The sequence below is a fragment of the Ambystoma mexicanum genome, chromosome 1q, assembly GCF_040938575.1.
Source record: "Ambystoma mexicanum isolate Mex_15411 chromosome 1q, UKY_AmexF1_1, whole genome shotgun sequence".
Classification (NCBI taxonomy): domain Eukaryota; kingdom Metazoa; phylum Chordata; class Amphibia; order Caudata; family Ambystomatidae; genus Ambystoma; species Ambystoma mexicanum.
In genome coordinates this window covers 1366636096-1366924453 of record NC_090922.1, presented here as the reverse complement: position 1 = coordinate 1366924453, position 288358 = coordinate 1366636096, and the positions used below count along the sequence as shown (strand labels likewise).

Here is a 288358-nt window from a genome sequence, read left to right as displayed (position 1 = left end):
CGGAATCGATTCTTCTTCACAGCTTCCTGTCTCTCCAATTTTATCTTGAGAGGCACCTAAAGCGGAGCTCAAATCATTAAGTGGTAGATAATCACTAATTTCTGTTATTTGGGCATTGGCTAAGTTTTGCTGTTTAACATCCATAGCTTTATGTGTGGAAAACAAAGCTTTAGTTGTATTCAAAGATATTCTTTTACCAGTCATTTGCCTACTAAATTGTTTTACATTTGATCGCGATCGACACGCAAAAACCTTTTTGTTTTGTTTTTATTTATTTATTTATTTATTGTGTTGGGACATCGCATTTCTTTCTTTTGGCATTTTTATTAAACAAGTTATAGTTTATTGATGGATGGAGCACTGAATTGTGGGCCTCATCTGGTTCAACTATAACTAAGCTGGTCTGAGACAATAGCGAGTAACCTTGGTTACCATCCACTGATGTTATGATAACTTCAACCAAGGGTAAAGCGATTATTTTGTCTTTTTGATCACCCGCCTCTTTAACACATACACCAGAGAGCTTACATTCTGCCACACATATGGATTCTGGCTTTTGTCTTTGAGTAGACATCCCTTTCTCTTTCACCAAGTCATTCATCCACTGTTCAATTCGACCAATTTGTATTGTTTGTTGCGTGATTTTTGTATCTAGTCTCTCAAAAATGTTTGTCAGAGAAACTATGGTCATGTGAATTGAATTCAATGTTATTTCCAACAACACTGATTGAGAGCTCAAAGGCCCAGGCGGAGAAATGTTTGCCATTGAAATATGCTGTGCTTGATTACTTGTTGTTATCAAAGAGGTGGATATGTTAGACTTGCTAAACAGATTAGGTGATTGATATGGACTATTGTTGTCAGTTTCAATCAACGATGAAGAGGCTATTATTGATATATTACCAGGAGATCATTCACAGTTCAATAATGGCTCTTGGTCAGCTTTAGGTGAACCATCAGAGATTGAATCGGAGGCAATAACCACAAGACTACCAATAGCCTTACCCATGGTGATTCGAAGTTGTTCATTCACTTGAAGTGTAGTGGTTAGACTTAAAAGCTGGAATTAATTGGTTATCAATTTTTTCACTCTGAGGTGATAACGAAAGGTCAAAATAATTTGTTCGTGGTTGGCAAAAGACTCTAATATCTCCTGCACACACCTTTTTCCCTTGGACAAAACGAGGCTGACCAAGCGCCTTTCGTTTATGCGCATTGTTTGTTGGCAATTTCAAAGGTGTTTATTTTAATACTAATGTTGTGGTGGTTACTTTGTGCATACCAGGCATACCTGTCTTCAAGGAAAATGGTTCATATAGCATGCATTTACAAAATTATAGATGTTATTCACTGCTCTGTTATTTTAAGTACAAATACTAGTAAAGGTAGCACGGTTCAAAGAACTCAAAGGGTTCCACAGTCACCGAGCTAATAATCAGATTCAAATACTTAGTTCAAACAACCAATATTGAGCTCAAATTGTGCACAAAAGCCCTCAAGTCCGCATTCTATCTCCAACAACATCTAGCATAGCTCAAAGACACAAAGTTCCAAAGACACTGTGCTAATTAGCTGCTAGTGAACTGCAGACCATTATTCACTTAATGCACCAACATTAGGTAGCTCGAAGCTCACAGTTAATACCATTGTTGCATCAAATCACCCTCGCGATACGCAGGGACAACACTTCCTCAGAAATCTCACGGTTCAAAGAGCTCCACAGGCTCTGCAGTCACCACGATGATCAGTCAAAGGGTTGATGAATGTTCCATGATTAAAGATCGCTTGTAAAGTTGTCGAGCGTCTATTGATTCCTCACTGGTTTTATTCACCCGGCTCCAATGATAAGACCCAGCTTTGCGAGGATCAAACAGCAGCTAGTTTCACAGATGGCACACGCTTTATAACAATTGCCACCACAATCTTAGTTTCATTGATATGATATTTTTCTTACCAAAATATTAATACGGATGAAAATACTATGGGCACCAAGCACTGTCCACCAGACATCAGACACAGGACAAACTTCTATGAACACAGTGCAGCGCTCCGCGCATGCGCAGTGCTTTTATGTTCAAATCTCGTTCCCAAATGAAATAGAAAGAGGACCAAGGATGTTGATGTAAGCTCTTCAGTAATCACGAAGTCAGTCAAAGAGCAAATATGCAGCCTCCTCCACGGGTACCACAGGACACACGGATATGCACACCGCAACATGGAATAATAGTGCATGCATATGTTCAGTCTTACTGCATGCAGAATGTTTCTGGGCACTCCATCCATTACAACTGATCCAGTGGACAACTACACAATGTAACCTCAGGAGGAAAGGTAAGGAGCACCATGATCTCCCTGGAAGCAAGACAACGCTACGCAACACAGGTTTGATTCCCCGGCTCCGCACTTAGAAACCTCTGAGTATTAAGCATGTTATAAATAATCCATTGCAAATACGGTATGTGGTAAAGGCAATTTCCACAAGGTGTATCCATCAAACTCACGCTGAGGGCTTTTACAAAATATAAAATATTTACTTTACTATATAAAACCTTTTCAGATATGTTTTTATCCTCATAACCCAAAGACTTGGTACTCCGTCCTCAAACACATTTGCAAACCTTGAACTTAAAAAGCAGTTTTACTTAAGGCAGGTGAGTATCAGGAAATGTGGGCATACAGTAGGTCAAAAGCCTCTTTTTCAAATAGGGCCAGTCTCTTAGTATTATCGTAAGAGCAGTGCTTATATTATTGCACAAAGCATACTCTTAAAATGTAAAAGAGGACAAAACACATGTCTAGCCCCGATTGAGGGATAGAAACAGAAGTGGTTTGCCGCAGTTCCTATACATGGTTTCCAAGTTTAGGACCAATGCATAGAAGGGTCAGAAGTAGCCCTATCCAATGTGCATTCCCCTGCAGCTGTCTCAATTACGGTAAGGAGGATGTGTGGCCTTTCCTCACACAGAACATCACCTCTTGTTTCTGCACCAGGATACACTGTTCGGTGCCCTAGGTTTGCACAAGGGGATTAGAGTGTGACTCGCACGCAATCTTTTTTCATGCAATTGAAAGACTTACTGCACAGGCTTTGTGAACAAGGAAGTGAACAGCTCTAAAGATATCAAAATAAGCCTATGTACGTAATTTGATCTAAAGTGCTTTTGTGTAGCACCCGACTGCCATTATGGTGACCTTGTTGCGCGTTACTTTTTTTCATTGTATCAAGTGACTCGAGACTCATTAACCTAATTAACAGCTACTCATCAAGGAACATTGGGCCTCATTACATTTTCTGGTGCGGGGGAAAAAAAGAGGCAGTAATTCCATTACCGCCAAATTATAATTTTTGGTAAATTTACACCGGCAGAATTACTGTGTGGTAAATCCACCGATTTTAGGAGCTTGTTGCTGTGGGTAAATCCTCTACTTTACCTAAAAAAAAAAAGTTTTAAAAATAAATAAATAAAATAAATTGGTTTACCATGCAGTAATGTCATTGGCGGTAAATCTGCCAAAAATTCCCATGGCATTCTATTGACTCAAAAAATGGGGAATTGCCACCACTTGTAATCCTGTGGTAACTTAGTGGGACCAAGTGGCAGTAACAATAATTGAGTTGGGTGGTATTCCAGCAGATTTACCACCGGAATACCGTCAGACTGGTAATGAGGCCCATTATTCTATTATTGGAAAGTGACAGATGAAAGGGAGAAGATGAGGGTGTCAATGTGCATGGCTTGGTTGATGAAATACTGCAAGGTGTATGGAAGAGTCACACTTCAGTATTCAGAGCGAGTCTTGCACTGTGTGGAAAGACAGCAGGTTTATTTGAAGAGGAAATGGCTTCCATCATCGCAGGTGATTATAAACACAGAGGACTCAGAAGATAAGGTAGGTCAATTTTTGGAGTCACAATGTAAAGAAATAAATGTTTCTAAAATGTTTAAAGGGACATGCATTTTATCACACAATAGGCAAAGTGAGCCCCTTCTAGCCATTTTTCCAGCAGTTTTCTCTTCTGGTTGTGTGGCCATGCTGTTCACCCAAGCTAACTGCAGCTACCCGCTGACACCACAAAATACAATGTGCAAATAGATTTAACCTGAAGCTGGTTTAATTGGCCCATCCAAAAGTGAAATCCAGTTTGATTTTTTTCAGAATAAGAAAATAAATATGGAAAAATTCTCCTTTGAAGCTCTTTATATGAACAGTTTTCACATATATATGCATTGTTGGTTTCCTAAGGATATGACTGATTTTTCCATCCAGTGGGATACCAACTCAGTATATCAAAATCTGCAAAGCAGGTGACGAAATAAGATACCGTAAGAAAAATAATAATAATGATAATTTGGCAATTATATAGCGCTACTGAGCGCTGCTTATTATTACCCACGGTGTGTGTGAGCGCTGCTTATTATTACCCACGGTGTGTGGTGCTCAGAAGGATGAAAGGCTGAGTTTGGCGCTGCCACTTGACCGGCAAGTACTACGGACATTAAACATAATCCATCCTGAAACAGTTCTACTAGGCCTACACTGAGGTATCGCCATGACTGCATAGTGACGAAGCCGCAGGTAAGAAGCGAGAGCAAAAATAAGTCTACCCACCAATCAAGTGCTACAAAATAGCACCAAAGTCGGACTCCCAAAAGGTTGCATCATCAGGTAACGGAATCGCTTCATGCTATTGGTTCAGCAATGTTGAAAAGGATTTTATAAACAGGACAATACCCCACATTAAATACATTGGTGGAGCCCACAGCAAGGCTGGAGATGCGGCTGCTGACGGAACTAGGAACCACCCATAGCAGATTCATGGCAGCATGTGGAGGAGAGGAGGACCAGCAGGGAAACCTTTGCTGGTGGCAACGGATGGCCAGCAAGGGAATATTTTCATGACGGCGATGCCCTGTGCAAATACTACCTCTCCCATCTCCAGCCAACCTTGCATACCAAATTGGGTATTACGGAACCAGCAAATACTAAGCAGCACAGCCCAGTTAAAGACCCAAATCATTAGAGGGCACCCATTTCACCAGGTCACACCAACCTCCACCCATACTGCCACTAACATTCATTTGTCTGATGTGTATATTATGTTTACAAATACTTATAGGAGGAACTGCGAGCCGGAGGTATCTTGGCGCAATAGTAATGGAGCACCCTGCCAAGAAGAGAAGAGGAATTACATGAAGGGGCAGACAGGCATTCGGATAATCGAAGTACCCAGGGTAAAGAAAGGTCTTTAGTGGTTTTCCGTCAGCCTCAGGGATAGGGGGAGGATAGTCCAGAGAGTATGGGCAGCCAATGAGAACGCCCTGCTAACTACAGTCCCCTGCCGAATCCGAGGAACACAAACTAGACGAAGATTGGAGGAATGAAGGTGTATATGAATGGTGGGTGAAAATGGCCAGATGGAAAGAATAGCCGGTTACTATGGAGCTCTACCACCCTGCCCAGGCAGAGTGGAATTAAGCTTCATTAAATCTTACTTCATCCAGACACTTAGCTAAGCATTACATAACGTTGGCACTAGGTATCATAAAAATGACCTTGGCATGGCAAAGAAATGCCATCACACAAAAATGCCATAAGGAATTGGAGAGATCACTATCAAAGTATCATTCTGCCAAAAGCATTTGGACACATCTGCAAATATTTGTGTTTACTTGTTGGGAGTCTACCATAAATGTCTTTGGAAAAATCAAGTTGCAAATTCAGTAATTTGTTTTTTTTATTTTTTATTTTAAGAGGGCAATGTGACCTGTTAAAAAGATACACCAGCACTCTACTTGCGTACTCAAACATAATATCAGCCCACAATAATCACCAAGAGGTGATACCAAGGCCACATAGTAGAAATAAAAGTTGTATTGGGGGAATTGACATTGAAAAATTTTACCACAGTTCTTTCTCATGGGCAATTAGAAAATGTCAAACTCGCTGTGGTTCAAGGTCATCAATGGCTCTACAGCGGTCAGTTTCCATGGCACAGTGAAAAGTAGAGATTGCCGGCCAGGTGCACCTGTGAGTCATCAGCAAGCATTCCCAAACATTTGGACCTTTGGAGAACGTGTGGACACCAATTCTTACTATGAAAGCTATCGCATAAACGAGGCATATTCTGACTGTTTACTTTGTTTCTCAAACTTAGATTACTAGAGTTGGGGAACTAGAAATATGTAACATCAAAGGGTCCTTGCAAACAATTCAGACGAATATTCTAGTGTAAATTGTTGGGAATCCTTCGGATGAACAGGGCAGACCTATCTGACTGCCTACAAGTGCCACGCTATGGTCTTTGCGTATTTTTGGGGCTCCTGAAACTGATTTAGCAGTGGATCGGAGGAGTGACCAAAAACGTGACCAATGCGTGAAAGTAATAATACAACTAGTATGTGAAACGGGAGCCATGTTGGTTCTCTTAACAAAGCCACCATCAAAAGGGGCTTGGGTTTATTTGACCCAACACATTTAATTGAATTTATTGACCCTTATTTCAGTCTAAAATTAGCGGGGAGACCCCGCAAACCACCCACTTCCCCTCAACCTAATCTATACCCTAACCCACCCCCATATCTATATCTAATTACATTTGGCGAAAAAAGGTGAAAAGAATTTGATTAAATGTTTTTAGGTCAATTATGCTAATACCTCAAAAGGAACTCTCTTGTAGGCCACATGCTATGCTTTAAAAATCTCCTCACCTTTGACAGTAAATCCTGCATAATGGTAGAAATGACAGCAAACCACTATCTCTACACAGCTTTACAGACTTGTTAATTCATTTCCTATCAACAAGCTTCTCTTGGATGTGGTTCTACAATCTTGTAATCTGTGTAGTGGGCATTGGTCTGGAAGACGTGGAAACAAAGGTAGAGTCTTGCTGGTGTTATTACCAAGCTTCCATGGCACCTAGACTCCACTATTCACAGATATAGGCGAGCCGATACATCTACTGTGCTGAGTGTGTGGTTGACATCTGGAAATCAAGGCTCGACCCTGCAAAAGACATAGATCCAAAGAACATACCCGAGAAAATGCAAATGAGACACGGATGTAACAAACGATCGAAAAGAATTCGAGCGATGTTATTTATCACCAAGAAGCAATTTAAAAAGGAGCAATAATGTCCCCATCAGACTAACACCTAAAAACGACTTTGTACTACTATTTTCTTGGAAAAACCTATTCTTTGAAAAGAGCGAGGCAAAGCGGCACTCTCCTGCCAGCAGAAAATAACGAAAATAGGAGGAACATCAAACATTTCAGAAGATGGTACTTGGAGTCGGCACCAGAGGCTAATATTCTGTGGCAGGAGGTTGCCGCCCAAGTTAATGGTCCTGAGTAGAAGTCAAGGTACTCTGAATTGGCAAAAGGTTGTATCATATGATCGGATTTAATGTAATGGCTTCTTTTAAATGATGGGTGGCCCGGAAGGGATTCCACAAAAGCTAGAGGGGCCCCTCTAGGTGGGTTTGTAGAGCCCCATTATTTTCCTTAAGAAATAAATTGTAATTTCTAAACCACCTCTTTTCCACTGCATTGCAATTTAAAACTGCAAATAATTTCAGGTCGTTTTCCATAAGTGAAAGGATGAGACCCATAAGTGAATAGCTTGCTAATTCCTTCGCCATTTTGATTTCCTAAATTTGTGATAGCGTGACAATGAATGGACTTTTGGTTGCCAAAACACTTCAAATGTAAAAAGAAAAGTGATGCTGTGGTTTCCATTTACCTGTAATGTTATCTTACTCTGGATACATGTCTACCCTTTGATAGGAGGTGTGATTTGAATTATTAGAAATGGTGCTGAATTATGATTGTTCATAGGAAGATATAATTAGTTTTTATCTACTAATTTTTCGGTCCTGGCAAAAGTGAGTCCGGTGAATTTCCTGTGCATTAAGAGGGGACATCTATCTGTCCTTTGCTGTGTTGAGATTGCAGAGTACCAGATCAGACTGAGGTTACCGAGTCTGTACATTGGACCTGGAATAATACAATTGTTCACATCTTGTTTGGGGGTGGGTTGCTAAAGTTCCTTGAATGAGGTCCTGTGCAATTGAAACTATCACTGCAAGGTCACCTGGCACAAAATAGGGCCACATGGTATGGTCTCAAATGTTATTAGAATGTGCGCAAGTAGAAAAACTGCACCCTCACCTTCTGATTCCTGAGACAGGGCTTGTCCGGGTCTCCTGGCCCAGTTCCCTGAGGGAAACCCGCAATGCAGGCTTTACTGGCATCTAGAGCATCCATTTCAAGCTTTCCAATTAGCTGTAGAGTTGGAAACAGTAGAACAAAGGAGAGGACTAGCTCAGGGGCAATGCATTTGTCTTGGAAGCAAGACAACACAGCTCAACACAGATTCGAATCCCGATCCCGCACTTCGAAACCACTCTTTGGTATTAAGTGAGTTAAGTGAGTTATAAATGAACAATTATATTATATGATATGGCATTTATAATACGCCTATACACAAGTGTTTCAAAGCAGGACTGGGCAAGGGGGTGGGGGGAACAGAGGGAGGACAAAAAATACAATGATCTTACTAGACCTAGTGACATTCAGATAGTGCAAGTTCCGGGGAACTGGGAGGGGGGGAAGTGCCAGGGGTGGAGGGGGGAGGATGGACAAGTGCAGGAAGGAAGCAACTGGAAACAGCAAGTAGTGCAGCTAATGTGTGGCAAGTCAGGGTACTCAAAAGTGCAGACAAGGGTGTGATAAGTGCAGGTCAGGGGACTGTCGGGTTAAAGATACAGACCACAAGTGCAAGGGTGCCAAGAGGCAGTGCAGGGTTTCAGCTGGGCAGGCAGGGACCTGGGCCCGAATTCAGAGGGTGGCCAGGTGACCAGTGTATGGATCAGACAGGAGATCAGCAGGGGAGAGGAAGAGAAAAGGCAGAAGCAAGGAGGAAGGTCTTGAGGTCCTTCCGGTACCAGAGATGGTCCTGCTCATGTTTAAGAGAGGCAGAGGCAGGGAAACTGTTCCAGTGAGAAGCACCAGCCAAAGAAAGATCTGCCACCAACTCAGTGCTTGAAGAAGCGACTGACCCTGAGGGAGCTGGAGGCGGAGGAGCGGAGAGCTCGAGTCGGCACAATTATTATATAATTACAATGCAGGCTTCTGCTGATGATTAGAGTCTGGGTTTCACACTTTCTCATTACGTAAAGAGAAGCCAACGAGTTGTAATGTGTATTAGTACCCAGGAAGAGCAAATGGTGCTCATCATACCTGGTGGGTTTTATTTACTTTAGATTTTTGGTACTCTAGATCTCTACCAATAATTGTATGATTAAGCCTGGCCCACAACCGATCCTTACATTGGTACCACTGGCATACTTCAAAACACTGTGGGACTGATATCACCTCTTATTGTTACCAGAACCGGTGCCATCATTCATCCCAGACCTTCTATCTTTTGACTTATTATGGGTCAAGACAGGGAGTTACTCCCAATTGTTTCCATAAGGGATACACCCTTCAGAATACCTGGAACATACAGCTTTGTCATAAAATCTGCTCCCCGGACTGAGACACTTGGTAGCCCCCGATAAACCTAATCCTGTAGCAGTTAACTACTCCAAACCTGAAGCCGCAAAATCATGAACAACACTGGGGGGACGGGTCTGTTTGGGTTGCTGAGGTAACGGAATGAAGGCTTCATGTTTGGGGTGCTTGCGATCAACTTTCCTAAACAGAGTATGTAGTTTGATGGAGACAGGAAGTCTGTTAGCCACAGCTTCAAGGGAGACCTGACACTTTAATCAGGAACCACAGAGAGCTTCATTAACAAGGAGACCCTTTGATCCACAACAGACAGGAAGATGGGTGTAACTTAGTATTACATATTTTCACCCCTTTTCCTTTTCTGTTGCAAAGCAATCTGCATATGTCCTCATGCATACAGGAGATTGGTGGTGGGGAACCAGGATTGGCTCATTAAGGTACACTTAGCGTACACCAATCACTGGGGCCCATTTGGGTTTAAACGAGGGTTGAGCCCCTCTTTTGGCAGATCATCTGAAGACATTGCAAGGAGTAACAAGAAGGATTAATTTGGACCCTGGCTGAAGGTAAAGTCTACCTTACAGTTTCTGCCAGTGAAGGAAGGACAGGATTTCCAAAGAGGGAAGCAAGATCTCTCCCCTAAACATCTCCCAGGGAACAGAGGGAGATACTGAATCCAGAGGCACCTTCAAGCAGCTCTGGAACCTGTACCCTGCCAGCACACAGTGTGCTCTCCTGGGCTCTACAAACAAGTTTCCTAGGTGGGAAGTGCCACAGAGTCTCTGAACCAAACCCAGGACAAGGCAGGTGCAACACTCTCCTCAACTTTGGGCCATCTGCCTTAAAGGATGACACAAGCCCAGTGAAGAAGCTTAGAGGAGTGCATCAACAAGCAACTGCCTTTAAAGGATATCTTCTAGCCAGTAAAGTCCCTCAAACTGCAACCGACTGCACCACTGACTGTTGTCACGACGCAGTCGCCAACGTCATCCATGATGCCTGGACCAGTGCCGCCAACGAGCACTGAGATGATTCCTGACCCTGAATCGCCATGTAGACCAGCCTGCAGCCATCCGTCCAGCCTCACTCACCTAACTGCCTGACACCTGAGATCCTCCGCTGTCTCCGGTCTTGAACTCTATTGCAAGCGCTGCAAAGCGCCCTGAAACCAACTCGACCCTGTCGAGCACCAAGAACATCTACAAGGTTTCTCTCAGGCAAGCCAGAAGAACAAGTATAGCAGAGTTTCGGGATCCTCTCCCGTTTTCTGTCCTCACAGACACACTGGAGCCTTGGTGTGCTTCACTAAAGATTCCTGCTGAAGACAAAAATCAAACCAGGACTTCCCCGCCTTGAATGGCAGAAGAAGGACCAAGAAAGGACAAGCACACAAGAAATGGCGATAAAAGAATGAAGCCATAATTCTGGGTCAATAGTGGCCACTCTGTGCATAACTGCAGCTGTGGAGACAGCCTGCGAGGAATGATTGCACACAGGTTGGTAGAAAATGTCCACTGCGCACGTCACATATGGCGACGGGTGCCGATCTCACAAAAGGAGAAGCTAGGAAGGATAAAAATGAGCCCCCTAACCTCGAGAATGGTAGTTCTTAAGGAAAATAAAAGAGGATAAAAGGGAGAGCCCAAAGAGCTCCCAACACTGCACAAATGGTGATGTGTGCTGCATAAGTGAAACACAGACTCCTTTAAAAATGATGAAGACTCCAAAACACAAAGTAAACATAAAAATGAACAGGGTTCCCATGGTCAGAGTAAAAAGAATAAATCCGGGGGGGGGGTAAAGGCTCCCCTCATTCAGAAGACAATTAAAAGGTCCAGAAGTCCAGCATAAAGTGCTAGGGGTCTAACAGGTAGGCAGAGATTTGGCATAAAAAAGTAAAAACTCCCTAACAATACTTAATTGTTTGGGTTGCTACTATTTCACATTCACACCCCAGGAGAGTAGAGCCTTCCTGTGCCAAATGTTACCACAAAAGCTGAAGGAGGCATCTCTCTTAACTTTGCCTGTTTTACCTTTATGATTGTGTTGGCTCGTGGTTTGTAGAAGTGTGAGGGTTGAGTAGGCGCTTTAGCCACTACTCATTCTTGTACTCGTGCAGGGCAGAAGTCAGTTCGTCACACAAGCTTCAACATTTGAACGTCTCCTCGTATGTCCTTTTCCTTGTGTATTGTGTATTTTGAACATTTGGAACATGTTTTCTTCTCTTCAGGTAATAATAGTGTGTAGAATTCGGGATCTAGATACCAATAGGAGAAGGGTCTCCTTCAGCAAATGCATTGGCTCCCGGGGCGCAGTCCCATTAAGCTTCCACTGTACTTTTCACCACTCTGGTGCCGAGTATCTATTGGCCAAGTTGATTTCCTACGCTCCATCTAGGTCCCTTTGATTTGCCTCTCTGAAACTTTTCACAGTCCCCAGATATCGTAGAGATCGAGCTGGGGGGTGCAGAGCTTTTTCCACTCTGGCCCCTGCCATGTGGAACTCCCTCCCTGATCAGCTTTGGGAGTTGAGTGTCCACCTTGGTTTCCAGAAAGCTCTGAAGACATTTCTTTTTTAATTGATTCTCGTCTTCTTCCATCTGCTATAACCAGTCCATCTGACCAGCTGTTTCTAGTGCCTAGATGCCGCCCCATCATAGTCAAACACTTTATACATTTGGCTACATTACAATGGTAGCTCGCATTCTCCTTTTCCTTTGATCATTGTTCCCAGATCTCTAGCCAATCAGCTGGCTTGGGAAGGAGGTTCGAATCTGTCCAAAAATGTTTGCATTCCAAGCTATTCTTTGTGATATGTAAACACCGGGAAAGGAACAAGATCTGTCAACAGAAGCTGAGCGGGCAGTTCCCCTGTCTCCTGCTTCACAAGTTCTAGTAGCCCTAACCATGAGGCTTTAGTGTGTGCTTGGTGGCCAATGCCCTCCTTAGAGGCTCTCGCCTTCCACCTCAGGAGCACTGACTTGAGTGGCAGTCCGCTACCACGCAATAGAGCCCGATGGTGTGGGCTCCAATACGTCAGCATGTCCAAGATATGCCCGGTAATTATAAAGGACTACTGCTTCTCTTGTTGTTATCGTTTTATAGATCACATGACCATATTTGAGTTACTGTGCAGATTACTTTCTGGCATTTAGATAAAATATCATTACTATTTCATTAAAAAGAAATACACGAGCTCTCACTGGCAAAGGGGTAAACGCACCCAAAGAGGATTACAAGATTCTACTCTAAAGCTAGACGATGTAAGCACATGCCTATCTGAAGCAGTCCCAGTCTTTCATGTACTAGGTGACTTAGGATATCATTACCACATCTCAGTGTAACCTTCCCTTTCCATCCATCCATTCTCTTTCAAAGAATCAATGGCCAGGACATCCTTACCATGTAAAGTCCCCAAAACAAAACCACTGCTCCTCGATTATACACAACTACAAACCCATGCCTACTATCTCTGCATCACTCACCTAAGGGAGACTGCCATCATAAGATCAAAAGTAAGAAGCAGGGAAATAATGTATCCACAATACTACACAGACAAAGCTGGTGAGCTCCCCACCATTATCGCCGTCTCCTCTGGCACGTGGCCCCTTTCATCCAGCAGGAAAGCACCTGTGCAGCATTCAGAGCTGGCTTTAACGCCAGACTCAACTATGCCAACTCAGTCTACAAAACACCAAATCATCTTTCAACTCACAATCACCCAAGTAAACGGCAGTCTCCAATAACCCCATCTTCAGGGCACCCCGTTCGCTCCTAAGAATAGCGAAGTAGCTTCCCGATGATTGCGGCCAAACAATAGAACTCCATGCCTTTAGCACTGAGATCAGATCCCTCCCTCTGGTTCTTCCAGAAAGGCCTCAAAAGATGGCACATCAGCCAAGGTGACTAGAAGCACAAGATCTATAGAAATTCTCCCCTATGATGCACCCTTATCCATTATCTCCTAACGCTCATCCCATGTTCCTATGCAATCTACCACACAGCTTGTATGATGTAACCCATAGTAACGTGCAAGGACTAACCTACAATCAATGCACATTACATTAATCTAAGATAATGGAACTACTGTAACTGCCACTCTTATGTAACTAGCGCCTAGATAGCTCTGGGCTAGGTGCACTTAACAAATGTCAAAATAAATAAACAAATAAATAAAAGTGGGCAAAGGATCCACAAGTAAAATATATCCGGGGATAATGTCAAACCTGCCTCGAAGAACAACATATGGCTTCATAGAAAATAAAAATACTCCTCTTTTAAACTGCTGTCACCGTTGCTCTAGTGGGAATTTATTTTTCATTTGTGTGCTATGGTTTTCTCAACTAACTCCTGGTTGTTTTAGCCCAATCCAACACTACAGTTAAGTAAAAGTGGCAACCATTTTGAATGGTGACATTGGAGGGAAGCCAATGACGTCAACACAGAGGTGGTATACTCTAAGTGCGTGCATCCCCTCTCCAACCCCGATCGTCATACCTGGGCCCAGTAACGTCAACCACCCAAAAGTCCTTATTAACAATTGCACATACATCACCGAGTGGCACCGCTATGGCATGGGCATATCCTCCTGAAATAAAGTGCATTTGGGCAGACTATGGCACGCACAGGATGATGGGAACCACCACACCCCAGGCCGCCTGCCATAACAAGTGAAGACCCTTTTGGGTGTGGTAACACATTGAAAATCGCACAGATGGCCCACAATGAATGCTGTTGCATGCAACCCGGCACGGCAGCAGCAGATATGTCCACTCTGCTGCAGGTGAGCATTCCAAAGTTATTGCATCTGTAGAATGCACCAAGGGGGAGGCCGCACAGGAGCCCCGCCAGGTAGAGCTAGGTCAGAAAACTCTGTACCACAATCAGTTCTCTTTTTCTCGTGCTCAAACCTATTTTGTGGATAAACACACTACAAGTAGTCTTGTGAGCAAATAACAAGCAGCCTTGCAGAGAGCGTTGGTCATACTAGAGATCACCAACTTCTGGAACCCATGAACCTGTCATGTCTTTTCATGCCCCAAAACAAACCATCAATGCCATTAGATGTTTGGTGGATGAGGGGTAGGCTAGAGGGAGGGCATAACGGGGAATGCCTCAATCAAAACGGCGGCACAGCCCTGGTAACGTACCCCAATGATGCTGAACATTTTTTGTTATTAGTTCCTGAAGGTCATCTTTGTAAAATGAGAGCACTGGAGCAGAAATCAGCATGTAGAAATGCTGAGCGTGATAATTTGCTGACAGTCACGTTGTATTTAATGCCTTGTGCTTAGTGTTGTATTAGCTGCCATGCACATCTGCCAGTCTGCATTTCTCATGCAACCAAACGATTAGCACAGATGATTAAGGGCTAATTAGTCACGGAAAGTGGGTGTGTTACAATGTGTGCAAGTGGACCAAATACTAATAATGTTTAATGGCATTTTGGAATATACTAGCTTCAGGAGATCGCACCGATATACTCTAGCTTCAGGGAATCGTTCTGTTACATGCTAGCTTCAGGAGATCACACTGTTCTACGCTAGATTCAGGAGATCGCTCTGTTATATGCTAGCTTCAGGAGATCGTTCTGTTATGTGCTACCTTCAGGAGATGGCGCTGTTCTACGCTAGCTTCAGGATATCGCTGTTATATGCTAACATCAGGCGATGGCGCTGTTCTATGCCAGCTTCAGGATATCACTCTGTTATATGCTAACATCAGGAGATTGCGCTGTTCTGCACTAGCTTCAGGAGATCGTGCTGTTCTACGCTAGCCTCAGGAGATCGCTCTGTTATGTGCTAGCTTCAGGTGATCGTTCTGTTATGTGCTACCTTCAGGAGATGGCGCTGTTTTACGCTAGCTTCAGGATATCGCTCTGTTATATGCTAACATCAGGAGATTGCGCTCTTCTACACTAGCTTCAGGAGATGGCACTGTTCTGCGCTAGCTTCAGGAGATCGCACTGTTCTACGGTTGCTTAGGAGATCACGCTGTTCTATGCTAGCTTCAGGAGATCGCTCCGTTATATGCGAACATCAGGAGATGGCGCTGTTCTACGCCAGCTTCAGGATATCACTCGGTTATATGCTAACATCAGGAGATTGCGCTGTTCTACGCTAGCTTCAGGAGATGGCACTGTTCTATGCGAGCTTCAGGAGATTGCTCTGTTATGTGCTAGCTTCAGGAGATGGCGCTGTTCTACGCTAGCTTCAGGAGATTGCTCTGTTATATGCTAACATCAGGAGATGACGCTGTTCTACGCTAGCTTCAGGAGATGGCACTGTTCTAAACTAGCTTCAGGAGATCGTGCTGTTCTACACATCAACCAAGAAGTGCAAAAACCTCACCCCAACACACAACCAAGCATTACCTGTTCACTAATGACTAGTTCCCATCCAATCAGCTGCACCCCTCATCATCCCCTAAAACCTAGGGCGTTAAGATGCTGGGTTTTATCACGTGCTCCGACTCTAGGAGGTGTGGGAGATTTATGCTACAGCGTGGAAGGGCATAATATAGAGTGCTATATATATGGGGAAATGCACCCCCTATGGCAGAGTTCCTTAGGTCACAGAACTGCAAGGGGACTTGCAACATCCTTTTTGTGTATGGGAGGGGGTATTTCATTCCTTATAATACATGGCCACATTCCCCGTAATCTTGCTTAATGTAAGAGATCTTCCATTTGCTGATCCATATAATCCATAGAATTCGAAAGCAGCCCCCAATGTGTTGCAGGAAATTAGTTCAAGCAGTTTAATAGAAAGTATTGGGAAAAAACATTCATCCTGTGCTTTACATAAAGTAATAACATGCAGACAGAGTCCAGCAGTGTAAAAATTAAACATTCTACCATAAACAGTTCCTTTTCAACGAATGGCTGTAAAGTGGCACAGACAACTATTCTGCAAGCAAGAATTCTGAAGAGCTTTTCACTGCTTTAATTAGGTGCTGCAGTGACAGACTAAATTCTCTCTGCTGACTCAAGCAGGTGGCATTGTGATGTCACTAAAAATAATTAGAGGGAAATCAGGTCAAACTAGAGGTTCCGAGAGAGCAAACCTGACATATCTTGAATAAGAACAAAAACAACAAGGCTCCCACACCTATGATCAGTTTGGACATACAATTCACTGGATAGTGCTTGGGTTGTCACAATTGCAAAAGCAGTTCCAACAATGGCAAGTGGAAGTTCACGGAAAATACAACCTGACTTCATTAGTAATTCTGTTAAAACGAATAATTTTTTAATAAAAGATGTAATGTTTAAAAACTAATACATAAACGCTAACATCTAAAAACGAACAAAGTGACTAGTGCTCAAAAAAAGTGTTAATCACCAAACAACTGACAATGTGCAAAATACGCTGTAAATCTGTATCTCTCCCTTAGATACTCTGATTACATCAAGTGTGCATATATACATATAAATGACATCAGATTAGTTATACCTTGGTTTTTTCTTAAAACAGGCCACACACATACAATATCTGAGACCTTCATTAAGGGATTACTCAAATCTAGATGCATTAGTCGAAAAAGTACCTAAAGTGCACCTTTCACAGTATTTCTAATACTTGTTAAGATACTTTTTATTAGCATCTGTAAATGTCCAACATGTTTCGTTCCTATGTCCCTTAGGGTTTAGTTTCAGGAACTTCTTCAGGGGAGTATGTAAATTGGGGTGAACCAACGTCCACAAACCTATTCGTGATCGTCTTGTAGTAGACTAGACAAGTTGAAATAGTTCTTACAGTGTGAAGGCTTAAGTAGTGTTTTCCAGTGGACAATTCAATAAGGTCTATGTTCCTCAGGCTCCTGTCTTTAGTACAAGGAGGTGAATCCAGGCCAAACCTAATTGTAAAAACAAACCGTGTTTAAATTAGTGTGGTTGCTTTTATAGAGTACATTAATAATTATTTAAGTAAGTGCACTCAGGGGGTTTACCGTCTCTTACTGTCAGTAAGCAATCCTAGGTTGCTGCATTGGGTCTCAGTGTAGCAGTCCCAAGGGGTCCCTGTAGACATACAAAAAACACAGGACACATAGTCCTATAATCCCAACAAGCAAGTAATTCTATCTTGTTACATATTCTTCAGTAGTATACCAATAGGTGAATATGGGTAGGAAAGCGCCACATGATCTAGTTAGAACTTACTTTGCATGTAACTCGAGTTCAAATAGACACTTCGTCTTCTTCGTGTTACAGTAATGTAGTTTAGGATACAGTAGATCTGGATTATTAGTAGGATCCTGAAAGGTAAGTATCGGTATTTTAACAATGGGGCGTTAATGGAGTCGAAAGAAAACAAACAATGCAGGAACACTCTATTAAATAGTGGTTTTGAATGGGGTTGGTACAATGTGATGCGGAAATACATCATCACATGCAAGTAAGAGGGGCGCTCTATCTAATCACAGTGTCCCGTTCCAGGGCATACACATGTATAAATATATATAAACATTTGGGCAGATATATATCTTGAAAGTATGTGGCTCAATGGCTCATATAAATAGATAACATATTAAGGCAACAGCCCAGCTGTGTATGAACCAGAGTACATAATTAGCTTATGTCCAAGCTCTCTCGGCTGTAGGATAATGACTACCAAACAAGTGAATATCAATGCCATAACCCTCTACTGCATCTATTTCGTTTGGGTGTTTAGCGGCACAGACACTTGTACATAGATCAGGCTTATAAGTGGAACGGAAGTATTAAGTCACTACAAAAGAATGCGCCGCTTGTTGGTGCGAGAGACATGCAGCATTAGGAGTTTAGACGTAGAGATATAAAATATGTACAATGGGAGTACCTGGAGGACTCGAGCGGGTAGGCCGCAGTCTATGTGCGGCTTCCACCGCGGTCTGTGGAGCGAAGGCTGGGAAACTGTTGCTACGATTACCCAGCATGCTAAATTCAATCCGTCGAGTATACTGCGCATGCGTCGCGTCCGGAAGGCTAGTCATGGAAGTCAAAGTGAAACCCTCTGAGAAGAAACGCAAGTGTGTTCATCGCACCAGTATTAATGTGGCTTCAGATAATAGAGGGTGGCGGTGTCGGACGGAATCGTATTTCTCCTGTTCCATATGGATATGTGTATGTTTGTGCAGTGAACACAGACAAGATGTGCTGTATTAAATCAAAGGGCAATGTAAAGAACAACCTAATCAACTAAGTGGCAAAGTTTTAAACCAAATGAAAAGCGGATAAATGCCAAAAGACAATAATTAAAAGAGTACAAATGTTACATATGAAGTCCCTTATCAACATAAATAGCTGTTAGTTGACAAGGGCTCCCATTGGTTAAACAACATACCTAGGGGTATGTATGTAACCCGATTCAACTGTGTATGTGCGTCACGCCTATGCTGGTACATTCTACTAATCAGGTGTATATTAATTAATAAATACACTCCAGTCAATATTTTCATTCAACCCCAGGCTATAATATTTTGTTAAAAAAATCATTTTTTGCTCTTGTATACTTAGTGTTCGTTTGTCATTACTGAGGTCTTGGGTCAGTCCAATTTTCATGACGACCGTCCATATCAATTCTTCTGGTTTGTGTCCAAGGCTTGTAAAATGGCCCACTAGTGGTGCATTGATATTGTTGTTCCTTATACAGCTTTTGTCTTCTCCTATCTTAACCTTGACTTTCCTTTCAGTTTTCCCAATGTAAAGTCTATTGCAGGAGCACCAAATAGCATACACTACCATTGAGGAGTTGCAGTTGGTCAACACTCTTTGTTCCCATCATTTGTTTAGGCCCAGATCAATATCTTTAGTTCTGCTAGTTTGTGCACAACAATTACAGTGGCCACATGGACTGTGGCCTTTGGTTCTAGGGAGTCCCCAGCTTTCTGTTAATGTGGATTGGGTGGTAGGTTTCAAAAACATATCATTTCTAGTGGTAAGTTCCTTCAGGTTTTTACTTCTTCTGAAGGCACATTTTGGTGTTGATAGGGGGCACTCACCCTTTTCTAGCAGATGCCAATTGTGTTTCACAATCTTTGTTATTTCATTTCATAACGGGCTAGATGTGCTGACAAACACGATCTTATCATCATTTGTCTTTTTCTCTCTATATTCTAAAATAGCGTCTCTGTTATTATTGTACGCTCTGTATGCTGTCTTGACCACTTTATTCAGATACCCACGTTGTATTAGGTTATGTTTCAAAATGTTAGCTTCTTCCACAATCACCTTTAGTTCTAGTTTCCTTTTCATCCATAAGAATTGACCAAAAGGTCAATTTTGTCTCGTGTGTTTGGGATGGAAACTAGAATACAGTAACACGGAATTTTTGTCAGTGTCTTTATGGAATGGTTTAACCTGAAGCACTGATTGTAAACTGTTCACAAAAATAGTCAGATCATTAAAATATCATCAATGAATCTTCTCCATAGTTTTATATGTTTCCTGTATGGATTCAGTTCAGTCATGATGACATGCATTTCAATAGTTTCAACATACAAATCTGCAAGAGTTGGTGCCACAGCGGACCCCATAGTGGTCCCATGTATCTGTTTATAGAACAAGCCATTAAAAACAAAGTAGTTCTCACATAGTGCCATCTCGGTACACCAAAGGATGAAAGAATTAGGTGTTTTGCCAGCAGTTCTTGAAGTTAGCAATTTTTCTTCTACCATAGTTAGTGTGGCTTGCTGTGGGGTCTTAGTATACAATGATACCACCTCTAGAGTAACTAGTAAATCTCCTTTGTCTACCTTCATTCCCTCCACCAATCTAATCACTTATGTGGTGTCCTGAATGTAAGATGCCATTTGTTTTACATATGGGCTCAAAAACCTGTCCGCAAATTTCGAGAGGGGTTCTTGGAGAGAGCCACATCCAGACTCTATCGGTCTACCAGGTGGATTTTCTAAGGTTTTATGTATTTTGGGTAGAGTGTAGAATTTTGGAACAATAGGGTGTGAAGACATCAAGTACTTGGCTTTTTGCTTTGATATCCAACCTCTTTCTTCTGCTATAACGACTTTATGGTTGATCATGGATTGCAATTTAATAGTAGGATCTGTTCGTAGAACATAGTGTCGCTCAATTGGCGTTCACACTCTTTGATATAATCCTGTCTATTGAGGATGACTATGGCTCCTCCGTTGTCTGCTTTTATGATGACTATGTCTCGAATGGAATTCAATATTCGGATTGCATCTCTTTCTCTCTTGCTTGTATTCTGGAATTTGTGTGGAATAATGCCATTTTCCAAATTATTTAGGTCACTCGTTACTCTTCTTTCAAACACTATGGACTCTGGAGTATGACTGGTCGTTGGAGGATTGAACTTAGATGGACGACACAATCCTGATTCATTGGTCTCTCCAGTGTACGCATTCATAGAGAAAAACTGTTTCAGATGAATTTTCCTGAACAGCATCTCCAGATCAGTTCTGTTTTTGAATGGATCAGAACGGTCTGTTGGAACAAAGCTGAATCCTTTTTCCAGTAAGGATTTTTCTGCCTCATTCGGTAGGTAGTTAGATAGGTTAACTATAGGCAAGAGTTTCTTGCTCCTTGTGTGTCGTGGCTCGAAGTCGCAATCCACTTGGTCCTGATCTAAAAAACCAGAGTTGGATCTCGAGTTCCCTCTGCCTCTACCTCTCTGGGATCTATGCGGTTATCTACGTCTCATGCCACTTGGTCTTCTACCTCTTGGTGTACCTCTACTGTTTCGGTAGTTATCGTCACCATCCTCAAAAATCTCGTCACTAGAGCCATGTGAGCTGTAAGATGTATATACAAATCGGACTCTACGTCCTCTTGGGTATGATTGACCTCGTTGTTGACTTGGTTTATAGTTTTCATCAGTGTACACAAAAGCTTTCTCATGAGAGAAATTGATCAGGTCTTTTTTCATCCTCCTCACTCTGTCTCGAGTTGTATAGTCTTTGAAGTCATCTATCTCTTTATTCAGTTCTTCTAGCCTTTTCTTATAGATGTCAGTTGATACCAGTTTCTTGATTTCATATTCTAGTATTGTTAATTCAGATGTAAACTTCTCAGTCATTTCTTTAGCTGTATCACTAATTAAATTTATCGAATCTCTGCCGCATTTGTTTCCAATGTAACCCCATTGTTGTACAAACTGTTATCTAAAAATAACCTGGGTTCATTACGGACCACTAAGCCTTGGGGCAAGCTCCCATTTCAAAGGTACTCTATCATAATTACACTATGTAGTTCTGTTCTAATAAATCTCTTTTTTAATTGGGCTAACTCTTCCCAATTACTTAAATTATTAAGTGTAGAGCTGCCATTGTCTGGATCTAAGGCAGTAGGCAGTAGCTCGTGCAAGTAGTTCTAGAACATACTTGTCATCATAGCTTTTGCCTTTGTCTGCAGCCATAATACTATTTGTTACTTGTGGGATTATCAGAAAAGGACTTAGTGTCTAATATGACTACAATTTGTTGACGGCGTATAAATCAAAGAATTCCCACGACCGATGGCCGTACTATGAACTAAAATTAGAGGGAAATCAGGTAAAACTAGAGGTTCATAGGGAGCAAACCTGACATATCTTGAATAAGGACAAAAACAACAAGGCTCCCACACCTATGATCTGTTTGGACATACAATTCACTGGCTAGTGCTTGGTGTGATGTCACAACTGAAGCGTAATAACACACTACAGAGCAGTTGTGATGTCAAATTATGTAGTCTTTTATACAGATATTGCAGGCTGCTGTGTATTATAAATGCTTTCACTCATTATCGCAATGTTTTCGTAAAACCTTAACAAAAGTATATTGCTGCAGTAGCTGCCATGTAGTTATGGTTAAGTCGCTCTACGCATAGGAAAAGGCCCTTTTTGGGCGGTATATAGCTTCGCCCCCTGGACGAATCCTCACAGAACTTTGCAAAAATAGTGTATGGCCCTGTCAGATTGATTCTGCAAGGTATGGTGAGGTTTCGTGCAGGAGGGGGATGTTTGTGGATTTTCCCCATAGACACAATAGAAAAATAAAAAATGTGTTCACGCCTACAGCCCAACCCGGTAGACGGATTTTCACCAAATTTGCGGCAGCTTAGTCCCGAAAGCGTGCTTTTGTAAATTTGGTGTAATTCCATCCAGTATTTCTTTTTAAGAAACACCAAAAAAGTAGGTAAAACAAAATTAGTGATATCCAGGTTCAGTCCGCGGACTCGCTTGCCCTGTTCGCTCTGAGGACGGGCCTCCGATTGGCCCTGATTGGACAGTGACAAGCACGAGGTGTGTCAGATTTTTGGATACTCCCGCCATGTTGGATTCCCGGAGAGGGCTGGTTGTTCATGCACATCGCAGTAAAACATTAAAAAACACAATATTTCACTTGTCAAATGAATGAAACAATCTCTGGGGAGGTGAGGGGTGATGAGGATGGAACGGGCTATGGCCTTAAAAAGCCCCAAAAATTAGTGTTATTTCAACTTTTACCTCCACGAACAGTCCGGATGTCTGTGACATCCCTGTAATGTTCACGAACATCTGAGATGTTCGGGGATATCTATGCCTATTTCTGCATTACAGGGTTGGTAAAAAGCAGTTTTTGGATGGCTTATAACTTTGGTGCCACTCAAAGAAACTGCATTTAGGAATTTCATTCTAGTCCCGACTGTGAATGGTTCTGCAAAGTGTGGTGCTGGTTTGTCAAGAAGGAACAAAATTAGAGGGGGGGTCCCAAAATATTTAAAAGGCTTACACATTTGGTGCCTTTTGACTAATCTGCACACAAAAGTTTGCAACCATTTTTTATACCTAGATATGGATGATTGAATGATTTTGCAAAGTTTGGTTGGCTTTTCTCAAGAGAGGACAACATAGAGAGGGGGTCTCAACATCATTACATGGCTTATAACTTTGTTTCAATGTGACAAATGTAGACAAACGTTTTCAGAAAGTTTATAGACCTTCAATGTTTGTGCAAAGTATGAATGTTTTTTATTTCAAGTGGGGGCTAAGTTATATCACTATCTTATATACGTACATTTTGACACTTTTCAAAAAATCAAACATGGGCGGCAAACTCGTGCAAGGAGCATTGGCAAGGACCTGAAACCTGAAAGCATGGTTTCGCAAATGTGTCCATTTTATTTTTTGAAAAGTGTCAGAATGTACGTACAGAAAATATTGATATTCCTTTGGTGACTGAGGTATAGCCTGTGGCCAAAGGCCATGACCCGGACAATCTGGCTACTGGCCATAACCACGAGGGACCAGCAATGTGGTTAAAGTGGGCATGGTCACCAAGAACCGGCTATCAGGAAAGTGTTTCGAAATTGGGATAGGTTTAAATGGGAAAATAAAGTCTTCTCATGGGTACAGGTTGAAGTGCCGGATGAGAATACAGCAAATATGCACAAGGAGAGTCAGCAATAACTTTGAAGCATGGTTTTGCAAATATGTCCTGTGTTCTATTTTTGTGAAAGTGTGAAAAGTTAAGTACACAACAAAGTGATATAACATTGGTGTCTGGGTAATGGGCTTGGGCGTTAGCAAGGAGAAATGTGTTCTGTAATTTGCTAATTGGGGCATGCGGCATGGCAGAAGTGTTAGGTTTGAATGGGAAAAAATATTCTGCTTGCGGTTACAGCCGTATGTGGTGGACTAGATTACAACAAACTTGCGTGATGAGCATTAGCAAGAACCTGAAAGCTTATTTTTGGAAATATATCTTGTGTTTTATTTTTCCAAAGTGAAAGAATCTAAAGTAGAAAAACTAGTGCTATAGATGTGGTGTCTGGTTAGTGGGCCTGGCCCTCGGCTTAGCAAATGTATACTCGGATTTGCTTATTGGGGAACGCAGCATGGCCAAAACCCTTGCACCATGGATTTGGAGACTGGCCATGTCTGCAAGCCATGAGCACTGGCCATTGGTTATATCATTAGGGTATAGTGGACACTGAGGTAGGATGCAGGTGCAGTGAATAGGGGTGGTTTGGTTGGGCTGGTGTCATGGTTGAGCCTTATGCCTTAGGCAATTGAACGATGATTGCATCCCCAGCATGCACTGCTGATAACGACAGACATAAGTATGTGTTGCATATGAAAAGAGGAATCATTAATAACTTATATAGAGTGATGTAACACCATGAAACATGTACACTTATAAAAGCCTATTAAATTGACAGAAGAAACTTTGTTAAAGGGATGTTACGGTTAGGATGCATCCCATCTTTGGGACTCCTCTGCTCCAGTAGTTAGCCAGTGGCGCCCCACCTTGGCATTTCCCTCCTGGTTTCTCATGAGCACTTGCCCATCTGTACTGCCCCTTCTATTTATGCACTTCTCTCAGTGCACAATGCATATGTGCATTTATTGAAGAACTGTGTACAATTTATTTGCATAAGGGAAATGCAGATACAAAAGATTTGTGGAAGATTATTAAGTGCCATTTGGTGTGTGGAAGCTGAATATAGTCATAGGGTTATATGTCAAGTTTTTGGAAGTGATTGGTGGATGGATGTGTGTCTGTTTGAAAGCAGGCCTTGAGGGAGTGTTACAAATATAAAATTAAAAAGGATAGAAGGGCTGCCCTGTGCAATGGTGTGCACGTTCAATCCGGGTCTTTTAACAATCCATGGCCTGGCAAGGGGACTGTGGAGATCGCGGATAGTTATAAAGGTCCATCGATTATGGTCCTTATTGTATGCTAGAGAAAAGAATTTGGGGAAAAATTGTTTGTCCTTTTATATTTTTCTCCATTATACAAGTGTCCATTATTCCCATTAGTATAACACAAAATGCTAATGGAAATGTTGGAGAATCTTATTGAGTCTATCTACTTTACTGGGAAATGTAAAAGTAGATGGAGTATATAAGATACATTTTTTTAGTTCCATTTTCTAACTGTGAAAGGTGCTTCCTAAAGGAAGCTTTTTTGGGGTGTTTCTTTGATTTTTTATTTGTTTTGCCGGAGAGGTCAGAAAGTAAAATGGGAGGGAAAATGAGGGAAGAGGCACCAACCACAAATATGGATGGACAGGTGGACAGGGAAAGATGTTGCTTGTGTGTCACATCTAAGATGGGGGGGAGTGTTTCTCATGCTCCTTGATTACGGCTTCAAAATCACTTTGAAATTGCTTGCCCCTGCAGAGTGGTGTGTTGCAGTATATACAGAGTACTGTTTTCTTCAACAGCCTCTCTTATCTCTTATCACTTGCAAGGTAGATGGTGGGATTTTGTGTCCCACAGAAGTATGCTGTCTGATTACAGTATTGGTTGAGGAAAAGGAGGTGGAGGAAGACAGCCTACTACTTGCTAAGAAAGGAACAACCTTTCTGAGAGCATTGCAGTGGTTGGATTTGGTGTGGTGGCGAATGGAGGTGGTTCCGTAGGAGTACTGTCCAGGAAGTCCACGCCTTGAGTACAAAGTTGCACTCAGTGCACTTCACTTTGGTAGCTTTAGCCTTCGGTACATTCCCAACAGTGGATAAGAGCTGCCACACCCAGGATTCTCTCTGGGTGCTAGAATTAGGCATTTCCTCCACCTCATCTTCTGACATCCATCTTCTGAAATCAATGACATGTGTGATGTCATCTCTCATGTCCTCTGTGTTAGTCTTAGCATTGCACGTGGAAGTGCGAGTTATGGCTCAGCTTACCATAACGGGTGAATTTCAGGGGTGGGGGTTCGGTTTTACTTGTAACCATAACGTCCCTTTAATGTTTTTTAATTGAATTTCATAGGTTTTTATTAGTGCAACTTAACCATAATGTCCCTTTAACAAAGCTTTTTCACTAGTTTTCATAGGTTTTTATTAGTGCAACTTATCAATAATAGCCGTTTAACCAAGATTTTTCACTAATATTCTTCGGTTCTTAGCAGTGCATCCTAATTTCCTATGAGTTACGTATACCCATTTGTAATGATTACACCTAAACATCACACTCCCCTCCAATGTAGCAGCTCTACTGTCCGCAGACAGTATAAAAGTCAGCGGATAGCAGTAGCAGCAACAAAATCCAGAAAAACGGGGGATAACAGAACATTTTGTACCCCTCTAATAACAAAAACATACATAAACTAACATTACTAACATTTACTACACCCAAAGATATGTTTTTTTACAATTTTACATTTACAAATATAAAAATAAATTTTTCATGCAGTACACAATATTATGGAATGTCCCAAACGCAAAGCATAACTACACACCATTGTAGTACACCTCTTCATATGCATTAAGATACAGCAACAACACATTGAAAATAATCTCTTGCCAAATAGTAAGCACACTTTATTAATTTGTCTTTTATTACACTTCATTATATAAACATTTCTCATAAGCAAATATCACCATTCTTTACTTTGAAAGTAATAGCAAACACACTTGAGTGGATAGAAGAGTACTTTCCTAAAGAAAAAATGATTGAAGTTAAAATCTAGCTTATTGAAATATTAATTTCCTATGTTTTGTATAGTTCAAACCACACCACAGAGTAATCATGGAGCACCTCACCAACCAAAAAGAAAATCCCAATCAGCAACTGTAAAGAATTAAATCATGAACAGCTAGATGAGAAAAACGATTAAATCGGTATCTCCACTGAAGGCCAATTCTAAAACGTAACCTTGACGTAGAACAAGATTTATTCAATGGAGCAATTGGTACAGTTGGTGGCTTCCAAACATATCCACAGGACAACATTCAGTTTGTCAACATCAATTTTAATAAACTTGCATAAGCTAAAAGAATAGGCCGCACAGCAGCACGTTTCCTTCTTTTCAAAGGCATGTATGTGAGCAGAGACCAATTGACTATCTCTTGCATATGCTGTCACTATTCACAAGACGCAAGGTCTAACTCTATACCACGCACTGATCGACATTGGCAACACAGTCTTCATGAAGGTATGAGTTATGCAGCACTTTCACGTCTCCCTACACTCGACGGTCTATTCCTAGTTACCATTTAGGCAAATAAAGTCAACGCTGACATTCTTTGTATCCTAGAATACAACATGCTACATGCACTGTACACCCCCCATCTAGATAAGTACCCTGTACTTCAAAATACAAAATATTTTAAAAAGAAAACTAATAAAACAGAAGCTATACCAGACCTCCCTCCAATATCACCAAACAAACAAGGAACAACTGCTGCACCATGAAATAATACTACCATACATCTCTCTAATCCAAAGACAATTGCACGTGTATCAAAAGACAGACACAAATGTGTTTTGTCAAAGATTAACTGTACTCCCATCAAAGGAGACTGAGGAAAACGTCTCTGGTCCCTTTAAATTCAGGAACACAACTGGAGTAAATTGCTATGCAAATGTAGCATTCATTCTTCTCTTCCAATTTCTACCAATTGTTCACAACATTTACTTAAACTCCTCAGACCAGTTGTGTTTGCAAATACTCATCCTTCAATCAAATGCCTCAAATAATCCTGACAGCACCTACAGTGTCTGAGGTATGAGGCAAGAGTTGGACTACTGCACATGAATGCTATAATTCACCATAAACACACAGGAAGATTCACAGGAATTCATAATGTAATTACTACAAGTACTAGAAACCAAAAGCATGCATATAAATGGAATCTTCCAGATTTCATACACATGGAAACATACATGTACTTTCTGCAACCATACTTCACAAGAGCACATCCCTAATGAACGGTTGTGTATGTATCCATACCAAATTCTGAATGCATTTCATTTCACAAGTTAAATCACCAAAGTCTGGGTAGTAGGCCTGTAACACTAACCAACATAATGTGGAAGATAATGATGAGGATGCTAGTTAAGAATCAAATTGCAATCTGCAAGAGGAGTCAGAGGAGGGTGAGGACAATCCAGAAGGGAGCCACCCTATTCCACAGCCTGCCCCTGTACCTCAGCCACTTCCCAATGTAACCACACAAGGTCCAAATCTAAACCCAGAATATATTTCACTTGCAAGACTAAGATTTGAGTTGGAGATCAAGAAACTGGATGCGTAAACAGAAAACAAACATCAAGAGGTGAAACTAAGAGAAAGAGAAATGCAGCATGAAATGGAAATGAGAAAGATGTCCCTAGATTCTGCTTCCCTTTCAGGGTCTTCTAGGTCTAGTAGTCCCAAGAGGCCTCACCTACCCAAAGAAGCAGTGAGTATGTATGAGCCTAAACTTGAAGTGTTGGATTGGCGGAGTACGTTTGAATATACCTATAGTCTGCAAGGAATAAGTGGGAATGATTTGATTACATGGCTCATGTCTAGGCTCCCCCTGAATGGCTGTGATGCTGTTATGGAATTGGGTGCCAGTGATAGGAAGGATTATGAGTCAGTTAAGCTGGCATTAATAGCTATATTTGGGAAGACTCCTTCCCAGTACCTTAAGAGGTTTAGGACTCTGAAAAAGGCTGATGGTACCTCTTGGGCTACCTGGGTATGTGAACATTTGAAAAACATAGATGGTTGGGTTAAGGGGTACAGAATACACACCTTTGAAGGAATGAGACATCTTTATTTGCTTGAATCTCTTTTTGATGCCTGCTCTCATGAGCTGAGACAGCACTTGGCTAACTCTAATGAAATTGATCCTAAAATGCTAGCACAAGCAGCTGACTCATGGTAGCCACCAGGGCCACTCACAAGGATTCTGGTGCTACTCTCAAAAAGGAGGATGGAAAGAAGCACAAAGGTGAAAATAAAGACATATCTAATTCCAACCACCCAGAAAAGGTCCACAAACAACAGAAGGGTAGATCCCAAGGAAAACCTGGTAGGCCTAGTGACCCCTCTGCTGCCCAACCAGCGGGAGGTCAGCAGAAACCCCCGCTCCAGAGAGTATTTGGGTAATGTTTTGTCTCTGCATCTGTAGACCATGTGAAAGGGGATCCCAGATACAAGGGTAAACCTGCAGGGGTCAACACTGCCTCCTTAGCCTTCATCCCTGAGGGAGACGTTCAAATGGCTAGTATACACTTTCACTTACTGGCTGAAGAACCCTTTGGAGTTCAAGCCAGTGTATCTTTAGTGTTCATAGGCCTATGTGAAAACCAGAATATGGAAGTGTATAGCTCCATTCCAGATAACACCAAAGGGTATTATATGGACAGTGTTCTTGTGAATGGCCAGGAGACTCCTGCCATGAGAGACACTGGGGCCAGCAGAACACTTGTGGATGAACATTTTTCAAGCCTGGGGATGTGGCTAAGGCACCCAAAGGACCCACTAGATTTGCGGGAGGTCCTGTCCAAATGGTTCCAATTCTACTAGCTCGTATTCAGTGTAACAATCTGACAATAAGGATCCTTGTCAGTGTACAGAATGAGGTGCCTAGGAGAGTTCTTTTGGGGAATGACTTAAAAACACTAGGAGTAGTGTCCAGTACCCCCAGGCCTCCCAGTAGGAAGAAACAGAACAAACCAAATTGGCTACAGAGGCAACCTTAAGAGACAACTCTGAGCCTGTGGGACCCGTTAAGAGAACCCCACTGTAAATCTTTGTGTTAGTAAGTTAACCTCTAACCAAGGCAAATCCAAGACTAGAGTATCAGGGAAACGGGAGCCCAAACCATGCTCCATCATTGCCACTCAAATTGTACAGTTTTTGACCCACACAGCTTCTAAGGAAGAGGTGGGTAGACAAATTGGGCCCATATCTTGGCCTGTGAGAACTGGTAAAGGTCTAAGGCTAAACACCTTAAGACTGTTGGATCATCTGCTGAAGGCTCCAGTATACATCCTAGTTTTAGGAGGGACACTTCTAAGCAAGGTTTAATAAGATCTAAGAGGAAATGGAATCATGTACCTTGCTTGATCACAACCCCTCCAGCTAAGATACCAGAGACCCAAACTGCTCTTGTGAGAGAGGTGTTGAGAAACCATGGAGGCCCCGTTAGGTCTGAGGGATATCTTTCTAAGAACCCTGGAAAAAGCCTATTGTAGGTTCAGAAGTTGTCACAACTTCAGAGACACTGTTCAATCAGATCCCCTATATATTAACCAAGAAAGATGTACCCAACCGTATCTGTAGGTCATATAGATTGCGAATGAAAACACCTGCTAAAATGTGCCATAGCAAGGGTTATAAAAGATTGCTGGTGGACTCGGCAAACAATGTAAATGACTTGCAACAGGAGATCCATCTGTCCCTTAGTCTGGCAGAGGGATAAGTGTTAGGGAGAAATCTTATTTCTGTGCTAATGCCTTTCAACCTTAGAGACCCACAGCTCTTTTTCTGGATTTAGGACCTTTTAATTTGAACCCTGGAGTGAGTGAGGCCTTTTTCTCACTCGTTCATGTGTTTTGACCGGATTTAGATTGTGTTTTCACTGTTTTTGGAGTCTGACAAACTCCAGTTATTTACTTTTTGTATGGTGACACAAAGCACCTTCAGTGCAGTGTCACAGAGAAATCTCTTTAGATTTCTCACAAGGTTTAAATACCTTTTCTTGGGTGAACTACAGTTCCCATGAATAGTTAAGTGAAATTGACTTTACTTACTTGTTCTCTGTGTAGCTCCAGCACACACAATCTTATGTGGAGTACTGGGGGGTTACTTAGTAGCTACGTATCCTACATTTTCATGTAACATTTGATTGTTACCCTCACTACGTTAAATGGCTGGTGGCAGTGGTTTATTTTTCCTACCATTGTGCTTTTCCACTGCAAGCTGAACCCTCAGCTGCACTACAGCACCCCTGGGTGACCATTCCGTCAAAATGGCCCCTGTCACCATTTTCAGTTTGTGAGGTATTTCTTGGGTTTTACTCTGTGCATTGAGACAGATTGGAGCCCTTTGTTTTTCTTACCCTTGGCAGGCTTCAGCCCTGAAGCCTACCCCTCGCTCCAGTGTCTCTGGAAGGACAGGATGTGAGGGAGAGTCCATAAACTCCCCTGTCCTTTGTCTCTAGGAATGCCTGAATGCACCCAGTCCCAATTTTGCTGGCATGCTCGCTGTCCTTTCAGGGCAACCACCGTGCTGTATGATTGACAGCCTAGGCTGTGCATGAATGGGAGAAACCTGCTTAAAAGGCAAGGGTTGTGGGACTAGAGGCAGAGTCGACCACTGGGAGAAACACCCAAACTGTGAACGAAGCTTGCTGCATCCTCTTGGACCTTTTAATTGCCCAGTGAATCCCTGTTGCTGTGGTGGAACTCCTTTTTCATTTCGACAGAGAAGCTCTGGAATGGATGACTTCTCCCCTTGGGTTAGACTAACTAACCCCTATACGAACTCCAATGAACCATTTTCCTCGACTGGTTGTACTTCTTCATTGCTGTAAGAATCAAATGCCAGGGGTCCAGTAAAACGTCTGACACAGTAATAAATGCAGCTAGAAGTTCCAGGAGTCTTCTAAGGACCATCCAGAAGCAGGACGCCCAGATCCCAAGTCCCATCACCAGAGTGCAGGACCCAAGGAGTGAAGGAAGCTCAACCGGCATCCGAGATCCACAACAGTGCTGTTTGCTAAGCAGTGAAACCGTGAAGTGCTGTTGAAACGAAAAGAGCACGTAGCTGGGGCCAACCTCCGAAGTACCACGGCAGGAGCCCTCCAGATGTCCTCCCTCTTGTCCCCACAACTGAGGCTCAGGACCAAGGGTCTGCACCACTGGAGCAAGACAGAATCCAGCTGGACCACTCTTCTTCATACCAGAGGTATTGTTTTAGGCTTGGGGTACTTACCTCATCGTCGTTTTAGCTGTGCTTTTCTCAGTTGGGAATTACATTAGCTTACTTTTGGAGTTGAGTCCAACTCTTTTTTTCTCACAGGCTTAACAGCTTGTGACCCTACAAGTGGTTTTCTACAAAATCTCTAACTTTGTGCAAGACTTTTTCTGATCTGAGAAGTGCCTCAGCTCCATAGAATGTGTTCCAAATGATTTTGGCTGTACTGGCTCCCTGAAGACTCTTATAGTCCATTGACTTTGATATTGTTTGTCCATCATAAGTGGTAACTTGTTGTAGACTGTTACTGCTGGGAAAGGCTTGTCTAGATTTCATGGAAGATTTGTTGTCCCGTTCATCCTTTTCCTTCCGTAAGCCTTTCCTTTCTGCAACCTCAGAATCTGCAAAGTATAACTAGTCTGATATATAAGTGCCATTACTGTTGTTGTGATTGAAGTCACCTCAAGGTGTAGGAATTGTGTAAGAAGCATATCCAAAGATTATCCACTAACTTGATCTGATTCTGAAGAGTAATTTTGAAGTATATTTACGCTTATTTAAAAATTGATGTTAATTAAATAAATAACTATTCATAACTGAACCCTTGAGTGTAAGCATTACTTGGCTACTTGTATTTATTGATTTCATTTGTACAGCTCTACAGCCCCCATGTAACTCTCTTGAGATAGGCCAGGCTGCTTACTCATACTACCAACTTGAGTAGTTCAGACATATATCAAAAGATGGATTACTTAACTCTTTGGAGGTGCAATGACTTCCTGCTGAGGGACGCGGTCTTCAAGGAAGAAATGTCCGCCGCAATTAAAGAATTCTTTGAGCTAAATGACACAGGAGAGGTGAGCCGGGAGATGGTGTGGGAGGCGGCTAAAGCGACTTGGAGGGGAAGATTGATCAGCGAAGGGGCATCCAAAAATAGAATTAGGACCCTCTTGACCCACAGGTTGAGATCTGAAATAATCTGCCTAGAAAGCTCGGAGGGGAAGGTAGAGACAGAGAAAGAGACGTACCTGAGCATTGCAAGGGAGAAGAGACAAGAATTGAGGGAAATGGAGATGGGGAAAATTGTAGCGGGGCTCCAACATCTACATCAGAAATACTATGAGAAGGGGAACAAGGCTGACGCTATGCTGGCAGCAAAATTGCGAGGCCAAAGGGCTGATAGATGGGTGGCAAGAGTGGTTAGCGCTGAGGAGGGGGAACGATCTGATCCGGAGGGGATAGTCGAGCGTTTTGCTTCTTTCTGTGAGAAGCTCTACGGGAGGGAAGGGGAGACAGAGAAGGAAGAGAGAGGTATATCTCAACGGGGTCACCCTCCCCTCCCTTGATCCCTTAGAAGCGTCGGCCCTAGACGCACCCATAACTGAGGAGGAGGTGCTTAGAGCCATATCGGGACTTAAACTGGGCAGGGCCTTGGGGGAGGACGGGTTCACGGCAGGTTTCTATAAGGCTTTTTCGGGCCTCCTGGCGGGGTTCCTTGCAGACTTTTTCTCGAATATTATGAGAACGGGGAGGGCACCCCCTTCCTTTGGCAAAGCGCTAATCACAGTGATTCCGAAGGAGGGGAAGACCCTGCGGATTGACGCTCCTATAAACCCATCTCCCTCCTGAATGTAGATGCAAAGCTATTTACCAGGATTATCGCCTCGAGACTGGACAGCTACATGCCGAGGCTAATTCACTCAGATCAGGTGGGTTTTATACGGGGAAGGCAAGGTGCAGATACACTGCGCAAGACGTTGCACCTGATGAGAGGCAGCACCAAAGGGTGGGAACCCCGTCCTGGTGTCCATTGATGCTGAGAAGGCGTTCGATCGGGTCGACTTGGGGTTCCTTCGGGGTACTCGAGAAGCTGGGCTTCGGGGCGGGGATTAAACAAGCCGTCAAGGCCCTATATGTGTCACCAACCACCAGAGTTACAGTCAACGGGCGTCTGTCACGAGTCTTTCACCTCCAGAGAGGTACGAGGCAGGGTTGCCCCCTTTCCCCTCTCCTCTTTGCCATGACAATGGAGATTCTGGCAGAGTACCTCAGGTAGGCCTCAATGGTGAGAGGAATTGAGGTGGGTGAACGCACCTTCAAATTAGGCCTCTCTGCAGACGACATCCTGCTTCACCTGCGGGATCCGGCAAGGTCAGTCCCAGCCGCTTTGCAGGTGATTCAACAGTTTGACCACTTCTCAAGGTTCAAGGTAAACGTATGCAAGTCCATGATCTTTCCCTTCACACCTGATGCGGATAGGGACCTGGCGGAACTCGTCCCACTGGGCCTCCGAATCTGTACGGAGGAGATACAATACTTGGGGATCAACATAGTCCGTCCCGATGAGGATCTGGGCCAGGCAAACTACCCCCCGCTCTTTGACAAACTATTCAGGGACATGGAGGCTTGGGGGAAGGGGCAGATCTCCTGGATGGGAAGAATAAACGCCATAAAAATGAATTTTCTCTGCAGGGTGTTGTACGTCTTCCAAATGCTCCCCTTGGAGGCTCCTGAATCATACCTTAGAGAAGCCAAGAGGCGTATAGTAAAGTTCATATGGCTGGGCCAGAGACATAGGATTGGGTACGAGACTCTCACCCTCCCCAAGGATAGAGGAGGGGTCACCCTGCCGGACCTTAATGCCTACCATAGAGCAGCCCAACTTAGGGCCCTGGCTCCCCACCTTAGAGAGGACACCAATAAACAATGGGTATACATTGAAACTTTCTACCTACGCCCAGTTACTGTGGGGGAATGGCTATGGGTCCCACTGAAAAAGCTCCCCAAAAGAATTAGGGACAACCCAATACTGGGCACAATGTGGAAAGCACTAGCAGGGAAAGGCTCTAGCGAGAGAGTCACCACATGGCCCTCTCCCCTGAGCCACATCTGGTCAACACCAGTCCTGGAAGAAATACCGGGCCACGAACACTATCAGTCATGGTTTGACGTGGGCCTGTGTAGGGTAGGCCAATTGGTAAGGGAAGACACTTTCATAAGTATCCAGGAACTCAAAGCGACACTGGGAATTAGCAGGCTCTCCCCGCTCCTATACCTGCGCCTTAAGGGCGTCCTAATGAAACCTAAACTAAAATCATGCTTACAAAGAGGGCTGACCCCAGTTGAGAAAATCTTAGATTCCCACACGAAAATGAAAGGCCTCATCTCCCTCCTTTACAGAGCACTGTTAACCTCCCGCGAGGGAACGACTAAGAGCCTCAGAAGGAAATGGGAAAGGGACCTGGGCTGCACCATCGGGGATGGGCTCTGGGGGAGGCTATGTAGCAGGGCATTTAAGACTTCTATCTCATGCCAGTACAAGTCCCATGCCATCAAGCTTCTCCATAGGTGGCAATACGACCCGATCTCCCTCTCTAGAATGTTCCCAGACACTGTCCCGTTGTGTTGGCACGGATGTGGGGAAAGAGCCGACTACTGGCATATGTGGTGGTCCTGCAGGAAAGTACAAGTCTATTGGTCAGAAGTGCTCAGCTGGCTCGAGGAGGCGGGAGAGGGGGTTTACCCATTAGACCCAGTGTTATTAATATTTGGTCTCCGCTACAGGGACGATCAATGGGAGAAACTCCCGGACCTGACACTTCCTGCTATTGGCTGCCAGAGCTGTACGTGCCAGGTCTTGGAAGAGAGCATCCCTCCCCTCGAAGAGGGAATGGGTGATGGTGGCCAAAGACATTTATTTCATGGAGAGACTAACATCAGCAATACACGGCTCCTGCACGCAGGTTGAGACTGATTGGCTGCAATTTATGGAAGCGTTTGCCAATGTGGTGGACGATACAGGAGCTTAACTGATGTACCCCACCCGGCCCGGAAACTGGTTGTGGTAGGAGACTCATTGCACTTCCTCAAGTAAAGTCCATTTATGTTTATTCCTCGTATGCCCGGTTGGAGCTGCCCGAAACGTTCACTCATGGAAGTGTGGATCGTGTGCCCCATCATTAGGGGTCTTGTGCGGGAGGGCGGAGGGACGGTGTATACAGCAGAGTTGTACATTTTTTCTAATCGTAGTTGGCTAGGGCCGGTGCCCGGTTGCCATTGTTTGTACTAATGCTTTGTTGCCTTGAAAAACCAATAAAATTGAATTTAAAAAAGAAAAGAAAAACTACTGGACGGATTTACAACAAATTTGTAAAAGCACTCTTTTGGACCAATAATGAAAGTGAACCAAACCTCACAAAATCAGAGGTGGCCATATATTATGTTTTGCAAAATTTAGTGAGAATTCGTAGGACAGAGCCAAAGTTATAAGCCACCCAAAAAATGCTCTTCTTATGAGTTGAACAACATAGGCATGACTACACAGCCACTCCCGCAGGCCGTGCAATATATACATTTCTCCATGATAAAAACTAGGCAAGCTAAAACTAAATATTTAAAAAGACAAAAGCTAAAATGTGTCCTTGTGAAAGAGGAGAAATAAATAATTGCCGTGTTGGCTTATTTTTTTTCTTACAAATATAAAAGGTTGCATTCCACTTTTCTCTGTAAATATAAGACAAAAGCGCAAGCTTACAAAGACGTATAGTTTTCCATCCCTACAGCAAACACGTGCAGTTTACAAGGCTGCCAAGAAGTCGAGCAATGCATTTTCTTTAACAGATTAACATCTGCTGGTTACATGAGCAACTATGTCTGAAACCACAATCAGAGCTCATGCAAGCGGACTGCACTTGCTTGGGAAGCCCTAAAATTCTCTGGCCTCCAAATGAACATCTAATTTATACGATGTAGATGTCCCCTAGAAGAAAAGGACTGGTCATGGACTGCAAATTCGGCTAATGCAAGTAATTTCGGGTAGCTTTACCAAGATTAAAAACATTTTTTTTTTTTTTAAATGAAGCTGTTATAGCACGCAGAATGAGGGAAGCCAGCATGTAACCAAAGGACCAGGAATAAAATACGTGACGATATGAGTTGTCTTGCTACCAAGAGAAATATAGGCTCCGATTCATGGAAATATGTGTAGAAATCCCTCAACAGTACGCACAGCGAGAAGGGACACTGCGCAAGTCTGTGCGCAGAAAGAATAATGCGCGCTTCACATATTTGTGTAACTTACAGCGCAAAGTAACCGTATTCGCAAGTCACACCTCTAATGTCCCTGACACGCCCACACGCAATGCATGAACAGCCAGAACATCTACCTTTCAGTGCTCCCCCGGGCTCAAATACACGCACCCTTCAAAACAGTGCGTGGGGTACCCAGGAAGAAGACCTACAACTCAGGTACCCTGCTTGGGGTTCCCCGTAACTGTATCTGGGACCCCGACAACATTTGTATAAAAAATAATAACTCAGCAATAACTTGGGCAATCTGCGTGCGAACCCCCCACAAAAGTTCCGGCACCCGGCTACACTGCTTATGCGCACTCCAAGGTTACATCGGAAACCAGATTGAGTACATGCACCCAAAAATTCGACATGCAACCCAACGTGTGCGCATCAAATCCTAGGTGCCTGCCTTCAGGTGGCAGATCAAATGAAGTACTTGCGTGGCCATTTCCCAGCTGAGACGCTGTGTAATCGAATCCATGAATACATCGTGCCGCGGAATTGTGGGCATGTGAGGGACTACCTGCAGACTGTCCCACAGAACGCCCAGTTTTTCGCAATCTCTTCCTCATTTTTGGTGTTCTGCCCCCTTCTAGCCCTCTGTGCAAGCCACACCCACACTCTGATGTTGGTCTCTCGCATTGCCCACGACAGCTTGTACAAATGTGCTGAGCCAGTGCAAACTCCACACAAGTACAGAAAATGTATGGCGCAGTTGATTCCATGAATCGGCAAATGCGGATTTACATGCAGTTGCGCACGCAAGTACTCTTTTTTTCCATGCAGATAATTCCATGAATCAGGCCCATATTGTCCCTGAGCTATCTATCGCTCCTTATAACACGTGCATTACCGTTAAAGTGAATGCCTTAAAGAAGTGCTCTGACCCCCGCCCCCCACTCAGAAAATACCATTTGCGTACTGGGAAAGGCAATCTGCGTAAAAGCCCCTATCCTTTCAATGGGACTTTCTTTTAGGCCCAATTCAGTAGTGTTTATTTGACACAAGGCAAATAATACATAGATCCCAGTTGAGGGCATAGGGGATGCAAGACCTGTGCCTTGCATCTCCCCATGTCCCAGGTATTCACAGGAAAACCTTTGGTTTCCTGGGCTTCCCGAGGGGTGGAGGCACTCAGAAGTGTAAGAACAGAGGTTTGAATTCAAGAAAGGGTTCCATGTCATTTCGCAGACCTTTTTTCCGACAGTTTTGCTGCTCGGGTTTTGCCGAAAAACTTCCAAAGAATGTTAACATTATTTTTGGGGATTCCATCCCCAAGCTCCCCTTAATTTTCTTTTTATTTACCTTCCCTCAACACTTTATTTACCCTTTCACCCCGAATCCCCCTCCAAATTTTGATGGGAATTTTCGGAAAATCTCCCACAGCAAAATACCAGTCAGAAAAATGGGTGTCGTCAAAAGGACGAGATACAAAGACGACCTCGGCTTCATTCTAATTCAAGGGTATAAGTAACTGTGGTCTTCACCTCAATAATACAAGTTGTGTGCATCTGATACCTGAAGAAACAAAGAAATGATGACCCTCACACAAAAAATTACAATGGTCTGGCTTGTGCTAAATAAGATTGCAAATTTACTCATGTGCCAAGATGACCAAATGAATAGGAAAGCACCCACGGTTGACCACCCGATTGCAAGAGCCACTAAAATGATGGACCAGATTTCTGGGAGATTTGCCAGGCTGCTCCAGCCCAAACATACCAGTTCCCTGTTCTGGACGTGAGAGCTGGTGCTACTGTTGACAGGCAGTTTTACTGCCGCTGTGAGACAGCTGCCTATCCACCACACAATCAGAAACCCATGTCAACCCACTTGAATCCTTTGAAGAAGAGCAGCCAACAGTCACTGCAGGAAGTCCTGCCCGCTACTACCTGCATCCTGGTAGCCTGATATTGTGCCATGGTTGACAAGAGCAGTTGCGACTATTCCACGTGGAATCTTCTTGAAAAGGTATCCACTAAGAAAGCCCTATCAGATGTATTTCCGAAGTGATGACAATCTCTTGGAGGAGATCCGGAAGGAATACGAAAAAGAGAGAAAGAGAAGTTGGAGACGTCCCACTAAATGAGCGTGACGCACAGAGAAGACTGGCTGAAGAGAATGTATGGACCTTATAGAAACTGATGATGTAAAGAATCGAGTAAACTTTCAAGAAGCTGTCTTTACGTAGTGAATAGACTGCAGGCGGAGCGTCTTTTATATAGAAGCTGGGCATCAATGTCACAATATTAGTAAGCTCAAACCATGAAGAGAAGGGCTGAAAGCTGTGTCGCAGCAGAGAATTAGCTGGGGGCATGGAAGAATGGAGACAGGCTGTCTGGCCTGGTGTCAAAACTGAAGGCAGCCACGACTGGTTATCTGTCCTTGAAGGCTGAGAACGTTAGAAGCTGAATCATCCCTTATTAAGGTACAAAGAAAGAACACCATGAGTGCCAAGCTTTATTAATTCAAGACAATTAAATGTCAAAATGGGCTGAATTGCAGTCTTTTGTCAGGTGAACCCAGGATATGATATGACATTTGTAACACACCTATAGACAAGTGTTTCAAGGCGCGACGAGGCAAGGAAGGGGGAACAGAGTGAGGACAGAGAATATGATCTTACTAGGCCAAGTGACATTGTGATTGCGCAAGTGCAGGGGAGGGAGGGGACGGAGTGCAAAAGGGAAGGGGCGGGGGGCAGTGCTGTCCAGCTTAGACAGAACCAGAGCTCTAGAGACAGTGAGCTTCTGGGGGAAGGAGAGGAAAGGAAGAATACCTCTTAGGAGGTGAAGTTGGTAGTTTGACTTCTTAGAGATGTCAGAGGTGCAAGGCGAAAAGGAGTGTGTGGCGTTGAATATGCCCCCGGGGTTCTGAGCCGCACAGGTGGGAGCAGGAAGAGGGCCAAGGGAGGCCGGCCATAGGGTGACAGTAAGGACGGTGCAGGTGTGCAAATTAGGAGAATCTCTGTGTTACTGGCTGGCATGAAGGCAGAGATTGTTGGTGGCACACCAATCCTGGATAACAGATAGTAAGAGATGAGAAAAGGAGAAGAGGTGGCAGAGGGGTACCTGTTAGCACTGAAAGTTGGAGCAGAGAGCGGCAATGCAGTGGGCGAGAGGTGCCAGGTATTGGCTGAACAGCCAGGGAGAGAGGTTAGACACCTGGGGAACACCACAGGTAGAGACTGAGATAGGGGAAAGGAAGGACCCAAGTTGGACCTGGGAGGGTCGATCAGAGAGGAACAGGGTCAGCCAGTCCAGGGATTGAGCAGGATGGCATGGTTGACAGTGTCAAAGACAGAAGAGAGATTGAGTAAGATTAGGACAGATGGGAGATTCGAATAAATGTTAGAGAGCAGGTCTTCACAGATGGTCAGGAGAGCAGTGTCTGTGCTTCTGGCTGCTCTGAAGGTTTGATGGGCATGAGACGACCAACAGATTCATTGTGAAGATTAAGCTGGTAGATGGCCAGCTTTTCCAGGAGTTTGCCCAGGAAAGGAGTGATGGAAATCGGATGATAGTTACCTGGGCATGAGGGGTCGGCTGAGGGGTTTCTTGAGAAGAGGTTATACAAGAGAGTGCTTCGGGGGGAAGGGAAGGCTCCAGTGGGGAATGAGTGGTTGCAGAAATCAGCCAGGGCGGGTGAACATAGAGTTGGGCACGCAGTTGCAGAACTATGAAAAGCGTGTGCTCACACTCCCTTATGTTCCCAGAGGAGAGAATATATTGCAAGCCCAAGTTCAAAGACAATCTTCATGGCAGAGGGCATGGGTGATGACAGATGTTGGGCTAATTGAGTGGGGAGGTAGAGTCCAGACCACCTCTCCCCCGACACCTCGGGTATGAGCTTACGTGCTGCTAGTGAGCCGAATGTTCCAGAAGGGCACAATGCGTGCCAACCAATTGAAGAGGCTGTCATGACCACTGTGAGGGGGCTCAAGTTGTGCCACAAGCAGGCTCCCACCAGAACCCTGAGGGCCTTAAAACCACTGCAAAAGGGCTCCTGGAGCCAGTCCTGGTGCCTTTAGCACCAGGCTCATATGTAGGAAGGGCGGGCTGTTCAAATTAGGTCCCATTTATGTACATGGACCTTTAAATCCAACATGGAAGCACCCACACAGTCTAGTTCTAAGAACCAAGCCATGCGGTCTACTGTTTTGGCTGTGGCAGGCCTGGAACTACTTTCCCTGGGCTATATAAACCACACCCTGACTGCAGAACATGCTTCGTGTTATTCTGCAACCAGCAGCGTGACGCTCACCATGTCCAGCTCCTGGTCTTCAGCATCTTCCTGTAATCCGGCAAGAATAAGAGCAAGATTATTCTGTTTTACCTGAGAAAACACCATCCAGCAATCAGCATCTCAACTGGGCTGCAATCTGTGGAAACTAAGCGAAGAAGAAACATCACTCACCTGTGAGTACTAGCTTAAGGACTTCCGGCAAACCGCTACCACAGCTGCTGTTCGACCATTGCGACCTGCAATAACGAGAAAGGGAAAAACAATATTAGAAAGCGCACTTCCAAAACATTGAATTCCATCAGTCTTACCTGAATTCCATCGCGCTATGCCACACTTACATCCGGAGCACCACAGCAACAAAAGAGACATAATCAGGTTCGCTTTCAATATTAAACAACCGCACAGTGCTGTACTACCTTAACGGAGTCCGGGGGCCTGTTTTTCATCGCGCTCTCATCCACTCGCAGCACCACAGCGGCCTGTGAGGAGAAGAAGACGAAAACACAGATTAGCTTAAAAAAACAAAGGCATTGTGCTTCAAGCTTTTTCTTCCCTAGAAACGTGCCTCTCCATCCGGCACGCCAGCATCAAGACCTTTGCACCCGAAAAGATGGAGATAAAGATATTAACGAATTCCCACCATAAACAGAACAAAGACTTACAATTAACAAACCTACCTGCTGTGGGATGCATTGATCCACTAGGCTCTGCCTTGTGACATCACAGTGTGCTGCTTTCACCGGAACCAACAAAATGGCCACAAAAAGCCCAGTGCACGCTAAAACCGCTGAGAAGTGCGCAGTGAAACCGGAAAAATTGGATGCCAATCTACTTTGCCTGCGTCAGTGGTAGAAAAAGAGACCACACTGCCAAAACCTGTCATTGGGCTGCCCACAGAGGAAAAGGAAACTACCTGAAACGGCAGTGCTTCATTGCAAGGAAACCCAGAAGTGCTCTAAAATCAGTTTTTCCTTGGCTGTTGAAATTGCAAAATAATGGTTCCCAAACATCAGAAAAGATCCAACATCCTTGATGGGTGTTAACCATCACCTTATTCAAAGAATCCACCAGGAGAAGCAGATTTCATCACAAGAATATCGACATTAAAAAAGGTGCTTGCCTGGGAACATCTGTCAGATATGGGCTCAGTACCGCCGGCCGCCTGTATCAAAGCTGTCATTTACTTACACTGGAAGTTTAAACTTGTACGTTAAAATCAAATTGTGGAAAAGAAGTGACTTGCCATCAAAAGCAATATAGGTTGCCACTATTCAATCTCTATGTTGTAAAAAGACTGGAATTAGAGATCTGTGTGTCCATTTTAAACAAAGTGTGTTGAAGTAACCTCTGATGCCTCTGATGCCAGCCACAGAACTTCAAAGGCAAATTCCACAGCGTGCCCCAAACAAAGGTGCCTTCCTTTTGCTCTCTGCCCCAGGAACTCCTAGTCAGATGCTAATGAAAAGGGGAGGAGATTTTGCTCTGCTGCTCTGGGGATAGACAATAGACTTCCTGGATTGAAAGGGTATGCAAATTCAAGTGTCAACAAAAACCCCTGCCAGCAGGAAGAGAGGCCTGGATTGCTCTTGGCCCAGCAAAACTTTGGGGGCGGGCCAGACAGATATGTGTATCCTTAAACCCCAAGAAACTATCTTTTTGAAAAAGACTCACAGAGAATTGTGGAAAATTGTACAAATCTGTAAAATATAGTGTTGTTTAACATGAAAATCCTGGTCACATTTTGAAACTACTCAGAACTCTGCAATGTTCAGAGACATGACTACAGGAATTGTGATTTTGAAGCAATTGTGATGATGCTAGAAATATGAAACTTCACAGGAGTATGCCCAGATGTCATGCGTATATATGTATATATAAATGTGGAAAAATCTGACACTGGGTACCCAACCAAAAGCGCGAAGAACTGTCAAATCAGAACCGAAGCTCTCACTAAAATGGAACTCGGACAGATACTTGCTCCACTAAATCAGTGATGTAATATGTTATTGCTAGAAAGTTGGTAATATTGTAAATATGCTTTATATGAAAGATAGATTTACTGTGCAGAAACAAAGGGGAGGTCCTCCCTGGATTGTAAAATACAGCATCATCAGGACACCAGATTTCCTTCTCAAATCAGGGGAGAGGACAGACCCTAACCAACAGGATTCCTAGAGGGTGTGCCTAGAGCCTACCCACCCCTTTGGGAAATACATAACTAGAGATAGCTTAGGACCTACACACACACACACAGACATTCACCCATCAACTGATTGCTGGCGAAACACTCTGCAGGAGAAACCCATACCCAAGACTCCAGAACTTTTGAAAGCAGAAAGGCCCATTTCCAATGCTGAACCCTTCTCAGCTTGGCCTTTTAAAATCCTGAAACCAGATTTTAGCCCCCAGACCTTCAATGGAACACCAAAAAGAACAGCCTGGCTGTGCTGTTTCTGCTTTCTTGCTAAGAATTCTTGCTAGAATCCAGAGATCCAAACCAGTAGAGCAGAGCTGTAACCAGATAGCTGCAACCCAGAACCAACCCGTCAGATCCAGTCCAGAGGGCCGTGCAGAGTCCATAGTGCCGTGCTGATTGCAGAACCCGAGCGCCCTGAACCCCGTCCGGTGGGCTAGCAGAATTCTGGTCCAGAAATCTTTGACCAGATCCCTGACGGGCCCATTCCAACAGTAGTAGTGAGTATCTATAGCATAGAATTGTCACTAGCAAGTATCTTATTCTTAAGTAATCCTATCCAAACCCTTCTATCATATCCAGGATTGCATTGTAGAAAAGCTTTTGTCTTTCCTGAATCTTTCTCTCATTCTTATAGTCCTTTGATAATAGTAGTGTTAAATCATCTTTGCGCTAATATATTTGCTGGAGAAAGACAAGTGTCTCGGCAGGCAAAAGCCAGACAGAGGCGTCACTGATCTGGTGGCTGTACTGTTGGGTATCTTGTATCTTCATAGACTTCCTAGTGTAAAGAAAATCTTGTTCGTAATTTAAAAGCGCATCTTTCATTTGAAAATGTTGACTCTTCCTGAGAAAAAACAACCTCTACTAAAACCTTCGTAACTTCCATACCGTGTATGGTAGAAACAAAATGTAAGTGTCAAATTGAATCTAACATCAACCGCATTCCATCTCCTTCTAGTTTTCCCACAATCGTGCTTCTCGCGCGTGTAAAAGTTTGCCAAAAATGTTACGTTTGGCTCAATTTCATCACGTGTAAAACAGCCGTTCTTTGCATCCGACCTCAGACTTAAGTGTTCAATCTGCTAGTGACTCAATAATCATTGCTAGTGTTTATCTGAAACCATACAAAGCGGCTCCACCTAGTTTTTAAGCCAATTTAGTGAATTAAATCATTTTTCAGTGTTTTAACCATTCATTCAAAGCCACATTCAAAAGCATTTGGGCTGTTTGCAATCATTCCTGTTTCTCTCCGAGTTTGCTGGGGGAAGTGGGATTGAAACTGTATGGTTGAGTTTGTATTCCTGAAACCTGTTTTCTCTCCTTCCACATCTTTATCTTGCAAATTGGGGGGATCGAGTAGTGTGCAGGGGGAAAGAGTGACATTGCATTTGACTGAACCCACAAAAAGTATTATTCTATGATGCATTATTTTTCCTATCCATACTCCTTATGATTAAGGTGATTGTTGATTGTAACATCACCCATTGGTAATCCTTGTATAAATATTAAATAGTGTGATATATATATATATATTGTTCAAATACATAAAAAAAAATCTTTTAACTTTGCAAAACAGCCTGCTTCCTGGTTCAGTGAGACCAAGGGGATTCAAGGAGAGGGGCGTGATATAAGGGTATATCATTCAGAAATAAAAGAACTTAGACAAAAATATATAATTAACGGTTTCAATTGTGCATCCCACACTAGGCATTGACTTAGGGGAAGTGGTGGGTTGAAATCACTTACACTGCCTACCAGCAGATTCGGGGGTCACAGCAAGCTTGGGCCCAAGGAAGGCATACCGCACCAGTGAAGCAATTCGGGCAGCTCGCCAACAGACGTCAAGTGCCCATCCACAAGAAACACAGGATGGATAGCTCTCCCTACAAATAACTAAGGTGAGAAAAGAACCCAGTGGGAAGGGAATCGGTCAGAGGGAGGTGGGAGATTCACCCACTAGAGACAGTTATCACAAATCCTCCCTTCTGTAATTGCAGATTCATTATTCAGCACTGGGCAACTACGCATCCAGGGTTCCAGATCTCAGAGCCTTCCAGATGCCCCCGGGTATCAGGTGAGCGTAACAGAGGGCCATATAAAGAAGGGCCTTTTAGTTTGAGAGCTAATGATGTACCGTGTTTCTAATAACTGTTGAAAATGACTTGCCCTAGGGGTGGACATGAGTTGTCCACCTGACTGTAGAGACCCAATCACAACACGACCCATTATAGAAAGTATACTTACATATTCCCGTTGAGCCAACCACAACTCTGTAGGTTTTTCTCAGTTGCCACATAGTATGACGCCACATATGTTGAGTTTTTACTATAAAACTTTTTTTCTATTAAATGCTTCAAGGGAACGATGTGTGATGTCCGTTGTAACTCTGTTTTAGACAATTGATAATAAAACAGGAAAAGGACTTTGCCATCTTCCTGACTTGATTTGATTATTTGGTGTAAAGAGTTACTCTGCTTCACATCCAACTGCATGGCACGCTACCCCGCCCAGGGCCCTAAATTCAACTTCAAAAATGGAGGTGACCAATTAGTTTAACAAGGTGGTAAAGCCTGTAATGCTACCCCACCTGGCTGTTGCACCTCCGCTGGTTACTCGCTGAGCAATGCTTATTGCAGGAAGGTTGATGGGAAAAGGTGACGCACAGAAAGCCAGAAGTATCTCGAACAATGTAATTCTAATGCCAGCATTCTTGAAGACTCGCCATAGTTTGGTTGATGGAGTTGTACGTCAGCGTCACCTACTCATACAACCGCAAAGAGCCATATTCCAGCTGGAATTATTTCAGACATTTGCATGCATTCAGGTAGATGAGTGGAGGGCGTTAGGTTGGCCAAATTCACAAAAGGGTGTCCTACAGAAAGTGTCATCATGGGAAGTGGGATTGCCAGAAGTTACCATGAGTAAACTTTGTGGTTTGAAATACGTGAATTTTCACTTCGGTATGGAGCAACTCTATAGGCAAGCAAACCATGAGGCAGCATATAAAATAACAAACGGTTAACTGAAGGGACTACAAATCAGATCTAGTGAGAATAATGATTTGCCCAGGATCAAACCGTTTGGTTCAACCAGGATGTAAGTGATGTATTTGCTTCACCAAGTTAGTTGATATTAATATTTGTTAAGAATTGTGGGGATGACAAACTCTGGATCCGTTGGGCGCTGGTAGGGTATGGTGGTCTAATGGTCGCTGTTGAGCGATTTGATCAATTATATGGTCCAGTCAGGTCATAGTCATTAATTTGTTTATTTTTGGTTAGTTAGTACCAAACCAAAGAAAACATCGTAGAAATGAAAAGTTTTTGACATGGTAACTCGCTACACAGCCGACGCGTGTTTCAACCCAAGTCTTTTTTAAGGCTGTGATTTAGTGATGTGCACCGTGAAGTGACATAGTGATACCCATTGTTATTTATGACATATATTCCATTCAATATGCATGTACTTAATAGTTTCAGTAATGAGGAATGGAAGCACATTGTGGCAACAGATTGGTAATTAGCAAAACCTGTGATCGTGAGTGTTGGTGACGGGGTGAATAACAGGGCAGAACATATAACAATTGATAGTTACATTTGGGCATAACGAGGTGTATAGTTACAGTTCAAGTAAAATTGAGACAGAGTAAGAGACAATGTACCAAGGGAGACAAAGGAAAAGGAGAGTCAAATAGTTGAGTCAAGGGCCAAAAGAATTTGGTATGACAGCCTTGTTGAAGGGCGCCAGGGGGCTGGATAGCCGATCTGAAAAGTAGATGGATAGTATTCTCAGCAGGGATGGGACCCATGGACGAGTGGCCGAAGTTAGATAGATATCAACAGGGAGAGGTAGGGGTACTAGATTGTGGCAATAAGGCACGAGGCCGGAGAGGGGCGTCTGATGGGAGACTTACCGTTGGCCGGGTCCAGCGAGTTTGTTGCGTGCAAGCGTTTCTCGGAAATCCGTGTGCTGTGGATCAGCCCTACTTACGGGAATTTATAAGAGCATGGCGAGGATTGGTTGGTTCATCGAGCGGTGTGATTGGTCTAAGGAGGCCGCCCCGCGGTTGGGAAACCGTCATGGTTTACGTCACACGGGTGAGATTAGAAAATATTGGGGAAATGCCCAGAACGAGCCTGATCAGGATAGGTACATGGAAGGAGGTTACATCAATTGCGTCCACAATGCATGTGTAGGCAGAAACTGTCACAGGTTTATGTACAACTGATTACAGGAAAACATGGAAATTATGGTCAGTATTTAATCCAAAAGTAACAGCGCAATATTTGCATATCAGCTTTGCTTCTTTCTGGCGTAGTTGGAGTTCTCCATCTCCGCCCCTTATGTCGGTTGATATTTTCTCCAGTCCCACGAAGGTGATGTCTTCCTTGTTGTCCCACTGGTGTTCTTCCTGCCAGTGTAATGCCAGTGGATATCTGGTGTCCTGGGAATGTAGGGAATTGAGATGTTCCCTGATCCTTGTTCTGAGTTCTCTTTTAGTACTCCCAATATATTTGCGATTACATACACAGTTAATAGCATAAACCACAAATTTGGATCTACAGTTGATGTATTCTCTGATTGTATGTGTGTCACTGGTACTAAAAGTCAAAGTCTTGGTCGTTGTAGCGAATTTGCACATGGAGCAGTTTCCACACCTGTAGAAGCCCACTGGTTTGTTGCTGGTGAGCCAGTTGCCATCGGTTTTTGGAATAGGCACCATGAATGATGGACTGAGGATGTTTTTGAGTGTTGTGGCCTTGGTATAGGTTAGGATTGGCTTGTCTGGGATCCATGCCTTGATATCTTCATCTGTTGATAATATATGCCAATGTCTCTTCAGAATCTTCTGTACTTGATGGCTATCACTGCAGAATTGGGTAATGTATCTTATTGGGCTGTCATTTGTTATCTGCTTACTGGTGGGTACCTTGGGAGTCAAAAGCGAGCTGCGTTCTCTACTGTTGTCCATAGCTATGGCTGCTTGTATTGATTGGTCTGGGTTTCTTGAGTTTGAGTTTCCTGATGTATTTGAATAGGTCGATCTGGGCATTCAGATCTTGGTGGGATGGCGCATCAGACTGAACCTTGATTTGAGCTGAGAAGGCTCAGTGGGCACTTATGATTGTGGAGGTCCTGGAAACAAGCAAGCGTCGAGCAGGGGTGAATGCGGATGCTTTGGGCAGTTGACCTGCGGAAGTTCAATGAGGCAGGTTGGGGCAGTCCCAAGAGTGTTTCAATTGGCCAGGCCGAGTCAGGCTTTGGCTGCTGGGAGAGGTCAGCGAGTGATGCTTCAGCGGTTCGAATTGGTGGGCAACGGTTGTGAAATGGTTCGTCGATTTGCAGTCAACCAATCAATAGTTCTCAGATTGGCTAGGCCGAGCCATGGTTGAAACCACCGGTTAAAGTAGGCTAGTGACCCTCCACAGATTCAGTTCGGGTTTCAGCACTGAGTAGACACTTCAGGCATAACCAGTGACATGGGTTGCTAGGACACAATTCAGTGTCAAGCTGGTTTAGGTGCAGTAATATAGTTTGGTTGGAGGAATGCAGACACCAGCACCAGCGCCTTCTCTATTTGTTCAGGATGCGTAGAATACAGAGAGATCGGTTTGGTGTGATGGAACAGTGAGCTTTAGTGAGTCTGTCCCTCCAGTTGCTATGAGGCCTTTGCAAAGGACTCGGTGACAGGATAATCTAGTTCAGGGTTTGCTCTACTGGCACAGAAGATCCATTGCAGAATGGTGGGTTCTGGTCCACAGCATCAGTCACTCCTGATGCTCCCTGGGAGTGGCTAGGGGACAGATCTTCTTTCTATTTTGGACAGATCCTTCTTCACCTTCACAGAGGTCTTTGGACAGTGCAACTGTCCCAAAGGAAGTCGAGGTGAGAATGTTTAGAACGTCTCTCCGGCTATAAAGGATCCTTGAGGAACACTGGGAATTCTGCCAAAGGTTTGTAAGAGGACTCCTTTAAAGGGCACAAGCCCTCAGATGATTGGTCTAAAGTTAGCTAATCCCTGCCCCATGCTGCAGCGGACGTTGCCTTGTTGATCGTTCACCCATAGTGCTTTGCTCCAGAGGAAGTGGAGGAGACTGGACAGGGAAAGAGAGACAGTGAGAAACAAGATGGTGGAAGGCTTCTTCCAGTGTTCAGAACACTCCTGCATATCCTATCTCAGCCCCCTTTGCTCCTACTGACAACAAAGACCATTGGAAATGCAGCACCCTGGTGTGAGTCTACTCCACCTTAATGAGTGCCCTTTGATACCTGGTCTTGGACAGATGCCTGCTGTGTGGCTATTCTTGGGTAGGGGCTTTTCTGGTCCTACCAAAAAGAAACCAAAGCGAGGCTTGGTCCTCTGGGTTTCTGTGCTGCAGGCTGGGCATATCAGACCATCTGACCGAAATACACACTCCCGTCAAAAGCACAGCTGACTCACAGGAGCCGACACTTGTGCAATATCAATTCTGATGTGGCAGCTATGTTCATAAGTAGCGGCATGCACTATGCCTGAACTCAGGCATAGCTTATCTTTAGATGTTACCCTACCACCAGCATGGGTTACTCATTATCATCCTAGTTTTGGGTACAGAGGGGCATATCCTAAATGCCGCCTCTGGGCCGCACCTGTCAAATTTGCATCAGAGACATCTGTGCCACTGGTAGAGCAGGGGTTGCGACTCGGAATACTGATGCAGCAGGTCAGATACATACTTTACTTTTTGGCATGAGCGTATAAAAGGGGAATCTCATCAGCAGATTACCATTTCAGAGATGGAATTACCTGCATAATTGTATTATTTAATGAAAATCAGAAAAGCCAGGGCTTTGACACTGTTGCCAAATGGCAATCCATCACACTTCCCACTTCCACCATTTGTACCTCTTAATGGACAACAGTCCCTGCCAATAGCCCCATCTCCACTGTGTCTGCGGCCATCCATTGCTCTCATTATGGTGCCCTGTGGACACAGCAACTGTTAAATGTTTTATAGACAGTTGAAAGAGAAAGCTCAGGGAAGCAAAGCGGCTCTTCCTGGGGTCTGTGAAACATTTAACGGGAAGGATTTGATCCTGCCAGTCTGAAGTAAAGTCAGGGTTTAGCCCCCATCCCGGAGAGGGTGAATTGCGGTCATGGGATCATAACCTATAAACTTGGGACAGTCCCACAACATATGTGATAGTTGGACAACCTAGAAGGCATCCGTTGTTTCTTTCTTTACTACAACCTCACTCTATACAAAACCAAGTAATTTGCTCCCAACACTGCAATGTCCTGGTTCACAGATGACTAAAAGGTGACTAAAAGCGGACAGAATTCTCTTGGTGCACTTTACTGAAGATTTCCATACAGGCCGTGTAATCTTGGATTACATATTGATTACATATTGAGAAAGAAAATCATAGGCACCAGTGTATAGGATTAGAGCGACATAGGTGGGAAGGAATAAGTTACACCTGTAAATGCTATTCTCCAGCATTGGTATCTTTTATTGATTCAGATGTCTGAATATTCCCCGTTGCAGGGTGGTTTTCCTCTGTAATATTAAAGCAGTATACCTTTACATTTTTAAACTGTTTGTCACTTTAGTGCTCTATTAAAAGTCATTTAAAAATGGCCAAAACCGTTGACTATCTGACGAGAGATTTCTCGAGGACTGCCAACTCTTAGCGTGCAGTAACACATCTGAAGATGGCCTCCCGGAGTGGAGCTAATGGCACCTGTCTAATTGGCTGTGGGCAGTGTGACCCAGAATCCCTCTAACAGAGCACTAAAGTGACAAAGAGTTTAAAAATGGAAAGGTAAACAGCTTTAATGTAACAGTGGATTCCCAGCCTGACAATGGCGAATATTCAAACAGCATGTGAATCTATGAAAAATGTCCTCAAGTCCATCTGAGTGGGCCTCACAGCAGCTCGAGGACCAGGACAACTGAAGCTCCCTGGTCTACTACATTAAACCGTGTGCACTGTGTTGTATAGTGCCTTTCTGTGCATGCTGGAAGTCTGTGATGTTGCGTGGAATGTTGTGCTGTGAATGAGAGAATGTTTGGGTGAAGGTTCCAAGCCCAGGCAGTTCGAGAACCCTGCCTGGGTGATGGATGCCAGTGTTTTTATATCCTATGTACTTAAGATGTAACTGTAACTAAGAAGCTGCAATTAAATCTAAAGTAACCACAGAGAAGTGCTGGAGGTCACACTATTACACCCATAGAACAAGAAGGAATATGACAATGTTGGCTTTTGTGCTCCACCAATCTGAACTATTGCTTGCACCTCGAACCTGCTTGACACTGCATCGTGCCGTAGCCGAGTTTGTCACCTGCTAGGTCCAAAACTACTCCTCGATTCCAGGACTCTACCTGAAACTCTGAAGAGTAACATGCCACCTGTGGTCAGGGGTTATAACCACGGATCGACCCGACTAGCCCTCGATCAGCTGCTTCACTGACCAACACATTGGAGCACCCAAATCACCAGTTTGAGAAATGTCGCCTGCCATCAAACTGCTGGAGTGTGACTCATAACCCCTCCTAGCGGCTAAAGCCTGACTTGGCCGGTCTCAACTTTGATGAAATCCTAGGGACCCAACCTTGCTGAAATCCCCCTTCAACCGCACAAAGCGACCAGGTTTGCCCCTGCTGAGTGCCCGTTTGCTGCTGGGCCACATGATTCACTGTATCCGAACTGAGCTCAATCTGCTCACAATTGACACTGGGTTCAACATCATCAACCCACCAAAGAACCGAAACCTGGTACTGTTGACCACAAACTGCCCTCTCGGTCCACTGGGACCTAGAGACTGTTTAGGTGACCTAATCAGGAAAAAAATATTTGCTCAGCATATATAATGCTCATAAGAGATACTTTGATCTAGGTCGTCTCAGGAGGAAAAAGAAAAAGTTGCTGATTCCATCCTGTCACGTTTCTGGAAAGCAATTCTGTCTTTCTAAATGGTCTGTAGATTTCAACTGACTACCTGGGCCTGTCGCGGAGCAGAGGAACAACAAGACCAAATAAAGGACAGAGAAGGTTCTATGTTTCTGCCCGCCTAGAACCCTATCCCTAGTCAGTGCTGGTGTGCTGCCTGTATAATAGTGGATAGAATAAGAAAAAGGCAAATTACTAATATTTCAACTATTCGTTCTCTCATTTGATGGTGCTTGATTGACTGACGGCCCAGGCACTACACTGTATGTACGTGATCATGGGATGGCCATGGTGATCAGCGCAAAGGGAAGGCCTTGCTACTTTAGAATGTTAAAATACAGGGTAAAGCTAATTCCAAAACAGTATGCCGGGAACGTGTGCTTTATTGGCCACTACTGTGGTTGAATGTAAATTAAAAAAGTTACCTCTGCCTAGAGAACTGAAAACATAGTGCTATGAAGACAAAGCAAGGGTATAGGTTTCTTGGACTTCCTGTGGTATGCGGTAGTAACCTTCCGTTCATCGCCATGTGTGTCAACTGGTTTCAGTGGTCTGTGTAGTTAGTGCCACCTTCTTTAGGACTGTCTTAGTGGTTAGTTGCATGGCGTATCTGCTTCTGGAGCCTGGCTATGAATTTATTGGCCACTCGTACTACGTATATAGACAATTTAGGAAGACGGAATTGTTTACCAGAAACATGACGGGCTGGAATCAGCAACTTCTTTTCCTTTTACCTCCTGAGACATCATAGATCACAGATTCTCTCACGAGCATTATATATGCTTGGCTGAGCAATTCATTGTTCGGTTTGCCTGCACCCTTCTTTTCATGTTACTAAATAGTGCTTGGAAATAACCTTTATTAATCCCTGCTAAGCAACCCACACCCCTCATGTTTATTAGGTCTCCTCATCACCAAAGACATATCGTTTTGTGGTTGCTATTTGCCTATCACCCCTATATTCACACTCTGAGGACTTTCTTCAGTCTGTTTCCTCTCTGTTATTCCACAGGTGTGGGTTTTTGTACAGTGTTTTCTATTTCATTATATTGCAGAATGGGGTTTTTAATGAAGGTATATCTATTTGTATAGGACCTTGGTTGGACATTCCCTTTATTTTGGGCTGTGTTGTTGTATTGTTTGGGTCACCACTGGATCACATTCACACCCCTTTTTAGAGCATAGCCTTCCCTATGCCCACATTACCACACAAGGCGAAGGAGGTATATCTCTTATTGTCCCAGTTGTACCCTTATGATTGTCTTGGCTTTTGATTTGTGAGGACTGAGTGGACATGTTTACCCCTACTCTTCGTTTTAATTCTGCTGAGCAGAATCTAATTCATCACACATGGATACCCGAAGGACAAGGCAGGGGATTTCATCACAAGGGTGAAGTATATATTGAGAAAAGTTGGGTGCGTGGGGAACTCCACATGTTGGTGTGGGTGCCTTACATGAAAGGGCTTTGCGCGCCATTTCTGTCCTGTCCATGAGGAATTAAATGGTACAGCATAATAGTGTTCTTTTTAGAGCAATGTCCGCCAATACAGATTGCATAGTTTTGTGGATGATAGTATTGCATGTGATGGCAAGGTCAAGTAGGAGAAGTACACTTGACGATCTGGGGTCCGCATTGTTTATGAGCATGTTCCATAGAGAAGGGTGTGTATATTGTATTCCAGGGGTTGGTTTATGCTTTTCACAAGGAATTTTTGCAATGAACGTTATGTTGAAGATTGTTCAGTAGCTTAATGTGTCTTTGGAGTAAGCTTTGAGTGTCTTGGGAAGCAGCTTACAGAGGCTGTCATGAAAGTCTAACAGATGATGCCTTGTTCAGTAGTCTAGTTGAGGAGGGACTGGAAAGAGGGAAGTGAGTGATCACTTTGCAGATGTCACAGGTGCATGGTTCTTCTGGTGAACCTACTGGGTTACTGTCATTGTCTAAAAAGTCCTGTGTTGTGGTAGAAAGCTCAGTGTTGGGAATGGTTGTCTGCTTGGCATGATTTCCCTTGTTAGGATTGATGGTGTTGGTCCTTTTATATCTAGATGGTCCTTCATTAGCAGAATTGTGTTGCTAAACTGTTCTGCACCCGAGTAGCAAAGCTCTTGGGATGGGTACAGTAATGGCACAACTTGATAGAGGTTTTTCACAAGTATCCATTTTATTAAATTAGAAGAGTGTGACAAGCGCCTCACTTTCCCTGACCTAACGAGAACTTCCCTGTCTGTAAAACTAAAGACTAAAGGTAACCACTCCAACATCAAAAGATATCTGTCTCTCACACATACATACAACACAGTCATACAGGTCTTTATATGGCTCTTCAAACTCAACAAAATAACAGTTATAATAAAAATACAAACTTTATAAACAAGCATCCTTGTAACCAGGGTCAGATGCTCTTCCCCAGGATTAATGCAGGATTTTTCAAATAAAGTAAATTAATAAACTAATTAGTAAAGTTTCTTTAAATAGTCAAGTTCTGCTTCAAGGGCAACACAAAGTTCCTTCCCTCTGTGAGGGTGTCACTTGGCACTTGGATTGTTTCAGGATTAAACAAGCTTTGCCACTCTTCCGAATAAAGTTTCCACAAGCCCTTGTTCATCAAACCAAAAAGTCTTTGTTTTCACACTTTCAATATAACCGCTCTTCTTTGGAAAATACAACTAACTACTTCACATTAAAAAGTGTTCATCTTCATATTTCCAATTAACATTTCAATATAACTTCTCTTTGGAAATGGCCACTGCTTCACATTTCTTCTTTATAAACAACAATGTTTACATCAGGATGGTTTTACCACAGCTCACCAAACACATTAGTGGCCTTGCCACTTTATTTCCACCACAATGCAGTAATTCAATATCTTCCTTCTGGTCCACTAACCTGCCAGGACTACCACTAATAATCCCTTTCCTGGTATCTTCGCCTGCCAGGATAAAACTAACACTACTACAAGTTCTCTGTGGTGAGGCTTACTTCAAACTTTAGCAAAGTCTTTGACTTTCAACAACATTGAGATTCACAACTTCTTCTATAAGGATACAACACCTATTGATGCTGTTTGTTCCACTGATTTGTTTGCCACATGCAATGCAGTTTCTCTTCCTCTTCTGTTAGATAGCTTGCACAATGAGGGCTTCTCTTTTAAAGAAAGCTAGTTACCCTTTTATTCATAAAGACATTTTCTTGGCTTAGGCAATGCTGGTGGTTGCCTGGTTTAAATATTGCCTCCTCTTTAATTTGGCAATGATAGTTACAGTCTTGGTTCAATGTTGCCCCCTCTTTACTTTGGCCATGATGGCGACAGTCTTCCTTAAATGGGGCCCTCTCTTTACTTGGGCAATGATGATTGCAAACTTTCTCCTCTCATTTCCTCTCAATATAAATATATAGAAGCCTGTCACAGCACTGCTTTCAGCTGCACGACTTCTGCACTTCTGGGTTCTAACTCCTATGCATCGCTCTGCACAATACTCTGCTATAAACACGGCGGCGGTCCCAGCGTCTTCGTTTCTCTGCCTCAACCACATACACGGCTGCTGACTACTTCTCCTACTGCTTACAATGGCCTGCAGAGGAAGGGGATTTAAATAATCAAAAGTCATGCTCCAGTGTGGGCCATTAAATCACTAGACTGCATACTGCAGTTCTGTGCCTCTGAGCCCACCTTCCTCGTCCCAGTACCTGAAGCATTATGGGACTTGAAGTCCATCATGTTTTTATTCCCCTTGTTATCAAAGGCTTCGATTTTGCAACAGGCCATTAAGACAACGGGGATCTCTAGGGAGGTTATTTAGAGGGTTCTCCCAATTCTCCTGACTGGAGTCCCTTCACATGTGGTCCTTCCGCAGAACACCCCAACCCGCCTCCACCGCCAGGATCAGGAAGTGTCTGCCTTTCCCTGGCCACATGAGAAGGGTCCCAGACCAGGGTCTTCGGGATGATCACCTCTGATTTATCACATACAAAGAGATGTTTTTTAATTTGTGGATAATGTTGAATATCACCCCCTAGCCCGATTGACCGACTATATGCAGCATGTCTAGCAGGCTGTTTTTGCTTTCAGCATTTTTGCTCTGTAGGCCTGGAGTCCTCGGTAAAGTATTTTTTCCTTTGGGCTTCAAGTATTCACAGATATTAGAAGATCACATGTTTGTCCATAATAGTCATTTATATTTGATCATATACCTACATGTGTACGGATGTTGGCGTGATTATGCAAAGTAAGTTTAATATTTGATTGTAAGAGCAACCATAAATGTGACAACAGGCAGAATGCATTTTTCATATTGAAGACAAACTGTATTATACTTCTTGATTTATCATTTTGACAAACAGAATATTCAGTTAAAAACAGACTTCTCCATGTCCCAGAATGTGGTACAGGTTTGTCGTGGAGGTGGAGTTAGGTGTGGTGTGTGGAGGGAGTGGGGGGGGAGGTCGGGTGTTCTAGATCAGTAACATTTTCCCATCATACGTGAACCAATTAAAAAGTCAATATACATACTATAGATAGATTTCATTACAAATCCTCACAGAAAAGCGACTGGTGCCACTAATGCAATGCTACTAAACCCTTTTTTTTATACATCATATGTATGTATATATACAATTCCCCTAGGATGTTTGCGTATTGGGAACTGAGCATGTGCACAACTGTACTTAGCCCGAGACCTGCTAAAGTTCTGTACAATGACCTTGGACCCTGTTTGGTAAGACTTTAATAACTGTGAATAATCTTGCTGACCTGCGTCAACCCCAGAAACTTTTGCTTGGACTTGGTAATTACTTTTCCTTGTCCCAAGGTGAATGGAAATTTTGTCCCCCTCTCACCTAGTCTTTCTCTTATTATGGGTGACCTTTTGATGTCTTTAAATAGTGTGTGATTGGATTTACAGTTTCCTATAACTTTTGGGCTTAGGCTGCATTGCTCCTTTGAGCTTCACTTTGTAATAAGTACTTGGGTGAAATACTGTTCGTTAGAGATAAAGAGGGATTTTCATCCCCTTTACATTTTATATAGTGAGTCTGCACATCCCACCTTCTGTGGAGTGCTAGGGAAATACACTGTATCCCCTTTCTCACTTACCTGGTATGTTAAATCAGCCACGGTAATGCACAGGAGGCCCACCATTGTGCTAGAATGGTGGGTTCCTTTTTTCGCAATTTCTCATTTGCTTTTTGTTTCTATGGTGGTCTTCTGCCATTCTAGGTGGGAACTACCTTGGTTGAAGTTTTGTCTTCGGGAAACCCCTCCTGGGTTACAGAGTGTCTGAGAAGGCAGAAAGTGAGGGAGGAGTCCAAAACTCTGCAGCCCTTTGTCTTTCACCTTACCTGAAAGGAACCAGTTCCTACTAGGGAGCTGGCTGCCTGATTGGACAGCCAGACCACCCCTTTCTGTAAACTGCAAGGGAGAGTTTACAGACGTTTTGCTGTAGTTGATAATAAATACTCCGAACCTGGCAGCTGATGACAAGTCGACCACTGGAGCTGAATTCGAAGAGGAGATGAAGAAAAGACATGTAGCGATTTCCAGCAACCGAAGGGGCCTACTGTGTATCCGGAGCCTGAAGTAAGTCTTTGTTCTAATAGATCTGTGGGTCCCGAATGCCACAACTCCTACCCAGAGGCTGGTGAGATCAACTAGCCTCAAGACCACCTGTAAAATGAACCATCCCAAGATGTGCTGTGACCTTCCTGGCCTGCAAATCACCAATACCAGGAAGCCTTGAGCCGGAGTGCAGTGCCTGGTCTTATGAAGTCCGAAAACCTGCTGAAACTTTGGTGGACTCCTCCAGAGACACGAATCAAATCCCAGAAGTACCATCACTGGAGCGCTGGACCGAGAGAGTGAAGCGAATCCGACCGGCAATATTGGCCCTTCTGAATCCTGTAAAAGGCTGTCAAATCCACAGAGCCGCAAGAAGCTGCGAAGAATACTTGGTTTGAAGCTTCCCCCATTGATGACTGCCGCCAGTTTTCCTTCAGTGCCCAATTCTTCAGTCTGCTGACTAGGAACCCAAGGACCGGATCCTGTGCTGGTGCACCCTGAAGGCATCCACTCAGAAGCTCTTCTTTTCTGCTGAGGTACTGTGTTCGCTTGGGGGGTAATTACCTTAAGTCTTTTGTGAATTCTGTGAGGCTGAGTGGGTTATTCAGTGTTTGGGAGTTTTCTATGAAGTCCCTAAACACTTAACTAACTCTGAAGCTAATACTTATTGAAGATATCCTCTAGAGGTCTGACTTTCCTGTACCTGAACCCTATCCTGACCTGCCTACAGATGGCTCCTAGACCACAAGGGTCCAGCTTCTGCCTCTGAGAAAACTCATGCTATACACTATGTAAGGAACTCATGGTGGCAATGGTAAGGACAGACACAAGTGATCACAGTTAAAGGGTGTTTATTAAACTGTATATGTAGGTTGGAGAAATGCCTAATCTAAACCTAAATCTAAAATGGGAGCAAGCTATAACCATCAAATAAAAATAAAACAGTACTAGTGGCACCTTGTCAAATAAAAGGGCCTATAAAAAAAGAACTATTGCCAATCCTTGTAACTAAATACAAAAAGAGCGTGGGATAGGGTTCACAAGAAAGAAGTGTTCACAAATGATGTGTCAGGATGTTGTAGCCGGTGGTCTCCCTTCCCCACGTTTTGAGTGGGACTCCTGAGCACAGCACACGCTCTAGCTTTCCCAGTATGGGACTACAATTCCGTTCTCAGGTATCAGGAACTTCAGTGGTTATGTCTCTTTTCTACAACAAAGTCTCTTGCCTCCGAGGACCTGATGTGTTCAATATAACAAACAAAATGTTTCTTTCCATATATACGTTGGATGATGGTTTTTCACCCCTGAATCCCCCTCTTCCGGGCTCAGACCCTTCTCAAATGTTAGCCTCCCTCTGTCGGGTTCACTATGGCTTTTATTCCAAAAAAGATTTAAACTGTTGGCTTCACAAATCTTGTCTTTTTTAAACAGTTCACTGTGGACTTCCCTCTGTCGTGTTCACTCGTATCAACAAAATGTTCATTGGGGCATCATGCTTCACCACGTTCTGCAGGAACCCCTCTGTCGGGTTCACACTTTCCAGTGTTTGTTTCTTTTCCTTTTCTAACTATGCAGGATACACTTCCGTTAGTCTTCCAATGACTTGCCGATCAAAGACTTTCGACTGTACAGGGGGTTTTGCTAAACCATTGTATGACCACTTTGACTGGTTCCTCGCAGCTCTCCTAAGGCCTTCTTGTAATAGCAGTTTCAACAATAGGGGACTCAACCAGTCTCTCTCGAGTGAGCACCCTGAGAGACCCTCTGCAGCTGGTTATCCCCTGAAGAGTTTAACAGTTCTTTAATTTCCCCTTAATGTGCCATTTTCAATTTTCATTCAACACAGTTCGGTTTCTTATCGGTTATCCCCTCGACTCACCGGCTGTGATGGTCTCTGGATTCAAGGACGGTAACACAGTAGCAAGCATCTCTCCCTGTCCTGGTTATCAGTGTAGGAGGGCTTCAGGTACCATTGACATCTGCTGCAACACACGCTAGCTATTGTTCGCAGACTTCCGTTTTTTTCCACGGAAGCTTTGCAGGTCTGAGTCAGAAAGGGCATGGTCGCTTCCCTCCTTGTCAGCCCTTCAATTGTCGCTGCTTTTCTCCTCCTCTTGAACTGCAGCCCTGCGATAGCTATCTCGTAAAAGCTGTCTACCTTGCTCGTACTGTGCTCTCAAGGGAAAGGGCCATCAGGTGTGTTGATTCTGGTCAATTGCCTGATTTTGCCCGACCCTTGTGTTGGGACATGTCAGGTAAATGGGTCTGGTGTTAGTCTGTTGTCTTTTGTGTTGTGTAAAAGTGTTAGTGTTTCGGAATGGGCGGGGGTGGGCAGAATTTCTGAGTATCATACGTGGAAGAATGGGGAAAGGGTGTTATAAGAAGGGGGATACTGTGTCTCCCACACTGGTCCACCCCCAGGAACTGGATCCAGTAGCGATGGCAGCGTCTGGCCACCTGTATAATAGATCATGGGCACTTGTCAGGGAGACACCTTCAGGTTTCTCACAACTAGGGAAGGACTTTGATGATAATGCTTCTGTCTGGAAATGACAACACATGTAAAAGTATTTACTTGGAAATGAGTTAGTGTTGTAACTGTATCTCTGTTTTCTCAGTCTTGGAGTTAGTACTTGTCTTCAAATTTCATGTAGCCCCAATTAAAAATATATAAGCTTCCTTACTTAGCTTGAAATACATTGCGTCTTTCTTAAAGTATAACACTGGGTTGTGCTTTTCAAAAATATTTCTTACTTGCCTTTGAGTTGCTTACTGCCCCTCTGAAAAGTATAATAGGTCACTTACTGACCTTGAATAGATGCTGCGCTTCTTAAACTTTGCATATTGCAGAGTTAATTTAAATAAGTGCTCTTACTTGCCTGACTGAAGTCACTCCGTGTGTGGTTAGAAGAGTACATGGTAGATTATTCTCCTGTTGGGGTTGTGCTTTCCCTGAATTGCTTCTGGGCACTTCTAAAATAGTTCCACTAAGTTGATACTTATCCTTGAGTAGCGTTCGGACTCTAGGTAGTGTACAAGTTAAGTTACTCGCTCTGAACGGTGTTCTTAAAAGTAACATTGGTGCTGTAACTGTATCCATTCATAATAGAAGTTAGTTACACATTTTGCAAGATAGACATGTAACAGTGTTGGTCTAATGAAGTGATTCTATCAATGAATAACACTGCATAGTCTGACCAATAGGGACTGCTGCCCTTGAATTACTTATGATAGTCTAAAAGTCTAACTACTGTGGTTTTACTCCCCAAGAATAGCTTTTAAAAGTGTATCTTTAGGTTTCACTCACCTTGAACTGCTGATTGCTATTCTTAATACGGTTATACTTCGCTTTGTATACCATACGTATTGAGTTGGTTTTTATAATTGTGTTTATGTCATATGTTATAGTACTTATTACCCAAGATTTATCTTGGCCTACTTGTATTTAAATACACTATTTTTCTTTTTTTTAACAAACCAGTATTGTTTTATAATACATAGAGTTTCAGTATCTCTTTGGCCCATATTTATGCTTCAATTTCTTTGTACCCATCTACAGTCCTCTCTCCTTCCTAGGATAAGCATGGCTGCTCGGACTACGCTACCAAATGTTGTCAGGTGGTACAGCCTTATGCTAAGAGTGGATTTATGTGCTGCCTCAGATGTATGGTTTGATAAAGCCCTTAGTTGGACTTTAGAAAAAAACTGTCCTAACAGACCTCAATGGAGAGACTGATTTAGCAGCCATTCAATCCTCACATACAAACACTGAGGCATTCCAAAATGTTACTAAGATGTTAGATGTTACATTAAATGAGCACCACACCTGGTGTGCATTAGGTACCTAGTGACTCAAGCATATAACCCTTTGATCACAGATAGATCTGTCAAATATAAAAACACATGGTCATTCCTATTTTCCTAAAATACTCTTCAGTTTTATGCAAAGCAAACTGGAACCCCCACTGGGCTAATGTGGCCCCTTACCCTTTCTCATGCAGGTATTTTTAAAGAGAACTACTGTTGTGTACCAGTCTGTCCATGTCGGAATGATAACCTTAACGGAAGATAATTTAAATCGCAAGTCCTGATTATGAAAAGGTGCTTCGCTCGATACGATAAGTGTAACATTCTTATGAGGATTAAACACATACTGTAAATCATAAGTAGAAGTACACATTGTACTTTTTCTTTTTTTTTTTTTTAAGAGAGACAGTTTGCAATGTTAGTTCAATTACAATTTTGTTTTGCTGTAGCTGATTTTGCACAAAAAGAAACAACATATTCCCCTAACTTCACAATGGGACTTTCAGCCACATACAAAGAGAGCGAAGAGTGATTGAGAAAGAAAGGCAGCCAGCTCTATGCATGTTATTGTAAAAAGGGGCGTTAGGGTTGCCGCACAAACCACTATAATTCTCTGTTCGTAATAGAATCCCAACTCAAACACGGATACCGCAAAACAACGATCACATACACCGTTCATGACGTTTCTATTAGTGTGACTGGCATAGAAAACTGAGTCAATGTAATCCTTACAATTTATTTTCGTTTTTTAATCAGGCCACAAGAGTGACCCTAACATGTTTGGCGAACTACTGGTAAACCTTTGCTGTTTGTGCTTGCGCAGTCTGCATGAACTCTGGGTATGTGAATGGCATTTCTATTTGCAGGTCATGTGCATTGCATAGAGGTGGCTGAGCTATGGTTGGTTTACAATGTCATTGTTGGAGTTAGGATTGCTTTAGGAATCATGACTTGCACGTTTTGGGAGTTTTGTTTTTATTGCACAACCATTATGTCCCTTTCAGAAATGTTAACGTTTATTTAAAGGGAAAATAAACCATGTTCCGTTAACTACAAAGCTTGTTCACTGAATTTGTATGTTTTTATATGTTTTAATTATGAATTAATCTTTATTTCAAACATACAAACTATACAAATAAAGTTATATGTATAACATGATAAAATAAGCACAATACATTCAGTTATAATTATAATAAATTAGGATCTGTGCAGCTGTAAACATTCTAGATACTATACACAGGTCCAGCTGTCTCTTTCAATGGTAATCATACAAAACTAGAAGCTGCTTTTATTGTAGTGCAATTTATCATACTTAAAATAGGTATTACAAATCTTGACCTTGGTTTGTAAAATGCTAGGCAGAAAAACAAAAGATGAGCCAGTTTATGGAATAAAAGATACATTTCATGACATCGGATGTTCACTTCAGGGCCCATGTAAATTGAGTCGTCCTTTCCCTTAACTAACGACTGTAAACGACTTCTTCTCAGGTCTAGCAGACCAGACCTCTTTTTTTTTGCAATGAAACCAATGCATGTAATCCGGGTTGTGCCCACCGCAGTCATGATCATGACGAAGGACTGACTGCTTATTGAACTCCTGACAGCCACCGAGTCCCTTCTAAACTCCATATATTTCCGACGCACAAATGTAACATCAGCTTTGAAAGCGTTTGCCAGAGCAGCATACAGCCCTACAAATGATACCCGCAAAAGCTTATTCCAAACAATTCAGCCAGGTGATATTTCTACAGGTATCAGAAAGTTTCAGATCTGGTATGATCTCATGTGCCAGATAATCTGACCCAGAATAACAGCGGGTTTAGATTTATAAGATCATTTATATAGTCCAGTCTTGATCCTTGATGGAGCAAATAGATTGAGGTACTCTTACTTGCCCCGAAGGAATCTGTTTTCCTTGACCTCATTCGTTTGTACTGGAGACTGACCCCAGACTTCTGCACCATAGGCACATGATGCAACATGCTTAGCCCAGTAAATATTAAGTGGACTTAATCCACCTATCTCCAGTTCAAATCTATGTACAACTCCACACGAATGTGCGAATTTCTATGTTGCTTCAGAAATAAGGTCCAACAAATTTCCCTACTATTAAAAGTCACCCCTAAATAAGTACATTTGTCCAACCAGACAAGCTGGAGTCCAGAAGCGAGAATGTAAAGCAGGTTTTAAAGAAATGTATACATTTAAAGGGGAAAATGAATCATGTTCCGTTAACTACACGTTTCCCAATAAGAATTGCTTGCCCCGAGACACCAGATCAGTCCACTGCACATGGCCTGCAGTAACGCCCAGAGTGTCACAAACCCACCTTTCAGGGTTTGCGCAGTTATGGCCAATGGTATAGCCAACCAGGAAACTAGGTTTGTGCCAAATTTCACACATTGTAGAACATTATTCTTGCTGGTCAACCCTAGGATTACTGATTCAAATGAGTACACGCCTAGTGTAAGGACACCCAATTCAAGCGAGTATATCAAGTAAATTGTAGGCAACATATCTAGCACTAGTTTAAATGACTAGGTGTGTCTGCCACTGCTCCTGGAGCATTGTTCGAGAAGAAAGGAAGGCTAACACAATCTAACACATTTAAAGTAAGGGGAATTTAGGTGCTCATTAATGCAATATCGACATTTTGATTTTTACATGGGGAAGAACAAAAACATTTGGCAGAGAAGGGGACAGAAGGAAAGAAATTAAAAATGATTTGGTCAGGATCAAACCTCTTTGGTCAATCAGAGACGCTCCGATTAGGAACCAGATCTTCTCGTTCCAAACGCTGCAACTTGGCACTTTACTGTCCATCCTTCGTTCCTCTCATTGTCTTCCACCCCTTTTTTGATAAAGGACTTAATACTGGTGTCCAATTTTTTCTAAGCAATTCATTATTTATGTGGTAAAAAAGCTGTAGCAGATTGGGAAATATGTGCCCGTGATAACACAATTTTAGACAAATAGGGAAAACAGGGATTACAATAAGCCGTTGTTCTCCAAAAATCATGGCGCTCACAACAGAGTCCCAGAACCCTTGCCCATTTAATGAACTCACAGGAACGAACAGCATATGATTGCCATCCCCCGATGACTGGTCCATATGCTGGAGATCTTTTAAACAAAGTTTATTGGAAATCCTAGGCTACAGCATGTTAATAAAGTGATTGATAATGGCACCAACACCCAACTATTCATATATAGTCTTAAAGGCCAAGGAGGGGTCATTATCGTGGGATAATGACAGGCCTCCAATATATGTCCCAAGGCCAAGCCGAGTGCCCTAAGTTTGGGAACTGTCATTATCCCAAGTGAAAATGATCCTCTCCCACCCATCCCCCACACCGCCCCCACACTTCTGGGGTCTGTAAGACCAACAAGCTCACAGTAAGACCAACAAACTCACAGAGGTGCTAGCAATACATGTTTTGGAGTATTGGTTGTGAAGTAAACAATGTTACATTAACTGTTTCTCTGGAAGAAAGTGAAAGCATGTTCCCATTGTGATGCCGGAAATGCATCAGAGGGACAGTGCCTCTGAATCCTTGTCCTTTATTGATTTTCATCATGTGTTCTGTCTTGTTTTCTGCGAATGAGTTCACGTGGGACTCCTGGCGGTGTGGCTCTTCCTGTATTTGGTTTGGTGAACAGACCCTTGGGATACCCTTATGGCACCCATGGGTGGGAGTACGACCCTGTACTCCTAGTGCATGTTTTTGGGCACCTTTGTGTGGCCCAGAGAGCAGGATACGGGCTGGTAGCAGTCCTGTGGTGAATTGACAGGTGCTCTGAGCGTCCTCCATTTTGGGATGCCCAGGCCCTGTCATTTGGAATCAGTGGATTCCTGATAGGAAACAAGATGGCCACTGTGGCCTCTTGCTTTCTATCACCCGTTACCTTTTCCCGAAGTCCCGAGAAGCCCGGACTGTGTCCCTTCCCCCTGACTGGCTGTTGGCTAGAAGTTCCATATATGGTGGTGTGCGGAAGTCCAGGCCAGATTGGCTGGAGCCTTCCCAATGACTGTATGTAATGGGTACGCCCGTGGGGTGGGACCTGGGTGAATGGAGTGTGTGAAGACTATGCATTCTGTGTTATGGGTGTCTAGTATCTGGTGTTTGACACAATGACTGAGCCAGCCCTGCCCGGAACTGGTATGAATGCAATGTTTAGTGCTGAATGGCAGAGTGCTTGTCCAAATCCACATTCTGTGTTGTGAGTGTCTGGATGGAGGGGAATGGCCTGAAAGCACTGTGAGCCGATTGGCTGCCTGACTGCCTGAATGACCTAAGTGATTGGTTGCCTGAGTGTGACCAAGCAGAGTGAATGGGAGATCAGCAGTATATCTGGGGGCCTCTGACTGCTAGAAATCATTTGAAGCTAAAGTTGAAACTGATGCTTAACTTTGAAGCCCCCTGGAAGAAGAAGAACTGCTGCTCATGTCCTTGGCTAATCTGAAAGCTGCTTTGCCTTCAAGGAACTGATCCAAGAGAGGACCTGGCTGGGAGACCTCTTCCCGAGCTACGAGGGACCATCGTGCACCAGCTGATCTTTGCCAAAGCTCCCTGGTAGACAGACCTACAAAAGGCTGCCAACCGGAGAAGGGGACCGCCGAGGAGAACGAAGAAAAGTACCGGACAACTGTCAACCGCCGAAGACCACCGTCGCGGACCGGAGACGCAGTGCTCCCTTTGCCCAAGAACAATTTGATCCAAGGATTCCCTTGTTCATCATCGTCGACCGCTTTTGTCCTGGGTTTGGTAATGGTGTGGAGGTCCAACGACCCCCGGAACCAAACAACCTAAAAGCATCAGATGATGACATGACATAACGGTAACAGACGCTGTAGAGGGGCAAATCATTTGAATGTAACTATTGTTTTCACAGGAGACAGCATAAGTGTACTGGAAGGTCTAGTTATAGTTTTCCCAACGCTTCCCTACATAGTTGACCAGTGACCTATAAAACTTAAGTATTCTGGAGGCCGGGCCAGGTCAGGTCAGAGTGCGGGCCAGGTCGGTTAGGTGGGGTTCCAGGTAGACCACGGTGCACTTTTCCTTACTTGTAGGACAATGAATAAATAACCTTAGTTTGCCCTAACCTGAAATTGAGGCATAATAATATGCCTTTGAGGGGGAAGGTGGGGTCTTAGTGGATGAGATGAGGGGGATTGAGAATGGTAATGGGCTGCAAATAAGGTATCCAGCGCTGGAAATAACTGAGGGCGACTCAATATTTTCTTTCAAGGCACTCTCCAACACTTTCCACAAATAGTCTAAGACTGGAGTTTGTTTATATAATTACAACAGTGCAAAAAATATGTTGGGGAGGAAGTTTGGAGCCTTTAATAAAAAATATTGAGTCACCCTCTATGTTTTAACCAGCAATTATATCACATATATCCGCATAGACAAGTAATGGCCAATTGTTAGTAATATTGCAGATCATTCTCGTTAATCCATCTGGATAAGGTTTCTTAATACTGCATGTCAGTATTTTTGTTAATCAACCGCCTGCTCTCATTATTGCTAATTCCTAAGAGCATGCAGAAACAGTGCTTAAAGAAAATACTAAACACATAAAATGGCTCATTATAGTAAGTCCAGAACCACATGCACATCAGTGTTGCTAAATCTGCACCATGGTCACTATTGCTAACATGCCCCAGTGTTAAATGGCTAATCCCCTGTCGTCTCCAATTATTGCTGATCAGTTGACTTCTTTTCAATATTGCAAATTCTGCTTGATGAAACTCATTCCTAATCTTTTCTAGTGACTGTTCTGGCTAATCTGGTCTGCTGCCAATGTTGCTCTATAAAGGGCAATGATTTTCGTTTTTGGCCAATGTTCTTGAAAATAAATGTGCTTGAAATGCAGATATTGGGTTCAATTTAAAAAAAAATCTTGGTAGACAGACTTAAAATGGTTATTCTTGCTTGCTTAGTGCTCCATAGCCAAGTCTCAAAGTTGGCAATATGTCACAGTGATGCATAGTTTGTGGGAAATCTTGTGTCTGGAGGAACACTTTGCAAGGCTGTGGCAATGTCCGTGTCCCCCAACCCACCTGTAGTGACAATGGCCCACTATCCTGGCTAGTGATCCCATTGACAAGCGCATTTCCTTTGGCAATGGAACTACAAACCTGCTCATAGAGGAGACTAGCCATTGCCTGTAACCATGGCAAGTGCACATTTTGCCTGAAACATGTACATAGTCTATGCTACTGGCCTGCTCGAAATCATATGTAGTGATGACTTCAGTTTTCCCCCAACCCAGACAAGGTGGCAAATGGCCACGGCCAGTGGCTCCTGTGTCTGGGACATGGCCCTCATCCATAGCCCAGACAGGCTAAATAAACCAGATGTGTCCATCGGGCCCTTATTGAGGGTCTACAAGCCAATTGCCACAAAGACAATTGGTGGCCCATCGACCACAAGCAGAGTGCCAGGATTCAGCCCATAGAATTTGCTTTCAGGCTGTGGGCCACCAAGGTTGCCTTTTTTCATTTCTGGGAGCATGCTAAACCTGGCTGTAATATGGCACCACCAGTGACCTAAAACCAAAACTGTCTTTTAAAAAAAAAAGCATTTAGGGGCTTAATACTAAATGTCTAGAATCTGGTGAGGTCCTAGGTTGCTACAACATGACCAATTTGAATACATTTGCAGCAGGCGGGGGAGCGGTGGGTAGGGAAGGAGGGGAGATGAGGGAGTGTTGCCAGGCCAATCTAAAACTCTGCAGGTCACAATAGCAGCCCTTCAAAAACATGCGACCCTAACTAATGCTACTGGTTGCATTAGGACTAATCAATTGGATAACCTTTTCTTGTATCCCCAGACCATAGCTACATGTTGTTAGCGAGTTATTTCTAAGGTCCACTTAGGGTAAGACTTTATAAAACCTCCCCCATGGCATACAGAGTTCCAACTTCTAGTATAAGTCTGTACCACACAAGGTTTTGGCAGCATGACAGATGAGCCAGGCTTATCTTAGGAGATGGGAGCTGTAGGTCAGTACAGAGAATTTACACGTAGGCCCAAATAAATATTTGAACACTTAAGAATTATATCAAAATAGTTATTTATTTTATATATACGTAGGGCAAAGATAAATCTTCAGATAGGTAAGAACTATTTCAAAGCAAAGCAACACAATCGAAAACCAATGAAAATTCAGGTAAGTAAACCACAGTGTAAAATGTATAAGCCCGTTGAATGCAATTCCAAGTCAAGTATAAACACTTATAGCAACTCAAAATATTCTGCTATAGGAATAACTTGTATGAACATCACCAACAATAATATATGGCATTTATAACGTGCCTATACACAAGTGTTTCAAGGTGCAAAGAGGCAAGAGAGGAGGAATAGAGGGAAGACAGACAACGATCTTGCTAGGCCTGGTGACATTGAGGTCACGCAAGTGCAGGGGAGGGGGAGAAGTGGAGGGGATGGGGGAGGGGGAGAAGTGCAGGGGAAAGGGGAGGGGGAAGTGCATAGGGTAAACAGAAACATAAATAATGACAATAAATAAAAAGTGCGGCCAGCTGGTGGCAGTAAAAGTGTAAGTGCACACATCAGGTGTCAAGTGCTAAAGGGGGCTGGAGGGATACGGAAACAGTCCCGGAGTACAAGGGTTGCCAGGGGGGGCAGTGAAGGTGTGCAACTGGCGGGGAGGGCACCTGGGCCCGAGATCCGAGGGTAGCCAGGTAACCAGTCAGTGCAGTTTTAGCCAGGAGATCAGCAGGGGAGAGGAGTAGAGAAAGTAGAAGCAAAGAGGAAGGTCTTGAGGTGCTGACGCAACTGGAGATGGTTCTCCTCAAGTTTCAGAAAGGCAGGAAGCCTGTTCCAGAGAGGGGGCCCCAGAAGAAGAAAGATCTACCCCCAACTCATTGCTTGGAGAAGCGACTGACCCTGAGGGACTCGGAGGCGGATGAGCGAAGAGCTCAATAAAGAAGATATTCAGGAAGAGAGAGTTGAAGGTATAGAGGCCCCAGGCCCCAGAAGGCCTTGTGGACAATGCAGAGGGTTTTGAACTTAATCCTCGCTGCCACTGGAAGCCAGTGCAGGGATTTCAGTCCTGGAGAGATACCATCCCTGGGCTTGAGGCCAAGGACAAATCTCGCAGTCCTGTTTTGGATCAGTTGCAGAGGGCGGAGAGTAGAGGCAGGCAGGCAGATTTAGAAAGAGGCTTTGGAGGAATGCGCTGAAAGACCTCTTCCCACCGACAAAGGCGACGCTGAAGTGCCCGGCCTGAAAGGGAGTCGCAGTAAAAACACGAGTCCCAACGGTGATCCGGTCCCAGACACTCCAAGCAGAGAGAATGGGAATCCGCCCTAGCAAAGCGACGTTCACAAGAGGAACAGGAGACAAATCCCAAACGATCCAGTATAGACGGAGGACTATGCGACCGCCAAACCGGAGTAAGAGAGAACGAAAACGGAGAAGAAAAATATCTTCGCTGTGATGCAAGTACGTTCAGCCCCGACCACACGGAGAAAAGGACTGAAGGGCGATGCAGGGTTACGGCCGCATGCTGCACCCTGCGTAAAAAGAGGAGGACAAACATTTTAATTTTTGATGCTTTTTGACAAGAGCTCCGTTCCCGCCTCGAAGGATGGAATGTCCCACAAGTATGGAGGAAAGGGGATGGGACGTAGGAGTAAAGGCCATTACCTAGCAAAGTACAAGCTGAACAAGACTGGACCCCCTATACTACTCAAACCCAAGCGAGAGCCTTTCTAGGTCTCACTGGTTACTATAGGAACTTCATTGAGAACTATGGGACCATAGCTTCTCCCTTGAATGTGATCTCACCCAAATTTACTAAGAAGGTCAGGTGGAATAAGGAGTGCACACAGGCATTTGATGGACGTAAGAAAGCCCTTTGTCAAGCTCCAGTCTTGAGAGCTGCTGACTACAACCAATCTTGTATTGTACAAACTGATGCTACAAATACAGAAATAGGTGCAGTTCTGAGTAAGCTGGATGAGAAGGGCAGGGAACAACCAACCTGCTTCATGAATAGGAAACTGAAGGGCTCTGAAACAAGGTGGGCAATAATTGAATATTAATGTTTTGCCATTGCGTGGTCTTTGAAGAAGTTTAGACCATACTTGTATGGATCTACTTTTGTAATTCAAACAGACCACCATCCCTTGAGATGGTTAATGCAGATGAAGGGGGAGAATCCTAAATTATTAAGATGGTCAATCAGCCTTCAGGCGTTTGATTTCACCATAGAACACAGGTCAGGGTGTAATCACCAACATGGTGATTGTCTCTGCAGAATGACCGACTGGAGTAAGGAGATTCATCCAGGTGCAGATTAAATCCTCCTGTCCCTTAGGCGGGGGGGGGGGGGGTCCGGTGGAACGAGCGTTAGGGAGAATTCTCAAAAAATTGCCAATTCCCTTCTACCTTGGAGTCCCCCAGCACTTTTGCTGGACATTATGACTTTTTAATTTCTAACCTGGAGTGAGTGAGACCTTTTCCTCACACTCTCATGTATTTTTTCTTTTCATTGATTTGAACACTGTTTCTTTTGACTCTGGAGTCTGACAAACTCCCTAGGCATCATCTTTTTACATTGTGTCACACATCACCTTCAGTGCAGTGACACAGGGCAGTCTTCCAGTTTTCCCCAAAGGTTTAAATACCTTCTCTTGGGTAAACTACTGTTTCCAAGCGCAGAGAAGTGAAATTAACTTTACTTACATCGTAACTTTCTAGACCCAGCACACACTATCTTACAATAGGGTGCTGGAGGTGTTACGTAGTATCCCCTTTGTCTAGTTTCTCAAGTAACATGTATATGTTACCCTTTCTACAATTCATGGCTGGTTGCAGTGGTTTACTTTTTCCTACCATCGTGTGTTTCTACCGCGGGCTGCAATTACATCTGCAGTAAAGCACCCATGAGTGTCCATTTTGTCAAAATGGCCCAGGTCTTCTTTTTTCCCAATTTTTTGTTGGAAAGGTCCTTCTTGAGATTTACTCTGAGCGCCAAACCAGATTTGGTCCCTTTGTTCATTTTATCTTTGGCAGAATTCACTGGTGAAGCCCGCCTCTGGTTCCAGCGTGTCTGGCAGGGAAGGAAGTGAGGGAGGTGCCCGAAACTCCCTGTGCTTAATCCCCTTGTTTACAGGAATGCACCCAAAGGTGATTGGCTGGCACCCTGCTGTGTGGGTGACAGCTAGGCTGCAACTAAATGGGAGAAACATTTTGCTTGGAAGGAAGAGTCAACCACTGGACGAAGGAATCCGAACAAGAACTTGGAAGAGGCACTTGCTGCAACTCCTGGACCGTTGGTTTGCTCGCTGAAGCCCTGCTGCATTGCTGAAGCTCTGAATTCGCCGCGACGAGAGAAGCCCTGCAACGGACCACTTCTCCCCTTGGGTAGGTGGAACCAATCAACCCCAAAGCAAACTCGTCTGGACATCCTCTTGGGAGTTGGCTGTACTTCCATTACTGCTGCAGGAACCGATTGCCAGGGAGAGGAACACCAGATCGAGGGCATCGTTTTTAATTCAGACCCAAGCTCAAAGAAGATCGTCCGGACTCCCCTGAAGCAGGACTGACCAAGTCTGAGCCATCTCAACAGAGTGCTGGACCCCAGATGCGAGGAAAGCCCATAAAGGTATCCGAGAACCATGGTGGTGCCGTTACTGTTGATCTGAAGTTTGCCCATTGTTGCCGATGACCTTCAATTCGTAGTGCAGGAGTCCCCAGACGTCCTCCCTCTTGTCCCCACGACCGAGGCCCAGGAACACAGGATCTGCAGACCTACAACTGGAACAGAAGCCAGCTGGAACCAATTTCTTCAAACCAAAAGGTACTGTAAAACTATGGAGTTGCTTACCTCTTGTTGTGTAGCCTTGCTAGCTCCAAGTTGAGACTTGTCTTGATTGCCTTTGCAGAGTTGCTTGCAGCTTTTCCCCTCACAAGCCTCCCAGCTTGTGGCCCTACAGTGATTTCATTTTCTACAAAGATTTCTAAAACATTATGCAAGACTTTTTAATTACTTGCAAGAAGTGCTTCAACTCACCTAGACTTTTGCTCAACTAACATGGACTGTTCTGGCTCCCTGAAAGACTCCTTACCTCTGACGTTTTGCTTTAACCATCCCTCAACAAATGTCACAAATTAGATAACTTGTGTAGCTTGGAAAGGGTCATTTACTTTGCATTGGAAGGTTCAAAAAGTACTTACCAGCTGAGGAATATGTGTTAACCATTGTTTTAGGTATTACCCAAATTGTTAAAAACACAATTGTTTGAATTACCTAATTGACCGAAAGTCAAGGGTCCGAATGGACCTTTGCACAATTGACCATATAATATATATTGTTCGAATTACAATTGACCGAATTGTGAAGGTCAATTGTTACATATATGCAGGGGGAAACCCCATCTCAACCCCCCATTATACATATATAATGGGGGGCATATATGTAACAATTGACCTTCACAATTAGGTCAATTGTGCAAAGGTCAATTGTAATTCGAACACTTGTAGTTCGAACAATTCGTATACAACCTTGTTTTATTCTCTCATCTTTTCCTTTTGACACCAACCTCAGTATTGCTCTAAATGTGCCAGTGAAACATCAATGTCCTAGTTATTTAAGTCACCTCCGGGTGTAGGAAGAGTCTGTGTGCCATCGCAATTGGGTATCTACTGATTTATTGAAACAGAGTGTAGTTCTGATGTATATTATTGTGTTGCATATATTTGCTCCCTTCTAAAAGGTGGCCTTTTCAACTGACTGTTAAATTAATAAATAATTGTTTAAATCACAAAACCTTGAGTGTTTATTTGGATACTTGTCACTGTGAATCTCTGTGTAATAACTCTACAGCTCACATTGACGCCTCTTTTGATAAGCCTGGCTGCCCAGACACTTTACCAATTTGTGTAGTACATACTTATACCAAAGGCTGGGTTAACTATTGCCAAGAGGACAGGGCTGGTGCAGTCTCCCACAGGGGGAGTACTCATTGCAGTAAGACTGCATACAGTCTTACTGCAATGAGAGCAGTCACATTCATAACCAGGGGCTCACTCCTAACACTTAAAGCCAACAAGAAACAAAGAGATGGCACAATAAGCTTTGTTACTCAATATAGCCAAGACAGCTACAAGTTTAAAAAAAAATAAACATTGGCACTTATTAGCCATAGAATAAGACATACACAAATGGATCTCAACTTAGCTCCAATGTGCTTATATAAAAGCATCTGCCCTTAGAACCATCCTAAACCCCTTGTATATGCCACCAATCACAGACAGCCATAAAAACTGGCTTAACGCTACCCAGCCTTTGGTGTTCCACAAATTAGGCACTTCTTCTATGTGCCCTTACGGTCTAAATGTGAAACAAGGTAGAAGTTACTTACCTGTAACTATTGTTCTCCAGCATGGGTCTTCAGATTTGGTAAGCACATAAAGCGGCAGTATGACCAAGAAGTGCCCCAGAGGGGATGGCGGGAGGGTTTTCATGTGAATCCATGCCAGACCCATACTGGAGAACAATAGTTACAGGTAAGTAAATTGTTCCTTCTCCAGCATGGGGTCTGGTATGGATTCACATGCTCATGAATAAAGAATACATAGTAGTACAACATTACACAGCCACGGGAGGTGGCAAGGCTCAACAGAAGCAATTACTCTTACCTTCTGAACAGGCTAACCTTCAAGCGAACAGGTTGCGTAGCACTACTTGGCCGGCCCTGGACTCCTCCCTGGTATTCCGGTCTACGCAGTAGAATCTCGTGAAGGTGTGCGTCGAGTTCCACGTAGCAGCCCTGCAGATGTCTACCAGGGGCACACCAGACAGGAACGCCGTCGTTGCAGCGATTGCTCTGGTCGAATGGGCTCTCGGACGGCCAGGCAACGGTCGGTTTGCCAACCGGTGACAATGGGTGGTGCAGCTGGAGAGCCACCTGGAAATGGAAGTCTTGGAGAGGGCCTTCCCTTGGTTGACAGGGCCAAAGTTCACAAACAGCTGTGATGTCTTCCGAAAACACTTTTTGCGGTCCACGTAGAACTTCAGTGCTCTAGCCACATCCAGCGAGTACAAAGTCCTCTCAACCGGCGACGAAGGCGAAATGGAAGTCCGACACCACCATGGGGATGAAGGAGGGGTGCATCCGAAGGACCACCCTCATCTAGTGGAAGGTCAAGTAAGGTGGTTAACAAGAGGGCCTGAATCATTCCCACTCGTCGTGTCGAGGTGATGGCCACAAGAAACGCAGTTTTCCACGATAAAAACGTGAGCGGTGCTGAATGCATAGGCTCGAACGGGGGACCCATGAGCCTAGTCAGCACCACATTGAGCTACTACGCCGGGGCCGTAGCCTTCACCGGCGAACAAATGGAAAAGTCCTTTTATGAATTCCCTGACCAGGCGGTGCGAACATAACGACCACCCCGGAGTTCTGGTGTAACAGGAAATGGCCGCCAGATGAACCTTGATGGAAGCATGAGCCAACCCTGCCTTGGCCAGCAACAGTAAATACGGCAGCACCTGCAGAGCCAAAATCCATAGAGGGTAGATTTTCTGTGCGCAGCACCAGACAGCGAACCTCTTCCACTTATGTCCATAGCATTTCAGTGTAGACGAAGCCCTGGCCTTGGCAAGCACTTCCTTGCAGTCTGCTGGAAGATTGTATCCACCAAACTCTAGCGCTGCAGGAGCCAGGCCTGCAAGTTCAGTGACCCTGGGTCGTGGTGCAGAATCGTGCCTCCTTCTCTGGCGAGAAGATCTGCGTCTGCCTGAAGCTTGACTGGAGGGGACGTTGACATGTCCAGAAGGTCTGGGTACTTTATCTGCCTCGGCCAAGCCGGTGCGACGAGGATCATCCTGCAGCGGGCCGTCTGAGTTGATTGATGAGTCGCAGAAGCAACAGAAACGGGGGAAACGCATAGAGGAACAGGCCGTGCCAGGGGAAAGAGAATGCATCCCCCATGCTCCTCAGCTAGGGAAATCTGCTGACGACCCTCTGGCACTTGGTGTTCATCAATCTGGGGATTTCCCCATCATCGAAATAGGAATCCACTTGCTGAGAGAATTGTCCACAGTGTTCTTCACTCCTGCCAGATGAAATGAGACGAGGAACATCTCCTGGGTGACGGCCCATCGCCATAGTCTGGGATCTGGTGCCCCCCTGCTTCCGGATGTAAAACATTGTGGTGGTGTTGTCTGTGAAAATCTGCACCACCTTGCCCTTGAGGGACCGAAGGAAAGACTTGAGGGCCCAACACACGGCCCGTAGCTTGATGTGCAACGACTTCTCCTCCGGTAACCACAGGCCTCTTGCGTGGAGACGACCGGTGTGCACACCCCATCCCTCCAGGGATGCGTCCGTAGTGACCGTCTCTTGTCCTCGAAGCTTCCCGATACCTGGATCCAACGGGCGTCAAACTCCTGCAGCGGTCGCAACCGCAGCCTGCACAGGAGCACAAGGTATATGCACAACGACATCATGCTGAGGAGGGACTTGATGGACCTCACCCTTGCAATCTTCAGGGTCAACAGCCGTTGTATCTTGCCCAGGATGGCCGCTATTCTCTCCTCCGATGAGGACACCAGGCACAACACTGGTGAGCTGGGACCCCAGAAACAGCGCATCCTGCAATGGCACCAAACAGGACTTGTTTATCGAGAACCCCAGTTCTGCGAGTAGCCGGATGGTCTCCGCCGTGTGCTAGACGGCGGTCTCTCTCGGATGTGCCAATCGTCTAGTTAGGGGTAAATGGGAATCCCCTGCAGGCGCAACTGCACCGCCACTGGTGCCAGACACTTGGTGAAAACCCTTGGAGCCGACTTCAATCCGAAGGGAAGGGCCTTGAATTGGTAATGTTGCCCTTGAACCACAAAGCGCAGAAAAATGCGGTGTTCCTTGTGAATGGGGATGTGGAAATAGGCAACCTCCAGGTCCAGCGACGATAGGAAATCCCCTTCTTCCAGTTTTCCCAGCACGTGCGGAAGGGTGATCATCCGAAACTTCTTGGACCTGATTTACTTGTTGAGGCGGCAGAGGTCTAGTATGGATCTCCAACCGCCCGTCTTCTTTCTGATGAGGAAGTACCGGGAGTACACTCCGGAGCCTTTCTATCGCGCCCCTCTTCAACATGGCCCGTACCTCCAGCACAAGTCGTGGTTTTCCTTCCTGGCTACCGGTGAAATGCGCAGGCACTTCCGTTGAAATTCCAGGGTGTGCCTGAGGGCCAGGGCGTCCAGCACCCAACGATAGGTGGAGATGGACTTCCACACGTTGACTAAGTTTGCCAGCCGGCCTCTCACCGGGGTGCGCAGGTGGGGGCCCGATGTTGCGGCCGGTTCAATCCTGCTTCACGGTGGGGGCGCGACCTTAGCGACGGCAGCGACCACCTCCGAACTTGCTGTAGCCCCTGTAGGCTTCCTGAGCCGAAGAGCAGGACGGTGGACGATAGTATGATGAGCCACCACTGAAATCTTTGGAGTACCCCTGGGACTTTCCTCCGGAGGTCCAAAAGGATGGCTGTTGCTGCTGGAGCATGCCTAATGCCCGGGCCGTCTCGGTATCCACCCTGATGGCCTGAAGCGACTCGTCCACAGTCTTGCCGAATAAGTTGTCCCCGTCGAAGGGCATGTCCAACATCCCTGACTGTACGTGCTGGCAGTAGCTAGTGGCCCTCAACCAACCCCACCGACGAAGGCAAACACTGTTGCCCATCTGACGGAATCTCGTGTCGGCGATGTCCGTGGCCACCGTGATGGCATGGTCCGATGCCACCTCGCCTTCTTGCAGGATCTCCAGACCTTCTGCTCCCTTGTCGTCAGAAAGGAAGTCCAGGAGGGAAGCGATCTTGAATCACAGCTCCCCGTCATAACGGGCCACAATGACTAAGGGATTGGCCGTCTTGATCGTCGTCGCAGCCGACGAGATGACCCGTCGCCCCAAGGCGTCCAGCTTCTTTCCCTCGCCGGGGGGAGAGGACGTCGACACTGAAGATCCGGAGGTCTTTTTCGCTGCCGCCGAGACCACCGAGTCCGGGGACAGTTGGGATCTGAGACACTTGGGTGCAGAGTCCGGCACCCTGTAGTTCTTCTCGTACTGGTCCCTCTTCGCCGAGGATGGGTTCTACATAAGAGAGAGCCCCTCGTCCCAAATGTTGTCCAAAAGAGGGATAGAAAGCATGGTCTTCCTCTTGGCCTCCCGGCACTGGTACAGTAAGCCTTCCTTCTTCCCCTCGGGGGTCAATTGAAACATTTCAGAGGCCCTAGCGATCATGGCATGGAAAGATCCAATCTCGTCGGGCAGCGAAGCCCTCGACACTGGGGATGGGAGGTCCCCTCCGTCGTCATCTGTACCTGTGCCCGTCGTCACCGTATATGGTTCCGTATCAGCCCTTGGAGGAGCAGATGGTGGCAAATGATTTCAAGGAGGTGGAGGATGGACTCTCCCGAGGCATCCTTGTGCAGATCTGAGCACAAGGTGTGTAGTGCCTGTAGGATGTCTGCCAACACGTCCGCTGGCGGTGGTGGAGGTTGCTGTGGTGGCTGCAACGGGAGCGGTGGCAGTGGCCTGATGTCCTCTGGCTCCTCACCGCCCTGCTGTATCATCGGTTTCCGCGCTGATCTCTACATCTGCCTCGCCGTGGGTCCTTCCCATAGGACCTGGCCTTGACAAACTTCTTCTCCAGTACGGCCTTCAGACCAGAAAGCTGCTCCTCGGAGATGTCCGAGCCCTGCAGGACTACCGGGCCTCCCCTTTCTGTTTGAGCAGTGGGATAGTCTAGGGGAGATGCTCGGCATCGTCTTCACCAGTGTCTTCTCAATGGGTAGAAAAGACTATTCCCACCGAGCAGACAGGGAATCTCTCGTCTTAGGTGCCGCCTCCTGCAAATCTGTGGCCTTCGCTAGGGACGCCACCACTCCTTCAAGGGAAGATTTTGCCTGATGAACTTGGGCCTTCACAACCTTAGGCACGCTTGAGGCCTTCACCACAGGCTTTCTCCGTCGGAGTCGGCTGGAGTTTACCCCAATGGTCCGACTTTCTCTGATACGCTGACCCGGAGCTTTGGCTCGTGGTCAAGGGTGCCGGAGATGTCGTTCCCGACCTGGCCGCCAAGGAACCCATCCCCACGGCGCTCCCGGGGGCCTGCGGGCTTGCAGTGATTTGCCTTATGTTGGGCCTCTGTCAACGGAGCACCCTCAAAAGGTCTTAGAAGACTGCTCAGATTTCCTCTTGCTGCCTGGGGATCTTCGTCTGGAGCCACTCGGAGAGCCGCTTGCGACGGTCCTTCATGGTAATTGGCACCATATCCTTGCAGAATGCACATGCCTCTTCCATGTGCGTTTGGTCAGAATGTAGGCAGTAAAGGCACAGTGAGTGCCCATCGTCCAGGAAAATGTTCTGTAGTCCACATCCAGGGCAGATCCTGAACAGAGGTGTTGATTCTCCTTTATCTTCAGCTATGTCCACGCGGAGTAGGCCTCAAAGAATCTCCCGGAATCCTCCAAGAAGGGAACTCGATGATAAATCGCCCCTGAGGGGTGCAGAAAGTTCAGAAAAACAGGTCCCCGTTAGTCGGATGATGGATCGATGGAGCTTGAGGCTCGACTGACTGAAAAAATGGAGCAAAACGCAGTAAAAAGTACGAGAGCTAATCACGAGGACTCCCACCACTCTAACGTGCAGTAAAAATCTGAAGATGGCTGCCAGAGGAGGGGCTTAGGTAGAGGGCAGTCATTGGCTGGGGGCAGTATGTTAGGAGACAGACAGTTCAGAAGTGAAAATGAAACTGATTTTTTCTTTACCAAGGATTCCCATCCTGACGACGGGGAATATTCATGAGCATGTGAATCCATGCCAGACTCCATTCTGGAGAAGCAAGATATTCACTAGCTGAACATTGGCAAGAAAAACACCAGCTTGATAACAAAAGGAACTTGCAATTAATCGGACTAGAAACGGTCAATTGCAACACAAGAGGAGATCACAAGCTAAGCCTATGACAGAGAGACTGATATGCAAATACAGATGTTATAAATGGCTTGAATACTGAACATGAACTCAATGTTTTTCTGCAAACCACTACTACCATTAATAGCAACATCCCAGCAGACTCACAGCTGCCACATTGTGCTTTAAACACACAACTTTAGGACATCTACACACAGGCCATCTCCAGGCACAGGCCAGACCCAACCTCCTAAAGCACAGCTATATGTTCTGAATCAACCCTGGTCTCGCACTAGCCCCTTTTCACAATGAGAAACAAGCCAAAACTACTATAATAGAATAAACTATTCACATGTGCAAGCCTACCTATAGGCTCACCTGGTATTACCAACCTCACCAGGCTAATTCTAGCTCTATCTTGTCACATTATCGCACAGCTATATGTTGCGAGTCCACCCTGGGCTCTCTTTCGCCCCATTTCAACACAAGACACAAGCCATAACTACTATGATAGAACAAGCTAGTCACAGGCGTAAGCCCATCTATGTGCTCCCCAAATATTACCCACCTCATCAGGCTCATCCTGGCTTTGTCCTGACTCATCACTGTCCAAGCCCATATATACTTGGCTACCCCAGCTTCTCCACTTCATCAGCCTACCATGACTAGCTTTCACTCATGAACATTGGTTGAACGCCTCATATTCAGGTATGACAGCCTACGGTTACTATTACCCACACCTGCTCACACGGGTCTGGCGAACACGTAGCCCCCTAAGGCTCACTAAAACAGAGGCATCACAGTAGCCCTGCAGAGTGCCAATCAACACATTTAGACTGCCCTACCATGCACCTTGATTGCTAGCAGATAACAAGCTACATGCACTACTACAGCTCTACTAACTGTTATACTAACAAACTATTTGCCCCATCCCCTCTTTTTACTCCAACACAAGGCCACTCACAATGGCTTTACGCTTGTGTACGAGCGCGATACAAATAAAATATATCATATTCCAATTCAGATTGACCACAGTAACTTTCACATCAGGGTGAGAGCCATCCTTACCTGGATTCTGTTCCTTCCCGCTTTAACTCGTGCAGTTATTTTCCTTATAAATATCTTGTTTCGAGGTTTCCCAGTGTACTGATACTAGTCACACATGGAAACCACTCCACTAAGCACCTTATTTACAGCCGTTGGCACTCTTCAATTTTCAAGTTGAGATTAATTATGGTGACTGCATGAGGTGAGGAGCAAACGCAACTCAGCTGCAGTAAAATCTCATTGATCACACCCACGAACATGTATGTGCTTTTATTATCGCTTTTTATATGTATTGCTGGGTCATAAATATAATTGCCAACACCTTTGCTTTAAACAGCAATGACACCAACCCCATCACGGATCATTGATCACGTGATCCTGATGTCCAATCAGTCACGCCAGAAGCATTTCATTATTTATTTATTTTTATTGATGTACTTATAAAGCGCCGAAAGCCTGCAGGCATCGGAGCGCGCGACATAAAACATGGATACTACATGAAACGACTTAACAACCTGACCTGCTCCGGCTCATCTTCTTAGAGTGGGATGTCCTTACTTGAATATGTATGTTTTTAGGCTCTTTCTTAAAGCCATGTGATTTGGTTTGAGTCGAAGTGCTAGGGGTAAGGATAGGTTGTTCCACTCCTTTGCTGCCAATACGGGGAAAGCCCTACCAGAACTGTGTGGAGGCACTATGATCCTGCCATGCACCTCTGATCTCAGGGATCGATTGGGGGTGTATCGTAGAATCTTTTTCTTTAGGTATTCCGGTGCAGTACCATACAGGCACCTATGCACCAACGTCAATGATTTAAATTAAATCCTGTCTTCAATCCTCAACCAGTGCAATGCTTTCCTCTCTGTGGTAATGTGTTCACTTTTCCTTTTACCTTTATTAAATGCTCTAACTGCATTTTTCTCCATGACTTGGCATTTCTTGCTAGCCCCAAGCATGAGTGAGTTACCATAGTCTAAACGGAACAGTATGGTCGCCTTTGCAATCGTAGCACTGTTCTTCTCACTCAAGAAGGGTCGGATGGATCCGAGTAGCCAGAGGTGATAGGAGTTCTTATGCAGGTAATGTACCTGCGCCTCTGCACCCAAGGAGGCTTCCATTACGAGCCCTTTGAAAGATGGTGCCGGCATCAAAAGATCGCCGAGACCACATCTTTATGCAAAGGCCATCCAAGCCCCACAGGTATGTGTTTCGCTTCTGCATAAAAAATACAGTAGCAGCCTGTAATTGCCCACGTAGGCTAGGTACTCACTGCTGCGAGCAGTATCCAGGCATTTCCACTGGGCTAACCATGCCACAGGCCCCTTGCGATTACTAACCACATACCGCCCCCCAACACTACGGGCAACATAAGAAACTTTTGTGCTAAAATCCTGTGCACTTGCCGAACTTTTTAAATTCACAACAATTAATTAGCCTACAACTATCCGAGGCGCCACCTCCCCACTGAGTAACAATTACGGGAACACCAGTCTTTATTAACTGCAGCGTGCTAACCAGCCTCCATTATTTAATCACTTTACACATACTACATGTTGGCATCGCCCCACGTAATCGGCCTTTTTATTAGCCCTATGAACTTTGATATGTGTTTACATGTGATGCTGCTCTGGCGCCACGTCTGAACCCTCAGTTCTGCTTGCACTTTCCACACGGTAGCGGCTTGCTTCTACAGTGAACTCTTAGCTATTGCAATACACATCCTTCTTCACTTTCTGCACGCTCAGCCCTGCTTGCAGTTTCCACACAGCAACAGCCTGTTTTCTAACTAGTGACGTGCTAGCACTTGCTAAATACACTGTCTTCATATTAGTACACTGCCTCATGCCGGCAGTATGCAGTATTCAACCCTTCCACAGTATTTAAGTTAAATAACCACAATAACAAACGTGCGATTAGTGCATAGGACTGCAGCATTGGTAGTTCCAACCTTCCATAGCACCTTACTCAAACACTATATCATGAACGTACATACTATGTTAAGGACCCCAATATGGGGTCTCACCCATTCGCCTTCTCCATATTCAACCAGCATTTTTAACCACTACTAATGCACCCAACAGCCTAGGCTGTTATATCAGACCACCCCTACTAGCCATCAACCTCCTTCCTAACAGGAACATCAAACCCCCATCACACCCCAATCAGGGGCCGCACATCCAGTGAGCCACCGGTTCCATGCGTGGGAATATAATCATAGACCCCCCTCCCCCACCAGTACCACATTTAATCAGCCCCATGCACACGCCAACTAACATACAGTTGACCACCAAATAGCAACCAACTCACAATCATCACTGGATGATACATATCAATAATGACCAGGCACCCATGCGGCCTAACCACTACTCATGATTTATCCAACAGCTGTTATTTAACATGGTCTACTAACAAAAAACTCTATATCTATATAGACGGTTACACTCACCCTATACACCATAAGAACAGGTCACATACAGTTGAGATACACAGTTTCTATGACCAAATATGGCTCGGTATACTACCAAAAACATCTAACACTATTCTTCTCCCTTTCTGTCTCCCTTGGTGCAACTTATCTGTCCAATCAAAAAAAGGTTTTCAAAATGTACACTTGAACTCAAACACACTCATATAACCCATCACCACATCTGACTTACATGTTCAACAAATACGGATGTACAATATATACTTGGTCACCATGCACACTGCTGCATGGTTATTAATATGTATGTAACAATGTTATGATTACACAGAACTTTCCTCAATGAGATACCAATGTGCATATATCACTTGTTAAACCAACATGACATCCTTCAACATTGGATGCTTTTCAAACACTATTCTTGAGCCTCACCACTCTGGTGTTTCTATATAACGTACAATGTCCATACAAATGCCACAGCATTGAAAAAGACGCAGGTGAGCCTAAACACGTCGGCTGAACGATGTAATAAAATCACAACACTAAGAGGCAAGACTCCTCTGAATTTTCTTCCAAAAACGGATAACAATACCCAGCTAACTCTTTATTAATCCAGCACCTATGTGACCCAGGTTCTTACGCACTTTTGTCCAAACTACATTTCGAAACGGTAGGGTACCGTCTCCCAAAAACCTATTCACTGGCAGCAGTATCCTCTTAATTCACCCTTATAGCGCAGTGATCTATTCGTTATAGTGGTCTACCTACCTCTCTTCTAGACAGATGTGTGCCAAACTACAAAAGGAACATGAGTTTGACTAGAACGGGTGTATTCTCAAATCGTGGAGCAAATTCTCTAGTAGTTTGGGCTGTTGATGAAATCAAAATGTATCCAATGAGAAATGAAATGGGGACACAAGTTCTAGCCCCCCCGTCTCCATCTTTGCTACTCCTACCAACAGAACCTTACAAAACCATCCAAAGAAATGAGGTGGTCTATATTTTTGTTGGAACTATTTGTGCAGTTGAGTGTTAGGAAAGATTCCTCTTTACAGCACCTTTCCTTTCATTTCTATGGACTCTCAAACCTTTTGCTTTTATTTTTGTATCTGACCTGCTCTTTTCACAGTGCAGTGAAGCCACAGGCTTCACTACACTGATTTTTGCTAATCTGTTATGGGGAAACTGCCATGTCCTTCAGGCTGTCAGTACTGGGAAACATGGTTACTTAGATACTACTTTGAGTAACTATTTACCAGTTGTGGTTGTTTTGATCACTGTACAATGAATCTTACAATGCAGTGCAATGGGGTAAACATTTCTTTTGCACTCGACTAACACAGAGGATTTTTGGTTACTCTAGTTACTCTAGGTGAGCTAAATGGATAAGCTGGTGGCAGCAGTGCATTTTTACAATTTGTTGGTACATTTCGCTTTAGCATTACCATGTTTACCGCGTTTGGCTACTAACTGTGACTAGTGGTAAACATGCCCATGCCACTAAGGGTTTTCACTTGTCCTTTGGCCATCTTGTCTTTTAGCCTTCTTCCTGGCACATGAGGCCAAGAAAACCCTTATATGGACTTGCAGTGCATGGGAAAGCAGAGAGATCCTGAAAGAAACTGAAGAAGCCAGGACTCCAGTCCAGCTGCAAGACCAACGGGGAGTGCAGAGACCCGTTGGAAGGGTATACAGTGTTTATAAAGAAAAAAATAAAGTGAATTACATTTATAACAAAATAAAAATAACGAAAAATACCACATTTTTTAAAGGCAATATATGTGTGAGTGGGGTAAAGGGTTAAATTGTGTGGTGAGGGGTTTGGGGTGGCTTAGGGTTTGGGGAGGGAACCCCCCCCACAAATTATGTCTTTTGTCTGTTATTTTTCTTTTGTTAAAAATTCATTTGTTATTTAGTTATTCATTTAAGACATGGAACCGTTGGAAGGAGGCCTGGCGACCAAACTCTGCTGCTGTCCTGGATGAGCCCTGTCTTGGAGGTGATCTTCAACAATACTGTGAAGGAGCTGCGACCCTTGGAGTGGAGGGAACATCCATTCTCAACGCCAGCTCTGAGTGCTACGAAGAAGAGCCTTCGGAAGTGCTCCTGGATCACCCAGTTGCTGACCAGCTCCGAGTTTGGGTGACCGTGCTGCAGACGTCGCCGTTCCGAGTTGAGGCCTGGAACTTGGGGGATCTTCAGGTTGTACAACAAGACTTAGCTTTGCAGACATTCGTGGTTCTAGCATCAAGGGGACACGAGATAGGAGGGAAAGTCTGACCGCTGCAAGTTAATCCCTTTGCGTCGCCATGCATCGGTGGCAGTCATCCAAAACTGCTTACCTGCTTCCAGTCATGTCCTGAGAGGGGCCCTGTATCGAGTTGTGCTGTATTCTTCAACTGGGAGACCTTGCACCAGCATTAGGCACCGGCCAGAGAACTGCACGAACCTGCAACCCCTGGTTATCAAGGGCTGAGGCTGATGGGGGGGGGGGAGGCGACTTTGGACACTCTTCAACTGACCTGCCAAGTCCTGTGAAGAATCGGAGTACAAGGGGTGAGTTGTAGCGATACTTGCCTGCACCGCGAACTCCCTTTGAAAAGTTTTGGTAACTTTTAGAAACTTGTGCATTACTTTGGCTTTGCCATTGCTTCTTCACACAAGCACTCAAAGTTGAGAACACGTTTGCTAGTGATATTCACGTTTCCCCTAACCCTTGGAACTATTCACTGGATCCCAGAGACCATACCATCATTTTTTCTAGCTTCACAAAACTGTAGGGAACATTGCTGAAGTTTTGGGCACAAGGCCCCATACATTTTAGGGATGGACTTCTGAAGTTAGGATTGGATCTTTATGGACCTGTAGTGCTAATACTAATCTGTACCTTCCTTTTCAGGGGTTTGATATATAGTGTACCCTACTCTAGTGATTGTGCATATGTATCATATTTTTAGTGGTGTGTGATATTACCTTTTAGTAGTCATTTTTCACTGTGTTATTTGGCAATAAGTAAAGAAGTATTTTTATATGTTTGTCAAAGTTTGTTCCTTGACTGCTTCACAGTGTGGGACCAAGCCTAATTTGCATATGGTCGTTCCCCTTTCTGAAAAAAATTGGCAGGTGAAGAACGATGATCAGGAGGGTTGCACAGGGTAATTGCCAGAGGTTTAATAAGTATTATAAACATTTCAGCCATCACCTATTTGTTTTGCATGGGCATGATCTGGGACAGCGGGTTTTGTTGAGAATTTCAAGGACGTTCAACAATATGCTTGTAAGGAAGAAAGGAGTTGAGATCTAGAAGAACGCCTGCTACAACCCTTACTCCAAAGGCAATCCACCTTGCACATGGCAAAGTTCAGTTGCGCTGATAAAATGTGATCAAACATGTCAAACAATCTGCACAGCAAATCATTCTCTTGTGAAAAGGTTATCAAAATTACCTATGCAATTAATATGGCTAACCAACAGACACTGAACTGAGAAGTGCAAATGCACTTGTCAGAAAGTTCAACAGATGGGGAAAAACATTCACATTCCTTTAACCCAGAACAAGAAGAGCTATAATCTACAGGTTTGGTCGCCTGAGCCGCTGTGCCGGGCACATTTGTCACAGCAGGCAAAGGCGTCACGGAAGCACCGGCACCGTTCAGAACGGTGCCGGTACTTCCGTCTCCCTACTCCCATAGAATCCTACGGGAATGGGGATTAACGAAATTACTGACGCCTGACTTCCCGGCCAGGTTACCGCCGGACCCGTAATGAGGCCCTATGTCAATAAAACATATAGCACAAACTAGGTAAAAATCCATTCCGACAATAGCCAATCTCTGAGACTGGATTCAAATTACACAAAATGAAACACATACGCATTAAAAAAACAAAAATACGTTTATTGCACATGAGATCTCGCCTCCCTCCTTTCCTCGTTTTTGCAGGATTTATTGATGTCCATGATTTTCTCACAGATGTACTTGTTAACCTTGGATAGTCTCTGTGCAATTTCTGTCTCGTCCGCTGTCTCTTGTGCTATTCTGTCATACAAACACTCTGTTGAGAGAAAGAACAGTAGTAACACATAGAAAGGTATTGTTGAGTAGATCATGTGTGGAATTCGTGCAGACCTCGATAGTCATCCATTTTAAATTTAAAAAAAAATAATTTGGCGAAATGGATATTAAAAAGGCACATTGCTCACTCCCTGTCCTCTGACAACATTAGATTGGAGTCTGAATATCAATGAAAGTGAGTGTAGGTTCTAAGGACCAGAATGCCACTCAGATCCAATAATAATATAAAAGTAAATTTGAACTAAATTTTGGAAAAATAATGCTGCAATCCTAAAGTAAAAGGTCTGACTACATGGACATATTAAAAAGTGGGTTTTTATGGGTGTTAACGTCACACTGACTTGATCAATTTCCCATGCTGGTAAATAGGCAACCTTTAAAAACATGCTGATATTGTATGCATGCATGTAATTTATAGGGCAGAGTAGACATAAGCAAGAAGTTCTTTGAATAGTAGGATTTTCAGTCCGTCCTGAAATGTCAGATGCAGGGAGTTAGTCTTATTGACCAAATGTTACCCACGACATGTGGTTGTGACACATTGATAAGACCTACTACCAAGTACAGTCTCCAATTGGATAATCGAAAACTAGTGCTTTAATAAATTATTGACTGTGGTATTCAATAACATTTATGGAACAATGGAAAGGGAACAAAACAAAAGAGCTTCAGGTAGGCCAACATCCAGGTGTGCAATTGGCCCTAGAAAATACAACCATGTCTCTGATCTACCAGATAAGCACAGAATTGTGTTTCAAGCCTTATGCATTGTTCGGGAGAATTTTCATTTCTGTGCCAATTCCCTTTAACCTTAGAGGTCCCCAGCTCTTTTGCTGGACTTTTAAATGTTTACTCCTGAGTGAGTGGGACGTTTTTCCCCCACTCCCTTGTGTGTTTTTCTGACAAGGAATTTGTGTTTCTTACTGTTTAACTGAGTCTTGTAAACTCCATAGGCATCTGCATTTTTTGTTTAAATACATTTTTCTTGGGTAAACTACTGTTCCCAAGAACAGTAAGTTGGCTTTTATCTTTCTTACCTTTTCATTCGTGGTTCCAGCACACACCACTCTATGTGGAGTGTTGGGGGGTTACATAGTAACTCCTTATCCCATTCTGTTACACTAACTCACTTGAATGTCTGGTAGCAGTGATTTTTCTTTTTACTACCTTTGTGCAATGTATCTGCAGGCTCATTTCTTACCTGTAGTACAGCACCTAAGGGTGACCATTTTCCCAAAATGGCCAATCTTCTTTTTTAACCATTTCTTGTAAGTTCTTTCTGGGTTTTTACTCTGTTGTTTGAATCGGGTTTGAGTCCTTTGTGGATTTTGCCTTTGGTGGGCTTCAGTGTGCCTGGAAAGGCAGGAAGTGAGGAAGGGTCCCTTAATGTCCCTGTCCTTTGTCTCTAGGTGTGCCTGAGTGAAACCAGTTCTGATTGGCAGGCTGTGAATGAATGGGAACTTGCTTACAAGGCAAGGTTTTTGGGACTAGTGGCAGAGTCGACCACTAGAGGACAACATCCGACAAAGAAGACTTGAAGAGACGCCAGCAACACGCTCCTGGATTGCGAAGTGCCCGGTGAAGCCCTGCAGCTGTGCTTACACCGTTTTCGTTTCGAATGGGAAGACCCGCAAGGGACAACTTCCTCCCTTAGGCTGGTGGGACCAACTAGCCTTAAGACAAGCTTCATTTTGACGCAAAGCCCAAGTTGCTGTGACTTTCCAAGGCTGCAGAATCCCAATACTCGGGGACCCCTGACCATCATTGAGTGCATTGTCTTCATCCAGAGTCTCCTAACCAGAGTCCAGGACGGAGGGATCAAGTAACTTCCAACCAGAGCTGTTGGTTCTTCTTTGGCACTGAGGAAAAAGGCGCCAAAATCACAAAAGGCAGCTAAATCAAGGAGAATCCGTTGCAGCAGAGTCCCTCTCTCTCGAGTGCTGCCGCAGATGCCCGCCAGACATCCTCCCTTTCGTCACCATGACCAAGGACCAGGAACAAGGGTCTGCTACATTGCAATAGAAAGCCATCCAGCTGGAACCACATCTTAAATTCACAGGTACTGTGGGGCTTGGGGTACATCTAGCTTTTGCCTTTTGTGGTGCTTTCTAGCATGGGGAGTACTATTTTAAACCCTTTTCAGTTGACATCAAGTCATCTGCACTGGCATCCCAGTGTGTGCTTCTTCAGCTTCTACTACCAAGAGCTAAATCTTGTAAAGTCCCACACCAGTTGGACTTTACAAATTCTTACCGAACATGCATGGATTCTATTTGTATTTTAGGAGATGTTTTAGCCTGCTTCAGTAAAAGTCTTATTCACTATATTTTAAGTTGATCCTGCTTATGAACTTCACATTATTGTACCTAGAAGTAATATTCTGAGAGAAGGAGAGGACATATGTTCAGCATTTGCCACTAGAGTATGGAATTAATTGCCATGTACCATCCGACAAACTGAATATCAAGACATTTCAGAGTAGTCTAAAATGGCAATTCTTTGCAGAAAAGATTGCCACTGAACATGGAGCTAAAACTGCTACTACAGGCCATACAAATGCACTCACCCACAAGTGCAGAAAAAAGCCAATCAGACAAAAATATTAGAATAACAAAAAAACTTGCTAGGCAGTTATTGGTTACCCATAACTATTCGGAGGATTAACATAATCCTTGGGTATTATGAAGGGTCTCTGTCATAACAATATAAAGTAAGTTAGCATGCAAACGTAAGCCAGTATGTTACTCAAATACTACTTTACCTCTGACAATGCTTAATTTGTGAGGTGAGAGCGGTGGCTTAGGAATGGCATCTTTCTTTTTCTTTGTGGCGACTCCTGTGACACTTCTGTTTTTCAGAACCTCTGTCCCCCAGATCATGACTGCTAAATTTTTAGTAAACTTGGAATCTCCTTGAGTGATCTGCAGTTGGTGCCACTTCTCCTCATCCACCCAGAATCCGCTGCCAAGATGGACCTAGAGAGACAAAAAGTCTCATCACTGTTGTCTGTTTAAACTATAGATGACTGTTCAAAAACAAGTAAGAGACCATCTGGATCCCACACCACTGAATAACACTGCTGCAGCACTTGGAGAGAAGGATGGGCTACACTTCAACTTGGAAGATGGCATAGTAAAACAAAGAATTGGTTAATCAAGTACATTTAAAAAACAAAAAAACACAACCCTGGTATGTGACAAAAAAGGGAGTTCCAAACAAATATTAGTTACTTTCAGCCAAAAAGTGTTTTCATAGTCAACCATGAACTTCTAATCTTCCTTAGATATGCCTGGAAATGGGGGAGGTGAGTTCTCAAACTAACTGAGTTGGAAACAATAACTGTTTACTACAAAACTATTCAAATGAAAACTACAAAAATGCTGAGCAGCTACTTTTAATTTTGGAATTTAAACACGTTTAGATATATTGTCATCACTGCAAATGAACAGCAAAGCCACTTTCACACACTGCCCAAGGCCAACAAGCACTTAGCATGGACCTTTGCATCCCTTTAACCCAACCTTGGGCGGTTTTCCCCTGCATCCCTAGGCTGTCACTACAGCTAACCCTCAGAAGGCGAGGCACCACCCCCATAAATCTCAACCAGCCACCAACCACCCTATATATTTTTGCAGCCTGTTTTCATGTAGGTCAATATTCTTACCTCAATATTATCATACTAACGTGTATATAGATTTCAATGATACACTGCCAGTTGTACAATGAATGCAATTTTTACAACAAAACATAATCAGTGACTTCCAAATATATGTTTTATCAGAAAATTAAAATAGTGTTTCCAGGTATATCACACGGTCCACTGAGAAGTGCTAATACACCCAAGATGAGCATAAACTGAGTACAACCAACATCGAAGATAGTGCTAGAACAAAAAAGAAAATCATCAATGCTTCTTAAACACTTGAGCATCCATGAGATAATATCCAGCAAAGAAAAACGCTAATGGAAGATCACAAAATGTGGTTTTGTTTAATGTGAGGAAAGGCTGTGGTGCTAAATCAGGGAAATCATGTATGGGGCAGATGGCCACAGACCTCATGACTTTCCAGATATAAAGTAATATAACTTTTTTCTTGTAGTGCTTCATGACAAAATGCAAATGCTTCTAAGAGTTTTAACAGTCGGTCTTATTATTTTTCGAATTAAATAGTACTCAATGGATTAACCTCTGAATTAAGGACAATGCCGGCATTACGACTTGCAAAATGAAGTCTGGCCATATGTCAGGGGGAGCACTTAACTTGAGCTAAAAAACAGTACAAAAGAGAATCCTGGAAGAAAGGATAGGGTGAAGCAAGATTAAACAAGCAAGGCGAGAGAGAAGAGTAGAGTGGGGAGAAATAGGGTCCGAGAGAGAGAATATTCAGTCCCAATCCTTCGATCACTGTCTTCTCCCGACTAGGTCACTATCTATTTCATAATATCTTTCCACTGCTCATTACCAGAGAATCCCAACATCCACAAACTCGCAACTCAATCATTGGAAGAATATGATCCCTAGCAACAACTCATTAACCTCTCGCTACTGCAAAACCAGCGACCAATCAAAGTGTAATCCAGGCCTTTACTCTGTTCTTCATGAAATCAAAACCCAAATGTACATATAATTGGATACTATTGCAGCACATAACACCAGAAAACCCAGCAAGAACAAGTATTCAGCACAAATGGTTTACTCCCGATCTGCTGGAAAATCTAGAATATCTGACAACTTGAAAATATGGCAAAGCTAACAATGTGTGCAGGCCAAAATGGCCTGAAGGATTAAACAAGATCCTTATACAAATTATTTAATCAAAGTCTAAAAAGGCTATTATGTCACGCGTGCTGTCAGCACCTAACAACTTAAGGAACAGATTCACCTACCAACCATATCAAACCATCATCATAGGCAGAGGCTGGGGCAATTCGGTATAGGAAGCCAAGTCCCCGGGGGACACAAGGGCCCTGGCCACCAATCACAGCGACTGAGATTAGCAGAGGAGGGATGAAGGGAAGGAGGAGGCGAAGAGTAAAGTCTTGAAGAGGAAAGCACAGGGGCAACGCGTTTGTCTTTGAAGCAAGACAACACAGAGCAACACAGGTTTGAACACTGATCCTGCGCTTCGAAACCACTCACTGGTATTAAGCGTGTTATAAAAGAAGGAATAATAATTATAATAATTATAACCTCAACTTTTCAAAGTAAATAATCTTAATCATGAAGAATCTGGCTTCCAATCAGGCACAGAAATGGAATCCATTTATCTGGGTGTAACCTATGACGTCAGAATGCTACATGCACCTTAATGCCATTGGACCTACTGACTGCTTTTGACACAGTTGGCCATGCGATACTCCTGGGCTGCCTTCACTGTGCTGGTATTCAAAATCTTCCTTTTACCTGTATCGAATACAGCCTGCTTGATCACACGCAATCATAACACTACTCCATTCCAATCTGAAGAAGTTATTCTACTTTGTGGAGTTCCACAAGCCTTCACAATATCCATGATTTTCTTAAAATCACTAGCAGATCTCACCTACTCATTCAACCTTCGCTTCTTCACATTTTCTGAGGACATCCAGAATCTCCTTTCCGATAGAAGATTAAAAAGAAATTGGCAACCGACTACACACACAGCATGACAAACGTAATTGAATGGATGAACAGCAACATACTAAAACGTAACCCTGCTAAAATTATTACATTTAACTCCAACCCATTATCGTCAAATCCAATGCCCCAAACAGTGGACGCTTGCCTCGTCCCATCACAAAAAGCCTGCAACCTAGGAACTATTACCTACTCTGACCTCACTTTCAATGCCCTAATTAGGTAATTAATCCAAAAAAAAGGTACTTCCTCAAGCTACTTCACACACATCATTGACTCTTCTCAATGAATCCCAAAATTATAATTAACAAATAGCTTGTACTATTGCAACAGAAGCTATTATGTTACATAAAATCCAAATCAGCAGACAACAACATACTCAGAAAATAGTGGTATGCCTCATCTTTGGACTACGACCACATCTCACCAGCAATTTGAACCCTATATCGCCTTCACGTCCTACAAAGTGCTACATTTAAAGCCCTTGTAGAGTTGAGAGAGCAGATCATGGAACAGGGTCGAACTACATCATTGAAAAATGTACAAAACCCAATTGATACATACCTCCACAAACATCGAACAAACGGTTACTTGTTCTGGCCATACTATGCATAACAAGCGAAAGAGGCTGTGCAGGCAGTCCAGGTCTTCAGTTTCTGGAACTCGCATCCATCATGCAGCAGCAAGAAGGGTTATCACCGGTCTTTCAGGAAATCACTGGAAACATAGCTGTTCCCTTTCAATGACTAACACCTCCACCAACACCTGCCCTAGCGTCAAGATAGCCCCGGGTGAACAAAGTGCTTTCCAAAAATAAGTGATCTTTGCTAAGGCCCTTTTTCTGCTTAAAGAACCAGTGATTTTGACAGTTGGAATTTGAAATATTGTACTAGTGAGCTAAAAGCGGACATGTTAAGTCAGAATTCCTATTTTTGGAGATTCTAGGCCCACTTTTTACTTTATTCCCTAGTCTATTTTGGATCATTGACTTCATTTTAGGTCTCCAGAGGGCTTTCCCCCTCTGCCATTATGACCGTTTATACCGTAAGATATATTTTTCGGTTGCCTCTAATGCACTTAGTCTCATTTTTGCCCTATGGTGATTTTATTACCGTACATAGGTTTTAAGGATATTGGGGAGCAGGCGCTGAAGTCGCAGGCCCCTCTGTGATTTAGAACAAGATTGTAGAAGATGTTGTAGGGAGGCCAAGAGAATGGAGGATGGAGAGGGGCACCCGTAGAAGCAAAGTGTAGTGGAAATCTAGTGAATGTTTGTACTAACTGCATGTGAGTAATGAAACTTCATTTTAGAAGCTAGATGCCATCTTGAAATCGAGTCCTAGTTTTAGAGCTATGCCAGTATGCTTTCATCTCGTGCCGAGGGTTAGAAGGGTGTGCGCACCCTTGTAGCTTTGCAGAAAGTTAATTTCTTGAATACACACACACAGTTCTTTATTGTGTCTTATCAGTAGTACATTCAACCCAGAAGGAATGTGCCCTGCAAGGCCAAGAGAGTGCCGGAATGGGTCTTTGAGAGTTATCCCACACGAAAAGGGGTTGAGGGTTTTAGGCCTTCACCGTCCAGATCTATATGTTGAAGTGGGAAAAGTGAACAAAAGGCTCCCACTGATCCCCTCTCAACCCTGGCCTAGAGGATCACGGCCCAGACACCCGCCACGAGAGGAGTTTGCCCATCTCCCAGACGACCAAATACCCTGGTGCAAAACATACGGATGTGCCCACTCGCGTGCCCACCCGCCTGCCCACCAGCCTGCCCTGCACATGCCGACACCTGCGGCATGGCTGGACTCGACTAAACCATCCAGCACCAAATCAACACAGAGATGCCATGACGACCTAGCCAACGGTCAGCACACTCGTGCAAACATACACACCGGACACTCCCACACCAATCCACACGAAGAACATACTCAGTGCTATGACGTAGGCGAGGGACACACCCACGGACGTGCATCTTTATTATTTTCCACACAGGCTTTTCAAAATGCAGAAACACAAGACGCATAATGAACTCATCTAAAAAGGCTTGCTCACGCTTCTTCTAAACCCATGTACCATAATGAGAAATATAACGAAGACACGATACTGAGGATAGAGCAATATGATACCATAACCTAAAGCGCTCTGTATCAAACGGTCCCACCTATGCACCAGGCCCAAGTAGGCCGCAAGCAAAAGCCTCCATGAACATTGAATGAGCAAGAGTTCGGTTGCTGACCCTGCAGAATGAGCCCAGCGAAAGCAGACAGTCAAGGGCACAACATTGCAAACTCTCATACCGCAAGCCGACGCCAAGGTCACACCTGCAAGATAAGCCAGGCACACAGTGAGAAATGCAATATTAATTGTGCAGAATTCTGCCTCAACCATGGTCCCACCTCACGTGACCAAGCCGAACTTGATAGGGTGCCAAGCCCAGAAGGAAGAAGGCGCCTGGATCCCCCGTCTCAAGACACAGGCAGATACAATTAAGCGACTCAATGGACATCTGCGGCGGTGGGAGTAGTCGGCCTTCCTGCTTATTAATAAATCCTCACATTGTCTGCACATACCCATAGTGAAACATTGTTGCAAGTGACAGGTGCACCGCGAGCTGGGAACAGCGATGGTCCCAGACTGGGGGGCTCGCGGGTGAACCAATCAGAACATGGGGCCCTTATCACTGACGCCATTAACATTGACCAATCCTCAGGGGTCTTCATGTAACAATTTTTATGTATCAAACTGAAGGGACAACCCAAGTATACCACCTGACGGACCCTTAACCAATAACAACGTTCTCTATACGTATGCTATACTAACCCTACCACTCGGGGAACCAATCCAGAGTGGCGATAGGTTTTTTGCTAACTTTCTCAGGTGACGCAAGTAGCGCGTCATACTAAGGTAAAAAGGGCCTGCGAGCCCCACGATGTTGAGAGAGTGTCAGGACGGACGCGTACGATCCTTGACCCATCCCTGCCGTTTTGTTTAATAAACAGCAGATTCACCTTGCTTCTTGCGTGTGTCTCATACTCCATCTCTTTTGGGATATACGGGAGGAGTTGGGGCCTCCCTGCCCGGAGGTCCGCGGACGGCCCAGCCGACCCCGGGAGAATTTCCCCCCGACAAGTTGGAGGCACCGCTGAGATCTGTTTAAGGTCCGCTTTTATTTTTATTTTTCCAAGTATTCACGTTGCGAGGAGGCCCGGCGGCGCGGCCCCCTCTGCCGCTGCCCCCTTTTGAGGACTACAGGACCATCGCGGAACTGCGAGAAGACCGGACAGCGCAATCCGGATATTGGCCCTCGGGAGCCGGTTGAGAAGTATCCCGCCCGCGGTTGGCGAGTGTCCAGACGTAGTCCAGACGAGGGGAGGTGACGAGCCGCTTGGAGTGGTGCACGCAGTCGAGCAGCCCCGCATCAAGAGAACTTGGTGAGTATGCCACACACAACAAGCAATGTAGAAATTGTGAGGGAGGGGGAGGAATTGAATACGGGAGGTATTACACAGGTGCGCGGCAAAGGTTTGATAATTTAGTGTTGGCAATGAAATGAATGGTAGCCGGACGAGTGCGAGAGCAGTCCGCTACGTTACGGGAGAGAAGGGGGCGGAGCACGAAAACATCACGTGCGGCCGCTCATAGACACTGTGTGTGCGTGGTTTCCTACGATTTGGCAATTATTGATCAATGAGTAGATGAGGATCCCTATTGATCGAGCAGGAAACTCGATAGATAGATGACGTTTCCCTGTAGGCGGTAGCTAGCTAGTTGCCCAATACGGAAGATAATTGGCTGGTTAAGCCCTCCTGTCGAGGGGCATATCACACGCGAGGCGACGCAGCGTGCGCAGTCCGATTATATTATTGATTACCTTGTTCCAGGAGTGACAGGAAGACAGCTGTGGGGATAACGGGGGTAGATTGCAAGTGTATTTTGGACTTAAAGAATATATGAAGAACTTACCAGTAGTTCGAAGAGATCGGTGACGTCACCAGCAGGGTTTACATAGGACATCCCGAGAACCAGGCATCTTTATTTTTGAGTGGTGGGGAGGAGAGCTGTGTTAAGGGCGTGGAAACGGAGGTACACGGTAATGAGTTGATCGGGGGAAGGCGAAAAGGGGGACGTGGCTGCGCACGGAGAACGCCGGCCACGGCAAGTGTAAAAGAGGGAGGAGGAGCAAGTGAAAGTAGGACGGCAGTATAAGATCCGTCACAAGGGGCACACAGCCGCAGGGGGCTACGTGCGCCTCGGCCGCATGGGGCCGTAAGGGAGTTGTATAAAGGAAGAAACGAAAGAAAAGAATATACAAATGTAAATACTATATTTTACTAATTTTTCCTTAGCAGACTATCGCAAGTCCCCAAACTTACGGGGCCAGGTAAAGATATAAGGCTGTATATTTTGCAATACTCTGCAGTGACCACTGGATGTCGGACTATGCACAGCATGTGATTTTAAGCAGATTAACAAACATCAGAAATATTTTCATTATATGAGAAGAGAAATGGAGAAGTGGAATCCTTTCAGAGGAAAAATAGCGCCATATTCTGAAAAAAAGATAAGAGGATACAAAGGTAGGGGCTCCGTATAATTAGAGGGCTTGAATTCCTGTGCGCAATATATTTTGGGTGGGGCAATAAGGTGAAGTAGTGGTTATTTTAGTTTGTTGTTTTAGCTTTTTATGTTTGTGTTTTCGATTTATATTGTGTAGTACTAGGGGGGCAAAGGGAGGGCCTGTGGAAGTACTAGTGTGGGCACTGCATGCATGAGGATAGTGGGTGTGTGTGCGTGAAGTAATTGGGAGAAAGGGAAGTGTGGGTAGAGGGCGACTGGATAACAGAAGGATTGGTAGGAGCGCATAAGACACACTAATTTTTGTATATGGTGTGACGTTTTCATGCATAAAGTGTGTTAACATGGGGATAACTACACTGCTAAGAGTATATGTGGCGTGCATTGCCGTTGTACAATTATAACTTTCAGAAATACCATAAGCAGTGGCTAGCAGAGACTCAAGTGGTTATGCTTTGCCCATGGCCTGAGCAGGGTACAAACAAAAGATGGATATAGGTACACATGTGCAAATGATTGGCAGCTAGATATAAAGGTATAAAGCTCCAAAGTAGGAAATATATTTTAGAGTTATAGAAGACTGTGGAGGACATAGAGGCCATTGATGAGTGCAAGTCCCAGTGTGGTAATGACCTAGCCCCATCTTTAGTTAAAGCAGCAGTATTGAATGGTACCCGTCCTGCCTCTGGATATACCAATCAAATGTATGTGCCCTCGCCCACCACACCACCACCCCCATCTGTGTCATCACCCCCATATCAAATGAATACTAACACTGCCGTACCAATGGATAGTAAACCACAAAAGGCGGCTTTGAAGGCAGTGCAAATGGTATTGGCGCGAGGGACCTCAGGGAAGTATACAAAAAATGGTTGAGGTGACTGAACCTATGTACACTCAAAGAAATAACCCTACACAAAGAAAAACATTGCTCTAGATTGGAGGTATGAACAATTTGGCTGTTTTTCCCCCAATTATTTTAATGTATTAAATATCATTTTCAGTTGTTTCTTCGAGCAGGACACAAATTAAACAACAAAATATGTCTGACAGCAGTACATTAGTATTCTATCCAGTTAAATTCGCTGGATCCGAGTGCAAATGAACATGTATTACCCCTTACAGAATTTTAGGGATTTTGGTTAACATGTGAACGTAATACAAAGCAGTACAAATAATTACAGGATTGACACTATCCACTTGGGAAAAGAGGGTGGAGTCGGGGAAAAGAGGGTGGACTTGACACTACTGTGTTTCGGCCATTCATCAGATGATCCATAAAGCTGGTAAATGGTCGGCCTTCATCAGGACAGGAAAACAGTTTAAAAGAGGTGTCCTACTGGTCTTGTGTTATAAGTGTGACACAGTGTGATCAGAAACTGGTCAAAACAAGCTCCTGATCGAATCCAGAAGAGTGTTGCCAAGTTTCTTAATGTTTCTTACATACCCGGGTCCCCTGCGGGTGAATCGCGTTGGATACAATTGCCCAATCTCCATCACTCCCTTCCTGGGTAAGCTCCTGGAGAAACTGGCCATCTCCAGACTGAATCTGTTGGTTGTCTTCATGACCATCAGTCTGGCTTCAGAGCTGCCAGAAGCACGGAACTGCTCTCCTGACCATCCGTTAAGACCTGCCCTCCAACCTGGACTCTAACACCCCTTGCGTCCTCATCCTGCTTGATCTCTCTTCTGCCATTGAAACTGTCCACCATTCCATCCTGCTCAACCGTCTCCGTGAGGTCCAACTGGGGTCCTTCCTCTCCACTATCTTTTTCTCTACCTGTAGTGTCTCCCAGGGTTCTAACCTCTCTCCCTGGCTTTTTAACCAATACCTGGCACTCCTTGCCCATCGCATTGTCGCTCTCTGCCCCAACTTTCAGTGCTATGCGGATGACCCCCAGCTCATTTCCAGGCTACCCTCGGCCTCCTCCTCTCCTTCCCTCATCTCTGTCTGCTATCCAGGAGTGGTGTGCCGCCAATGACCTCTGCCTTAATGCCAGTAAGACTGAGATTCTCCTCATTGGCACACCCGCTCCCTCCTTTCCTGTAGGTCTCTGGTCGCCCTCCCTTGGCCCTCTTCCTGCTCCCACCTGCAAGGCAAAAAACCTTGGGGTCATCTTCGACTCCACACTCTCCTTCTATCCTCACATCTCTGACGTCTCTAAGAAATCACATTACCAGCTGCACCTCCTCAAAGGTATTGTTCCTTTCCTCTCCTTCACCCAGAAGCTCACTGTCTCCAGAGCTTCGGTTCTCTCTAGGCTGGACTATTGCAACAGCCTCTTTGTAACTCTGCCTGCTTCTACTCTCCACCCTCTGCAACTTATCCAGGACAGGACTGCAAGACTTGTCCTTGGCCTCAAGCCCAGGGATCGTATCTCTCCAGGACGGAAATCTCTGCACTGGCTCCCAGTGGCTGCGAGGATTAAGTTCAAAACCCTCTGCATCGTCCGCAAGGCCTTCTGGGGCCTGGGGCCTCTATACCTTCAACTCTCTCTTCCTAAATATCTTCTTTGTCGAGCTCTTCGCTCATCCGCCTCCAACTCCCTCAGGGTCAGTCACTTCTCCAAGCAACGAGTTGGTGGTAGATCTCTTTCTTCGGCTGGTGCCTCCCTCTGGAACAGCCTCCCTGCCTCCATTAAACTTGAGGAGAACCATCTCCGGTTCCGGAAGCACCTCAAAACCTTTCTCTTTGCTAAGGCTTTTTCTCGCCCTCTCCTCTGTTGACCTCCTGGCTTTAACCGGAACTGCATTAGCTACCTGAAAACCCTCTGAGCTCGGGCCCAGGTCCCTCTCACGCCAGCGTCACACACCTGCACTGCCCACCTGGCAACAACCGCACTTGGAGACTGTCTGTATCCCTACAGGCTCCGTACCAGCCCTTGACACTTACTTATGTCTGCACTTACCCTTGCACTTGCCACATGCTGGCCGTTACTTATTGTTATAATCTCTGTACTGCACTGTCCCTGCCCCCCTTCCCACGCACTTGCGCAATCTGAATAACATCTGGCCTAGTAGGATTGTTGTCCGTCCTCCCTTTGTTCACCTCCCTTACCTTGTCGCGCCTTGAAACACTTGTATATAGGCGTGTTATAAATTTCATATCATATATCATACAAAAGTATGTGTCCTTTTCGGTGGACACATGCATTCAGGTTCATGGTGTGAGTTACTCCGCCGCAGTGGGTCCCTTAGCTATAGTTTTTAGTATAATTGGTGTGGTTAAAGCCCCTGAAAGAGAAGGGAACAAAATAGGTAGTACAGCGATCAAGTATGTTCATATTGAGAAGAAGAAGAGGGGTGGACGATGGGGAACAGAGTGAACGCTACGGGACAGTAAGGTCGGATGGAGATACAAACAGGGAGCTGCTAGAGGAAGACTGGGACACAATGGATAAATTAAAAGATGGAAAGGAGGTGCTGGTAATTACCCCATGGGCAGAAAGCTTGTGGGGTCCACAGTTGAACAGATTTGGGTGCACAGCTGTGGCGAGAAAATGATGAGCGATGGCTAGAAGGGGAGTGGGTACTGTGAGAAACCTGAAGGTGTCTCCCTGTCTAGTTCCCGGGGATCTGTCATCTAGGTGGACAAGACACAGCCATCACTTTTGGATCCTGTTCCTGGGGGTGGACCAGTGCAAGAGGATCACCTGGATGGGGGGTCCGTGGGGAGTGGGAGACAGACGGGTGAGACGCTGTATCCCCCTTCTTTAATCATTGTTTCCCCATCTTATCACGTAGGATATTCAAAAACACTGCCCCCCGTCCTTGACTTTTTTGACACGCACAACACGAAAGACAACGGACTAACACCAGAGCCGTTTACCTGACATATACAAGGGTCAGGCAAAGTCGTGCAATTGACTAGAGTCATACACACCCGACTGCCCTTTCCCTTCCCCACAGGGATAAAAGGTGGAGCACAACAGCACACTAGGAGCAAGGCAGACAGTAAAACGTGAGAGCTAACTCAGCACGACAGGTCAAGAGAAGGCAAAAGACAACATCAAGTCGAGAGGATACTCGGGGGAGAAATGACCTTGCCCTTATAGACAGAGACCTGTGAAGCCTCAAGAGAAGGAATCTCAAGACCGTGAACAATAGCAAGCATGTGTTGCAGCAGATGTCAACGGTACCCGGGCGCTTCCTCTGCTGACAGCAAAGCCGGGGAGAGACACATGGCCCAATGGTACCGGCCTTGACTCCACAAGACACAAAAGCAAAGCAGTACATCACAGACGGTGAGTCGAGGGGAGAGCCGATAAAGAAACCAAACTGTGTTGAAAGAAAGTAGCAAACAGATAATTTAACTTTGAATAAATAATGAACTGATTGCTTACTAGAAAGAGGGGAAAGCCAACATACCATAATCAAACACTATGTGGGTGTTCATTTGAGAAAAGCTATGCACTACAGTTACCAGAAGGCTGTAGGAGAGCCGCCAAGATAGGTCAAAGTGGTAAGCAAAACCCCCGTACATTCGAAAGCCTTTGACCTAAGAACTATAAAGAAGCAAGGGAAGTGAATCCCGCCACAAGAGAAAGCAAGGGACGTGAATCCCCTAAACATTGAAAGTAAATGTGAATGAAGTTGTCAAGAGCCAAACCGGATGAGGGATGCTGACGAGAAGGGGGCAAAGTCTAAAGTCCCAAGAAACAGTGTGTTGACAAAGGTGAACCCGGCCAACGGATGTCCTTTGGAACTGTTTAAAAAGACATTTACAGTGCAGGGAATCCTTACACTTCCCTACACTGGCCTTTGCTCATCTGTTATGGGGAAACGGACATGTCAGTCTGTCAGTACTGGGAAACATTGTTTCCCTGAGTCTAGTTACTTTGTTACTACTTTTAGTAGCTTTCTACCACTTGTGGTGGTTTTTATCATTGTACAAAGCATCTTACAATGCAGTACAATGGGGTACACTTCTCGTTTTGCCCTAGACTAAACCAAGAGCATTTCTGGTTACTATAGGTGTGTTAAATTGACAAGCTGGCGGCAGCAGTGACATTTTAACATTTTTTTGTGCATTTTTTTTAGTCTTACTGCGTTTAACGTGTTTGGTTAATAACTGTGGATAGTGGTCAAATATGGCCACGCCCCGAGTTGTGCGCTTGTCCTTTGGCCGTCTTGTCTTTTATCCTTCTTCATGGCCTGTAAGAACAGGAAATTCCTTCTATGGTCTCCCACTGCCCAGAAAAGCAGAGGCTTTTGGCGGGCTACTGGAGGACTATGTGTGTTTGCTGCCAGGAAGTGGGCTGGGTCTGTCTGGTCCCAATCCACAAACTGGTGCCAGTATGTGTGAGTGGTATGGATTAGTTTTGCCGCCAGTGGTCCTGATTGGACCACTGCTGGGGTGTGTGTGGGGGCAGATCTGTCGTTGGCTAGTGGGAGCTGCTGCTCTTACCTGGCTTTTAGGATATGCAGAGGGCCACTGCTCCCACTTGGAAGAGATCCTGGAAGAAAATGAAGGGGCCAAGACTCCTGTCCAGCTACAAGACTTGCGAGGAGTCCATGGACCCGTCGGAAGAAGGCTTGGCGACCAACTTCTGCTTCTACTGCCCTGTTAGAGCACTGTCCTGTGGGAAATCAGCAGTCCTGCAAAGGTGCTGCAACCCTTGGAGTGGAGAACACATCCATTCTCAATGTCAGGTCGGAGTCCTACGAGAACCTTCGAAAGTGCCCCAGGACCGCCCCGTCGCTGAATAGCTCCGAATTTGGGCTACTATGCTGCAGGTGTCGCCATTCTGAGATGAAGCCTGGAACTTGGGGGGGGGGGGGGGTGTTCAGCTTGTGCAACAAGACTTACCTCTGCGAAATGTCCAGGTCCTAGCGTCAAGGGGACCCGGTATAGGAGTGAAAGTCTGACCGCAGCAAGTGAATCCCTTTGTGTCGCTGTGCACCAGTGGCCATTATCCGCAGTTGCTTACCTGCATCCATTCCTGTTCTGAGACAGACCCTGCATTGAGTTCTGCTGCATTCAACTGGGAGAGCTTGCACCAGCATTAGACACCGACTAGAGAGCTGCTAGATCCTGCAACCCATGGAAATCAAGGGCTGAGGCTGACGGTGGGAAAAGCGACCTTGGACCTTCTTCAATCGACCTGCCAGTTGAAATATGGCGGTAAGTTGTAACAATACTTGCTTGAACCCCTTTACTTGCTTTTAAAAGTTTGGTAACTTTTAGAAACTTTGATTACTTTGGCTTTGCCATTGCTAGTTCACACAAGCACTCCGAAAGATGGGAACATGTTTGTTAGCTAGATTAACTCATCCCCTGACACTTGGAACTGTTCACTGGACCCGAGACCCTACCTTTATTTTTTCCAAATTCACAAAACTGTATAGAACTTTGCTGAACTTTTGGGCACAAGACCACATACATTTTAGGGATGGACGTCCACAATTAGGATTGCATCTCTGTGGACTAGTAGTGCTAACACTAATCTGTACCTTCCTTTTCAGGGGTTTGATAAGCATTTTGCCCTACTCGAGTAATTGTGTACATGTACCTAATGTTTAGTATTGAGTGATAATATTACCTGTTAGTAGTGATTTTTCACTGTGTTTTTTGCCCATAAGCAAAGAAGTAGTTATATACCTATTTGTCCAACTATGTTCCTTTACTATTTCACTGTTTGTGCTCATTGTGGACTCTTACAAGCTCGCCACCTCTTGGGACTTAGCCTAGACCCATTGCCTTGCTACCTTGAACTGGTTTGGCTACAGCTCCTAGAGTTGTCCTGTCAAAATACTGGGTTAGCTATACATCAGTCCAAAATCGGTCCCAACACTGCACAGTCATTATGGTTAATTCAGATCTTTCCCATCCATCACTCTTCCATGTTACGCGAAGGCAACAGGACCACACTTTACAGAAAGACAAAACCCTGTCCAGTTGACCCTGATTCTTGTAGTTGTACGATACACATATGTAAATAACACATCTTATTTAGAGGAGTTTTCATGTAGGAATAAAAACTAATGAATCAACAAGGAACTTGCCAAGAAGCTTTAGTAGCACATTATGGCCGCTTGCTCACTTCCAGTTTATCAGGCCAGTAACTCCATCAGACATGCATATTCCACATTTTTTAAACAAGTTCCCACAACAACATGTGCTACAAATACTTTTCCATCCAAGTAAAGCAAGAGTAATCAGTGGCTGGCAGATCAACCAAAGTTACATGGCTGAGATATTTCTGGGTATTTGAAGCATGGATATGGACACCAAAACTACTATTCAAACGACTCTGATCTGTGATACAAAAGCAATAAAATGCAGAAAACTATGTCAAACTCGAATTAATCATTCTCCAAGTTAACAAATCAGTTAGCCACTTCCAAAAGACTCCAGCAAAGTAACACATCAAGATGACCAGCTGTGTCCATTCACATACTGATCGTTTTTGTTTTAAAATGTCAGGAATGGAAGAAAAGAAATCAAATTCAGAAATGAACAGTCCCAACCACAAATGAGCTCTTGAAATATTCTAATCTGCTGATACCTGGGGGACTTGTCTGGTGCTCTGGGGTAATACGGCAAGGTCCGGACAGGTATTCTAAATGAACAAAAAAAACATGTTAATGAAATAAAATATTTAAAAGAACGTTTCTAAATTGTGAAATTGTGCTATTTTATTCCCTCGCTATGTTTTCCAATTGCTACACTCTGCTATGGACCTGTGTGAAGCTAAGAGCCAGGTGTATTTACATCATAAAATGTTTCCATTTAAAAGAAAATATTCCTCAGAATGGGAGGCAGTGGGGTAGCTGGTTAAAACAGGCCTATCCACACACAGTAGGCTGATTTGATGTTAGTGCTCCCACAAAAGGCCCATTGTAACCAAATTAATCGATCCATTTGAAGGAAGTTCATTAAGAGCAATTGTAATGCATATTGCAGCAATTGAACATTCTCTTAACCTGGTGCTTCATTTACCAAGGACTAAAAGTATTATACTTGCAGATCAAAAGCCATCACCTAATGGGTATCACAAGTACCGTGGAAAGGAAATGGCATGGTAGAGTATGGGTCCAGTTGAAGGCCCTTTATTCTATTAACAGTGCAACCACTTGATCACAGCCTGCCATTGGACTGCATATTGCTCGCAAGTAAACTCTTGTACTTGCCAGGGTACCTTTGATGCAGTGTGCAATAGTTATGCAATGCTGCGAGCAGATTACTTTTATGGGCCAAATCCAGTCTGGAATTAAGGGGCTTCGCAATTGACAGACATGAAAATACAGGCATGCAGTGGGTATGAATGTGGATCATGTACATGTTCATTCTGTACACTGAAAATGGGATGCAGTAGAATCCTCGGGCTCCATCAATAAGGATCTAGGCACTACAGATAGGAGAAACCTAAATCCCCCATCTCATACTCTGTCATTTTTAGGTTTTGTAAATCTGTATTTCGTACTTGTCAGGAAAGCTCTCCTGCACCCAGGAGACGCTGATCGCATACCAGTATCTCGATTTACCTCATAATGCTGCAGGTTTCATCAATGCTATCGAATTGGGGTATTGCAATGCATGGTCTCATAAAAATGGCCTGGTGACATAGATGCTACCAAGGCGCCTTGTCGCGCAGATAAGCCCTGAAGCGTGTCTGCGTTGCTGAGGGGTGAATTTCTAAGAGTGATGGCAATTACTTTCCCCTGTGGGGCCGTTATCATAAGTGTTCCTATGCAATCCTTACATATTTCAGAGTTTCTCTGCAGAGCTGGTAATTCACTATTGGAATTTCTGGCTTTGAAGGAATCAGCCAAGAAAAGTTTCCAATGGAACACATTTTTTCCCAAGGGTTGGCAAGCTGTTTGGGTGCATTAAACTTGATCCGGGTGGAATTCTTAAAGATAATCTGAGCTCTTGTCTTCTTGGAAAGCTGAAGGAAAGATGTAAAAATCATTTAGAACGAAGAGATGGGTAAGACAATACAGTGTCTGAGCAATCCTGCATGTATTTCTTTCCTTGAATCCAAGAAGGTGGAAGAGCATTATCTTTGTTTACCTCAGATGGGAAAATCCTATGCGTCAAGGGAATGCCTCCAGACCAATCACAGTATCTCCTTAGACTACAGCCAATGAGTGAGTGATATGCTCAAGAGTTTTCACTGCCCCAGTAGCAGCATCAGAGGAGCTGTAACCCTCTACCCCTTCTGCAATCCTAACTGCCTGCACTCAGCGGCAACAAACCAGTCAATTTGCACTAAGTGCTCCACATTGTTAAGTGTTCTTGGTGATCAATGGAGAAACCTTTACCAAGCTTTCTGTTACACTGCAAACTATGTTGACCTTATTCACAAGATTTCCTGCATGTTCTGGTCTAGCTTGTTGCTCTCCAGGGACCAGAAATCAAGAATATCGAGCCTTTTTCCTCCGCAGAAAGGCCTTTTGTGGAAATGGTCTCTCACATCTGTATGTAAAAAAGGCAGAAGATACTCAAAGTCTCTCTTGTACTTATAGTCCCATGGCCATTTACCTTCGCCCTATACGGTGTATCTTATGCAGACGATCACCTGTGTTTTACTTGTTTGCACTTTACTTGTGCATTCTTCCTCAATGCCATTTTTCACAAATTTAAAAATAAATATATTTAGTGTGGGGGGTTGGGGTCGTTTGGGTTTGAGAGGACGTGTGCTAGAGGTGGGAATGGGGGATTCCCCACAATTAAAAAATAAATTAAGAGCAAATAGGCATCAAAGAAAAATGCATGAGTAAAGTGCAAACGAGTAAAACATAGGCAATAGTAAAAAGTAAAACCGTGGAAGACAACTAAGTCACTTTTGCACAGGATTAATTGAAAGAATATAGAGCTTCAGCACAGTCACTCCCTTGTCCAGAAACACACTACTTTCTTTCTTAGATACCAGTTATTTTAATCCAAACAAAACCAAAGTCAGACACATTCAGATAGAGGCGGTATAATGGCTTGTTCATCTGAAGAATAGGGGTTGCAGGAATAGACTCAAATTAACTATGGCTTCCAATTAATCGTACATTCCACCCTCAGTATTAAATAAGTTACTGTCTGTGACAGAACACAGAAAAGCCCACCTTGGATGTAGTCCGAAATGCAGCGGCACTCGGGCTATAGTATAAAAGAAAATGAAGACTCAATTCCTTGTTTGGCTACATCCTTTATTCATTCGTCTTCGTGGACATTAGCAAAGACAACATCGCGTGTCAACCTAAATAGGCTTCGTTGGGTTTGGATACAAACAGTGAGAACGGGTCTCTTTGGACAAGATTAGTCCTTCGTTACTGTTGCTGCTGCTGGCTTGTTCATGCCTTGCATGGCTTAGATACCTTGCATGTATATTCGGGCAGACATCTTGGAATGTCGTGTATCAATGCACAGTAACCTACCTCCATGTTCCTAATTATCACAGATGATTGCAACAAAAAGCCATACGTGGAAAAAATAGAACAATTGCAACTACATTTGACCGCAATAGTAAGACAATGTATGCAACTGAAGTTCAGTTGGTTCTTTGATCAATGGCATATTGCTTTTTACAACTGTGAGTGTTTCATATAAATGCAATCAGAATTTGAAATACTATATAATCATGCAAAAAAAATATTTTGAAATCTAAGATAAAAGTATGCCAGGTACAGATCTCATACTAATATAGTTGGTAACATATTGTGCAAAACTTGCAATATATTGTGCAAATCTCAAGACTTCCCCTATGCTTGAACGTAAAGTGCAGTGTGACTAGTGCAAAAATATGCCAACCTTATAAATCACAATTAGTGCAAATCTTTGTACACTAAATTGTGCAAATTGCAAGTACTCATCTGTGCTTAAATGTAACGTGCAATGTGCCAAGTCCGAAAACCATGCCAGCCTTACATTTATTTATTTATTAACATTTATATAGAGCACATCAGCCCCTGGGCATCGTGGCGCTGTTACAGTAAACAGGTCTGGTCACATGGAGCATAACAGTTAAAGAGGTGTACAATGGCATTCTTTAGTACATACAATCCGGCGTGATATACATGCTTAGTTACAGAGGAGCAGCGGGTGCAAGGTGCAGATGATGTCGGTGGAATGTCAGTTGATTGTCATTTTGAGGTTTTTGCAGAAAGTGGCGAGGGAGGTTTCCACTAGAAGAGCGTTGGGCAATGCGTTCCATAATTTGGGAGCTAGGTGAGGGAAGCCTAATCCTCCTGCTTTGGTTCTTTTGATGGGCGGGATGTGCAGTTGGTTAGCGTGGTGTGTTCTTCTGGGCCGTGTGAAGATGTCTCTGCTAATGTTTCGGATAGGCGGGGGGTGCAGAGAGGCGGAGGCATTTGTGCGTTAAGGTGAGGGTCCTGAATGCAATTCTTTCCTTAACTGGGAGCCAGTGGGCATCTCTTCTAGCTTGTGTGATGTGATCTCTTTTGGGGATTCGGAGTGCGCTGTTGTGGACTGTTTGGAGCCGGTTTGTGTTTTTTGCTGAGGTGCCTACAAGGAGAGCATTACAGTAGTCTAGCTTGGCGTGACAGATAGAACACATTGTGCAAAGCTTTGCAAGGTATTGTGCAAATAGCAAATCATCCCCTGTGGGTGCTCTTTTCATCTGATGTATTTAAATGAAAAAGTGCAATGTGCTATGTAATGACACATTGCAGACAACCACATCTACTTATTGTAATACACAAAGAGCCATGTGCTGTACTGTTTGTCTTATATATTCTCACTATATATTGCTGTCTAAGTTCCAAATGTAACTGTTAGAAATTTGCCTATTTCCTCTACCTTAGAGACCACCGCAACTTTGCTGGATTTTGGAGTGAGACCCTTTTCCCCACTCTCTCATGTATTTTAATGTGATTTTTGTATACTGTGTTTCTTTCGGTTGTGGAGTGAATATGAAGAGATCTAAAACAATATGTGTCTCAGAGTAAGCACCAGTACCGCAAGTGAACTGGTGGCAAGCTCTCGAAACACACGCCGTGGGGGTTGTAGTAAAAAAAACTCCCTTGCCACACAAAGTACTGCATAAGTATGTAAGGAAGGCGACAGGATGTGAGAATAAGTTAAATCATCCATGTTTCTCTAGTGCAGCCAATTATCTATTTTGAAGTCTGATGAGTGTGAAGTGCCCACAGGAATTTTTAAAATATTGCTGTATGCAAACGACATGGTACGGACACTGGTTTATTATATTTCCCTAATGAGAGTGTTTAAGTAACCAACAGCAGAGACACTACAGCTATAAGGAAACAGCTTAGGGAGGAGGTGGCTCCGAACACCACCTATTACTGTCTCCCTGTGATGTCTTGACCACCTTTGGCCATTACATCCCGATCTGTATTCAGAGTTCCCTATTTTAAGATCTAAGAGGTTTTGCATCTTGTTTATGCATGCTGACACATGTCAATTGTTTGTCACTATTTTGAGCCTAAAAACTGGTGAAACATAGGAGAAGGAGGTAGTCTCTAATACGGTCACCTTCATCAAAAAACTGTGTTCACTTTGGAATCTGTTGTTACAGTAACTTTGATAAATAGTTTCTTCCGTCTTAAAGGTCTGCTTTCATATTTCTCTCTTTCACAAAGAGTAATGCATTCATTTCTGATAGGCATTGGTCCAGGACTAGGACGCGCTGTTGAGCAATGCTATTGCATAGGAGACGCTGCCAGACTATACATAGTACGCTACATCTATACTTACGTGCCTGTAAGAAACAAGGTACGGGCCCTTTGCAGCAAAGTCCTCACAGGACTAGGTCGCTGTGTCGAGCAACTCAGGTGTTTGGTGGTGATGGGGTTACGGGGAGTTAGCTTGCTACACTCCACGCAACCCCCCTGCCCTGGTGCCCCTTCTCACTCTTGCACGTGCATTGCCCCCCACCCCTCATAACCTGCTCACTTGTCCTCCCTCGCATCTTAGGTTGCGTGCGATTCCTCGCATCTTAGGCTGCGTGTGTTTATTCGCATCCTAGGCAGCGTGCGCTCCGTTGCATCTTGGCAGCGTGCGCTCCCTCGCAACTCTATGCCGCGTGCACTCACTCGCAATCTAGGGTGCGTGTGTGCTCTCTCCATTTGGCCCCGCACACCCCACCTTCTCCTGACCACTGTGCTCCCATCTTTCCCTGCAGGCCTTCTCTCTCCCCCTTTCCTAGCCCCCTTCCCCTGACCTATTGGGTACTGCTCTTGAGGTTTTGTTCTCCATGGTTGTTGGCCTACATTGAACTGCCTGCATCCCTACTGTGTTCATTGTTTTTCTTCTAGGCTCCCTGGTGATCGTTCGTTTTTTTTCATTTTTTGTTTCTCCACAGGTGTTTTGCTTACATTGGATTGCATGCATCCCTGCTGTGTTCTTCTTTATTTCTAAGTTCCCTAAGTCATTGTTCAGTTCTTGTCGTTTTTTGTTTCTCCCTTGTTCTTTGCTTACATTGTACTGCATGCTTCCCTGCTGTGTCTTTTCTATACTTCTAGGTTCTGTTGGCGAATGACTGTCTATGTATTGCATGTGATTTTCTGTCATTTGTTCAGTCCTCTGTGTGCCCCTCCTCCTCCTGTGTCCCTCCTGCCCTAGTGTTTCCTCTCGCCTGCCTGCTTCCCAGTGCTACCCCACCTTACCCCCCCCCCCCCCCCCCACTCTTCCTCTCTGCACCCTCCATGGTGCTCTCAGTCTCACCTATCTTCTCTAACTGCTTTTCTATCGACTATCTTGTTCTTCTCACCAAGTCTGGCAGGAAGAAGTTCAAAAGGGACATCCTCCAACCCAGGCCTCCCTATTACTGGCACCTACACCAGTGCTTTCACCAGACAGACCCTTACCAACATCCTCTGTCGTTCCCTATCCAGGGCTATGGACCCCCTATATGATCTCTCCTTTTTCCTCTTCACCCATTAATGGTTGCACCCAATGGGAGGCCTTCCTGGCCCCCTTCCACTCCTCCAAGACCATCATTAATGTATACCTAAACGGCAAAAGTATTGGTCCAAGGCCCTCAGGCCAACCTCCTCCTTGTTTAAAGACGCTTCCAGCGCCTTATCAACTCCCTTCCTTCTCCTGCTGTCCCTTGTTCCCCTCTCTGGCTCCCCCATCCTCTGCCACCTTTACGGCTGCCTTTGCTGCTTCTCCGGCCACCCTGTTGCCTCCTTCCTCCGCCACCCCGCTGGCACCCACCTCCTCCTCCTCCTCCTCCTCCTCCTCGGCTACCTTGTATTCTCATCCTTCCTTCTCTGCCCATCCTCGGGCACCTACAACACTTACATAGGGCGTACCTCTGTCTTGTACCCGTCCACGGAAGTCCTTCAAAGGGGCAACCTGCTCCACATTGTTACTCTCATCTCTCACTCAGTTGTCAAATACTCCTCTGACATCAGCCTGAATGAGACATGGTTTCCTCCTCCTCCTGTTCCTCCTCCCTCTGCAGAGCACACCCTGGATGTTCTGATCTCCTCAGTTCTCTCCCTATCACCACTCCTCTCTCTCTCTCTCTCTCTCTCGCTCTCTCTCTCTTCTGCCCCCCCACCCCCTCAGGCAAAGCCGACTCCACCACTGCCACCTACCTTCTCCGTCATCCGACCCATGAAGCGCGTGTCAGTTGAGGCTTTCGCTGCTACTTTCTCTCCTCCTTCTGCACCTCAAATCCTGAAACAGCCCTATCTAACCTTCATCTTTCTATCTCTGACACAATTGATGTACTTGCCCCGGTCATGAGGATCCGCTTGAAGCCCAAATCCAAGTGCAACTCTTGGTACGACTCTGACTTCGTCACCCTCAAACACAAGTGCAGGGTGGCTGAGAGGAAGTGGAGGGCAACAGGTGTACATTCTGGTAAACTGGCCCGCAGCCTGCTCCAAAGGCAGTAGAGACTCTCTGTTCCCGCCAAGAAGAGAGCCCACATCCAAGCCTGCATCTCTGTGGCATCTAACAACTCGGCCAAAATCTGCAAGGAGCTGGCCAATCTTGCTGCAGTCTCTACCTCTCTTGTTCCATCCCAGGCTCTCTGTACGGCCTTGGCTTCTCATTTAATCATTAAAACTCAAGACATCCTGTCCACACTCTCTTCCTCTTCCTCACCCTCCCCTGGCCTTCCTGTGGCTGCCTCTCCTCCCCCCTTCTCTTCCTTTCCCTTGTTCACCCCTGACAATGTTTCTAGACAAGGCCGATCTATTAAAAGTCTTGTCAAAACAGGTTCTTCCCTGTCCATCCAGAACCATCAAGGACAACATTGACACCCTTGCTCCAGCCTTGGACGATTTCTGCAATCACTCTTTTGCCAAGGAAACCTTCCCCTCCTCCTTGTGCACCCCCTCCTAAAGGTGCCCTCCGCTGATCCTTCCTCTCCGGCTTAATATTGTCCGATCTCCATCACTCCTTTCTTGGGCAAACTCTTGGAAAAGCTGGCCATCTCCCAGCTTAATGTGCACACTGAATCTGTTGGTTGTACCAATGAAGACCACTCTGGCTTCAGAGCGGCCAGAAGCACGGACACTGCTCTCTTGAACATCCGTGAAGACCTGCTCTCTAACCTTGATTCTAACCTTCCTTCTGTCCTCATTCTCCTTGAACTTTCTTCTGCTTTTGATGCGGTCAACCATGCCATCCTGCTCAATCGCCTCCATGATAACCTGGGTATCACTGATCAGGCCCTGGCCTGGCTGACCACTTTCTCACAGATCGACCCTCTCAGGTCCAACTGGTGTCCTTCCTCTCTTCGACCCTCTCAGGTCCAACTGGTGTCCTCTCTCCCTTCTGTCTCTCATTTACCTGTGGAGTTGCCCAGGAGTCTAATGTCTAAACGTTCTCTCTGGCTGTTCAACCAATACCTGGCACCTCTTGCATACTGCATCACAACTCTCGGATCCAACTTTCAGGTTATTGCCATTAGCTTCTTAAAGGCTCACCTCGCCACCTCTTTGCCTTCTCTTAATCCAGACTGTCTTTCCGCAATTCAGGAATGGTGTGCAGCCAATGACCTCTGCCTTAATGCCAGTAAGAAGGCGATCCTCCTCATCGGAAAACCAGCTCCCTCCTTTCCTCTCTCTGGCCACCCACTCTGGGCCCTCTTCCTGCAACTACCTGTGAAGCTAAGAATCTTGGGGTCACAGACTCCACCCTCTCCTTTTCTCCTCACATCTCCAAGCAATCAAACTATCAGCTGCACCTCCTCAGAGGTATTCTTCCTTTCCTCACTTTCCCCCAGAAGCTCATTGGCTCCAGAGCTCTGGTCCTCTCTAGGTTGGACCACTGTAAGAGCCTTTTTGTAAATCGTCCTGTCTCTATTCTCCGTCCTCTACAAGTTATCCAGAACAGGACTGCAAGACTTGTCCTTGGCCTCAAGCAGAGGGGTCGTATCTCTCTGGCTCTAAAATCTCTTCACTGGCTCCCAGTGGCAGCAAGGATCAGGTTCAAGACCCTCTGCATCATCCACAAGGCTTTCTGGGGCCTGGTGCCGCACTACCTCCGCTTTTCCGAGCACAGAGAGTTGGGGGGAGATCTACAGCTTTGCTGGGTCCTCCCTCTGGAACAGCCTCCCTGCTTCTTTCAAACTAGAGCAGAACCACCTCCGGTTCCAGAAGCAACTCAAGACCTTCCTCTTCGCTTCCACTTTCTCTCTTCCTCTCCCCTGCTGATGTCCCGACTGCTTCACGCACTGGTCACCTGACCACCCTCTGAACTTGGGCCCAACTCCCTGCATGTTCAGTTGCACCTTGCATTGTCTCTTGGCACCCCCAGCACTTGTGGTCTATATCTGTAACCCTACAGTCCATTCACTCGAGATTTATGAGCCACCCGTTGGCTGCACTTTCGAGTTACTTGTACTCCCATACCCTCCTCCCTCGGCACTTCTCCCCTTCCACTTCCCTGGACTTGTGCGATCTGAATAAAAAAGCCTAGTAAGATCGTTGTGTTGTCCTCCCTCTGTTTCCCCCTACTTGTCTTGTCACACCTAGAAACACGTGTGTACAGGCGCATTATTAATGCTCTATCATATATCATATGTACCTGGGCATTTCCACCAAATTCATACCACATAGAACTCAGAATGCGGCTGGAGGGTCCTCCTACTATGACTCACCTTAAAAGGGAACAACTTGGTGGCTGCTCGATTCATGTAGAGACCTACAAGGTATGGAATGCTGCACCTCATTTTTCACATTCTGAGTGAACTCTGTTCTTGTTCCGCAAAAACTTAAGACCCCACCCCTTTAAGGCATTTATTTGAAATCTGCTCTTTCCTTCCTTAATGCACTGCTCGATTTTGTCTGTGTTGTCACAGGACAAAACAGCGTCAAGATGGTTTTGTGGAAAACGGTATCCCGATGTTAAATCGACCTCAGTCTGGTTGATTTAATGTTGGTATCCACTTTTTGATCGTACAATCAAATACATATGTATATAGAGATTCTGAGAGCCTCCCCTATTCTGAATAACGGGGACAAAAACTAATGTCCAGTGTGAGAAACCTGACTCTGTTCTCCCACCTACCCCCATCTAGTCAGGTGGCCAGGGACGGGCCATCGCTTTTGGATTCCGAATTCGACCATGGGGTGGACAAGCAAAGGAGGATCACCCGAGTGGAGGGCCATGGGGACTGGGAGGAGACCATCCAAACGCAAGGCATGTTATTCCCTCTTTTCCCATTACACCTCAGAACCCTTTACCTCAGCTTTCACAGGGTATTGCCAAACCCATACCATCACCCCCTCCCTATGTCCAACAAATACTGGGACGAGGAAGAGGCAACAGGGAGTAGTGAAGATTCCCCATAGGAATAACATGGGGAGTGGAAGGGAAACCGGCTGTGGAAAGAACTTAAGTTGGCCCATTGATAGAGTCAGGCATTCACTAATTATCACTCACACCTGAATCAACTTCAATGCTTTTCCAACTATAAGAGGAGTGGTTCTGTACAGCTGAATGAGTGAGCGTTGTTTGGACCAGAGAAGTTAAGGAGCAGAGAGCAGCAGGATCGACAGCTCAGAGGAGAATGGCGTGCCGAGACTCTGGCCTGGTGTTTGAGGGGCTGCAGCGTGGCTAGGGAGCCATGTCTCCAGAGAGCCGAAGCGAAGCACCTTGCAGGCTGCTGTTGCTGTTGGCGGTTGTAACATTGCTTACCTGTGCCAGGCTCAAGGGTGTCAGAGGGGCAGGTGGTGAGACCCTGACCTTGGGCTCGCAAAATCAGGAGGGACCGCTTGAGCCTTGTGGAAGTAAGAGACACAGGATCGGGAGCATGAGACTGACTGAAGCGGAGCGGGTGGAAGAAAATGCATAAAACGGCACGAAGCGGAAAAGAGTAAAGAAAAGGAAACTAGTAGAGAAATCAGATTGAGAAACAAGAGCTAGAGATAGTACAAGTAGTAAGAGAGAGTCAGAAAGCAGAACGCGCAAGGGAAGCGAAGGAAAAGTACTATAGTAAAGAGGGCACGAGCGACCCAAAATGAGAGAAAAGCCCCTGAAGGCAAGTCAAGAACAGGAAATAAAAGAAAGAGGGGGGTCAAAGCTCAGAGTGGTCGTGCTTGGGAGGAGTAAATAACCTGACGTCTTTTTTAAAAGTCTCTAATGCTAACCCTTTGAAAGAAATGCATATAAAGAAAAAGCTACATCCTGACAAACTGAACTATTGTTTTCTTTTTAGGGCCTGACCTTTGGAAAGGTATCCCTGGAAGGCCTAAGAGCTGAACATGTTTTTGAACTTGGAAAAGGCCCAAACTAGGGGAAGGGAATCCTAAGAGGACTATCAAAGTGGAATCCTGACTATTTTGTGTTACTGAAGGAGCTGAAGCTTGGGGAGGGGAACCCCAAGGCATTTAAGACATTGACATGGTTTGCACTATGGAGAAGGTCCTCCTATGAACAGTCCTTTTAGATTGAACTCATCCTGCTGAAGATGTCCAACCTACATCTGGTGAGACTGCCACCTGAAACCAATCCTGGTTTCCCATTTTTGATGAACCACCACTTTTTGCATTTGAAAGATTTCCTAACACATTTTTTGTCAATAAGGGAGGGCAAGCATAGGTTTAGACACAGACAGATTTTTATTTTGTACTTTTAGACTTAGACGACCCTTAGAAACATTAGTTAAGGGAATCATCCCTTTAGTGTTAGGGACAGTTCGGCATTACACCAACCCAATAACCTTTAGAAATAAAGGTTTTCAAAACCTATCTTTGAGTCAGTCTCTCTCTTGATACCATGCCTGTCTCACACTAGCCAAACTATCCGAGTAGTGTTAATGAACAGCAAGGCTTAGACTTAGGTGGGTGTGAGAGTGGTGAAGGGTTCAGTTAAGCACATTCAGAGTTAGACAGAATGTATACAAATTGTTATTTAATTAGTCCTTAGTCAAACCTTATAAATGAAAAACCACAGGAAAGTAATGCTAAGCGCATGTTTAAATACAGTTATAATCACTTTTCCTAGATACTGTAAGTTTAGCAAAGCATGTACTTGAAGAAATGGAATCAGGTAAGGAATCAACACTTAGCTAACTTCTTTATTCTCAACCTATTATTTCTCAAACATCATAACAACCTTAGCAATAAGGTACTATCCTATCCTTAAAAAATCCTTCGCTAGCTAGAAATTAAGGGGGCTAGTGTTCTTAAGAGTCAGAGTCCCTCCTCCCCCCCAAGAATTATTTTCAGATGACTAGCTGTGCCTTTAGGAAGACTGAACAAGTGTTGGCTTGAGCCTACATGTAGTTTGTAAGTGTTCAGTAAAAACAGGAGAAAATGTGTTAAACTGCGCTTTCCTAATCCAGCCAACACAGGGGCAACCCAGTGGAGGATACCAGGCCAGAACACCACAGTTCAAGGATAGTGTGAGAAACCCGATGGTAGTCTCCAACCTAAACCAACAGTATCTTCCATTCAGGTGGCCAGGGGAGAGCACTCGATTTTGGATCCAGAACCTGAGGGTGGACAAGCAAGGGAGGATCACCTGAGTGGTGGGTCACGAGGGGTTGGGATGAGGATACCCAAGGGCGAGACATTCCCCCAATCCCAGTAGTACCCCAACCCACTCTCCCTCATCCTTCATGGGTTATCTTCAATCTCACCCCATCTCTGCCTCCCCATGTCCAACAAATACTGAGAAGAGGAGGAGTCATCTAAGAGCAGTAAGGATTACCCATAAAACATGGGGAAAGTAAGGGCAGCCTACTGCAGAACAAACTCAAGTTGTCCCACTAAGAGTCAGGCATTTAATAATGATCACTCACACCAGACTCCACTTGACTGTTTTTCTAACTATAAAAGGTGTGGTTTTTCACATCTGAATGAGCGAGCTGGGGATGCTGTCTGGGCCAGAAAACCCAAGGAGCAGAGAGCAGCAGGACTGGCAGGCTTGGAGGGAAGCGGCGTGCCGAGGCACTGGCCCGGTGTGCTTAAGGGGCTGCAGCGTGGCGAGAAAGAGTGCAAATCTGCGTGATAAGAGGGCAATAGGTGCAGGAAGCACGCGAAGTGAAAGAGAAAGAGTCACAGTAAGAAAATGTGCCAGAAGAAAGGATACAATGAGTGGAGTCAAGAAGTCAGAGTGGTCTCACCCGGGGAGAGCAAAGAACCCAGCTTTCTCGAAAGTCTCAGATGCTACCCCCAGTGAAGTAGTTATTGTTTTTGCAAAAAGGAAGAGAAAAGGTACATCCTGACAAACTGAACCTGTGTTACAAATTAAAAAGGGGCCAAAGCTTGGAGAATGGAACCCGGAGCGGTCCAACGAAGAAAGCAAAGCGCATCCTGACAAAAAAACTGAAATTTTGTTGGAAAAAGAAAGGTGCCTGACCTTTGGGAAGGGACCCCCAAGGAATCCAAAGCACTGAAAGTATTTAAAAATATTGCAAGGGCTCTCGTGACATTGACTAAACTGCACCTGGTGAGAAGACAACCTGAAACCAACTTTTGCTTCCTATTTTCTGTTGAACCACTATTTTTCCTTTTTCCAAAGTTTTCTATCAAATTTTTATAAAGAGTGAGGGCAAGCATAGGTTTAGACACAGACAGACCTTTATATTGGACAATTAGATATCAATGGCCTTTAAAAACATCAGGTAAGGGAACCATCCCTTTAGAGTTAGGGCCAGTCAGGAATTACACCAACCCAGGGACCTTGGCAAATAAAGGTTTTAAAACAAAAACTTTTGAATTTGTCTCACAATAGGCAAGGGAGTGATAGGGAAAGGACTTTATGCCCATACAGACCTATGGCGATGGGGGCAAAACAGGTATGTTTACTCATGCCCTGTACTCCAATTCACTCAGGGTCCACCATCGAGTTTCTGAATTCGCTGGGCATTCTAGATTGTTGCCTTTGTTTCGTTGGTGGAGGTCCAGGGGCAATGCGTGCAGAGGTCAATTCACACGTCAGGTTTTGGGTCCAGTTAGATAGCAGTTCTGTGCGCTGATGGATTGGTTCTGGTTACTGCACACCAAGGATACTGCGACTACTAGACGGCCATTGCGGGGACAACCTCATATAACTACCCGGATGTGATGCAGGCAGCAACCACCAAGGACAAGAAAGAAAATGTCTGTAATCGACCCCTGTGGCAGAATCAAAGAAGCTGGTACTGCAAGGCCCCTCTTTGTGGTAGAGAGCTGCAACTGTTCTTGTTCCATAATCTATCTGCAGAGTCCCAAGGCTCAATAACAGACGGTGATCGATGCAGCAATGTAGCCCAGGACGATGTCTAGCTAGTCCTCAAGATGGCTTGGAGAATCTAGCACTTCTAGATGCTGGATCTTTGACTACAAGTTGGAACTGGTTCAAGCTGTTCCAGGGTTGAATCGCCAATGAACGTCTTCATGTGATCTGCAGAGAGACATGGCTTTGCCTGGCAAATGAATAAAGCACTGCTGGAGATCTTCAGACGAGTTCCGGGTCTTTAGTTGGCTGCTCTCTTTTGTAGGAGTCTTGGCTTTAATGATAACAGCTGTAGAAGTCTTCCCCTTATTCATTTGGGGTGGGCGGGGAGAGGGCCAATAGGGAACTTAGAAATGGAAAGGGTGTGCCCCCCAGCTCCCTGCAGGCAGATAGGCACAGTAATGTGCCCACCTGCCCATAGGGATGGGGCAAACAAAAAAGCATGTGGTTGGTTGGGTCGTTGTTGTTTGGAATGGAAACAGGAGTTGCCCTCTCCCCACCACCTCAATCTGCCCCAAGGAAGGGGTACATTTGATGCCCCCAATCCATTTTGGGTGGGGGGAGGGCTACCAGGGAACTTTGCAATGCAAAGGGGTGCCCCCCAACAACCTGGGGGCAATGGGCACAGTAATGTGCCCATCTGCCCCTAGTGCAGGGGCAACCCAAAAGAAATGTTTTATTTTTGGGTGGGGTTGTTGTTGGGGGTGGGAGGCACACTAGAACACCAGGGAACATTGCAATGGAAAGGGGAGGTGCCCTCCTCCCAACTGAAATCGATGGGTGGGATTCTCTTGTAGCCCTCCCTGGGTGCAGAATGTTAGTGCAATCTGGCATTCTGCACCTAGGAAGGGGTACATTTGTGTTTACTGGAGGTGGGGGGTCACTAGGCCACCAGGGATGGCTTGAAAGGGTATGCGGGGGCGGTGTTCGGACAGTAATAGTTATGATTTGTTTTGGCTGGTCAGACCACAGATAATGTTTTTTGTTTCATTTACAGGTTTTTTTTTTTTACGCAAGGAGGTTCGACATTATAAGTAGTTTTTTGTTATTTTACGGTTAGGGCTCATTGTCAGTGGGGAGGTTCAGACTGAGACTGGATTGTTCGTGGTGTGGGCAGTCTGGGGAGGTATTTTGGTGGGATGGGACAATTGCTGGGACATGCTACAAATTGTCCCTCATGCCAGCAGAACATTGGTGTTCCCCTGGGAGTGGCAGTCTTCCATGTGGAGCGACCATCCTCAGTCCCAGGGAGCCCCATCCCATCCCTCCCCGGAGGCGAAAGCTGTAACGCAACCCAGCCAGAGCTGGGCTTGGGGACAGTCGGCCCACATGGAAGACAGGCATCAAAGGCCAGGGATATCACCCACGACCATCCTGGAGCTTTGGCTGGGTTGCGTTACAGCTTCTCACTCCGGGAAAGGACGGAGACCCTGCCGGGCCCCCCTGGAATCTCTGCTGCGCTTGGGGACCTTTAACCCACATGGGAGACAGCCGCCCAAGGCCAGGGACATGACCCCCAAATATCCAGGAGCTCTGCCTGGGTTGCGTTCCAGCTTCTCCCTCTGGGAAAGGACACAGACCCTGCTGAGGCTCCCTGAAACCGCTGCTGGGTTGGTGGACGGTCAATCAACTTGCGGGACAGCCACCCAAGGCCAGGGACATGACCCCCAACCATTCAGGAGCTCTGGCTGGGTTGCACTATAGCTTCTCACACTGGGGAAGGACGCAGACCCTGCCGAGGCTCCCTGTAACCACGGCTGGGTTTGTGGACAGTCAACCCACATGAGGGACTGGCTAGGGACAGCACCCCCGACCATCCTGGAGTCCTGGCGGGCCTACATTATAGAATTTCCTGTAAGAGGATTCAATCCAGCACTACAGCTAAGTCAATGCCTAGTCTGGGATACTGAATGGAAACCCTTATTGATATATCTTTATGTCCAGTTCATGAGTTCTGGATGACTACCCCTATAAAACACCCCTCTCTTGGAATCCCCCTGACCCCACTGAGCCAAGAAGTAGTTCTGTTTTGCAAGTTAAAAGGTTTATTTGAGAATTTACACAATATATATATATATATATATATATATATATATATATATATATATATATATATATATATATATATATATATATAATGTCACACTTTATAATAAATTAATAATTGAATATCACACTTAATCTGAGCAGTAATCAATAATGGATAGTCTGGCACTAGCACACTTCTTTTTAATCAATGATGAGTGGTTATAGGATGGATAAGATAGCAACAATACTTTTATGGTTTCAAATGGATGCAAGGTGGAATGAAAATGCAGTACAGAAAATAACTTGATCGGGTTTCAGCAAAAGACAATGTAATCACTTTCTTGGACAATTCACCCCCCCTTTTATGCAATGTAAGGAGATGAAGATGAAGATGACACAGTTCTTAGGATTGCAAACAAATAGAATTCAGTTCAATTCCCCCCCCAGCAGCTTATACAACAGATAGGAGTTTTGAAACACAGGCAAAATGCTTTGAATATGGTGACAATGCAGTGAGAAATATGCTGAAAATGCTTTTAATTCCCTTCAGGAGGTTCAGGGTGAGTGGTATCTAGTTAATATGAGTTCAGGCTCACTCTAGCAATGATTCAGGGATGGTTCTTAAGAGGCAAACGAAATTTGAGCAGTTCAGGCAAAAGCTGCTATCTTTTTACAAGTAAAGAAATCGGGCCAAATCGCAAATCGCGGCAAAATTCGCGAATGCGTGAATCGTGATTGCAGAGGAAGTAAAAGGAGTAGGAAGTCGGTTCTAGGCTTGTTGGAAAGGGGAGATTCTAAGCTTTCAGAGGAAAGTTAAACCAAGTTACGGATTTATGAACGATTTTGTGAAGGTTGTTTTTTGGACTTGAAATTTTAAAAGTTCAAAGCGACAAGTTACAGCTTGCAGCTAGAAAATGACAGGTGACAGCTTTGCAAATGACAGGTGACAGTTAGGAGGCAGTTCTGGTTAGATTAAAATAGATTGAATTATATTATTTTAACTAAGAGATTGGTTCTGCACAGTTCTGCTAGGTACTCACAATATATTTTGAAATAGGCCTCCCACAGATCTGGTCAGGTTTTGGACTGGACTCCGGTTCTGGTCTCGGCACTTCACAGTGATCTGGTTCAGCTCTCTGGTTCTGCTAACAGCGGTCTGGGTCACTCTGGATCTCTGGCCTCTGGTTCTGGATACTGCTCTGCTTTCTCTGGGTACAGCACTGCTTCTGGATCTTTCTGCACAGCTTTCTCTGGACCCAGCGCTGATCTGCACGGCTCCTGGATGCTGCTACCGCTGTTAGGTTTGCTGGATGCTGAGGCCTACTGAGAAGAGTTCTCAGTTTGTGGGTTTAGGCCCTTGCTTTGAGTTCTTTGGAGTTTTAAAGTCCAAGTGTTGGATCTAGTATCTTCTGGATGTTGTGTGGTCCAGCAGAGCACGTTGCAGCAAATGGATTTGAATCTCTCTACCTGTCCCAGCAGTCTCTTTTTATGTGTTTTGAAAGTGGGGTGTGTGCCTGGGCCTAGCTAAGCCTGCCCCTTTCTACTTGTCATTGGCCCAATTCTCCCCTCTCCCATGATTGGGGGAAAGAAATGTGAGTCAGAGTGATGCTGTGGATTTTATGGGTCAGAGGATCCTCCCCTGGTCTGTTTGCCCACAATCTATATTTGAGCCAAATACATATTTGCACAGGTATACATTTGTTTAAAATTACATGCACCCATCACATATCACATGAGGTATACTCTGTTCAAACTCTGATGTTTCTAAGAGCTTGCATTCAGAAACGGCAACATTTTGCGTTTTTTAACTGGTTTTGCAATATTGGTTTTTCATTAAAAATTATACACATATACACGGCCTGTCCATACATACTCCAGTAAATTCTGTAGTATACATAAATAGCAGGGTTTGGCCCCAGAACATCACACAAATTGGAGTTTGGGCTTGAATCTAAGGTACATTTTTTAAATGAAGGCTCTCAAAGTTATACATTCCTGTCATTTAATTACAAAGAGTTATCAGTGTTTCTGTAAAATATATATTTTGCTTTCAATTCAGTTCTCAGAGTGTTGGAGTCCGCCTCCAAGAGTTGGGTGGGTCAGTGATCACATGTGTCTTCTGGCAGGCAGGCCTTTGTTGACAGGAAACAGTCAAAATCAACATATTCTATTCAAGTGCAAGAGCCTATTGTGTGGTCTCCAGGAGGCTCCCAGCCAGTCTGCTTTCTATCAATCAAGAGGTCATGTGAGATTCTAACTCCTGGTGTGAATCTCTGGAGGCGAGAGGTTTCCCAGCCTTTGGCCTGTTAATTAAATCAGATTGTCTTCTGGGAACAGCATGTGGCTAAGATTTTAATTAACTCCCAGCCTTTGATGTAAAGGCCTCTCCTGCAACTCCTGACATGCAGTTTCCCTGTCAGAGTTTAGACCGCTAGCGCCGCCCTCAGTCAAAAGCGGGTACTGCATGCAATTTTTTTGGATCAGTCTTGAATTCAAGCATTTCAAACAAGAGATATTACATGGAAGTATATTGTCCAGGTTCAACAAATGGCATTGGTGTAGTTCTGCAGTAAAATAATTTTGTGCCCATAAATTAGCCATGTTTGACCTGAAGAAAACAAATTCCCACCAGTTATGGGTTGCTTTTGGCAATCAGCATTGCCCCTTTGACAATGGTTTTAGGCTCAGTGCCCTTCGGTGCTCACAACATAGGCAAAAATGGGTGGCAGCCTATTCTTCATGCATTTCCCTGTGCATTTTCTGGGAAGTTCTGGCCATCATGATGTTTTCCATGCCAGTACTGCACAGTTTTTGTGGTAGGGCTCGGATGCATGGGTAAAAACATCCCACATTCCCTATGAGAAGAGATGGGGACCCTTGCCAGGGCTCACTGCGGCTGCCACTGCACTTGGGGATGGTGGAGGGCGATAGCCGTCCAAGGCCGGGAACATCACCCCTCCAGCCCCCCGACTATTCTAGAGCTCTGGCTGGCATGTGTTACAACTTCTCCCCTCTGGGAAAGGATGGGGAAAATGCGGGTGCTCCCTGGGACTGCCGGTGTGCTTGAAAACGGCAGACCCACATGGGAGACGGCTGACGAGGGCCTGGCATATCAACTCCAGCTGTCCTGGAGTTTTGGCTCGGCTGCCTTAAAGCTTTTCTCCACCAGGTAGCCCTGGCAGTGTGCCGATCCCTCCCTGGAGGGAAAATCTGTAACACAGCCCAGCCTGAACTCCACAACGGTTAGGGGTGATGTCCCTGGATGTGGGTATTCGTTTCCCATGTGGGTATACCGTCCCTAAGCCCAGCTGCATTCCCAGGGAGCCCCGGCAGGGTCCCCGTCCCTTCCGAGAGGGAAATTCGATAAAAGCAGCCCAGCCAGAGCTCCAGGATGGCCAGGGGTGATATCCCTGGCCTTGAGTGGCTGTCTCGCATGTGGGGGTGACCATCCCCAAGTGTTCATAATCACTTAAAAATCATTCATAACCATTTATTTAAAAAAGGTAATCTTTCAGTTTAAAAACACATTCTAATCGCCTTCAGCTTAAAACGTTCTAACAAGTTTCCTTAGAACCACATGGAGATCATATGAACAGTCTGCCGGGTTTATGCCTGGTAAAACGGGTATGTCATCAATCTGGTTGAACCTGGATATCAAACTGAACAATAAGACCTTGTTCTGGCCGGAGTGGTTCGCAGCAGGGATTGTTAAAGTTGAAGATCTTTTCGATGGGAGCGCTTGGAAAACATTTCGGATTTTGAAACTAGAGTTTGATTTACCTACAGGTACTTATGGCAAATACAGAAAATTAAGGAGAGCAGTGAACATTCGATCTTTGGTTATCTCTGATATTCAACAGATTGGCAGAGGTGATCATTCAGCATCTAAAATGTATAAAATGTTGAGTGGTTTCACTAATGCTAATGCAAAGCTCCAGGACAAATGGTCTTGCTATCTGAGAGAAGAGATGACTGCAGAGAGGTGGAGGTGGAGTGACTTATGTAGGAATATTAAAAGAATGTCCCTGAATGTTGGAGAGAGATCCAGACAAGTAATGCTCTTGAATAGAGTTTTCTGGACACCGGTAAGACTTAAGGAACAAAATTTAACAGAGTCAGACAGCTGTTGGGGATGTGGTCACTTTCGTGGCACTATGGAACACATGCTATGGGAGTGTCACAGGGTGAGGAATTTCTGGTCGGATGTGACAAGTATGATGAACAAGGTTGTTAATGCAGATTTGGAATTTGACTTTGAAACTCTAATACTGGGGGAATCCACCATGCTGGACGACTTAGGGAAACATCAGATTACATGGATTTTACGTGGGGCTATGATGGCGAAAAAACTGATCCTGAGAAATTGGAAATCAGATGTTCACCCGACGTTGAACATGTGGATGGAGGAGATGTATTGCACAAGCAATATTGAAAATGTGATATATTCTGTGAATGGGGAAGGACGTATTTTTGATAAAATATGGAAGGCCTTTTTGGATAAGGGTTAGTCAGTCGTTGGAGCTTCCTGTGTCGAGTTTACCTGTATTCAGATAAGTAGACATGCATGTTTCAATTTACTCATTATAATGTTCATGTCTTTTGCTTCTTGGTTTGTTGCTATGCCAAAGTTTTCTAGAAGGTTGTTTTCAGGTCAATGTTATGAATTGCTATTGCTTTTTGACTTTTGAATCACACCTTTTCTGCCCCCTTTTATTTATTTATTTATTATTATTATTATTTTTAATGATTTTTTTTTTCTCAATATATTTTTCATTATTATTGTATGGATAATTGTCTATTGTATCTCTGTTACACTGATTTGTTCTGTTAATATTTAATAAATTGGTTTAAAAACTAAAACGTAATACATACACAATGTGTTTTATGTGTACACTAAGAGCACATTTTTAATCTGAGATTGTGGATGGTACTTTATTAAAGTGTATATTATTTTCAGTATGCTACAGTTTGTTGCTTTCTTGGCTCAACAGTGTGGCTTATTAATCATCTCTACCAGCCCTCCTTCCCTCCAGATGCTAAGCTCGACTGCTCTGCCAGGTCTACAGTTGTAGAGGAATTTGGATTTCCTTTTGGCTGGATTTGTTCGGCCATTGGGCAAGGTGGATGCACTAAGCCCTCCCCAACACTTGTTTAAACAAAATATACATACATTTTATTGATCATATTAAGTGCCTGGCATAGAACAAACTCTTATAAAATATGTTTTTCAAAAATACTGTTCTCTACCTGAAGGACAGCCTGGCTCGACAACCCTGTATCACTTGCGCGTGGGTGAACCTTTCACACTCCTTTTGGGAAAGGCTGCAAAAAGTAATAACTGTCAAGTGTCAGGAAAAAAGATCTGCCACGAAGTTCAAAGCGCCAATTCTCCTTTCTTGCTCAGAGGCTATTTTTGGGCGATTTTTGTTGCTGCTGGTTTTCATTCAACTGACACTTTGTTTCCTTGGCAACAAAGTTGGACATGAAGTCCCTGAACATCATCGTTGCAATGACAAAGAGACAAACCACATCCAAGTAATATACGCCAGAGGGCAGCGTTTATCCCCTCAGTATCTCTATGGACTCCGCTAATGTCCTGTAGCTGCTGCCTACACTCGAGAGCTGTGCGAGTTTTCTTTTGTACAACATGGAGAGTGGCCACTATCTGCGTGTGTTATGATGCGTGTGCTAGCTGCATGAATGCAAAACGGCTGTAAATCTGTCAAAAGACACAGCCACAGAAATTGACCATCGGCACATGCACTATTTACAATGGTCGAAGTGTATAAAAAAGTAGTGGGAATATGTTCACTGCTGACCTGTCTCGCTCGCCACAAACCCCATTGCCTTGCCCTCTCCCACGCGCAAACCCCCAAACAAATGTGCCTGCTGTTTAAAAGAACGTTCAGTGCAGTGCACTGAAGAGCAACTTTCAAGTGCTTCCTACACTTTTAACGATTCCAGAACGTTTTCTTTTTAAAATAAAAGTATAGGAACATTAAAAAAAAAAATCAAAAGCAGAGGACGACCGCTCCAAACCGCTTCCTCCCACTTTCAAGCCTCTTTACTAATATTTCAAATTAGGTTGCCAGAGGTGGACCGGCCATTCTGCAATTCTGGAATTCCAATGTGGAATGGAAAGCATAGGAGTCAGAATAGGCTAAGCGCCTTATAAGTGGCTGAACTTCTCGGCATTCATCAGCTCAGAGACATGGGCCGTGGAAGGTGTGGAGGCAGTTTTTGTACCACCTCTATTTAGGACACTACAACCACTAACCTGAATGGAAGGCTAACACACCTGGACACACCTTGCAAAGGTGACAGAGGGACATGGTTTAGCTCTCGGCAAGAGTAGTATGTAGGTCGACACAAAAGGTACAACATGCGCACACATCTCTAGAAAATACACTACATTGATATGCTTAAAAAAGTATACTTTAATAAGTCACAGAAATCTTTAAACCCATCACGTCAAAATAAGACAAGGGCCCTCATTACGACCCTGGCGGAGATCCATGGTGCAATTTGCACCATGGACCATGGCGCAGAGCTGCCAACTCCGCCATGGGGGTTGGCGGACTTACCGCCCCATTCCGACCTTGGCGGGGCGGTAAGTCCCCAATCCCCATTTACCCTTCCCCATTCCCATTTTTGCCCCATAGGGTATAATGGGAGTGGGGAAGGCGTTAATTACGCCACCGTAGATTATGGTGGCGTAATTAACGAGAGGACCCGTAGCGCCATGGATTTTTCCGCCCGGAAAATCCGGGCGTAAAAATCACCATGGCGCTACGGAAAGTCCTAATCTGGCGGAGAGGTACGCCATGCATTACGCTGGCGTAAACCCCTCTCCGCCAGGGTCGTAATGAGGGCCAAGGTATAACACATAATATTAAAAATATATCATTAAACACAATAAATATCTAAGAAGGTCTTTTCTAACCACACAGTCTAGGTGTGTGTCCACTACCAGAGGTAGGAACCCAACATAAATAACAGGGTGTGGGGAGAGCAAGGGAGCCACACAATCTAACAAGCAGTTAAACTCCTGTCTGGCCTACATAATTCTGTACATAGCTCTAAATACAGAACCCGGCCAGTGAGGTAAGGAAATAAATCAGCTCTCAAGTCGAGGGTACACGCGGGGGGGGTGGGGTGGAGGTTTGGGGGTGAATTGAGTCAAGTTGTGACACAATCCCCGGTTCAATTCAGCAAGTGACCTTCCAGTGGTTTGAGTCAGGTCCTAGTGTCAAGCAGTTGATGAAGCCTAGCAGGTGAGGACTCAGCAAATAAACGATGCAGCGTCGAGTGGGCTCAAGATTCAGGTGTTGGGTAAGAATTGGTGCAATCCAAGTGGTGAGGACTACACAAGACTTATCTGCTTGGTATTAGACAACCCACCTTTTAATATAGGTCTGTACTACACAAGCTGTTCGTGTGACTGAGCAGCCAGGCTCATCTTAAGAGGGGTAATGTGAGCTGCAGAGCTGTACAATTGATATCAGTAAATACAAGTATCCTAACAACACTTAACACTTAAAGATTATATCCACATTGTGTAAATAAGCATTCTTTAAAAAGCTGCATCTACAAGTAACATTCAATCAAACTTTGGATTCAGTTTGTAAAGGATAATAAAAAAGTTGATGCATACTTTATGCCAACACATTTTGCAGCACACGTATGTGACTTCAGTTAATGTCAGTATTGCACTTATTTTCAGTTATCAATTCAGTCATTGAGTTGTAAAGTAAGGAAAGGTTAGAATAAGACTGAGAAAATACTTTCAGTTTGTAAAACAATTACAATCTCCTAAAGTGAGCCAGGTAAGCTTTTATCCCAGCAATAATAGTAATCACAATTATAAACTATGAGGGAACAAGTTTTGCCAAAGTCGGTCGGTTCAGAGGAATGCCTTTAGGGAGTTAGGATAGCCAAAGTCAATGGACAAAGTCAATAGTTCTGATGCACTTCTTCTTAGAAAAAGTCTTTGCAAAGTTAGTAACTTCAGGAGAAATCACAGTAACTCAAGTGAGCTACTTTGTAGAAAGCACAAGCAGTTAGGCTAGTGCAGGTGAGTTGGTGTCAACTCTAAAGTGGAACAAAAGCACTTTGCAGGATGGGAAGCACAACCTATGGCTAAGGGTGAACACCCCAAGCCCCACAGTACCTTTGATTCGAAGAAACAATTTCCAGCTGGATTCCTCCTTGCTACAGCTTGGCAGACCCTTGTTCCTGGACCTTGGTGGTGGTGTTGAAAGGAAGGACGTCTGCGTTAGCACTCAGGAGAGGGACTCCTCAGCTACGGATTTCCTTTGTTTCAGCAGTACTTCAGTGTTTTAGCGCCTTTTCCTTGGCATCAATGAAGAACGAATATCTCTGGTTGGAAGAAGCTTGCTCCCTCAGTCCTGGACTCTGTTGAGGGGACTATTTCCTGTCTCTGCCAGGTCCTTGGGCTGCCCACAAAGATTAGGCCGCATTTGGACATTGCAAGACAATGAACTTGTCAATGGTCACAGGAACCCTGGCATTGAGCTTCTGCTGCTCTGGTGAGGCACAGCAAGTCAGGGGTTGCGCAAATGGAAGCTTGTCTTCAGGCTAGTTGGTCCCTCCAGACCAAGGGAGGAAGTTGTCCCGTATGGGTTCTCCCAGTCGATATGAAAACGGGGTCAGCACAGCTGCAGGGTTTCACCGGACACGTCGTGGTCCGTGAGGGTACTGCTGGCGTCTCGTCACATCTTTTACAGATGTTCTCTCCATTGGTCGTCTCTGCCTCTAATCCCAAAAACCTTGCTCTTTATGCAATTTCCCATTCATTCCCAGCCTATGCTGTCAATCAAACAGCAGGGTGGCTGTCCTTTTAGGACAGCCAGCCGGCCAATCATGACTGGTTTCATTCAAGCACACCTAGAGACAAAGGACAGGGAAGTTTCAGGACCCTCCCTTACTTCCTTCCTTCCCAGACACACTGGAGCATGGGTGGGCTTCAGGGCTGAAGCCGGCCAAAGGCAAAACACACAAAGGGCTCAAACCAGTTTCAACTAAGAGTAAAAGCCCAGAAGAAACTAAAACAGAAAAAGGCAAACAAAAGAAGACAGGGGCCATTTTACGAACATGGACACCCATGGGTGCTGTAATGCAGCTGAGGGTTCAGCCTGTGGTAAAGATGCACACTGGTAGTAAAATTAAAACACTGCCACCAGGCATTTAAAGTAAGTTAGTGTAACAACAAATGTTATATGAAAAGTGGGATAGGAATTACTAAGTAACCCTCTAGCACTCCTCATAGGGTGGTGTGTGCTGGTCCCTCAATGCGAAAAGGAAGACAGGGATCATCTTACTATTCTTGGGAACGTTAGTTCAACCAAGAAAACGTATTTAAACATTCAGCAAAGTCTAAGGGATTTTTCGATGGCACTGCACCTTCGAAGCTGTGTGTCACTATACAAAAAAAAGATGCCTATGGAGTTTGTCAGACTCCATAACACAATAAAAGACATAAATCCCAGTCAGAAAAAAACACGAGTGAGTGAGAAAAAGCACCCACTCACTCAGGAGAAAAAAATCACAAGCCCCAAGTCCAGCAAAAGAGCTGGTGGTCTCCAAGCACAGAAATTAGAAAAGAAAAATTCTCCCTAACAGCAGGCACTTGTTGGAAGGTTCAGTGGAGTGCCAGGAAGCAGCACTAGTGGGGTTCCTCGGCATCAATGGCAGTTCGACCGGTTTAGAGTCAGCAGAACGTGGAGCCTTAGCTGATCTGGTCCTCCAGATGCTGGGAGACCCAATACATGGGATTTGATAACAGGGCAAGTCCTTTCAGGGTCTGCTCTCCCATGGTGTTGGGAGCTCCTCTTACAGAGTGGCAGGTCCAGGTCCACAACAAGGTTCACACCCCATGTCCCCTGGGAGTGAGCAGGTGGCAGAGCTCTTCTCTGCCTTGGGCTGCTCCTTAACCTCAGTGGTTAAGGGCTTTGGAAAGTGCAACTCTCACAAAAGCAGTAGATCCAATTAACCCTTCCAATGTGTTGTTCCAGAGTGAATTAAAGAAGTGGTTTGAGTCCCCTTCTGTTAATTCCACTGGTAATTGGACAAAAGCTAGCCTGCCTTACAGGTCTAATCTTAAAATACATAGATTTTTCCCATCGGAAATCACACCCAAAGTGCTTTGTGCTAAAGGTAGTGGAGGGGAAAGGAAGGAGAGATAAATGCAAAGAGAAACAAGATGGCAGAATCTTCGTTCAACTGTACAGAGCCCCTCCCCCCACATCTACACTAACCTCAACCCCTACCCATCTCAATAGGACCAAAAGCCCTTTGACATGCAGTACTCTGGTGTGAGGACAAGCCTTTAGTGAATTAGTGTGTGTCCTTTGATTCCTGTTCTCAGGCCAGCTTCCTGTGGAGTGGCTGTCTTCTGGGAAGGGCGATACCTACCCTTACAAAGGAATAAAGAGAAGCAATACTGCAAGGATAAATTCCTGCCAGGAGTAGCAAGGGCCAGCCTGTCTGGGGGGAATACACATAATCCTTCCACAGCCGAGCATGGGCTCACGGGGCTGACATGTGTGATGATAAATAGCTGTGGCTGCAATAATTAAGAGCATCACATCCACCATAACTCAGATATGGCTTATTTATTTTAAAGATTATACTGCCACTAAGAGGTAGAATCATAACTATAGTTTTGGAACAGGAGGTGCATATCTTAAATGCAGCTGTTGCACTTCAAAGCTTTGGTTGTCAATGCAGCTGTCAAATTGGCACCTACTTCTGAACCTGCTCTGTACCATTGGTAGAGTAGGTGCTGCAGATCAGGCTACTGATGCAGCAGGGCACAAGTACACACTATGCTTTTGGCATGGATCTTATGAAAGGGGGATCTGATCAGCAGATTACTCTTTCAGAGACGGAATTACTGGCATTGTATTAAATTAATTTTAAAAAGCCAGGGCGCCTACACATTAGCCAAATGACACTCCTTCACACAATTTAACTTTGATTGAGGGCCCATGTATGGGCTTGCCTGCCAAACAAAAGTTGGAAAGTTTGTCGTCCCCTGCTGCATACTCCAAAAACAGAAGTCATGCATCACATTCACACAGGTGAATTTATTTACATAATTAAAAGGAGTATATATAGGAGAGAGTGACAGACATTAGTGTGGAAGTCAGACGTTTTAAGTGTGAGGGTAAACATGCAACGAGGAGGAGATGAAGAGCAGAATGGAGGAGACGGTGAGAAGATCAGAGTGCAAGAGCTGAGGAGGAGGAAGTGAAGAAGAATAAGAAAGAAAGGGGAGGGGGGAACATGATACAGAGGGAGAAGAAGCATTAAGGAGAGTAGAGAGGAGAACAAGTTGGAACATTAGAAGTGAGACCAAAAAGATGATTGCAAGGAGTGGATGAGGAGCAGGTTAGGGTGTAGTGCAACATGAGGAGAAGAGTGAAGCAGACGGGGAGAGAGAAGGCAAATAGCAGTAACAAGGATGGGGTAAGAGATGAGGAAGAGGTGCCCAAGATGATGGGCAGTTAGAGAGGGTCTTGGTCAGGAACAGAGCACCTAGCATGGCAGTCACACAGTACCTATGTGAGTCCCTGACACCCTAACAAGGGGATAGGCTGATAACGCCTGGCCCAATCTTGGAAAGGATATTACAGCGTCTGACATCAGACCCACCCTTAGATGACACAAGGGAGTAAGGGTGGCAGTGCCAATTTTTCTCTCATGAAATACATCATCATGAAAACTTCTGAATTTGTATGAAAGCAAATGATCGGGCATCAACAGGCAAAAAAGAAGTGATGGGAACTTGAGCGTTAATCTGCTAAGGTAGAGGAATCTACGGGAGAGAGCGCAAAAGACTGAGTCGTGCAGTGCTATAATTATAATTGGTTATTTGTAACATGCTCAATATCTAGGTTTCTAAGCGCGGATTCGGGGATCGAAACTGTGTTGCTCCGCATCGACTTGCTTCAAAGACAAGCGCGTTGCCCCGGAGCCATACTCCTGAGACCTTCATTGTATTTACAAGTTAAACCTAATCAACTCGTTTTTGGTTTGTAGTCATAAAAATCCTGGAATCCTAGAACTTAAATTCGAGTTGTCTGTTGATCGCAGAGCAGTGGGAGTGCCTTATTAAGCAGCGCAGTGCATGCCCCGTTCGGTGAACCTCAGGAATGCTCTTGTGAGCGGGTTCATCACACACATAGTGGAATATCAGTGCTCAGTATTTTTAATGCAAATTGGGATAATCAGGCTGGAGTCAACAGAACCTTGGTGCAAGTGGGAGTCAAGGTCTGGTAAACATGCAACAAGGAGTATTGAGATCAAAACGTGCCTCAAGGTACCCCTTTGAGTTGGATCAAGTTCTGACTTGATGTCTGTGAGAATGAAGGAGTGCTCACATGAGCGTAACTAACATTTATGTTGCCTAAAAACGAAAGACCTTGATGGTCTCTGGAGAGGACACATAACAGAACATCGCTAAAGCCTGGTGTGAAGCTGCAGAAAAAAAAAAAAAAAAAACACATCACAAAAGCACCTATGTACAGCGATTGAAAGCAGTATGGGTGTTCATATGTTGATAAGCCTTATAGAAATGATGACTAACAAGACAAACATCTTTTGCATCCAGTTTTGGAGCCAGTTGGGCCTAAGTTTCATATCTGCCAACTCACAGCAGAGGGTTAAAACTGAATTTTTCTTTTTTTAGAGCAAAGTGAAAACCCAGAACTGCACAAGAATGCGTCCAACTGAAAGAAGCAGGAGAAAAAGCCAGAGGCAAATCAATCAAGCAAGCAGGTGATTAAAAGGCTGCAAACACACCCGTTTGTCAGGCACCTAATGCATTGTTCAGAATTACTAATCCATATCCCGACAACAAAAGAATGTCTCTGGAGTCTGCAGAAATGGAAACAATGTTGCTACTTCTCTCATTAAAGTAATTTTCAACTGATATGAGTTACATGATATGAGTTACATAAAGTCGACTATTGCTTTCGTATTACAACTCCCAACTATGTGCTGTGAATTACAGAAAATACAAAGGTTTATGCTTTGAGATTTCTATACAAAATACACCTATTTTAGATCTTAAAATTGTTGGGATGGAAATTTGCCTATCCCACCCCTCTAGGCTCATCCAGGTAAAGCGAACACGATATGAGGTGATGTAGTGTGCAGGGGGGAGGAGGGGGGGCAACCTGTAAAGGCAATGTAGCGCTTCAAAGTAGATGTGCGGCACTAGTAAACCTAAAGCCCATGACTCCATTTTGTATTAGGCCCAAAAAGGATATGTTGCAGGCTCGCGCTGTTCACGTTCCTAATTTCCATAAGATAGACTGACTCTGCAGAGCCCCCTTCCCACAGAAATCACTTCCCCCCTCATTCCTCCAGTGTTGCAAATATTTAGTATCTTCCAAAGGCATGCGCCCTGCAAGAGCGTGAGACAACACCAGGCTCTGCGCTGTGTCCATTCATCTAGGCCTTTAACTGCCCCCAACCCCCCCACCCAGCCAGTCCGGATCCAGCCCCACACCACTGACCAGACCCCCACACCTTTGCATTCTCTGATAAGCAAGCAACCCCCCTGTCCCAACACAAATGAAGTGTCCGCAGAAGATATAAGCATGCGCGGCTATTCTTCTTTCAAGTATGAAAACATATCACTTGTAACATGAGGTACAGGGAGGGATAAACTAAAGATCAAAACCCCGGCTGGAGACCTTGTTTGCAGGAACTGCAGTATCAATGAAGCCCTGAATGTGTGGGTCAGTGCGACTGTATTTTATCCTCCCTTCCCCCTAGCACCATTTCCTATGCCACCCAAGTGCCTGCCACAATGAAATAATAACCAGGCTTAGCATGTTTAGTTTAGACGGAAACAATGTGTTAACATGCGTCCCAACCTTCACCGCAAGCATGGCCCAGCTGACCCACGTGGATCAAGACCAACAGGAAAGAACTAACCAAAAAAAGGAAAGTACTAACCAAATACTGCCTGGAATCCCCTATAGATTAGGCTCATGTGTAGGGTGCCTCCAATCAGTGGCAGCCATTTTTACTGTATATCATGACGTGTGTGGGGTTTTTGAGCCCCTGTTTGTAACTGTAAGAGTTTGAGAGCTCTCAAGCTGTTCTTTGCCGATATTTGTATTCTGTACAATTAAACCTTGTTATCCTTGCAACGCTATCTCCTGGCCTATTTCCCTAGCGGGTTGTCTTTATTCTGGAGTGTGCGTAAAAAAGTTACATCTGCCTGATCATTGTGCTGACCTGACCTATGCAAAAGAACCGCAATTAAAATTATCAAAATGCCCAACTCTATGTGACATTATTTAATACTGTATTGTTCCCTAAATGTAGTTTTCTATGCAGTTCTCTACAGAAACAGACATTTTGTTGCTATCAACAGAGATGGAGATAGTTCTTCATATGCGCCAGTGGTGTACCTGCTCAATAAACTGGAGTGCTAAATCTAAATCATCCCATAATACAATGTTGTCTTATTAGTTGTGTTCACATCTGTAAGTTAATAGCTGGTAGTATACAAACCTTTAAATTTCCACATAGATTAAAATACATTTTCAAATAATACCTTTCCATTCTCTATAGTGTACGTGTCCATTACTGGAGCTGGCACAGGAGCAGGGTAGTAAGATGATGTGTTTGCCGCCTCACTGAATGCGGTTGGTAATTCAGGCTCTGGCTCAAGTGGTTCTGATTTTATTTTTTCCAGATCAAGGACAGGACCTAGGTAGTTAAGAAAAGAAATCTGTCTACTACAGCAAAGAAAACAAAAAAATAAGGAAATGAAAAGCTCACTTCAGGTGTGCAAGAAATGATCTCAAGCAGACTTGGAAATATTGAAAAATTGGCTTTTAACTCGAACATGCCAAAGTTCATTGATAAACAGCCATACTGGAATAAGGAAGTGGACATAGTCTTTGAAAAAATTATATTAATATTAAATATTTGGCTTTGATAATACGTTCTGTTAGTATTATAACAGACAAGATCAATCTGACCACACGTTATCATACAGGTTTGAGGACGCAAAATGCAATGGAGGTCTAAACAGCATATACAAAATGTTATGAGAGAAAATGGCAAAAAAACAAATGGTGTCAAGAAATCGATTGGATGTTGTGTTTGCAGGTATTTAACAGTGTGTAGTGTGTTTCTTTAACACATAACATGAAGTCAGCCTCACCCATTCCATCACGAACACACCTCAAAATAACCAATCAGAAACAGTATCTACATGGCTGTAAATTTCTTTAGCGGCAGTTGCAGCTACTTTAGAGGAATACATTACCTACCAGTAACGCAGTACCAGTTCATGGCGCTATGACTTTGGATAATTCTGTCTAAAGGTATGACACAATCTCCATAAGTTACCATCCCTGTTTCTACATAGAACTGCTCCCTCAGTGCTCATAATGCTTCACCTTCTCATCTCTTTTTCCACATTTAATTACACTTATTCTCTTCCAGCACCGCCTTGATCTTGGTTAGAATGCAGTCTACCTTCATGGCTCTTTCCCGTTCCACTTTGATTATCAGTGTTAGGGAGATTTTTAATTTCTGTGCCAATTACCTTTAACCTTAGAAACCTATAGGGCTTTTTCTTCTAATTTTGACTCCTTGTTGGGCAAGAATTGATGTAGTAAACTTGCACAACACTTGTCCTCTTGGTATTAGGTAACACACCTTTAGATATAGGCCTGTACTACAAAGGTTGGTAGTGTGGCTGAGCAGCCAGGCTTATCTCAAGAGGGGTCAATGTGAGCTGTAGCAATGAAATCCACACATACAAGTAGCCAAGTAACACGTACACTCAAGGATATAGTTATACATAATCATTTATGTATTTAACAGTCGTTTTTAAATAAGCATTCTTTAAAAAGGGAAATATATGTAACAATCAAATATAATTTAAAATACTTTTCCAGAATAAACACAAAACTAGTAGATACTCTTTAGAGATGCTTTGTACACATTTCCTACAGCCTGAAGTGACTTTACTAACTAGGACAGTAATCACCATCAAGGACAGTAATGGCATTTATATATCACTAGTACACTTTGTAGATTCTAAGGTTAGCAGAAAGGAATGGTTAAGGGAAGTAAAAAAAGGTTTAACAGGTTCTCAGAGCATGTGAGCACTTAAATCTTCCAATGAAGTCTAGACCAAAAAATTTCCCAGCAATAATAGTTTAAAACCAAGTTATCACCTATATCAAAGTTAAATGGACTAGAAGAATCTGCAGGGAGCCAGGTCAGCCAAAGTCAATTTGAGCACAGTCTATGGAGCTGAGGCAATTCTTAGATAACAAAATCTTGCACACAAACAAATCACTGTAGGGTCACAGCTGTTACACTTGTGAAGAGTGGAGCAGAAATTAAAGGGATGGTCTAGTAAAAAATGTTATTTAAAATTCAAGCTCAAAATTTGCAAAAGCAAGCACAGGGGCGCATCCATTTTGTGAAATGGAGGCCCTCCTGTGCTGGCTTTTGCTTTTCCGGCACTAATGAAGGAAAAGCCAGCCAGCTGTAGTCAACAAAAGCTACCGCTGGGTGGCTTTCCCTTCATTAGTGCTGTAGGTGTAGGACGGGGACCGGAGACCAGAGCAGGAAAGCTGCAGCTGAATCTCGGTAAGTGCTATTTATTTATTTTTTTAAAATAAGCACTAGCTGCGGGTTTTTTTCTAAGTTTTCCGGGCTGGAGGAGCCCGGAAAACTTAGAAATAAAACTGCAGCTTTAAAAACGTATTTATGGTTGCGGTCGCTTTTGAAGCGACCGCAAACATAAATACAACGTTATTGTGTTGGAAAATGCTGCGTTTTTTCTTTCCAAGTTTCTCAGGCTGCTCCGGCTCGGAGGAGCCTGAGAAACTCAGAAAGAAAAACCACAGCGTTTTCCAACACATCCGCGTTGTTTCTGCCTGAATCTGCTTTCCCATTTGGGGCTCTCCGGCTTCCCGTAGGGAGCCCGAGAGCACCAAATGGGAAATCAGCTGTAGGTAGAAACACTACGCGGCATGTAAACATAACCGCGTTGTGTTTCTGCCTGCTGTGGCTTTCACTTTGGGTCGCCGGTGCTCCCCTGGGAGCACCGGAGACCCAAAGTGATAGCCACAGCAGGCAGAAACACACGCGGTTGTGTTGGAAAACGCTGCAGTTTTTCTTTCCAAGTTTCTCAGGCTCCTCCGAGCCGGAGAAGCCTGAGAAACTTGGGGAAAAAAAAACGCAGCGTTTTCCAACACAATAACGTTGTATTTATGTTTGCGGTCGCTTCAAAAGAAACACTGGAGCCAGAGGCGGATTTCAGTACTGATGCTCACCAAAGGCGAAACGAACAAAGGGCTGAAACCGGGCTTGGCGCACAGAATAAAACCCAAGAAAGACCTCACATAACAGAAAATGGTGAAAAAAGAAGACTGGGTCCTTTTGTCAAAATGGTCACCCACGGGTACTATACTACAGCTGAGGATTCAGCCTGCGGTAGAAAAGCACAATGGTAGGAAAATTAAACTAATGCCACCAGCCATTTACAGTAGTGAGGGTAACATAAACATGTTACATGAGTAGGTAGGATAAGGGGATACTAAGTAACCCCCCAGCACTCCACATAAAATGGTGTGTGCTGGACCCACAAAGAGAAAAGGTAAGTAAAGTCAATTTCACTTTACTATTCTTCGGAACAGTAGTTCACCCAAAAAATGTATTTAAACATTATTAGGAGTCCAAGGGACTTCTTAGTGGCACTGCGCAAAAGGTGCTGTGTGTCACCATACAAAAAGTAGATGCCTATGGAGTTTGCCAGACTACAAAAAGAAAGGAAACACATAATCCAAATCAGGTCAAAACGCACTCACTACAGGGTTAAAATTAAAAGTCCTAAAGTCCAGTAAAAGAGCTGGCGGTCCCTAAGGTTGAAGGGAATTAACACAGAAATGAATTCTCTCCAACACTCCTGAGTCAGTGGGACTTTTCACCCCACTCCCTCACGTGTTTTTCTAGCTAAGATTGTGTGTTTCTTACTGTTCAACGGAGTCTGGGAAACTCCATAGGTATCTGCTTTTTGCATGGTGACACAACACCTTTTGCGCAGTGCCACTGAGAAGTCCCTTGGACTCCTAATAATGTTTAAATACATTTCCTTGGGTGAACTACTGTTCCCAAGAATAGTAAGGTGATTTTTGTCTTACTTACCTTTTCTTTTGTGGGTCCAGCACACACCACCCTATGTGGAGTGCTGGTGGGTTACATAGTAACTCCGTATCCCACTTCTCATGTGGCATTCTGTTACACTAACTTGAATGGCTTGTAGCAGTGGTTTATTTTTAGTACCTTTGTGCCATGTATCTACAGTCTGAGTTCTCAGCTGCAGTACAGCGCCCAGGGGTGACCATTTTCCCAAAATGGCCTGGTCTTCTTTTTTTTGCCATTTCTTGTCAGTTCGTTCTTTCTGGGCTTTTTACTGTTCAAATCGGGTTTGAGTCCTTTGTGCATTTTCCCTTTGGCAGGCTTCAGCCCTGAAGCCCGCCCTGGATCCAGTGTGTCTAGAAAAGCCAGAAGTGAGGGAGGGTCCCGAAAATGTCCCTGTCCTTTGTCTCTAGGTGTGCCTGTGTGAGACAGTCCTCCTGCTGGGTGATTGACAGCTTTAAGGCTGTTAATGAATGGGATCTTGCTTAAAAGGCAAAGTCTTTGGGACTAGAGGCAGAGTCTAGTCCCAAGGCAGAGTCTACTGTGTTCTACCGTAAATGTCTGAGGTATTTAAAATTATTCTGGTATAAATATATGTAAGTGCTTCTTTGATGTGCCTGTCTAGATAAGATTCAGAGTATTTACCTACAGCTCACATCTTCCTCTTAAAATAGGCCTGACTGCTTTGCCAGGTCATGACCTAGTACAGAATGATACTAAGAGTTGGGTGATCTACGAACCACCGGCTATCCTTGCTTATTACTCTCAGTAGGACTTTAGGAAACCACTCCTAACAGTAATGCCCCTATATTAAGTAAGGGATGTAATTCTGGTATGATGCAGTTAGTTATTAATCTTACATTGACGCAGAATCTCAGTTTACCTGTTTTGCATATTACCACTAAGGGAGAAACCAAAGTTGCTGCCTCCATTGTTTCCATTATGCCTTGCTAATTGTCACCTTCATGTCTCTGCTCCTGTGGAGTGGAAACATTTGTATGTTTTTTTGCACAGGCTTAATATCACAATAATACAAAAACAAACTAATCCATAACAATAATAAAAATTAAAACGTTATGTGTGTTCCCTGTAAGATTTCAAAGTGGGAGTATTTTACTCCCTATTTTTTAAAGTTTGGAGTTAAATGATTTTTTAGCAAAAAATAAGTCCCATTCATAATGGGAGTATTTGTTCAAAACCATACTAATTTGTTCAACTAAAAGCCTACCTTTTCGTCTCCGAGTAACCCTCTTAACCTACATTTCATCTGCCTGCTATCTACCATTTTCCCTAGCCTCTAACCTGTCTCTAGAGTGGAGACACTCCTGTCTCCACTCTAGCCCTTCACCCATCGTCGTCACATACAGAGCACACCACCTACCTGCACTTTAAAATGTCCAATGTTGGTTGTCCTTAATCTATAGATATCCACTTATATATTGTTCCCCAGTGACTGCGCCATTTACTCCTCTCCACAACCTGGTCAGAATGTCCCTCAAACTCACTCCAATGTAAGAAGCTCACTGCTTCCTGTTAAATCTGATCTATCGTATGTAATTTCATGATGAAAAGAGCATTGTTCCTCCTGTATATAAATATTATAAAGTTAGGTTTTAACTAATGAACAGGCATGTTTTTGCATTACATTTTTCTTTTCACCTAGGTATTAATGCACATAAAGAGAAATGTTTACCACTTAAGATCAGTCAGCTCAGAGCTGGGGGTAAATACTGCCAAACCTGTGATTTGGCAGACGCTTAAATGCATCAGTAATAGCGTTACCGTCGTATTGAAGGGTTACCGCCCAACTCATGAGGACACTGTATTTATTGTAAAAATACATATTTTATTTAAATACAAGTAGGCCCAGATAAATCTTGGGGGAAATAAGTACCATCACATTATATATAACCACAATTATAAAAAACACAAGACTATGCTTGAAGGTACACAGAACAAAACATATAACCTTATTTGGAACACCTAACAGTAGTTCTAGGAAGTCAATACTTTTCATACACATTCAGTATAGGTCACACCTATTCTTGGGGAGTAAAATCCAATGGTTACTTTCAGATTACATTCAGTAATTCAAGGGTAGTAGACCCGACCAGTTGTACCACGACACTCGCAAGAAATCACAATCATCTTAACTGGACAATATACTGATCTAGTGAAACACAGCTACTAAGAACAGTATAAACCTATACCTCTGATTCAGGATAACACAGTTATTCTAGGGCAGTTGGACCTTGTGGCGTAATATTCAATTACAGGTGCTTTTCAGTTCACTGCGGTCCTCGCGCTCCTCACTGATCACCAGTCCTTGCAGTTCCTCGTTGCAGCTAGAGGAAAGGACCTTGTCTCGCGCTAAGTTGCATGCCGCGTAGTACCAGAGTAACGCTCTGTATGAGAATCAAGCCGCACTGATGCCGAGTCAGCCGCCTCCGATTCCAAATCTATCTTAGTTTCAGAGGTTCAGCAACAGGCACTTATTGCCAAAAGTTGTCAAATATGATAACTTTTAAAAAACACTATGGAGAGTGTAAAAATTACACCCATAAAGAGAGTAAAAATTACACCCATAAAAAGAGTAAAAGATTCTGTGAGTGTGGAAAAAGGTTCCCACTCACAGGAGGTAGGACGACAAATAATCTACCAGTACAGCAAAAGGTTCTGGGGTTGACACAGGTCAGGAAGATTTATCATTACTATGAAAATCTTAGCTAACACAGACTTATTCTGGACAAGCTAAAAGCAGGTCAGGGGATGCAAGACCCAGTTGGAGACACGCATACATTTATCCTAACAGGAATAGTGAAGTAAAGTGAAACCAACAGCATTATTTTTGGGAAGCGGCACAACCAATTCACAGGTGAATAACCTTATATCTGGAACATTTGTAAGGTAAATAATAACTTTTGTAACTGTTCACCCAGAGTTACAGTTACCAACCAACTTCTTTTGCAAGTAAGTAACTTTTAAACACTTATTCTCTTTTCTAAGCAAAAGGCCCAATCCTTAGAAGTCTTTGCCTTATTCTTGGCGCATGAGTGTTCTCAGTGGCAGAAGGGGGGCGTCACTAGGGTCTAGTCACTAACAGGCAGGTCAGGATAGGATCTTAAGTAGCAAAAGTCTGAGTTCCTAAGGAAGACTGTTAGAACAAGTAAGTATGTTACTTTCGAGTTATCAGAGGGTCTAGGTGCTTCACAGAAGACATCATAGGAGGATTCCAGCAGGGGCGTAGGTGCACTAGACAAGAGGACTCCCAATCGCAGAAAACAACCCAAACTACACAGGAATCACAAGAGACTTAAAATAAGTAAATACCCAAGCCAGCACAGTACCTCAGCACAGAATAACATTTTGCAGCAGGACGACTTCAGGATCTGCAGCCAGAAACGTGGCCATTGAATTCCTTCATTAAGAAGATAGATAGAGGACAGGACACTGGAAGAAACTATAGCGGCAAGGGTCAAATGGAAGGCTCTAGGCAAGGGTTTCCTCGTGGCTGGATGCAGTTCTGTGGATTTGGATCCTTTTTCAGGAGCACAGAAGACGGCAGAATATTTACGGTTGGATTCTTGTCGTTTGCAAGGTCCAGCACTCTGGTGAGGGAACTTTTCGGACTGTTATTGTGCCTCTGGATATCCAGCAGGATGCCCAAGAAGTTTCATTGAGATTTGGAAATCGGAAGATCGTGCACCACACAATGGCTCGAGGTCCGAAGGTATTGGGGTATTGCAGCCCCGGATGGTCGCAGCATGGCATGGGATGGCTCACAATGCAGGTCTTCTTGAGTCTAGTGGGTCTCACCAGGCTTTGGGTTGGGGTTGTCGTTTGCAGAGTCACCAGGTCGCCTGGAAGGAAGGGCTACAGCAGGCTCTGGTTACAAAGCAGGCTATCCGGTCGGTGGAAATAGCTTGAGCTGCAAATTCTTCATCTTCCTCTTTGGTTTTGGTTCCAGTGGTCGACTAGCTCTTCAGCTTCCAGGTTCAGACTTCTATGCAGGAATCCAGCCGATCTAACATCCTTGCAACATTCAAACCTGGAGGGTTGGCAATCCTTCCAGGACAGCAAGCCTCCCAGATTGTTCTGAAATCTCCCACTCAGGCTGGAAGACACATGGCTGCCGAGTTTTGAACTCCTCCCTCGCTTCCTGCCTTCACAGACTCTCTGGAGCTTGGACATGGAGTGGAGTATCCCGCCGAAGATAAAAATCACACAAAGGAATTTCCCCCCTGGATCAGGGGAAGGACCAAGAAAGGACAAGGAATACTAAAATGGCAAAAAAACAATACAAAGGCCATTTTTGTAAAATGAGCACCCATAGGTGCCTTTACCGGGGGGCTGTGCACACAGCCCGCGGTAAAGGTGCACCAAATTAATAAAAGGCATCACTGGCACCAGCCATTAAAGGTAAGCTTGTCCCTGTAACAGAATTGTTACAGTTTTAGTGAGAAACGGGATACATTGCATCTCCCCAGCAATCCACATAAGGTAGGGTGTACTGGTTTCACCAAATAAAAATGTAAAAGGGATCCAAAGATCCTTTCTACCCTTGGGAACTGTAGTTCCTACAAGGTCAGCCAGAGAAAGTAAGGGGAGCCCCTAGGGCAACCCAGCAACAATAGGCATTTAATGGCAAAAAGTTGTCAAAGAGGATAACTTTTAAAATACACTATAGAGAGTCTACAAAATTACACCCATATAAAGAGTAAGAGACTCTGAAAATGGTTTCCACACAGAGGTATAAGGAATAATTATCCACCAGTAAAATCAAAAGGTTCTGGGGTTGACACAGGTCAGGAAGATGCATCATTACTATGAACATCTTACCTAACAAAACCTAATTCAGCATCAAACCAACCCATCAGTTGTATGCATTTTCTCCCATAGGCGACCAGATTGATGTCTATCCTTTTTAGGTCGATGTTGAAAATCTGACTACATATTATCTTGGGCAATAGGATGCATTTTGCTACAAAGTCCACAATCATTTTGATTGTTTGCCCGAGTACATAGATTTTAGCTCTAGGTCAGTCACTATCTTTGTTGTCTTCAATGGCTAAAACATTGGTCAAGTGCATAACACTTAATTGCTTTGCCAGGTGTCTCCTCTCTTACATTTTCTGCAGACTGTTAAAGATTTTTCTCTACACCTTTCCCTCCATTTCAATAGACCCCCATACTTTTTGCTTTTATCTTTGAATCTGAGCTGAACTTGTGTGTGTGTGTGTCTGTGTCTGTCTGTGCACGAACACTCACCCAATTTGGTGACGATTCCTCCAGGGGGAGCGAAGTTATAAGCCGCCGAAAAAGTGCTCTTCCTATGGGGTTTAGCAACTTAACCCTAACTACACGCCCGCTACCGTGTAATTTAATCAAACCCAATCAAAACCCTCTGCATTGTCCACAAGGCCTTCTGGGGCCTGGGACCTCAATACCTTCAAATCTCTCATCCTAAATATCTACCTTCAGAGCTCTTCGCTCATCCGCCTCCAACACCCTCAGGGTCAGTCTCTTCTCCAAGCAGCGAGTTGGTGGTAGATCTCTTTCGTCTGGTGGGGCCTCCCTCTGGAACAGCCTCCCTTCTTCTCTGAAATCTGAGGTGAACCATCTCCGTTTCCGGAAGCACCCCAAGACCTTCCCCTTTGCTTCTGCTTTCTCTCCTCCTCTCCCCTGCTGATCTGTCTGACTCTGAAACTGCATTGGTTACCTGGCTACCCTCTGATCTGCATTGGTTACTAGGTCCCCCAACTGCCAGTTGCACACCTGCACTGCCCCCCTGACAACCCTTGTACTCTGAGACTTGTTCTGCATCCCCAAAGCCCCTACTAGCACTTGACACCTGATGTCTGCACTTACCCTTGCACTTGCCACCAGCTGCCCACACTTTATTATTTATTGCCTTATTATTTTACTGTTACCCTATGTACCGCACTGCCCCCTCCCCGTTGCCCCCGCACTTTTCCGCTTCCCGTTCCCCCTGCACTTGCCCAATCTTAATGTCACCTGGCCTAGAAGGATCGTTGTCTCTGTCTTCCCTCTGTTTCCCCTCCCTTGCCTCGTCGCGCCTTGAAACACTTGTGTGTAGGCACGTTATAAATGCCATGCCATATCATAACCTAGCTGTCAACTAGTGGATATCCACCTTGGTTTCTAAACATAATTTATACCTTTGGACCACTCTCCTTGTCCCCTATTATGGCAGGAGCGGTATCCTTTATGTAGAGTATACATAACTGCTATAATGTTGAATGCTGACATACATTTTAGAAAATGGTCTGGACATAGATCACACGTGTTTTTGTGAATCTGAGACATTTCACAAAAAACGGCACGTGTATGTGATCTAGACCCTGGTGAAATTTGGTGTTAAAAAAGGAAAGGAAAATTTGACCACACCACTAAGTACATTTTTTCAGCATACGGTAGTTTAAAAGTGTACAAAGCAGTGTGAGCTAGAAATATTACGAACTTAAAACAAGTTGAAAGGTGTGTTTATTTCACTACGTTACTGTGTACCTTCTTACCCTCTATTGATGCCCCATTATGCTAAATTAGGTATGGAGAGTGTGCCCTTGGTGTTTGATTAGCAATGCAATTTTCAGATCCATTTGTCAGCCTGCCAGTGAGAAGCTCAGAGCGATCAGAAATCCTCCCAAGCAACACACATATTCTTTGGCTATGTGGTGGGGGTGCCTTGGCAAGCACATCTGAACCCATCTGGGAAAGGCAAAAATGGCATCACCTTTCGACATCAAGTATAACGACTTCCTTTACTAAAGAAAAGGTCCGCTTGATCGCCAATTGCAAGCAAGCATTTCCGCGGGTGGCCCACCACGGACATCAGATGACTTCCCTGAGAACTACAAGAAAGATAATGAGGGGCAAGCTCTAATACCTGAACTGCGCTCTTCCACCTCTGAAGAAACCTTAAAGGATAATAAAATAATGGCACTCTATGGCCAGCTGTGGCCTATGAGTGCTAATGGAGCGTGCTCTGACCACTTACTGGTTAGTCCATTTGAGAGAGGAGAAAAGTAGTCTTTGTTCTTTAGAAGAACAAATACATCTACCTAGGCAGGAACAAACAATTACCATGGTACATTTAAGTCTATCACAGTAAGCAATCCATCAACCTTGGCACTTGCAAATATGCCCTTTATAGCAGCACCATTACAAGTATGAAAATACTTGTTCTATAATCAAGATGGCTGATATTCTAAATAATTTCTCCCTAGACTAAAACTGCTAGGACACTACAATATTGTGCACGTTCAATGCATACATTATTTTTCAATAATTCATTAGCAGAGTTTGCTAATTAAATTTCTCTTGATTAGCAAACCAACCCATTTGATTAGCAATTTTGTACTAACGTTTTTAATTCCACCAGAAGATACTTCTTGTACCCAAGATATAAAATGGGCAACAATATGCAGTTTTGTATACCGCCAATGTAAGACATTAGTGAGATAAGTCCGGCCTTGCAAATTCTTTCTGTAAAATGGGGCATGTCACCACAGACCCACTTTGGTTTGGCACACTGCTGCCACCCAGAGGCCAGCCATGCACAGTGAAACTTTTATCTGACATTTACTACAAACAAAGTAAAGTTTAAATTTGTATTTATTTGTATGTATTTGACTTATATTGGCTTATAAATAAGTTTCCAACATCCCCTGCAAATGGTACAGGCCCGTCTTAAAATCTACTTGACTATGCGAGTGGGCGAAAATACTTTGCGAGCCCTGGATGAGTGTCTGTAAAAAGGTTAGCTGCATGAATGGACACAAATAAATATTTATGATTAAAAGGCTCTTAAAGCAAACAGTTTGGCCAGTTCTCTCTACTGCAGGTGCAAATAAATAATGCAATCATAATCTTAGAGCAAGGTGAGCTTTGGAGGACAACTTCAGTGTAGAGTTTTGCAATAGGTCTGTAGATGTACAGACTGGATGAAACTATTGCTCACTACTTTAAGTAAATACCAAGTTAGCTTTGACTAAGCAGAGTGGATGGCATAGCAGACAGAGAACTGGGCAAACTAGGCAGAATATTGTAGTTTGCAGCCTTCTCACTTTCAGGGAAGCGGGTAAAAACCAACATGACAAGATAGAATGTCAAGGAGTATGGTATTAGCTCATGGGTTGAGCACCAGTTGCAAGCTGTATGTTACCAGCAGGCCACAGGACTAGGTTTGCCGTCAATGCTTTTGGCTGCGTGGTCATGAACATTTTCGAAAGGGTCCACTCGTCAATTTGATACATCTTCCCCAACAAAATGAAATCTAGTTGGCACTGAGATTTAGATACACTTCACTGTAAAGCATGGAGACAGTGCAGTGTTTTACAGTAACAGTACTGTAATTATGCATTATGTAACCTATTACATTTTTAGAAAAGGAATTGAAAGCATTTTATAAAGCATTTAAAACAAAATAACTAATGCATACTGGTCTTTGGCAGACAGGATACAGTTAGCTTAATAACAGTATTATCCCGATGATTTCTTGTTTGCAATTATATGAAAAATAAAATATGCGTAACACTCCGACAAAGGCTTTTTGGCACATGAAGTGAAGGGGATGATTACTGCTGCACACTCTCTCCATTAGCCCCTTTGAACCTTGCAGTGAGCAGAGAAATTATGGTGGATAGAGCTCTGAAGGCAAGAGAGGCATGCAGGGTGAGCTGTGATTTCATTGAACAGGGTAACTTAAATAGCTAACTTTGCTACACAAGTGTCAATTTAATTGGCAAACCTACAGAATTGCATAGCAAATTGCTCTGCGACACTGCTTATTTTATGCTTTGACGTTTGCATATAAGAAGGTTGATCATCTGAAGTTAAACCTTGAAAAAGTAGAATGGTAAACATGGCAAACTGAAAAGAAGCCCCAGAATGGTCAACCAAATGCAGTAAAATTTCAAAAGGAACACCCACAAGAAAAGGTATACGTCGGGCAACTTGTTGACAGAAACAAACAGAAAGTCTCCATAATACAATGCTCAACATCCTGCAATCAACTTTCCCGTTCAAGGAAGGAATTATAGAATGCATACACATATAACACAAACGCTACAAACCCTAAAGATGAAAATAAAACATCAGCTGCAAGGGCAGGCAACATTTTCCAATCATAAGGTTTACTAAGGAACCCATGACAATTACTGCAAATGTGCCACAGAGCAAAAAAAACAAAGGTTCTTTAATGCTTGTTAGGACAGATTTTCTAAAGGCCACACAATGGGCTTTATAAAACCATATCTTTAGGCAATACAGTATTCTCCAACTCTTAGTATAGACCAGTACTACATAATTTGGTAGAGTGGACAGAAAAGTCAGGATTATTTTAGGTGGTAGAGGTGGCTGTAGGAAGGTACAAAGAACGTGTAGCATATATATGGTCAAACAAGCACCTTTACACTGATGCATTGTAAACATATAAGTTTATTTTATATACACAGGCAAAGAGAATTCTTCAGAATCTTAAGTACTATTAGAAGTCATAAACACATTATAAAAACCAACACTAGGCTTACGGTAAGTTAATAAAAGCATACACCACATTTAGAACAGCAGTAAGCTACTCAAGGTTAGTAAAACCACAATAGTAGACTTTAAAGGAATTAAGCAAAGGACCTTGTAATAAAAGCTACAAACAGGTGGCTTTTGCTTCATTATTGCCGCGAGGGCAGAGAAAAACACAAACACAGGAGGCTCATCCATTTCACAATATGGATGCCTCCTAATGTTTGGAATTAAAGGGGAATAAACATTATTTGTGTAAGATTTTACATAGGAACTTTCTTTAAAAAGATGTTTAATATATGTGCTCTATTATTGCCCATCTTTTAAGACAATCAAATTGTTGAGCGCACTATTCCTTTAAGTCATGGTCTGCTGCATGGGGAAGCGACCCCCAATTTTCCAGCTATTTTTTGCAAGGGGGGAGGGTTAATCCCAAAAGTGGATTATTTTGACTACCTGTGGGTGAGATTTTCTGTGAATTTTGGGCTGAGAAGCAGTCCTTAAGATCTAAACGGGCGATTGAGGGAGGTAGCCAGAGTCTTGGGTTCATTTAAAAAAAAGCAGATTGAGCTTGTCCTTAAAGTTTATCATAGCAAAGCCGCTTCTGTGGCAAGATATGGTATGGAACAGTGGGGATTTGGTAAAATGGGGCCTATCCAGGTGGTTGCCAATTTTGCAGTTCAGCAAGAACTGGGTTGCCGGCGTCTGGGAATTTGGGGGAACATTTAAGCTACCCTGACCCATGAATCAGTCAGTCATCTGGTTTCTAGAAACCCCCTAACAGACGATGGTGTGGGCCACGGTTTCTCTACAACAACTCATCTTTTAAGTTCACTAAATCAGCGAAAGCTAGTGTACTCCAGCTTATTGAGGATAAGGGAGAATCTCTGGAGTTTATGAAGCCAGCTAACAGGAAAAATGTGATTATCACTTCTCCTGGCCTTCAGAAATATCTGTGCTGGGGATCAGCATCAGTCGCAGCGCATTCTTGTTTCAAGGGCACACTTTTACTGTATTCATTTGAGAGCTGTGTTGGCCGATTGGTAGAAGGGGAATGTGGATCAGTCATGTGTTTTCTGTCGGGCGTCTAAAGAAAATTTGCACACTTTGCTTTTCCCTGCCTTTTCAGCAATTAGAGGGTGTATTGAAGCCTGTTTGCAGGGTCGAGGTTTTCGATGTTATCAGTGGACACTGTCCATGTGGGGCTGGCAGCTTTGATGTTTGTAAAGCATGCTTTGTCTTTGAGATCGTTATAATTAGGATTTGTTGGTTTTTGAGCATTGTGATTATGTTTTTAAGGGCTTTTTTAATGTCATTTCAATCTTGCTTGTAATATTGTTGATTGTTAACTTTGTTGTGTTTTTATGGTATGCTTTGTTTTACTGAAATAAGGATTTGCCATACTTTTAGAATGACAAAAAGCTATTCAGTGTCCAGAATAATACTGTTACAACAACATAACTTTTCAAAACACTTTTCTAAGGTAAGCAATAACTTGTGAATTACTTTTCAGAGGGTCAATATGCACTTCATGGATAAGTAAGACCTCAGGATACGCATTTAGAAAGGCAATAAGCTATTCAAGGTGAGTAAAACCCTATTGGTCATGAACTCTTACACTATTTCTACTACAGGAATAGTTAGTTATAATAATGTTACTTTTCAGAAGACTGGAACACAATTCTAAGGTAAGCAATAACTTGTGAATTACTTTTCAGAAAGGCAGTTAGCAGTTCAAGTTAAGAAAGACTTAATGTTACACATTTAGAATGGCAGTATGCAATTCAAGGTGAGTAAAACCCTATTGGTAATATACTGTTACACTTATTCTATTTCAGGAATAACACAGTAATACCACTCTGTTACTTTTTAGAATAGTGGAACACAATTCAAAAGTGTATACTTGTCAGAACGGCACTAATCAATTCACAGATAGTAAGAACTGTGTATATATAACCTCATGATTGACAGCAACAAACAGGGATTGTGCATAATATGGCCAGGCTTAACTAAATGTTGTAACTAATGTTCTATCAGTTGCAACGTGCCACTCAGCAAGAACTCACATAGTAATATCAACTGGGCAATATACTTTGCAGAATAGTGACACACTTATTCTACGAACAGTAAAAACCTATAACTTATTTTGGGATAACACAGTTATACTCTAGGTAGGTAAACCCTTTTGTGTAATATTCAATCGCAGTTGCTTTTCAGTGAACAGACTAAGGAAAGCAATAACCTATTAACTTATTTTTGGAAGGCACACAGCTAACACAAGGTAAGTCAATCCTATTTACATTTGTAAGGAGCTACCAGCAACCTAAAAGTTAAGTATGACCTAGGCAGACTTATTCTGGACAGGCTAATAGCAAGTCAGGGGAAGCAAGACCCAATTGGAGACACTCGTACAATTATCTTAACAGGATTAATAAAGTGAAACCAACAGTATTACTTTTGGGAAGAGGGGAACACAATCCACAGGTGAGTAAGTTAACCTATCTACTTTCTGTTAGAATGGCGAGATAGTTTCTAGAGAAAGTAAGACTTTGAGTATACTTATTTAAGACGGCACACAGCTTATTCAAGGGAAGTAAATCCTATGTATACTTTTAAGAATGGCACATGTATCTAAGGTAACTAACAACATTTTGGAACCATACACTCTTGGAACCATACACTCTCACAGCTACAGTTACCAAGTAAGTCACTTTTCAACACTTGGTTTTCTTTTCAAGGCAGACCCCTTAAAGTATCCAGCCCTTCCCAATTCTAGTATATGTGTTTTCTGACAGGCAGAAGACGGACCCTGGCAGTCTAGAAGCCAGCTGTAGGCAGGGTGAGATAGGGCTCAGTTGCAGGAAAAGTTCAGAGTTCCAACGGAAGACTGTTTAAACAAGTAAGTGTTTTACTTTAGAGTTCGTTGAGGGTCCAGGGACTTCAGAGAAGACACCCTAGGAGGATTCCAGCAGTGGGCCTGGGTAAACTGGATGGAAGACCTTCCAATCACAGAAAACACCCAAAAACTACACAGGAATCCTGAGAGACTTAATGTAAGTAAATATCCAAGCCTGCACAGTACCTCAGCAGAGAAGAACATTTAGCAGCAGGAGGGACTTCAGGATCTGCAGCCATAAACCCAGGCACTTAATTCCTTGTCAGGAACACAGGACCCTGGATGGGCATTTTCTGCAGAGAATGCCACAGACGTCTTCACGCAAAAGTTTCTTTGTGGCTGGATGCAGCTATGTGGATTTGTCGCCTTTTCAGGAGCACAGCAGAAGATAGAATATCGCTGGTCAGATTCGTTTACAAGGTGCAGCACTTGAGTGAGGGGAATGTTCGTACTCGATTCACGTCTCTGGAGGTCCAGCAGGATGCCCACAAGTTTCAGCAAGATTCGGAAGATCGTGCAACGCACACTGGCTCGAGGTCCCAGGGTATTGCAGCCCTGCAAGGTTGCAGCATGGCATAGGATGTCTCAAAATGCAGGTCTAGTGGGTCTCACCAGGCTCTGGGTCGTCATTTTAAGAGTGCCCAGGTCGATTGGAAGGAAGGGTAACAGCAGGCTCCGGTTACACAGCAGGTTCTCCGGTCGCTGGAATACACAGCAGGTTCTCCGGTCGCTGGAAATTGTCTCGGCCGCATTTTCTTCACCATCCTCTTTGGTTTTGGTTCCAGTGGTCGACTACCTCTTCAGCTTCCAGGATCAGACTTATATGCAGTAACCCAGCCAATCAAACAGCCTTGCAACATTCAAACATGGGGGCGTTGGCAATTCTTTCAGGTCAGCCAGCCTCCCAGTTTGAACAGGATTCTCAAACTCAGGCTGGATGACAAAGGAATGCAGAATTGTGGACTCCTCCCTTGCTTCCTGCCTTCACAGACACTCTGGTACCTGGGCGGGGAGTCCACATGAATCCCTCTGAAGATAAAAATCCCAGAAAGGAATTTCCCACCCTGGAGGTCAGGGGAAGGAACAAGAAAGGACAAGAACACTAAAATAGCAAAAAAAGAAGTCAGGGGCCCTTTTGGTGCCTTTACCGGGACTGTGCAAATAGCCTGCAGTAAAGGTGCACCAATTTAATAAAAAGGTTCACTGCCACCAGCCATTAAAGGTAGGTTTGTCCTTGTAACATAAATGTTACATTTAAAATGAAAAAGGGGATACCAAGTATCTCCCCAGCACTCCACATTGGGTGGGGGGTGTTGGTCTTGACTAATAAAATGTAAACCAGATCCAAAGATCCTTTCTACCCTTGGGAACTGTAGTTCTCACAAAGTTAGTCAGAGAAAGTTAAAAGGGGAGCCGCTTGGGCAACCCAGCAACAATAGGCACTTATTGCCAAAAAGTTGTGAAAGTGGATAGCTTTTAAAAGACACTACGGAGAGTCTTACAAATGACACCCATAAAAAGAGTAAACGATTCTGTGAGTGTGGAGAAAGATTCCTACTCACAGAGGTATAAGGAAAAATAATTCACCTGTAAAGGCAAAAGGTTCTGGGGTTGACAGAGGTCAGGAACAGTTATCATTGCTATGAAAATTTTACCTAGCACTTAGTAAAAACACACAACTGAAACAGTACAAAACAACACTATTATAAGGCTATACAACCTGAGAATTTGGCACGTAGACAGAGCAGCCAGGCTTATCTTAAGAGGGAGAGAGGGATCTAGGAAAGTAAAAAGATCTTGTAGCATACCAAGGGTTCAATAGAAACACAACCAGAAGTATTATAAAAATAAAAGGTGTATTATAAATACAGTTAGGCCAAGTTAAGTCTGGGTGTAAGTATTTTGTCATAAAGTCATAAACACATAATAAAAACACAACACAATGCTTTACCCACGGACTGAGCACCACACATCGTGGGTGATAATAAGCAGCGCTCAGATGATGCCTGAGGGTAAGTAGCACTAGATAAATGTGAACTATTATGATTATTAAAGTACACAGACCAACGCATAGACCCTGGTTGGAAAATTAACTATTTCTAGGGAAGTCAGACCTTATCAAAACAAATTTAGTATGGCGCACACCTATTCATGGGTAGTAAAAACATTAGTTACTTTTAGATGACTTTACAGTAAGTCAAGGGTAGTAGACCCTGTCAGTCATGAAGTGACACTCAGTTAAGGAATCACTCAGTAAACCAACCCCCGTTACCAGGATACTTTTCTGAATAGTGGAACATCAATTCATGGAATAGTGTAAACATATAACTACATTCAGGATAACATACAGTTATAACAGGTGAGTAAGACCTTCTGGTGCAATATACAATTACAGTTGCTTTTCATATCAGTAGTACACAGACTAAGTTAAGCAATCACCGTCTCCCCTAATGTAGGATTGCACCTGGGACACCAAGGTGAGCTACACCTACAGGACACTTTTTAAGAATGGCACTCAGCTATTCTAGGCAGGTAAAACCTAATGTTGTAATATACTATTACAGTTGTTATTCAGATCAGTGGAACACAGACTAAGCTAAGCAATAACTCTCCAACTTAGTTTAGGCTGGCACAAGGTAGGTAAAAGCTACAATACACTTATTAAGAATTGCACACAGCTATTCAAGGTAAGTAAAACCCAAGGCAGACTTATTCTAGACATGCTATTCAGCAGGTCAGGGGAAGCAAGACCCAGATGGTAAGCGTATACACTAATATTCCGAAAGAAATAGTTAAATAGTTAAGTGAAGCCAACAGCATTACTTTGGGGAAAGAGGCACAACCAATTCACAGGTGAGTAAAATAACCTTACGTATACTTTTCAGAATGATCTGATGGAGTGAGCTGAATCCATTGCTGCAGACCCGTTCTCCCTAGCGCTGCTGCAGAAGCCCGCCAGGGTCCAACCCTTTCGTCACCACGACCAAGTGTTAGGTAAGAATTAGTGCAGTCCAACTGGTGTGGGACTACACAAGGCCCATCTCTTGGTATTAGTGTAGATATTAATATAGACCTGTACTACACAAGTTGGTACTGTGACTGAGCCGCTAGGCTTAGCTTAAGAGGGTGAATGTGTGCTGTAGGGCTGTACAATGAAATCAGTATCCAATTAAACAATTACACACTATTTATTTATACATAAGAATATTTAAAACATTCTTTAAAAAGAAGTAATTAGTTGCAACATTAATCTCAAGTTGAGATTCAATTAAAAAAATGAACAAAAAAGCAGGTGAGTAATTCATTCATATGTTACACCTGTTCCAGCACCCAGAGGTGACGTCATTTGAGGTCAGTATAGCATTTATATAGTATCACCTTTGCAATATAGGGGAAGGAAAAGTTAGGGTTAGATCAGAACAGACTGATAGGATAGAAGAACAGTTTGAGTCTCCCGAAGGGATGCACGAAGTCTATTATCCTAGCATTAAAGTGTTCAACATTTATGAGGGAACACGCACTGCCAAAGCCAATAGGTTCAGAAGGAGGCCGTTAGGGAGCCAGGAAAGCCAAGGTCAATGGACAAAGTCAAAGTTCTGATGCTCTTCTTAGAACTACGTTCTTAAATAGTCATTGTCCAAAAGCAAAATCACAGCAACTCAAGAGGAGTCACCTTTGGAAAGTACAAGCTCACGGGCCAATGCAGGTAAGTTGAGGTCAACTTGGTGTAGGGTTAAATCACACTCCCAAAAGATAGGAATCGCCCCAAATGGCAAAAGGATAAAGTACCTCAAACCCCACAGTACCTTTGAAATGAAGAAGTTGTTCCATCTGGTTGCCTTCATGATGCAATGCAGTAGAGCTTGTTCCTGGTCCTTGGGTGTGGTGACGAAAGGGAGGACGTCCATCGGGCTCCTGCAGCAGCACTTCAGAGAGGTACTCGGCAGCAATGGATTTCCGTCGATTCAGTGGCTCTTTGTGGTTTTGTCGCCTTTTCCTCAGTGCCAAAGAAGAACAAAAAGCTCTGGTTAGGATCTCCTTGATCCCACGGTCCTCAACTCTGGACGCTGATTTATTGCTTCTGTAGGGTCCTCTGGATGCCCATGAAAATCTGGCCAGATTCAGACTTGGAAGACAATACACTCACAAGTGGTTCGAGGTACCCCAGGTATTGGGCTTCTGCAGCCTTGGAAAGTCACAGCAAGGCGAGGGTTGAGCCAAAATAGAGTTGGTTGCGAGGCTAGTTGGTCCGACCAGCCTAAGGGAGGAAGTCGTCCTTTACGGGTCTTCCCTCTCGGTTAGAAAACTGGGTCAGCAAAGTTACAGGTCTTCACCGGGCACTTCGCGGTCAAGGAGAGTGCTGCTGGTGTCTTCTCTCGTCTTCTGATTTTTATTTTGTGCATTTCTTAAGCGCACCAGGCAGAATCAACTACATTCGGGCGCAGATGTTCGCTATAGTTTGCACTTTAACTGAGGAAGCTGCTGTGGCCGGTATCACTTCTGCGTCGGATGTTGTCCTCCAGTGGTCGACTCCGCTTTTATTCCCAAAACCCTCGCTTTACATGCAAGTTCCCATTCATTCACCGCCCTAGGCTGTCAATCCTCCAGGACAGCCAGCCGGCCAATTGTAACTGCTTTCACTCAGGCACACCTAGAGACGAAGGACAGGGACGTTTTCGGGACCCTGCCTCACTTCCTGCCTTTCCAGACACGCTGGAGCCTAAGCGGGTTTCAGGGTTGAAGTCCGCGGAAAGAAAACACACAAAGGACTCAAACCTAATGCAAACAACAGAGCCCAGAAAAGACAAAACAAGAAATGTCGAAAAAAGAAGACGTTCCAGTCTAAGAAAATAGTCACCCTTTGGTGCAGCACTAGAGCAGAGGTAACATGCTGCAGATACATATCACTAGGTAGTTAAAAAAGAAACCATGGCCACCTGCCATTCAGGTAAGTTACTTTAAGAAAATGTTACAGGAGGAATGGGATAAAGGGATTAGTATAAAACCCCCCGGCATTCCACATACAGTAGTGTGTGCTGGAATCATAAATTAAAGGTAAGTAGGAAAGCGGTCATCTTACTATTCTTGGGAACAGTAGTTCACCCAAAAAAATGTAGTTAAAAATTAGTGGCACTGCACAGAAGGTGCTGTGTGTAACTATGCAAAAGCAGATCCTTATCGAGTTTACCAGACTCCACAAAACAGTAAGGAACATAGAAAATCATAGCCCTGAGTCCAGCAAAAGAGCTGAGGGTCTCTAATGTTAAAGGGAATTGGCACAGATATGAACATACTCTCTAACACTAAGGAGTAGAAATCCCGGTCTGCAACGTTGCACCTAGAAGGAAGCCAGCTACTAATTCTTATTCACTTTCAATGTACTGGGGCTTGCGTTGTAATAACCTTGTGTCATTTTCGGTGCTTCCTGTCTTGGGAAGTGCTGTTTTCTCCAATTGAGAGTGGACCTCAATTCTTCTGCGCAGGCTCCCCCTAACTTTTTCTATGAAGATCTTCATCAGAACTGGAACAGGTCCATTTGACTTTGGCTGTCCTGGTTTCCCCAAAGGTCCATCTTCTTGTTCCCATTGACTTCAGTAATGCTGGTTCCTCCATAGTTATTCATTGTGAACACTTTTATTTTATTAGGAAACAGAATGCCTATATCCCTCCGGGTGGGTGTACTTACAGTTGCTAGGTGTGTTCTGCTTAACTTTGAAATGTTCCCTCCCATCTCAATTTCGCAAAGGTGAAATGTATAGGTGCTGATACTGACATTGACTTCACTCTGTGTGCTGGATATGTTAAGCATAGAAAAGATCATTCACCTGCATTATTGTTTCTTATATAAAATTGATTCCATTTCACATTGAATGTCATATTAGTTGCTACATTTTAGATATCTGCAAGTTTGGCCCCAAGTCACTATGTTGATAGTGTGTGATAACCCAGGCCATAACTGCGCTTGACAGAGACATGATCTTTGAAAGCTGAAACTTGAAAAACAGCAGAGCACTGATAGCGTTATAGCGTCTGTCTCTGCGCTGCAGAATTCCTCCTAGGTTGATGCGCTTGATCTCCACCATACTTCCTTGGGGCAGTTAGACGATGAGAGGGCCTATCGTAAAATAAAAGAGTAAGTGATTACTTGGATATCTCTCTGCACTGATTTCATTTAGCTGCTCTACAGCTCACATAACTCCCTCCTAAAATAAGCCTGGCTGCTCAGCCACTCTACCGACTTGCGTAGTACAGACCTATATTAAGAGCTGGGTCCCCAATACCAAGAGATTAGTCTTATGAAGTCCTACAGCAGAAAAAAGTACCTAACACTCAGCACAGAAAAAGAGTTTTCAGCAGGGGAGACTTCAGGATCTTCAGCCAAAAACCTGGTCGATTAATTCCTTATCATGAAGACAGGACACTGGAAGGGATTTTGCAGTAGGGATGAACAGGGAAGGCTCCAGGTAAGAGTTTCTTCGCTGCTGGATGCGGCTCTGTGGTTTTGGCACACTTTTCAGGAGCCAGGAGAAGACTGAATATCGCTGGTCGGATTCAAGTCTGTAATCTGGCCCGCTGAACACTCTGGTGAGGGGATTTCAAGGACTCAAATTGTGTCTCTTGAGGTCCAGCAGGATGCCACCAAAGTTTCAGCTCGATTCGGAATTCGGAAGGCTGTGCACTGCACAACGGCTCTAGGTCCCATGGTATTGGTGTATTGCAGCCCAGCAAGGCTGCAGCACATCGTAGAATGGCTCGAAATGCAGGTCTTCTTGAGTCTAGTGGATTGCACCACTCTGAGGCAGGGTCGACGTTTACAGAGTCCCCAGGTCGCTTGGAAGGAAGGGTAGCAGCAGGCTCTAGTTACACAGCATGCTCTCCGGTCACTGGCAATCATCTCAGCCACGATTTCTTAATCTTCCTCTTCGGATTCAGGTCCAGTGGTCGACGTGTCAGCAGCTTCCAGGTTCGGAGTATATAACAGGAACTACAGTTCTGCAATCTCTCCCTGTATTTTATATAAAGGAGCGGTCTGGCTGTCCAATCAGGACAGCCAGCCCGCCATGGAGGCTGGGCTCCTTTCAGGCAAGGTGAAAGACAAAGGGCTGCAGACTTTTGGACTCCTCCCTCACCTTCCTGTCTTCTCGGACAATCTGAAGCCTTGGCATGGAATACAAAGGATTCCTGTCGAAGACAAAACTCCCACTGAGGTTGTTCCCACCTAGGACGGCAGGGGAAGACCTCAAACTACAAGCAAGCAAGAATTGGTGAAAAAAGAAGGAACCCACCATTTCTGGAAAATCGTGGCCCTTCTGTGAATTACCGAGGCTGAATTGTAAAAATGACTAATAGTCATGAAGGTAAAAACACTGCCACCGGCCATTCAGGCAAACTTGCAATTGAAACAGAAATGTTACAGGTAAGTAAGAAGGGGGATACATTGTATCCCCTTAGCACTCCACATAAGGTGGGGTCTACTGGCTCACTATATAAAATGTAAAGGGGGACTGCAGTTCTCACATGTTTAGCCAGAGAAAAGTTAAAAGGGGGACCCCGAAGGGCAACCCAACAAAAATAGGCTATATATGCCAAAACGTTGTCACCACTATGGAGAGTCTTAAAAATTACACCCATAAAAACAGTAAAAGAATCTGAGTGTGTAAAAAAGTTACCACTCACTGAGGTATAGGGAAAAATATTCCACCACAAGTGAGGGATATTTGGCACTAAAGCTAAAATGTTACTCAAAGAAATATCATGCTACACATTTTGCCTTTATGGGACAACACACATCAGGAATCGCAACACTGTCAGCAGACCTGCAGATATCCCTGACATGGTACGTTACTGACACAGTTTGCAGCAGCATACTACGTCAATGTTCGCTGATCAGGACAACAATGGACTTGTGCCCAGAGAGACTACATCCTGCAAACCATTTCACACTCCTTACCATCACTGGAATCAGAGGTTGTTGCAGTGGGACTGCTGGAATGGCGCCAGAAGACATGCTGTGTGGGGACATCACCTTTTGTTCTGTACCTCCGGTAAGTGTTGACCCTGTCTGGGAAAGAGAAGGAAGGAAGAGGTGACATCTTATACAGAGATATCCAACAAGCATGATGGCTAAGTTGAAACAATGTCTAAGGTGTTAGATGGCATTCATGCAGGATATGCATTCCTGTGTCAGTTAATAGGCATTACAAACGTCACAGTAACATGCAGAGCGCTAACTAGTCAAGTAGAGTGACTTGGGTTATGTCAGTACAAAAATATACCAGTTACATATTTATGTAGTGATAAGATTGATCAGGACATATCGAATAGATCGATGAGAGTCCGGGCTGTCCATGGTTTAGTGCAGCCCATCCCTCATATATACATATTCTTACTAACACCAGAATGTGCTTGGCGCATGCCCCTCAATGACATGTCACAAATAACATATCCTATGAGAGTCATTATCTTGCACACAACATACTAACATGATGCACTCAAGACAACCATCCTACCTTTTAAGGTATTGTCACCATCTTCCTGCAAGTACATTTCTTGAGATATCTGGTCAGTTGTAGACCCTTAATGAGAGAAGAACATGAATGCATCAACAGAACTGCATTGTCCTAGCTCATATAGGCCATGTGTCAATACCATTGATCAATCACACCACTGCTTATCACGCTCTGAGATATATCATTATATACTTCTTCTGCACTGAGGATTTTCTTTCCATCATTTGACACCTACACTATGAGCACCTGACTAATGCGGGCACTGGAGATATGGTAACCCACACATTATAAGCCTGAATACATTGCTTTGTGCATTACTCATTTTCCTATCACTGTATCACAATGCAACACAGCAATGGTTTTCAGCCACATAGCTTGTCACAAACGAGAACATTACTGTATAGAATGTTTTGCATGTTGCTTGCGAGTCAATACCTATTTTAAACCTCTAGGACTGGTACTGATGCTATTGGGCCTTGTCCCGATATTAGGGATCTGTCCTTATGCTGTGTGGACTAATATGAGTGAACAATTCTGCCTGTTTACAGTGCACTTGCTGCATCAAAACACGATTCCGAGGTCTGTTCTAGATGTGAGGGCCTGTTATCTTCTCTGTCCCAGTGGACATCTGTTAGGACTGATTTTCTATACTCTGGCCTGGTGAACAGATATATAGAATGCCAACCTATATTGTGACAGGGACAACTCTGGGGAGCTGTAGGCAAGCCAGTTCAAGGTAGCAAGGCCAGTGGTCTGGGCTAAGTCTTAAGAGGTGGCAAGTTTGTAAGGGGTCCACAATGAGCACACACAGCAAAGCAGTCAAGGAACACACTTAGACAAGCGTGTATAAAAATACTTCTTTAATTATGGCAAAATAACACAGTGACATAACTACTAACTGGTAATATCACGCAATACAAAAAAAATAGATCCATATATACAATTACATGTGTAGAGCAAAATACATCTGTATCCCCTGAAAAGAAAGATACAGATTAGTATTAAAACTAAAAGTCCACAGAGAATCAACCCTAAATTCAGAAGTCCAACCTTAAGTTGCCTGGTGCCTTGCGCCCAAAAGTTTAGTAAAGGTTCCACACAGCTTGTGAAGCTAGAATAAATGAAGGTAGGGTCTCTGGGGTCCAGTGATCAGTTCCAAGTGTTAGGGGACAAGTTAATCTAACTACCAAACGTGTTCCCAACTTTCGGTGTGCTTGGGTGAGCAAGTAGTGACAGAGCCAAAGTGTTAGAAAAGTTTTTATAAAAGTGATCAAACTTTTAAAAAGGAGTTAGGGGGGTAGGTAAGCATCGCTATAGCTCTCCCCCTGTACTCCGATTCTTCGTGAGACTTGGCAGGTCGGTTGAAGAAGCTCCGAGGTCGCTTTTCCTGCTGTCAGGCTCAGCCCTTGATCTGCAGGGGTTGGAGGTACGAGCAAATCTCTGGTCGGTGTCTGATGCTGGTGGAAGTACTCTCAGTAGAAGGATGCAGCAACACTATGCAGGGCCCCTCTTAGGACAGGAATGGATGCAGGTAAAAAATGTCAGATGATGGCCACCCATCTTGGGTCTCCTTGATGCTAGGACCACACATTTCACAGAGGTAGGTCTTATAGGACAGGCTGAGGACCCCCAGCCCCAAGTACCAGACATCAAAATGGAATTGCGACCTCTGCAGCACAAGCTAAGCCAAGCCACAGGGCTGTCCTGGAGCACTTCCGAAGCACTTCTGACATTGAGAATGGTTGTTCCCTCCACTCCAAGGGGCGCAGCTCCTTCGCAGGACTGCTGGAGATCTCCCACAAGACAGGGCTCTACCAGGGTAGCAGCAGAAGTTGGTCGCCAAGACTTCTTCCGAAAGGTCCACGATCTCCTTGGAAGTCTTGCAGCTGGACAGGAGTCATGGCTCCTTGGTTTCTTCCAGGATCTCTCTAGAATGGGTGCAGGGGCAGCTTAGTAAACCCATTCAACTGAGACAGTACAAGACTCCACTCTTAGTAGAACGCTGTACCACCCGAGTATATGGCAGCATAGACCAAGCTGCCAGGCCCATCTAAGGAGGTAGAGAGGGCTGTAGGAAGGTAGTACAAAGAACCTGTATTATACCAAGGATTCAATAGAAACACTTGCAACCAGAAGTAGTATACAAAATAAAGGTTTATTATGAATACATGTAGGCCAAGTTAGTTCTTGGGGTAAGTACTGGTTATAGCGTCATAAACACATTATAAAAACACAACACAATGCTTGAAGGTACACAGACCAGAGCATAAACCTTCTTCAGAATACCCAACAGTAATTCAATGGAAGTCAGACCTTGTCAAACACGTTTAGCATAGGCCACACCTATTCATGGGGAGTAAAACCATCAGTTACTTTTAGATTACTTTACAGTAAAGTCAAGGGTAGTAGACCCCGCCAGTTATGCAGTGACGCTCAGCAAAGAAATCACATAGTAAACCAACCCCGTTACCAGGATACTTTTCTGAATAGTGGAACAAAGTCAAGGAACAGTATATAGATAGAACTACATTTATGATAACACACAATTATACTAGGTGAGTAAGACCTTTTGGTGTAATACAATTACAGTTGCTTTCCAGCTCAGTGGAAAAAAGACTAAGTTAAGCAAGATCTCTTTACACTAAGTTAGGATTGCACAAGGCAGTCCAAGGTCAGCTACACCTACAGAACACTTTTTAAGAATGGCACACAGCTATTCTAGGGCACGTAAAACCTAATGTTGTAATATACTATTACAGTTGCTTTTCAGGTCAGTGGGACAGATTGAGGTAAGTAATGATATGATATGGCATATATAACACGCCTGTACACAAGTGTTTCTAGGCGCGACAAGGCAAGGGGCAGAACAAAGGGAGGGCAAAATAACGATCTTACTAGGCCTTGTGTCATTCATATCGCGCAACTGCGGGAAGAGGGATGGGGAGAAGTGCGTGGGGGGAGGTAGTGGGACGAGCAGTTAACTCATAAGTGCAGCCAGGGGGTGGCTCATAAGTGCAGAGAGAAGTGACTGCAGGGCTGCAGATACAAACCGTTATGTGCTGGGGAGACCGGAGGCAGTGCGAAGGGCATGCAGGAGCCTGGGCCCGAGTTTCAGAGGCTGACCAGGTGACCAGTGCATGGAGCAGTTAGGTGCATCAGCAGGGGAGCGGAAGAGAGAAAACGAAGTGAAAAGGAAGGTCTTGAGTTTCTTCCGGAATGGGAGGTGGTTCTGCTCAAGTTTGAGAGAGGCAGAGAGGCTGTTCAAGAGGTAGGCCCCAGCCAAGAGCCAAGGAGATAGTTCTGCCCTCAACTCTCTGATTAGGGAAGCGTCTGACCCTCAGAGAGTTGGAGGTGGATGATCAGAGAACAAGAGAAGATTGGAGGAAGAATGGTCCCAGTTCCCAGAATGCCTTGTGGATGATGCAGAGGGTCTTGAACTTGATCCTTGCAGCCACAGGGAGCCAGTGAAGAGATTTCAGAGCTGGAGAGATACAACCCCTGGGCTTCAGGCCAAGGACAGGTCATGCAGCCCTGTTCTTGTAAAGGTCAAAGAGTGGAGGCAGGAAGATTTAGAAAGACGCTGTTTCAATAGTCTACCCTAGAGAGGACCAGAGCTCTGGAGACACTGAGTTTTTGGGGGAAGTGAGCAAAGGAAGAACACCGCTGAAGAGGTGAAGCTGATAGTTTAACTTCTTAGAGACGTCAGAGATGTGAGGAGAAAAGGAGAGGGTCGAGTCAGATCTCAGTCTTACTGGCATTAAGGCGGAGATCATTGGCAGCACGCCATTTTGGAAAGACAGTCTGGTACGAGAGAAGAAGCAGAGGTGGCAGAGGGGAGCCTGAAAGAGACCCGAGTGTCATCTGCATAACATTGAAAATTGGAACAGAAAGTAGCGATGCAGTGGGCACGAGGTGCCAGGTAGTGGTTGAAGAGCCATGGAGAGAGGTTAGACCCCTATGGAACACCACAAGTAGAGAGAGAGATAGAAGAGAGGAAAGACCCCAGTTGGAACAGAAAGGGTCGGTCGGTGAGAAAGGAGGTCACCCAGGCCAGTGCCTGATCAGTAATACCAAGGTTGCCGCGGAGGCGATCGAGCAGGAAGGCATGGTTGACCGTGTCAAAAGCAGAGTATAGATCGAGGAGAATGAGGACAGAAGGGAGATTAGACTCAATTAAATTACAATGATAAAACCACACTGTGCCAGTGGCCAAATCATTTGTTTTAATGTTTGGTTTTCAAACAGTGAATTGCCTTCTAAAACCAGCCGACACGTGTTTTGAGCGTTGCGCTTTTTCAAGGCATATGTGTCAGAAAAGGCAGGTAAGTACCCAGAATTCTATATTGCTACACAATCGCACCCAATAATAATTCAGTGATCTGCCTTTCGGGGCGACAAATAGAATTCTGGGTACTTCACCGAGAATCTTGAAGTAAAGCGCAGGACATTGAGGCCATCGAAGTCCATTGCCGTCGACCATGGTTCGGGGGATTTAACTGCTGGAAACCAGTCGAGTCGTGTTGTGCTAGACGACCAGTGCCGCAATGCTCCTCCTTGCCTAAGAATATTGAACGAAGGGCTCCCTTGCCATCACCGTCGACTGCTTTGTCCCACCGGAGAAAGTCAAGGTCTTCGACGACCGAGGAAAGTCCGACGGTGGGTTTCCCGCCACTAGAAGCCGACAAAGACGTCCCGAGGACACTGATAATGTGAAGTTCCGAAGTCCAGCCCATGGTCGAGTTCCTATTGTTGAAGCTATCCCGACACCCGATGCCCGCTGCTAGATCTACATCCATCACGAGTCTTCTTGGTGGCACTGAACTCGAGGTTTGCATCGAGGTGGACCGTATGCCGCATCTTGACAGGACTTCCATAACCGATCGTCGATAAGCACAGCGAAGGTTGATTGTGAAGTCTCGACGCAATTGTTCACCATTCTTCGAGGAATCTCAGCGCAATGTGGCTCCTGCTTTAAAGGGAGTCAACTCTCGAGGGATCCGTCGATGAAAAGTTGAAGAAACTCTTCTAACCCAGGTACATTGGTGTAGTTGTAATTTTAACCAGGAAAAACATTAATGGACAGGGCTTGTTAACACTCTTTATTACAGGATGCCCAGGCAGAGAACTGCCTCTAGGTAGAGGACTTCAGCATTCTGCCATTGTTTAACCCAACTTGTCTTCCTTCCTATGATGTGTACGGGACACATTGCTGTATGATTTGTATACCCTTATAACTGTGAGTAGGTGTTGCATTTTAAAGGAATCAATAGCTAAGTGTGGTACCAAATAGATATTGTATAGATTTGCCAAATTAGAATTGCCAGAGTACAAAGTGTGTTATTAATTGATGTATATATCGTGAACCTTATTTTTATATAAAGAACTGTTAGCACATAACATAGTGGGTGGACATTCCTTTGTGAGGGCTTGGAGACTACACTGTACTTAAGAACCAGCCTGCATCACCTCCTGAGCACTTAAGCCTTGGTTGCTCGTCCATTGCTACCACAATAGAGAACCTTGGCTTGGGTGCACTGTGCTTCTACTCTGCCATATAGAGGGCAGGACCACAGATAACCGCCCCTCTATTGTTTACAGGGAGGACCTGCTGTGACGAAACTTTCATAGATCGGACTTGTCTAGAAACATTGTCATGGGTGAACAGAGGAAAGGAGGAGGAGAGTAGGCATCAGACAGGACAGGAGTGGTAGAGGAGAAGGAAAAAGAGGCAGAGGAAGAGAGCGTGGACAGCTTGCAAGAGAATGTCAGACGTGGGAGCATTGGAAATAGACAGCCAATTTCTCTCCAGAAGGATTTATGTTCCATGTAAAGAGGACGATGAAAACCTCAGGATAGCTACCTTCCATGTTTTTCTGAAGCAGCTGAAGCTATGTCTGGTCAGGGGTCTGAACACGCATCAGTAGAAGACTGTGCGTCTCAGACCTGCGGGGTAGAGTAGTGTGTTAATCGCACTCTCTAAGCCTTTCAAATCAGTATCGAATGCCACCGTAGCCAGGTGGGTGAGATGGGTCTTGCAGGAGGAAGGCATAGACACTGCTTGCTTTAGTGCACATTCTGCACGAGAGGACATTTTCTCGATTGCAAGACATTCTCAAAGCCGCAGACTGGTCATGTGAATCTACTTTCAAAACCTGGCGACCAGGTTGCCTCTTTGGTGATAAGAAAGCTATAAACGAGCATAATACAAGCCTCTGGTCTTGACATAGAATCCAGGCTTTCCATACGAACGTTCAGGAAAGTCTATTAAAGACACAGAGGCAAAGTATTATCCCACCCATTCAACTGCTCAGATCTACACAGACAGGGCGCAGTGAGGCAAGATGCAGGGCGACTGCAAGTGCGAGAAGCACAGCCAGGCAGCAGCACAGTGGTAGCAGCGATTGCCCACCCACAGTGAACTTGAACATGGTTGTGGTTCTTTTTATTTCTATCCAAACAAGTACGGACGCAAAACAGATGGACTTCTGAGTTCCCTCGGGGATGAAGATGCACAGTTGAAGGCGAAGGCCCGCGTGATCCAGAAGTGGTAGCTCGTTATAAGTTGGGTTCTTCGTTATGCCAACGTCGAGGCGGAACTACTCATTAAGAAGCTGCAATGAGTCCGCAAAAGAAAGAGGAAGTAATGAGGAGGACTTGTGAAGTGATGGCACAGGAGTGTCGCGATTGGTAAACTGTTACATTTGATACACTGGGAGCATAGAGTTTAAGTTCAAAGACTACACTGTCATAGAAAAGTGTAGCTTTTTCTTGAAATGGTGCTAAATGTTTGATTGTTAAAAATGCTGCTTGAGCTTTCAGTAAAGAAGAAAAAACATGATACTTTGCCTCTATCTTTAATAGAATCATGACAGTCCTGAATGTTAATATGGATAATCGGGATTATTTATGCTGCAAAACCTTCTGTGGATGTAAACATTCAATACTCCTGAAAATGTAGTTATTCAAAGTATTGACACAAACGTTCATTTCACATCGGCATAGTTTGCCTTCTATGCTTACAAACCGGCCAAATACTGCAGTGCCTAAAGTATGTGCCGACATGAAACAGCTATGACGGAATCAGTTCTGAAAAGAGCGAAACTCTGAGCCTCCCTACCCTAGGATTATCTTCATTTGATCGCAAAAACATTTTCAAAGAGACAGCATTCTGTACAGGGGCTCGGCCGATCAATAAACTCCACATTTGACATTTTCCAACTGTCAGAACGTTTAAATGAAGAGCTAAAGGGACATACAGCATGGTGCTGCACGTGCAGCTAGGTATATCAAAGTAAAATACCATAACATTCAAAGAGCCTGTTGTATTTTTCAGTGCTGCTAGGGAGATGTTAGGGAGATGCTAGCTGCTAGGGAGATGTTTCTTAGTAGCTGTGGTGAGGGGCTTTAAATGCACCTTCCCGGTTTAGGCACTGCGAGTTATTCCCACAAGCACACCAGGACCCTCCCCAAGCATGAGTCATGATACAGCCACCTATGCCTCATTTTTAGGGGGTGGGGTGGTGTGGTTAGTAGATAAAGTACACCGTTTTCATTTATACCCAATGAGAAAATGTTTAAATGTTTTTTTTAAAATATGCTCGTTCTATAAGAAACGTCCCTACATTAAAAAAAACGTAAAACAAAAGATGCAACAATGTACCAGGTAATTAAAGAACTCTTCCTGGAACCCTTTGTAGAGTTCAAGCCGTTCCTAAAAAAAGAAAATCAGCAACAGGTATGCAGACAGTTTTCTTATCTAGAGCGGTACAAGAGAGACCAAGAGTTAGGTTAGATTTTCATTTTTATGCTAAATCTCCCTCACCTGTGAGTCCCCAGCACGTTTTGCTGGACTTGTGGATTATTTTTCTATGTTCCTGAGCGAGTGGGAATCTTTTTCCCTACTCGCCATTTCTTTTATTCTTTTTATGGGTGTCCTTTTTATGACGCTCCATACTTTAGTTTTGGAATTAGACTTTCCTATAACTATTTGGGCATCTGCATTTTCCTATTGCAACATTCTGTGCAGTTTTGCTGGGGTGCCCCTTGGGCTCCCTTTTTATTTTCTTGGGTTTCCAAAAGGTAGAAGGATACTTTTTATCCTTTCTACAATCATCATAGCGAGATCCGCACCCACCTTATGTGGAGTGCAGATGAGATACATAGTAGCCCTTTTTTTCTCACTCCCCCGGTAACATTTCAGTTACAGTGGCAAGCTTACTATTATGGCTGGTGGCAGTAGAAATGTTCCACAGACGTTTGTGTGATTTTTACTCGCAGGCTGTCAAACCAGCCGCTTTAATGCACATTCATGTAGAATTGGTGGTTTCTTTCTTTTTTCGCCATCTTTAGTGTGCTTGTCCTTTCTTGGTCCTTCAGCAGTCGTGGGAGAGGAAGGTCCTGGTTTGATTTTCGTCCCTTCTTCCTTCGGATTGGATTCCCCTTCAGCTTCCAGATCCAGGCCATTTATCCAGGAAGCCAGCCAATCAGCACACATGCTCCATTCAGTGGAACACAGACTAGGGTAAGCAAGAACTTGTTACACTAATTTAGGATTGCACCAGGCAGACCAAGGCCAACTACACCTACAGAACACTTTTTTAAGAATGGTACACAGCTATTCTAGGCAGGAAAAACTTAATGTTCTAATATACTATTACAGTTGCTTTTCAGGTCAGTGGGACACAGACTAAGGTAAGCAATAACGTTCTAACTTATTTTAAAATGGCCCAAGGCAAGGAACCATCAGCAACTTAAAGTCAGGTAAACACCCAAGACTATTTTAGCACCTGTATAACTAAGACCAGGAAAAGCAAAACCAAATGTTACACTTTAAGAATGACTCAAATGTTATTCCAGGTAGGTAAAAGCAAAGGCAGGCTTAGTTTAGACAGGCTATACAGCAGGCCACAGGAATCAAGACCCAGTTGGTGAACATGCACGCTAATATTCTGGAAGAAATAGTTAGTGTAGCCAACAGGAATACATTTTGGAAGAGGCACAACCAATTCACAGGTGATTAAAATAACCTTACATATACCTTTCAGAATGACACATTCAAGTTATGTAAGAACATGGTTAACTGTTCACTCTTGAGTTACAGTTACCAACTCATTTAGAAGTAAGTCTTTTCTAGGCAACAGGCCCAATCCCTAGAAAGTCTTTCCCTTATTCTTGGAGCATCAGTGTTCTCAGTGGCAGAAGAGTGATCACTAGGTTTCTAGTACTTCCTAAGGAGACTGTTCAAACTGGTAAGTATAACACTTCGAGAGGTTGGAAGGGTCCAGGGACTTCTGAGAAGACACCCTAGGAGGATTCCAGCAGTGGGCCTGGGTGAACTGGATGAGAGGATTGCCAATCACAACACCCCAAAGCTACAAAGGAATCACAAAGACTTAAGGTAGATAAATACCCCAGCCAACACAGTACCTCAGCACGGAAGAAGCGTTGCAACTGGGGGAGACTTCTGGATCTTCAGCCAAAAACTTGGGAGATGGATTCCTTTGTCATGAAGCCAAAGACAGGACTTTTGCAGCAACTATCAATGGGGAAAGCTCCAGGCAAGAGTTCCTTTGCTGCTGGATGCGGCTGTGTGGTTTTGGTGCCCTTTTCAGGAGCCCTGCAAGGTCGCAGCACGATGTGGAATAGCCCAAAATGCAGGTCTTCGAGGCTAGTGGATCTCATCAGGCTCTGGGTCATCGTTTTCGGATCCCACAGGTCGCTTGGAAGGAAGGCTAACAGCAGGATCCGGTTACACAGCATGCTCTTAAGTCACTCGAAATCGTCTCAGCCGTGTTTCGGATTCAGGTCTAGTGACTTTTATGAAGGAACCCAGCCAAATCAAACAGACATGCAACATTCAAACTAGGGGGGTTGGCAGTCCTTTCAGCCAGTCTCCCAGTTTGAACTGGGTTCTCGCAGGCAGGCTGGAAGAAAAAGAGCTGCAGAGTTTTGGACTCCTCCCTCGCTTCCTGCCTTCACAGACACTCATGAGCATAGGCAGGCTTGACCGAAGTCCCCCGCGGAAGAAGAAAAAATAAATCACACAAAAAAGTCCCGCCCTGGAAGGCAGGGGAAAGACCAAGAAAGGAGAAGACGACAGGGGCCATTTTGGTAAAATGGGCACCCCAGGGTGCCTTTACCACAGCTGTGAAAACAGCACGCGGGAAAAAGCGCACTGAATTTGTAGAAAAGGTACACATCCACCAGTCATTTAAGGTAAGTGTGTCCCTGTAACAGAATTCTTACAGTGCTAGTGAGAAAGGGGATACATTGCATCTCTCCAGCACTCCACATAAGGTGGTGTGTGCTGGTATCACCTAACAAAATGTAGAAGGGATAGAAATATCCTTTCTACCCTTGGTAACTGTAGTTCTCACAAGGTTAGCAAGATAAAGTAAAAGGGGAGCTCAAAGGGCAACCCTGTAACAATAAAAAGGTATATACCAATACTTGTCAAATCAGATAACATTAAATGGACACTATGGAGAGTCTTAAAAATGACACCCATAAAAAGAGTAAAAGGAACTGCGTGTGTGAAAAAAGGTTCCCACTCACTGAGGTATAGGGAAAAATAATCTACCACTCCAACAAAAAGTTCTGTTGTTCTCAAACGTGATGTAGCTTTAGCACTAAGGTTAAAATCTCACCTAACATAGTATGCTTAACAGAATTAGTGTAAAAGCTCACCAATAGGGTTTACCAACCTTGAAATACATTGAGTTTTGCTTACCCTGCCCTGCTTTATACAGAGCTTAAATAATCTGAGTTAATATATAGCTTTGAGTTGCTGCTAGCCCCTATTAAATGTATGTACACACCTTGATTAACTGCTTCGCTTCTAAACTTGTAACAATGGGTTGTCGTTCACTGAAACTGCTTAGAGCATTTCTAAAATAGTAATTGGGTCAATTACTTACGTAGAAATACATTGTGTCTAAGAGTGGGTTTTGCTCTCCTTGAATTGCTTAGTGCATTCTAAAATAGTTATTGAGTGTTCATACTTACCATTGAGTAGCTTGAGGCCTCCCCAGAAAGTATGAGTTGTTTTATCAATGCTGAACTGAGTTCTAAAAAGTAATATTGCAAGTTGTATACTTGTAACTGAGTTGGTTTATTATTTGATTTCTGTAACTGAGTGTCAATACATGACTTACGGGGTCTACTACCCTTGAATTACTGATGGTATTCAGAAAGTATATATAACCTGTTTTTTACTCCCCAGGAATAGCTGACTGCCACTCTGAATGTGTTGTAGGAGGGACTAACCTTGAATACTAATTGTATTCTCAATAAGGTTATACTTTAGGTTGCCTCCCATAAGTACTGAGTTGTTTTTTATAATGGTGTCTATATGATGTTATAGTACGTATTTTCCCAAAATTTATCTTGGCCTACTTGCATTTAAATTAATCATTTATTTTTACAATGCATAGGACCTTGTTACAGGGTAGCTGGCAAAATATGCCAGAAGGCGACAGGTTACCAGCAACCCCATAACACTGTTTCCACCGGGATATCATGGCAGGCAGCAGAATGGTAAATCCCCATTCCCGTGGAGTCCCATAGGAATGCACTGGAATGGGGTCACTGAAGCAGCGGTGCCGGTGCTTCAGTGAAGACACTGCCGGTAGGGGCCTGAACTCCCAGCAGGTCAGGTCAGGCCTGCTGGGAGTTCTGTGCCCCTACCGGCAAACTTGCAGTTTTGCGGTCTGGAAAGGGCAGCAGTACGTTGCTACCGGCACCCTCGTTTCCAGACCACCAAACATGTAATGAGGCCCATAGTGTTAGTGTCTCTTTGGTCCATATGTATGCTACCATTTCTTTGTACCAAGCTACTGCCACCTCGCCCCACATAAAATAAGCCTGGCTGCTCTGTCTACGCTACCAAATGTTCTCAGGTGGTACACCCTTATACAAAGAGTGGTTCTATGTGCTGCCTCAGATGTATGGTTTTATGAAGCCCTTAGTTGGACTCCCAGTTAGGTTGAATGTCCATCTTGTGCGATATTCTCCTCAGCTGGTGAGTCCCCCAGCACTTTTTGGTGGACAATTGGGTTTTATGACTCATGAGTGAGAATCCTTTTTCCCCCCGATCACCCATTCTTATTTGTGTACTCTGTGTACCCCTTTTGGGTTTATTTTGACGGAGACACTTTCCTCCATCTTTGTCTATTGCATCTGTAATTTCCTATTGTAGCATACAGCACCCTATGTACAGTGTTACTGGGAGCTCCTTCAGCTTCCTTCTTTTGGTTTTATTTGTATTCCTTGCAAGAACTACTGTTTGCAAGGATAGGAGGGTACTTTTTGTCCTACCTATACTTTTCCTGTAAGCCCATCGCCCCTGAAAGGACAGGCCACACATCAAGTTTGACAGCATGCATGTTGAATGACTGGGTACCTGCATAAAAGGTGAGGGTCTTGATGCTGAAACAAGAGTCGACCACTGGAAGGTCCATTCTGAAGAGGGGATGACGAAGGACATCTGCACCTACCTCCAGTGACCTCCAGAGCCCTCTTTTCAAAGCAACAAGGAACTTCCAATCCAGTTGACTTCGTCCCTTCGATTGGTGGGACCAATGAGTCTGAAGACAACCTGCATTTCAAGCCATCCCATGACGAGCTGTGACCTTCACGGCTGTTAACTGCTAATACCCTGGTACCTCAGCAGTGCGTCGCCTTCTGAGGAGCAAATCCTCTCGCAACTTTGGTGAACACCTTCCAGACCTCAAGAAGCAAGACTCCACTCCTTTAAGTCTCCTCATCCGGAGGCTGGCCCGATACAGCAAGCTGAGTCGACTGAGATGTAACCGTTCTCCACTGGTGCCTTGAAAAGGGCACCAAAACGACAGAACCATGAGGAATCATTTGCCAAGGGCCTCTCCACTCGACTGCTACTGCAAAGCTCCATCCAGTGTCCCTTCTTCAGTCTGCCTGACCAAGAATCCGGAGACCTGGTCTGCTACATCGAGGAAGCTTTGTGTTGCAACTTCTTTTTCATGCTTAAGGTAGCGTGAGAATTCCCAGAGTTGCTTTGCTGCTTTTGTGTTTCTGGAATGCTATTTCTTAAGTTTGGGCCCAGGCCTAATGCCAGTGTACCTATGGGAAGTCTTCTCCGATGCCTCGGACGGACCCTTTTTCCCCCCAACCAAGAACTCAACTTGCTACAAGTTGTCTTCTGGAACTCTTGACTTTATACAGCTTGTGCCTTACTTATTTTTGCCCCCGACTCTGACCCCCACTTTCAAATATAGATGGGGATTGACTGCTAAAGCCTAAGGCCTATGTGAATTTAAATGCAAGTTTTACCTGCTGCTTCCTTGAACCAGTGATTTAAAACAATTATTTGCCAAGTGCTTCATTTACCTTCAATTGCTTCCAACTATTCTACAAGTGTGTAAAAAGTTATTTTGCTTACCAGTATGATCAGTTTATGATTGTTGGTTAATGTATACGTTTGCTTACCTGAGGTAATTCTTTCACTTACCTGCATTCCAACTTAAGGTGTACCATTGAATTGAGTTACAACTGCAAAATTGCAAGCTGCTAGGATGCACGCTCTGTTTTTCCTTGATTGATTGCTGTTTTAAATCTTGCCGGCCAGTGTGCCTTTTACAGCCTCAGCAGTGTGCTGCATACTTTTGCCCAATATTTCTTGAACCTAATATCATTTAGCAGAGCCTTGCTGGTTGTGTATGTTTAGTGATCTTGGCAACGTTATTGTGCTACTACCTTACAATGTCAGCAACGTGTTTTCTAAACATGTTTTCTAAACTAGATAGCCCGCCCTCAACATTGGATGAAACAGCACCTCCTGGCCAGCCACTGGTTGCTTCTAACCTCTCTAAAGAAATGGATTTCCTATCTTCCCCCGACACGCAGATGGCCAGCCCATCCACCGTCTCCATGACTCGCTTGCCCCCCCCTCGATACTCAGCCCCCAGAGAGCCCTGCACTACTCCCACCTCTCCACTCTTCTCAGCCCGCAACGGGGCTGAAACCCAATTGACCAAAGACAAAAAAAAAAGTGTGCTAAAATCGCTCTCCTCAACTCTCCTAAACACCTGCTCTCTCGTAAAACATACGCAGGATCTGCATGAATTCATCCAAAGTCATAACCTTGAGATCCAGTGTATCACCGAAACCTGGATACAAGACACAAGTGATTTCCTTGGCCTCCCCCTTCTGGTTATATTTTCTTCAATGCCAATCGCCTTGACGGCCGGGGTGGTGGAGTTGCCATAATAGCAAAATCGGACCTAGGGTTGTTCCCATTCTCAGTCACTGTCTCAGTCACTGTCTCAGTCTCTTGCTCAGGCTGTGAAATTCTCCACCTTAAAATGACTCCCTCACGGTAGAATTGTGTCAACTTTAATCTACCGCCCCCCCTGTTCCATGCCTGACTTCAACGAAGAAATTATTTATCTTCTAAGCAGCCTTACCAGCCCAAACTCTGCCACTCTTTTTCTGGGTGACCTGAATCGCTGGAAAGGTGGCAACAGCGACAAGGCAGCAGTAGACCTGGAAGCTTCCTTATTAAACAGCAACCACAAAATCATCAATGGGGAGCCAACAATGGCAAACTAACACCTACTTGACTGGGTTGTGACCAGGAACCTTAAATCCCAGGTTGTGATAACCACCCCCTGTGTATGGTCTGATCACTATTCCATCAATTTCACTCTGCAACTCCAGGCTGCCCTGCCTAGACAGTTCAACATTACGAAATTGGTCAATGGCCGGAATTTTTAAAAAGTGGATCTTCCAGACCTCCAGCTCTGCTTAGAGACCATTATGCTCAACTCTTCCCCTAACGATAAAGCAGAACTTTTGTTGTCCACTTTCACTAAGACTTTCACTAAGACTTTTACTGAAATGTTAGATACTATTGCCTGTATCAAAACTAAATTAGTTTGAGATAACCCTAAACACGAAAACTGGTTCACATCAGAGTTAAGAGAGCTGAAGAAGAAAAGACGTGCTCTTCAACTATACTGGATTAAGCATCATTCTGAAGCATCGAGGTTAGAATGAAAACAAGTGGACAAATCTTATAAATCATTAATTCTTGACACTAAAAAGAATTTCAGTTCTTAAATTCAACAGTCCTCAGAAGCCAATTGCCATCTTCATGACCAATAGTATGGTCCCCTCACCCCTTTCAGCACGGAGACCGCCTCATTAGACCTTCAGTCCCATCTTCTAAAAATCTTGGACACTGGGAAAGCCGGGATATTGATACTATTATATCTATCCGCGGCTTTCGACATTGTGGGCCACGAGCGACTCCTTCAGTGTTTACATAATCAAGGTGATTGCTCCAAGGAGGCTGTGCACTGGGTACCGTCCTTTCTGTCCAATCGGGAATCGAATGTTCAATGGGGCTCGGCTTTCTCCCCCGCCTCCCCGTTACTTGTGGTGTCCCTCAGGCCGCTTCGTTTTCACCACCGCTTTTCAATCTTTACCTACAATCTTTCTGCACTCTCTTGGAGGAACTGGGGGTCATTTTTACCAATTGTGCGGACGATACACAGCTGGTTCTTGAGCTGTCTGGCGAACACTCCTTGGACTCAACTGCCCTTAACAGCATCTACAATTCCATAGAGGGCTGGATGTCCGACAAATGGCTGTGTCTCAACGGCAGTAAAACCGAGCTTCTTATCTTTTGCTCTCCCCAAGCTCGTGCTAAACTACCTTCAAAGGACAACTTTATTCTTCAAGACGATAAAATTGCGACCCACAAAAAAGTTAAAACTTTAGGGGTTTACTTAGAGGCCTCCCTAAATTCCAATGTCGTAGTGCACTACCTCTGCCGGAATTGTAATTATTATACGAGGCTTCTCCGGAGTATCCATCCTTATCTAAGTGACAAGAATTTAGTGACTATAGCTCGGGCCACAATTTTAACCAGATTGGATTACTGTAATGCCCTGTTATGTGGAGCTTCTCAGTCCATCCAGGCGTGCCAAACTATCTAGAATGATGCGGTCCGTGTGGCCCTGAATGTTTCCAGAAGATTGCATATCACATATTTTGGGAGAGAACTGCATTGGCTCCCAGTTCAGGAGCAAATACATTTCAAGATGGGTATCTTTGTGCACTGCTGTCTTTATAGCAACACCCCCGTTTACCTTAAAGCCTTGGTACCTTTATACCACCCTACTAGAAATCTGCGCCTGTCTTCTCTGCTGCAGCTGCTGGGACCAATATACTCCTGATCCAGGTGTCTTGGAAGATCCTTTTCAGTCGCTGCGTCTTCCCTTTCCAACACCCTTGCACCAACTTTTAGATCCATGCCCAGTCTAATACTTTTTCGGAAAAACTTGAGAACACACCTGTTCAGGTAATTTTCCTGGAAAATGAATGATCTGCCTTTCAGCGATTCCTGACATGTCGGATAATCACTGTTCCGGCATTTCTATTGTCTGTTTGTGTTTTTATTTGCGCCCCGAGGCCTGTGGGCTGTCGGCGCATTACAAGCATATAAATCAATTTTTTAAAAGTCAAACTGTACATATGTATAAAGGTTTCCCTTACCTTAACTGAAAAGTGTACTTAACACTGTCTAGTATGTTTAATAAATAACTATATTTATATATAACTGCAAATGTGTAAGTGTCTTCTTGACTGTGTGTGCTCAAAGGTCGTTGTACTCTACTACAGCCTTTCTCCCAAGTGTGAGAAACCAGAAGGTGTCTCACCCACTAGTCTCCGAGGATCTTTCATCCAGGGGCCCAGGACACAGCCATCGCTTTTGAATCCAGTTCTTGGGGATGGTGCAGTGGGGGAGGATCACCCGAGTGAGGGGTCTTCGGGGAGTGGGAGACTTTGTGGTGAGACGCGGTATCCACTTCCCTGTACCACCTTTTCCCCCATCCTACCAGGTAGGATACTTTGGTACCCTAACCCCCTTTTATAACAACCATTTTCACATGGACAGCCTGCTATGGGAGAAAACAGACTAACACCTGAGCAGTATACCCGACGTGTCCCAATTCAATGGTCAAGTGAGGTCAGGCAATTACTGACCATCATACACAGCTGACTTCCATTAAGCTTCACCACGTGCATAAAAGCCGGTACACGAGAACACACTGAGCGAGGCAAAGCACACAAGGACACAGCAGTTTCAAGACAACAGCTGGACGAGAGAAGAAAGACGTCAAAACAGAAAGGAGTCGCAAGGAGAGGAGTTCCCTTCAACAAGGAACCTTTACTTTCCAGAAACCTTAAGAATAGAACAAGACCAGGAAACCATGCTGAAGAATCCTGCATTGTGTGTCGGAGATACCTGGGGCCCTCCTGCGTAGATAATCAAGGCGGGGAGAAGCAACAGCTGCCGTGGTACCATCCTTGGCTCAAAGAACAAAGCAGCATCAGTGAAATCAACACAGCAGTTGAGTTGGGCAGAACGATACAAGACTGGTCGTGTTGTAGCCAAGGTTGCAAGCAGCAACATTATATGGTGAGTGTTGCAACTAACATTGTTAAAGCAGGTGTGATAAGAGACACAAGTAAAGTTGAACTCCTGATGAGTGATTGAACTTTAAAAGCAAGATATAATACCTTTGACAGAGTGATGCAGCACATGGTGGGTGCTCAATCGAAGGTCTCTGTAAGGTACCCAGCTGAGAAATGGCAACAGTGAAAGTGAGGAAAAGGTTATATCAAGAAGAGAACGAGTAACTGAATAAAAATGGTGGTGCTGCGACGGGTCGAGCAAAATCCTGTGCACAGTTTAAAGTCTTCGATTTTGATGAAGCAAAGAAAGTTTGGGAAAATTGATAAATTTGGTCCGAGCCCGGCAGAGGGAGAACAATTGAAGGTTTTGTGTTAAAATGTGTCTGAGCCCGGTGGAGGGGGACCCAGAGTGAACAGAAAATCACCTGGGAAGTTGTACGTGTGAAATCCTAAGAAGAAAGGAACTTTAATGTTTATTGTGTTGAACCAGGCCGTCTGAAATAAGAGACTTTGAATGACAAAGAGACTTAGTCACAGAAGGCCCCGATTTTGAGGTTTTGAACTGCATCCTCGTGCTAGAGAAGAGTGTTCTATGCTCGAGTGTGCCGCCTTGTCTGCTTGTCGTGCTGAAAACGTGCAGAAGGGAAGCCAACGGCTTGAATATCATGACATATCATTTCTTGGACACTTTTCTTTTGCGTTGCATCGTTTCCCACACTATTTGTATTTAGAAGTAAGGATTGGCAATAGGTTTATTAGTATAGGCTCTTTTATTTCGACACTATACTAAAACTGCGTTATTATTATTTGATGGTTGTAGCTTGCTCCCATTTTCAGATTTAGAATTAGATAGGTGTTATTCAAACCCAATTGAAGTTCAATAAACTCACGATCACTAGTGTCCGTCTTACTGTTTGATACCATGCCTTCCTTACCTAAGGGAAGGTTGGCTGCTCAGCCATAGCTGCCAAACCTTTTGGAAAGATCAGGCCTAGACTAAGAGTTAGAGCCCTGTACATTAAAAGGAAAGTCTTCTATAGTCCTACCTTAGGTGGACTTTAGTAAAACTCCCTAACACTAGCCTGACCCACAAGATGCATACTTTGAGGGGCAGATTAGAGGCAAAATCAGTGCATTTGACCATTCATCATGCAATTGCAGCACACCAGGTTGGTGCATCTATTATTAATTTACACATTGGCAGCATGCAGTTATTTACCAGAACCATTGGGAACAACCAATTCAGTAAACTTACCACTGCCCAGTTTTTGAAGCAACATGTCTTGGAGTCTTCTGTTAAGGTCCCTCAGCTCCTTGACCTCCGATACCAGGCAACCATATTCTTTGAGTTTCTTTGCCTGCTGTACAAGCTGTCTTCTCGTTCGCTCCAATTCTTGTTGGATGCGTCTCATTTCCTCTTGCTGCTGCCGGTAGTTCCTCAACAACTCCTCATACAAGGCACGGGGAATGACTGCAGTGTCCAGGCAGTCAATTTTAATGATGTCCGAAGAGGTCATATAGTCCTCTTCAGAGTTGAAGTGGTGACTCTGAATCATGCCGTTCTGTTTCTCAAGTCTGGCAACAACTGCTTCGATACTTTTGTGTGTACTTTCGGTCATCTTTTTTCCATCCAATTTCTGTTTGTGACAAAAATGTAATGTTAGAAATCTTTTGTGTAATTAGCAAATCAGAAATAGTTAACAGTTACAAGCAAGTCTTGCCTTTAATAGCCCAGTAGCCCTGTAGGGAGATTACCTTAGTTTACACACTCAGCATAGTGAAAAAAGCACTTGGTCCAGGATGACGGGTGACAAAACATTTGCATAGTGCTTTCTATAAAATGGTGCATGTCACCATAAACATACTTCATAGTTGGTGCAATGCTGCCACCCAAAGCCCATCCATGCACTCACACGTATTTGATATTTGCTGAAATAATACTTTGTTTGCAGGAAGTGTCAAATAAATCCCCATACTTGGCAGCAAGATTGAATACCATGCAAGTGGTACTCACCCTTCATAAAATCTCCCTCACAATGTGAGTTGCTAGAAGATTTAGCAAGCCCCGATTAGGTTTAAAAAAAGTGCCATCTACAAGTTTTTTTTATATGCTTAATCTATTTATTAAGAGTGTCTAGGTTTGGGCATATAGGCACACCCTATACTGCGCCGAAGCACTATGTATTGTAAAAATACATGGTTTATTTAAATACAAGTAGGCAAGATAAATCTTGGAGAAGTACTATAACATAACATATATAAACACAATTATAAAAATAAACTCAATACTTAAGGTATAAAAACCAAAGTATAACTTGATTTAGATTACTATAAGCAGTCAAGGTGAGTCAAACCTACAACACATTCAGAATGGCATCAAGGTATTCTTGGGGAGTAAAACCACAGTTTGTTACTTATGGATTACAATAAGTAATTCAAGGGTAGTAGACCCTATTGGTCATAACAGTGTTATCTCACCACCTTAGGCACTTCAGGGTAGGGCAAGCCCCATTGGGAGATCTCTAATAGCCCAGGGGGGAGGCCAAAGGGTCCCCACACTATCACAATATTATAAGCAATATAGACGCTGAAATGTAGTGCGCATATATAAGCAGATGCCATTTTGTAGCAATGGCAGAAGCATATGGCCTGCATGGCCATGAAGTATGGCATGGTCAAACATGACGAGGACACATGAATAGGCCCAAGCGCTGAAGAGAAGCGGCCCACACCGCTGCCAGTTTCCACTGAAACGCTCCTTTGGTTTTAAGATTGTTGCCAATAGTTTTGTTCTAAGAAAGAATGAGCCCCACAAGGCCGCGAGACAGTCCTGAGCGTCCTTGGTGTATGTGCTATCACAAACAGACCGAAGCAGGCCTCCGACCCCCACCCAGCCAACCACGAGTTATAGCCCATGCCTCTGCCCCAATCCTAAGACCCCCGAATTTCAAGATAATAGTTGACCCTAGACCACCGACCATAAAACTAAGCAACCATAAAAGATCTAAAGAACCTGGTCATCCAACCTTCTCTTCATAGGGACATGATTTGTAACGCGAGGTACAGGGAGGGGAAAAATGATAGTTCAAAATCGAGGGTGGAAGCCTTGGAAGCCCAGAGATGCGATCAGAATGGGTGAAATGAGTGTTTATGTGAGTTAGTGTGACCTCAAGACTCCCCCAGCACCAGTCTTTTGAGCATGCCAGGTGCACTCTATAATGATAGAGTAGCACTATTTTTCAAATGGAGCTAATTGCTCCTTTGGCCTTGGTTCCCTGGAGATGATGAGCCTAGCAGACCCCCCCTGATGGAAGACTGACTGACTCGGCTGAGACCAATGGCCTGGCATCCCCTATGTAGTAGGCCGTCCATGTATAGGGTCGGACCAACCAGCCGCGTGGGTTGCTGACGATGTGCCCCCTTTTAAGCTCATGCTTGTACCCTTTTTCCTCAGAATGTTCCTTGGCAGCAAATCCTTTGCAGGCACACCTATTTTTTACAAATAAAACTTGTTATCCTAGCAAGAATCTATTGGCCCTTTTTTCCCCTAGCAGGTTGTATTTTTTCTAGTCTGAGCGTTTTGGGGTGTGTAACATATGTAACTTTCTTTTATTAAGAATGGATACAGTTGCACACCAATGTTACTCTTAAGAACACTGTTCAAAGGGAGTAACTTAAACGTGTATACTACTTGTAGGTGCCGTAAGCTACTCAAGGATAAGTACGAACACAAACTATTTTAGAAGTGCACTAAAGCAATTTAGGGGAAGCACAACCCATTTACAGTTTTGCAGCTATTTAAGGTATTACCTATTGGTATTTAAACTATTGCACTATTTCAAGGCATTGAAAGACATTTTAATCAATTAAATTTTTCAGAAGTGCGTTATACAATTCTAAGGTAAGTAGGAACATTATGACTATTTTAGAAGTGCTCTAAAGCAGTTCAGGGAAAGCATAACCCCAGTATACTCTTTTAGAATGGCAAAGCTATTCAAGGTAAGAACTCCTATACTTTTAAGTGGGGCAACAAGTAACGCAAAGACAAGTATTAACTCCAAGACTGTTTTAGAAATGCACAAGCCAGATCAGGGAAACCCAATAGTACACTCTAAAGCAGTACCAACATAATTACTTTTAAGAAGGGTGGAACACTATTCAAATTAAGTGTACTGTTTAAATGAGCAACCATCAACTTAAAAAGGTAAGTAATATCTTTTGTAACACTTTGTAACTTATTCTATTTCAGAGATACAGTTACCAGACTAAGTCATTTACAAGTAAGTGCTTTTACACTTGTTACATTTTCAAGACAGAAGCCTTCTCTCTTGTAGTCCTTTCCTATTCTAACGCATGAGTTTAGTTTAGTTTGTTTATTTGTAAAGCCAGCCGAACCCTCAGGTAACTGGGCGCATTTTCTTAGGAGCAGCAGGGATAACATAGGAAGGTGTAGCACAATAGTTAGTATGAAGGGCCGGGTTACAGAATGGTCCGTGCAGAACTATGTATTAGTTACAAATGTTCATGTCGCCAAAACTGGTGCTACCTCTTTACATATCTGAGAGCATATGCGCCTGATTTGGCCGAGTGTAGTTGAGAATCTAATACCGAGTTGAGAGTAAATCCTTAACCTTAGCTCGGAACGACCCAAATGAAGTGTCCGCTCTAATAGTCAAGGGTAGGACATTCCATGATTTGGCCGCTAGCACAGGAAAGCTGGATCCCTCAGCTGTTTTCAAGTTAAACCTAGGGACGTTGAGCTGGTGTAGGTATGGGGATCTGGTTGGTCTAGAAGAGTTCTGTCTCGTGAATTTGTCAGATAGGTATCGAGGGGCTGTGCGATAGAGGCATTTGTGGGTAACAACAAGTGCTCGTAGTTTGATTCTCACACGGATAGGCAGCCAGTGGACTTCCTTCCTGGCCGAGGAAATGTGGGCCTTGCGTGGGAGGTTGAGGGCGCACCAGAGTGCGTTGTTTTGTAGTATCTGTAGTCTATTTAAGTAGTGGCATTTGGAGCCTAGGAAGAGTGTGTTACAGTAGTCTAGTTTGGATAAAATGAGGGTCCTGGCTAGTACGAGGTGGCTGTTGGAGGATAAAAAAGGTTTGCAGGCATTGATGAGTTTATTGGAGTAGGCTGTGGAAGAGATGGTGGTGTTGATTTGTTTTTTGAGGGAGAGAGTTGAGTCAAGATATACACCCAGTGTTTTGACTTCTTTAGATACTTTTATAATGTTGCCATCAATGACGAAAGATTGGCATCTGGGGTCAAGTTTATTGAGACAGGCCTGTTACCCAACAATCAGCAGTTCCGTCTTGTCATCGTTTAAGCAGAGGCTACGAGTGGCCATCCATGCTTGAATTTCAAGGTAGATCTCATTTAGTTTAGCAACATCTTCCTCATAGCTTCCCGTGAGCGCAATGAGGACCTGGGTGTCGTTAGTATAGGCAACTCCCAAGTCATCAAGGAGGTGAAAGAGGAGCTTGTTGAAGATGTTGTAAAGCGTGGGAGAGATGCACGAGCCTTGGGGAACTCCACATTGGATCGGGGCAGGGACTGCCACAGCGCCGCCTGAAGGGGCGAAGAGTCTAGTTGTTCTATCCGATAGGAAGGACCGGATCCAATTGGCATCCTGGGAGAATGCAGCAGCCGCAGAGAGGCATTTAGTGAGTATTTGGTGGTCGACTAGGTTGAAGGCAGCAGACAGGTCGAACAAGAGCAGGATAGCCAGGTTGCCCTTGTCTTTGGCTTCATCCATTTGGATTTTAGATCCAGGAGGGCTGTTTCAGTCCCATGCCTGGGTCTAAAGCCGGATTGTCGCAGGCCTAGGAGGTTGTTGACTTCCAAATGTTGTTGTATTTGGAGGTATGCTACTCTTGTCTATTATTTTGACGAGAAAGGGGACAGTTGTGATGAGCCTATAGTTCGTCAGGGTGGTGGGGTTGAGGTTAGGTTTTTAAGTACAGGTAGAACCCAGGCCTCTTTGAAGTTGTGTGGGACTACAGAGTTTTTAAACGATGATTTGATCAGGGTGGTGATAAAGGGGGCTAGATCTTTGGCTCTGTCTTTAATGACTGATGCAGTGCATAGGTCTCCTAGACAATTGGATGGTTTTAGGCTGGCAATTATATTGGTTACTTCGTCCTCTAACTTGAGAGAAATGGAAGAGGGGGCAGTTCGGGTGGGGTGAGCTGGAGGTGTCGCTTGCATAGATTTTGGAGGCTAGGTTGGCTTTTTGTTGCTTAGCTCGCAGGAGGGCTATTTTGTTAGAGAGTGCTTGTTGGATGTTGTTACACCAGGTTTTGTCCTTAATGCAATCATCGGTAGGTGGCACAGGTGATTCCAGTTCTCATAATAGCGGCTTTGTATGTAGCAGCTGTTGAGGTGAATTTTTCTTTCGTAGTGATCGATGGGGCTTTCCTCCAGCTAGAATCAGCTGTCTTCTTGAGGTTGCGCAGTGCTTTTAGTTCTGCTGAGAACCATTTGGTCACGTGTGCCGATGGTTTAATTTTTCTTAGTTTTAGCTGAGCCATTTGGTTCAAGGCTAGTTCTAATGTGTCATTGTAGAGTTTAACTAGAGAAGTGGGATTGGGGTTAGGGGTGGTAGGATCAACAGACGTGATTGGGTGAAGTAATGGTCTGAGATTCTCAATAGAGCTATTGCGTTTGTTCCTGGCAAGAGATTGTAGTGGGGAGGTGTGAGGTCATTTTTTTTGTGTGGTTATGGGTATAGTGAAGATGATTAGGTGATGGTCAGACCAAGCGCAAGGGGTGATGTTGGTCACAGAGATGTCACAGTTAACATCGGCCAGCCAATCTAAAGTTCTGCCTTTAGCATGTATGGGCTTGTTAACACGTTATGTTAGGCCTGATTGTGTGATGGTATCATTGATCAAGGATGCATTTGAGTCGTTAGGGTCCTGAAGACCGAGGTTGAAGTGTCCCAATAATAAGATTTGGGAGCTAGGTTTTGTTTTAGAGGTCAATAGGTGGGAGATGTCCTCCTCAAAGGAGGTGATTGCGCCTCGGGGTCTGTATATGAGGTGGGCTAGTATAGTTCTACAGCTGGACAATGGGAGTTTAAATGATAGGAGTTCAGCTGATGATATGTCAGGTTTGGTGACTTCTCGTATATTCAAGTTAGATTTTGCAATGACAGCTACCCCACCGCCTATCCCCGATGTTCTGCTCTAATGATTAGAGTAGTTCTCTGGTACGGCAATAGAGAGAGATGGTCCGGCAGCAGCGTGTAACCATGTTTCAGTTACTGCGAGGAGATCTAGGTCATTAGATGTATCAAGAGCATGTGCTACTAGGGAGGGAGTGAGTGTTGATGAGGGCGCCTTGGATTGTGGTGGTAGGCTGGGCCCCAGAGTCCCCCCTTGCAGATACTCACATGGTAAAGGGGAGCTGAGGTTGTTAGAATTGTCAGTGGAGGCTACTAATGGAGCCTGAAATTGTGATTTGAGATCCCCTGAATGTAGAGTGGGAGTACTCAAGCGTGTGTGTTTGAAACTGGTGCGGGAGCCGAGTCTCGTATTTCTTAGCAACACGGGACAAGTAAAATCAAGACCTTTGGTGTCGTATGAGTTCAGGCGGGAGACTAGTTTGGCATTTCTCAAGTAAGTGGGGCATGGGATGAGTAGTATGGGTGGAGTGGCAAATTTGGTTATCCATTCTATAGGTGACAAGATAGGCTGAGGATAGAACGATCTCACAGGCAGAAGAGGGACCCTGGTGGTTTACGAGCCAGCTGTTGGCAGGTCAGTATAGAGTGCAGTTGCAGGGGAGTCAGAGTTCCAGAGGATATAGTCTTCAACAAGTATTAGCTTCAGAGGTTAGTTAAAAGTGTTCAGGAACTTCATAGAAGAATACCTATAGGCATTCCAGCATTAGGCCTGAGCGAACGGTATAGGCAAACTCCTAAACACACGAATCACCCACTCAGCTTAACAGGATCAACTTAAGACAAGTATTACCCAAGCTAACACAGTACCTTGACAGAAAGCAAGATATGCTGGATGGATGGCTTCACAGTGCAGAAGCTCAGGACCCGGTCCCTGGAATCTCTATCTGGTGACAAAAGAAACAGACCGTGGATGGAAACTTGCAGCAGCAGTCATCAAAAAAGGCTTCTCGTGGCTCTGGATTTGGCGCACTTTCACAGGAACCAGATGAATGAATATCGCTGGTTGGATTCACTTCACTCTATCGGTCCTGCACTCTGGTGAGGGAACTTCAAGGATTCCAATTTCTGGAGGTCCAGCAGGAGTTCTAAGTTTCAGCAGGATTCAGACTTCGGAAGATGTTGCACTGCACTCAGTTCCCCTGGTATTGGCAGTTTGCAGCCCAGGAAGGTCATAGCACGTTAGATAAGATTTTCATAGTAATAATAAATCTTCCTGACCTGTGTAAACCCCATAACATTTTGCTTTTGGTGGTGGATTATTTTTCCTTATACCTCTGAAATGGAACCTTTTTCCACACTCACAATATCTTTTACTCTTTTTATGGGCGTCATTTGTAAGACTGTCCATAGTGTCTTCTAAAGGTTATCCTCTTTGACAATTTTTTGGCAATAAGGGCCTATCGTTGGTGGGTTGCCCTAGGGGCCCCCTTTAAACTTTCTCTGGCTAACCTTGTGAGAACTGCAGTTCCCATGGGTAGAAAGGATCTTTGGATCCCTTTTACATTTTATTAGGTGAGACCAGCAACCCCCACCTTATGTGGAGTTCTGGGGAGATACTGAGTATCCCCTTTCTCATTTTAATTGTAACATTTATGTGAAAGAGACAACCTTAGCTTTAAGGGCTGGTGGCAGTGAAACTTTTCATTAATTTGGTACACCTTTACCGTGGGCTGTGTGCAGAGCCCCGGTAAAGGCACCCATAGGTGCTCATTTTACCAAAATGGCCACCCGTCGTCTTTATTTGCCATTTTAGCATTTCTTGTTCCTCCACCTGACCTCCAGGGTGGAAATTTCTTTGTGTGATTTTTATCTTCGACAAGAGTCCTGTGGACTCCCCGCCCAGGCTCCAGGATGTCTGTGAAGGCAGGAAGCGAGGGAGGAGGCCAAAACTCTGCAGTCCATTGTCTTCCAGCCTGAGTGTGAGAATCGAGTTCAAAGTGGGAGGTTGGCTGTCCGGAAAGGACGGCCAAGCCCCAAGTTGCAAGGCTGTTTGGCTGGTTTCCTGCATAAAAGTCAGATCCAGGAAGCTGAAGAGGTAGTCGACCAATGGAACCAAAACCGAAGAGGAAGATGAAGAATTTGCGCCCGAGACAATTTCCAGCAACCAGAGAGCCTGCTGTGACCCTTCCTTCCAATCGACCTGGGGATTCCAAAGATGACCCTGATCCAAAGCCTGGTTGAGATCCACTAGACTCAAGACCACCTGCATTTTGAGCCATCCCACGCTTTGTTGCGATCTTGGTGGGCTCCAATACCATGGGACCTCAAGCCATTGTGCGGTGCACAGTCTTGCGAATTCCGAAACTCGCTGAAAGTTTGTGGGCATCCTGCTGGACCTCCAGAGACTTGAATTGAGCCCGAAAAGTCCCCTCACCAGAGTGCTAGACTGTGCAAACAACGAAAAACCATTCAGCGATTTTCTGTCTTCTTCTTTGCTCCTGAAATGGGCACCAAATCCACAGAGGCGCATCTAGCCACAGGGAAACCTTGCTAAAGCCTTCCCTGTGATCCTTGCTGCAAAAGTCCCTCCTGTGTCCTGACTTCTGTCTTCTTGATGATGGAATTCAACAACCTGGTTTTTGGCTGCAGATCCTGAAGTCTTCCTGCTGCAAAATCTTCTTCTGTATGGAGGTACCCTGCTGGCTTGGATATTTACTTACCTTAAGTCTCTTGGGATTCCTGTGTATCTTTGGGGTGTTGTGATTGGTAGTCCTCTTTTCCAGTTCAACCAGGACCACTGCTGGAATCCTCCTAGGGTGTCTTCACTGAAGTCCCGAGACCCTAACTAACGTTCAGAGTGAACTACTTACTTGTTTGCCCAATCGTTCTCAGGAACTCTGCCTGCCCATCTCACCCTGCCTACGGCTGGCTCCTAGACCACTACAATCCCTCTTCTACTAGAATTGGGAAGGGATGGATACTTTAAGGGGTCTGCCTTGAAAAGTAAAACCAGTGTTGAAAAGTGTACTTCTGTGTAAATGAATTAGTTGGTAAATTTAAACTCCGAGTGAATAGTTACAAAAGTTATTACTTACATTAGATATGTTCTGCCATTCTGAAAAGAATATATATGATTGGCTTACCTTGAATAAGCTGTGTGCCTTCTTAAAAAAGTATTCTCCAAGTCTTACTTTCCCTTGAAACTGTTTTGCCATTCTAACAGAAAGTACATAGAAGGGCAACGTACTCACCTGTGAATTGGGTTTCCCTCTTCCCAAAAGTAATGCTGTTGGTTTCCCTTTATTATTCCTGTTAGGATAATTGTACGAGTGTCTCCAATTGAGTCTTGCTTCCCCTGACTTGCTGTTAGCCTGTCCAGAAAAAGTCTGCGTAAGTCATACATACCTTTTAGGTTGCTGGTCGCTCCTTACAAAAGTATATAGGTTTTACTTATCTTGGGTATAACTGTGTTATCCTAAAATAAGTTGTGTGATGGCTTCCTTTAGTCTGTGAACTGAAAAGCAACTGTAACGGAATATTACACCCCAAGGTCCATCTCCCCTAGAATAACTATGTTTGTTCATTTCTACTGATAAAATAGTCCAGGCGTTCCTTTGTCCCATCTGATATTCGGTCCTATATAGTGTCAAATATCTTTATTGTCGCATTATGGCCAGAGCAACAGCTTTCCTCGAGAAAAAAAAGACACATAGCTGTGAGTAACCAAATAATTATAAGCATTAGCCCCAGAAGCCAATAGCACATCTATAGTGTTTATGAATGAGAACTATAACTATGAAACAGAGCCTGTCAAACCACCAAATTTCAGGAAAAGGTGAAGGAACATGCAAACAAAACAAATTATGTTTCTTGAAATATTCGAGGCAGCTGATAGGTAAGAAGTAGTGCAGTCCAACTGGTGTGGGACTACACAAGGCTTCTCTCTTGTTATTAGGTAACCCACCTTTTAATACAGGCCTGTACTACACAAGTTGGTAGTGTGACTGAGCAGCCAGGCTTATCTTAAGAGGGGTAATGTGTGCTGTAGAGCTGTACAATTAAATCAGTAAACAGTATCCGAGTAAACACTTAAAGTTATAATACATTAAGATATGTAAGCATTCTTTAAAAAGCTGTAACATTAATCCCAAGGTAGGATTCAATTAAAAAAAGTGAACAATAAAGCAGTTGAGTAATTCATTCATATGTTACACATGTTCCAGAACCCGGAGGTGATGTCATGCAAAGTCAGTATAGCATTTATATATCATCGCCTTTGCAATGTTGAGCTTTCCAAGGAAGGAAAGGTTAGAGTTAGATCAGAACAGAGTGATAGGTTATTAGAACAGTGAGATTCTCCCAGACGACATTCTCCTAAAGGGATGTAGGCAGTCAATTATCCCAGCATTACTGTTCAACATTTAAAACTTGGAATGGAACAGGCACTGCCAAAGCCGATAGGTTCAGAAGGAGGCCTCTAGGGAGCCAGGACAGCCAAAGTTCTGATGCTCTTCTTCTTGGAAAATTGTTCTTAAATAGTCAGTGTTCAAAGGAGAAACCCCAGCAACTCAAGAGGAGTCCCCTTTGGAAAGCACAAACTGTAAGGCCAACGAGGCAAGTTAGGGTTAAATTGCATTCCCAAAGATAGCAAGCACCCCAAATGGCAAAAGGATAAAGCACCACAAGCTCCAAAGTACCTTTGAAATTAAGAAGTTGTTCCAGCTGGTTGCCTTCACAATGCAATGCAGTAGACCCTTGTTCCTGTTCCTTGGTCGTGGTGTCGAAAGGGATTTCCTTGATCCCTTGGTCCTGTAATCTGGTAAGGGGACCCTGAATGCAGATTTATTGCTTCTGTAGGGGACTCTGGATGCCCACGAATTTGGCCGGATTCGGAATTCAGAAGACAATGCACTCACAAGTGATCGAGATACCTCGGGTATTGGGATTCTGCAGCCTTGGAAAGTTGCACCAAGTTGGGGGTTGCACCAAAATAGAGTTTGTCTCAATGCTAGTTGGTCCCACCAGCCTAAGGGAGGAAGTCGTCCTTTACAGTTCTTCTTTGTCGATTCAAAAACGGGGTCAGCACAGCTGCAGGGCTTCACCAGACACTTTGCGTTCCATGAGTCTGCTGCTGGCGTCTTCTCTCACTTTCTGCTTCCGAAGTTGTCCTCCAGTGGTCGTCTCTGCTCAATCACACAGCAGGTGGATCTCCTTTTAGGACAGCCAGTCGGCAAATTGGAACCGGTTTCACTCAGGCACATCTGGAGACAAAGGACCTGGGAGTTTCAGGCCCTCCCTCACTTGCTGTCTTTCCAGTCACACTGGAGCTTTGACGGACTTCAGGGCTGAAGCCTGCCAAAGGCAATTCACACAAAGGACTCGAACCTGATGCAAACAACAGAGTAAAGGCCCAGAAGAAACTAACTACAAGAAATAGGCAAAAAAAGAGGACAGGTGCCATTTTGTGAAAATGGTCACCCGTACTGCAGCCGAGGTATCAGCCTGCAGATACATGTCACTAGGTAATAAAAAAGAAACCACTGCCAACAGCCATTCAAGTAAGTTAGTGTAACAAAATTGTACATGAGGAACGGGTTAGATGAATTACTAGGTAACTCCCAGCACCCCACATAGGGTGGTGTGTGCTGGACCCATAAAGTAAAGTTAAGTAAGACAATGGTCATCTTTCTATTCTTTAGAACAGTATTTCACCATAGAAAATGTAGTTAAACATTAAGAAAGGTCCAAGGGACTGCTCAGTGGTACTGCACAAAAGGTGATCTGTGACACAATACAAAAGCAGATGCCTATGGAGTTTACCAGGCTCCATAAAACAGTAAGCACCATAGAAAATCATAGTCAGGAAAACACATGGATGAGTGAGAAAAAGGTCCCACTCAGGAGTAACTGTAAAAAGCCCTGAGTCCAGCAAAAGAGCTGGGGGTCACTAAGGGTAAAGGGAATTGGGACAGAAATTAAAATTCTCCCTAACACCAGAGCACGTGGCTACTCAAACATTTCAATTATTTTCATGTTTGTACATGTTTTCATAGCATTTTAGTTTTATTAAATGCAAACACAATTAGGAAGCAACAGAGCAATATACACAAAAAGCTAGGGAGGAACATCAGATATGAGTGGCGATACATTTGTGATTATGTGATTAAGTGGGAACCCATTTACAGCATATGATTTAATTAAAATAAGCGATTGTCTTTACACAATGAAATCAATTGATGTGCAAGCTATTGGGTGCTCAAGCCATGTATGCTTTAAGCTATTCCCCATCTGTGTAGATGGACATGGTCTGAAAGTTTAATTTGGAATTGTTTTTGTGGACGCACAACTACTGATTTACAAGTGGTTTGACCCTTCAGTACTGGCACAAATACACTAAAAAGGTATCGATTTGGATCCTATCCAGCACAACATATGTTGGATAAGGAGTGATGGCTCAAACATTCCCAGCAAATACTTGTTTGTTGTTTCTAAAGGAAAGACTGGGGCAATACTTGCCAGGCATGAAGTTAGCTCACAAACCGGCTCACAGGAATTTTTGACACTTTTTTTTGTATTCACATATTTATTGTATTTTAACAAACATTACATCAGAAAACCATATTAGACATATAAACAGTAACATATATACAAAACGTATAATTCATTTCTTCACAGTTTCATCATAAATGAAAGACAATGGCATAACCCTGGAACCTGTTCATAGTGTGTCATAACCTTCACTGGAAGGAATAATTCATAGTTCTAAAAATATTCCCCATATTCGTTTGTATAAATTCCTTTTCTTGTCTCTAGGAAGAATACTTCTCTCTATTCTCGACACTTGATGCAAGTCTTTCAACCATTCTGACACATCCGCAGATTCCTCACTTTTCCATTTTCTCTGAATTATTTTTTTTGCAGTTTGCAGCCCTGAAAAACCAACAGCGCTGTGGGAATGAAAAATCTATCAAAATCGTCCACCCCAAGAATTATGCTCATGTAATCATAGTCTTCATTAAGCATTAGAACCTTATTCATTCTAGATGTAACCTCCATCCAAAAGGTCCTCAAGCTGTTACAATCCCAGATGATGCGCTCAAATGGTACCTTCACTGTGCTTACACCTCCAACAGGCTTCCTAATCTAACAATCCTCTTGCATATAATTTTTACGGAGTCCAAAATACTCCGTTTAAGATCTGTGTCTACTTTGTTCACCTAGATTCATAGAGGTTTAAGCCACATTCTTACACAAATTCCTCCACCTGCTTTCACTCATCTCTGATTCTTTTATCTCAAACCATTTGTCTAGCAGCCCCTTATTTGGTATTTTGTTTGTACACTTTGGCGGTTATGTGTCCTTCGACTTTATATTCTCTCAACCAATCAGAGCAGCCTTTACCCTCCTCTGGTATCCTATTCACCAATGCCTTCTTCAGCTTTCGGTATTCACCCAGCGTCCACTCACTAAGTCCTTTTTCTTGTTTTAATTGTTTGAAACAAATCAATTTTTTACCTTCAAAAAGGTCTTCCATCCATTGCATTCCACACATAAGCCAGTTTGGCCACAGTAATGATTTCCCTCCTAGTTTAATTTCAGGATTCAGCCACAATGAAGTTGCACCAGAGCCACACATTTCTTTTATTTTTTCCTTAGATCTTTCCATCTTCCCAACATGCCCTTATAAAATCAGTCGGTGCGGTGCATGTGATCTGCACCCCACAGCATCTTCCGATGTAAGTATAGCTCTTGGTGATAAAGGAGAAGACCTACCAGTCTCAGCTTGTGTCCAAACGTCCATTGAATTTTCTAGGAATGGAAGTAGATGCCGTCCCCGAATGCTAGATGGTAATTCTCAAAGTCAGGCACACCCAAGCCACCTCTTTCAGCTGACAACTCTCGTGGTTGTTTTCTGTCCCACAAAAAGGATTGTATCAAGTTTTCAATTTTCTTAATTTCTTTCTTTCTAACCTTCAATGGGATCATGATCAGAACGTAATTGATTTGTGGTGTTGATATCATTTTAATGGCATTCACCCGTCCCCACAGGCTCAATCCTAGTTCCTTTCACCTTCGCAAGTCTGTCTCCAAGTTCTGAGTTATGCTTGCGAGATTAACATTCATCATTTGAGCCACTTCCTTTGTTAGCCAAACCCCTAGGTAGCGCATTTTTTCAGAGCACCTATTGAAACCGTAGTTCTTTATTTGCTGGCTCGAGCATGTCTTTGAAGCTGACAGTGCCTTCGATTTCTTTCAATTAATCTTGTATCCTGAAAACCTATGAAAGGTATTAATTTGATCAATTAGTGCCGGTATTGATGAGTCCAGCTTTTGTAGTACCAAAAGCATATCATCAGCGTAAAGTCAAACTTTCTGACAGGATTCACCAAAATGTATACCTTCAATACGAACATCTTCTCTTATTTTCACTGCTAGAGGTTCTAGTGCAATAACGAATAGCAGGGAGGAGAGGGGGCAGCCTTGTCTTGTTCCTTTTTTCAACTCAAATTCCTTCGACAAACATCCATTTCTGTTCACACTAGCAGTTGGACAAGAAAATAGGAGTTGAATCCAATCTATCATATTTTTCCCCAAAATCCAAAACCTTCTAGAGCTGCCATGAGGTATACCCAATCAATGCGATCGAATGCCTTCTCTGCACCCAATGATAATACTACCACCTCCTGTGTCAGTTTCTTACTATCGTGTAAAGTTAATGGCCTCCTCATGTTCTCCGAGGCAAGCCTTCCCTTCACAAAGTCAGCTTGACTCGGATCGATAATGCATTTTATTGTCTGTATTTATCAAGTTTATGGGTCAATAGCTGCTTGTATTTATCGAAGATTTCCAGTTTCAGAAAAAGGTAAATATTGGCGTACCTTGTGGTCGAGGGTAGCCAATCCTCATCCAATGATGCACGCAGCATGGCCAGCATTAGATTCAAACCTTCATCTGGAAAAATGTTCTAGAGTTCCGCTGGGAGACCATCTGGCCCTGGGCATTTGCCTGAATTCAAAAAACGTGCTATTCTTTTCAGCTCCTCTACACTCAATTCTTTCTCAGGACTTTCCTTGTCCTCAGTTTTCAGACCTTTCAACTTCAACCCATTTATGAAATGTCCCCATTTCTTCTTGGCTCACATGCACTTCTGAGTTGTATAAGTTGGTATAATATTCCTTGAACATTTCATTAATCTCAGAAGGCTCATCTGTCTAATTAATAATTCGGTTTACAATTGCACTAATTGTTTTTTCACTGTCCATTATTCGTAATAGACGAGCTAATAGCCGGTCACACTTTTCACCTCCTTCATAATACTTGCATCTCGTTTTGAAAAGATGTTTTTCTGCCCTTTCTGTAAGTCGTCCAGGTGTTTCTTTTTCTTTTGAGCACAGTGTATGAGTCTATTGAAAATGTTTGCATATTTTGCCTTTCAAGTCTATCAATCTCCTCCTGTAAGTTCTTAATCTTCTTTTCGCTTTCTTTTTTCTTTTTGCTCGAGAGGCCTATCAGCATTCCCCTAATGTACGATTTAAATGCCTCCCATATAAATTCTACTTTCACATCTCCAGTCCAGTTAAGTACCTAGCCTCTTTTACTATTTTATCCAACATTTCTGTGTCATCAAGAAGTGTTAAATTCATTCTCCATGTGCTTGTTCTGGGCATTGGAAAATCATTCAAGTGAGATTGGTGCATCATCAGAGATCAAGATGCCTTTGATGTCTCCCCCTTTGCAATTCTGTGTGCATAATCCTGCTGTCAAGAGTAAACCAATTTGCGAGTACAGTTTATGACGACCAGAGTAAAAGATGTATTGTCTGAGCAAAGGATTCTGTAAACTCCACAAATCCAGCAAGTTCCATTCCACCAAAAATTCTCTCAATGCCTTCCTTTTTATGCAATTCTCATTATTCAAAGAATCTCCACTCCTATCCAGTTGGTACTAGCGTGACATTAACAGCTCCTCACACTATGAGATTCGTTTGATTAACATTTTGCATAAACTGTGAAAGAGTAACAAAAGAAAACATCCCCACCATTAGGAACATAAATATTACATACACAATAGGTAACATTTTGTATTTTCAGATTTACACAGACAATTCCCCCCTCACTGTCTCTTTTACAACACATTTCTGAAATAGGCAAATTCTTCCCAATCAGAGTACATACTCCTCTAGAGCTTGAAGTGAAAGCAGAACAAAAACATTACTAACCCATTCACATTTCCATTTCTCTGCATCTGCCTCTAGTAAATGCCTTTCCTGAAGTAGAGCCTCATCCACTCCCAACTCATCTGGCCGATTAAGAATTATTTTCCTTTTATTTACACAATTAGCACCATTAACATTCCAGGATATCACTTGCAAACTCCGTTTACATGAATTCGCGGTTTATAGTCATATTACCGAATTACATTGAAAGTCATAATGTCGAAAAAAAAGTTGAATTTTTTATTTTCTAATGTCTATTTTTTTTGTTCGAAATGGGGGGGGGGTTCCTTCAAACCCTCCTTTTTTCTAATTTTTGTTTGTTTTACCCCTTTTTTTTAGTTGCGGAAAACTAATAAACATATAAATAAAACAATCAAAAAAAAGATTAGACTTTTTTTTTTCGACCTTATGACTTTCGACATAATGTTTTCGACTTTTTCACTGCACACCTGAATTCGCCATGTCATAATTGTTAGTGATCAGCCCTGTGAACAAGCCTACAGACGTATAAAAAAACAACACTACAAACATACAAACTTAACACAAAAAAAAAAAAAAACCTGCCTTTGTCTAACCCAAACCACTGGATCCTCTCTTCTGTATTCACGCAGAGAAAACTCTGCTCTGCCCCTTCCCTTAATTCCAAATCAATTATTCAACATCCAGTCATTACATTAACCCATCCAATACCTGCCAAGCCCATTATGAAATCCGTTAAATCATCATACGGACCATTTAAAATACTCCACCTTTCCTCGGGTAGATCCAAGTCCTTCTATTATCTTCTTCCCATCGTGTAATCATTTCTAAAAATTAACATCCCTTTGTTCAGAATCAACTCCATACCTAGCTAATATGTCGGACAACCCTTAGCAGTTTCCTCCTCATAACACTTAACCCATTATCTCTTTAATTAGTTAACATGCATAGTGAACATAAACACTATTCCCCCTTGGTCAATGCCATACAAGGATTGCTCATCATAGCTTGTCCTAACCCATCAACCCCTTTATTCTCCTATCTGAAACATCTCCCAAAACATAAGTAAACTAGCACTTGATTAGGTTGGTAATATCTGTTGCAATATCAGCTCATGTCCATTACTATCAACTTCTTATCTAGATTAACATTAGTCAACCTACAAGCCATACATATTACACACCAAGTACCCAATAGACACCCCCAACCAACCAGTGTACCCTGTATGAACAAGGCCAAAACTGGCGGTAGAATGGAAGATAATATTGGTACTAGATAACCCGGAGTATTTAGCATAAGAAACAGATGTATTGCCAACCTTTATTCCTAAGCTAACACAGAGATTGCTGGCATAATATACTACATATCAATTGCAAATACAGTATTAAATACATACATGACATATTACAGTGTGATGTAAAATGCCTACAGCAATCATGGATGCACTAAACTTCAGCTGATTTAAGCTGTACCCACAATTTAGCCCCGTTAACAGGGCACTTTACATTTATTTATTTTTGCATATTTAAAGCGCTCACACAGCCCGCGGGCATCGAGGCGATGTTACAGGGATTGTTTTTTTTGTTTTTTAGTTGCGCATTTATAACGCGCTTAAATACCCATAGGTTTCTAAGCGCGGACCCGGGGATCGAACCTGTGTTGCTTTGTGTCGTCTTGCTTCCAAGGCAGGCACGTTGCCACCGAGCTATCCTCCTGGGAGCATTTGAACCACTACGTATAGCCAGATGGTGACAATTGATCAGCATATCCATCCCGGTCCTCTCGGTTGCCGGCCACAGGGATCTTCCATCATCACCCCAAAGTGGGCTACTACCCACCCATCCAATTGGCCCTCCAACCGTTAAGTTGAATATAGGAAAGTCCATCATATTCCCCCACTATAAATCAAGTCTTTGTGACTCAGGCTGCAGCACATTCATCCCGCATTGGCATTTATCTTGTTATACGTAATCTAAACAAGATGTATAATGCCTCTATTAGAGCACAAACATTGTATCATATTAACCACACATGGCTCGGACTAGTGTCCCTCGTATTTTGCACTCTTCAAGAAGCTGTAGATGGTATGAAGAAATATCAAACATGTATACACTAACAGAGAACAAAAATAATATTTAGCAGCAGGCAATATCAATTCTATAACAAAATGACATTTTTATTAACTAACACGCACTAAACCATGTATAGAAGTCACTTAAAAGGACACAGTCATGGTTGAAATGTTCGACAATGGTGTGACTTGTTTAGGGATATCAAGAGTTCAGGTGTTCTGGGGCTCGTGGCTCTATCAGAAAATAATTATGAAAGTGGAATAGTGAACTTGCCATGGCTGAGCATTGTCAGCCATAGGATCAGGTAACTTCATTTGTAGCAACTGCAGATAACTAGAGCACAACACACCCAATGAAGCTAGTTTATTTTTAATCTCCGTTGGCAGATCTTGGTCATTTGCTGAATGTTAAATTTAATTTCAAAATGGTGAGCCCCAATAGAGCGGAGCGAATAAGGATTGGCCAGAGGCAGCTTTGTTCCTGCATTTTCCCAGGGAATTATTAGTAGTATTTCTAATGCATTTTAAATAATTGCATACCATAAGACCCGATTTTTATAGCAGTTAATAAAGGGTGCACAGGAAGTGTACTCCCATGCAATGCCATATATATAGCTTTTTCATCTATAAATCATTAATCTATTCTGATGGATAAGCTGCTGCCAGCTTCCAGGATACCCCATTCGAAAAAGAAGCAATCCGCTTAGTAAAATCCAGAACACACATGTAAAAGAATGCAGGCTTGTCCATAATCTTAACAGTTAATCAAAATTCAAGTTTGGAAAACGCAAATATCCTGGGAGATTTCCAGCACTTTCGTGAGAAGAGGCAGACCTTGCGTGCTACCAAAGAGACGTCAAAAATCAGAATCCACCAATACGATCAGCGGCTGGTCTTCTGACCCAGACTGTGGATTTTGGTACCGAGATTCAGAGGATGAAAGCGATTGCCTGGGCAATACAACACAGTGCCAACACTTAGTTATAGTTTGTAACACTCAAGTTAAGGTAGCAATGGAAGAGCATCCAGGCTTATCATAGGAGGGAGAGAGGGTTGTAGGAAGGTAAGAAGAGCGCATAGAATACATTTGTCCCAAAGAAACACTTACACCCTTTGTGCTATGTAAAGACTTATAGAAAGGTAAGTTATAACTTTGTAGTAAACTATGTAACTTGTTCTGTTTTAGGAATATTATAGTTACACTACTAACATTAGCAAGTAAGTACTTGGCAACACATGCATCTTTTTCTATTCAGGAATATTACAGTGACCCTACCAACCATAGCTATTAAGTACTTTGCAGTTAACGTTTAAATTGGGCAACCGTTAAATGGGCTGTACAAATTAATAGTAAAATGTATACCTTACTGTGACAAAGCTCCATGTCTTCTTCCTCGTAATGGTTTGCAGAATCATCCATGGCATCAAGGGCTGACAGTCTGGGTATTTTTATATTTCTCTGCATCACTCTGTTCTCAAGGTCTGCTTTGTCGTCTAAAAAGCATGTTCAAAGGGGTACAAAGTGTTATAACTATCTGTTTTCAACCTTTGCTGAACATATGGATAGGTACAGGCCAACAGTAGCTGGATCACTTAAAAGCAATTCAGTCTTTGACTTGTACAAGTTGACAGTGTCATTCGACCAATGCTACTCTGCATGTGTAACCACGCATCACACACTGCCCTAGACTCTGGGCTATGTACCCACAGCGAGAGACACTTGGCGCAGGGAGACGCAATTGCTGCCATCTTGAACACACAAGCATTCTGATATCACCATAGGAACTCTATTATAGCGTTTTCTACCTGAAGTAGTATGTATGGGTGGAGTGATATTTAAAGGAACAGTACGCCAAAATGTGCACTTGCCACTAGGCACCAGAGAATGATAATTCACTCTTGGCGAGCAAGAAATGGTGTGTTTTATGCATGTGGAGAGGAAGGATTTATCATACCTGGCTAGTTATTCGCAGCATGAAATTCGTACCCCTGCATAAGTGTTGCAGTGTAGAAGTGGACCACAGATCAAGGAAGAGCCCTCAATCGCCAAATGCAACATAAACAATCATTACTAGTTGAACACCAACAACACAGTTGCACTGACACACAGAGGGAACACCTACTTTTATATACAAAAAATATACTAGGTTAAATCCCTCCGTAACGATCAGTCAGATATTGGTTTTGGTTTTTTACTCCTAATAAACATAGATCTTCATCGAGTCACATAGTGATGGACTTGTTTCTTACACCTTCTTTTGGGAAAAGTTCATTCAGAAACAAAGCTAATATTACCATTAAGACAAAGCACACAGCACACGGATTGCTAGATAGGTTCATGCTCTTTCTATCCAATAGAAGTGGATTGTTATACAGCACCTATGCATTTAAATCCCAATAATACTATTGGTTTTATGACAAAGGGTTTGGAAGCTTCTTGACTTCTCTTCAATCGTTTGTTCCACCACTTCCTCTCAAAGATATGGTGGTTTCAAATCGCATTTTACTCTAATGCCAGTGGCACCCAGGAAGTGATGGCCAATCCGCATGAACCATTAAAAAAATTATTTCCTGTTGAATTACAGCAATTATTATTGTCCAAGTGTACAACATCCGGTTGAAATTAAATGGTGGCCACACCAAGTCGTAATAAGCGACCCAAAACCTTAAAAGTGGGGATGATCGAACAGGTGGACAAGATCAACCTCTTTCCCATAAATTTGATTTCACTTTGCCCCCTCAGATCGACTCAATGATCCGCTCCTATTTCCTTTACGTACAGCCCATGTACAATGTGGCCTCATAGTGGCATGTCACTGCTCAAAGGTTACAAAGATTTGAATATGGAAAGAGCATTTACTCCACTCCGCCCCACCCTTTGCCCCCTCCATCCTCAGCCTGTTGCTCTGCTTCAAAAGGAGCTGTAAAATTACCCTGGTGGTTATTCCCTTAATTGCTTACTAATCGCCAGATACAGTATAAATAAGGTTTTAAAAAAATGTAAATCTCTTTGCGTCATACACCGTGCCTTCAAAATCAAAGCTGCCTTGTCTCATCAAATTTGCATCTAAAAGAACCTTAAGCATTCAACCTTTAGAAAATAAAGCAACTTTAACCATGTTGGCCAAGTCTCCCTCTCCGATTTTAGGCTTTCAACCAAGACACAATTAGGGTGCTGAACGTTGTGCTATTTGTACATGTCTATAACAAACATCTGTTAATTTTTCAGATGCCCGGATCTTGTTTACCTTTGCCTCTGTACTTGACAAACCTAATAAACTTGCCTGAACGCTCAAGAAAGCCTATTGGGGGCCTTGTGGTATTTCAACGCTGAACAATAACCTCTGTGTGCATGGAAAAAACAAGTTAATGTGTTTTTGTCTTGCCTAATATCATTTATTTCTTATTAACATTGAATTCATTCTTACTCATCAGTGCTTTAATGTAACAGTGTTTGACATAAATGAAATAATCTTATTAGCTTTTCAAACTGACCTTTTGTTGTTAGACCTGAATACCTGGTGTAAGCGAATTGTGGTTCGTTTGGGAACATCAAGTCTGTGCACAGGTTTGTGAGGCACACCTACATAATTGATGCATTGTCATTCACTTGCTACGAGATCGGTATGAAAGCCAACTACCGGCCCATTACGAACCTCCCCTCCCGTTCATTGGCAAAATCTTGGAAAAGGTAGTTGCTACACAACTACTTGCCAAAATTGAACAGCTCCCCCTCATAAATGACTAATAGTTAGGGGGTTCTGCCCCAAGAGTAGCATCGAGACAGCCACCATCCAGGTGGTGGTTGATGCCTTCTCAATCATAGATAAGAGCGACTCATGCCTCCTCGTCCTCCTTGAACTCTCAGTTGCATTCAACACTTTCTCTCCTTCCTTGCTGACAGGATGGGAGTCTCTGACACTGTCAGAGAGGAAGGAGGTAAACCAATTCAGGACAGACACCAGCCTGTTCAAATAAACTTGTTGCCTCCCGGTCTCCTGCAGAGTCCCCCAGGGCACCTTTATAACCTTTTCCTTTGGGCACTCTCCTCAAAGATCCCAATATTGCCATCCACCAATACGGGGACGATACTCAGTTGCACATGAGAGTAAATAGCACCCAGGACATATTACGTCTCCACGATTACCTACCCATCATCTAGTCCTGGTTGTCGACTGCCTACCTCAAACTAAACCCATCAAAGACTGAATTTGCCTTCATCGGTCCTGCCGCTAAAAAAACTTGTCCATAATGGCTCAGTGACATGCGCCTAAAAGGATTTGATCCACAACTCTCAGACTGAGCAAAATCCTTAGGCTTTACCACTAACAGCAGCCGGTCCCTCCAGAAACACATAGCCAAGAAGGCCCAAGTAGCCTGGCTCAGAATCTCTATCCCTCAAAAAATAAAATCCTTCATCCCGCCACAGGACGCCCGTACTGTAGTGCAGACCCTCGAGGTCTCGCACACTGATGCAGAAAATGCTCTTCTGACAGGGGTCCCAGCTGCTCACTTGGCTCCTCTAAAAGCAGTCCACCACCCTGCAGCATGTCTTATTACAGGAGCATGGAACTGAATTACTGCCATCTTAAGCAAACTACAATGTCTTCCACACTCCAGGATACTGTTCAAGAATGCATGTTTCATTTACAAAGCATTCATGAGTAACACACTGGTGGCTAAGCTCCACATATCTAGTGGCACACGCTCCTTGCACAGCAGATCGACCTACCGGCTTGAACCGCAACTCATCTGCAAGGAGAGGACCGGCAAACAATGCTTCTCTAGTCATGTAACCCCTCCCTGGAACTCAATCCCATTGTCGGCTGGAATGCCCCCACAATTCTCCAATTTGAAAATCTCCCAAAGCATTGCTCTTTCAACAACACCTGACCAAGGACTAATTCCAATGGATGCACATACCGAGCACAGACCTCGCCGTTCTGTGCTACTGTTAAAAGATGGCAGCCCAAACGCTGGCTACCCACACACTTTACAGCGCTCCGCTGCTCTCAGGCTAGGTCCACGCTTTAAACAATATAAATGTAAAAACATTAAAAAGGCAGGCATTAGCAAAGATAACAACTTATTAGTTAAAAACTGAAAATTAACTTCCACATATACTGGTCTTGAAAAGGTAATACATTGAATAGGATTGTCAGATCTCTCTGGTACACTACTTCTGGCTTTTAATTTTATTTAACAAATTAACGGGCTCTGCATGATGCAGCCTTTTTGGTGGCACAAAGCCAAAAGAAATGCCAATGCTGCAGGGAAAGGAGAGAGAAATGGTGCTGGAAATGTTGCATGTCTGGCATGGCAACACTTGCACTATAAATTAACCTGGTCACCGATAGTCATTTCTTCACTCATTCTCCCAGACCACTAATCAGGGCCAGTCGCAATTATTCAGTGACTGTTCCCAAAATGCTAATGGATTGTATGAAAATTCCTAAGAAATAACGTGTGCCATCCGTTACTCTTCCCTTTCAACACAACTCCAACGCAGGAAAACAAGTACAAAATTTGCTTATATATTATAGCCATCACACGAATAGAGATCTTCCCACAGTGTGAGTGTGACAAATCAACTTCATAGGCACCAGTTTTCCAGGGATGAATATTGGTTACTTTCTAAACCATCAATCAGCCCCACACCTCTAGTACACCAGAAGAGATCCAAATAGATTGGAAATGCAAGCTAATTATAAACCTCCTTGTCCAATTTTGGTAACGTGGACAGAACGGCAGGTTTATCTCTGCAAAGTCGTGGATCGTTGGTTAGTTACAAAACAGCGAAAATACAATTACCCAATGATTAAAGGGACAGTCCAGTTAAGGTTGTATTCAAATATCTACTTCATTATTATCTCAACAGACCATTCTAGCACACTACAAAAGACAGCCCACCCTGTAAAGGAATGCAGAGGACAGACAGTTTCAAGAAGGAAAAAGGGATGCACTCAGGATACTGACAGGAGGGTAGTCGGTAAAGTAATTAATTGCTCTCGTTTAAGGGTACTTGGTTTCAGCACAAAGGGAGCAATGGGTCATAAAATATCACTAGGAGCCTTCAGAGAAGGACAGAATCACAATGTACCTTGTGCTTGTAGAGGTTCTTGGTGCTCGAAAGGGTCGTGTCGGTTTCAAGCGGCTTTACATCTTCTGGATCAGAGTTCAAGACGGGAGACAGCTGTGGGTATCAGGCGGCTGGTAGTTCGGCAAGCGAGATTAAACAGACAGCTGCAGGGTCAGGAATTGTTCTCTCAGTGCTAGTCGGAGGTTTTGAAGTACCGGTTGAGTTGAGGCATCTCAGACTGCTTTAGCGACTGCAGTGTGACAACAGTCAGTGGTGCAGTCGGTTGCAGCTTGAAGGGCTCGACTTATCGATGAACTCCTCCTAGCTTCTTCACTAGGCTTTTGTCGTCCATTAAGGCAGACTCTCTGGCACTTCCCACCTTGGAGGCTTGCTTGCAGAGCCTAGCAAGGCACGCTGTGTGCTGGCAGGTAACCGGTTCTGGAGCTGCTGGAGGGTCTCCTGGATTCAGCATCTCCCTCGGCTCCATACGAGATGTTTAGGGGAGGAATTTTGCTTCCCTCTTGGATGTCCTGGCCTTCCTTCACTGGTGGAAGATGTAAGGCAGACTGTACCTTCAGCCAGGGTCCAATGTTGAGTTCTTCTTTGATGTTTCTGGTGAAGCATTCAGATCTCCCCAGTAGAGGGGCTCAACCCTCTTTTAAAGTCTAATTGTTAAACGGGATATCATATCGTGCCTCCTTTACTGTATATATTGGCCTAAGCCCAGTCGCTCTGCAAAGAAAGCCGCGTTGCAAAGTTCTGATTTTAGATCGACTTTGCCGCCATTTTAGGTCTATCCGCCATTTTGATTTCTATTCCAATGTAATTCTGTATTCTAAAATGGTGGACAGTGTTTCCCGGTAGTAACTGAGCCGTCCTGAACCTTGTAGTGAAGTTAATGGCAAATTATGTCTTTGGCAAGCGAAGTCTCCGTCAGAAGTATTACATATGGCTCAGTACTATGAGAATCGTGTCAATAACGAAAAAGAAAGAATTGAAAAGAGAAAGGGAGACCTGAAAACAAAAGTTCTATTATAGCAAATTGTTAGAGGCCCTAGAGGGGGTAATTCGCAAATCTAGGTGTCAGTATGTTCCACAAGGAAATGCGCCTTTGGGTCCTGTAAACATAAACCAGTGTGCTTATTGCAGACAAGAGAGTCATTGGCGTGCACAATGCCCGATCCTCCAGCAGAGGTCGAATGTATTTGGTGCCATGGGTAGACGATCCAGAGGCCGCCCTGGGACAAGAGGTCCTGGTAGAAGTCAGTTTTCACAAAATATGCAACCTTTTTCACAGGATAATCAGGCACCGAGTGTGGATAATAGAAACATTTTTGATCCTCCTTCTGCTGCTTACCTCTCTGAAGAACTTCCTTTTGACGACATTCTGTTTCGTTAGGATTGCCCTGAGCAGGTATTCCTGTTAATCAGAAAGGTCCCTACGTTGAGATGATAGTGGGAAATAGGAAACGTCTATTCTTGAGAGATACGGGGGCACAGAAGTGTTCCATTGACCATTCACGAGTTCCAAACATTCCACTGTCAGGGCAAACCAATGTTTCTGTAGGGTTTTCTGGCACACCAGTAGTCTGTCCGGTTTCTTCGCCGGTACCGATTACTTTGGGTGAATTGCAGAGAGAATTTGTTGGGGTTTAATCTGTTGAAGGAATTAAATGCAGTAATTCTTTGTTCTTCTGATGGAGTGCGTTTGACGATTTCACCACAGCAACTTTCTGTTTCTCAGTTCTTGACCACACCTTTGCCGCCGGAATTTAGTGACGTTCCAGAGTGTTTGTGGGCAATTGATGATAATAATGTCGGTGTTTTACAAATTGAACCTATCAAGATTATTTTGAAACATGGAGTAAAGTTGCCACGTATTCCCCAGTATAAGATCTCGGTGGATGGTGAGCAAGCTTTGAAATGCATAGTCTCCGATTGTGTGCATCGTGGGGTAATTGAGGAAATTGCAGGCAGTTTGTGTAATAGTCCGATTTTGCCATGTACAAAAAAGGTGATCATGCAATTCCTTTTTGTTTCATTATTGATTTGCGTGTCATCAATAAGATTGTTGCTCCACAATTTCCCATTGTGCCTGATGTGACGACCATATTAACTATGATTCCGGCTTCAGCTACTCACTTTAGCGTTGTGGATCTTAAGAACGCTTTCTTTAGTATTCGCATACACAAAGACAGTAGGCATCTGTTCACGTTCACCTTACGGGGACGCTCGTTTACCGTCACCCGTGCGCCGCAGGGTTACACGGAAAGTCCTAGCATCTATAGTAGGGCTTTGAAAGAGCAGCTTGACACACTTGAGTTGCCCACTGCTTGCACATTGCTTCAGTATGTGGACGATCGACTTTTAGCTACTGATTCAGAGAGCGCTTGAAAGGAGGGCACCGTGTTGTTGCTTATCCACCTAGCACGATATGGACACAAAGCTTCACTTAAAAAGTTTCAGTATTGTCGACAGGAGGTTGCCTATTTAGGCTATCTCCTGACAAAGGAGGGAAGAATATTGACGCCTGAGCGAATAAAAATAATTTCTAGCCTGTCTGTCCCAAATACACAGAAGGAAGTCAGAGCCTTGATAGGAATGGCTTCTTACCATAGGCAGTGGATCCCCAATTTTTCATTAACGATTAAACCAATGTTGGCTTTGACAAAGAAGGGCATTTCTTCGCCATTGCCGTGGAACTTGGAACACCAGTCAGCGTTTGCTCTGCTCAAGACTGCACTGTGTTCGGCACCAGTTTTGGGCACACCAATTTATGAAAAGGCCTTTGTGTTGTATGTGCATGAACGTGATGGATGTGCTTTGGCTGTATTAACGCAGGACCATTGAGGGAAGAATAGGCTGCGCGGCTACTTTTCTTCCGCCTTTGATCCTGTTGCATGCGCTTTGCCAAGATGTTTGAGAGCTGTGCTGCTGCTGATGCGTCCGTGAAACAGAGTGAGGGAATGGTCCTAGGCCATGCTTTAACCCTGATGGTACCTCACTCTGTAGATGTTCTATTAAACAGAACACAAACGCAACATCTCACCTCCGCATGATTAACGAGATACAAATTGATCTTGTTTGCACCGCACATCAAAATTCAGAGATGTTGTGTTCTCAATCCGGCTGAACTTTTACCTTTCCTGCAAGGTACTGCTTGCAGTGACGAAGAGTCACATGATTGCCTTTACACCACAGAGCACGAGACGAAAGGCAGAATCGATCTAAAAGATATTCCTTTGAACAATCCGCAAGGGGAGCTGTTTTGTGATGGCTCCTGTTTCAAACTCCCGGATGGTACATCCACGGCTGCTTAGGCAATCACCACATTGAGCACGGTCGTGGAGACCAAAAGAATCACGCTAACTCCGCGCAGGCTGCAGAGTTTATAGAATTGACCCGAGCTTGTGAAATTTCCGAAGGGCTTACAGTAAATATATATAGTGACAGTCAGTATGCTTTTGGGGTGGTTCACAACTTCGGCAAACTTTGGGCAGAACAAGGTTTCTTGACCTCACATGGTAATACAATCCAGTATGGCTCCTTGATAGTACGGTTACTCTCAGTGCTTGCACTCCCGACTCAGTTAGCAATCATGAAATGTGCAGCACATCAGAAGATCATAGATAATGTGGGAAAAGGGAACACTTTCGCTGACCAGATAGCCAGACTGCCATTGATCTTTCTTCAGAAATGTATACTTCAACGGAAACCACACATGTTTGTACTTTGGATGAGGGTATCGAATCTGTGAAAAATATTCAAGCTGATGCCACTTTAGAAGAATCTAAGAAATGGGCTGAGGGTTTGGCACGACTGGATGATGACGGGTGTTGGGTTGACCAAGTAGAAGGGAAATGGTTATTGCCAGATGCATACATTACGATGATGGTCGCTGTGGCTCATGGTCCCACCAATATCTGTGCACATAAAGTTACCAAAATGTTTCAAAATGTTTGGGTGAATGAAAATCTCCAAGGTAGCTGAGCGCTTCGTCCAAAGTTGTATGATCTGTTTACAGCATAATGTGGGAAAGGGCACATCGACTCCTAGGGATAGCTTTGGTCCACCTTCTGTCCCCTTCGAGGTGATACATTTTGACTTTATTGAAATGAAACGTTGCAACAACTACAAATACGTATTAGTGGTTGTCTGCACTTTTAGTAAATGGGTTGAAGCCTTTCCTGTCAAAGATGCCACAGCCATGCTGAAGGAATATTTTCCTAGGTTTGGGTTGCCAAGAGTCATCTGGTCGGACGATGGTCCACATTTTATCGCCGCTGTAATTCTGCAGATATGCGCGGCATTACAGATCGATAAACTGTTCCATTCGGCTAGGCACGCTCAGCGTGCTGGTTTAGTAGAAAGACACAACAGCATCATCAAGAACAAGCTCGCTAAGACGTGTGCCGGCACCAAACTGAAAAGGCCGGACACCTTACCGATCGTGTTATTGTCTATGAGAATGACCCCTCAAACTAAGACTGGGTTCTCTGCATTTGAGGTGGTCATGGGTAGGCCAGCTAACATTTGGAATCTCCTAAAACCCTGATCACTACGTGATATTGAACATGTACTTCTTTCCGATTATTGTGGACAGTTAACTAAAAATCTGTATTTGATTTACCTACAGGTGCGAGAAGCTCTGCCTATTAAATAAGAGGGCCCAGGCCACAACATACGGCCAGGTATTTGGGTCTTGGTTAAAGTGTTTTAAAGATCATCTTGCCTCGCACCTCGTTGGCGGGGCCCACACCAAGTTCTCCTGGTCACACAGGCCGCTGTGCGAGTGGAGGGCCAGAAGCACTGGATCCATGCGTCCCACATCAAGAGGATTTGCTTCCTTTTGCCACACGATGCAGAAGACGCATATTCCCCTACCTGTGCCGTAACCAACGATCACGAAGCATCAAACAGCATTGACAGTGCATCAGAGACTCTCCCTGAGCCCGTGGGGCCTGGGGAAACAGCTGTTTTATCTCCACACTCTCCAACAGATCATTTTGCACCATTGTCAAATCCTGCGTTAAATCCTGTTTTGAATTTACCGCTTCCATCAGGAAGTAACGACACGTTTTCAGATCACTCAGTACCAGGATCACAAGGTACGAACTGCATCTGAGGAGTTAGACTTACTGCACAGTTCGGCTGTGCCATCAAGGAAACATCATCGAAGGGCTTGTCTTTTTGGCCCAATCTTTTGCACGTAAGGGAATTCTGTTGGCTACGGTTTGGGAAAGGACTAAGAAAACGCTTGATCTGGAGATCGCCAGCAAACTAACTTTGGTGATTCGTTCGAAGAAACAATGCCTGCAACCACTCCCACTCGTACGGAACAGATAAGAGACTGTGTGACCGACTGTAAAAATGAACAATTGACTGCGTGGGCCCCGAAAACGTATTGTTGTCTTGTGATTACGTTAACTGGTTTCACAATAGTCATTGCCTTAGGATTTTGGTATTTGGAAGAAGTACATCCGCTTGAAATTCTGTTACCCACTGAAAATTTACCTACTGTCTCTACACCTTTCGTGCATCTGCACACTATCTCCTAGAGACTCTCAGCATTGACAGAGTTACCATAAAAATACTCCATTACTCATTATGAATGCCACACATGCCATTTTTAATGAATCCAATTGTTGGGTCTGCTACCATTTACCGCAACACGGGGATAAGGGGCTGGGTTGGTATATTCATCCTTTACCTTTGACTACTGCATGCTATGCTTCTTTAAGGGCACTATTCTTTGGCCGATGGAACGATAGCATCTCGGGGAACTTTGATGGAACTAACTTGAATGACTTTGAAAAACATGTTGAAAAACGCCCCTGGGATGCTCTTTGCGAATAGGAGGAAGCCTAATGTTGCTTCTATTAGGCCTTCTGATAGACTGTCCCGTCCTTTTCAATCTCTGATCTCTTTCAAGATGGCTCCTATAGGCAATAGGGATGCCACGCCACCTTCCTATACTGTTAACCACAGCCCCGATTCAGTTTCTTTCTGCATACAGAAGAATGGTACTCAGTCAATGGGTGATTTTAAGGGTTGCGCCAACGTTGCAAATTTGACTAGTGAGGACAGACCTTTGTATGTAGGCGCACCTGTCTACTTTGTTGGCGGTAATGTAGCTTTCCCCTGGTTACATAGGGATTGGCAGGGAACCTGTTATTTAGGGATTCTGTTACCCGGGGTATTCATTGCTAGCACTACAGAAATCTCAAAGGCTTGTCCAAGACGGGACGAGAAAGGCGATACTTCAGCACAAGTTCTGGGTGACATAGCTAAATCCTTCGTACCATTTTGGGGGCAAATACTGTACTCTGAGGATATCAGAAGACTAGCAAGTGTACTGAAAGGACCATCAACCAGAGCACTGACATACTCTTTAACGTGGCTTTAGAACAAAAAGCGATAAGATTAGTGGCAGTTCAGAACCGGATGGCATTAGACGTCATCCTGGCTGAGCGTGGTGGGGTATGTAAATTAGTGGGGTCCGCTTGTTGCGTTTTTGTGCAAGATTCCTCCCCAGCTATTTTCAAGGCAATACAAAATATGCACGTCCTTAGTTCAGAAGTGCATGTTTCCGAGAGAAACTGGGATTTTAGCGCTTGGTTCTGGGACTGGGGATGGAAGCTACTTTTGGTCTTGCTGATCATTTTGGGTATTGTGTTGTTTTCTGTTGTTGTATGCAATGTCTTCCTGGTATGTGTTTGATGTTAGGAGGATGTTGTGCACAAGCTATGGGTACATTGGGACACAAGGTATGCGCCCCTGAGAAAATGACCAATGAATTTGTGTTGAAAGAAATCTCAGTATCTGACCTCATGGCGATCGATATCTCCGATAGTGATTCAGGATGTATGGACATTGAGACGTGGAGTTACTCGTAAAGTGACTAGAAGTAGTTTAGCATTTGGCTTAGGCCAAAAGGAGGGTTTGTTAAACAGGATATCATATCGTGCCTCCTTTACTGTATGTATTGGCCTAAGCCCAGTCGCTCTGCGAAGAAAGCCACGTTGCAAAGTTCCGATTTTAGATCGACTTTGCTGCCATTTTCGGTCTATCCGCCAGTTTGATTTCTATTCCAATGTAATTCTGTATTCTAAAATGGTGGACAGTGTTTCCCGCTAGTGACTGAGCCGTCCTGAACCTTGTACTGAAGTTAATGCTTAGACTGTCCATTGGCCGAATGTTTGGGTTGAGTAAAGAGACCTTGTCCCATGCCCGACTTGTAGACTGAGGATTGTCTACACCAATAAGTCTGATCCATGGACATACATCTACCACAATGTTGAACAAATACTGAACGTGGACACTGGCTGAACTGCTTTGTAAAGGACATGTGCTAAGGCTTATTGTTAAATCCAAGAATACACTGTTACCATTGTAACCTGTTTGCACGTAAACCGAGGATGATCCATGTGCATATTGTCGTACAGGCCATAAGTGAACTCGGCACAAACTCTAGACCATGGATTATTAACTTGCAAAGGGGCTGGACATATTATTGAAAATGTATAAATGCACAACTGCTTAGACGTCCAGTACCTCTCACTTCTTACACCAAAAGGGCTGGTATTCGCTGTGATGTACTGAGGGCCAGATAGCTATCTGATTTTGTTTCTTTGTAACTGTACAGTATTAGAATAAAGATCTGTGAATCTTTATAAGCCCATGTTTGGTGTATTTCCTTTTGGGGTACTCAGCCTCGATATTTCCTTTTGCCTTTACAAAATGGGCCCCAGTGATTGGTGTAGGCTAAGCCTACCTTAATGAACCAATCATGGGTCCCCATCAACAATCTTCTTTTATGTGTGAGGTCATAACCAGAGTGCTTTAAAACAGGAAAGGCAAAGGGGTGAAAACATGTACTACTAAATCCCACCCATCTTCCTCTCTGTTGTGGATCAAAAAGTCTTGTTCATGGAGCGCTCTGGGGTTCCTGATCAAAAGCAGGTCTCCCTTGAAGTTGTCGTGGGAACATACTTTCTGTCTCCATCATATCATATACTCCTACCCTTTGACTAGGGATCCCCCTGCAGGGGTTGCCTACTGTAAACACGCGTACAAGACATGACACTTCACTGCCCTGGATGAGGAGCGGGAGCCAACTTCAGGTTGACACAGATGCATATCAGAAAGTCGTTGGGGTTTCCGGCCCTTTGTTAGCTCTGCGACAAGGCCTCTCGCAGGCCTGCTTCAATTAACTCTCATCAGTATGCACTGCCACCAGCAGGACTGATAATGGTCCCAGTGGATCCATGGAGCTTTGCTAGTTAATTAGGAAGGCTTTTCCCCTACTCCTGTTGACATGCCTTGCTGCACTCCTGGCTGTCACATTCCAACTAAACTGGATGGGTGGGAGGGGGCACCTGTAGGTTGTGTCCAGCCAGATTACACAGATTTATGTGTTTGTTGTGCGGCAAGCATAGGAAAATGTATGCAGATTAGCCCCACACATATCCAAGGCTGATCTCCCATCAATTTCTTTAGAAAATATCAGAAAAGCCCATGCAAGTGCACAACTAGCGTGCAGATGGTCGAATTCCTCACATGGCCCCCAGCCTCAACATGTGAACCACCACCCTACCGAGGGTCAGCTGTGTCATTAAGGCGAAAGTACCATCTGAGGCCATCTGCATTTCCATGCTGGGCACCTGGAGTATGCTGGATGTTCATATCTAATCCCTGTAGGGATATGGCCCAACCCAGAAGCTTACGGTTCTTTCCTTGCATGGCCATTAATCATCGAAGAAGCGGTGGTCGGTCTGGATAGTAAAGTGTGACCCGAAGATGTAAAGTTTCAACTTCTTTACGGGCCACACCACGACCGTGTGAGCCCTTTTTGCAACAACAGCCCAGTTCCTTTCCCTCTTTGTCAATCGCCTGCTAATGTGGGCAACAGGTTGCTCTACTCCTTGAGTTCAACTGCGCTAATACTGCTACAATCCCAAAATCAGAGGTGTCTGTCTGGATAATGAACTGACCGTAGTCTGGCACTTCAGAACTGTGGCTCTGCACAATCCATCCTTTAAATCCTGAAAAGAAGTTTGACAGGCAGGGGTCCAAGTTACCTTATTTGGCATCTTCTTGGAAGTTACATCATTAAGGGGCATGGCAATGGTCCCATACCCCTTGATGAACGACCAGTAGCACCCAGTGAGAACTAGAAAGGCTCTCCACTGTATCTGTGTGGTGGGGATGTCCCAATCCTTCATAGCCTGTACCTTGGCTTCAAGAGATTGTTTCTTACCTCTACCAACCGGGTGGCCTAGGTAAGTCACTGTACCTTGCGCTATCTGGCACTTTGTGGCCTTGATAGTCAGACCTGCATTCTGGATCATCTAAAGCACTTGTTTCTGGTGGGATAAGTGATCCTCCCAGGTGTGGCTGAACACAGCAATGTCGTCTAAATAGGCGACACTGACGTTTTCCAGACCAGACAGAACCTGGTTAACCATTCGCTGAAAAGTGGCAGGGGCATTCGTCAATCCGAGGGGCATCAGTGTACTGATAATGTCCTTCCAGAGTTGAGAATGCTGACCTCTCTCTCACTCGATCTGTCAAGCCGATTCGTCAATAGCCTGCCATGAGGTTAAAAGGAACTCAGGTACTTGGCAGCGCCAAGCTTGTCAATTAGCTCACCTGCCTTTGTGACAGAATTTAGCCCCCTGTAGTCTACACAGAAGCGAATTTCACTCTTCCCAACACTGGTCTTTTTAGGGACCAGTACCACTGGGCTAGCCCAGGGGCAGCGGGATGGCTATCACGACTAGGGACAACATCCTAGAAACATCCTCTTTGATGGCGTCCCTGAACATATCGGACATCCAGTGAATCCTACTCTTCACCGGTTTATTGTCTCCAGTGTCCACATCATGGGTGCACAAGTCTGCGCAACATGGAGTCCGAGAAAACAGACCGGCAAACTGATCCAGTAAACAGCGACAGTCTGTCAGTTGCTGTTCTGACAGGTCTGTTGCAGGGGTGACACCTTCAAACGACTCATCTGTGGCTTCAGTGTGCAGCAGGTTTGGGAGGGGATCAGTCTCCTTCTCAGTCTCTCCGTCAGTCACTAATGTCATGACCAAGTCATCCCAGATATAATGGGGTTTTAGCCGGTTGACGTGAAAGACCCTGCACACCTGTTAGGTTCTTTCGCGTCAATGAGATAATTCACCTCACTGACATTTTCCAGCACACAGTAAGGCCCAGTCCACTTGTCCTGAAGGACACTGGGTTTGACAAACTCCATAATCCACACCCACTGGCCTGGAGAATAAAAGGTCACTGTGGCCTTCTGGTTGTGCCAGCACTTCATCAGCTCCTGACTGGCCTTTAGGTTTCTCACTGTTTCATGTATTTCGCCATTCTAGAATGAAGGCCAAGTACATAGTCCACTACATCTTGTGTAGGGGATGAGGGTTTACTCTCCCATCCCTCTTTCACTAGACTGAGAAGACCTCACACAGGGTGTCCAAACAAAAGCTCAAAAGGAGCTAAACCTTACTCCTTTCTGCGGCACCTCCCTGTAGGTGAACAGAAGGCATGGAAGGAGAATATCCCATTTTCTACTCGGGTACTCTTCCAAGTCACCTATCATGCCTTTCAGGGTCTTGTGGAACTACTCATCCAGCCCATTTGTTTGTGGATGGAAGGATGTAGAGAACCAGAAGTTGACTCCACACTCTTCCCACATAGCCTTCAAATATGCAGAAATGAAGTCGGACCTCCTGTCAGAAACGACTTCCTTGGGGAATCCCACACAGAAGAATATTCCAATCAGAGCCTTCGCAACCACAGGGGCTTTGATGCTCCTCAGAGGGACAGCCTCAGGGTAACTTGTGGCATGGCCCAACACTACCAAGATGCATCTGTTCCCTGAGCTGGTTTGAGGATCCAAAAGGACCCACAATATCCACGCGTATTCTCTCCAAAGGCCGCCCAACCAAGGGTGGTGGAATTAAGGGGGCCTTTGTGGCATCAGCCGACTTGCCAGAAGCTGGACAAGTCATGCAGGACCAGACAAATTCCTTAACATTTACACCGAACTGCACCAAATTGCACAGACAACCGATCTGTAGTCTTAGTCACTCCCAAGTGGCCCACCAAAGGAATTCAGTGAGCCAAATCCAATAGGAACTTTCTGTGGCACTGGGGAATCACCAACCTTCTGGTTCCCTCGCCCTCAGAGTCTTTTGGCTCACTGTACAGGAGTCAATCCTTCCAGTACACTTCGAACACGCCAGGGGTCTCGCCCTTAGCCTGTGACTGCCTCTGCAGACCCACCAGAGTAGGACTGTCTTTCTGGGATTTAAAGAAGTCAGTCGATCTGGGTCCCCAGCTGAAGCAAACTCATCCAGCTTGGGCAGGCCCTTCAGATCAGTGATCACCTTGTCCTCCACCTCTGGTTCCTCCGCTGCGCCATGCAACTCTGAAGTCAGTCAATGAGTCCCCTGCTACCAAAGCAGGGACCTCAGTGGCTAATGGCACCTCTACCGCAGGGGTAGGCGACTCAGCAGCTGTGGATCTGGACTAGTGGGCTAAACAGCGGCTCGCAGGCAGGAACCGTTGTCACAGTGCTGGTCAGCAGTTCTGAAGCATCTCAGGCAGCTTTAGTGACTGCAGCGTGACAACAGTCAGTGGTGCAGTTGGTTGCAGCTCAAGGGGCTCGACGGGCTCAAAAATATCCTTTCAGCCGGATGCTGGTAGATGCTTGTCGATGCACTCCTCCTATCTTCTTGGCTGGGCTTGTGTTGTCCTTTAAGGCGGACAGTCCAAAACTAAGGAGAGTGTTGCAGGCACTGTCTTTGGTTTGTTTCTGAGACTCTCTGGCACTTCCCACCTCAGAAGATTGCTTGCGAAGCCTCGCAGGGCACGCTGGATGCTGGCTGGGTACGGGTTCTGGAGCTGATCGAGCGTCCTCTTGATTCAGTATCTCCCTCTGTTCCCTGGAAGATGTTTAGGGGAGGGATCTTGCTCCCTTCTTGGATGACCTGGCCTTCCTTCACTGGCCGAAGGTGTAAGGCAGACTATACCTTCAGCCAGGTTCCAATGCGGAGCTCTTCTTTGCTGCTTCTGGTGAAGCCTTCAGATGTTCTCCCCAAAAGTGTAGCTCAACCTTCTTTTAAAGCCAAATGGGCCCCAGTGATTGGTGTAGGCTAAGCCTAACTTGATGAACCAATCCTGGGTCCCCATCAACAATGTTCTGTTATGCGTGAGGTCATAACCAGAGTGCTTTGCAACAGGAACAGTAAAGGGTTGAAAACATGTACTACTAAACCCCACCCATCTTCCTGTCTGTTGTGGATCAAAGGGTCTCTCTGGTTAATGGTGATCTCTGTGGTTCCTGATTAAAGGCAGGTCTCTCTTGAAGTTGTGGTGGGAACAGACTTTCTGTCTCCATCAAATCACACTCTTCTACCCTAAGAATGGAGTTCCCCCTGCTGGGTTTGCCTACTGTAAACACATGTACCAGACATAACACTTCACTGCCCTTGATACCGAGAGGCAGAAGCTGACTTCAGGTTGACACAGATGCATATCAAAAAGGTGTTGGGGTTTACTGCCCTTTGTTATCTCTGCAACCAGGCCTCTTGCAGGCCTGCTTCTATGAGCTCTTATCAGTATACACTGCCACCAGAAGGACTGACAACGGGCAGGGCGGACCCATGGAGCCTTTGATAGTTAATTAGGCTGGCCATGGCCGGAGGAAGGTTTTGCCGCCCTCCTCTTGTGATGCCTTCCTGTGTTCCTGGCTGTCACATTCCAACTAAATGGGACAGGGGACGGGGGTGACGCCTGTAGGCTGTGTCCACACAGATCTATGTGTTTGTTGTGCGGTGAGCATAGGAAAATGTGTGCAGATTAGCACCACACATTTTCCGAGGATGATCTCCCGTCATTCAATTACTTTAAAAAAATATCAAAACAAGCCCAGGCAAGTGCACAACCACTGTGCGTATGGTCAAATTCCTCCGTATGGTCAAATTCCTCACCGCAAACACAGCCATTTCCCAATAACTTACTTCCTATTGTGGTGATATCATTCCAGCCTCCATCAATAAACAATTGATGGGCTATGTGCTAAACACACCCTTCAGCACCATTAATTCCTCCCTCACAAAAGGGTAATTCCCGGCCCCTCTCCACTCCCCTTCCCCCCCAACACTGGTCTCATATTATTAGGACATTGTTTCTAAAGCCCTACCAGACTTCACAAATGCAGTACATAAGCTCCACTCAGTGTATGGCTGTACCACCAGAGAATGTTGGTAGCATGGACAGAGCAGCCAGGCTTATCTTAGGAGGGAGAGAGGGCTGTAGCTTGATACAAAGAAATGGTAGCATACATGGTTCAAAGAAACACTGAAACACTATGTATTGTAAAGCTAAATCTTTATTTAAATTTAAGTGGGCGCAGATAAATCTTGGGGGAAGAAGTACTATAACATCATATAAACACAACTATAAAAACCAACTCAATACTTAAGGGATACAACCCAAAGTATAACCTTATTAAGAATAGCAATCAAGAGTTCAAGGTTAATCAAACCTTTTACACATTCAGAATGCAATCAGCTATTCCTGGGGAGTAAAACCATGTTATACTTTTAGAATACGGTCAATGACTCAAGGGTAGCAGATCCTGTCAGTAATGCAATGACACACACAGTTAAAAAATCAATTTATAAACCAACCCCGTCAGAGTATAAAATGTGCCCTAACCACTAGCCATTGGCGAGGAAGAAATTGTGTGCTCTGTGTATTTATAGAATTCAGGTGGCGATTCATTTTTTATGGCTGGCTAGTAGCTTACATCTTGAATTGCTTACGCCTGAACCCGGTTATAAGTACATTCCATGCAAAATAACTTTTTAGAACTCAGTTAAGAGGTAGTAAAACAACTCATGCTTTCTGGAGAGGCCTTAAACTACTCAATGACAGGTATTAACACACAATAAATATTTTTGAAAGTGCCAAGCAATTCAAGGAAAGTAAAACCCAATTACACAAGAAATACCCAAGGTCTTTCAAGGTAAGTAATGGACTCTTTCACTATTCTGGAACTGCTCTAAGCAGTTTCAGGGGAGGCACAACCCAGTGTTACACGTTTAGAAGAGCAGCAGCTATTCAAGGTAAATAACCATTTACTTTTAAGAGGGGCTTCAAGCAACTCAGAGGCAGGTATTACCTAAAGGACTGTTTTAGGTCTCTATAAAGCACACCAGGGGAAGCAACACCCTATGGTACACTTTGAGAAGAACACAATGTTATTCACGGTAGGGAAACCCTATTGGTAAGCTTGTACACTCATTCAGTTAAACAATGATTAAAAAAATACCAACACTGAGTACTTTTCAGAAGTGGAGAAACACCATTCAAATTACACTTTTTAGAGGGGCAAAATGCAACTCATAAGTTAAGCATAAACTTAAGAATACTTTGTAACTTCTTTCACAGAGAAACAGTTACCACAATAATTCTTTAAGCGAGTAAGTACTTTTAAACTGGTTATACTTTTCAAGACAGATGCTTTCGCAAATGCAGTCCTTTCCTAATCTATTGCATGAGTTTTCTCAGAGGCAGAAGAGGCACCCTAGAGGTCTAGGTGCCAGCTGTAGGCAGAGTAGGATAGGTTTCAATTACAGGAAAGTCAAAGTTCCAGAGATCATCTTTAAGTAGTAAGTCTTACTTTCACAGTTAGTTACAAGTGTTCAGGGACTTCCGAGAAGGCTCCCTATAGGTGTTCCAGCAATAGGCCTGGGTAAGTAGTATGGGCAAACACCCAACCACTCAAATCACCCACACAGCCTGACAGGCTGCACACGAGACTCATGGTAAGTAAAACCCAAGCCCACACAATACCTTAGGAGAAAAGAATATCTTCAGAGTGGATGCCTTCAGGATGCAGCAGCACATAACACGGCCCATGGATTCTTGGTCTGGAGATGAAAGGACTGGACACTGGATGGGAACTTGCAGCAGCAGTCATCAGAGGAGGATTACTTCACGGATTCTCGCGGCTCGGTGGATTTGGCGCCCTTTTACAGCAGCCAGATGAAAAACGAATATCGCTGGTCGGATTCTCTTCACTCTCGGTCCTGCACTCTGGTGAGGGAACTTCAGGGATTTGATTTGTGTTTCTGGAGAGCCAAGAGGAGGCCACCAAAGTTTCGGATAGATTTGGACTGCAGAGGTCCATGCAGCACACAGTGGCTAGAGGTCCCTGTTGCAGACCAGCAAGATTGCAGCAAGTCGTGGGATAGCTCAAAACGCAGGTCTTATTGGAAGTAGTGGGTCTCACAAGTCTCTTGGTAGGAGGAGTCGTGTTCAGCCCCCCTAGGTTGATTGGTAGGAAGGGTTACAGCAGGCTCGCTGGTCGCTGGAAATCACTACGCCTGTCCTTTCTTTATCTTCCTCTTCGGTTTCAGCTCCAGTAGTCGATTTGTCAGCAGCTTCCAGGTTTGCAGTATTCATCAGGTACTACAGCACACCTTCTGCAATCCCTCCCTGTATTTTACAGAAAGGGACGGTCTGGCTGTGCAATCAGGACAGCCGGCCCCCCACTGGGAGTTGGTTCCTTTCGAGCAAGGTGGAAGACAAAGGGCCGTAGAGTTGTGGGTTCCTCCCTTGCTACCTACCTTCTCAGACACTCTGGAGCCTGAGCGGGGATTCCTAAGCATTCCCACCGAAGACAAAACTTCCACTGAGGTCACTCCCACCTAGAATGGCTGGGTAAAACCTCAGAAACTACAAAACACACAAGAAATGGCGAAAAAAGAAGGAGCCCACCATTTTAGCAAAATGGTGTCCCTTCTGTACATTACTGAGACCCCCCATCAAAAGCATGCGGGTAAAAATGATTAATAGTCATAAAGGTAAAACCACGACCACCAGCCAGTCAAACTTGCAATTGTAACAAAAATGTCACCAGGTAGTTAAGAAAGGGGAGAGATTGTATCCCCCCCCCCCCCCCCCCCCCCCCAACACCCCCAACAATCCACATAAGGTAGTGTATGCTGCCTCACTTATACAAAATGCAAAGGGGATGAACATCCCTCTTTACAACAGTAGTTCATCCAAGTACATGAAAGGGAAATTAACAGGGCAGCCAAAAGGGGCAACCCAGCCTGAGCCCAAACGTTATAGGAAACTATAACTCCAACCAAACACTATGGAGAGAAATAAAAAGGTCACCCACAAAAAGAGTAAAAGTCTAGGTGAGAGGGGGAAAAAAAACGTACCAGAATCGAACAACTACATCTTCTAACTACTATCAGTCAGGATTTCGCCCGAAGTGTAGCATCAGGACAGACACCATCCAGGTGGTGGATGATGCCCTCCAAATCATGGATAAGGGCGACTCATGTCTGCTCATACTCCTTGACCTCTAGGCTGTATTTGACAAAGTGGACCACTGCATCCTTCTTGCAGACAGGCTGGGATTCTCTGGCACTGATCTGAATTGGTTTACCTCCTATTTCTCGTGCTGGCACCAGGTAGTCCAGATGAACACTGCGTTCTAACCCTCTCCCAGTCTCCTGTGGAGCACCCCAAGGCTGCATCCCCCCACTGATCCGTTTTAATCTTTACATGGAGTCTCTGTTCACACGCCTCCTGATCTACCCACCAATACGTAGATGATGCTCAGTTGCACACGAGAGTAAAAAGCCCACAGGACATCAGTCGCGACTACCTAGCCATCGAGTCCTGTACGTCAACTGCCTACCTCAAACTTACTCCATCTAAGAAGGAATATGTCCTCATTTGTCCACCGCCAAGCAACTACTTATTCAACAACAGCTCAATGATATGTACTAGGAAGGATTTGATCTCCAACTCTCAGATTCAGCAAAATCCTTAGGCTTCACCATTGACAGCAGACTGCCCTTCCAGAAACACGTAGCCAAGAAGGCCAAAATGGCCTGGTGCCAAGTCTCCACCCTTTGCAAAATGAAACCCTTATTCCTTAGACAGGACCTCCAGACAGCAATGCATGCCCTTGTGGTCTCTTATTTGAAGCTGGAAATGCTCTTCCGAAAGGACTCCAGCGGTTTACTTGGCTCCCCGAGAAGCAGTCCGCCACTTTAAAGCGCAGCTTATTATGGGTGTGTGGAAATCTGCCCGAATCAGCCCCATTCAATGCAAACTATATTGGCCTCCTTTCCAAGTCGCGATACTGCTGAAGTATGCATGCAACATCTACAAAGCGGTTACAAGTATCAAAACTGTGTATCTGGCAGCTAAGTGCCACATATCTGGTGGCACACGCTTCTCATGCAGATATCGTCCAACTGGCTTGAATCACAACTTGTCCACAGAGAGAGGGCCCACAAATAATCCTTTGCTTGTCACGCTCCCACTTTCTGGAACTCCATCCCAGTCTCGGGTAATAATGCCCTCACAATTATCCAATTTTGTAAATCGCTCAAAATGTAGCTTTTCCAACGGATTTATATGTTTTGGCAGTGGCACAACTGTTCACAGCCAAATTGACTGTGGCCAATTCGGCTGCAAAGCCAATTTTGCAGAGGCCAAAACGGCCCCGCCAATCTAGTCGTGGCCAAAACAGCCCTTATTACAACACCCCAACCACCCCCACCCACTTTCTGCCGTCCGTGCATGTTTTTACCCTGCAGCGTCAGACCCGTCCCTCTTTTTTTATTGTTTCCCCCACCTCCAGACATCCATAAGCGGGGGGACACCCCCCGCACCCTGAAAGGCAATCACTACCAAACAAGGGGCGCAGGGGTCACCCCACAACCCCAGCTCCCCATGTTTGGTAGCGATTACCCAAATTAGTCGTTTCAAAACAACCAAATGGTACTGGGTGAAATCGGCCAGTTGTACCATACGGTCAATTTGAAACGACCAATTTGGGTAATACCTTTTCAACAACACCTAACCAAGGTCTAATCCCTGCACAGACCGCAAATTCCAATACTGCACTACAGTTAAAAAACACCCGCCCAAACGCTGATGGCCTACATCATGCACAGTGCTCAGCTGCCCTCAAGCTAGGTCCATGCTTTTGCCAACTTACATCACATTTGGGGCATCCAAAGAATAATCACATTGTCCTTTCATAACCCAGTTCCCCACATACTGTCACTGAGAAATGTCCATCCCAATTATCCAAAGCAAAGCCATCTTCCTCATTGTGTTGCCAGGAAGCCTTATGATTAACTGAATATTATATTGTATATGTTCCAAAGATTGCTTTCCTTCGTGGTAAAGCGCTTTCACCTCTTTTGTGGCTTGGTCCACATAAAATAGAAAAATGAATATTATTATTATAAGGGTATTTAGTGAGCGCGGACCTAGCTTTGAGAAGCAACAGAGCACTTTACAATCATTAGACCCTGTGATGTAAGGAAAGAAACAAGGGAGCAGGGATCTAACAACAGTGCAGAGGAGGGGGGAGGGTGTGAACATTGGCAGCAGGGCATCTACAAGCAACTCAGAAGATATAGTGGGAGGTAGATCAGCTAGTCTTAGATAAGGTGGGGGAATGGAATGTGCATGGACATAAAATAAATATATTCAGTCCAGAGATGGCACACTGGACGGCCTTCTGTGAAGGGACACTTCATGAAATAAGCAAAGTTCCCAAATTTCCGGGTGGCCATGCCTCAGAAGGACACCCAATCCTGTTGTTGCTTTGAACACTGCGACTTGTATTTCTAATTTTCAAATATGAAAGAACAAACTACAAGTCTCAGAATACAAAGGGGAAACAAAATAGGGCCAGTTGGCCTGCTCACGCAAGGCCAAAGAAAATGTGAGAGCTCTATATAAGCACTTTTGTGATAGGCACTGGATGGTGAATGGACACTTCGTTACCTAGTACTGAACGCCAAACCATTTTGATGGGAACCTGGAAGTTAAATACTGTCAAGCGGTAGCATGTATACACATATGCTGGGATCACGCAGACGCCAATCACTGGCTCCCTCGGCACATGGGCCAGGAAGCCATACAGGCGGTGACAGACATGCAAACATTCAGGAGCCCCTGAGAGGGAAATTTCACCACAGCAATCAGGAGAATGTGTGTTCCCCATAGCATTGCATTGGGTTTATAATTATTTTAGACTGTAAAAAATAGCCTGATTTTTCAATAAAAGAATCGGGGGTCTCCCGCCTAAATCGGGAGGGTTGGCATTTGTGTGGTGATCCCACGGCATACACACAATGACTGACACAGACAACAGTTGCCACTCAGGGAGTCTGTTGCACGTGCGGGCAGATACTCCTTTTATTAAGGAGCCCTGTCATGACATAGTCATGACCCCGTTTCTTAAAGGGGACAACACCACAGTCCCTGATATATTAACATTGATGGGAGATTAGGAACTTCATGACAAAAGCACAGTAGGGTGAAACTGTACATAATAGATCTGTCAGGTGCGTTTCATCTTGTTGACCATGATACGCTTTGTAAACAACTCGAAAAGGCTGCCCATTTCTGCCCGGAAGCCACATCCTGGACTTCCTCGTTCCTTAAAGGAAGACTCATGAGAGTCTTTTCGGACCAGGCATGTGCAGCACCTACCACCATACACTGTGGTGTCCCGCAAGGATTTTGTACCACACCGACACTAAAGAACATATTTACTCTACCTCTTTTCAATGACCTGAATGATTGCAGCATAGCATACACAAACTAGGCCGACGATACGCAAACCCTTCTCTGTCTCACAGGCTCATTTGAACAGGATGCTATGTCTCAATAGAGATAAAACAGAGATCCTCTTGGTAGGCACTAAAGACTCACTAAACAAACGTGACCCTCTATACAGTACATTTAACATTGACGACATGCCTATCAATATATCATCAGTAGTCAAAACACTAGGTGTCTTCATTGACTCCTCTCTGTCCATGATGAGACAAGTCAGTGCCATTGCGTCATCTGCAGCCTTTACCACTAAAATCATTGATGCGCTCAAACCTTACTTATCTACATAAAACTGCATTGCAATAGCTAGGACCACCGTAGGGGCAAAACTTTATTGTAATGCCCTTCTCTTGAGAACTTCCGTCAAAAACAAAAAAAACGACAAGTCACGCAAAACAATGCCCTCAGAGCTGCACTTAGTATCCCCAAAAGTGAACATCTTTAACAAGCAAGAAGAGAAGTTCACTGGCTTCCAGTAAAACAGCGTATTCTTTTCCAAACCATGGCAATCACACACAAGTGCCTCCATCGCACTGTCCCTCTGCCCCCACGTAGCCAAACAAATTATTCCCGTCGCCTCCACCAGACCCATCGACAGCACCTCTCGAACCAGATTTTTGTCCCCTCATTCAAAAGAGTCAAAGCAGGAGGCTCCAGCTTCCAACATCTAGCACCCAAAATTGGAATGCCTTGGCCACATCTCTCAGAAACGAAGCCTCTTACAACGTCTTCCGCAAAACAGTGAAGACCAGCCTCTTCAACTAAAACTTTTCCGCTGAGAACACTGCATCCCGGTGCAATTTTAGTTAGCGTACTGTTAGAACGTAGGTTTGGGTTTTTTTGGGCCCACTGTAACCACGGACCAATCATGCCATACACAATTTTAATGTCTTCATGTGTCTAACTTATTGTGTCTGTTTCCCCCCTTGTATTGAACTCACCTCCAATGCCTCAATCACCATTAACAAGTTCCACTGTAACCATGGAACACCCCCAACAGTTAACCTGGAAACTCTCTCTGCAAATTATCCCTTTTTTATCTCCTATTGTCACTACTCTGTACTCCTCTTGTAACTATGTAAATAAGTATGTAACAGCGCCAAGATGCCTAAGAGCTGTTTTGTGCGCTTTATAAACGTAAATAAATAATACGCAGAGCTCTCAGGTTTCCGGTGGCCATGCATGAGTAGGCCACCCAGTACTGTTTTGCTTGGCCTTCTGGGACTGGTAGTTTTCCTAAATTTCAAACAGGAAAGGAAAACAACTACAAATCCCAAAATCCAATAACAAAGAGAGCGGGGGGCTTCTCACTCATGGTCACGGGAACTCTTAAGTTATTATTGGTGCACTGAATGAAGGATGCTTAATGGTGATGGGGACATGGGTAATACATGCACACGAGCTAATGCATGACAATCCCAGGCAGGCAAGGGTAGAATGTTGCTGTAGCTATTAAGGGAGTGCTTCAGACTCACTTCCCAGAGCAAGGATCTGCGCCCGTTGGAGACCGGGCCCCGTCCTCGTCTCGCGACCCTCGCCCACGTCTGGGCCACGGTAAACATCGTAGACCCGCTGGTTGTCAAAGTCTGACCGGGACCGAGGCAGGAAGTTCTGCACGCAGGACACAGGCAGCGAGTAGCAGACGTTATCCTCCAGGAAGCGCACGAAAGCGTACATCTCCACTATGGACCCCAAGCAAGCGCTATCAATCGGTAGCGCTCGGCCATTGTCTACTCCAGCCTAACACAGGTACACAGGCGAGCCGATCAGGAAACTGACACAAAAGAAGGACAAACGTCAGAGCCAATGAAAGCTCTGTCTTCGTCGCTCAGCCAGATTTTCTGCCATATCGCAATAGCAATATTTAACAAGAGCGTAACGTTGATTCAGCAATCAAGCTGCTTTTACACTTTTTGCATTTTTATAAAACTTTTTTTGTTATTTAGAACATGTAGTAACGTAGTTTTTAAATTTATTAAACTGTTTATTTTATAAAAAGATTTAAGCACTATTAACATACTAAATTCGTACACAAATATTTGTATAGTTCACTTACTTTTTCTAACAATTTACCAATCCAATTGATCACATTGTATTTCTTTAACATTGAAAACGGTAGTTCCAAAATGGTCTCCGCATTCTGTTATAAGTGACAGCCAGTTGTTGATGTAACTAGACATAAGTAATCGAATCAAACAACAATTTCAAACGACAGAAAAAGGTTTGAGAAGACTCGAATAGGTGACATACCTAATAAAGACGAGGGTGACGTACAGAGATGGATGCCAAAATCGTCGTCAACGCAGCCGGCTCATAATAAAAAAAAATGTGTTTTTTTTATTTAGAAAATGCCTCAAAAGCAAAAGGAAAATAGGCGGAATCCACCAATAACAATATAATTGATGTGTTTGCCGGATTTTCTTACCTCGGAGTGACTGGGTTACAATCATGGGGCTACATTTCATTTGTGTGTCAGGATAGGAATGAGCTTAAACCCATAGGTTCCCAAACATGTCCCACAATAACAGAGCTCTCTAATATCCCACTTATCTACGTGTGTAAGACATCCACTGCCCCTGTTCCTTGGTATTCTGGGATTTGTAGTCACAAAAGCATAGTTCTCAACTCACATACTTTTGCCGGCTCACCCGCCATTTCCATCCCCCCCCCCCATGACCTCAATCACTGCAATGGACTCTAATTGGGCCAAAAACGAAATCGGTGTTTTCACCCGCCTGACAACACAAAAGGTGGAGAGCTATGGCTACATGCAAACTTGAAAACTACAAACCCCACAGTTAAAAGAAAAATTGGTCTGGATTTCTTTCTGAAGGATGGAAAACTTGAGTGTTCTGCAATACTCATGATATATTCTATTTGCATACAAACTCTGTTAATAGGTACTCAAACAAGCTGAAGTTATCAGGTCAATATTTGCAACTCTAAACCAAAGGCAAATTCTGGCAGGACAGGATTCCACATACAGATACTTTTTGTTTATATCATAAATCCTCAGTTAAGTGGACATGACGGATGGAGCTGAAATTGGTCCATAATCGCTATCTTAGCCTGTACATTTTAGATAGATAGTAATGTAATGTTAATTTATTTGTTATTTGTTATTGTAAATAAAAAATCACAGGCAATGCATTTGGTACAAAAATGCATACAGAATTTACCATTGATTACAGAACGGAGGATATCGGTCCTTTACAATGCAGTTAGAGAATGTGACTTCACCAGATGTTGCAGGGGAAGTTGGAAACATAACCAGGGAGGAGGACAGGACAGAGGAAATAGGAACAGGATGGTGGAGAAAGTGCTGAATTAAGGATGCAGTAGTGACGGAAAAGTGCTGTACGGTTTTCCATGAATGGTAGGGAGAGCGGAAAAGGGAGCGATGCAGTAGCCTACAGTACTAGGAAACAGGTTCTTCAGCAAAAAGGCGAGCTTTGAGTTTGGATTTAAATAGTGGTTGAGTTGGAGTAGTACAGAGAGGGAGAGGAAGAGCGTTCCAGAGTAGGGAAACAAGGAGAGAGCGGAAACAAGAGGGAGTACAGGGGGCTCGAGTGGTGGTAAGGAGGTGAGCTGAGGATGATCTTAATGAGCAAGGAAGAGAGTAGGGAGTGAGATGAGCAGGAAGGTTGGAGGCGAGTCCATAGATAGTTTTCAAGATGATAAGTAGCTTATACCTAGCTCTGTTTCATAGATAGCCAGCCATTCTGGCGACGGCCGATAGAGGTAAAGCGAGAGGTTGAAAAGTGTGCCGACCGTGAAGTTGAGGACTTTGCCCAGAAGTGAAAAAGCATAGTTGGGAAGGCCATAGAGTAGACTGGCACAGTAGTAAGATCTAGAAAGGACTAAGTAGATTAGCTGTTTAGCAGTATTGAAAGGAAGAATATGCCATAATTTGCTGATATTGAGGAGGTTGAGTCTGGCTGTATTGGCACATTTGGAGACGAAGAGCGAGAGATTGTGCAATGGCTTGCAGTTGGCACCAAGGTTACGAGCGGCAGCAGAGTAATGAAGGTAGTCGGGAGAGAAGGGGAGGAGAGGAAGAGATAGTTTGCTTGGTTGGGAAGTATAGAACTTCAGTATTAGTGGAGATGAGCATGATTGAGTGAGACGCCATCCAATATTTGATAGCGGAGAGACAGTTTGACATTTTTGACAACAGCTTGTTGGTTAAGGAGTGAAAATAGAGATTTGAGTGTCCTCAGCAAATCATTTATAGGAGAAGCCATAAGTGGAGATCAGGGTGCCAAGCGCCGAGGTATAGAGAGTGAAGAGAAGTGGACCAAGGACAGACGCTTGGGGAGCTCCAACAGTAAGGGAGATGAGTGCAGTGTCTGGGGGCAAGGTTCGAAGCAAGCTAAGCGAGGGCCTTATCTCTGCTGCCAAAGAGAGATAATGTAGAGAGAAGGTCAGAATAGTCAACAGTATTGAAGGTAACAGAGAGGTCGAGAACAATAAGAATAGATGAAAGGCTTGCATATCGAGAGGAAGTGATGAAGTTGCTGACATTAAAGAGAGCAGACTCAGTAGAATGCAGATGTCAGAAGCCAGATTGAAGAGAGTCCCAGATGTCGTGAGTATTGTGAAGGCATCAGGAAGTAGACACAGACTGAGGAAAGTTTGGGCTACACATTTATTATTAAAATCACAAAAAGGTTGGGATAAGGCCTAACTTGCCCTATGCTAAGGTGGGATTTCCCTACCTAACTGAAGCTAATGTTAGTTTGTGCCAGGAAGTCCAAATTAAATGTCTGTCTGTGTCCAAAACCTATACTTGTTCAAAATGTGTAGGGAAGTCGGCAACAAATGAAGTGTGGAAATACAATTTCAGAGCTTCTTTCAGTTCTTTGGCAGAAAAGGGGTTCTCCCTTCCTCAGGATTTGAGACAGTTCAAGTTCAATCAAAAGGGGCTTCCTTCCCCAAGCTTTCAAGTCTCTCTCTGTTTACCCAACACCACAATTGCTCCGGCTTCTGTGTCTTTCACCAAAATCACAAATTTCAGCTCTTAAGTTCACAATATATAAGCTTTTCTTGACAGTCAAACATAGACTTATCAATGAGTTGAGTGACTTATTTTTAGTCGACTGTATTCGGTCTAGTCACAGTTGTCGATCAAGCAACTGACACACCTTATTGGCTTCTTTTCCAGGGTTACACTGCCACTGCTTCAGCTCAACAGTGGTATTGAACTTATATTCCTGCAGCCTGTTCAATATTTGCTTTGCCACCATTCACTTGCTGGATTATCAAATCTTCTCATATCTTTATCACAGTTTCAACTTTCAACTTGTACAGGTGCTCCTTTCCCTATGGCTCTTGCCAATGCTTGCTTTCTCTCAGCTTCAATAATTCACAGTTCCTTATATTCTTTGCCAGGGCTTGCTTTCTTTAGTTTACATGATTCACAGTTCCATTGTATCAGGGAACGCTTTTCTCTGCTTTCAATTCAAGTGGCATTCAATAATTTTTACTTTCCTTTGGTTCGGTATTCAAAACCTCAGATCATTCAACATAACTCCCAGTTTACTCTCCTGCTGGGAATTTCCACCCTGTTCATGGGCTTCTTATTCACTTTAAAGTTCACTGCTTTTCTGGCCCTTCCTTGGCCTTACCAATTTCCATCTTCCCGTTATCGTAGTTATCAATCATCTGTACTTTACATTTGAACCGGCAATCTGATTTCCTATGCTGTCCTTAGCTCACTCGTGAGCGCTCCAACCTGCATTCACCACGCGGCTCACACCAGAGCATCCCAGAGTCATTCAGCCTGACTTGACTCACCGGTATGCTGTCACTGTGTGCTCTCCTCTGCTTCGGTCGGCATTTTGTGGCTGTAACTGCTCTTTGTTTGGCACGCCTTTCTTACAGGGAATCCGACACCTCAGGTTGGAGGTTGGCAGCCCAACCCTGCCTCCGGAGACCTTCCAAAAACACCTGCCACAATCCGCTTCCTCAGCACCTCAGCGCTTTGGACACGCGTCTCCCTGCCTTCACTTCCGGCTTCTTCATCCACAAGTGTTCCACAGGTGATCTCATTAGCCTCACATGAGCCAGTCATTTATACCGCCCCTTTGGCCTCAGGTGCAGGCCATATTCTTCAATTACACAATGGTCTTGTTACCCTCTTCCTTGCCCTAGTACCAGAGTGGTATTTATGTGTGTCTGTGTTAATAAAGAATTGAAGTATGTTTCTATGTGGCCTCTTTCTCGTCTCAGTACCATAGTGGTATATATTGGGAGATGGTATTCTGACAAAATAGGGAAGGGATTGGTAATACCCAATAAAAGTCTGGGGGACATTTGACTCTTTATGAAAGGGAAATGGGGGATACCGTATCTCACCCAAGGGTGCTACATCCCCACTCCAATACTCCCTTCCTCCCTCGCCTATCCACCCCCAGGGTCAGGATACGAGAGTGGCAGCCTTTCCCTGGCAACCTGTGGGGACGATATATTGGGGAAAGACGTGAGGACGTCTTCAGAGTCCTCACATACCCTTCCCATATGTGGGGTGGATCTGGATGTTTCACAGTGGAATTGAGACAGGAAGTCGACATTTCCATGCTCTCGACCCTTCCTGCGTTCCACTGCAGGAAACCACTGCATAACTCGTAGATTGGAATATTTTCTCTGGCTAATCCACACCAAGGGTGAATGGTCGATGACTAGCCTGAATTTCCCAGCAGATAATACTTGAAATGTATGATAACCCATTTTATGGCAAGGGCTTCCGGCTCGATAACTGAATAGTATTTTTCCCTGAGAAAAAGGTTCCTACTTATGTAGAGTATTGAGTGTTCCAGGCCGTCATGATCTTGGTAAAGGACAGCTCCTAATCCCGCTAGAGAGGCATCTGTCTGAGGGATGAAATCCTTTGAGAAGTCAGCCACTTTAGAATAGGGCTCTGACAGAGGGTCCCTTTCAAGGTTGTATAACATTTCTGACCTTCATTCTACCTGATTTTTGGGGTGCTGCATTTTTCAATGTATCAGTGAGTCTAGCTGTTGTACTTGAAAATTGGGGATACATTTACGCTAAATAGCCAATTACTCCCAGAAAAGCCCTAAGAACTTTCTTCTTTCTAGGCGTGTCTAGAACGTTTTAAACTTTTTAATTGTTTTGGTTTTACCGTGTCATTTCCCATGAAAAAGCCCAAGTATTTCACAGCAGTTTGAGCCAATTTATCTTTCTTGGGATTCTTTTTTAATCCTGTGGCTCTTAAGACTCTCATGATGCTATATACATGATAGACATGATCCTCGCAGGTGTTGCTATGGATCACAATGCCATCTATGTAGGCCCACAAAAGTCAGAATAAGGTGGCAAGATTGTGTCCATCTACCGTTGGAATGCTGTGGGGGACCCATGTAGTTCAAATGGAAGAACTTTGAAGTGGAACTGTTTAAATGGGAGGACTTTGAAGTGGAACAGGCCTAGGTGTGTAACAAAGGCTGTTTATTCTTTATCCGGACTGTACAATGGAACCTGCCAATAGCCTTTAATAAGGTCTATGGTAGAGAGAAAGACAGCATTACCAAGGCCGTCAAAAAGATCATCGATGCGAGGCATGGGATAAGTATCAAGTCTGATGTTGCATTAACTTTTTCTGAAGTGTAAGGGAGGCATGGTATCACAAGTAGACGCTGACACAACAGTTCACGTTTCAAAACCGTTATTGTTAACATCAAGGGGTTTGGAAAAACTCCTGTCTGGCGCTGTAACTAAGATGGGAGTAATCACAGCCATCAGATAATAAAGAAACAGTCCTAGTCAGTCTTAGTCAAACAATTAAGTCCTATACTAACAAAAACATAATGCCTGCCCTCACTCTTGAAGAGGGAAAATCCGACTGTCCCTTCCCTCCCGACGGGCCCCCCAAACGGAAGAAGCACCTCCGACAGAATAACCACCAACCGAATGAGGTTGCTCCGATCCCCACCGCTCCCTCCAGAGGCATGCACCACGAACGGTACCTGGCCACCTGACCATACAACCCTGTGGTGGTGCAAGCGCTACCTAAAGCGAGTGAAGATAACCAGGACCGAGCTGGGGACAATTATATGGACCAAATTGGCTGTCCTCCCCAAACCATGCTGCAAGTAGTTAGAGGCGTCAAGACGACAGAGCTGCGTCAGGCAGGAAGCACCCATGCAATCTGCACTTTCGGGACACTCACACACCAGTCTACACGAAGAACACACACGTACAGTTCTAGAGGACAGTGACATATACATACTCTCTGCATGTTTATTATTTTTGTCACTTAGGCTCGCTACAGCACCGCAGAAATGCAACATACCAGAAGAGCTTGCAGATATGCTTGCAGATGCTACACGCTATTAACTCTGTGGAAGGACAGGAGCACTTAAGGGACCTGACCGACCATGACATATCTTAACCTGTGGACAATTATGCTATCTACATAGTCTGAGCCAAAGTAGGCCTTAGGAAAATCCAGAAAGTCAGAATCATCTGGCAAAGACGCCAAGCCACAAGATGCTGTGCATGCAGAATAGCCATGGCTGGGACATCAACAGCCAAGGTTACGATGTTGCAAGTGACATTCCTCGCCTACCGTGCCAAGGAGACACCGGCTGCAGGAGGGAACATTCCAAGCAAAATCCAAATCAAATCGAAGTAATTCAGCCTCACCGACGGTCGCCTCACACGTGACCCGGCTGAAATGACATGATGCCAAGGCCCGGAGGCTAGGAAGACACAACTGTCTCACACCTGGGACCAAGCTTGCAACAAAGTGCAACAATCCGATGACAGTATGCGCTGGGAATGGAACCCTCTCATGGCATTAGCAGAAACAGCCAATTGTCACACACTGTCACATAGTCACACCTCATTGATACACAATGTACTTAAGCAGGCATTCTGCGGGCTGGGCACAATGGTAGTCCCAGGCTTAGGGGCCTGCGGCCTAACCAAGAAGGACACTGGGGGCTAGTGGCTGGCAGCGGGACTCTACAGCCAATCATCGGGTTCTCCAATGTCACACTTTTCAAGTAGCAATTTTTAGGGATGATCCAAGTACACTCCCTGACACAGTGGCCACCAATAATACCACACACTATATGTTCCTATACTGCACCTACCAGATTCGGGGATGTAACTTGCTGAGTGACGCTGATTGTGACGTCATGGGTGCGAGCCCAAAATCAGCGAGATGTGCCTGGACTGGATTGCCCCAAGTGTATGATCCATGCTTGTTTGCCATAATAAAACGGCAGTAACCTTTGCTCCTTGTGTCGACTTCTTTGGGACACGGGAAGGAGTTAGGGCCTTCCAAGAGCTGGAGGTCTGTGGTCCTTAGTTACAGCTCTGCCGACCCCAGAATTTACCCTAACACTCTAATACACTCTAATGTGATCTAGGGATATGCATCTACAAAAGAAAAATCAGTGATGAAAAGAAATGTCAGCATGGCAAAACAAATCAGTATTAATTCTCGCCCCATGTTGTACAGCACAGGGTTAAGTGGAACAATGGATGGATGAACGCACTTTGGCTTGTGAACACAGTTGGGTGCCTGGCACTGCCCTCCAGAGCCTTCTTGGCTCTTCAAGTCTAAGTCACTAGTTCACAGGTTTAACCTCTCAGGTTCCTCACACCCAAGTCCAGGTCATCCTTCAAGCTTCTACACAGTGTCAGCAAAACAGTTACTGAGTATAGTATTTGATCACAGTTCACTATAGGGTACCCTCAATCGGGCTCAAACCCTTTCTCCTTGGTGGGGTTGCCTTCCCCAAGCTTTCTTTGCATTCCCCTCTATAGGTTCCCCTCAGTTGCCTCAAACCTCCTTTCGTATTTTGATTTAGCTGTTGAAGACCTTCGAAACTGGGAGAATTTTTGCTCTCACCTCCACATGACCACTTCGACTATCCTTTCTGTGTTTTCTTCCACTTTACATATTTTCCTTCATTTCCAATGTCTTTTAAAAAATGTACTTGTTACGTATGACTTGCTTTTCAAATGGATCTCCCTCAGTCGGGCTCGAATCCTCCTTTTACTTTCACACACAAGTCTCTCCCTCGGTCGGGCTCGGACCCTCCTTTTATTTTTGTAGAGGACCAGCTATATGCATCTGCGGGAGATCTTGCTCCCCTGCCAACCCTCTATTAGTGACATGAGACTGTGCCTTGTCTGACACCAGCTATTGTAACAAAACCGCAGCAAGTCTTTGGAAGGAGATAACCATTGAGGCAACCCTATCAAATGTACCCCTAAAGTGATGACAACCTGCAGGAAGAACTCCTTGAAGGAATATGAAAAGGAGCTAAGCAAATGAAATGATTACATCATAAGAAAGTGTGCACGACATCCTGAGATACTTAAATGACGAGAATGTATGGATCCTAAAGGACAAATGATGACGCAAAGAATTGAGTGAACTAGCAAGGTACACGTTAACACATTGCTGCAGACAACAGAAGCTCAATAAATGTACAGACGTTGAAACGCAAGGTAGATCAAGTCATAGAGGCTAGCTATGAGTAGTGAATAGAATGCAGACAAAGCCGCCATTGTACAGAAACTGGATATTGGTAGCATGAAATAAATAAGCCAGAAACCATGAAGCGGGAATGGAAAACCTGTGTCGCAGCAGAATAATAGGTTCATGGAGCTGCGTTGCAAGGCTGCCTGGCCTGAAGACAAGATCATAGAAATCAAGGTCAGCTATCTACTCTGAAGAAGAATGAGTGTATGGAGGATGTATCTTCTCATGTTAAGATGCAAGAAATAAAATAAAGGATGGCAAGCTTTAATTCAATTAAAGCATTTAAATGCTGCAAAATGGACCAGATCTTGGTCTCCTGTCAGCTGAATGAAGACTGGAAATAGAGTTTGAACTTGGAGTTCCAGACACGATAGCGAGTGCCTCACTCTGTGCATTCTCAAAGACAATAATACTCTGCAAGGCCAAGTACAAAGATAATTTCATGGCAGAAGGCATGGGTGATGAGAGATGCTAGGCTAATTGGGTGGTGAGGTAGATTCATGTCCTATCTCCCTGCAACTGGGTCTGGACTTACGAACTGCTAAATGAACAGAAAGTTCCAGACATGGCACAAGCACGCCAACCAATTGTATTAGCCTGTACAAAGAAGCGCCTTATAGCTTGTAAAACCAATGAGAAACTGTGTGTGCATCTAATGTTTCGGAAATTACATGTTTTAAGAGGCAGGCATAAATTGTCCCACTGATATCGGATAGCCAGTAACAATCTGTCATGACTGTGCCACGGGTGCACCAATTGGCTCCCATCCTGGACTATTCGGGAACTATTCATCTCCATATGACTCCCTGGACAATACCTATTCATATTTGTATCTTTTCTTTCCGTTTGCAAGACTTTGGAACTTTCTTTTTTGATTTCACAAACTACATGTCCCATAATGCACCTTGTGGCAGTTCCCATTCCCTGGCTATTCCTATGCAGCAGTCTTAGAATTGCAATCGCCACAAGCCTTAGAGATCAGTGCAGTGTTCATTTTCCCAGAACCAGAGAGGGAGGAGGGCAATTACTTTCAGGTGTACTGCTAATTAGCCTGCTTCAGCACAGTGTCAGTGATTTCAACCCAGCACTCCACCTAAGTCAATGCCTAGTGTGTGATGCCCAGCTGGAACCCTTAATTATATATTTTTATGTCTAAAGTTCTTTTATTTCTGATTGATGTACCCTTATATCACACCCCTCTCTTTGAATCCCCCGCGGTCTCACTGAACCAAGGAGTAGGTTGTTTTGCAAAGTAAAAAGGTTTATTTTATGGATTTGAACAAGATATATATCACACTTTTATAACTTTGAACAATATCTAGATATCACACGATTAATATTTATACAATGATCAGCGTTGGGTGATATGACAATCAACAATCTCTTTCATCAATGGGAGTATGGATGAGAAGAATAATGTAGCATAGAATAAAACTTTCTGTGTGTTCAGTCAAATGCAATGATAGGGAATTAATGCAGCACAGAAATAAAACTTGATAAGAATTCAATCAAATGCAATGTAATCACTCTTTCCCCCTGATACTACCTAATCCCCCTAATATGCACTATAGAGATGGAAGGAGGGAAAACAGGTTTCAGGAATAAACACTCTACAAATGCAGTTTCAATCCCAATTCCCCCAGCAAGCTTAGAGAGAAACAGGAATGATTTCAAAACAGGTCAATTGCTTTTGAATGTGATTTTAAATGAATGGGAAAAATGCTAAAAATGGATCTAATTCTCTAAATTGGATTCAAAACTAGTCGGAGCCACTTTGGATAGTTCCAGGTCGACACTAGCAATGATGGTTGGATAACTAGCAGATAGGAAACTGAATTCAGAGGTTGAATGCTGAGGGTGTTAGCTTCAATTTGTCACTTAAATTCCGTTTCTAGCATGTATGGTTCAGAAGTTATGAAGGTTTTAGTAGAGGTCAATTTTTTTAGAAAGAGTCAAGGTTTTCAAATGAAAGATGCGCTTTTGAATATTACAAACAAAGTTTTCTTGGCACTAAGAAGGCTATGAAGATCCAAGATACCCAATGGTACAGCCACCAAAACAGGGCGCCTGCGCTCTGACTTTTGCCCGCCAAGACACTTGTCTTCCTTCAGCAAAATATATCAGCGCAAAGATGATATTATCACTACAATTAACAAAGGACTATATGGATGAGGGAAAGATTCTGAACAGACAAAGGAGATTCTACAATGCAGTCTGGATATGTTGGAATGGGTTGGATAAGATTACTTAAGGATAAGGGATTGGCTATGGCCAATTCTATGTTAAATACTCACAACCATGGTTTTGGAATAGGCCCGTCAGGATATGGTCAAAAGTTTTGGACTGGAATTCGGCTAGCCCACCAGACAGGATTCAGGCACCCGGTTCTGCAATCAGCACGGCACTCTGATCTCTGCACAGCACTCTGGACTGGATCTGACGGGTTGGTTCTGGAGTTTACAGCTATCTGGTTTTAGCTCTGCTCTACTGGTTTGGATCTCTGGGTTCTGGCAAGAGTTCTTGGCAAGAAGCAGAAAACAGCACAGCCAGGATGTTCAATTCCTGATGTGCCCCTTGGAAGTCTGGGGTGAAAATCAGGTTGCAATATTTTAAAGGCCAGCTGAGAAGGGTTCAGCTTTGGAATTTGGGCCTTGTGCTTTCAGAGTTCTGGAGCCTAGGGTATGGGTTCTCTTGCAGAGCGCTTTGCCAGTAAATCAGTTGATGGGTGAATGTGTGTGTCTCTAGGTCCTTAACAGTCCCTATTTATCTATTTACCAAAGGTGTGGATAGGCTGATTATACTAAGCCCCCCCCTAGGAATCTGATAGGTAGGAGTATCCCACCTCTCCTAATTTGAGGAGGAAACCTAGTGTCATAGTGATGGTGCAATTTACAATCCAGGGAAAAACCTCCCCTTTGTTTCTACACAGAAAACCTATTGTTTTATAGAAAGCATATGTACAATATCACCAACTTGCTAATAATACATATTCACATCACATATTTAATAAAGCACGTATCCGAGTCCCATCTTCTTGAGAGTTTCGGTTCAAAACTGACAGTTTTTCGTGCTTTTGGTTGGTTACCCAGTGTCAGACCTGTACACATTTTTCCACATACATGCATATGACATCTGGGCATGATCCTGTAAACTTGCATATTCCTAGCATGATCACAATTGCTACAATATCAATATTTTAGTAGTCCGGTCTCTGAATATCTCACTGGGTTCAGAGTAATTTCAAACTGTGAGCAGCATTTCTATATTAACAACCTATAAAACACAGATGTTCCAAATTGTTCACAGTTTTCTATGAGTCTTTTTCCAAAAAGATATTTCCTTGGAATTTCAGATACACATATCAGTCTTGCTCTGCTTCCAAGGTTTGGCTGGGCCAGAGCAACCTGAGCCTCTCCTCCTTTGGAGTTGGTTTCTGTTGACACCCGGATTCGCATTTCCTTTCAGTCAAGGGAGTCTTTTGTACCTTCTCGGAGAAATAGGCAAAAATCTCCTCCCACTTCCATTAACAACTCAATGCCAGTTCCTGAGCAGAGAGCAGCGCAGGAGGAAGATTCTTTTGTTTGGGAGCAGCTGTGGAATGTCTTTGAAGTGCAGTGTGGCTGACATTTGTCCACTTTTAAAACACAGTTTAAAAATGGGGTTTTCTAAAATACAATTTACATTTTCTACAAATATACACACAAATCTCTTCATTCCAGTCTTTTTAAAACACAGAAATTGAATTGTTGCAACCCATATTGCTATTGATGGCAAGTCTCTTCTTTTCTACAATTTGATTTTAAGACACAAGTTTTAAACTGATAGTATAGACAAATGACCGTTTGGATACAGGCGAGCGGCGGTACTGCGCCCATATCTGACATATTTTTCCCAGGGAAGCACCTTTTTAATGTGGATTTTTTTATGATGAAAGGTGTTTCTCCTGGCATTGTGCTTATGGGGATTCCTTAATAAGGTGATGGTGAACACCCCACAAGGATGTTGGATCATCTCTGCTGTTTGGGAATCATGATTTTGCACTTTCAACAGCCAAGGAAACAGATTTTAAGCACTTCTGGATTTTCCTGGCAATGCAGCACTGTCTTTTCAAGCAGTTTTATTTTACTCTGTGAGCAGCCCAATCATAGATTTTGGCAGTGTGGTCTCCTGTTTTACCACTGACATAGGCAAAATGGATTGGCAGCCTATTTTTCAGGTTTCCCTGCGCACTTCTCAGCGATTTTCAGCACGCATAAGGCTTTCCGGTGGCCTTTCTGTTGTTTTTGATGAAAGCAGCACACAGTGATGTTGCAGGGCAGAGCCAGTGGGTCAGAACATCCCACAAGAGAGCAGCTCAGTATTTAAACAGCTGCCTGCAGGAGCACAGGCCTCTTGCATTGAGCTCGCATCCAGCCTTTTGTTGCCTTGATCCTTGAAGTTCTGCTGTGTTCTGTTGTTTCCAGAACCTTCTCCTGTTCCAGAGCCCTGCGCTCCCTGCCTTGAAGACCTGCTACTCTGCCTTCATTCCCCTGCCTTTTGCCCTGCACCTATGTGCTTCCTATACTGCAGCCCAGCTCCCCTGCTTGCAGTCCTATGTTGCCTGTCTACAGCCCCTTTCTCTCTAACACTAATTATCTTGTTCCCTAACTGCAGTTTCTTTGTTATCAGTCTTCAGTTGTGCCCTTGTTATCCCACTTCAGAGCTAGTTTCCTTGTTATCCGTCTTCAGTCCCACCCTTGTTATCCCACTTCAGAGTTCCAGTTTCCTTGTTATCAGTCTTCAGTCCTGCCCTTGTTATCTATCCCACTTCAGAGCTACAGATTCCATGTTTTCTCTCTGCAGTCCTACTCGTGTTATTCCAGTCCAGAGATACTGTTCCTTGTTACCAGTCTGCAGTTTCCATTCTCCTTACCCCTGCACTTAGATTCTAGTTCTGTTTTTTTTTTGTTCTTTTTTCCGGTTTTCTTTCCTTAAACTTGCTCTCTTTGACTTTCTTTTTCCTCTGGATATTTCTGTTAAAGTTCTTGTCTTCACTTGTGCCTTGTGTAATTCCTTTGTTCAGAGTTTGGCTGCTGGGTTTCCAGCACGCAATCTCTGTCCGTTTGTTGCGTTTCAATATTGTACCTTGTGTCATTGGTAATGGCGTGCTGGTTCCTGTTTCAGGAGGCAGTCATTGTTCAGTTCCTGCTGGACCCATTCAGGCTTCAGTATTGTGTACCTTGTTTGTGCCTTACGGTCCAGACACAGACACCCACTGCTGTTGCTCCTTTCCATGAGCATTCAAAGTGGGGCACTGTAATAGTAACCTGTTCAGAAGGCTGGAGTTTCCCTGGTTCTGTAGGAAACACTTCCCCCATTCTGCGTACTCCGCAAGAGGGAACCTAACGTGTTTGTTTTACTTGTACTCCCTGCCCCTTTCTGTTCACTGCCTCTGTTGCCTGCCTATCCTTTCTTGTCTGCAGGACTCCTCTTACTCCTGCTTCTTGGGTACTTTTCTCCCAATTTCTCTACCTGCAAGCCCCTGTGACACAATCCTAAAGCCTATATATGTATATATCTAGATGTTTCCCTTAACCAATCCCGACCCTTGAAAGGTTTATCACTATTGCCACGTAGTATGACATCACTGTGACACATTATTGAGTTTTATTATTGTATTTTTTGTGGAGATCATTGAGAGACTGAGTGTGCGTCCGTTGGTATTTGTTGTAAACTCCCTGTTTTAGATAAATGTTAATTAAACAGTTACTTGCCATCTTCTTGAGTTTGACCGGTTATTTGGACTCAGAAATATTCTGGTGTAATCTCATCCAGTGTATATGTACATTCCAAAGGGCCATAAGCTCACTTTCACACATGGGTCTCCCTCAGTTGGACTCAGACCCTTCCTTGCTTTTCACAGTGGTCTCCCACAGTCGGGCTTGGACCCTCCTTCCGTTCTCTTGCCAAATTCAACAAAACAAAGTTCAACAGTTCGTGAGCTTTTCACCTAACGCTCATCTCTTACCCTGCTGCCTCTACAGCTTTAAACACTCCACAGAGACTTTCGATTGGGCAATCTCACTTAGCCGGACCACTCTGCTACTTTCACAGTTCTTAACAATGAATTCACTTTCTCTCGCAGCTTATCGGCGCTCGCTTAACAATCATCCCTTGGATACTGTCGCTAGCATTTCAAGTAAACACCAACCTGGCTTTCTTTGCTTCCTGCAACTCACTGGGCGTGTTATGATGCTTCCCGTCTTTCGTGCCTTTTGATGTAGGAGTCAAGGTTGATACCACTGCCGCTTCTTCACCTCCCCGTCGTTCACCCGGGAGGGTGGCTGGTAACCTTGTAACGCTGACTCTTTCTTCCTTTCAGATGGGATGTCGTGTGCAATCTTCACAGCCTTCGGATTAACCCATCGGTTCATTGCTCTCCTTTGCCTGGTTTGCCATAGCCCTGGAGGGACTGCTCCTTCTCCTGCACCGCCTTGCTCAAAGTGTGTCTCAGTGTTCCACCCTTTAACCATGTGGGGAGAGTTAATAGGTATTAGGTGTGCATGATTAAAGTCAAGTGCCTGGCCCTGCCTGATATCTTTAGAGGGACATGTCCAATGCATTGCATGGGTGGTAATCCTTTCAGTCTTAGACCATCACTTCCTTGGCTCAGTGTTTGTGTACAAAAGGGGGGACTGGTAAGTTGGAATATCCCAAGAAATAGGGTTGGCTAGTGGTATTGGAAAGAGGGAGATACACTGTCTCACCATTGGGTGTCCCTCCCCCACTCCCCGAGGACCCCTCACCCAGGTGATCCTCCTGCACTTGTACACCTCCAGGGTCTGGATCCAAAGGCAATGGCCATGCACGGGCCACCTGAGCAAGGTATTCCCAGGGTTTAGGCAGTTTAACACCCTCTGGTTTTTCACAGAAGCCAATACAAAATCTACAGCTCCCATCGGATTTTGCTACTAATATGATGGGGGAAGAGCAGGTCTAGTGGATGGTTCAATAATATTAGTGTCAAGCATATGCTTGACTTCCTGTATGATGGCCGCTTTCCTTGACTTGTGTAGCATATAAGGTTTTGGGTGTACCACTTTGCCCTCAGGAGTGTGGATATGGTGGTAGAACCCCTTCACTCTGCATGGCTCCTCTTGAAACACATCAGTAAACTGATGAGTAGGTCATACAGATCTTGTTTTTGATTGTTACTAATATAAGGAGGGATAGGTTCCTTTCTATCAGAGTCACAGGGTAATAAACATGGCAAAATGCTGGTATTGACCGTGGTGTTTTCTTTCTACATTTTAAGGAGATTTGTATGGTATGCATGGGTTGTCAATCGGCGGTCAGGTTGGGAAATGTAATTACAGGGACCTGTCTGTTCTGGTACCTCATATGGTCCATGCCATTTAGATATCAATGTATTCTCGGAGGTTGGCAGCCAAACTAGGACTTCTTGTCTGCCGTGAAAGAGGATAAGGTGACCTTTCGTTTATACAATGTTTTCTGTTGTTCCTGTGCTTTGGCCATATGGGTTTGCACTAAAGATCTTATCACAGTCATATGTTCTTTAAGCCTTGTGGTTTGGCAAAGTGGAATTGGGGTTTCCTCTCGTTCCTCTCAGGTTTCCCTTAACATTGTATTTATTTTTTTATAGGATATGTGTACGGCTCCTACACAACAAAACTAATGGTGTTTCAAAGCACCACAAGTCAGAAAAAGGGGGGGACGATCAAAATAACGGTTCTACTAGGCCTTGTGACATTCAGATCATGCACGTGCAGTAACAAGAAGTGCAAGGAGGGTTTGGTGGTTGTAAAGAGGAGAGAGTGCAAGTGAAAGACGGTGTGGAGGCGGGAGAAGGACACTGGGGCTAGGCAAGTGCTATGGGGAGGCTAGGAGGGCAAGAGCTAGGGATTGCATGTGGTGAAGAGAGAGAGGGTCCACATGCTAAGTGCGAGGGGGGAGACTGGATGGGAGGATTGGTGCCCTGTAGAACTCAGACAGAACCATGCAGCCAGTCACTGTGGCAGATGGGGCTGTTAGCAGAAGAGGGGAGAGGGAAGGACGAAGAGAAATGGAAGGTTTTAAGGAGCTTCCGGAACTTAAGGAGATCTGGTTCAAGCCTAAGAGTGGCAGGGAGACCATTCAAGAGGGAGGCTCCTGCGGAGGAGATAGATCTACCCCCAGTCTCTGCTTAGAGAAGCGTCTGTCTGATCAGCAGAGAGTTGAAGCTACAAGACGGAAGGGCTCTAGCAGGGAGGTATTGTCACGTCTCTCAGTCCACACATTGTTAAACAATCCACAATTACACAGTTCAGCCCGTACCTACCTGGCACGACAGTCACCTCTCATCATGGCCCAAAGAAACGGCATTCCGCTCGACAACGGAGAGCACTGACTGGCACTCCGGGAGTTTTTCGACCCTCATTGCTGTGGCAACTTCCATGGAAACTTCCGCATTGCCGCCGAGGAACACGGAGATTCACGCGTCACGTGAGGTGAATGACTACCGATCACATTCATCATCTGTTAGCACGTGATTTTCCTCACGCTTCCGTGATGCGCATCATGTGACTGTTGTTAGCAGTTAAAAGCATCGGAAGCCATAAAGTCAGTGCTTCTCAGCTGCCTCTTAAGGACTGTTTGGCGTTTTGAATCTCATTGGATATTTAGGCACTACGACTACGGACTGCTTCACAGATTTGTCTTCGTCCTTCTCCTTGCATTTGTGACCATTGCCCTGGATCTGTTTCTACTGGTATTGACCCCGGACACTCTCAACGGACTGCATAACGGACTGCCATTTGCCTGGAATTTTTTGGCCTTGTAACCACTGGTTTTTGATCTCGTTTTTTGGATTCTGGACTCTTGTGCAAATTCATCTTGACCCAGGTGTTGAAATGTTATCCAACCCTCACTGGATACCGACCCATTGACTCCGCTGTTGGTCCCCTGATGCATCCCATCCTTTGTGGCCTTGTTTACATTACACTTAGGTAAGCCTTATTACAAGTTGTTTTCATATGACATTATCATCATTGCACCTTGTTTGATAACCATCTATTGCATTACAGTGCTCAGGGGGTCCTTCCGGCGTTCATGGTTCCAGATTGACGGCTCACTTCACCTGTGGCCTCAAAGATTGCACAGGCAGTGATTGGCCATTCTGCCTGTGTGGTACTTGGGGATGGAGGTATTCAATAATGTGCACGACCATCAAGATCAGAACAGGTATTTAGGGAGAGAGAGTTAGATGTAGCGGGATCCCAGAAAGCCTTGTGGGTGATGCAGAGGGTCTTGCACTTGATCCTAGCAGCAACCTAGCAGCAACCAGGAGCTAGTGGAGAGTTTAGGGCTGGAGAGATGTGGTCCCTGGGGTGGAGGCCAAGGATAAGTCTTGCAGTCCTATTCTGGATTAGTTGAAGGGGGCAAAGGGAGGATAAAGAAAGATTGTGGAAGAGCTCTGGAGACAAGCTGTTATGCCTTACCTGGCCCAGCACTGTCGGGGCGGGCGGATTCGGCCCTTTCAGGGTCTTTATTCACTTAGCGGCCAGAGGTTAACAGTTGCTGGTCGTTCTCAATCCAAAATGATGGCCACCGATATTTCAGTGCCCCTAGCATCATGGCAGCGCTTCTGCTTCCGGTATTCCTATCCTGAACGCTATATCAGAGGACTGTGGAACTGGTAAGCTGCGCCTTATTGCGTATGGTCTCTAACCCTGTTCCTATATTCCTCTGACTTCCTTGCCTTTTATTTGCCTTCCCCTTCGCTTCTCAGTTTTCTGACGTGCTTTTTCGCTAATTTTTCACATGATTCTTGTTTTGGGGTCCACCATTTTTTGGAGTCATCTCGTCAGTCAGCCTGCAAGTCCACGCTCTGCTTGTAGGACCTGGGAACTCATTGAGGTTTTTTCTCCCTTCAGGGTTTTTGTATCATGTTTGGTTATTGTCCGTGGAGTCACCAACCCGGTCAGGAAATACGTGGGAAAGTAGCTTCTGCGGACGATAGGCTGTCTTCACCAAAAAGAAAACCAAGCCAGCGAAGGTAAGGCCTGGCACTGGCAGTTTCGGGGGGAAGGTGAGGAAAGGGAGAATACCTTTGGGGAGGTGCAGCTGATAGTGGGCCTTCTTGGCAAGGTGTGCAATGTGAGGAGAGAAAGAGAGAGGAGTCAGAGTTGACCCCAACATTTTTTGAGTGAATGGCAGGTGGGGACCCATGGAGGGTGGCCCAAGGGAAGGAGGGAGCTGGGGTCCCAATGAGAAGGTTCTCAATCTTACTGGCATTAACATGTCTAGGATGTCTCGGGGTACATGTCCATAAATTAATTACAATGGGGAGAATCCTGTAGAAGCCCGAGGGGTTTTCCTGATAGCAGGGGAGTAGGTTTTACAGGATCTGCTGGGTGGTATTGGCTCTAAGGGGAAAGGCTTCTGGATATCGGGTTATATATTCTATTATGACCAGAATATCCTAACTTTGATATTTCCAGGGGAACTACATTTCAATTATTGGGAGGAGTTATAAGCGTACTGGAGGTGGCATATCGGCACTGGTCTTTCGGCAGATTGCACAGGACTGTATAAAGGGTTTAATATGTGCATGTGTCCTGGGCCAATAGAATTTATTATGAATTTGGGCCTGTGTTCTGGTTTGTGCTAAATGACTGTCCGTTATATCCTCAGAACCACCTGCTCGTGGCTTTTTAACTGTGTTCTAGCCAGTCTCTCTGGAGTGGTGTCCCCTCTGTGCAATATTCCATTATTTAAAAAGAAAAAGGGTCCTTCTATCTCACTGCCTTCTCTCTCTAGAATGATCTGTAGGAAGGCTTCAGCTATCAGTGGGTTATTTCTTTGGACAAAGACTAGGTCGAGAAGAGTTTCTGATTTTCCTCCATGACTCTTAGGGGCTTCGGTTTTTGTGGGGTGTCAGGTGGTTTGCCAGCTTTCCCAAAGCCACGGGTACCTCGCTCTGTCACCTCTTTTTTTGGCCTTGTCCTTTACCCCAGGAAACATTTCCCTATGAATAACTTCCTGTGCATAGTTGTCCCCTTCATGGATCTGAAAGGGATCCTTCCCATGATCCTGAAGCAACAACTCTATGTCTCCACTGAAGTCTGGATCTATAACCCCAGCTAATACATTAATCCCAAATCTCTGTGCTAACCCTGACTTGGAAGCCCGTCTGATGTATGTATGTGGAGGTGGAATCAAAATCAGATCAGTGGGTATCGATCTTCTTTCACCTGGGGGAATGACGTCTTCCCTACTACTGCAAATATCTAACCCAATAGAGCCTTCTGTGGCTACTGAGGGGTCTGACGCTTTGGGACTTAACTTCCCAAACCTTAGGGTTCACCAACTTGTATCGGTTGAGTGGCATCCCACTCTTGACACCATTTGTGAAGGCATCAGGAAGTAGAAACAGACAACTGAGGAATGTTTGGCTACACACTTTTTATTAAAATCACAATAAGGGTGGGATAAGGACTAACCTACCCTATGCTAAGTTGTGATTTCCCTACCTAATTGAACTAATGGTAGTCTGTGTCAGGAAGTCCAAAGTAATTGTCTGTGTCCAAAACCTATACTTGCCCTCATATCTACTTCTTCAAAATCTGTAGAGATGTCAGCATTACATGAAAAGTGTTCAAACAAATGTTCAGAGTTTCTTCTAGTTCTTGGTTGGAAAAGGGGTTCTTCCTTCCCCCGGATTCCGGATGGTTCAAGTTCAATCAAAAGGGGCTCCCTTCAATAAGCTTTCAAGTCTCTCACTGTTTTCAAAACCACACAATTCCTTTAGATTCTACCCAGCTTTCAGGCTTCTGTGTCTTTCATCAATATCACAAAGTTCAGCTCTTAAATCCACAATATGCAAGCTTTTCTTGACAGTCAACCATAGATGAGTTGAGTGGCTTCTTTTTAGTTGGGTGTATTCGGTGTAGGCATAGTTGCCATACCACATGGTGCACCCATTACAGGTCACACAAAGGACACATCTTATTGGCTTCTCTTCCTTAGTTACACTGCCACTCCTTCAGCTCAACAGTGATACTGAACTTCTATTCTTGCAGCCTTTTCATTACTTTTGCCACCATTCATTTTCTCGATTACCAAATCCTCTCATATTTTTGTCACAGTTTCAACTTTCAACTTGTACAGTTGCTCTTTTCCTTATGGCTCTTGCCAATGCTTGCTTTCTCTCAGATTCTACAATTCACTTATATTCTTTGCCAATGATTTCTTTTTTTAATTCCTTTGTATCACAGAATGCTTTTCTCTGCTTTCAATTCAAGTGGCAGTCAATCGTTGTTACTTTCCTTTGGTTCTGTATTCAAAACTTCAAATTATTCATCTCAAACAACATTATCGCAAATTCCAGTTCACTCTCCTAATGGGAATTTGCACCCTGTTCACAGGCTTCTCATTCACTTTAAGGTTCACTGCGTTTCAATTCCTTCCTTGGCCTTACCAATTGCATTACAGTTCAGTATTCACAAACTGCTCCATTAATTAATTTCAACCTTCACGTTATCATAGTTAATAAATAATAATAATTTGCCACTTATATAGCGCTACGAACCCTCAGGTATCTGAGCACTGCTTATCATTACCCACGGTGTGTGGTGCTCATTTATCGACCTCGGAAGGATGAAAGGCTGAGTTTGGCCCCGCCGGGATTCGAACCTGCGTTAGCAGACTCTGCACATATGTCAAAGCGAGCGCTCTACTCGCTGTGCCACTTGACCGGCTTTTCAATCATCTGTACTTTACATTTGGATAGGCAATCCCATTGCCTCCGATGTCCTTCGCTCACTCGCGAGTGCTCCAACCTGCATTCACCACGCGGCTTGAGCCACAGCGTCCCGGGGTCATTCAGTCTGACTTGACTCACTGGGTACGCTGTCTCTGTGTACTCTCCTCCACTTCGGTCGGCTCTTCGTCGCTGCTCCCAGCTCTGCACGCCTCTCTTCCAGTGTCTCCGACACCTCAGGTTACTGGAGAGGGAGTCCTCTTGACTCCAGGAGATCGGCAGCCCAACCCTGCCTCCGGAGACCTTCCAAAAACACCCACCACAATCTGCTTCCACTGCAATGGCTCTGCAGGACCCCTGCCCTTTGGACAAGAATCTCCTAACCTTCACCCATGGCTTCTCCATCTGCAAGCATTCCACACGTGATCTCTTTAGCCTCACCTGAGTGGGCCATTTATACTGCCCCTTTGGTCTCAGGTGCAGGCCATATTCTTCAGTAACACAATGGTCTTGGTACTCGGCATCCCTCTTCCTCGTCCCAGTACCAGAGTGGTGTTTGTCTATGTCTGAGTTAATAAAGGATTGATGTATGTTTCTATGTGGTCTCTTCCTCGTCTCAGTACCATAGTTGTATGTATTGGGAAAGGGTTTTTAACAACATAGGGAAGGGATTGGTAATAAAGCCTGTGGGGTATCTGATTCCTTATGAAAGGGAAATGGGGGATACTATGTCTCACCCAAGGGTGCCCATCCCCAATTCCCAAGTCTCCTCCTCCCAGGTGAGCCTCCCTCGCATATCCACCCCTGGGATCAGGATCCAAAAGCAGCAACCTTTGCCCGGTGTAAGACCTGCGTGGCATCATGAGAGACAGAGACTCAAACATACGTTTTCAAAACCTTTATTTCTTAAAGTTGCTGGGTTGGTGTAAAACCTAACTGGCCCTTACACTAAAGGGATGTTTCCTTTAACTGATGTTTCTAAGGGCCGTCGAAGTCTAGAAGTCCAAAATAAAATCTGTCTGTGTCCAAATCTATGCTTGACATCACTCTTTGACAAAAATGGCTTAGGAAGTCTTTCAAAGGGTGGTGTTCCAATGAAAATAGGAGACCAGGATTGGTTTCAGGTGATCGTCTCACCAGATGTATGTTGGACAGCTTCAACAGGATGAGTTCAATCAAAAGGGACTGTGCATAGTCAAAACAATGTCAATGTCTTTAATGCCTTGGGGTTCCTTTCCCCCAGCTTCAGTTCCTTCAGTAACACAAGATAGTCAAGATTCCACTTTGATAGGCCTCTTAGGATTTCTTTCCGCAAGCTTAGGCCTCGTCCAAGTTCAAACCCAATACACTTTCTGGGCCTCTCCGGGTTCCCTTCCCAAGCTAAGGCCCCTCTTGAGCTTAAAGAAAAACACAAGTTCAGTTTGTCAGGATGTACCCTGTTTTCCATGTACAGTTCTATCAAAGGGTTAGCATCAGGGACGTTTGACAACATCAGGTCATTTTCTCATCCTGCGCCTTAACACCTCTCTTGGATTTCCTGCTCTTGACGTTTTCCTTCAGGAGCCTTCTGATCCCCTTCTTGTTCCCCTCTGTTTTCTTGACTTTCCTTCTTGTGCCCACTGGCACCTTTCTTTCCTTTTCCTGGCTTCTTGCATCTTGCTTTCCCGGGCACACTTGCACTTCCTCTACCTTTTGGTACCCACTGGCACCTTTCCCACTCTGCCGGGTCGCTTGTACACTTTTCTCTCTTTTTGGGTTGCTCGTGCCCTCTTTAATATAGTTATTTTCCTTCACATCCCTTGAGCACTCTGCTTTGTGACTTTCACGGTATCTCGTGACTTTAAAAAAATATATTTTTATCGTGCCTTAGTTGTACATCGGCTTTTCACAGTTCTAGACAAAAATTCATTCACACTTTAGGAACTAAAATAATGAATCACTAAAATCAAATATTCCATTAGATTTTGCATATAAAAACAGGAAGAGAAAAATAAAAATGAACATCAGAAACAAAGTGAAATTGATGATCCCTTTCCAATTACTCAGAAGAAGATAAGGGCAAGGCAACTTCCCCTCTTGTTATCCTCTCAACTTGCACCGTCTTTCACCTCCTCTTGAACTACCGTGCTGAGTTAGCTCTCACATCATGTGGTCTGCATTGCTTGTAGGGTGCTGTCGTGCTCCACCTTTTATCCCTGTGGGGAAAGGACTTTGCCTGAGCCTTGCATTGGGACATGTCAGGTAAACGGTTCTGGTGTTAGTCCATTGTCTTGCGTGTTGTGCTAAAAGTGTTCATGTTAGTAAAGAGTGGGAGGAGGGGGGAGTGTTTTGGTATATCCGTGGTAGGATAGGAAAAAGGTGTTGAAAGTAGGGGGATACTGCATATCACCTGTCAGTGTCCCACTCCCACTCTCCAAGGACCCACCCATCCAGGTGATCCTCCCTCACTGGTCCACCCCAGGAACTGGATCCAATAGTGATCGCTGTGTCCTGGCCACCTGGATGACAGATCCCGGGGACTAGTTAGGGAGACACCTTCAGGTTTCTTACAGCCTCTATCGTTTAAGGCCAAAGCCACGGGGTCCACTTGATCAGATGCTTCATCAATGGTGATATTATCCACACTTGTTGGCTCAAGATTCTTATTAATGTAATGTCACTATTACATTTTTCAGTCTTTTTGGATTGTATTTTGGAAGCCGGGAAGTAGATTGTTCTCAAAACCTTCTTGCCACTTTCTTTTCATCGCAGTGCCCCTTCTACCATGCTTTGTTTTACACTTTGATTTAGCTGGTCTTATTTCATTATTTGATTGTTCCTGAGGTGTTGAGATTCTTGTAATACCCAAAATCCCAACCTCTTCATTAGATGGTACCGACTGGCTGATAGTGGGAGTTGTGGTATTACCAGAACCAGCCAAAACTACTGCAGTTGACGATATGTGCAACCTTGTGTAACACTGCTGCTCCTTACTCAATGCGCCCAGTTACCTTAGGGTTCGGCCGCGCTATACAAATAAACTAAACTAAACTAAAACTCCAGAGAATACCCATAGACAAGTGTATATCAAAAATACATTTATTATAGCCCTTTATAACTAAAGACAAATGAACCACAGTCATAATATACAGTTACCACACATGCCTTACACTATGTACCATATATACAAATGTGTTTCACCTATGGTGGATAAGGGGAGAACATAACCTGTAACAGAAGAGATAAGTAAACACAATTATCACATGAGGCAGTTCTTCAAAGTCGATCGCTAATTTATATAGTTCAGCCCTACGAAGTGGGGAGCCTTGTTCTCAAAAGTACAGCAGTGCGTTAACAATGCTCGACCATGCGTAGGAGTGAGTCCTCATCAGGGAGCTGTGGCAGTTCAGGAAGGCGGTTGATTTGATGAAGAATAAAGCCCTATTATTTACAGAGGGTCTACCTTTGCAGGTAGAGCAACTTTTGGAGTTCGGGAATATCTGGGGAACGCAGGCTAGCCCAGCTAAGGTGAGTATCTTTTCAGGGAAATGGCTGCGCCAAGAGGCCACCGGTAAGTGATGCGAGTACTCACCGACCTTCAATGCAGTCAGGGCCAAACTTGCCAGTTTAGTCAAGGTTGCTTGTAGGTTTAACACCTGCAGTTACATGTCGCTCTGGCTCTCAGCGGCTGTGGGCTGGGAGAGTTGCCTTTTGTCTGCTCTCGTAGAAGAATGGAAGACAATTCCAGTGCAGCACATCTCAGCGCACATGGGGGCAGTTATGCAAGGCTCCTACAATGACCATCACCACAGCAGGGTGACATAGGGACTGCCAATGCTCGTGGTGTGGCAGCCTCGCAGCCCAGAGGAGCTAGGACAATTTTGGCGGGAGAGGGCCCAGGACCACAAGCAAGCAATTTCCAAAATCTTGAGTCTTAACTCGGAATGGCAGCGCTCCTATACGATAACTTGGGTTTGAGCTGGTCAGTTAACTGAATGGCCCAGGAATAATTCTGATGAGGCACTTTGTGAGGGTAAGCAGGAGGTGCCAAGAGTAGTTGGTCCCACTACTCCAAAGGGTCAAAGCGCCCTTGCAGGCCTTCTGTGATCGATAGAAAATCAGGGGTCTAAGGGGATAACAGCGGGGTCATGGTGCCAAACCATCCAGCATGTCTCCAGTGGTGGGACCACAGGTCTGCTCTTTCATTACAGGATACGTGGCTCCATCTGTAGTTCGGTGTGAACTTCAGTTGATTCACCTGGAAAGGATGCAGAGCCCCTTCTTTTATGCAAGATTTGTTTTGCGCTCAAATCTGGATTGCCAATGTAAGATTTGCTCTCTTGCATGCACACCAGGTGTAGGACTATCATAGGCCATAGTGGTACAGTCATTCAGGCCTGCCATACATACTGGCACCAGTAGTGTAGATTGAGACCAGATAGTCCCAACCTTCTTCCTAAGCATTAGCACTTGCCACAGTCTTGGGCCAAACGCAGTAAACGTGATATGGTCCATAACAATGAAGTAAAAATACTTTAAAAGTAAACTGCTGCCAACAGTTCATCCTAGGCACACATGTACAAACACCAAAAAATCCTTAGAGGGTATCTAGGACCATAAAACAAGGACTCCTATGTGTGGTACTGTAAGGTACTTGACACATAGATAAATAGTTACCAAGAAATGGCAACATAGTCAGTCAGTTTCCCAGTACTGACAGCCCGAAGGACGTGTCAGTTTTCCCAAAACAAATGATCAAAAGCCCAGAGGTGTACAGCTGAAGGCTGTGCTCCACTGGTAAAAGTCAGGTTAGGTAAGCCAAACAAAAGCAACATTTTTGGGGGGTTCATAAATGGAGGGAAAATTGCACCTAAGGGAAATCTTTCCTAACACTCGCCCCTCCCAGACCAAGGACAGGGGGAATTAATCCACCCCTGGATGAGTCTCATGTTCAGGTCAACTCAACATTCTGGACAACCCACCAGCGTTGCTATGTTGGAAACCTGGCCTGTGCTCAATGGTGAGGTCAAACCCTTGCATGCTTATGGACCAGCTGAGCAACTTTGTATTCTCTCCCTTCATGTTCATTAGCTACTTTAAGAGCTTATGGTCAGTTTGCACAGTGAAGTGGGTCCCTTATGGGTAGGGCCTCAGCTTCCTTAGGGCCCACATGACAGAGAACCATTCTTTCTCTACAGTGGACCACCAGAGCTGTCTCTCCTTAAGCTGGCGAGTACTGAATCCAATCGGGTGTTCCTTGCCTTTCTCATCTACCTGTGATAGTACAGCACCTATCCCAGTGTCTGCACAATAAAGGCATGTTTGTAGTCAGGGGCCCAGAGAACAGGGGCCTGGCACAGGGAGTCTTTTAAGCCAATGAAGGCCTTCCCACACTCCTTAGACCAAGAGACATTCTTGTTTTTTTTCAGAGTAATGAGAGCAGTCAGTTTGGCAGCTATGGTACCATAATCTACCATGAAAGGTCGGCAGTACCTAGTGAGACTTATAAAGGCTCTCACTTGGGTTTGTGTAGTGGGGGTAGGCCAGTCTTATACTGCCTGTACTTTACTGGGTAGTGGCTGAACTCTCCCTCAACCTGCTTCATGTCCAAGGTAGACCACAGATCTTTGCCCAATCTGGTACTTTCTGACCTTTTACATTCAAGTTGGCCCCTTCTGAAGAGCCTGCAACACTATTCCCAGATGTTTCACATGTTCTTCCCAGGTGGCACTGAAAACTGCTATTTCACCCAGATATGCTTAGCAGAATTCATCCAGCCCACTTAGGACACGATTCACAAGCCTTTGAAAAGTGGCAGGTGCATTCTTTAATTCAAAGGGCATTACCCTGAACTGGTAAAGGCCCTCTGGGGTAGAGAATGCTGTCTTCTCCTTGGCATGTTCTGCTAGAGCTATTTGCCAATACGCTGCAGTGAGGTCAAATATGCTGAGGTGCTTGGAGGCATCAAAGGTATTCACCAGCTCATCATTTCTAGGGAATTGGTGAGCATCTGTCCTGGTGACAGCATTCATAGCCCTGTAGTCCACGTAGAACCTCAGTTCAGAGGTACCTGCCTTTGGCACCAGAACCACAGAACTGGACCATGGCTTACTGGAGGGTTCAATAACCCCAAGATCCAACATCTTGTTGACCTCCGTTTTGATGTAGGAGCTCACCTTGTCTGATATCCTAAGCCCTCTATGTTTTGTAGGTACACTGTCCCCTGTGTAAATTTCAAGTTTGCACCAGGTTGTGAAACCGGGAGTCAGTGAGAACAAGGGGGAGAACTGCCTCAGCAAAGTTTTCACTACTTCTTGTTGTGTATAAGTCAGGTGAGGGGCCACTTTGAAACCCTCAATGGAGCCATCTGAAGGGCTACCTTGGAACAAGTCAGGAAGAGGTTCTGATTCCTCCTCTTCTCTGTCAGATGCGAAATGTAGGGCAGCTACTTCAACCCTAGGGATGAAAGCCTTAAGCCTATCCACTTGGAACACTTTGGGAGCTTGTCCCGGCATCCTACGTTCCACTAAATTGTTTACCTCACCTAGCTATTCCACTACTGTGTAAGGGCCTGACCACTTATCCCATAGGGCTCTGGGCTCTAGGCCTTGTAGGGTTCATAATCAGAACTTCTTGGTCTTTGGTGAAGTGAATAAGTGAAGCATTCTCGTCATACCAATGTTTTACCAGAGCTTGACCTTCCTTAAACTCATTCACTTCCTTAACCCCAGCATATAGTCTACTACATTGGTAGTAATGAAAGCTTTGACCCTTCCTTGACTATGGCCAGTGGTCCCCTTAAAGGGTGACCGAAAAGAAGCTCAAAGGGGCTGAAACCAATATCCTCCTGAGGTACCTCTGTAGGCGAAGAGTAAGCATGGAAACGGGGGATCCCACATTCTCCTTTGAGGTTCTTCCAGAGCCCCAATCATGCTTTTGAGAGTTATGTTAAACCTCTCAACTAAGCCATTAGTTTGTAGATGATAAGCCGATTAAAATGTGTAAGTGACTCCACACTCTTTCCACATGGCCTACATGTACTTAGATTTGATTTGATTTTACATTTTTAATGTGCATACCCAAAGGTCCAAGCAAAATTGCATCTAGGCGCAGATGTTAATTAAAAACCAACCATTTCCATTACAAAGCTGTCACTCAAGCTTATGCTAACTGAAAAAGACAAATTATAAAAAAAAATAAGTTTTTAGTTTCCTCCTGAACAAGGATAAGGACTCAGTCTGTCAGAGGTCCCCTGGTATAAATAATTCCAAGAGCGGGGTTCAAAGGAAGAAAAACACCTATCGCCCCATGTTGTCGTTTTTATTAACGGAACAGCCAGCAGATTTGTTCTCATTGATTGAAGTGTTCTAGTGGGATGATGCATTTGAATTTTTGACATGAAATATGTCGGCGTCAAGCCATGGATACATTTAAAAACCAGGCATAATACTTAGAATTCGCTGTTGAACCAGTAGCCAGTGAAGGATTATCCGGTATTGAGAGAGTTGTGTGCCACTTGCAGTCTTTGTATTTGGAACTTTTGAACACCCATGAGAAGAGCATTACAATAGTCTAGTTTTGAGTTTGTTAACATACCAACAACTGTTGAGCGGTCCTTTTCTGCAAAAAGAGGCAACAAAGGCTTGATCAATTTCCACTGGTAATATACAGATTTTTACTGTCTGGTTGACTTGCAGATTCCAGCGTAAATTGGACTGTCCAATTTTTTACTTTATCAGAGAAAATTGTAGGCACACTAAACAAAGATGGGCATGGAGTCATTTTTAGTGCATTCAGCACCTTTCTTTTGGAACTGAGAACAATAACCTCTGTCTTTGATGGATTCAGCTGGAGCTTGTTAAGGACAGCAGAATGAGTATAAATGCTGTTTCTAATATTTTTAATTTTATCAAAGTAGAATGTGTTGAACTCATTGGCCACTTTGGTAGAAGCTAACAGGCCAACATTAACACATTGGGAATTGGAAAAGTGTTTAATTGCCTTAACAAAAAGTGGTCTGATGTAGGCAAGATTAATTTGTTTTTGCAGAGATGAGGATTTTGCTATATAATCTCTGTTTTATATTCTTCCAATGCTTCTTTAGCCATATGTTTTCTTTTTTTCGATAGGCTTTCTTACATTTTTGCAGCTTTTCGCTATACCATTAACTATGGCATAGCGTCTTGGACACCTGATTATGGTATAGCGTCTTGGACAACAGAGACAGCAACATGAAGTTGCTGCCTCTGTCTGACAAAACTTCTTTAGGGAAGCCAACCCTAGTAAAAATTCCAAGTAATATTTTTGCAACTGACTTGGCTGTCAATGGGATGGCTTCAGGATATCTGGTGCATGGTCAGCCAGACCAAGATAAGCCTATTGCCAGAGGATATCTGAGTGTCAAGGGGATCAACAATGTCAATCCCTACCCTTTCAAATGGCACCTCCACCACACTGAGTGGCACCAATGGAGCCTGGATTGTTGACCCACTGTTACCAGAAATCGGACCAGTGGCACAACTGCCACAGTGACCTTCAACCTAGACCACCATCTTTGGCCAGTAGAAATGCATGGATAGCCTTTGCTTGCTTCTCTTGATCCGAAGGTGTTCAGCTAGAGGAACTTCATGCACCAGTTGTAGGAGAAAGGGTTGTCTTGAAGGGGGACCACCAACCCCCTATGGTCACCTTCAGTAGACTGTGGGCTCACTGTACAGAAGCCCCACATTCCCAATACATCCTATGTTTCTCAGGAGGTTCACCCTCAAGCTGGGAACAGGTCTGTCTCCTTAGGCCTTCTAAAGATGGGCACTCACAAACTCTTCCCTATCAGGACCACCTTCAACCAATACACTTTGGAGTTCAGGGTGGTCACGTGGGTTGAGAATTCAGGCAGCACCTCTTCCTCGTCAGGTTTAGGTGCTTGGCCAACTACCTCCACCTCAGTGGCAGGTGAGTTTGGGGGAATATTTTGTTTCCCTCTTCTGAGTTTTTTGACTCCCTTAGCCTTGGGTTTCCCCTTTGGCTTTGGCTCAGCCTTGGACTTGGCGAGGGCAGCCTTTGTTTATGACCTTGTGCATGGTCTTCTGCTGTGTCCCCCACAAGATCTAAGTCTCTGAGGGGATTTCCCAGCAGAACCTTTCCAGGGCTTGCCTCTGTACACTCACAGGTATCCTTACTACTGTACCATTAATGGAGAGATTTACAGGCATTACTGGGAACTTGAGAGTGGGCCATCAGCTAACTTGGTGGGCATCAGGGGAGCTCTAGCAAGTCTTTCTTGGTTTACCAAAGTGGAATCCACCACAGTTCTGCTGGCCCAACTACCCCTAAACTCTAGGCTCCGATGAACCCAGGGATACAAAGACTACTTCATATTATCCCACTGGGGAAGGAGTCTGAAGAGAGGAATGCCCCTCTGACAATTTCTTCCTCCTCATAAGAGGGGAAGGCCAGACTCAGAGTGTATCGCTAAGGTTTTGTCCATGTATATGGGGTCCCCCTTCACGTGGTTACTTGCTCTACAAGCCACACAAAATCCACTAGTTCTTGGGACATAGGGAGGCTTACTGTAACCAGAGCTATGCTTGGGACTCCTACTATTCTGCACCTTCTCATGTGACTTACCCTTACTATTCTTTTTGTGGCCCTTATGGGAGGATGTTTTATCAGTACCTCCCCCCTCTTTATCTTTGTGTTTTTTCCCCTCCTCATGCTTACCAGGAGCAGGCTTGTCCATATGGGACACTCTGTGTGACACCCATACATCTGCTGTAATGGCTAACTGATGTGGATCTATCTCCTTATAATCAGCCAAGTGCTGCTTAAGCTCAGGGGAACAAGAGGCAAACATATGTTCAAGCATGATTAAACAAATCATACCGTCAAAGGTGTTGATTGTAATTGTTATTTATAATGCACTTAATACCCAGAGGTTACTAAGAATGAACCCGGGGCTCGTACCTGTGTTGCTTGGCTTCGTCTTGCTTCCAACGCGAGCGTGTTGCCACTGAGCTATTCTCCCGGTGACTTCATAACCTTCCCAGCCATTCAAGATTTCCAAGGAATCAGTTACATATGAGACCAAAGTATTATCTTTTGGGCAGGAATCTTTCCAAACTTCAAGACCAGAGTTTGCTTCAATTTCGCAAAGCCTTTTCTGTCAGCCTTTGACATTTCCATAATGACACTGCAGCCAGAATGGGGTAGTCGATTGAACAACCATGCAGTCTTATCAGCATCCACAACTTCATGCACTTCACATGCATACTCAAATGCAGTTAACCAATCCATGATGTCATTCTTGTCATCATACATACTATCAGATCTTTTGAAAACCTTGGCTGAGAGGAGGAGTCAGACTCATCCCAGATCATCTAGAGGAGCCATTGGCAGCTTGTAACTTGGCAAGCTCCAACTGGTGATCCCTGTCCTTCTGTTTCTCTGCTTTCTCCAGTTCTAGCTTAGCCATGCAGAATTCAAGCTCCTTCTGCTTAAACATCAGCTCTTGTCTTTTGAATTCCAGCATGGCCTCAACCTAAGAGCCAGAAAATGAAGGCCCATGCCACTTGGGGCAAGAGGACTAGTACTTTCTGCCCTATGGAAAATGACTGTAAGTTAACCTTTTTGTCATAAGTGGTTTTGTGTTGGCTTTGGGCTTTTTCCATGTGTGTACCAACCAAGTCTCGGACCTATTTCCTGTATTCTCATATTCTGGTGGCGGTTTGCGAGATGGGAATGGGGACCTCTTCTTGTTCTTCCCAGGTCTCCCGGAGCATGTCTAGGACATCTCTGGGCTCTCTGCCATAGAGTAGTTCGAATTGAGAGAATCTGTCTGAAGCTTGGGTTTTTTTTCTCACTGCAAATAATGCCCATGGGATCATTCATTGAATCTTTCTACAGGTCATCGGTTTGGGGATGGTACACCGAAGGTCATAGAGTGGTAATGTGAAGTAGCTCTTTGACTTCGGCCATAAGCTTAATCCTAAAGTTTGACCCCTGGTCTATTAGTATTTCCTTGGGGAAAACCGGCTCTGGAGAAATACGGTTACAGACCTCAGAGGATCTGCTGGGTGGTATTATTTCACATCGGGAAGGACTCGGGATATCTAGTTGCATAATCCACAATCCCAAGGACATACTTCTTGGCTAATTGAGATATTTCTACAGGACCAATTATGTCCATGCCGATCCCTGAAAAGGGGATTTCTATGATTGTTAATGGGTTTAAAGGGGCTGGTAATTGGATGCCGGTGCTGGTCTTTTGACATATTTCGCATGTTTGGATGAATGTTTTGATATCCGGGTGAATACCTGCCCAGTAAAACTTCCCACTAATATGCACCAGTGTTTTCGATTGTCCTAAATGCCCCCTGGTAAGGTGGGAATGTGCAATCGCCAGTACAACCTTTCAGTGACTCTTGGGTGGTACCAATTGTGTTTTTATTAGACCTTCCATGGATGTCTCTCTTCTATAAAGCAATCCACGGTTTAAGAAAAAGAATGGATTTCCCTTATCTAATCCTTCTCCTTCTGGTATTGCTTGTAGAAAAGCTTCATCGATATTAAAAGATTTATCAGCATCCCCAAAGCCTAAGTTGCTTCTGCCTGTTTTATCTGGTTTACTTTCTTTAAACTGCGGATATAATGCTTTTTCTAAAATGCCTGGGCAATTTGGTCTCCTCAACGTATCTCAAAAGGGATCTCACCATGATTCTGTAAGAGAACCTTCACATCTCCCGGAAGTCGGGATCAATTATGCCTGCTAAGACGTCTATCCTGAACTTCCACGCTTGGCCAGATTTTGGGGCCAATTGTATTTAACACCACAGAGGGAGTATCAGGACCAAGTCTGTAGGAATCATTCCTCTTTTCCCAGGAGGGATAATAGCATCTCTATTACTGCAGATGTCAAACCCTATTGATTCATTGGTGGTGATAGAAGGGTTAGAGGCTCTTTGACTATGTTTTTTTAAACTGAAGGGTTCCTCAATTTTTTAATTGAGCCACATACCACTCTGACACCACATGTAAGGAACTCATGGTGGCAACAGTACAGGCAGACACAAGTGATCGCAGTTCAAGGGTGTTTATTAAAGAGTAAAGGTAGGTTGGAAAAACGCCTAATCTAGACCTAAATGTAAGATGGGAGCAAGCTTCGACCATCAAATAATAACAAGGCTGCCCTAGTGGCGTTGTGTCAAATAAAAGAGCCTATACTAAGTAAAACCTATTGCTAATCCTTACACTAAACACGAAAAGAAGTGAGGGATAATGTACTTAAGAAAGAAATCAGTGTTCACAAATGATAATTCAGGATGTGGTACTTGAGGTCTCCCTTCCCCACGTTTTCAGCATGGAATAAGGGTGGACTTTGGAGCACAGCAAACGCTCGAGCTTTACCAGCACGATCTAACAGTTCCACTTTCAACAATCAGGGCATTCAGTGTTTAAGTCTCTTTTCTATCAAAAAGTCTCTTGCTGCCGTGGGCCTGATGTAGTCAAATAAACAAAGAGTTCCTTTTCACAAAAACCTTGGATAATGTCTTTTTCACCCCTGAGTCGCCCTCCTCCAGGCTCAGATCCTTCTTTCATCGGTCGGGTTCACTCTGGTCAACACACTGTATTTCGGGACTTTAGACTTTGCCCCCTCTTCATCATCATCCCCGGCTTGGTTATCAGCGGAGGAGGGTCTCATGTACTGTAGTCATCTGCTGCAACAGACGCTGGCTATTGTTTGCGGTCTTATGTTTTCTTCAGCGGAGGTCTCACGGGCCTTGGTCAGAAAGGGCAAGGTTGCTTCTCTCCTTGTCACCTTCTCGGTATGCACCGTTTTTCTCCTCCTCTTGAACTGCCAGGCTGAGTTAGCTCCCTGGACGTGCAGTCTGCCTTGCTTGTATTGTGCTCTTGTGCTCCACCATTTATCCCGGTGGGGAAGGGAAAGGGCCATCAGTTGTGTGGTTTGGGTCAATTGTCTGACTTTGCCTGACCCTGGAGTTGGGACATGTCAGGTAAATAGCTTGAGTGTTAGTATGTCGTCCTTTGTAATGTGTGCAAGTGTTTGCATCGAAAAAAAGGAGGGTTAAAGTGCTTCTGTATCCTATGTCGCTGGTTGGGGGAAAAGTTGTCAGAAGAAGGGGGATACCGTGACTCACCCAGCGGTGTCCCACGTCCACTCACCAAGGATCCCCCATCCAGGTGATCCTCCCTCACTGGTCCACCCCCAGCAACTGGATCCAACATCGATGGCCGTGTCTAGGCCACCTGGATGACAGACCCCCGGGGGCTAGTTAGGGAGACACTTTCAGGTTTCTCACACAGCACCTGAAAGACCCTATGCACGAGATAGGTAACATCCTCAACCTAATCATCACTGCACTGCCTTCCCTCCACTAAAGCTCTCATCTCCCGTTTCACTGGTCTAACCATCTGGCCATGCATTCCAACATCTTGCACACCATCCCAGTCCAGCACTCCCAGCAGAAAAACATCAGACAAACCTTCAGGTCATTCAAGAACTTCCTGATGGAAGCTCTCATGGAAGACCTCGCCAACCTCCACCTCACATGGACCAAACACCCCCAATCGAACTGTGACTCTCTACTTGAAGTACTCAACGCCACCCTCACCACCTTCATCGACTGACACGGACCTCTGAATCAATGCACCTGCACACCGAAACCGTCAGCACACTTGTACAGACCTGGTAGAAACCCTGGCCATGCTTAAAGCGACATCGTACACAGACAACATCCATCCTCCCTGCAGAGGCTCTCCTTCCCACTCTGGAGATCATCACCAGATCCCTAACTCAAGGCACCTTCCCATCGACCCTAAAGACAGGACAAATCCTACCTCTACTAAAAATAAAACACGCTGGACCCCAACAACTTAGGTAACTATTGCCCCTTCCTAGGTAAGATCAACGGGAAAGCGGTAGCCACACAACTGCAGCAACACATCAACACCAACACCAGCAATCTCCGTCAAACCTGCCAATCCGGGCAACTCACACAGGTTACAAGGAAAAACAGATACCAGGCCTTGAACATAACTACATTTTTGTTACAACTGAATTGCCATATCCCTGTTCAGTTTGAAGTATGTACAAGTGTGAGGGACGGAATCCTTTTGTCAGAGTGTTTCCTTTGGTTTATTTTGATAGGGAGGAACATCTTCATCAGGGTAGGCATAGCGAGGTGTTTATCAAACTTTTTGAGTTAATAAAATGGCATATTTATTAAAAACCTTCCCAAAGTTGTCCGTCTCACATTTCTGACCCCTCACACCCTCTAGTACAGGCTAAACTGCTATCTGAGCTTATGGATGGGGGGAAATGGGAGGCCCACCTGGTGCTTCCCATGACACAACTTGTCTATGTCTCCTTGGCCGGTGCCTAGTGTGCACACAAAGGAAAGCTTGGATTGCAGCCATTACAGGTGGTCCAGGCTTCCATTCAAAGTTTGCGAGCTGACGAGAGAGCTGGAAGCTATAAGAGAAGCAAAGAAGAAGCTTAGCATGAAGGCTAAGCTTCCATTCCAAGCTTGTGAGTTGATGAAAGAGCTGGAAGCTTTAAGGCGAGCAAAGAAGAAGCTTAGCTTGCAGGCTCCCACTAAGGTTAGAACCTGGATTCCACACTTATGAATGATTGTCCAAATTGAACACAATATGCTCCAACAGTCCATACCCCATGCAGCATTGCATTCCAGCATTAAACACCATTTTCCTTGTTGATTGCCCCCACCATTACAGGGTTCAAAATTGAGGGGAGCTGGGAGCCATTTAGCTCCTGCTTCTACCCAAGAAGAGCCTAGATAGCTTGAAACAAACTAGTACCAGAAGCTACTTTTAGCTCCTCAGGCCAATGGATGCTGAACAAACACATCTATTTGAATTTAACACTGTGCATTTAGGGAAATCTATAAATAAACGTTAGGCCACATCAATAAGACATTTAAAGAATATGGTGTCATCCATAAATGGACAAAATGGTAAGTTTGCATCTTATGTAGAAGTTAGATCTTTTTAAAAATGTTTTGTTTCTAAAGCGCTCACTGATCCCGGGGGCATCAAGGTGCCGTTACAGGAATATGTCTCTTAGTTGCGTATTTATAACTTGCTTAATACCTGTACGTTTCTAAGTGCAGACCTGGGGATAGAACCTTTGTTGCTTTGTGTCGTCTTGTTTCCAAGGCGAGCACGTTGCCGCTGAGCTATCCTGACTTAGTACATAGATCTGTCGGATGCTATGTACTAGCTTCTAGTTCCCCAGTGGTAACTCCTGGTAAATGCTGGATATCAAAGAGCTGCTTTTTGCTCCCGCTTATCCATCTTCAATTTCGATCCCCGCCATTGCTTCAGCCAGTAATTTAGGAATGAGCCTTTAATACCAGTATGGCCGAACCCAACCATTTGTTAACCTACAACAAACATAAGAAGTGATAAAGAATGCAAATGACCAAAGCACATCCGAGTAAACCTCCAATGCTCCACATGCTTATAGGACCCGCTTTCCGCTTGAAGGCACACTACAGAAGACTGTAAATAATGAATAAAGATTGAAACACCATCACGGATTCCTTGGATTTGTAATCAAAAGCTCTTCCAACATTCAGTTCTTACCTCCAGTGGCACCCACCTTTTCAATACAAATGGCGACATTGATAAAAATGATAGATTTGCCCAGAAATGTTAACCTACAAACTTTCCTTTTGCTTTCCTTAAAGCATGGATTAATATGACGAAGACATTCAAATCAGTTATTTAAATTGAATATATTCTCCTTTGTAGAGCTTCACATCATTCTCGACTTCATGTTTGGTAGGACCTGCTCTACCCTAGGGGGGCTATCACTGTACTCATGCATGTGGTATGCAAACTCATAAACACACTCATCATTGAAGACAATTTTTTTTATTTTTTATTTTTTATTGTAAAACTTCAACTTGATATTTTCGTATCATGTTTTTGTTACATTTCCCAAAGAAAAAAAAATTCTACTTCGTCCATCTCCACCGTGGGTATTCTTAGTTAGATTTAACAATGAATATTGTAGTTTAGGGTAACACATTTTTATGGTAACACAGTTACCGGAAAGAGCAGCCACCAAGAGGGCAGATCTTTCAGATATTGGCGGCCTTCAGTTGGGTACTGACTTTAGGGCTTCGTCAAAGAAGTTGATGAGGTTGCAAGAGAGCTTGATATTATGACCTGCTGTTGCGTTATCCCACCAATCATCGGGTTCCTCGGATTGTGTTTTAAATTCATTTAGATGCACCTCACGGAGATCTGTCAGCATTGGGCACAATATAGCTAGGTGCTTTAGAGATTCAACTTCTGTGGTTTTGCAAAAGCGGCAGTAATTATTTGCTGTTTCATTATTCTTTTGCCTCCAGAGCGTCTCATTAGTATTTAAAGCGTTCAGTCGCAGCCTTAGAAATTGTGCCCTGTGGTGGCGAGACGGACAGTTTGTGAGATATTTTGGTTGAAAATTCAGTTTAACTTGACTTCTGGAAGTGGGCAGGGTTGATTTAAGGGCTAGGCGGGTATTGTAGGTTGTGATCCAATCCCATTCCGCTATCTTCTTCTTGGCATGTTGTGGGCGCTTGACTAGCTCTTCCTCCGATATGCCTGCGTCAGCCATGATAGAATATAGTTTGCGCTTCCATGTGTGGATGAGGACATGGTCGGTGGTTTCCAGCCCCAGCTTAAAGATGTTATATGCTGGGATGGTAGAGCTGAGTAATATTTTGCGCAAGGTAGATAGAGATTTCCAGACAATTGTCATATACATGGAATTCAAAGCTAGCTCATATCTCAGAGCCGACATGGAGATTTGATTCGGAAGGCTCAGGACACGTCTCCAAAACTTTCCCTCCAGTTGGCACCATAGGTTGTGGTTGATATTCAAGGCTGCTTCGGTGCCAAAAGTAATAGTTGGGATTACTTTTTGAAGATAGAACATTACTACGGGAGCGATAGAAAATTTCCCGTAGTCAATATTTATTTTGGCAGCTTGGAGACTCAGGATCTTTATTTTGTCCTTCAGATCACCGGTCCATGCAGCTTCGCAAACCGAGTCATTGACCATTACTCCAAGGTAGCGAATAGACTTAACAACATTTAGCACTTTTTTTTCTATGTGCCATTGGAAAGATCTGTCTTTTTTTGATCTACCTTGGCCGATGCACATGATTTTTGTTTTCTCTGTGTTTAGATAGAGCTCGTTGAAAGTTAGAAACTCATGCAGGCGAAGAAGAAGATGTTGAAGGCCAATTTGGGTTTGATCAACCAACACTATGTCATCCGCGTATACCAGGTGATTAATGAAGGTTCCGTTTAGCTTGGGTGGAAAACAATGAGCAGACTTTAGCCACTCGGGTAAGTCAGCTATAAAGAGTTTAAAAAGGTCTGCTGCGAGGGGGCAGCCTTGTTTGACGCCTTTAAATGTTCTTATTGGATCTGTAAGATCGCCTTGTGAATTGACTCTGACTTGGATGGACGTATTAGAGTGTAAGGCGATGATGGGCTCTAACAGAGACTCTGGGCAATGCCACAGACGTAGTTTTGCCCATAGTTTGGTCCTATTTATGGCGTCAAATGCTTGTCGAAGATCGACAAACGGCAGGAAGATTCTTTTTTTCGCCTCCATCGCTGACAGCTTTAAAAATGATAGTATTGTCAGATTCACATCAGTCCCCACGTTTTTCCGGAACCCTGTTTGGCGACAGTCAAGTTTTCCAGCTGAGATTGCCCAATTCACCAGCTGTTGGCGCAAAAAGGATCCGAATACTTTCCCAATAGTATCTAGAAGGGCAATCGGGCGATAGTTCGAAGGGTCGGCTCGACATCCCTTCTTATATATCGGAACTACAATAGCCCTGCACCAGGAGGAAGGCAGTTTCTTGCAGCTTGTAATCCGACAAAACAGCTCGTGAATAAATTTCGCCCAGTGTGTACTGTGTTTTTTGAGCATGAGATTTGATATTTGGTCTGGCCCAGCAGCTCTTGAATTTTTCAGCTTGGAGATTGCATATTCAATCTCTTTGCAAGAAGGTATGATGTCCCAGGTAGAAAGTGTCACGTCAGGCTGCGGGGGATCTTCAGACTCAGGTTTTTCATACATTAAGGTAAAGTATTCGCGCCATTTGTCGCCGGTGATTTCATTAGAAATTGCTGGCGATGATTTGGAGCGGCCCTTATTCAGGATGGCCCAGATTTCACGGGTATTTTTCTGTACAAGAAGTTTTAACATCGTTTCTGCTCGACCTTGATCGATGATGGTTGAGTGTGATCTTAGCCAGTTTCGATAGTCTTGTCGTCGGGCCTTGATCTTCATTGCCTTGCAGCGTAGATCGCACGGCTCTCTTTTAATTTGCCTGAGATCTTTCCTTAGTAGTTTTTTTGCCAGTCCGATTTCAGAACTATATAGATGTTTCGGGAGTGATCCGTACATTCTTGAGTTGGAAATTATTTGACTGTGGTCCATCAGCAGATGTGTATATTCTACTGTCTCAAATTCGTTTACGCTGTGGCATAGATTAGCGATAGCTGATCTATTGATTGCTAATCGATTGCCTGCTGCATTTGTTTGTAATTGAAAAGAATATTTGTCTGGCGTTTTGCAGAGTTCTTCATGCCAAACAAGCCGCAGCAGGTTATGATCGCTAGATGACATTGGCCGTACTTTGAGGGAAGAAACCTTATCGAAGAGGTCCGCCGAGGCCCAAATATAGTCGAGGGTATTTGTTCGAGCCATGCTATGCCATGTCGGATTTGCAGGAGAGTCGCCCTTTGTTGTTCCATTTAGCATCTGGCAGTTGCGTGCTAGAAGTTCCTTTGACCAAGTTTGGCCTCGCTTAGCTACATCAAGGTCCGGAAGCCGGACATTTAGTTTAGTAAGTGGATCATATTTAAACCAGCTGCAGTTGAGGTCGCCGCAGATAAGTACAGAAACATTATTGTGTTCTACAAAAGTGTGATCTATTTCATTCAGTATTGACTGAATGAAAGATGTTGAAGAAATCATGGCAGGATTCCAGTATCCATTTATTATTAGAAGATGGGAGACGGTGGCTCTTAATGAAAGTTTGAGCAAAGTACTTTGCACGAATGGGTTAGGGTTCGTAGAACTAGCGAGCGACCACCAGTTCTGGATTTTCAATAGAGTTAACAAGCCTGCAAATGGTCGACCCTTTGGGTTCTTTCTAGCTGGATTTATCAGTGTAATGAATCCATCACGAGTCGGGGGATCCCGTAGCCACGTTTCCTGTAAACATAACGCAAACACATTCACCAAGGATTCTTGGAAAGTGTTAAACAAGTGCGTGAATCCTCTCGTGTTCCATGACAGTATAATCAGTGCCTTTTGTTTGACGTCGGCTCATTGTTGTTTGCGTGGTCCATTTGGGACTCGTTTTGCGTTATTGGCTCTTCTTTCAAATGATTGATGCGTGGCGGCGTCTAAAATGTCGGGTGATGAAACTAGAGATTGGCGCACAGCCTGACGCCTGGCGGTGCTGTTACTTGCTTCATGGTCACGATTTATCTTGGAAGATGAAGCGCCTCTCGTTGCGAGAGGTTCAAGGGTGAGATCAAAGCCGTAAAGTAGGAGATCTTCATTTGCTTGAAGTAGCATATTTTTTACCGCCGTCGATAAAATATGGAGAATCACTTGGTCGGAAGACGCTTCTGTTATATATTCCACAATTTTGATGTCATCTGACGAGATGGCTCGCAGTGGAGGTATACATGCGAACAGTTTTAGGATGTTTCCTCTATTTAGGTTGACTTCGTTGCCGTCTGAGTGGATATTTTGGAGACGGAGTTTCCACTTACTAGTTTGAGGCTCAAAATTAGCAGGACCGGGAGCGCGCTGCATTGGAGGCAAGCACAGTTTGAGCTGATTCGACGTGTGTTTGGGATTTAGCCTACAACTTAATGGTTGCTGGGCTTTCCTCTTTGTTGAGGGTAAAATTTGTCGGGCGTTGGTCCTTGATTGTGCGATATTCGATGTTTTATTTGTTTCTAGCTTCTCCCCCATTGATGGCCCGGTTGATGTTACAGCTGGAGCTACAAGAGAAGCATTGATGGAATTCTCAAAATCAGCTGAGTAGGTCGATAGATCACATAGGTCAACAGAAGAATCTTGAGAACCGTTTATAGTGGAAGCATCGTTGGAGGCTATGCGCCGTCGTTTTATTGAGGTCCTTGAGGGACTCGGTCTAGCACCTGTAGGTCTTGATGGTGCATTGTTTGAAGGTTTTGTTAAAGTCGCTGAATGAACATGCCGAGTAAACAGGCTTGTCTTTTTGGGGGTTGTTAGATTCCTTATAAATTTTTTTTTTTTGATTTGCTGTTTTTGTTTAGGATGAGTGCTTTTTTTTGTTAGAAAGCTCTGCCTCTTGTCCGGCAGGCTTTTTCAGATAAGTTTCGACGTTTGTAATGATAGTTTTTGCTGGCCCTTTGAATATATTAAATGAGTTCACTGATTTGGAGGTTTGTGCCGGTACATGTCCTTGTAGCGAGATTTCTTTTATTGTGAGGCTGCTTGTTTGCGGGACTGGTCCCTGCATGTCCGAGGTTGAAACAGGAGTGTCATAAGAGGGCGCCGGAAGGCTCATTGTTGGATCATACAGCGATGGTTCTTTTCCGAGTGTCGCAGGTGCGGTCGAGACTTGAGAACGGGGGGATCTTGTTGGATTTTCTTGTTTCTTGCAAGGGTCTCGGGAGGTCAGGGTTGTGTTTTTTCGCATCCATTTCACGGCGTCCAGCAAGCCTTCCATTAGAGAATCGTTTTGACAGTGATGACGAGCAGCGAGATCGCTCAGCCTGTCTTGCCATCGCGCCGCATTTTCATTATTTGTTGTCATTTGGGCTTGAAGGAAGCACGAGAAGTGTTCAAGTTTGTCGAGTTTTGCCGTTAGGTTCGAAATGGCAGCTCCTTGGTCACTTATTGATCCTATCAATGATTCAAAAATTTTGGTGAATGGAGCTAAGGCAACAGCCGAGGCAGCTAAGACGTTGTTATGTATCTGAGAAAGCGCTTCGGGTGAAATGCCAAACGACTGAGGTGCGGAGTCTTGGAGGGACAAGGAGCCAACAGAATTGTCTAAGTTGTAATGCGGATTAAAAGTGGTATATATTTTTGCAGAAATCGTCGGATGAGCTTCTTCGCCGAACTGAGATGGCCTTGGGTGTGGGGTACTTGCATTCGGCGTTAAATTTTCACATACAGGAGGTATGACGGAGGTGCATTTAGCTTTTAGCTCGGCGACTCTTTGCAGGCGACTTGCCCGAGCAATCGCACTCCGATCGCATGGAATGGGGAGTGGATTGAGTGCAGGGGCCGGTGGTTGAGGGGTGCTAAGTGGCTGAACAGCGCTGAGCTGGTCGTTTGCACTCGAGATGGAAGAGCGACCAACGTCTGGAGCTTGACATGCCAAAGCGCTATCGTTGTCAGATTCGGCGCATTCAAAGGCTGTTCCTATAGCAGTACGACCTGCTATTTTTAGAGTAGGAGGATCAGTTCGGGAATAAATTGGATTGGTGGTGACCAAGAAACGTGAGATATTAGCAGGGGCCATCATTAAGTTTGCGGTGCTGACCAGTGCGCTCTTGGGGCCACACGACTGAACCGGGAAGTGACAAGCGCTTCCCTTCTGTAATAGAATGTCATTGCCTATGGGGCGACAAGTCGGCCTCACAGTTGGCGTAGTAGGTCGTTTATCGTCCAGAGCTTGTTTGGGAAATAAATTGTTCGTCGCAAGGTTTCCCGACTCAAGATTTGGGATTGTTAACAGTTCTTCATCGGTCACTAAATGTGACAAGATACCTTTGTCTGTAGAAAGACCAGCAGCATTCATGGAGTTGTTGTTATGAAAGGGTGTAGATGCCATTATGGCCGGTTGCGTCGTTCGTAATGTTTCAGATGTCTTAACATCGAACCGAGGCGCCGGAATGTCCCCTAACACGTTCATCGAGTTCGGTGAGTCCATCTTACTCGCTCTGTTTGCAGATATGTCTGTTTTATTGACAAGTGAGATTTCATCATTAGATGCTGGATTGTATTCTAAATTAATGGAGAGGAGTCTCGATGAATCAAGATTGTCTGCCTGTGTTGCTAAAGCATGAGATGGAACTATGAGCAATACAGGTGGAGTTAAAGCATCAGTCTGTGCGCATTGCTCTTCGAGAGATAACAAGACTAGGGGCTCTGAAGAGCTGCAGGCTTCTGTTGGTAGTGACTCCTTTGTAGCCATAAGTGCACGTCCCGTAGCTTTACTTACCTTTGTGCCGACTGCAGCTTTCATCATCGACCAAGGATTTGTAGAGCGCCGTTGCTGTAAAGATTTTTTTCGGGTCTGCGGGCCGTCTGCCGATAGAGTCATTATTTATGACGGCTCGCCAACAGTACGTGGAGTGAGGCCACCAGTGCCTAACAGTCGCTTAACAGTCACTGGGCTTTACTCCTGACGGGCTTAACGCCACAAGGGTGGTAGCCTCTGCCCTTTGAAGGCCGGCCCGAGTCACGTGATGGGGTCACGTGCCGGTGTTGCCACGCCTCCTCCAGGAAGCGTGTTAGAGCAGCGTTCCGTGTTAGAGCAGCGTTCACAGCAGGAGCAGGAGCAGGGAGCAGCTGAGGATTTCCAAGTGCTTTGTGGTAAGTTCCACTGAAGACAATATGAAATAAGGAGGCAAGCCACTTGAAGTAAAGTTGAAGAAAAGGTAAGCAAAAGCCAGAGTGAGTCAGGGAAATCTCCTAACTGTTGAGGAATTGCAGTTTTTTTGTGTGATTTCCCATGAAGCACCTGGAAAGGCACAGCTTCTTGGAGTTTGGTGTCATATCCATGGATAAGATGGATTTGCTGAACCCGAGGAACATGATGAGCACTTTCCTGACTCCAGTTGACAGAGATGCCCCAGCAAATAACCAGGCTCTGGTCCATGCAGCATTTTAGTTGGCATAGTGCTTGCTGGGTACAGTCTAAGAAACCTAACTGGAAATATGTACATGTCAGCACCTAGAGCTAAGCCATGTAACTTGAGTTGGCTTTCAAGCTATCTATTTGTAGTTGACCCTGGGGGTCCGGTGGGCCAGGCGTCTACTACCTCAGGTGTAACACACTTGTCTTGGAAACAAGACAATGCCGAGCATGATGGGTCAGTTACAGGTCCTGTGTTTAGAGGCTGGACTCCAGCATGAAGTATGATATTTTAAATCCGTTTTCTGTGTTAGATCATTCCCCTCAATGTGGACAGCATATATGTTTTTTCCTCAATGTTAAAACAATTCTTTTATCAAGATCCAACGACTTCAGCATTCCTTTCTCAGTGGACACGCAGAGCTTGGGTAGTGGGTACGACACTTCATGCAGGAATGAACTGCAGACAGGATGTGAGCAAGAGTGATCACCCTTAGGCCAATGTTTCCCTAGAATGTACCTCATCAATAAATGTTATTTGGCAACAATTAATACACAGAACACCTTATTGAGACATTAAATCAATCCGTTCAACATGGGTGCTTTAGAAACATAATTAAAAAATGTCAAATGAAAATGTCCTTCAAAGGTGAATATGCGTTTTTACAGTGTGATATGCTGTTGGAGTGTGCTATAGTCACATAGTGCATTGTGAATAGATATACTGACTGGTAGCCTGGGAGTGGACATATTTCCACTGGCCTGGCATGCCCTGCCTCTAGTGTTGCTAGGTAAAGACAATAGAATCACATGTCCAGGTGTTAATTGTACAAAGAATTTACAGACGATATGGATATATTGAAGGGCACAGCACGAATAAAACTTCAGCTCAATTTCTTGCCGCGTAGTTTAATATTCATCGCCTGCCCTGGCCAAAGTTTAAGTTCTTTGAACAATCTTGTTTTCTTGCCTAAATATGTCCCTCGGAAATGACGCTTCCCAAGTGTAAAATGTTGGTATTTATTAAATGTTTAATTTAAAGACCAGATGATTTATCTTTCTAATTGACACACAATACTGTTTTCTTTTTTTCATATCAAGATCTGCGCTTTGTATGGAGGTAGCCCATAACATTCTAAAATAATCCATTCAGTGTTCATTCGAATTTCTATATATATATATCGGTTTGGTTATATATATATATATAATATATATATATATAGGGGTTTTGGGGGCATATATCTTACAATTGACCTACACAATTCGGTCAATTGTGAAAAGGTCAATTGTAATTCGAACAGTTGTAAAACGAACAATTCGTATACAACCCAATAAACATCACAGTTCATGGTTGAGTAAAAAAACAAATGCAACCTACATAGCTGCTGTCTGACAAAAATAGGCGGGGCTTAGCAGTGGGGGCGTGCATCTGTACAGCCCTATCTATTCAGGCCGCTCGTTCCAAGGCCTTTTCGCATCTGTTGTTGGTGAGAATCTCAGGGGCTTCTCCCAATATTCACAGGGGGGCCACCCGTCATTTTGTGTGATGCCATGGGTGCTTATTGATGGCTTGTCCCCTAGACTCCGCCAGCCCCAAACTCATGGAGTACTGGTGAGAATGGTGGGCACTGGGTGTGTATCAGGTGCTGCTACTGGAAGCGGGCCGAGGGGGTTATTTGCAGATGGTGGTTTCTGTGCATGTCTACTCTGTTATGAGTGTAAACTCCAAGCACCTGAGATAGAATTAATGTAATTGCACCTAAATACACCTCATTGAAATGCAAACCTAATGTATTTATCTCTCCACCTTCTTTTTCAAGGAAATAGGTGTTTACATGCATTTTACCCCAGTACATCTCACTGAAATTTTAGGTGATCTTAAAGGTATAGTTATTCCTTACTTCGCTAATGTAAATTAGGGCAGACACCTTGGTTTTCCTGCGTTTTTCCTTTATTGATGTATATCCCCACTGAGCCTGACAATTATTCGAATTTGTTTTCTTGTATTAATATGCGTTTCTCTTTATTACTTTTAATTCCTTCACTGTTTTGGAATTTTGTTATTGACAAATTACATTTGAATTTTAAAATGCATATTTGTTACACAGCTATTTTTGTAATAGAATTTTGCTGAATTTTCTAAAATTACCAAATGGAGTACGGTAGATATGGTGCAATTATACCTACCACAAAGAGCGGTCCCCACAGATCAGGCACACACTGAAGCAGGTTTAATCCAATAACATCAGGGCCAGGTATGCTGTGAATAATTTGTTAGTTCCATTTGCACTCCCTGTAATGTTAATGGAGAGTAAAAAAAAAGAGTTTGAGACATTGTTGCATCTTTTACCATCTCCAGTTGCATATCCTCATCCACTACGGTGCCGCAGAAATTGACTGCTGCGCTATGGGGAATAGTACATTGATGCACCGTCTTATGAGGGAGAGGCTAACTCACAATGCTCGCGCAGTCTCAAGCTACCCCAAATGAAACGCATGGGTGGGCTTTTTCCCCTTGTCACAGCTCTGCCCATATCTTACTGAGTCTAGGACAAATCATATGCTGCATCCCTCCTTACGTGACGTGACCTTCCTTGTTTGCATGTCGGTTTTTTGTGACATCATAGTGGATGAGGGTATGCATGAGTACAGAACCATTTGACATCTACTCCTACATTTTATGGACACTACTTCCGTTATCAATATAACCATCTAACCTTGAATACAGTGCCACACTGGGAGGATCCACCTGCTGAAACTTCTGCTTTCCAACGAAAATAACCTGACAAATGTTAAATGCAGGGAATAACATCTTTAATGGGTATGTGCTTTGGTGGGGTACTTGGTGCACACGGTGGAATTAGCTTCATGCTAGTAGCCAGGCCTTCCTTCCAGTAATACCACTGCCCATAGGTGACACATTGTCTGTGAGGGCTGTGTAGGTCAGGTGACCTCACTATGGGAGTGCTCCCATTACTGGTGGAGACACCCTATCTGTATGACATAGGCTCACATCTGGACAACATAGGGCTTTAAAGACGGAGGTCTGTAGTGGCTCAGCCTCAGTCATGGGTGTCCTGATGCTAGAGAATCCTAAACAAACAAGCTCTTTGAGACTGCAACTATTTCTAAAAAAAAAGAAATTGAGTAAAGATATCAAGGAATTCAATCTAGACCTTATCTTTCCTTACACCACTGACCAAGCTAGAGAAACAGCAAAAACTCAACAACCTTCACAAAATCAAGGCAGATGTAGGAAAAAAGGGGTTACCTTTTCAAACTCAAGCAGCAGTGGGTCAGACGACCAGAGTAGACCAAATCAATCACGTCCTGGAGGCAATTACCGACAACCACCACCCGTTTCTTTTTTAGGAGAGGTGGGATGATGGGTCCTCCTGGCTGGGGGCCCCCGTGGTTCAACCAATTCCCACCAATGATGCGCAACCCTCAAAGCCGCAGGAGAAGAACCAGGTAAAAGAACTTCCTATACCGATTTTTAACTTGGCGAATTTTCCCCTATCCAATGCACAAAGATCAGCTATTTCCAAAGGGCTTTCATACGTTCCAACATACCAAACCGATTGGTTCAACGTGGAGATTCAGGTGCGCAGATTTTTCTGCACTGTACGTCTCAAGGCATTCTTTGAAGATAAAGAATATGAGGACACGGACCCAGATTCAGGGTTATGTGTGCCCTCTACATTCTGTCCCCAGGATAATCAGGTACCCCCTGAAATTATTACATTCTAAAAAAGTGTGTCCTCAAAGACCTAAATGCTTTAAAAAAAAGAAAAATCTAGTTACCATAACAATCTCTCTAAGCAGGAAAATAGAGCCATGATTGAACTATCCAAAAACCGTTCACTGGTTATTAAGCCGGCAGATAAAGGTGGAGGCATCGTCTTGATGACATCTACTCAATATATATGTATGGTTAATGACCTCTTAGCTGATGGCACCAGCTATACAAAAATAAGACAAGATCCCTCCAAAAACATTTCCAATGAAATTATGGAGACTGCCAGCTATGCCAGAGATAGAGATTGGATTACCAAAAAAGAATTTGAATTCCTGACTAGCAAACATGGCAGAGGATACCCACCATCTATGCCCTCCCCAAAATCCATAAAAATAGCAAAAAACCTCCAGCTCGACCCATTGTATCTGGATGTGGTTCCACCCTAGAACCAGTATCCAAGTTTATAGACTTTTTTCTAAAACCCATGAGCATTTTGACCTCCACATATTTGCGTGACACTACACATGCCATCCTAACTTTTGAAGGCCTACCCTTTGATCCGGTATTACATCTGCTAGTAACCATGGATATCAAATCCCTGTATACTAGCATACCACAGGGTGAAGCTATTGAGTTTATGCAGAGGCAACTGATACAATATGACCTTCAAAACAGAAAACAGAGTTCCTATACCATTTATCATTAAACTACTATCATTGGCCCTTAGCAAAAACTACTTTGACTTTGATGGCCAGTTCTATCTCCAGACGAAAGGGACGGCAATGGGCGCAACTTTTGCGCCCAGCCTAGCTATACTCTTTATGGCAGAATTTGAGGAGACTAATATTCTTGCTGATATTAACCCATTTAAAAATCAGATATGACAGTGGAAAAGATATATCGATGATATTTTCTTCATTTGGAAGGGAACTAAGGATACTCACACCGACTCGCTAAATTGGCTCAACAATGTGAACAAAGATATTCAGTTCACAATGGCATCAAGTGAGACCATGGTCAACTTCCTTGATTTGGAAATAAAGCATAATGAGGGTAGGAAAAAATGCAATCTCTTCCGTAAACCAAGAGACAGAAACACCCTCCTTCACTTCTCAAGCAACCACCCCAAACACCTTAGAGAAAACCTTCCCTATGGCCAGTTTTTAAGAATTAGACGGAACTGTACCGATCTTGAAGATTTCTATAAACATGCACAGGATCTAGACCAGAGACTGACCTTGAGAGGATACCCCCACCACATGATTTCTAAATCTAAAAAAAGTGCTAGATTTCACAACAGGGAGGCGCTACTATCACCAGTGATCAGAACACCTAGCTCCACGGCTAGGACTACCTGTGTCATCACATACGGCACCCACTCCCAAAAAAATATGCAAAATCATTTCTACATAGTGGCCCCTGACCCGACTGTGTCTTCAGGATGAGCCTGCCCCCAGATTTGCGTTCAAATGCGGCAAGAATCCTAGGGATTACCTAGTCCACTCCAGATTTGTCAAACCAGCCCCCAGACTTGGGCTTTGGAACCTGAGAAGTACAGTGGGTCACTTTGCATGTGGGAATTGCACGGCCTGCAAATTCACGAGAAAAACCAAAGACTTTGTGGTAAATGGTAGGCCATGGACTCTTTATAATTTAGACCAATTTAGACCTGCAGCCACCTTTACTTAACTATACCAAGGATACTGTCCCATATAGTATTCCTCACACAAATTATATTCAATTTCTTTCTACCCCCTTTAGGGAGAAACCAACCCCACTAGACTACTCCTGCCCTGAGGAAGGTTTCAACTACCAATGCCCATATTAGCATGCCGAAACATGTTTTTCATATGTATTGTTCCTCATTTGTCCTGGAACTCTTTTGGGAACGTACTCACCATCTCCCCCCTATACGTTGGCAGATAACGACAACAATTGTATGGCAGATAATGACAACAATTGCATGATTGATTAATATCTTTCTGTACCTACCAGGGTCATTTTTGACACACCTTGGTATTCCCAACTTTGTAGGAAAAACCTGTTTCCTACAGGAACGTTTTTCAATTAAATTGTTTACCCTGACTGGTTTTAATTAACACATTGAGTTTTGTGTATTTATGTGAATGCTTTGTTGAACAAAGTTTTCTTTTCTCTTTAATACCGTTTGGTTTTCAATAATAAGTTTATGTTACTTGTGTTTTAAAAATGCATTGAGTTTATTAAACTGTTGTACTCTATGGCTTCTCCTTGATCCTTTTATGTGACTTTCTCAAGCACATTCCTTCTGCAGTTTCTTTGGATACAGTGGAAATCATTGACAGAAATTAGGACTGTCCTAAGCGTGGGTACCTTGTTTGGTTCTGTTTCATAAGTATATTTTGCCCCCTCCCACGCTATTGTTCGTACAAAGAGAATCCTTTGTGGGCCAGAGTTGCATTGTGGCAATGTAAAGAGGAGATAATGGCTGCTGGAATACTTTATCTCTATCTGCTGTTAAAAGAAGAGATGGACTAAAGGGACACAGAGGAAGAGCAGGCCCTCAAATGATCAAAGCTGGCATTAGAGTAGAATGCAGAGACCATGCCCTCACCGAGCCCCTTGCAAGGTCTGGTGAGTCCTTGGTAAGAAGTTATTGGTCGAAAATGGGGAAGGAAAAATCTGGTACTGGCATAAATGTCCGATGAAGACATGTACCCATAAAAACTTCTATTGAAATCACAGATTTAAAACAGAGGGACACATTTAAGTCATATTAAAAAATAAAAGTCTTGCAAAAGCTGTCTAACACCTCAACACTCCAAGGGGACCAATGCTTGAGAGGGTGGTAGTGTTAGTAGTGGAGCTGGGGAGTGGACAGGTTCTTGTTTGCCGACCCGGGGCACCTCGTCCATACTGGGTGCACATCCCCTGCCTCCCACTGGACCGGTTGAGATCCAGAGCAAACAGTAAAAAGAAAAAGTGCAGGAGTTAATGGCACACTGGGGTCCACAGGTTTCTAAGCAACCAACCTATTATCTGACCTCTGCATCACACCCTCTAGTGTTGTCTGCATCTCCACCCGTACGGAGAGAAACCTGAAGCAGCAGTGTGTGAAGACACATTTAAAAAAAGGGTTTGTCTGCATGCATGCTTAACTGTAATGCAATCTGTGTGTAGGTGTTACTCATTCAAGAGTTTGAATGAGTGTGCAAGAGTCTGTGTTTATGTGTGTGTTTATATATGTGTGTGTGCAGATGCAGGCATATTTTCTGGTGGAACTGTACAGTCTACTTTATTTACAGAGGTAAGGCCCGCGTATATTGTTGACACAATCTCATCAAAGTCACTAATAGTGGGAATGCTGGCATATATTTCTGGCACATCATCATGATAGAGATATAAAGTGACAATGCAAGATTATTGCTGCAGTTTCATGAACATGTTTTATAGTAATAACGCTAAAATATTTTGTGTCTGCATACTTTATAAACGTGAGTTACATTGTACATTGTAGTGTGTGTGACATCATGTAAGTGATTTACATTGGGAAACTGCACATGTTAAGGCCACAGCATCATAAAAGCTATTCACAGTGGCAATGCTTGCATATATTGTGGAGGAGAATTCATGAAAGTGATAAACAGTGGCAATTCTGGCATACATTGTGGTCTATGATTCATGGGAGTGATTTACAGTGGTAACGCTGTCATATACTTTGTTTTTAGCTTCAATAAAATGATTTACAGTGTCAATGCTGGCACGTTTTGTGGGTGCAGCTTTGTGAAAGTGAATCACAATTGAAATGCTGGCATATATTATGGACACAGGCATCGTGAACATGTTTCAAAATGTTGCTGTTTAGTGTTGATGACCTGGCATATGTTGGAGTTTGTCATGTTTTATTGTAGAGAACCAATTGTAAATTGTTTTGCTTTTTACCTCATTTATCGCTAAAGTAGTGCTGAAAAGACACAATTTCAACAAATCATTTTTAACAATTTCTTTGGAGGGAGAAGCCTCAAAATTGCTCATATTTAGGGACCCCTTATTGCGCTTGGTTGGCCCAGCTAATCCCCCCACTGTACATATATAACATCTACCACTGACCATGAATTTTTTACAATGCCAGTGCCTCCTCAGGACCCACCTCCCACCACCTTTGTGTAGTTTCATATATTAGACATCATTCTAAAAATTTCCCATCCCCCATCTTTTATAAGAAATGTATAATATTTATGTACCTGTAACCTAAGATTCTACTTCCGGCAAGCGCCCAGTTGCTTAACGGCCCGGTGTGCTCTATAAATAAATAAACAATACAATCAGTTAGCCTAGAATGCAGGTTTAGGTGAAATCATCACGATTAGTAGATATTTCAGTCTTTTATTGGTGAACACCTCTTTCACTGAGCCTCTCTGCTGATATCTGGGGTACTACCCAACACTAAAGTTCACCCACAAACACGGCTTTGAGTAGTGGCTATAGAAAAGCATACAGGCTAGATTACTATAAGGAAGATCCAGTCCACTCCTACACATGCTGGGTACAGAAGACAACAGTATGGGATGGGAAACGCAGCATACTGCATTTTAAAAGTAGAACATGAGCATTGCTTTGTTTACGTATATAATGTTAACTGATAATAAGTAAATAAACCTCTGTGAAGTATATTATTACATCGGGAGTCTTGGGTACTTGGAAAACATGGGTCACTTGTAGTTTAACCTTTTACAATATATAAGCAGGCACATGCTTTAACTTTTGTATAACATTACTTCATCATCAGTGTCACACCACAGAGATTCCTTGTTGAGTGAAACGATTTTCTTTGAGTATTTCCACTTTTTGTAGTTTTGCGCATATGATACTGTTGGCTCTTTCCCTAGCTCTAGTTTGTGAACTTTTTGTGCAAAGATTAACTTGTCCTTTGTTGTCTTGATTTTGTCTTTAAATTAGAATCTCCAGTACCCTTCCTCGGATATGTGTGTGCAAATGTATAGTACTGGTGTTTGATCACAGGCATTCACATTTACATTTCTCTAATTCCCATACCATCAACATATTTCTCTTGTAGGACTACTTTCAGACTTTCCTCAAAATGAATTATAACTCTAACATGTTTGTAAACCATCCACAATATGCAGTATGGGAAAACAGTTATGCAAAAGTAAAAATAGGAACAACTATGCCTTTAATGTTTTTTTTCTCTGATAGCATTATGAAGCATAATTTTTCTTACTGTCATTTCTTCTGGTTTTTTATTTGATATTACCTGTATTTTCTTTGCTTCCCAGTGTGCCTTAAATGATTTTCTGTGGCACCTGCTTGTCCGCTGTCCACTAATGTTGCTTCATCAGTATTGTACAACACTGCAAAAAATGAATAGAACATTGTATTCAGTGTCCCCGATATTGCCAATATCTGTCAGAATATATGAATATTCTGTGTTTACCTTAAAGCATATGCAGAATGTATATTTACCTAGTTATTGTTTTCCTGTATGCTTTCAGCTCCTTTCCTGGGCTCCAGCATCTAGTTACCGATTCAGCTTCTTCATTATGGCAGCTTGCTCCTGTTCCCCGCTGAGCCATCCAATTTCCAACGCTATTTTGTGATTTATTCATATGTCTCTGATATATATATATATATATATATATATACACCCCTTTTTGTTTAAGGATATCTCATATAGACTACTGACCATGGTCCAACTCAAGACCGCGAGGGCCGGAATCCTGATGGGTGTTCAGGAGACCCTTCTTTAATATTCATGAGACGACATTTTCATATATTTAGAATCATTGTATGCAAATACATCTCATGTATTGTAATAAGGGTTATCCTGAAAATCCGACACGTTTCTGGCCCTTCAGGACTGGAGTTGGAGAACTCTGTTCTAGATGTTGCTCAGCTTATACCTCATACACCATTAGTCTTATCCAAGCTTTGAAGCTCAAATTGTTGCCCAGCCAGAAGGTTATGAACATGTATGGACATAAAACACCACAGATCTACATGCAGTAAAATTTAGGAGATTGGCATATACGTGAGAAAGAGCAGTGCATTCATGCATGCGTATATGAGGAAATACTAACAACAGACAAAGGGGCCCATGTTCATGAGAGCCTTAACTTGAATCAAAGGCGTTAAAGCCTTCCACTCATCCCTGCGTCTCATTTTTAAGGATTTGTGTGGCACAGAGGAGCAGCAGAACGCATCTTGTGTTTCCGCCACTCCCTCCGCTCTGCTGTACAAATGCTCCCCCATTAGCGCAGACATAAATTGTAATGGCGGCGCAAATGCTAGGGACCCCTATGGGTTCCGCCTGCTTGATGCATCAGCATAAAGCAGGCGGACCCAATAGAGAACCGTTGTGCAATGTCATGGCGGGGAGCGTGTACAAATTGAATGCTGGGCAGGGATTAATTGTAATTGCGAGAATGGCAAGCGGCACTCACAATGAAAAGTAAATGTTGCCTGGCTTGCCAGCATGACAGGCAGCATTTACTCACTTTGCACTGCAGAGCGTAAATGTGAAGGGCAAAACGTGGCATGCACGCCGCTTTTTGCCCTTTACATTTGCACCCCGCAGTGCAAATTGCAAACATTTGTTGGTGAGGGACAGATTAAGTAAATTTCGCATTTTTATTAAATGAGATCCATATAAGGATTACCTTACACCTGATTAAGTGGGATACGAGACCTCAAGACAGGACAATATATTCTGATTTACAAGGTGCAGGCATGTTACTGTACTTACTAGTGAAGGCCTCACTAAAAGCTCTACTTGCTAATAACCAACCAGAATACTTTTTAGATTAAAAGAAGTATGAAGAATTGTGGAGCTTTGCTGCAAGCATATACATATGTTTGTAATTGGGTGAACCTCATTATTGACATTGCAAGTGACTCGATAAAATAATTATTGTAGGACTCTATAATGGGAACGAGCCAAACACCGAGGAGAAAACTGTCACCTGTCTGAATAAAATGAAACCCTGTGAACCATGAAATCATTAAGAATCAGATAGCATTTTGATCTTGTAACCCTTTGACTCTATCTACTTAGTTCCACATTTTCCAACACCAACCTTTGCTCCTCTGCACACTCATTTACCCCAGAACTAGGGGATTACTCTAACTTAATATCTGCACCACGTGGAGATATGCCACCCTTAGTAGGACTCTCTCTCGCTTTCTCTTTGTTCACTAGCAAGCTGTGCTAATCAATTGTTACAGTTCATGAATGGCCATACAAACCGAAAATGTTTTTTTCCAAGCTTTACTGCACTGCAAATTCCAGCACTGTTAGCTGAGAAGCTGCCCCTGTACACTTAGGGACCGGACCGATTCATGGAAATGTTTTATATTGGTGCAATCCCATAGGAAAACGTTCCACGAATCAGGCCCTTAATCTACCACTCTAACAGACCGCTAGCTCAGGTCAGAACCCTCCCGCCACTGCTCCAGGAGCACTGGCCATGTCAAACATTCTTATTTGTTATCCTATTTCCTGTCCTTTATTTCAGCAGCACACACATGTGTGCTTTGGCAGACACTGCAAGGAGGAAGCCCCTCTTGCTTGGAGCCAACCCTTACTCCACCATGTTCAGCGTGCTGGTGTTTTCATCCTCCATTTTCTCCTAGAATATTCAACTCTTCCACAGGCCCACCGGGCCTTGCAGAGAGCAGAGCGAGGGCTTGGCCACTTTGATGGCCTCACTTGTCATCTGCAACCCATGCACTCACCCTGGGTCATTAGCTTCCGTCCATGGCATGCAGTCGCAGAAACCCTGCATGCCATCTCTCCTTTTCCTCAATTCATCATTATGCTCAAGCCCTCCAAACAATGAACCTTTCTCCAAGTGTATCCTTTTTGTTAATTTCAATCACTTTACTCAACAGCTCACAACATTCGTAAACCAGCCTCCCCTACACCAACACGCTGGCTGGACACACCAGGACACCTTTCAAGCCAGTGGAATAATGACACAGTGGGCCTCATTACGACCCTGGCGCTCCCGTAATGAAGGGGGCCAGTACGGGACCGGCCCCCTTCATTACGGGAGCTCCTATTACGGATTTCCCTTTGTAAAACCAGACGTCTTTTCCGGGTCCTGTGAGGGGAAGGGGGAGGTAACAACGGGACACTTGTAATGTGCCCATTGTTACCTCCCTCCCCATTCCCATTGAGCCCTATGAGGACGGACTCAAATCGGAATGGGAAATGGTTCCTGCAAGGAGGAATTACCGGATCCTCCTATGTCGGAATGACCTGGTAAGTCTCCATTGCAGGAACCCGGTAATGGAGCCCGGTTTGGAGGAAGCCATGGTGCTAATAGCACCATGGCTGCCTCCAAACTCGTAATGAGGCCCAGTATCTTTTGGAACACTACTGATTCTGACATGAGCCCAGATGCAATGACCAGAAACACTCATTTAGGTATGACACATGGAGAGGCACAAAGAAGACACATCTATAAGAAGAGTGATTGTTGGGGTCAGCAGTGGTTAAGGGAAGCAGGAGGAGAGGTGAGAGCCGGTGGCAGGTACACACTCAAGTATCATTTGGGATGCAAGGAGAGCAGTTGGAATGCTGCAGCAGGGTCAGGGGGGGTTAGATGAACAGAGGATGGGTGTAAGCCCAGCAGGGGAAATAGAAGAGAAGTGGGATGGAAAGAAAACGTGGAGGTGGAAGGCAGTGGGGAAGGTTAGAAGGGCGGGCAAGTTATCCTATTGCGTAGAGATTTTTGAAGATACATAAGGAGGCAGAGTCACCAAGGGAGAGGCAATAGGGCATGGAGCAAGGTTTAGGGCTGCACACATTGTCTTGGGCAGTTTGTTGAGGTGCTAGAGAGAGACTGAGACTGGTCTAGTAATAAGATATAGCTGAAAGAAGTGATGAGGAAAAGGGAAGAGTAAGCAGGAAGAGGAGAGAAGAGACCTACACGTCTGGAACATAAATGGAATAGCAATGCTTCTGCAGAATGTCACAGCTCTTCCATCGTGGACAGTGTTCTACAGATGACATGACTTACATCATCACCAGTGGATGCAACGCATGTGTTGGTGAAATATTAACGCAGGATAGTTAAAATGCAATGTTTCTTCAGGTGGCATGACAGGGGTTTACAACTTCAGAAAGTCTATTCTTCAGCATTTCATTCTGCTATACCTTTTAGCACCTTCGTTACAACATACTCCCAGGGACTTTTTTTTTTAGGCTTCATGTTTTATTTGAAAGGCGCAGTGTTCACACAATATAAGCATCAAGAACAGCACCAGTGTAACACCACCCAGCCGTTTCCTGTGAGCCCCAGGAACGGGAATGCAGAGGCGTCCACTGTGGAAAAGAAACTCCACAGGGACTTCTCTGGAAAATATCCCTAACTTTCTCCCCACTGCCCACGACTCGCACCCCCTCCTCCAACTTCACTCTACTCGACCCCCCTGAGTGCATTGCCAATGTGGCTCATTCTCTTCTTTAACTCTCTCATCCCCGGGCTACAAGGATGCTGTTCTTGAATAGATGGCCTCTTATCCCTGCGACCACGCCTCCATCTCCTAGGCCTCTCGCTGCTCCTGGGCCCAGGACTCCTTATACAGAAGACTAGTGAACAGGCCCATGTACCTGGGCCAAAGTGCATGTTTCATTGACACAGTCGGACCACCATGTATCCTAAGCCAACAGCTGCCTCGAGCGGTGACAACAGGCAAAGCTACTGCATCGGACAAACATACAGGGACAAACATACATCTGGCCTTTTGTTATATTGTTAGATGTCAATAGAGAAATACATTGATTAATATTTTTGGCATAGCCACATATCATATTTACATATTTTACATTTACTTTATGTATTCTTACATTTGTAAAGCGCCTAAACCCTGAGGCATCAGGGCACTGTTGCAAAACAGTTACATGATACAAAAAGCTTCACTAGAGGAGTGCCATATCTATTTTGAAATTCAAGCTGCAGACAGTGATGCCTTCATTTTTAAAATGAATTAGGTAGCGTCCAAAAGTGACAACTGAGTGGGAGCTCAGACAGTTTGGGGGGGGTCTCCTTGATTTAGTTTCGCGGAACCAGGGTAAATCGCAGACGCACTAAGCATTGCACATTTCACAGGGAAGTCCTTTGAGAGATCCCCTGCAAGAGTACAATGAACGAGTGATTGGATTTCATGAAAATGAATAAAAGAGCAGTCGAAGCATGCTCGGCTCACATGAGCGCTGTCACCTGTGATCTTCGGCAGGCCCGTCACTTTGCTGATGCCGCAATGCACAGTTTGCAGACTCTGGAAGCACGAGAGCCACATCTGCAGTGCCCAAAATGAACAGAATCTTCTGTCAAAGAGCCAGTCTACGAATGTCTGGGGCGCACAAAGTTGCACCGAAACCCAATTTCTGATTTACCATCATTTAATCCGGAGAAATTACCACCAGATTATGTGATATGGGCTAATTTTTAGAGCCCTTAAGGCTTCTAGTGGATTTTTCAGATTTATTTTTGAAGTACATCCTCCACCTGCCCTCCAAAATCAGAGTTTGGCCGATCACAGTTCATCCATCATTCATGTGCCCCAGTTCAACACCTCTGATGTGGAACTGGGGGAGATCATGCCCTTACTATGATTCCGGTGTGCTACCACATGCATAATAGCACCATTTTCAGATGACTAACACTGTACCAATCCTTTATTAATTATCATCTACTCTCAGAAGACAAACGCCACCATTCTGTATTTGGCAGTGTGAGAATTTCTAATGGTATGTCCGTTAATGCCAGCTCTTTCGGCGGTGTGGGAATTAGCAGCGATTTTGCCAAACCACCAAACTCTGAATTTGGAGGTGAAGTAGAGGATTTACCTCCAGAATAAATCTGAAAAAATCCCCCTGGAGCCTCAACTGGGATTAAGACCACCATATCGCCACTCATAATCTGGTGGAAATTCCGCCATTCTGAATGATGGTTCAGTAATTGAGTTTGGTGGTCGTTCCACAGAATGCAAAATTACTGCCAAATTCGTAATGACTATCAATGAGCAATTTCAATAAATAGGGGGCCTAATTCACAGAAGTGTTTTATAATGGCAAAACCCCATTGGAAAACGTTCTGTGAATTAGGCCCAAGGTGTCAGATGACAATCCGTGTAGTCTTCAGGTGTGTCCCAGACCTGCATTTTGAACCCAATATAACAGTGAGGCTCTCCTGCCTTCTGCCCACATATATTGGAATAGGACGAAATGTCTGTATAAAAATGACCGACCCCACCAAAAGACCTAAAACACACACCACGTAAAGTTCTAACTACCAAAAGTTTGAACTTTTCGTGGTATGTGTTGAGGTGTTTTGGTGGGGTCGGTATGAAACATTTTTTTCAAAAAGGCTGTGGGGGGATTTTCCCCGCAACATCCCGCTCACTGCAGTGAGCGGGGGTTGCGAGGGACACCTCTGAGATCTCCCAACAGAACATTTAAAATAAAAAAAGGGGACTGCAGGGGTGTCCCCCGCAACATCTCGCTCACTATACCACACAGTATAGTGAGCGGGGGTTGTGGGAGAAACCCCTGCATGTACGCATGGGAAATGTACGAACATTCTGTGTTCGTGCATTTCCCATGCAAACATTTCTGTTGTGGCAAATGCAGCTGCGCTAATATCACGTAGATCCCATATATGTACCCTAAAAATGGATACATTGGGACCATGGCAAACCTTGGTATATAGTTTAGGGTTCTAAATGCTAGAAGCTCTGAAATAGCAGGCGTTATCAGGGGTCAAGTCCTAAACAAAACAGTGGGTGGACTCAGTCCCCCCAAAAAGTGGGGGAACACATTAACATACCAATTGAATGTGGCGTCATCAGAAATTAGCATATCAAGGTGCCCTCTGAAACAAGTGGGGGTACTCCCTCCACCGGATTTGTACCCTCGACTTGAGCCTGGAGTTATTGACCGTTTTAATGTTACTGAAGTTATTGACAAATGGAGGATGAAAAGCTGAGTCGGCCCTGCCACGGGATTCGAACTTGCAAAGTGTAGGCCAGCTCCATGGGAGAGGTCAGAACCGAACTCGCGAGTTATCCACCCGGGATAATATGTAATACTACTGAACGCGACAGGCACAGGCAGTTAGTTCAACTTTGGCTGTGTCACAATTACTCTCACTCCTACTCTCACTAGAGTACACCATAAAACCATGCTGCACCTTTAATTATTTAATTATGTGAATGCAGTGGACATTTATTGCGAGGCAGCTGCCCGGTCTTTATCTTTTGTTATTGTATTTAGTGTATAAAATAGTGTGCAGTGCAAAATGTTCACTCAATCACTCAAGGTATTGACATCACAGAAGAAACAATACAAGTAATTCACAGATATAAAACATGTGTGTTAAAAAACAAAATATAACAAACGCAGTCAAATTTCTTGAACAGCTTAGACAGATAGGACATATAAAACATGGCAAACGATTTGGAAAAGTAATGCTTTCCACATTTCTTTTTTAAAGTAGGCACATGTCAATTAGAAACATCTATAAAAACAACTGTCCTAGACATGAACAGTGAACATTCTATATTCGCACCCCAGGAAGTGCGCTCTGCCAATCAGGTGGCTGGATAAGCAGGCAAGAACTGCCCGCCCTCCAAGCCCCGTCTCCTGAGGCCGCCATTTTTCTTGTGGCACCTCGGCTCCATGGCTCTTCCACCAGCCCCCTAGCCTCGCCGCAGCCAGCAGGTCATCGCCAACCCGCCCACTTACTTGCTGGCCAGGGGCTCCCGGCTCCGGCTCCCATGCTCATTAACCATCGATCCGCCATAGTTATGGAAAAGGGACTTGCTGTCTTTTCTACTCACTGTGGGGTAGGAGCATATTACCACTTAGTACGGCCCATCACACCAATTGGTGAACCGACACATTGAACAAACTACCTATGCACAGAATAAAAAACTTGACTCTTGTGTAGCACGTATTCTTCTGGAGAAAAACCTTATAAACACTGCTGTACTTTGTCATTGATCAGTATGTAAAACACCTATGCAACATTGTATGTATACACTTGTTATCCATGCATGCATCGCAAGTTGATAAGCAGGCACAGTGCAAATGCCTTAAATCTTCAGCCATTGTATTACAGTCCTTCAGCCAATCAAACCAGCTGGCAGGTCTGTATGAAATATGAAGTACATCGCATATACTGCACACATGCTGACGAAGATACACAGCACACGTCAAGCCCTCAGTCCAGGCTGGTGGGAGGCATAAGAAATCTGTGTGCGTGGCAACACAGCGCATGGCACCCCTGCTGTCCTCACAACCCTCACATCCAGCCTTGTTGCTGCTGAACTCAAATGCCCGACCTGCTGTACAATTCAGATCCCACAGCACCCTTAGCAAGTCCTTGTGCTGGCCCTGATAATATAGCTTTGTAGACCTGCAGCGAGGGCCGTACCAGGAGTTATCGGTTCATATGCACCGCGGGTGTACATGAACACTTTCATATACACCAAAGCAAGCAGCTTCAACGTTGCAGAATACAACATTGAAGCTGTTTGCTTTGCATACACCCGATTTGCAGGCTGCAATCAAACTGCGGGCTGTATCAGTGCGAATAGCCCGCAGATTGACCAATCAGCTTCCCAGAAACACCACTAGGGTGTTCTAATACTATTTAAACATGTTGCTTCCTTCTGGGCACACAGGAGGACATGACAATGAGTGGACAAGGGATCACCGTATTGGCGTTTGCCTGGGAGAAAGTCTTCCCAATAACTGTAATAGGTGTCTAAATCTCAAGGCCCTCACACATGCCGTGTTGACAGGCATCAAGAAACTAAATAACAGCACGTGCCCCCATCTTTAAAAGAAAAGATCAACTATGTACATCATTTTTGCAGTTTTTTGACACATCACGCTTAACAAAAAGATGCAGACCTGCATCAAACAATGACTGCAAGCAGCAGGCCCTATCCAGTGATGCACACCTGCATCCAACAATGACTACAAGCAGCAGGCCGTATCCAGTGATGCACACCTGCATCAAACAATGACTACAAGCAGCAAACCTTATACAGTGATGCACGCCTGCATCAAACAATGACTACAAGCAGCAGGCCTTATACAGTGATGCACGCCTGCATCAAACAATGTCTAGAAGCAGCAGGCCGTATCCAGTGATGCAGGCCTGCATCAAACAATGACTACAAGCAGCAGGCCGTATCCAGTGATGCAGGCCTGCATCAAACAATGACTAAAAGCAGCAGGCCGTATCCAGTGATGCACGCCTGCATCAAACAATGACTGCAAGCAGCAGGCCGTATCCAGTGAAAACGCTGCCAGGTGGCGACATTTCCCCAAAATATGCAATGCGCCCTTAAGAAAATCAAATATTTTCCCTAAATATTCTAGGATTGGAGGAAATAGTAGTGAGACCAGGAGGAAAGTATTTAGACTCACATCACTTTTCAATCTAGTTTTTGTAGTCTTCACTTTATGGTGAGGAAAATAACACTACAGGTTCTGAACTGTAGAATGCATGAAATCACACGAATTACAGAACATCACTTGAATGCACTGTGTTCCCGATTCATGGACTAATTGCCCGGTTCAAAGTGAATTTGTACTGCTGAAAAGTGACTTTGCACTGTGGACACAAACCCTGATCATGGAACCGTGCATAGCGTATTTTTCTGTGCAAAGTCCGGGGAAAGTCATTTTGTACTGCAAAAATGACTATGCGCTGACTTTGCCCAGACTTTGCACTGCAAAAATACACTTTGCACGGTTCCATGAATCAGGGTTTGTGTCGGCAGTGCAAAGTCACTTTTCAACAGTGCAAATTCACTTTGAACCAGGCAAATATTCCATGAATCAGGCCCCAAGTCTGCATATTTTTGAAAAACAAGCGTACATGAATGGACAAGGGGTTTTAGGTGAGAGAAGTGGGTGGTGGTTTGTTAGCATGACTAGCTTAAATGCCTTTCAGAGTGCTCTCCCTTGACATTTAATTTGCATATAGTTTGTAATCAATTGACTATTGTGTGGTGATCAGATATGGGGCAGTGGCTGAGATAGCAGATGTGGCTTTCACCTGGACCTCTTTGCTGTGATCCTGGTTGAGCTAGGAGTGTAGGGTGAAGAAGAGGGAGGCAGTGAGATGAGCCCAGCAGTGTTGATGCCCCATAGGGATGAAGGCATCTGAGCACAGGAGGCAAAGGTACACCCGCAGGTGACTTGGGTGAGGGACGACTGGATCAACCAGGCCACAGCGAGACACACGGATGTACTTACTGTGCCCGGAGGGTGCTATCTGTATGGAGCATTGGTCACTGTGCGGGAGCGGGGGTGTAGGGCGAGGGTTAGTCCAAACTAACCCGAAGAAAGAGACACAGAAGAGGAGTGCGGCCACCACTCAGGAA

At 44.2% G+C, this 288358-nt stretch overlaps 1 protein-coding gene across 2 annotated transcripts; it reads right to left on the bottom strand.

Annotated features, from left to right (window-relative positions):
• Positions 1–87250: 87250 nt before the first annotated feature.
• Positions 87251–224828, bottom strand: BEND5 (BEN domain containing 5). Of its 2 annotated transcripts, XM_069642229.1 has the most exons (9): positions 224528–224828; positions 198648–198778; positions 179147–179528; positions 160432–160497; positions 159873–159983; positions 135872–136026; positions 105152–105205; positions 90210–90423; positions 87251–87428 (listed from the first exon to the last, which is right to left on the bottom strand). In XM_069642229.1, exons 1-9 carry the CDS (start codon positions 224727–224729, stop codon positions 87271–87273), a joined length of 1473 nt encoding a protein of 490 aa, XP_069498330.1. In that variant the 5' UTR covers positions 224730–224828; the 3' UTR covers positions 87251–87270. The 2 variants fall into 2 exon arrangements, with proteins under 2 accessions (XP_069498330.1, XP_069498331.1); XM_069642230.1 differs by lacking the exon at positions 105152–105205.
• Positions 224829–288358: the final 63530 nt, after the last annotated feature.

Bases quoted from the DNA above. Each gene is read 5' to 3' on its own strand.
- BEND5 (XM_069642229.1), bottom strand. From the start codon at position 224,729: ATGTACGCTTTCGTGCGCTTCCTGGAGGATAACGTCTGCTACTCGCTG. The intron at 105,206-135,871 runs GTATTATTTGAA...TTGTTCATTTAG, and splicing joins ACACTATAGAGAATGGAAAG to AATACCTGTCCGGACCTTGC. The intron at 90,424-105,151 runs GTATCAGCAGAT...TTGTCTCTCTAG, and splicing joins GCACCAGACAAGTCCCCCAG to GTCCATCTTGGCAGCGGATT.